Genomic DNA, 278,255 nt, shown 5'->3' on the forward strand with positions numbered 1-278,255 from the left:
TTAAAGTTCAAGTCACATGAATACGAAGTTTCCCAATACTAATTCCTTTAGAGAATAATTTTTAACGGGATTTCTGTTTTATCCAGTTCCTCTGGTCCCATTTACTAGAGAAACAAAACAGCAATTCTAAAAATGTATGTACTCGTATACATACCAGTGCATTTGAACCTGTAAGGTTCTCAAACTTGAGTGTGTATCAGAAATACATGGGGAGCTATTGAAATGGGGTTCCAGGCCCCAACCCCAGAGATTTTGAACAATATCATGTTAAGCCCAGAAAATTGGCATTTTTAAAGAAACACGTCTGTGATTCTGAGGTCGTTCATTTTGAGACGTATTCTTTGTTACCATAGCTCATAAACTAAGGTATGCCTTGGAGTTATTGGAAGAGTCTTCTAAAGAACCAATAGTAATGCGTAATCCCAGAGCTCAGCCTAGTCATGTTTATTTTCATTCAGCAGTAAAACATGACTTTTAGGATGAATGTGGCTAGAATTCCTTAAGTTCTATCCATCTATGGTCTGAACCAGTCACATTCTGGATTAGAGAGGGGGTAACTCCATCCACAGGTTAATTTAAGTGGCCCAGTTTAGGGAAAAGGGGGGGCTGCAGAGAAGCAGAGTTAATTAAAATACGATGTGAAGGCAGATGGAGACTTCCTTCTAAAGGAGCACTCTGAGCGCCTATAAGGGGTAAAGAGGTTTGTAGAGAGGTTGCTGTCACTTTTGATTTATTTTAGCTCATTTTATTTGAAAACACGAGGTTTTACTTGGACTTCATAAAATGTTTTATTCGCATCACTCTTATGTTCAAAAGTCATCAAGACATTTAATGAAATGAAATGAAAGGAGGAGGGCATGAAGAATAAAAAAGAATGGAGGGAATTTTTCCTCCAGTAACCAGGCAAGGGCTGAGAGAAAGGAAGGTGAAACATGAGCAAAGAAAGTCCCCTAGGATGTGACAGCAGGAGCCCCAATTATCCTGTTGTGTTCCCTAACCCATGCGGTGCTAGGTGAGACACCAGCCCAAGCTCCATCACGAGCTGATCTGCCAGACTCCTAAGAGACCTGGATCCTTCCACTTCACAAGGTTCCCCAAGATAGGAAGCCAGAGCCAGGGACCACTTCCTAACCTGCAGTTCATTACTTATGCTTGCACTGCACACTCCTCACCTGTATAAACTCCAAAGAGCAGGGATTCTGTTCTGCTCCCCGCTGTCTCCTCAGTGTTTTTTAATTGCCCAAGGATGTAGTTCTTGATGATTTGAAAAGAAGAATACACAAACAAACGCAAATCCAGTGTCTCAGGATCTCACAGGCAGGAAGAAAAATGTTGTCCAAAGCAACAGGCAGTGAATTCTCAGAGGACAGCTGGAAAAATATTAAAAAGACCAGTCTTCTGATAAGCTTTGTTTTTCATATTTCTGGGACAGGCACACTTAATTTGACGAAAACTGAATAGTGGTAATTATAGGTAAATAATATGAATGCGTGTGTAACTTTAAAGGGACAAAAGTTGTGATGCACGCCAAGGGCAAAGGAAGACAGTAAATTGCTTTATTAGAACATCTTCATGTCTTTGAATTTCAACAAGGTGAACATCAAACTAATATTACCTGAAAAGTGAACTTGATAAAACACAAGACAAACGTGATGATTCATCCATACACTTCATCTCTGCACCAAAAAAAAGGAGGGGGGGGATAAATAAGTGAGGTGATGGGTGTGTTAATTAGCTCATGGGAAATCCTTTCACAATACAGATGTGTATCAAATTATCATGTTGCACATTTTACATCGCTTATAATTTATCTGTCAGTTATACTTCAATAAAGCTCGAAAACAAACAAACAAACAAAAAAACAAATATTTCAGTTTCAGAATAGTACTTCAGATTATTACCTGTCCTAGAATGGGTTTTCAAGACTTTCTTTGAGAAGGTGTGTAGGAAACCTTTTCAAATGAAATGAGAATTTATATGGTCAAAAGTATTTTTAAGGGCTGAAGGACACCATTTGTGTAACCCCCTTTCTTCAGCACTAACAATTAATTAATCAAAATTTTTTTCATGCATTTCTGTATTCCCTGGTTCTGGCTAGCACCCAGAGAAAGATGGAGAAAAAAGTATGGCCCCATCCCAAGAAGAGGACAGTGTGCATTTCAAGCTGTGTAGAATTCCAGCTCTATCTTACAGTCTTTTGTAGTTTATTACTTGGAACCCAATTCGTTGCATTTTGCTGTTAACTCTACAACAGCAACACTGGCATATTACGTGTATACAGGCTGGCAAATTCAGGCACAGGTAAAACTTGTGCTTATTTTTCCAGGAAACGAAAATACCTGGAGAAGGTATACTTAATGATATTAAAGATGTCATGAAAAACATTAAATAAAACCGTTTGGTTATCTAAATTTAGCAGGTAACATTAATGTGTGAACACAACATTTGATTTTTTGTAAAAGAGCAGAAAGGACTTAATATATTAAAACATATTCTTTCTAGCAGAATTGACAATGTAGATTTCTTGAATTTATTTAATAGCTATAGAGCTATTCAAATTATCTATTCAAGTAAGCTTAGGTAGTTTGTGTAGTTCAAGGAATTTGTCAATACCTGTAAGGTGAATTTTTTGGCATAAAGTTGTTCATAATATTTTCTTACTATTCTTTTAATATGTATGTAATCTGTAGTGATATCACCTCTCTAATTACGGATATTGATAATTTTATTTATTTTCTTTTTTTCCAGATCAGTCTGCCTAAAGGCTTATAAATATTATTGATCTCAAACAGCACGCTGTTGGTTTCATTGATTTTTCTCTTTTGTTTTATTTTGTTTTCTATTTTATTGATTTCTGTTCTGATTTTTATTATTTTTTCTCTCTATTTACTTAGGGTTTAATTTTCTCTTTTTAAATAATATCTTCAGGTGGAACTATTTATTTTGCCTTCATGTTTGAAAGATATTTTTGCTTGCAGTAGAATTTTATCTCTCACCCAGAGACCATAGTCACTGGTTTTGAGCAATTTGATTGTGATGTGCCTTGGCATAGCTTTCTTTATCTTTCGTGTGCTTGAATTTGTGGATTTATAATTTTCATCAAACTTGGAAAATTTTGGCTAGTTTTCAAATATTTTTTTCTGCCTTCCCCTGACTCTCATCTCTTTTGGTGACTCAAATTACACATATATTGGTATACTTGAAATTGTCCAATAGTTCGCTGATGCTCTGTTCATGTTTTTTTAATCTCATTTTTCTCTGTATTACATGTTAGATAGTATCTATCATTCTGTTTGAAAGTTCACTTTTTTTTAAATCTCAAATGTTCAATCTACTGCTAATCCCGTCCAGTGTATTTTTTATCTCATTGTGTTTATCATCTCTTAAAGTTCTATTTGGCTCTATTTTTTTATATTTTTCATATCTCTAACTTTTTTAATACAATTATAATCACTGTTTCAATATTCTTGTCTGCTAATTCTAACATCTGTTTAGTTCTCAGTTTGTTTGTTGTTGTTTTTTATTGATTGATTGATTATTTTCCTTATAATGGGTTGTATTTTTCCTTGTTCCTAGTAATAATTTGCCTGCCTGATAATTTTTTTTATTGGATGCCAGTCCCTATGAATTTTGTTATGTGCTTTATATTTCTATAAATATTCTTGCACTTTGTTCTGGGACAGAGTTTGAGCCTTTCAGATCTTGCTTTTATGGTTTATTGGGTGGGATCATAACTGTCCTCAATGTAGCGCTAGTAAATTCCCCACTACTGAGGTAGCACCTTTCAGAGTACTCTCCCCACGCCCCATGAATCATAAAGTTCTCCAGTATGATTTCCGGGTACAAGGACTATTCTGATTCTGTATAAGAGCTTCCTCTCCCCCTTCCAAGTGATTCTGTCCCTGGCCTCAGGCAGTTTTCTCACCTGTATGTATGTGCTAGTCAGTACTCAGCTGAAAATTCAAGGGAAACTGCAGGTCTTCAGGTATCTCTGTCTGTAAAGCTCTTTCTTTCCCAGTACTCTTTCCTGTGAACTATACACACCTTGTTCACCCCAGACTTTCAGCTCCATCTCAAATCAGGCTCCAACTGGCTTCCCCCTTCCCTGCATTACAGACTAGAATCTCTCTTAGGACAGCAAGCTGGGGTAATCGCAAGGCTCTCCTCATTGGTTTCCTTTCTTTCAGGAATCACTGTTCTTCATTGCATGATACCAGTGTCTTGAAAACCATTGTTTCATTTATTTTCTTCACTTATCGATTTTTTAAGGTAGGAGGGTAAATCTGGTTTTGTTACCCCATGTTGGCTGGAAATGTAATTCAGTTCCTGGCTTGTTTGTTTGTAGAAGGAAAATGGATACTATTCATTGTCAGGAAAGAAAGGAAGAAAGAAGGGGAAGGGAAGGGAAAGGAAAGGAAGGAACGGAAGGGAAGAGAAGAGAAAGAAAGGGAAGGGAAAATATTTGGTTTTAAACAAATCTTGTAGAAAGATGTTAAGAGGCAGCAAATTTTTTTTTCTGAGAAAACAAGAATAGTGTGGAGTGTTTCATAAAGCTAAATTAATTTCATTTAAATGGTATTTCCTTAGGCTGAGATGATATACTTGCTGCTTTATGTTTGTTAAAAATACTTTCATTTGATTTTCTTTTTCTTTTTTTTGCCTTGCAAAATTAAAGATTGGTAACTATTCGAACTTAAAAAAATACTGGCCTATCAGATTCTAAAGTCTGGAAGAGAATGACAAATATTAGGGCTAAAAACAGGTGAACCCCAGTTGGCTGAGAAATAATTGCTTTCTGAGGTGACAGATAAAAAACTGTGAGTTCTTTATTAGTCATTTTATTTCAGTGTCCAGCACATAGCTGGTGCTCAATATATGCTATTGAATGAATAAATTTGGTGCTGTAAACCAAGGACTGCTGGCCTGGCAGGTCCAGGAATTTTCCAGTGCAGCTTTCTTATTTGACCTGCTTCATTAAAGTAGAAATAGTGATACTAATTGGCTTTGTCACAGGCTAATTTTCCCAGGTTACTGATGTGGTTGTCACACAGCCACCAGTAAAGGACCCGAGGCAAGGACCTAATCGGTTGGCAGGATCTTGGGCCATGACAACACAGATAGAGAAGAAAGAGTGCAGCTTTAAGTGGTGAATCAGCCAGGATTTGGGAACATAGTCACAAAATTGGCACAGAATTGACCAGGAAGACACCTGTTCTGGGTGTTATACTCCTGGTTACTCATTAGAATTGCTTAAATTGCTCTATTTGCAATTCCAGAATTTAAGTCCATTGCCAGTGTGAAGGATAGGAACCATGCTTTGTGCACGTTACACCTAAACATACATGTGTTCACATTCAAGGGTATCGTGAACGATATTGCAATTCTTCCTCAGCTACCCACTGTTACCAACAGGTAACCCATTCCTGTCCTTTACACTGGCAATGTCATGGACCCTAAATTCTGGGATTGCAAACAGCTTTATTTTTATAAAAATATTTAATAAGATTCAATTTAAAAATTAGTATGAACTAAAACATGAGAAAGAAAATGAAACATTGGCACTATAAGGGAACCATTATTTTGTTATAAAAGAATCTTCTGCGTTCACACTATTTGAGAGGAAGGATTTACAAAGTTAATAACTTTGATTTGTTTCTCCCGGAAGTGCTTTCACTGAATGTACTGCTAAAATCCTCCCCCTGCTCCCAAACAGCCTCAGCAGAAGCACAGCCCACAAACCTTCAGGGCTTTGGATAAAATGCCTTTGTTTAGAGGATCTAAGAGAATGGAGAAGCTTTCCCTGGGGCCTGAAAATCATCCATGAGAGAGCAAAAGTTCAGGGCTGCAGGTTGGTCTGTGCCAGCACTGATCTCAGATCCCGAGTGGCCGCCCTATGTGTTGTTCAGCAAATGCATTTACTGGTCATACGCAGAGCCCTCTAAAGTGGGGGTCCAGGGCAAGGGCCTTATTGCCTGGGACAAAGGCTGGTACTGGGTCCCTTTGCTTCTCCTGTATCTGGGGAATGGGGGTTTGCTTAGCAAGCTGACCTATGCTTCCAGCCATCTTATGGGACCTCTGGGGCTTAGACTGCCTATTACAGCCACCTTGGCTCAGAGGATAACTCGGGAGGTGATTCGTGGCCTCTCGTGACTTGTTCTGCCCCCTTTCTGAGGTCCTCTGACCATGCCCTGGCAGGGTTTTCCTATTCCTTCCGTCCCTGTGGCCTATGGCTACTTTCTTCAGTTTGTCTGAATCAAAGTTTCCAGCTAGTTTTAAGGAGGCTTCCATGTTTATGCCCATAGTTCACGAACTTTCAAGGTAATGCATGCCTTTGACAACTTTTAGTGCTGTCCAGAAAAAATATAATGTGAACCACAAATGCAAACTACACATGTAACTTTATATTTTCTAATAGCCATATCAAAAAGTAAAATGAAGCAGGTGAAATCAATTTTAATAATGTATTTATATATTATATTTTATATATAATATGTTTCCAATACATGGTAATATAATATATTTATAATATATTTAATATAATAATGTATTTAATGCAAATATCCAAAACATTTCAACATTTGATCAATATTACAAAATCAATGAGGATAAACTGCCCTTGAAAGATTATATAGCTGCCTTCCATCCTCCCTGCCTTAGAAAAGCATTTCAAAAAAAGGTATCAGGTTCTTAAAAGTTGAAAATAATTTTGCATTGAGACAGAGAAAAAGAATGGGTAAGGCCTCCTTCAGTCCTCACCACTTTTCTAAACACTTGGAAATTTTCTCACAATGTTTGTGAAAATTCAGGCAGAAATGTTTAAATAAAGCAATTCCTCTAGAAAATTTGGTCAGTTGTTTTTAACTGATTTAACCCCATAAATCCTTTCAGATATCCCCCTCCGCTCCCGCCCCACAAAGTACGGTTTATAATGTAATCAGCAGTGTAGGAAAGCATACAATTCCATTTCTAAGAAACTTAAGAATCAATATTCTAAAGGCACAGCCACCCCAAGCCCCAAATATAGTTTTTGCATGGACCCTGTCCATCTAAATAATTTGAGTCACCCAAAATTGGCATGTCAGCACCATTCTGGCAGCCCGATCTCATATGTTCTCCTTTGAAAATATGTATTAAACAGTGGAAGCAGTCCACTTGCTGGGCCCCCCTTCTGGAACCAGAGCCCCGCAGGCCTGTATCTAGAAGTTCCTGGAGGAATGTAGTGGAGCCCACATACAAGGTGGAAAGCACAGACCCAAAGATTCTGCTCTGGGTGCAGGATGCCACGCCTACAGTACATTTTGCCATCCCCAGTCCATCACAGGTATGGGAAGAGACTTAGAAAATTTGAGGAAGGAACTCCAAAGCACGGCCCCCACCTGGCCAGGTTTGAGTGAGGTAGTGATGACTATCGTGGACCTAGTTACGTAAGTGCCGTTGGTGTTTATCCATCAAGGTGGATGGATAAACAGAAAGGAGGACTGGCGGCAGCATGGCTGATCTTGGTTTAGAAGATAACCCTTTGTTTTTATGATCCTTCCTTCCTTCATCCCAACGATATTTGTCGTGTGCCAGGGACCAGGCATTACAGTAGACGTTGAAATGAGCCGTGGTAAGTTGCTCGCAAGGAGTTTACAGTCTAGAGAGTGCTTCTCAATCCTAGCTGTGAATTAGAATCATTTGGGGGAGCTTTTTAGAAATACTTGTTCCCAAGCTCCACCTTAAACCTACATATTTAAATTTCCTGGAGGTGAGGCCCAAGCATCAGAATGTTTTAAAATTCTCAGGTTATTCTAATATGCAGCCAGGGGTGAGAACTACCGGCAAGAAATGACACAATGAACGACTGTCTTCCGCTACTGTTTTCCGTGGCTTCTGATACCCCAGCAGCTCCTGAATCCCTTTAAGAACTTGGACAGGCTCTGTTACAGGACTGTAAGCTTGCTGAGTTCCTTCTGCCACTGGAGGTGCACAAGGGCTCTTATATGCCCTATGAAACCGTCCGAGGACCTTTCACCAGCTGGTAGTGGTGGGCCAGGCTTTACGTCAGATTGGGGATTGGAGGACATCACTTCTTTCATGACTTTCCAGGACATTTTTTGGCCTAGAGCATAACACCAGGTTGACTTCAAAGCCAGTAAGTCTGCTTCCCAAACCACACAGACTTTTTAAGAACATAATCCCTCACTTGAAACTATTATGAAACCAAATTTCTGCCATGTTCTGCTGGGCAATTCAGGTATCTTGATTTAATATTAGCTTTTTGGAATTTAAATGATTAAATCTCTTGAAACTACAAAATGCTTGCCTACTTCCAAACTCAAAATGAAACTTATCAAGTTTGCGTCAAATGAGCTTCAAAGGGGGAAAACCATATATTTTTACTTAATAGTTTTTAGACAGTTCCCACTTACATACTTAAGTCTATTTCATAATCCTAATTCCCTTAAATACAAATGTTATTTCTTATACCACTGCTGGCTCTCTGAAATGTACTGTAGATAATTCTGCTTGGTATCTGCCATGTTTGTAATTTATTGAGGTTGCCAAATGCTGATTAAACAGATCGTGTTAGTCAGCTCCCAGTGGGGTTCTCCCCTCGAGTTCAGGCTGGACAGCTATCTTTCAATCTTATTTAGTTAACATCTGTGGTGCTTTGTGCAGTTGTAAATAGTATTTTATTTAGAACTTTATAAATCATAAAAATGACATAATTTTAAACATGCAATTAATAAGCCATAACATACAATCAGGAAAAGAGAAAACAAAAATATCTGTTTGGGGAGTCACCATCATTTCAAATAGTTTTCTTTTTCTTTTCTTTTTTTTGAGGGTGAGAGTGGAGATCATTTGTAATGAAGCTCTCTCATGCAACTGGAAAATTCCCACAGCTGAAAGGCTGGCTCTCTCAGCCATAGGGCTGACAAAGATTTCCTTGCATTGAGAAAAAATGGGAATGTGAAGAAAGTCAAGGAAAAATGAAGCCCTACTTCTTTCCTGCTTGATATTATGCAGGTTTTTTAAAAGATGTCATCAAAGAAAAATTCTGCAAGGAGTTCTGGGTTCTACTGTTGATGTAAATGTCAGAAGGTTGCCTCAGATAGGCAGTCATGCAACAATGTCTGCTACAGAGTGAATAAGAATATGAAGGGAATATTTGATAGACATTTGCAGTTAGTACAAATGAGGCAGCTGTGTCCTAATGAAAGAACACTGCATATTTTCTCTCTTCTTTAGCAACATACATGTTACTATAGGTCACATATAACGCTTTGCAGAGAACTTTCTATCAGTTTTTGTTTTGTCTTACCACCTTTACCTATAACCTTCACAACAGTGCTCTATAAATATTAGTGCTATTAAATATCTATTCATCATCTGTAAGATGCAGTTTTAAATTTGCGTTAACTCATTAAATATCTGGATAGCTGCAGAAGGCCAAGAATCGGTTTTCTGGTGAAGGCAGTCTTTTTTAAAATAAAAAATGGTAAATAAAAATGTTTCCTTTGGAACAACAAAATAGAAACCACCAAGGTTCTTAGATGATCTCAGAGAGAGCCACCTACCCAGTCTGGACCACTTCCTCATCTCTGGACTATTATGTGAGAAAGAGAGAAAGTTCTATCTTCTTTGAGGCACTGTGTTTTAGAGTCTATTGGTTATAATAGGCTATTCTACCTAGCAGAGTTGTTGCTTTTTTTTTTTTTTTTAAGATTTTTATTATTGGGGAAGGGGAATAGGACATTATTGGGGAACAGTGTGTAGTTCCAGGACTGTTTTTTTCCAAGTCAAGTTGTTGTCCTTTCAGTCTTAGTTGTGGAGGGTGCGGCTCAGCTCCAGGTCCAGTTGCTGTTGCTAGTTGCAGGGGCGCAGCCCACCATCCCTTGCGGGAGTCTAACCGGCAACCTTGTGGTTGAGAGGATGCGCTCCAACCAACTGAGCCATCTGGGAGCTCAGCGGCAGCTCAGCTCAAGGTGCCGAGTTCAATCTTAGTTGCAGGGGGCAGAGCCCACCATCCCTTGCGGGAGTCAAGGAGTTGAACTGGCAACCTTGTGGTTGAGAGCCCACTGGCCCATGTGGGAATCGAACCGGCAGCCTTCGGAGTTAGGAGCACAGAGCTCCAACTGCCTGAGCCACCGGGCCAGCCCTGCTTTTTTAAAGGGGGGTGGTGCAAATCTTCCAATTTTGTCACGAGAACCTGAAATTTAGAATTTTATATAAAATATACAAATCTTTTTTTTTTTAATTAAAAAGGTTGACTATTAATTCAATGTTATTTGAAGCTCTGTTTAGGCCCAAATCCCATGTCGGTGTACTGCCCCTTTGGCATTGCTTCTCATCCCTGACACTGCTTGGCTATATGACTGGATGCTTCTATGTCTGTGCTACATGTTTTCACTCCCCAAACAGGCAAAGCAATATTTGCAGGGAGGCAGTGAGAGGATTTGGAAGCATGGGCTCAGTCAAGTTTTCTGATTAGTCTTTCCTATAAGTAATTTAAAATCATATTTTTCTCTATTGTCTTCTTCAAGTTTCTATTTAGGATTATCTATCTACACAGGCTTACTTTGAAAAGCCAACAATGAAGAAATATATGTTTGCTGATATGTGTAATATACAGAAGAAGGGAGCAGGAAAACATAGCAGTAGTTTTATCTAATTGTGCCAGTAACATTTAAATCTGGATGTTAGAGTTCCTGGGAGAGCTTCAAGCTCTCACTAAGTGAGAAACAATTTAAAGGATAGAGTAAAAGGTTGATTCTCTCTTGACTTACCCTGCACCACTCTCATATGATTATGCCACTGGATCTCTGAGACAATGAGAAGGATCCTATATTCTGACCCTTTTGTCTTCTCTGAGTCCTCATGGAGCGACGAGGGCGTGGCTTCAATGGCCCTGGTATTGATACAACTGTTCAGGGAGCTCCCAACCTAGGATTCTAGGATTTCCCGCTGCAGCTCACTCACTAGGCACTCTTGTTATTTGAAGCTGAAGAGCAATGTCTGAGCTCCAACACCTGATCCTCGAATGCCATTTGTGAATGCCAGAGAGATAAGGGTTATGTGTGTGCATGTGTGGTGTATGCGTGCATTCACAGGCCTCTGGGTTGGGAAGTGAGAAGTGGCTGTAGTTCTACGATAAAAAGTTATTTGGTATTTATTGAATATTGTAAGCAAGCCTCTGAACTCATATATGTGGGAATACAGAGCTCATAGATATTTTTTTCTTCAATGCCCCAACAAGGAGCTGAATTTGGATCGCAAACTCTCTTCCATTCTTGAAAATACAACTTGTTATGGACTGAACATTTGTGTTTCCCCCAAAATTCATACGTTGAAACCCGACCCCCATGTGGTGGGGTTAGGAGGTGGGACCTTTGGGAGGTGATTGAGTCGTGAGGAGGGAGCCCTCATGTGTGGGATTAGTGATCTTATAAAAGGGATCTCAGAGAGCTCTCTCACCTGTCCCCACTCTGTGAGGATCCAAAGAGCAGTCAGCAGCCCGCAACCCGGGGGGGCTTGCACCTGGACCCCACCACGCTGGCACCCTGATCTCAGGCTTCCAGCCTCTGGAACAGCGAGACATGCATTTCTATTGTGTATAAGCTGTCCGTCTGTGGTAGTTTGCTATAGAAGCCCAAACTAAGGCACACCTCACTACATTTTTAAAAACAGAAATAATACAATAGTAATAAAATTAGGAATATGGTATGGAAGGGAACATCTCCACAGTTCAGAAGTTTGGTTCTCTCTAACCATGAGCATGTCAGCTTCACGTCAGGCCCAGCTTGCCTCCTGTGCCGCAGTCTCTGAACGATGAGCATGCCCCTGCCACCAGCAGGTAACTCAGAATATACTTTGGTGTGGGTTGCTTCGCTTGTTTATAAAGTGTATTTATGTACTTCCCTACAAACACATTATGAAGGCTCGCATTCCCTACCATTCTATATATTAGATAATATATGAAGTAAAAACATAAATAGGAAAAAGAAATTTGGAGTTTCTCTCCTCATCCTAATAAATCTAGCACATTGGCTATTCATTATAGCCTTTCAATTAGATTCATTAAAAGTAACTATATTTTAAAACTTTTCATTGTGGAAATTTAAATATATATGTGGAAATTTAAATATATATATAAAGGTAGATGTGAACACGTAATAAATCTATGTATTCATTGCTCAGGTTTAATAGTTAACAATGTATGGTGAATTTTTTTTAATTAAAATTTATTGGGTGACAATGGTTAGTAAAATTGCATAGGTTTCAAGTGTACATTTCTATAATACATCATCTATACATCACATTGTGTGTTCACCACCCAGAGTAGTTCTCCTTCTATCACCAAGTATTTGACCCCGTTTATGTATGGTGAATCTTATTTCATCTATATTCCCCATATTCTCCTCACCCAAATTATTTTGAAGCAAGTTCCAGATACAGAATAATTTCATGTTTAATATAACAAAGTTATACTCCACCAAATTAACATAAAATACAATGAATGAAAGGAAAAAAAGACAAAGAGAGAGACAGAGAAGGAAGAAAAGAAGGAGGAACAGAGTTTGGTTATAATTTTATTCCTGTAAATGTAAATTAAACTCAAATAGCAGAAGTTTGATCTGGTGCAAGTTAATTTGCTTTATTTTGGAAATGATCCCAGTTAATAAGTATTCACCTTCAAAGAGTTCAGTTCTACTGCAAGCCCATTGACCCCAATGCCTGTGTACTTCAAACACTTTGAGATGGAATTCAGACTCTGGGATCATTTGAAGCTACCCAGATGGTGGATATTATGGAACCAGAACCACTATACTCTGGGTTTCATTGCCACTTAAAATAGAACTCCACATTTTTCTGACCTTTGGTTTTATTTTGTCTTGTTTTCATTTTGGCTAAAAAGCTTCAATAAAGACAGAAAAATGTACAGCTACAGAGATTAAATACCAGCACACAGCAATGATCCAATTTTATCCACAGGAGAATAATCAGTGACTTTCCTGCAACCTCAGATACAGGTAACCATTTCCTGAGATCACAAATACAAGACCCCATTCTCGTGGGTGGTGGATGAAAAGGCAGGGATTTATCATGTGTTGAGACCTAGGCTATTTTAGTAACTGACCTTGGACTCTGCTGACCTCCAGAGGGAGCCCTGCAGCAGCCAAATCTGAGGGTCATCTGTGAAAGGGCCAAAATTATTTTTAACTGCCAAAGCAATGTTTGTGGAGTGAGGCAATATTTCTGATAACCAAGACTGAAATGTTGGTGTTCAATGGATTAAAGATCGATGGGAGCAATTTCAAATAGTGAGGCCCTTTGATAAGTAAGCATTTGTTGCTATGCCAGGGTAGCGTCCTGAATCCATGGACAGGAGCAAGTTCAAGCAAAACAATCCCTTAATACAACCATTGGCATCTCCTATGTTTTACAAATAGCGATTATGGGAATCCAACCAACTGCTACCTGGGAAACTCTTTGAGCTAAAACATACAGAAACTTAGGGTAATGCAACTCTAGGCAGCCACAAAAGCCCACCTTGATGCTGCTGTGTGATATACATGTTCCATAAGCCACTGTGAGATCCTGAAACTCAACATTCTCATCCATAATGTCTTTGGTGCAAGAAAGAGTACTTAGAAAAAAATCTCCCCCTGGATGATATAATTGACTTCTTTAAAGTCAATAGAAAATCTAAAGCCTTAACACTCGTTCATCAGTCTTGAGCTACAATGACCATTGAATAATTCCTGAGCGCTTTGGGGATCAGGAGATGCAGGCCAGGTCCTCATAGTTTTCATTTCTGCATTCTGTTGGGGTCTTTTATCCTATTCATTGAAGGTGAGAGTGATGAATGCAATACCACTGCTTTTTATTTATGTAATCCTTGTCATTCAAAGCAGTCCGAAGACCTTCAAAGAGCAGACATACTTGTAGACTAGATATCTTAATACTTTTGAAATAAGGCAAGTTATCATTTAAACAAGTAACTCACTTGTGGACTAATATTATGTACATGTGTTCCTGCTTTTTAAACATGGTTCAACTGAAAAAGAAAATGCTCCTATAAACTTAGTGCCATTTATATTATTCAACCAAGCACTATACTTTTTGAGCAATGCATTCTTATCATAAAATACCAATTTTTCCAGTATCCACCCCCACACACCAGCTGATAAGATCGATTGTTTATCTGTGACATCCCATTCCACCCTACCCTTCTGGTAGCACAAAGATGCAGATTGAGCAGAGAGACTACGGGAGAGAAGGAAGAACTCAGACCAAGGAAACCAGTGGCATCTCTTTGGCATCACAGAGGTTTGATAAGGGAAGAAACTTGACTTTCAAGAATGCTAATTAATTTTTAATCAAATTTAAAATAAAAATGCCAAATATTATTCACCTGTTTCTTGACCCAACCAGACTTCACCTTCTGCATTCTGACGTCTTGTTTTTATTTATGAGTAAAAATAAGTACAATATGCCCATTGTGAGCTACTAACTTGGTGGTGTCTCTGAAAAGTAAAGGCTATGGCTGATATTTACTATGGGTGATACATCTAATGTTATTTTATATGCTCTGGTAGCATACTGCTTTCAGCTACACTGGCTTATTTCCAGTGGAAACTGGTGAGTCAAAACAGAGACTCCTTCCAGAGCAGAAGTGTAACTCAACATGCAATATAAGACCCCAGGAGTCCCCTTGACTCAAGCAATTAATCAGGGCCTCTGTCTCGGAATGACTCAATGATGCACAACCATGGGACATAGAGGAACTAGGCAGCAACACTTCCCTGGGATCGTCCCTATACCCTTAGTTGTACCACTGGAGTAGCACTGCTAATATTCAGAGAGTGCTTGCTTGATTTCACCAGCCCTTGAGAAAGATATAATGAATGAAATAGTGGAACAAACCAGATCTGCTTAAGCAGGTTATGCTTCTTTACCTTGACAAGTGGTCTTTAAAAATATATAGATTCCATCTAGAAAGTCAAAATCAGAGAAACACAGAGTAGAGTGGTAGTTACCAGGGATTGAGGTTGGGAGGAATGGGTTGTATGGGGAGTTATTGGTCAAAGAGTACAAACTTCCAGTTATAAGATTAACAAGTTTGGGGAGCTAACGTATAAGCTGGTGATTCTAGCTAATAATACTATGCTATATATGTGAATGTTGCATAGAGAGTAGATCTTAAACGTTCCCACCACAAAAAAAGAAATGGTAACTATGTGGCAGGATGGAGGTCGTAGGTAATGCTATGGTAGTAATCATCTATCAAATCAACACATTGTACACCTTAAACTTACACAGTGTTATGTGTCAATTATATATCAATAAAGCTGGGGAGGGGTTAAATATATATATATATATATATATATATATATATATATATATATATATATATATCCCAGACCTCAGACCCTGCAGCTGGGATTCAGGGATCTCTATCTTTAAAATGTTCCCAGGGTAATTATGGTACTCAACCAGCTTTGAGAATCGAGGGCCTAGATTTTCAAATACACTCCCAAATCCTACTTAGATTTTTAGTTTTAAATCTATTTCTTTTTCCTCAGGCTCTAGACAAAGACAAAGCAGAATAATCCTTCCTTTCCCAGGTCTTCATATTCATAGACTGAGTGTTGAATAATTTCTCTCATTGCTTACCAAACATTTGTTTCATTTGACAAGTGAAGGCACAAACCCAAGAGATGTTAAATACCTGTTTCAAGGTTATGCAGTGCACGAGAGCTGGAAAGCTAGATGTTTAGGCCTCTGTAGTCTATACTATTCACTTTCCTCTCTCCTTTTTTTTTTTACCCAGCTTTACATCCATGCATGGGTAAGAAAAATAGAGGTATCTAGGGGTGTTCTTTGAAAAATCAGACACAGATTAGGGTAAATGTAGATATTAATCTCCAAGTAAAATATTCTTTTAGAGAGAAACCTACAGAAAAAAGATTTAAGAGACTTACCAGCCACATACAATGCATGGATCTTTGGATCCCAATTTGACCAAAATGTAAAAAAAAAAAAAAAAAAAAAAATTGAGACATCAGGAAAGTAAGAATACCACCTGGATATTTAATTACATCAAGGAATCATATTTAATTATCAAAAAGATGACAGTTTTATTATGATCCTATTTTTAAAGTCCTTGCATTTTAGAAATACATATTGAAATATTTATGAATACAATGATATCTGGAATGCTTCAAATCCCATGGTGAAGTGAGGGGGGAAGTGGCCGTGATAAAACACAGCTTTGAAACAAGATTGTCCATGAGTTGATAATGATTGAATCCCAATTATGGGTGCATAAGGCTTATTATGCTATTTTTTTCTACTTATTCATATATATATGAAAAAAATATGTATATATGAGTATATATATGAATATATATGTATATATATATATATATACACATATGCATATATATGGTAAAACATTTTTTAATCCATTTCTCTTAAGGGCTGGCTTGCAGTTTTGTGGGTTTTTTTTATTTACCTATATAATATGTTCATTAGTGAGGTCCACCACTTGGTAGAATATTGATAGCTTTATGTCATTCATGAAGAAAATGCCTCAGCCTTCCACCGTGACCATTGTGAAGCAGGAGGTAAACGCCGGCCATTTGTAGCAGAAACAACGGGTCTCTAATAACAGGAATCTCTTTCAAATAGCTAACCACTTCCATAAGCTGCTATACTGTGAGGGACCTGAAACCGATATAGACTATTACAATAATAACAGTGTAATAAATCGTAAGGATTCTGAAAGAGCAGTTACACATTTCACGAGTTCTCATAGCTCAGAGAATGTTTAGGGAATCGTTCATTGTCTACGAGTAAAATGAGCGTGCCCACCCAGTTCTGGCTAGGAGGTAACATTCTAGTTATGGTGTCAAGTTGAGCACCAATTTCCAAAAATGCGCAGGAAGCTGCAGGGTCCAGACGCTCTGGCTAAACAGCACCCCCTTTCTCCTTTCTCTTTGCCCACCACCTCCTTTCTGAATCTAATAGGGCAGGGTCCATCAGCATTCATTATGACTTCAGAGGTATCAAGCTTCCAAGTTAAGTGAAAGGTGTCCGGGCTTATTTTTAAACATTAATAAGTATGCTGTTATTTCAGTGAAATAGAAAGTGTCTTCAATATTTCAATGAAATATGCTTTTTCAGTACATACACACAAAAAGCCACCACTGGAAATAGCTTTGTCTTATGACCTAGAAGTAGCAGTAGAGAATTTGAGAGGAAACAGAGAGATAGCTGGAAGGATAACATTTTGTGTGTTTATTTTTCTTGCAGAATACCAAATAGTTACCTTGGCAGGCAGGCTGCTTTATAACTAACTGCCCGTCTCTGAAGACTTGAAGGTGTTTACAGAAATTGAAAGTTCCAGCAGTACATTTCCATGGACTCATTAGCAGTTCCTGTTAGACCTTTAGATTTCCCATGAATATCCATGCAGCATAAACCCCTGCTTTGAGCTTTTAATGACAAAGTAGCAGAAGTCAGATATATAATTACTGTAACATCAGGACTCCTTTTTAGAATCCCTGCGTTGGTCACTCTTATTCAAAGCGACTCTGTTGCCATTTCTTGCCGCCTCTTTATGCTAATCAGCCCGGCCCACTCGGCTCCTCCTCCTTCCAGCTTCCCTTAAGAACTGTTCTCTTTCCGCTGTCACAGAGGGTAACTCGGACCAGGCTTAGAAATTATAATACTTGATTTAACTCAACAGCACTTTTTCTCCCCTTGTGTTTGTATTACTCTAGCAGTCCTCTCTAAATACTCAGAGCATTCGATTTCATGTCAGAAGAAGGAGTCAAAAAATGCCCGAACTGTAATCTGTTAGACATAGTTACTTTGTAGGATTTTACACTATAAGGGGGAAAGCTTCAATGTGCTTTGAAATGAAAGAAGAATTAAGTTGTGTTTTTATCTAAATGAATTGGCATCTTTATATGTAGGGGAAGTTCTACTGGTAAATGTTTATTTCAAGAATCATGACTGGGAAACATTTGGCAGTTTATTAGAGAAGTAAATGTTTTACACAGAAGGACAGGATCTGCATGTACGCCTGTGGTTCTGGGTGTCTAGTGAAGACCGTTTTAGGTGACTGGTGGAGGGAGGGAAATGCCCTAGTGATACTGGAGCCACAGCCATGTCTGCCTTACACAGAGAAGGCTGCAGCCACCTGTTCAACCGTTTGCACACCTGTAGACTGAAGCTTCTGGAGGACGAGCGACAGCCAGGTGAGTCAGTCAGGCTAATGAGTGATGTATTCTGTGACCTCCTGGCCATTTGCATTTCTGGAAGAATGGTGGGCTGGGGAAATACCTGGGGAATCTCTGGTAGTGAAATGCTTTGCAGTCTTCCATTTAAACTCTGAGTTTAGACGTAAGGGAGATGCCTAAGGGTAAGTTAACTTGGACTCACTACTGGTCCCCAGAGGACTGTGGAAGACTATCAAGAACGCATATTCCTTGGAGTTGTCATACGGAAACATATGTGCTTAAACTTCTAGCCACTGCCATTTTTCTACAGTATGCTAGGTTTTGTGTAATTCAAAATGCCTGTCTGGGCAGGGTTGGATCAGCTACGGGGCGAATTTGCTGAGAGTAGCTTTAAATTAGGCTGGAACTCTCTCCCCTGTCCTGCCACTAATGGTGCACTTTTAGATTTCAAGTGTAAGCTTAAGTTTGTCTGGATCTCTGGCTCATTCATTTGTGGGCAACGTAAATATATTCTTGTCTCTTTCCCTTTTATGGTCCAGGAACAGCTGGAGACAGACAGGGAAAAGTGCCACATTTCACAGGATGGGTACTCATGTGCACTAAGCTCTCTACCTTGTAGCCATTTTCACCATCAGTCTTTTTTTTAAAATTTCGAGTCCACTACCCAGCCAGCTGCATCAGTTGCTGGCAGTTGGATGATGTGACTAGATAAGATGATGTCTCCAATCCATTCTGTCAGGGAAAGGACACTTGTAGAAAAGGTTGGGTGCTGTCACAGATGGTATCATCACCTACCAGAGGTTAAGGATTTACTCCACACATTTCTAACTTCTCCTGAATAATCTGTGATGGATCTGTCTATGTATGGATCTGGGCTACGAGCTCTTCATTTATTTTTCCGTAGCCTCACTGTTAGATGTCAATGGCATGGAGAGTGTTAGCTAGAGAGCTGAAACCTGTCATTTCCGAGGTGGCATCTGTGTGACTATGTCAGGCCGCATATTAAATTAAAACAGAGAAAACTTTTAAGACCATTCTGTGCCATGAGGGCTCGTGTAAATTATTTTGAACTAACTGCCTTTGAACGTCAAGTCCTGGAATGTGCCAGGGTTTAATCAAATACTGTAAAACATTCTTGCTCCTTTATTAGTAAATAATCCTAATTCATCATAGGTTTGTTTGTTTGTTTGTTTGCTGCTCATTTTCTTTGAAATGTTTAAAGCTACCCCCCCCCCCAAATTGCTGCTATAATATTTGTTATATAAGATTTGCTAGAGGGAGCATAAAAGAAATGGTAAAAACCTCCTGTAAAGATCAGAACCCCAGAATAGTTGCTATTAGCATTTGAATGTGTAGTCTTCTAGCCTTTTCTTCTATGCACATGGGCAGATTATTCTTTTGCATGATTTTTAAACAAAAATAGACTTGCCGTGTACATAGTGTTTTGTAAGCGGCTTTTAACTTAGCGATAGACTATGAACAATTTTCCATGTCATTATATATTCTTCTACAACCTTATTTTTAACAGTTGAATACTATTCCTTCATATGGATATAGCAAAATTTCTTCAGGCAATTCCCTACTGTTAAGACATTTTGTGGATTTCCAATTTTTCACTATTAAGAACAACACTGTGTTTAACATAAACTAATGGATAAATAGTTACAGAGATAAGATTATTTTCTTAGGACTCATGCTTAGAGGTGAAACTGTGGCATCAAAGAGTATGCATGTTTTTAAGTTACTTGTTTTGCCAAATGGCCCTCTTATCAGTAGTGTAGAGATATAGTCTCAGTATACTGGATATTATTTTTAAAATTCTTTTCCAATTGTATAAGTAGAAAATGGTATCCCCCCTTTTGTTAATTTAAGGAGGCTGTGTCAATGGTCTCTCTCTTACGGCTATTGCCAGAGCAGCCTGGAAATATCATTATGATGACATACTTCCCAAAATACTAACAAGGCTAAAAGTCTAGTCTGCTTTCTCAGAGTGGAGCTTTTGCCTAGAATGTTAAAAGCAGCCATATTCTTCCACAGCTGAGTCTCAAAATATCTGCCCACATAAACCACAATACATAAAGTTGTGAAGCATACTAATGCAATGCAGACTGACCATTGACTGCTACAAGAAATGTCTTCTGGAAATCTGAGCTGACAAGTGACACTGGGCAGGATTTACTATGCTGCTAAATAGCATTCCAGTAACTGTCCCAGAGTTTCAAAGTATTCATTCAGTGCAGTGGCCCCAATTTTTCCCCCAAGCTATATTTGTACCTGCTCTTATGCAAAGTTCAGCAAAAGTCCAAAGAAGCAAAGCCATTAGTTTGAGAGAGTAAGATCTGGCTGTGGATTTATTCACTGAAGCATTCTGGGTTTGTGGCTTTGGCCTACCCCCAACCAGACCAAGGTTCCAGCTCTTTTATTTAGTATACAGACCATGATTAACTGACATTTAACTCTTCAGAGGGCATGACCAGATTCAACACATGTATACTTTCTATCCATGAGATATGCTGAAGTGCTTTATGTTAACTCTGAGATATTTAACTCTCTCCACCGACTCACTCACAAAATGTACTTTTTGGGTGATCACATAGATAAAAGTCATTTATTCTCCAGCAATTATTGGGACAATGACTATGCAAACCACTGTGCCAGACGCTGGGCACGTAATTTAACCTAAGCCAATTGAGTCAAGGTTTCCAGCCCACATGGGAATTATAATCTCTGGCAACAAATGCTATGCCAGTGCAGAGCAGAATCCAGTAGGCTCCTCTCCTACCTGTTGCTGTTTTGTAGTTTCTTCTATGACATTCTGACACCAATTCTCTGACACTGATGGGGCGTCCTACAATTCAATTTGGTTCTGACTACTCAGAGTTAGCAAAGACTCCGGAACCTAAGGGCTCAGTCTCAGAAGATTGCCCCACTTCAAATGCCAACTACAAATTGCACGTGTCTCCAAGCCACCCACACTTTTGCCTGGACAACCACAAATTTTAGGTTTCCCATGATCCTCTCAGGTCTGATAATTTTCTGGAATGGCTCATAGAACTCAAGAAAGTTCTGTACTTACAATCACCGTTTTATTATAAAGGATACAAATGAACAGTCAAATGAAGAGATTCCTAGGGAAAGGTCTAAGAGACTCTTGAGTATAGGAGCTCTGGTTCCCAAGGAGTTAGGGCATACCACACTCCCAGTGCATCAGAAAGTTCATGAACCAGGAAGCTCCACTAGCCTCCATATCCAGAGTTTTTATATGGGATTTCATTATGTAGGCATGACTGATTAAATCATTGGCTATAACTGAACTCAATCTCAGACCCTTTGGCCTCCTTGGAGGGTCAAAGCTGGAAGTTCCTACCCTCTCCAAATGTGCATAGTCTTTCAGGTGTGGCCAGCTCCTGCTGAAACTATCTAAGGACCCACCCTGAGTTGTCTCATTAGCATAACAAAGACACACAACTATCAGTCAGGAAGTTCAAAGGGTTTTTGAAGTTCTGTGTAAGAAATGAGGGGCAAAGACCAGAAGTACGTTTTATTATATCACACTTTGGCCATGAGTTTCTGAATGTGTTCTGTTTTTAGTATTAAGACAGTTTTCTGGACATCAAGGAATGTACACACAGAAGTCAAAAAACACAGACTAATACCCTCAACCATTTATTTATTCAATGCATTTTTACTGAATACCTACCAAGTACTGGATGCTCTATGAGACCCTGGAAATGCAAAGATGATTTTCTCCCAAGGTTGTTTTCTATCATGTCTTTTCTGAGGGGTTCAGTAATAAGAACTAAGTTAATGATACTTTTTCAACTTTTTCAGGTGAGAGAAAAAAATGATTCGATTTCCTAGTTTTCTGGCTTTGCTGCATTTATCTGATGATGTTTGTATTTTAGCCATACTCCTTTAGAGGGTTTTAGAAGGCACTGAATCTAGCTGAGAACTTAGTAACAATAAATATAAAAGCTAAGCTGTGCCTGGTTACCGTGCCATCAAATTTGATCTGAATCTAAGCCAGATAAATTAAATTACATTTAGATTGTTGTGAATGCACTGTTTCCCTTAAGTATATTCTGTGAACATTTGTGGATGTACTTAATTTAGAACTCTTAAAGAATTTGTGTTGGGGATGAAGATACAGCCGTGAGAAAGGGAACCTAGCAGTATTGTACAACTACATAATGCCTTTTTTATGAAAAGATAACATGAGAAAAATATACATGTTATGCTTCTTAAAATTACATTTGTTTTCGCTTTCCTTTTTTCTGATTCTAAAGTAATGATACTGCATAGACAACATGAAATCTTTTGGGTGATACGTAGTTAAATGAACTAAGATTAGAGGAAGAAGACCACATATTTCTGTTTTTCTTCCGCTAAAAAGGAGCCTTAGAGACGCTCAAATGACTTTTGTTCTATCTGCAAAGCCATTATTGGCAGTTAAAGGCACAGATTGGTAGAAACAAATATAGACCATTTAAAAATAATTAGGAATGAGGAGAATTCATGTTCTATTAGACTTTATCATGTTCAAGCTTGCCCCCAGGACAGGAATCTTTTCCATAACAATCCTCCCTAATAATTGGCACATATGTGAGGATTTGGAAAATATGTATAATGACTTAAACTTCATTTTCCCACATCATACTCATTAGAATGGCTGCTATAAAAAAAATAGAAAACAACAAGTGTTGGCAAGAATGTGTAGAAATTAGAACTCTTATGCACCATTGATGGGAATGTAAAATGGTGCATCTGCTGTAAGGCAATTCCTTAAAATTACCGTATGATCCAGCAATTCTACTTTTGAGTATATACCCAAAAGAACTGAAAGCAGGGACTGAAACAGACACTTATACACCAGTGTTCATACCAGCACTATTCACAACAGTCAAAAAGTGTCTATTGACAAATGACTGGATAAACAAAACGTGGTATGTACATACAATGGAATTTCTTCAGCCTTAAAAAGAAAGGAAATTCTGACACACGCTACAACATGGATGAACCATGAGGACATTACACTAAGTGAAATGAGCCAGCCACAAAAAGATAAACACTGTGTGACTTTACTAATACAAGATATCTAGTCATGCATAGAGACAGAAAGCACAATGGTGAGTTATTGTTTAATGATACAGAGTTTTCGTTTTGCAAGATGAAAAGAGTTCTGAAGATTAACTACACAACATTGTGAATGCAGTTAACATTACTGAAATGTACATTTAAAAATAATTCAGGTGGTAAATTTTATGGTACATGTATTTTACCACAATTTTTTTTAAAGCCATAGCTGCTCAAAGCTACCCCTAGTTACATTTCTGAAATTGGACTTAAAAAAAAAAAAAAAAAGCCTTCATTTTCATTTTTCTTACATCACTTATGTAAAAACTCCAAAAAAATCTGGAATAGAAGAGAACTTCTTCAACCTGATAAAGAACTTTTTTTAAAAAACTGACAGCTAGTATAGTATTTTCACTATTGGTCAAAGACTTAACACTTTCCTATGAAGATCAGGAAGAAAACTATAATCATTTCTATTCAACATTATGGAATAGGACTGGAGGTCCTAGCCAGTATACTAAGTTAAGAAAAAGAAATAAAAGGCTTATGTGTTGGAAAGGAAGTGGTAAAACTATCTTTATTCACAGACGATTGATTGTGTAGAAAAATCCTTAAGTGTCTCCTAAAAAAATATAAGACCTAATAAATTAGTTTACCAAGGCCACAGGATAACAGCATACAAAGTAGTCAATACACACACACACACACACACACACACACACACACACAAAGTATTTCAATATATTAGCAAATAATAATTGGAAATTAAAAGTTTAAAGTATTCTTCTAATAGAAAAAAAGGAAATACTTATGGACTAATTGAACAAAATATGTGCAAGACTTGTACACTTAAAACAAATAAACATTGCAGAGAGAAGCTAAAGAAGATTGACCTAAATACACGAATTGGAAGGCTCAATATTAGTAAGATGTCAATCCTCTCAAAATTGAGAGTCAAAGCCATCCCAGTCAGAATTCCAACAGACTTTTTTTTAATTGACAAGCCAACTTAAAATTTAAAAGGAAATGTAAATGACCTAGAATAGCTAAATCAATCTTGAAAACGAAGAACAAAGTTGACAACTTACACATTTGGATTTCAAGGTATAATAATCAAGATGGTATAATATTGGTATAAGGAAAACTGCTCATTGGAACAGAAGAGGGAGCCCGGAAATTGACCCATTCATATATATATATATATATATATATATGATCAGATAATTTCTGACAAAGATACCAAGATAATTCAAAGGGGGGAAAATAGTCTTTCCTGTAATGGTCCTGGAACAAATGGATAAACACATTACTAAATATGAAGCTCATTACCTACCACGCACAAAAATTAATTTGAGATGGAATATGACTAAAATACAAAAGCTCAATCTATGAAGCTTCTAGGAGAAAACATAGGAAAATGTTTTCACAAAATTAGATTAGGCAGTTTTAGGACAGAACAAAAAGTTCTAATCCTAAAAAATAGGTAAGCTATCAACATTAAAAAATATCAATTCTTTAAAGAAACATTAATAAAAGAGAAGACTGTAGGAAAATATTTATGACACATTGATCTGATAAAGGATTTGTAATCAGAATATGTAAAGAACTCAGCATAAACAATTTGATTAAAAATGGGCAAATGATCTGGCAGACACTTCAAAGAGGATGTAAAAAGGGCCAATAAGCACATCAAAAAATGCTCAATATAATTAGTCATTAAGGAAATGCATATTAAAACCACGGAGATACCCCATCACATCATCAGCATAGCTAAAATTTAAAATACTGATGACACTATGTGTTGGGGAGAATGTGAAGCAACCAGAACTCCCCTTCACTGCTGTGAAATGGTGTGACCACTTTGGAAAGTAGTCTGGAAGTTTCTTATATAGTCAAATCTACACCTACCGTCAGCTAGCAATTCCATTGTTAGACATTTTCCCAACAGAAATAAAGATGATATAGCCATAAAAAGCTTGCACAATAATGTTCACAGCAGATTGTATTCCTATGAGCTCCAACATGTGAACAACCCAAGTGTTTTTAAGCAGGTAAATGGATAAGAAAATGGTGATATAGTCATACACCGGAATGCTACTCAGTAGTAGAAAGAAATGAATTTCTGATGCATGTAATCACGTGGATGAATCTTAAATGTGTACAGCACTTTGGGGGTGAAGACAAGAGGCTGACCTTGTGGGATGAAGGAGCAAGATCATGGCCAACGTGTAACACACACTCCAGTGTGCCACCACACATGGCTAGTGTGCTCCAGCAATAGCGTGCATTTTAATCCTTGTTGATATGCTGTGTATGGAAGGCCATGTACTAGGATGCTGTGCACAGCTTAGATGGTAAGTTCCCCTAGGAGACCTATAAGATCCCTTTCAAAACTAAGATTCTATGATTTGCCCATAATTATTTCATTCACATTGAACATGTACAAGTTTTTTGAGTAAGCTGGGTTTATGTCTGGACCACACCACAGCACTAATATATCACTTTTAAACAAAGCATGTTTGTAACGTGCCTGTCCTATGTCAGACACTGTTTTAAGCACTTTTCTTATGTTAGCTCATTTCTTTACAAAAGCCTCATGAGGTAGATAACGTCAAGATCTCATGGCTGGAGGCTTCAGCCAAGATGCTAACCCAAGAAATCCGACTCCAGAGCCTGTGCTTTAACCCATGTTCACTTCCTCTTAAGGGGCACAAAATATATGCTCAGCTAAGTAAAGGGCCTGACTAGATGGCTGGCCTCTGAACTCAGTTTGTGGTTCAGTTGTTTAAAATGTGTTGTTATTGATGTCACCAACTAATTTCTATGTAAACTACTAACCACATTTAACTGTCTCCCAAAAGGGTGTATTTGATGCCAAGTAGATGAGAATACACAGCTGTATCAGTGTAAACACATCAGCCTAGAGCAAGTGGCCTGCTTCTAGCCTAAACAGAATCATTTAAATGTAAATAACTGCACAGTCTACCTCCTGTACACTGCTTGCAGTGTGAAAGTTAGTGGTGTGTCACTTTTGGAACTGGACCGGTGTGGCCTTGGAGAGATGGTTTGAGTTTTGACAAAAGAAGCAAGCAGTATCCAAAACTCCAAATTTAAAAGGGGCTGAATAATAGTTATTATTATATTTGACTTTTTCATTTAAAGACTACTCAAAGTACTGGCTCAATCATTGTATTAAATCATTAACTTGACTTGAAATCTTAACATTAGGCAAGATAAATTTCACACCTGTGTTTATTTTTCATGAACTCTGTTGGTAAATCTGGCATAATATCCAAAAGCCAAGATTAAAAGTGCAGTAGATACTTGTGTTTAGTAAGAAACTACATTTCTTCTGCCCAGTGGCCAGATATCTCACCCTCTGTGGATGACAGTAAACAAGTAAGAGGTCATAGGAGTAAGATCCATACTTTTAACAAGGGAGGAGAGTCCGAAGATATCTTTTGATACTAACTAAAGAAACATCAAAAGAACATATAAATCATGCATCTGTGAGTTGAGCCAGGAGGACAGGTGTTAAATTGGAACTGAGGAGGCAGGACTTGACCTATACATTCAAACAGGAGAGAGAGGGAAGCGCTTTTGTAAAGCTGTATCACTGTAGGATGGGCTTCAGGTCCTGAAAGGACCCCAGGCTGACAGGACACAAATTCTTTTCCCTCAGCAGATTCCAAGAAACTACCAGGCCTCCGAAAACTACAGCTCAGTAACTTGATCATTCCTCTGTAGTAGGGATCCAGCTAGATGGAGAAACCATGCTTCAGACCTCTGTAATGACTGGTTTAAGTAATTGGCACCAAATCTTTTCTTGTGGTGATAAAAGGAGGTAATTCATAACAAGGAGGGTTGTTGCCATCTACAGAGAAAAAAAGTAAGGAGAAAGTCTTTGAATGTTGGAAATGGACCATTTTGGTCTGCAAAGAAATTAAGTTGCAGATAAAGATTTGTGTGTATGTTTTTATAAGCTGAGAATGGGTAAGGCACATAAGCAGCCCTACAGATTATGAGGTTCTGTTTGTTTAACAAGATCGAACTTTGTTGTAAGGAGCTTCATTCTCAGGTATGGATTCAAGTTTTGGTGTTATTTGCCACATTTTCTTTTTGAAAACTCAATAAGCTAGAATTAATTAGTAGTAGGATGTTTTGATAGTGGGATGAAGCAACTGAGTAGCTTTAGAGGGACTTGTAGAAAACAACTAGCTACAAATTTAATGGAAAAAATATAGAAAACAAATCTGCAAAAAACACCCTAATTGATGTGCCAAACTTCTTTCTATCTTTGTGAACATTGTTCACATTTTAAGGCTTAAACTCACAATGCTGTTATTGTCCATTACCAAGTTCATTGCAGGGAATTAATGCTTCCTAAATAAATCAATATTTTCTTGCCAAGAAGTTCATTCACGTGATTGATCTTCATAAGTCCCTGAATATTAGGGCTCCAAAGACCACATAGTACAATTGATTTTACGTATTAGAAAACGGAAACCAGAGGACAGAAGTAACCTATTCAAAGGTAGTAGTTAATGCAGAAATCTGCGACTACACCTCCAACTACATCTATCTAAGAATCTTATGACATAAGGGCCATCATTGTTAAAAGTTTCTAAAATGGTTTAAAAAAATTAAAACTAGATAAATGAGTTTTATCTCATTTTTTAAAATATTCATAAAAGAGTATTTTGTAAAAAGATTATTACATACCTGGTATATAATAATCCTAATATTAACCATGTAGTGAAAATGTTGAGTATATAAGGGAGGAGAGAAAGGAGAAATGGGAAGAGTGGAGGAAGGGAAATATGTGTAGGGAGGCAAGGAAGGTGGGTGTTAGTGAGAAATATGGAGCCAAATGGAAGCAAAGAAAGGAGGAAGAGACAAATGAGGAAAAGATGACTTTTACAAAAAGGTCCAAAATGTGGCACATACATACCGTAGAATATTATTCAGCCTTAACAAGGAATGAAATTCTGATATGTGCTACAGCATGGATGAACCTTGAACACGTTATGCTAAGTGAAATGAGTCAGACACAAAAAGATAAATATTGTATGATTCCACTTATATGAGGTAACTAGAATAGTCCAATCATAGAATCAGATAGTTGAATAGTGGTCACCGAGGGCTGGGGAGGAGAGTAGAATGGGGAGTTAGAGTTTAATGGGTACAGAATTTGGGACGATGAAAAGGTTCTCTAGATGGATGGTGGTAATAGTTAACACATCAATGTGAATATACCTAATTCACTGGACTATACATTTAAAACATTTAAAATGGTAAATTTCATGTTAGGTATATCTTTCCACAATAAAAAAAAAAGACATCACATAATTACAGTATCTCCTCTAATCCTTTTGTCTTGTCTTGTCATAATACTTCAATGATCATGATAGCCTGAAGGAAAGAAAATAAATAAATACAAAGCAGCGTTCTCAGTTTTCCTGAGAATTTTTCAAGTCATATAAATTTATAAAAACGGAAAGTTTTTCTCTTGTAATTTTCTTTAGTATGATGAACAAAATGTTTCTGGTAAGGTTTACAAATTGCTACCTGGCCTTTACTCCTCCTGAACTGGTTCTAAGTCAGTGCAATAACCGTCTGTGCAGAACCACCACCAGCAGGCAGCTGGTTATTCCTGCTCTGTCTCTGTGCCCCAAGGGCCAGCAGGCCATTTCAGTGAAGGTGAACGGCAGCCTTCCAGGCTCTGCGAGTGCCCGAGAGGAGAATGAGGTCCAGGCCTTCTGGCCTGTGAGCGCCTTGGGTGGCAGCTCTGCTCCTTTCTTCCTGCCTACACCTCCGAGGTCTTGTTCTGAGTGGGAAAACATTCACTTATTCCTGTGGAAATGGGAAAACAAGGGGCGTCTTCTCCTGCTTGCTCAAAGGCTCAGGACAAAGGGGAATAAGTTTAAGGAAAAGTGATTTGGAATTGGGAGAAGTAGCAACCAAGTTTCTTCATGTGTCCTGTGTCCTTGGACTCAATGAAGAAGTTTAAAAATAATGTGCTTCTTTACTGAAGAGGAAGAGCTTAAATGTATCTGAATTGGGTGTATGAAGCTACATATCAGCTATACCGACTTATGAATAGTCTTTGTGAAGAGTGATTTAATTCTTACTAATAGGATTATGTTGTGTCAAAATCACCACTAAGGTAGCAGTACAGAAAACACTAGAGAATTGCTTAACATGAACTCTAAGGACACCATTTTAAACCTGTACATGTGCCTGCTCAATATTATCTTCAACATGCTGTGAAACCTAGACTCTGTTTCCTCCTTCCTCAGCAGAATGGAGAGACCCATTTCTAACATAGGGAAGCATTTTCACACTGCAAGTTAGTCTGAGGGGAAAATATGTGATTTATGAATGCTGTCAAATAAAATATGTATTTCCAAATGGTATTGAGTTGACCAAGCACATCTCAGGACATAGTTTGCATCTTGATTACCTCATGGGCATCAATGAAGGAACAGAGTAGAGCAAGCACGAGCAGCTCTTGCTGGCGTTATCCAGCCACAAATCCCATATTTGCATTTGCTGCTTCTAAACATATTCAAGAAAGCAAAGATTGCAAGTAACTGTCACAAAAGCACACAGTAGTTTCATTTATAGATAAATCTAATAACACCTTCAAATTATGGAGAAATGGGTATGCTCTGTCAAAGGTAATACTTTCTTCTGAGTTATTTTTGCCAGTGGCTGAAAAAAATTTTGACATGGAGATTTTGAATTGCTAGATTCCTCTTTAGAGTCACATACAAACAGAAAATGGTAAAAATAAGTGAAGCGTCTTGCAGTGTTTACAGATGGCAAAAATACAGGAAGACTCACACAGCCTGGGATCACACCTCAATCAGGCTTGCACAGACCTTGGAAGCAGGAGAGCTTTCATAGCCAGAGCAGACCACAACTTCAGAAGAGAAGAAGCTGTAAAATAGTCATTTAACCAACAATAGAAACCAGGAGGGTGTCTTTCTTACGGGAAAAAAAGCATGAAATTGGAGTCTGCTCTCTTGCGTTTTAGTCCCAGATCTCGAAGTCCTAACTGTGTGACCTTGGGCACATCTTGTAATTTCAGAGCCTTAGTTCTCTCGTGGTACAAGGGTTTAATAACTTACCTCTTGAGGATCATGTCATGTAGGAAGAGCTGCTGTTCACTGAGCATTTTGTATGTGCATTTTACCTAATTACCTTGTTTACTCCTTACAACGATTCTATGAAGACATCCTAATATCCCCATTTTACAGAGCAGGAAACCTGGGTTCAGTGGGATCAAATGACCTGCTGTAGCTCACAATTACTACATTGAGGAGTTGGAATTTGAATCCAGGTCTGTTTTTCACCAAAGCTTAGATTTTTAAAATTATGTATTCTGGCTCCTACTTGCCATTCATTTAGTCACCAAAGACTAATATATTTAAATATGTTTTATAATAGGTAAAATATGATGTAAGCATAAGATTTTATATTAAGCCCATATATAAAAGAAGCATCATGGGATATCAAAAGGGTCTAACTTTTCATACTACTTCTTCAGGTCATATTAAGTTAAATATTTCAAAAGGCAAAAGGGTCAAGACTAGTCATGACATGTATAAGCATGTCATATGGTAGCTATTGTTTTTATGAGGAAAGAACAAAGAAATAATTTAAAGAGTAATGTTTTGACATTGGAACAATAGTAAAATTTAATGGGCTATGCTATGTCTTTTTAAAAAGTCACTGATCACTTCCAAATATAGCGCAGACTGCACATGATGACCGTATCATTTGGGATCAAGTACAGAACACTCTCCAAACGATAAAGCCACTTTCTTCCAGCATCACTGCATTTTGATGGACAGTGATTTTGCCAGATGTTCTATACCAAATGATTTAATTAAAGTTCTCTGTTTTTTGAATCTGTGAACTTCTGTATTTATAAAGACATTAGTGAAGTAAAGGACTTTAAGAAATGAGAATTTTTCTTCAATTATAGCTGCTGCAAATCTCCAGATTCTAAAATGCAAATGAAATGAAGTCACCGGCGATAACCCATTACCACATGTGTATGACTGGATTATAAATTCAGCAGCATAGTTTGGATCTGAGGTTGGAGGGAGAGGGCATCCAACACAGAATTTTTCAGGGGCTTCGTCCTACCTCCAGGAGTGTAGCAAGGCCTATGCTTGATACGACCTCTGAATCTCCTTGCTTCTTGCTCACATCGGAATCTTTTATTATCTCTATGCCTTGGGCCTTCGTTTTTCAAAATTGATCTGTGCCTAAATCTAGACTCATGTACAAACAAGTGGAGAAAAGAGTCTAGAGTCTTTGGAGCTTAAAATGAATAGATCCCTTGATAATTATGGATTAGACAAAGTTCTGAGTGATGATGATTGTATTCAGTGAACTCAGAGAGAGTTTTGTCATCGTCTCTGATTTCCTATTCTGAAATGATTCCCATGCTGAAAATGAGTGATTTCTTTATCAGCATGGTATTGACGAGAAGAGGAATAACTTTCCTTGTTTTATTCTAATGTTACTCTTTTTTGTCTCTGTGTGTGCCTCTCATGATGAATTAAAACTAGAAATGCTAGATTTCTTAGAGTTGGCAATTTATAACTTAATTTCCAACAAAAACTTAGAGCAGTTCGAAAAATTCAGAATTGCATTGAAAAGGGCGAGTGTTTCCCCCTTTTATTTCATATACTATATTTATAGGACACAAAATCATTTGTAACTTCAGCAGGGATGACCAGGGCTGGACTCATTCCAGCAGGTTCCATTCATCTTGTGTCTCAAGCTGAGCTAGTGCTTTGTGAGGCAGCCTGGAAACTTCTTGTGTAAACCGCCTCATGTCCTGGTTATTTTACCTTCAAGTCAGTACAAAATACCGCGCACACTAGGAACAAGATTGTTCACAGTTTAATGTCACTCTGTGGTCCTACCATCCCTTTCTTTAAAGACATACTTTTAAAATATTTTTATGCGTAATTTGTGGTTTATTTCATTCCTTTTGAATTTTTTACAGAGTTCCTCCGTATATGGCTAGAAATAAGTACAGAATGTCCCATGCTTGTGGTTCTCTTGTGAATTGGTCCAGATTCCTTTTTCTTCTGGGCTACAATTTGCCCTTTCTTAAACTATCTTAGAATATTTTCACATAGTTTTGAGTTTTTGTTTGTTCTTTTTTTAAAAAAACAAAAAATTAAAATTGTGATTCAGACACTCTGTGTCTCCTCTTCCTGGGGCTCCATACAGAAATTAAGGTCACCAACTATGATTTGTCTATATTTTCTACAGAATATACCATTTTTTACATTGAGACTTCAGATGTTTCCAAATTCTTGTTGAAGAATCTTAGTACTATGACAAATGTTTTTGATGTAGTTTGTGGTTCCAGGATAAATTTTTGCTTTGCAGAAATGAATGTCTTAATTAACAGTAAATAATCTCAAGCAGAGACATTTTCTTACTTTTTTTTTTCTTCAGGAAGAACAGTCAGATTTCAGGTACATTGAATCATTAACAGTCCTGGTGTGTGGTTTGCATCATAATTCTTTTCTTGTTAATTGTCAGGTTACTCAGAATACCTAGAGATTTAGTCACTGATTCCAGGAGTTTCCACTGCCATCTTCCTAAATTTGGTTTCAGTCGAGAGAAACCTGGAGGTGCTGAGAGGAGTGCTTCTCAAATACATATACAAATCACCTGGAGTTCATGTAAAATGCAGGTCCTGATTCAGTAGGTCTGAGGTGGGGTTGGCGAGTCTGCATTTCTGGCAAGTTCTCAGTCAATGCTGCTGCTCTGTCTGGATCACATTTTGAGGAGCAAGGATCTCTAAGGCTATTTATGGGCCAAGGCCTGAATTCAGAAATTTCTTGATGTTAAAAGAAAAAAAGAATATGAAAGAAACGTGCTCAACAAGGGGAAGTGAGAAGAAAACTAGGGGGCAAGAATAAGGTAATGAGTGAAGGGAAGAAGAAAGGCTTTGAGAAACAAGGCATTTCTTCCAGAACGAACAAGAGTATCAGGGTGACCACACAGGACTAGAGAGGAGGAGGGACGAGAATCTCACTTATATTGAGTGTCTTCTGTGCAACCTGTATTTTGACATATCTCTGTATGTTTATGTATGTATGATGGATGGATGTGTATGTCTGGATACAGATAGAGGTATGTATGTATACGGAGGATGGGTGGTTAGACAGGTAGATAGATGATTGATAGATAGATAGACAATAGATAGGCAGATAGTCTGCTTTATTCCAAAAAGGTTTGAGGAGGAAGTTGTACTAGTAGCTCTCACATGCACACATTGTTTCAATCCTAACAACCCTTTAAAAATATATACAGAAAGAGGAAAAATCTGAGGCGTGGAGTAATTTTTCTTTTTAGCACAGCTCTAGGACTGTGACGTCAGAGCTCCAAAACCCATACTTTGACCCGTCAGAGAGCTGGACACAAGTGAAGGAGGGTGAAGAGGTCAAGGGTATAGAGGACAGTGGTGGAGACGGGGGTGAGACAGTGCACCAGGAGAAGAAATTAGAGAAGAGGATGTGGCGGAGACACATGGATAAGTCCAGGAAGAAGGAGAGAGAAAAATGCAGGGCCTGCCAAGGCTGCAGTCCAAGTGGATAATTCCAGCCCTGCTTGCAGTTAGACGTGACCCATTTGGCAGCACCTGCCTCTCTGCAGCAGGGCTATTGTCATTCTCTTTTGTGCCAAGACTGTTTTCACAACTGTTTTGTCCCTGGCTAGAGTCACCTGGTTCTAGCCAGTGTAGAGAACTCGCTTTTCACCTTCCCTAAACGACCAAAGCAGCAAGAAGGAGTCTGCAGGACTCTATGTGGGAGAAGTTGCGTAGCAGAAACTTGGGGCCCCTGGAAGCTGGCTCCCATTCCCACTCGGACTCTGAGCTGAAGGTACTCCATCCTCAATCTCTTCCTTCTCTTATGGATATGCTTTTGGCTCAGTAGATACTTTCAAATGTCCTCCTCTGAGATGATTCATCCAGAAAAGCCTCTAGTTAGTTTCCAGGTTGAAATAGGTTTATTTGTTAGAGATTGAGTACCAATTGAACATGTGGAAATAAAGGCTAAGGATGAGACCTGACAACCCACCCGAAGTTTGGGGGAGTAATTAGGGCATATATTAGAATAGGGAAAAAAAAGAAGTTTATATTTACTGTTATCACTGACCATTAGAGCACTTTAGAATCCTGAAGAACAAAGCTCTTACATATATGCATAATTTTCTACCTGAATTCTTGTCTGGAGACTTGGAGGAGTATTTTGAGTAAAAGTGAAGGACAAGAACATGGAATGCCTCTCAGAAGTTTAAAAGGAATTGTAAAGAGCAGATCTTCAGTTATTCTGGGGGAGTTTCCATTGCATTCTCAACTCATCTTGCTTACACCTTTATTTCCATATATTTTTATGCAAAGAAGAGTTAAGCCCAATAAATAAGATATTGTATGCCAATAGACAGTATAACTTAACAAAAAGTCTATTTTTGGCAAGGACCATGAGATTTCTCCTTTAATTATGACCCTATTTTTAAATTTAATTTTTATTTTTTAAAATGTATATATTTTCATGTGGCTTAAGGGATCAAATGGTTCTACAAGATTTTTGGAAAAAACAACAGTCTCCTTCTTGCCCATTTCTTTGCACCCTTTTTTCTTGGTCCCCAGAGGCAACAGCATCCAACTCTCATAGCTTTCTTTAGGTCAGGCTCAGTGATATTTCTTTCTTTTTTTTTTTTCCTTTTTCATTTAGGCACTATTGATTTACCACTATGGAGAATTTATATCCCCTCCACAGATTTCTCTGGACCCTACAATCACTACCACCAAACACCTGTATACTTTCTTTCTTTATTTTTTTAAGGAGGGTGCAGCTCAAAGTTGCCCATGGAGGGATCGAACCGGCAACCTTGGTGTTAGTAGCAACATGCTCTGAGCAGCTGAGCTAACCGGCCACCCATATGCATACTTTCTATTGCCCCATCTTTCCAAAATCGATGTATCTTACAATTGATTAGCTCAATATCCAGTATTGACATCACTGTGACTGTGAAACTACTGCAATTATTTCACAACAGTTCCACTTAAGATTTATGATTCCTTTCTTGCCCAACTTTTTGTTTTCCCTGGATTTAATAATTGTGTCATATTTTTGTTTTGTTTTCTTAGTTCTCCATCTATTTATTATCAGTCAAACCCCAAACTCTCCTCCAGTCACCTAAATATCCTTTCAAAATATTTGATGACTTGACATACTCAACTAGTTTTCATCCCATCTTTTTGGAGACTTCTTTCCCGGAGTCTTTTCAGGGACAACACCGATCTGTGATTGGAGTGCCGCTGTCATTCTGGGATATGCCCTCACAGTCATCCCGGAGACTGCCCTCATCCCTCTTGTTTCCTGGATCCTGTTTCTTGATCCTTAGTTTACTGGCTCTTTTGGTAGAGCATCTCTTCCGGAAGCATTCTGAGAATGGGTATGTGTGTGATACGTATTTTGAGATCTTGCAGTCTCGATAGTTTATATTAGTGTATAATTCTAGACTGGAAATCATTCCCCTCAGAGTGTTAAAAGCATTGCTCCTTTGATTTCTAATTTCCAGTGTTGTTGAGAAACAGCGCATTCTGATTCCTGACCCTTGGTGTCCTAAGATTTCATGATGTGCACTGGTAGGGGTCTATTTTTATGTATTGTCCTGAACAGTGGATGGGCTCTTTCAATCTGGAAATTTATGTCTTTCAATTTGGGGAAATTTCAAAGTCTAATTTCTAAAAGCTTATTCTTGTGCTGTTGTTCTTTTTTTTAAAAAAAACACAGCATTCTGTTTTTGCTTCATGGATGTTTCATTTTTATGAGGAATATATATATGTGTGTGTGTATGTATATGTATATACAGAGGGTACCAAAAACATGCATACACATTTTAAGGAAAAAACTATTAAAATTGTAATACTCAGTATATACTGATAACAAAAGATGGATACAAGTCACGTTTGAGTTCTGCAATTACGAGAGGTGCTCAAAGTGGTTACTATCAGCGTCCAGACACTTCTGATTACGGGGAACTACTGCTTGAGCAACATTGACCAAAGTGTCCACTTGTATACATCTTTTTGGCACCCGCAGTGTGTGTGTGTGTGTGTACATATGTATGTATGTGTATATTTAAGAAAAGGGCACTCCTTAAAAGCTGATTGGTGTTATGTGTACCTGAGTTGGCAAGTCATCATCTGGGTGACCATTCATTGGGGAATTCCTTTGTCAATATCTTTAAATCTTTTCTTTTGTGTTGGTTAGACTCTCCAGGGAAAAAGCTTCTAATTTCCTGCCTGGAGGTGATAAACCTTCCTGGCAGCATTCTGTGAAGAGTGTAGAAAGAGAGCTAAGGGCCCCAACACTTTGTATGCATGGTAGGGAGAATACTGGCTCTCTAACATGTCTGTGTCCTAATGGCCAGAACCTGTGAATGTGTACCTTCGAAGGTAAAAGAAACCTTGCAGGTGTGATTAAGAGACGGATCTTGAAATGGGGAGATTACCCTGGGTTATTCAGGTGGGCCTGATGCAATCACAAAAATAAGCAAAGAAGGAGGGGCACGTGTCAGAGGCAGAGAAGGAGATAGGACAGCTGCAGAGACTGGAGGATGTGGGGCCACAGACCACGGAGTGAGACGGCCTGTAGAAGCTGGAAAAGGCGAGGTAGTGGGTTCTCTCCTGAGTTCCAGCCCGTTTTAGACTCTGAGCTCCAGACTGTAAAGTAACAAATCTGTACTGTTTTAAACCACTAAGCTTGTGGTAATATGTTATAGCAACAATGGGAAATTAATATAGTATGTAAGCTTTCACCTAATCCCCTTTTTTTCATTATAGAACTTCCACTTGAAATGGCGCCTGATATTTTATCTTTTCTATGGAATAACTGTCCAGTCTTCTGCTGGGGTAGATGGGGACAGACAGTTGCTTTGTTGCTGCATAGATAAAACTTCTTCTTTTCAGCCAGACATCACCTCTGACTCCAGAAGTACTTAGCAATACCAATTCCTGGACTTTTGGTGGTTCTCTGGTGGGATAAACTATGTTACTTTTGGGTGTCCCCACTGATAACTTAAGGTTCAGTTTTCCTGGTCTAAGTCAGTTACTACTCATCCTTTCCCTTTGCAGCTTTCCAAATTTTCTTGCTATTATTTGTCTTCGGTTTTCCTTGTCTTTGTGGTGTCTTCCCTAACCACCCCTCCCCATCAAAACAAATAAACCCAACCCTTTATTGTTATTTCATTGTGATTTGCAGGAGGGAGTAGAAGTGTATGTCAATCAACTTTGACACAGTTTCAAAAATATAAGTGCCATTATTTTTATACTGCTTTCTCCTTGGCATGGTGCTGAATTATATATGGTATACATTTAGAACATGATAGTTTATAGGTAAAGTTGTATATGATATATGTCACAATGACAGGTGGGAGTTAAGATCAATAATTTTGTAGGAGGGAGCCTGGGTTTAATTAAAAGCTTTGCCACTTACTAGAGGCATGACTTTGAGAATGTCACTCAGAGCTTTAGTTTCCTCATCTGTAAATAAGTATCTGTAAATATGGTAGAAACCATCTTTAACCTATAAAGTGACTGAAATTAAACTAGACGAGATGATGGATAAAAGCCTCTGGCCCACAGTGCACCTCCATTGTGGAGCAGAACGACAGGTGAACTGATACTGAATTATATTGACAGTACTTTGTGCTCTTTCTTGTATATAACAAGTATTTAATAACAGCTGTGGGATGAATAAATGTCTCCTCTTAATGAACTATTTCAGAAAACAACACTGAATATCGACATTCATTAAGTGCTATATGAACCTTAAAACAAGCAAAGCATCAAAATTAATCTTTAGTTCTTAAGTTTCTCCTCCCTCATCTCCATTCCTTTTAACAGAAGACTGTATTTTAAATTTTTAATTACTTCATTTGCCTCAAAAGAATTCATAGATGTAAGATTAACAAAGAAATAAAGAGCCATCTAGTCAGTTCTTCTAGAATTTAGACTCTCAGTTATTTCCTGTCTCTCAACCCCTTCCCCCTCTAATCTGTTTTCCACATAGCAGGCAGCGTGATCTTAAAAAACAAAATACATATCAGAGTGAATCACTTCATTGCTTTAAATCTCTTATTGGCTTCCTATTTTTCTTGGAATAAAAGCAAAACTTGGCACAAGCTCCAAGGCTTTGCGAAGCTCCAGCCTCGTCTTCAGCTTCAGCTTGTGCCACTTGTCTTTTGTCTCTTACCTTTCAAAGCGCCTCATACACAGTCACCCCTCAGTACATACTTGTTGAATAAATGGGTTGATTAATCAATAGATTAGAAAGAATAAAGGATAAATTTAAGACTATATAAGTTCAAGGACTTTGCTTTTGTTTTCAAATTTTCCTACTGGGTCAGGGAAGAAAACTGATATGGACCCAATGGCTTGATAAATGCTTACTTTGGCTTTGGCTTTGGAGCCAAGAGAATTGCTTGGGAGAGAGGGAGAGAATCCAGATGGAAGCAGAGGTAGGAGATCTGCTTTCTGACTAGTGTGCTGGGCAGTGTCAGGAAGAGGAGTGGCTGCACTGACCCTTCAATCCGACAATACCTAGACCACACCACAGTGGCTGGCACAACAGAAAATCTTCAGTCAACATATACTGAAATAATGAATAAAAATGGCCTTCCTACATTACCATATGTCTTCCAAGCTGCAAGTAATCCTTTGTAATTTCCTCCTTAATGCTGCCATTGATGATTGCTTTTGCCTATGTTTAGCTGAATGTTTTGATAGAGGGAAAGTCTTGTTAGGCCAAGGTTAGGTCGAATCATGATATTTTAAGAATGACTATCCTAAGTCCAGTTCGGAAGAGGCTTATTATTAGTCTAATTCATAAATGTTCCCCTGCGTATTCACAAAGACTATTTCCTTTCAAAGGAAAGAGATCCCTTTTCTTAAATCTAATGTAATTTCTGGAAAAGGAGCTTATTCAAGAAAGAACAAAGAATTGAGCCATAGTTTAATAATGATGGGATTACCAATATGTTATTGAGCATATTCTACTGGGGCTCACTTGGCTCCAAGGGCAGACAGTGCAGTAAGTACTTGCAGGAAAAGTGAACATTTTACCTCATTGGACTGAAAAATGTTTACATGGCCCCAGGAGCTTAGCAAAGGGTGGTCTGACGGAGTTGATGACACAGACTTACAGGATAAGATTTTGGGGAACTGGAGAATGCCTTTCTGGCATATTAAAGATATAATTGTCTGATAATTCCTTGAAATTCCTCAGCTAGAAGTTTATTTATTCAGCCTAGGGATGGCAAATTACCTCAGCTTGTATGTCAAGATGAAAAATATTGGTGATGGCTGCTAGGAACCTTGTAATGAGAAAAGTTCTGAGGTCATATTTGGGCTCATCAAGAAAGTATTATCATAATTTAGCAAAGTCAGGTAGGAGTTTTGCAATGAGATTGGTGGCATGTCACATATTTAATACCCCCTTTTAATGCCCTTTTTTGTTTATTTTGTTAAAATCTAACTAATTAGATCTAAAAACCCCCTTGATCTTCACATAAACTCTATGAGGTAAGTACTGTTATATTTTTTTTCAGATGAGGAAACTAATGTACAGACATATGAAGCTTCCTAAAGTATAAAGCCAATTACTGGTGAAACTTATGTTTGAACACATGCCTGCCTACCTCTTAAGAGCCATATAATTTTCCCTAAGAATTCTGGAGTGCTGATATTTAAAGCTGTTATCACTCATTTATACCCTAGAGTGAATGAGTTTCTCTCTATTGTCCTACGTCACATAGGAAAATATAAAAGATTAATAAAGTTGGCAGGGCTGAAGACAAACTTTAGCTACTTTATAACACTAAGACTGATTTTCAGTCTAAATATTGAAAACTTAGTATATGGCTAAGCTAGTCAAGGAAATATAAATTATTTCTAGACTATTTATAAGGACGGAATACAGTACATCTATACATTTATACCTTGAGATCAGATCCAAATAGAAGTTCTATTCCCAGATGTGATGTTCTACCCCTCGGACTTTTTATTCTAAAAATAGAGATATCCTGATGAAATTCTAAAGGCAATTAATTGCAAGTCTGTTTTCCTTAAACACTTAAAGTGTGTTCTTTTAATGGGATGATCTACTTATGGAAATATATTAGTATCACTTTCCCCAAGTAGTTATTTCTGTAATTAACTGTTAAAGTTATTTGTAAATATGTAATTTATAGTATCCACATAAAACAATTTGGACTTTACCCAAAGTCAGAGGGGAAAAAAAAAAAAAACCTTCAAATATTTTCACTTGGTGTTAGAAATGTCAGAATATGATTTTACTCCTTGCCTGTTTTTTTCTTTTACAGAAAAACCTGTTATTGCTCAACCAATATTTGTTTTTGAAAAGAGAGAACAAACTTTTAAGGTAAGTTCAAGTAACTTTTCTTTGTTTGAGTTTTACTTTGACAAAGAAAATTGTATTTCAAAAAGCTAGCTATACTAAACGATATCACTGTTGAATAAGTTTATTTTCTTGTTCTTCACTTAACAGAGAATATTTATATGTGAATTTACTGACAGCAATTTGGCTGAAATGGGAAGCCAGTAGCCTTGTCTTGAAGCCATGTCATTTTTACTAAATTATGAGCTTTTTTTTTTTTGGAGTGATTTGGAAAGGGGAGGAAGTGAAAACATTAGGAGGGCTAAGTCTCTTCATGGGTCTCCATCACTGACTCAGCCTAAAACTGGGTAAAAGTAAGTTGTAAATTGCGATATTTGATTTAAAAATGGATCTTAAGGACGCTATCTGATTTTTCGGCATCATGCTAAAATCACCTGCTTTGAAAGACAAACGATAAGATTAGTAGCACTTTCACTTTAGCTTAATTAGTATTTTCTTGTTATCCATTCTTGTTTGTGCAGGAAATTTACCCTACTACCCACAAAACGAACTAAAGGAAAACTTAATTCTAAAGCCCTTGTTTAAAATCAAGTTCCTGGGCCTCACCCCAGGCCAACTGCTTCAGCGTCCTTGCTGTTTGAAAATCCTCATTTTAAACAAGCTCCCACAAGGGACTCTGCAGTCAGCAAATATAAAACTGCTCTATTGACTTTGGTTTTTATTGAATACGTGCCTAGTGAGCAACAGTGAGTGGCTTTGTCCGGGCCTAGCGAAATAGACCTGGCTTTTGAGAATCCTCTTATAAAGTGACTAGGGTGGAAATCTGATGTAAAAACAGCCCTCAGCTCTCATTGGAAGTTTTGTTTCCTTCCAGAGACCTGCAGAAGAAACCCTGTGTGAAGCAGCAGAACATGGTATGATTTACATCCTGTATTTCAAAATCAATCTTTATACAAAGAAAATAAGCAGACAACAGCATTTTGGCATGGGGCACAGACTATGTAAGACTTAATGGTCCTTTTTGTGTTTAAACATGAAAGTACTATGTGCTCACACATAATAGAATATACAGATGTTGTATAATGAAGTTGTACACTTGAAATTTATATAATGTTATTAATCAGTGTTATCCCAATAAATTTAATTAATAAAGATTTCAATGGGAAAGTGTAGATTAAACTACATTAAAACTGAAAATGAGGACATTTTGTTAAAACATGAGGACCATATTCTTCAAAACAAAGAAAGCCTGAGCAACTAATCCAGATTAAAGGAGACTAAAGACTTGTGATATTCAAATGCTATATATGATCCTGGACTGAATCTTGGACTGAGGAGAAAAATGCTAAAAGGACATTTTCAGTCAATGGACAAAATTAGGGTTGGTGGGTTAGATAAGAGTTTATTGTATGTTATGTTAATTTTCCTGAAGTTGATCATCTTACTGATATAAGGGATGTTCTTATTCTTAGAAAATAGTCATTGAACTATTTAGATGGAAGGTGGCGTAATACACACAACTTAATCTGAAGTGATTCATAAAAATACGTACAGAAATAGAGAATGATAAATCAAGTGAGGCAAAATGTTAACAATTGGTGAATCTGGCTAAGGGGCATGTGAGAATTCTTTGTAATATTTTTCCAACTTTTTTGTAAATTTGAAAATATTTCCAAATTAAAATAAAATTCAAAAAAACAAAACATGAAAGTAGATTTGCTTTTGTTTTGAAAGATGACGTGATAGTCCCTGAGAACAGTAATGTTAGCAACTCTAAAATCCCATGATTCTCTACTGCCTGTGTCTTAACCTACCCAAAACATTCTCTGTATAATCTCAGAATTTGTACTCAATTTTCTCCTGAAGCCACTCGTTTCTGATGTTTTCATACTAGGATGATAAGCCTATTGGTTTAAAATCACCAAGCTTTTAACCCTAACATTTCAAATTGTGTTTCAGAAGTTAAAACGTTATCAGGTGATAATTTATGTAGACAAAATGAAATTCTATTTATCTGCCCATATCATTGGTTGAGGATAATTTGTCATTGCAATCATTTCACCTTTCACATTGAATTTCTTGCAGAGTGTAATGGTTTTTCAAGAAAGCGTATACGGTCTTCATCTTTTACTTTGCATTCTACAGATTCTCAGTCCCGAGGAGGTAGGCATATCCTTAACTGCTGAGTGTTTACTGTTATGTTTACTGAGTGTGAAATTTTAAAGAAACTTTTCAAATGGATAATGTTTAAAAGTCTACCCATTGGATAGTGTTTACAATATATTGTTAATGAGAACAGCAGGCTATAAAATGGATTGTACAGTGAATCACTATTTAAACAATAAATTTATCAACATTGGAAAAAGTCTGAAAGGACATAGCCACAATGTTAGCAATGGTTATTTTAGGTAAAATTACAAGTGATTAGGGTTTTTCCCTCTCTTTGTATTTTGCTGTATTTCCAAAGTTTCTGCATTAAGTATGTATTAGCTTTGTAATTAGGGAAAATTGCCATTTTCCCCTAAGTAACCATCCACTTAAATAAATAGATGTCCGCCTTTTAAAAAGACACTTTATTCTAAGCACTTGATCATGTACTACTGTATTCTGAGTAAATCGGTCATTTAGTTTGCTACACTCAAAGCATTCCAGTAATTCATTTTATTATCGATTGCATCATGCTCTTCCTTGTAATACAGCAATTTATGTCATGTCTGTCTCCTCCACTGTAAATTCCTTGAGGTCATTTTCATGCCCAATAGTGGTGAGCACTCAAATATTTACTGAATTGAATGGAAATTAATTTATTATCTTCAGCAGAGGTACAGTTTATTTTTATTGATAAAAAGACAAATATTTTTTTCTAAGTTAGTGATATAGAAAATTTTCTGAAACAGCAAAAAATCCAAGTCCAAAGAAACACAAAACCCACTTCCGTATTCACTTCAGTTTGCAATCTGCTTTTAGTGTGAACCTTGTCCCAGAAGCAGATGAGATCATCATCCTTCACTGAACTCCCAACCTTCCCCCCTTCTGGGCCAGGTAATAAAGAGTTTCTAGAACCTTAAGCCTGACACGCTTTTTAAAATCCATTCTCATAAATGATGATCTTCTTTTCTCAGGTGCCATAAAATGCTGACATTTTAGTGGCAAATAAAACAGAAGTCTTAGCAAAGTATGTGTACAGACAGCATATCTATTTATTTTGGTAGAAAGTTTGAATCTGATGATTTTTTCTTTAGGATTTCATGTTTATGATAGCAATATGTTGTATAAGGCAACCCTATAAAATAACTTGCTTTATTTTCTTATCCTCCATTTATGCAGTTTATAATATATACATGGTATTCACAATATGCAGTTATGCTTTAGATTTTTACTCTAAAGTTTATGATTTAGAATTATATTTTAAAGTTTAGACTATGATTCCTTTTGAACTTTTCACTAATTAAAACATTACTTCTTTTTATTTGAAATTTGTAATGCTTTGCTCAGTAAAACTATTTTATGTAATAAAATATTTGTAATGGTTGGAACATTTTCTACATTAAAATTTTTTTAAAAAAGATTTTATTGGGGAAGGGGAACAGGACTTTATTGGGGAACAGTGTGTACTTCCAGGACTTTTTCCAAGTCAAGTTGTTGTCCTTTCAATCTTAGTTGTGGAGGGCACAGCTCAGCTCCAGTTCCAGTTGCCGTTGTTAGTTGCAGGGGGCACAGACCACCATCCCTTGCGGGAGTTGAGGAGTCTAACCGGCAACCTTGTGGTTGAGAGCCCACTCTCCCATGTGTGGGAATCAAACCGGCAGACTTCGGTGTTAGGAGCATGGAGCTCCAACCACCTGAGACACCGGCCCGGCCCTCTATATTAAAATGATGATTTATATTCTTGTGTGTTTTTGTTTCTACTGAACAACCAACTGACTTTTCCAAGTTAAGTTTACCACTAAGAAATAAAAAATACAAACTATTCACTTTCTTTTAACTGATCCCCATCTACCTGGAACCAGTGAATATTCAAATTAATTAGTTATTCCAAGCATGACTGAGCAACAAGATGTCAGACACTTTTCAGATACACAGGAGATACATTCTAACTCAATAGGCCCCCTCTAATCCCTACTGACAAATTCCATTAAGAGGAATAGGGGTCCTAATCCTAGAGGATTTGTTTTATTATGTTTGTGCAAAAAGCAAAGGGATAGCTTTAACTTATCTAAGAATGTAACTCCTTCAATTCTTTTTTTGTTAAATCAGACACACAAAAAGAAAGAATGAATAAAGGAACATTCATATCAGTAAGCACCATTTCATTTTCTGTTGTGCAGAATATTGGTAGTGTTGGAATGGAGAAAAATAGTAGTTTTATATGGTCCATTGATTGTTGGCTTTCAATACTACAGATCGTAAAAACTTAGAATTAGAGAAGCAATCCTACCCCAACATTTATAATGTGTTATAATACTTTGAAGAAGCGGTTCTTATTCTTTTCCTCACCTCCATTAATCAAATGCTCAAAGGTTGCTGTCTGCAATTTGCAACGAAGAGGTGATTTCTTTGGAATATATACTAATCCCATACATAGAAAAATAACCTAGCATAATCATCATCTTTACTTCTCTCTTCAGGTATCATTAGAGTGGGGAGATGGGCAGAATTTGCTGACAGTTTTATAACATTCCATAAGAAATACATATTCATGCTCACATAGGGTTCATTCCCAATTTAGATTTTATAATCTGTAGAATTTGTCTCATTACTCTACTTCATGATTCTAAAGACTGCCTGGCCTGTTAGTGACCTAATGTTCACTTGCACGTGTGAGAGTAAGCAGAACTAGGTAGCAAAACTGTCTTGCCGTCACGCAGTTTCCGCAGAACCAGCGCTGTCATGCGCCGTTGCCTACTCCTCCGTTAGTGCCAACACTGACATCTACTGGTGAGTTCCGCACAAAACTGTTAAAATCCAAATGTGGAAACGGACCACTCTCACAGATGGAAAATTTTCTAAATATTTTTTCTTACAGTGAAGAAAAACAATGTTTTCATGACACCAACTCTTGAACAAAGGAATGTTGACATAAACAGTGCCAAACGAGGTATGTAGTTTATTACAAAAACCTCAGAAATTACATTTTGCCATCTATATTGTAATCTGCATATGTGTGTGATGGGGGTATGGAGGCAGGGCTGAGTGACAAAACATGAAGAAATGTATTTGGTAAGCTATGTCCCATGGTCAGAATAAATAGTTATTGGGTAAAAGCTAGGCCGGGAATAAGGAGTAGGTGATTCACTGGCTATTTTGACTTTGATTAGTTAACATTAACCCCTCATGTAATGATGACTTGAGAAAATAAGCATTCGTCAAAAATATGGAGGAAGAAGTCTTTCACTAGTGATATATTGACCCATTAATTCTGTTCTCTTAAGGTCCTGTCAGACATTCTGAACATGTTCTAAGACCTGCTATTTTGCAGCCACCTCCAGCTCAAAGGTGTGAAAAAGTAAGAAAAAAATTTGCACACAATGCATTGGAACACTGCAAGACTCAAGAAAAAGCAAAAAATAACGTAAGAAAACCTCCTATGGTAGGACTGACCTCAATCCCCCGTCCTTTCTTTTAGTAGACTGTTGTGGGCCCCACATCCAGAATTAGGGGTTGTGTGAGGTTTGTGCTGGTGCAGAATCAGCTGCTAAGCTGGAGGAACACCCAGAGTAGGCAGCAAAAAACCCTCAGTAACCTCATTAAATGTATTGTCTTAAATTGGAGAGTTGCTCCAAGAAACGATTGTTGTGGTCTCTCCGAAACTGTAAAGCTGAGTCCTGTGTAGTGGGAACCTTTGTGGTCTTGTCCCAGTGCACTGATGCTTGAGAATATGAGGGGGCGGGGGCTGGGAGTCACAAGTCAAAAAGTGACAGGGACTTTCTGCATCCCCAGCTGGTCAAAATCCTAGTGCTTTTTTGCTGCTCTAGGTCACACCAGGGATCCATTCCAGACCCATTTCATGCATAACAGACAGGAGAAGGCAACTACCTACACAGTATAAATGGGAGGGCTTGGGGAGCCTCTGGATACAGATAAGACTTCTTTCCTCCAACTGTGTGGGGGGGCTGAATCACTTGCCGTGGCCTTTCTAAGGAGATACTCATTTTGCTCAGGCCAGGCAGATACGGGTTTGCTATAGTTCTAGCTGTGTCTTCCAGAAGCAGACACTTGAGAGGATTGGGACACAGGATTGTTCGTTTGGAATCTGAGAGTTAATTTCATCAGTCATTTTGTTTCCAGCTAAACTATTGAGGGTTGATCACCAAGTTTTGTTTCGCTTTTCCATACTGAATACAAGGACAATGACACATGGCGGGTTAAAAATACCAGTGATTTCATCAATTCAATGAAAATAATCAGAATGGTACTAATCCTACCTCTGCCACTATGTATGTTTGCTTTCTTGGAAAGAAGTGCCCAACCTTCTCTTTTTATTACTGAAGTGAAGAAGTATTTCTAAATCGTTTTCTTTGTAAGATATGATTTCATGAGACCCATTGTGAATTTTCAAAATCGCTTTATCATTTATTCATGGTTTAAGATGGGATTTTTTTTAAGTAAAACATGTTTTAAATTTTAAATCAGTATATTATTAAAAGTGTTTATTTAAAAATAACTTAATAATCATCACCATATTACTTACATTCTTTTATCTAAAAAGTGATGTATGTTGGTTTTTTTAAGTTTATAAGGAAAAGTATGATGTGTTGACTAATCTATAAAATGTTATTATATTGTATTTGATTTTGGAATAGCATGTACCATATATTATATATAAAAATTTTTATTGCATGTTATGATATCAAAAGTAGATCAATATTTCTTCTTTGGCACAATTTTTTAAAATCTTCATTGTATATTTTAAAAATAAAATTTAACATATTTCTTGCATTTTCTTCCTAAATGATTAAGCATAAGAGAAATTTTTAGGCTATTGTTTGTAAGCATTATTTCTTGCATAACTTATTAAGGCTATGAATAGAGAACTTATTCCTAATTAGTGAAAAGCCTAATGGGATATGCCCATCATTGAACTTTCTATTTAATGATGACCTTTGAAGAGCTAAAGGAAAACTAAATGCAGTGTAAGAATTCTGGCAAAATAAGTGTAATTTATAGATCTAGTGAAAATTATCTCTAGGTGAATTTTATAGAAACATTATTTTTATGTTCCCTATTAATTTGTACGAGGTGTGATCAAACAATATGGTGAATGTTTAAATGAAAAAACATTTATTACAGTGAAAGACATTGCCATTAATCCTTCTCAAAATACTCCCCTTCTCTTGAACCCACTTATCTCATCATTCTTGCCATTTTGTGAAGCAGTTCTGGAAGTCCTGTTTTGTGAGTGTCTTTAGTTGCACTATTGTGGCTGCCTCAATGTCCTGAATCATTTTGACTTTGGGGAAGAGCCAGAAGTCAGCTGGTGCCAGATCCAGTGAATAAGGTAGATGAGGACGCACCGTAATATTTTTACTTGATAGAAATTGCCATACCAGAAGCGATGTGTGATGTGGACTATTGTCATGATGGAGGATGATTTACGGCACACTTTAAAACACACCTCTCAACCATAGCTCACACCTGACTGACTGCACTGAACAAGTTGAAACTTGTTACCCACTGTTACTAAGGTTTGATGTGCTACTTTCTGTATTGAAGATCCCTGCCTTTCCATTGGATGGCACTCAGCAACAGCATTCATAGTATTTTGTGATCACAACGGAAAGGCTCCATGTCACACATCGCTTCTGGTACAGCAACTTCTGTCAAATAAAAACATTACAGTGTGTCCTCATCCACCTATTTCAGCGGATCTGGCACCATGTGTCTTCTGGTTCTTCCCCAAAGTCAAAATGACCGTGAAGGTAACGTTTTCAATCGATTCAGCACATCTAGGCAGCCAAAACAGTGCAACTAGAGACACTCATGAAAGAGGACTTCCAGAACTGCTTCAGAAAGTGGCAAGAACGATGGGATAAATGTGTTTGAAGGAGTATTTTGAGGGGGACTAATGGCATTGTGTCTTTTACTGTAATAAATTTTTTAAATTTAAACATTCACTGTATGTTTTGATCACACCTCGTATATCAAAATCAGAGCAATTTTTATTCATCCTGTCATTAATCAATGGTCACTTAGTTTGTATAATTTAAACAGTTTATGCCTAATAAAACTATTTTAAGCTATATAAGAGTAAGAACTACTGTTTGGGCTGAGAGATAAATCCTCTGAGTGACAAGTCATGAGCATGTGTTTTGATCTTTGCTAACCAATGGCACATACTCTCTTTATATGTATTTTTCAGCTCTCAAATTGTGTTATAAAGGGAAAACTATTTCTCTTGATTGATCTCAAATTAAAGTGGAAACAGATTTTATTACCTTTAAAGACATGAATTCCCTATAACATCTTTGCAAGTCTTTGGTGGGGGGAAGGAGGTGTCCACAAAACACTGGACACACTAAATCATTTACAGAGTTCTTTCCAGTTCTAAAATTGCTCACTCTTTCATGTATACATTAATGCCGGTGATGTGTATAGACAGAGTAACTAATTGATTAAGTTACTAGTTGAAAGTTTCTAGATGAAGATATGGAGTTTCCTTTACATTGGGTGGCGGTGTTGGTGACGCTCTTAGGGTGTTTCCAGGTATTAAATAGTCCTGAAAGATAGATTTACTAATCTAGAAATGAGAATGAACTCCATCTGGCTGAAAAAGTAAAAGTAACAAAAGGAATGGGATTTCTGAATATTATGATTAAATTGCGGTCTCTGGTGTCAGACCCAGACTCAAATGTCAGCCCCATTCCTGGCCGGGCCAAGTTTTTAAAATTTGTTAGGTCAGTTTATTCATCTGTAAAATATAGATAATAGATGGACAAAGTATAGAGATTTGTTGTGAGGAGTACATGTTTGTTGTGAGATAATGTACCTATAATGCTTACAGCAGTACTTGAACATATTAAATTTTCAATACATTTAACTATATTTTCTTGTCTGATGTTTCAATCGTAAGCAATTTAAATGAATGGATTTCTTTCCATTTAGATTTCTGAGAGGAACTCCTGTTTGCTAAATAAAAATTTACCAAGTGCCAGAATTTCAGTCCAGCTGTCTACCAACCAGAATGTTTTGGGTGCTACATCAGTAGGGTAAGTTAATGATAAGGAAACAAGTGCTGTCCTTTCATTCTTGCTTTCTTTCATCATTATGACCATTTATGGAAAATAATTTTCTGACATTGTACAGATAAATTGCCAAGATTTCTGTTTGAAAGCAGATTTTCTTAGAATAAAAGTTAAACAAAAAGAAAGGAGATTTTATAAAGAACACAAGTTTAAAATGCTCTTCAAAATGTCTAATATTAAATATCATGTTAATATTGGATTGTCTCCATTGTCTCACTGACTTGGGTGAGAACATTTCAAATAAGTATAGCTAAATTTTTGTTTAGTTAGGCATTAGTTATCTGGCTACTAGATAAGCCTTTCCTCCCATTTCTTTGGCATTCTTTATTTCCTCCTTTTAATTCTTTTTTGGCATTATTTATTATTTATTGACATAGATTGAATAGACAACAAAGAAAGCAGCATAAATATGCAAAGCGAAAATTAATATTTACTAGTATCACCAGTGATGAAGGCATGTTTGATCTGAGAGAAGATTAAAACTAGCTGTGGACATGACTGGACTCCTGATTAGGGCCTGTGCAGGTACCGAAGCAAGCACCTACTATGCATACTAGGGATACAGTGCGGACCCCAGAGCATATCTGCCTACAGATAGGGGGCTGCATGTCTTTGAGTTTCTCATTATGCAAAACACTTTTAATAATTAAAAAAAAAAAGGTTTCTGGGAGGAAAAAAAAAATTAAACCAATTCACACTCAAGTATAACTGTTAGATTGATTTAGCTTTTGCCCTGGGAGCCTCTGATCAATAAAAGCATTGACTACTTGGGGAAGAGGAGAGTGGAGATTAGAGCTTGGAGAATCTGTGCTGGAAGAGCAAAAAGATAAGGATTGGAAACCCCACCCCCCGCCCCCATTGATCACATGGCCGGTTCAGAGATGGGTACAGGGCCTGTTTGGACTGGCCTCAGCCTATGGTGTATCACTGTAACAGCTGTCAAATTCTTTGAATAGATCCCTGAAATTACCTATCTCAACTTTTACTTATTTCTCATAAAGTACAGATAAACAAAAGTTAGGGGTAGATGTTTTTATATCAATATGTTTACTTTACATAAATCTATTAAACTATCTCATAATTTCATGTGGTAAGATTTAAAATGGTTTTATTCATAAATTTAAATAGCAAATGCTTATTTCTTTTCCTTAGATGTCAACAAAATGAAGATCAGTATTCTTTTAAAAGCTGCAGTTCTGGTTTTGTTTTTGGAGAAAACATGGTAGAAAGAGTTTTGGTAAGATTTTCACAAATGTTTCTATTATTACATAGAGAGCTGTCATTTCATATTTCTGAGGACAAATTAATTAAGACAGTGGTAAATTGGAGCATATTCTTTAACTCCTGGCTTCAAAAGCACGTTTTCTTTCTTTAACTGGAAAGATTCTCCTGGGAAGCTAATTCTAGTTGTTAGAATAATAGACAAGAACCCACAGAGGAAGAGAATTGTATAATTATAACATTATTACTGATGAGAAATATTAAATAGTTCTTGACTTGTGTTAAACCAAAGGTACCCAAAGAAATCCCAGAATTATCTGCATAGTTAGATAAGCTTAACTAATAATGATATTTTAATACAGTTTTTCAATAGTATGTTTCATAACAAGATGCATTTGAAATTGCAATCTTTTCTCATTAACCACAACCCTCCCCTTCAAGCTCTTAGGTTGAGAAGCATTAGTATAACTGGCGGTGGGCAGGGGGGAGACAGCGATTTAAGAGAAAACTTTACTTGCCTAGGGGAATATACTTCCCAAGTGGAAACCCCCAACTATTATTACTATCCTCCTTATTCGATATCAAGCATCCTCCTGCATTAGGCAGTTGCTGCTCTGCCCTTCTGGAGGCATGTTTCTAAAACAACATCATCTACAGCGGGGAATTACTCGTATACAGCAAAGTGAAAACTGTGGAGCAAATGAGCCTGTGATTTCATCTGATCCATCACCTCTTCATACCCTTTCCAGTATTTACCCAGGCCAGAATCTTGGCTGAGATAGGCCAAGGTGGCTGGCTAGCTTGCCTTATGGCTGTTAGTTACATGCAGGACCCCAAGGGGGCTGCAGAGATTTTAAAACCAGTGAAAGGACTCAGATTAACAAAAGGACCAACTCATGAGGTCAGTTTATTCCAAGATTTTTAGGACTTCCACATATCAGTCACTTTTAAGACCTAGTTTATTCCACACCAACTTAAGGCTAACCTCCAATTCCAAGGAGTATCACCATAGTTTTTCAGTTTAGGCACCGTCACTCCTAAAATGAAGATTAACTCCTGCAATCCTAGAGCTGTTGACCCACACCTTTGCGTCGGAATGGACCAACTTCCAGAGTGAAGTTCCAAGCAGTATATTTAGGCACATTTACTCTGTAACATTTATTGCTAAATCTGGCACTAGATTAGTCACAGCTTCTGTAAGATGTCACAGACAAAAATAAAATAGTTTCCAAACTTCATAGGATCAACCTTAACACTCAACTCAATTTAACAAACGTATTGTGTTCTTGTGATATATAAAGCATTGGCGTTAGTGTCAAGTTTGGCTGCCTATTAGAATCACCTGGTGAGTCTTGACAGTATTTCTTATGCCTGGGCATCCCCCTAAACCAATTAGATTAGAATCTCCGTGGGTGAAGCCAGGTATCAGGTGATTCAAACATACAGCCAGGCTTGGACATAGATAAGCGGTTATGCAAGGCCAAAGGAGACTGTGCTCTAGAGGTGCTTCTAATCTAGTAAAGGAAGACAGAGAGATATGTATACAAAGGAACCACAGTCAGGGTTATGGATTTAATTGGAGGAGGCACTGGTGCACATTTCCTGTGGGCACTGTCAATTTGGTTTCCAAAAGAACCTGAGCTTCCTAGCTCTTTAAGTTGATACCATCATAAAGATAGCAGGAGCTATGGAGATAACTGGTATTTGTCCTCTAGTTAATACAATAATCCTCTGGCCTTGTGATTTGGGGGCCAGATATCCTCCTGACTTGTTAGCTGACCATGTGCTTTAAGACATTAAGCTTTCTGTACCTTAGTTTCTGTTTTCTTAAAATGGAAATAATTATACCCATCCCTACCAATTTTAACAGAGTATCTTGATGCCCAGTTAAATAATGTGAAAAGAATCTTAGGTTTAGAAGGGAAAAGGTAAACCTAAATTCTGAAGTATCATTCCACTTCTCTCTATTCTGCAGGGGGCCATCCAGTATCATAAATGGCATGACAATTACTCCATCTTTTTTCACACAGACCTTGATTATAACACATGTGCAGAGCCCCACGTATGCAGCCTTAAAAGCGATTATTGGCAAAAACTGTCTTGGAGGAAAAGTTAAGATTCTTTCTATAAAGATGATCTCTGAGACAGCTTAGAGGCTTCTCTGGATAACTTATTATTTTTTAACCAAGTGGCTAGAATGAGTGAATTGCTGGGAATACTGAAATACCTTGAAACAGAGGTGGTAGTTACAGTTCCTTCGACACCAGGTTAGTCTGGTGGTAGCATGGAACAGCTGCACCCTCCTTTGGGGCCTCTGAAACTTCTCACATTGTCCCTGGAACTAGATCCCACCTGAAGCAGGCTGGTGCTAACTGGATAATGCTTCTGGAGGACCAGAATTGAGGTCCTCTAATGATAGGAATTCCCTGTTCAGTACTCAGGGACCCCAAACAAAGACGTAACAGTTGGGTTTGTTTTCTGCCATGTTGAAACAGAAGACCAAAGTATCTTTTGGCTTACTATGAATCGATGAGGATAAAAATAAGTAATACATCTTTTTCTCCCACTTAGGGTACTCAAAAACTCACCCAGTCTCAACTTGAAAATGATTCCTATGTCAAGGAAAAACCATTCAAATCCACTTTAAAATTTCCTATCAACTCTCCAAACTCAAGTAAGGATCATTTCATTTGTAAAACATTTGATTCAACTAGTTTATTTCCTGTTTACCCATGTCATTTGTTTAATATCTATAAAATATAAAAACAATAGTGCAGTATTTTTAATTTGTTGGTAAATATTAAAACATATAAATATGGTTACATGATATAGAAGGTTTTTAAAATCTTTGCGTTAATGATATGGAGAATCGTTGAAGAGATTTACGTAAACTCAAACACTTTGGGTTTTTGGAAACATTCATTGTTATAAAGTGATAAGGAGATATGTGTGTTAATAGGGGCAACAAAGAACTTTCACAGTAGAGAAAATGGGGTCTTTTATGTGTTTTCCCCCTATTTTCTCTTAGGAACAGACTCTATTAAAAATATATCCCTAATTGAATCAGCTGCTGCTTTCTCTTCTAAATCATCACCAAAGTGCTTGCTGGAGAAAATTGATGTAATAACAGGGGAGGAAGCAGAATATAATGTGTTAAAGGTTTGTATATCATATATTGCTCTTTCTGGTAGCACTTACATACACAGAATAAAATTACTATCACCAGGGAGATTTTAAAAAATAAAGGCAGAAGGATAGTTTTCAAGAAGACTAAGCTGCTTAAATAAAAATGTTAGACGTTTCCTAAGATTAAACCAATATTTTGTTGTATTCTTACATTTGTACATGTAATTTGCAGGAAAATGGGTTGTTGGGTTTACAGCCATTCACATTAGTTCGTTTGGAAGAAGACAGCTCAGGAACCTTTCTTAATATAACTTTGACCTATGTTTTATACTTTCCAATCTGCTTTTATAATCAGCATGATTATCATATAATTTTAAAATTCTACTTACACTGAATATTTTTAAATGCTGCTAAGATGAATTGAATTATAGTTCAAGATAGTAAAAGAATTTTGTTTTCTTTTTGAAAGTTTTTAAGTAACTTCTGATTTTCATTTAAATCAAGAATTTCACATATGTAGTATAGTTTCATATATAAGATTTGAATGTTGAATGGTCTGGATATCAGCCTAGGCATATGAAATGTAATTACTACAATTTAATCATTTTCAACAAGGCACGGATTTCTCTTTGCCTTTCTATCTACATCTGTTCTTCTCTCAAACTCTCGCCTTTCCTCTTCTCTTCCCCCATGATCTACTGATACATTTACTATACAAGTTTGTCTCAAAGCATAACTGTGAGATTAGATTAACACCAGACTTGCTAGGGGTGAGGCCTGGGCATGCTGTATTTTTAACAAGTCGTCTAAGAGATTCGTGTACACAGCAATATTTGAGAACCATTGGTAAGCATTAAATTATAGTCTGGGATCATCCTAGTTCTCATGCTGTATTCTTGGAAATTTTTAAGCATACAAATAGTTCCATGATTTCTTTACTTTCAAACAAATTACATAGTTCAAATAACATTAAGTTTAATGAAAAAGTTGGTGTGTATATAGATATATCGTTAAGTGAAAAAGAAAGTATGTATGATATTCTACCATTTATAGAAAAAAATGGGAACATATATATGTATTGGCATGTATATACATACAAACATCTCTGGAAGGATAAACAAAATATTAGCAACAGTGGTTACTCATTGCAGAGGGTAGGAATTGGCAGATGGGGAATTAGGGTTGGGGAAGGACTTCTCATTTTGTACAACGTTTTGCTTTTTAGTGTTTGAACTATTTAAAATTTATATGGTTTTAAAAGTCAAGTAAAATTTAAAGGCTGATGTAGAAATCATTAACAAAGGTTATACTAGTAAAAGATCAAACAAAAGTGTTATAGCATAGGAAAGAATTTACTTTGAAAAAATGTTCTATATATTTTACATTTTAAAATATTATTCTTCAGATCAACTGTAAGCTTTTCATATTCAACAAAACAACACAGTCCTGGATTGAAAGGGGCAGAGGAGCTTTGAGACTGAATGACACAGCAAGCAGTGACTGTGGAACATTCCAGTCAAGACTAAGTAAGGAATGATTTTGTAAAGCAAGACACTATTTCTCAGGGTAATATTTGTAATGTAGTTGCATATCATTTTCTGGAGATGTGTTATAAAATATGTCAATAAATCAGACTGTTGAAAACAATATTGTTTCTAATGTGCTATAACAGCTTCCTGTTTAGAGGAGGCTCTGATGTCAGACTGCATGGGTTCCAGTTCTGGCTCCCCGAGTGACTAACTGGTGACCTTGAACAAGTTACCTGCCCTAGTTGTGTCAATTTAAAATGGGGATGATACCAGTCTATGACATATTAAGTGACAATGAGAATTCAGTGAGATAATGCATGTAAAGCATTATAACAGAGCCCAGCACACATATAAAGAGTAATCAGATTATTATTTAAAGGACTATGATGCAAATTATTTTATAAGTGAAAATAATTTTTCTAAAAGAGAATATTTACCCTATAATTTACCCTTGCCATTCTAAACACGGTGTGTGGATTGGGATGAAGAGTCAGTTTTCAAGGAAATACAGGTGTGTGGTTATTGAATCCTGCAGACAGAGTGATGGTTAGAATCTGGAATCAATTAAAGTGAAAGATTCAGGAGGTTATTTGCACCCCAAAAGACACACTGGCCATTGTTCAGAGACCCAAACTGAAAGTGAGCCCAGGCAGAGATCTGGGTAGGGTGGATAGGTTTGGTTTACTAGTCAATATTGGGAAGTCAAAGGTGTGGAGGAGACCACAGATAAACGTTGGATCTAGGTATGTGGATATTTGTTGAGTTTCGGCTGTCAAGCTCAAGAAGTGGGTAAGGAGTAGAATTCAGACTCAGAAAATAGAAGCAGTACCTTCAGTTCTGTAACTGGCAAACTGGTTTCTTAATAACCCAAGTATTATTCCAAAGGCAGGTAGGAGCTGGTTGTTTTCTACTCTGATTTAATTCCACTCTTCCCACTGCCTGCCAAAAAAAACACAAAACAACTTTTCTTTTTATTATACAGGTAATACACATTCATTATAGAAGACAGAAAATATAGATCAACAAAAAAATTTTTAAATCACTCATAGGCCTATCTTCCTGTGATAGCCTCTGTTAACAGATTATATTTTTCTGGACTTTGTTCTCTATATACATATATGTATACATATATTGAAAAATTAGTGATCCATGGTGTTTATATTCGTTTATAACCTGATTTTTTCTTTTATATAGTATACCATGATCACCTTTATACATCAATAATTAACTTCATTATTCTTAATGGGTTTATAATATCTTGAATAGATATGCCATCATTTAACTAATTCCATTTTCTGAATGCTTCAAGTTTTCGTTTCAGTTTTCTCTATTTTAAACAGTTCTTGGATAAATTCTTCAGGCCACTAGGTCCTCAAAGGAGTTCTAAAATTTTAATCATTTTTAGTATTATAGTAAAACATATATAATTTCAGCATTTTAGGCTAAAAAAAAGTCCTCTAACATAAGCCCACTTTGAAAACCAAGTTGTAATCTAGTCCAATTACAACTTAATAGTGAAAATGCAGTCTGAAAAAACAACTACAGGGTGTACTTTGCTTTCAAAAATGGCAAATTCCCCTGGAAGGCTAAGAATCAACTGTTGTGTAGTTTGATATATTTATTTTCCTATTTTAGTTATGCGCAATCAAGGCAGCCTGAGGCTGATTCTCAATAGCAAACTCTGGGCTCAAATGGAGATTCAAAGAGCGAACCACAAAAATATACGAATAACAGCGACTGATTTAGAAGACTATAGCATCAAAGTGTTTTTAATTCAGGTAAGTAACAAATTTCAGTGATCGAGGATTACCCTCCCCCCTACTATATTTATAGATCTCTGCAACTACTATTTTTTTTTTCATTTTATTATAATAACCTGTACCATTGGCAAAAAATCAGCCATTCATTTTGGTTGTTTACAGTCTAATACAAGACCTGAATTTTATATGAAATTTAGAGATCAACACCAAAATCTATAGTAATCAATTTGTACCTGTCCCAAACATTTGTATTGATATACACCATCAAACCTCTATCTATATCTTTCTTTACTATTGAAATTATGTCAACAATATTACTAAGTTACCAAAGGGCCTATTATCAAGATTGGCTCCTAGGAAGCCAGTAGAATCCACATCCTGATGCTTATACTGAATGCTGAAATTGAGAAGGCTTTGAGATGACTAGAAAGGAATCAGTGAGAAATGGAAAAACACAGGGCAAGCAAGTTAAAACAACCAGTCCAATAGCACATTCCAATTCTGGACATGAGTCAATCTCCAAGGAAACAGGATGGGAGCAGAGCTTTAGTTGTTCCCTGCAGAAGAAACGCTTGACCTCAAATACAAGATATCCAGGCACAAGAGAGAGAGCTGGCAGGAATCAGGTCAGAGAAAAGGCTTGGTTTCCCCTGTGGGCTGAGACCCAGAAGACTGGAGAAGACTGAGCACCCAAGTGATTTCAGGCAGAGGGTCATGATACAAGTAAATTGGCATCCATATAGTAATGAAAAAGAAGTTGGCAAGTGACCACTGGTGAAAAATGAAAGGTTTTATTAACTACCAGTAAGTGCACTGTTAGGTGTAAATGGTGTTGAGAATTAAGATATTAAAAGTAAGATGATGCCCAAACCCTGTTTGCCATTTAGGGAGGTAATATTTGACACTCTTCCAGGCCAGATCCTCTTGGCTTTGAGTGGTCCATAACCTGCCTGAGACTGAGACTGAGATTGACAATGTTTCTTATGATTAGATTCTGCTGCTCAGTATCTGACTCTTGATGACTTTTTAAATTGTAGAATATTTTTTTTAGAGACAATCAAATAAAATGCAAATAAAAATCACCTAAAGTTCCACTCCCAGAGATGGTCAACTTTTAACATTTTGGTCTTATACTATATATTTTTTGTGTGTGTGTGTACATATTTACATATGTACCATACTGTACATACTGTATAACTTTCAGGCAAGTTATTTAGCCTTCTTTAATCCGATTTTACTCATCTGCCAAATAAAGATAATAATAATATACTTTATAAAGTGGTTGAAGAAAAACTAAGAAAATAAAAAAACAAAAAATAGAAAAAAACATAGATAAAAAGAAAAAGTGGTTGAGAAGATTAGACAGCTAACATTGATTGTGAAATATACATATGTAATCTTTTCACTTATCAATGAAAATGAGTATTTAAGGCAACTTAAGAACATGCAAATGAAAAAATGTAATTTAAGACTCTTCTCCTGAAAGTTGGCATATAGTTGGTTCAACCTTCAGTTCTTGGTTGAATGTTGACTAGCTCTCTGGAGGGTTTGCAAAGAGAAAATTTTTCAGGTTTTCTTTGAAATTGTGAAAAGATACAAAAATGTAAACTACTGCCATGTTACCTCAAAGATGACAAAAACCTGGGATTCAAGTCCCAGCCAATTTGCCAACTAGCTGTGTAAATTCAGACAAATCAGGGCACCTTTTGGGGCCCTAATCTCATCTGTAGAAGGAAGAGGGAAACAAGTGTATGTTGAATACCTGTGCTACGTGCTTTTGTTAATAAAAATGGTATACATAACCATAGTTTTATTATAAGGATTGGATAAAAAATAACATAACCGTAAATGTTATACCAATGGCATTGTTACTATGATTTTTTATATTGATAGCAATCATAAAAATAGCCTAGAAAAGTATTGAAAACAAGGACTTCTGATGTGTTTATGGTACCATCTCAGAGACTGCTCTAATGAGCTCTGCTTTTCCACAGAGCTGTGTGGCTTGCAGGGGATGTCTAAGCCAAGTGATGCAAAGGAAATAGACGTCTCCTCCCACAGTCCTACAATTTTCTACAGTGTAAAATAGTGGAGGAAGGATGGTCTTTTACAAACTTAAACTCAAACAGAAATTTTAAATCACAAAATTTCATTTTCTCAGTTTAAAAGGCACACATTGGGACCTCATAAAATTACCCACTTTAGGATTCAGTTTGGTTCAAGGTAAATCGACTTTTTACCCTTTAATTTTTAGGGTTATTTACATTCTAGATTTATGCCATATAATCCCTTCCTTATTAATAGTGAAAGATTAAAACGCCATAAAATGTGGCTATTTATTAAGTCATTTATAGTCCTAGCAAATTAATTTTCCTCATGCAGGCCAGTGCCAAAGATACTGGGTATCTGTATGCAGCAATACATCATCGTCTTGTTGCTCTTAGAAGCTTCAATAAGCAGAAAGACATAAATCAAGCTGAAAGCCAGTCAGAAACGGTCGTCCAGCAATTAAACTGTGATAGCTGTGATGAGGATGAGGATGATTTCATCGGAGTAACTAAAAATAGATCCGGTAAGTAACTTTCCTTTTGTTAGGTGGGAGGTTTCAGAAAGAAATTTTATGCACAATCCTAATATATGAAATAGATTTTTAAAAAGTGGAGAGTATCTGTTTCAAGTAGTGGGGGTTAGAGACTTGCTGTTTGGATCCGAGCAATAGGTTTGAAAATCTGTCTTCTATATGTGGCCTTGATTAGGATTTTACCAAAAATCAGCCTCATCATGATGCCTGCATATGATTCACATTTAAATTGCATAAAAGACCACATTTACAATTTAAAGTAATTACAGTGCTACCCAGAAACTAACCATTTATTCATATTTCTTTTCAGTTCTCATTCTCCTAATATTGGCTATAATAAGAAAATTAGAAATACTTATAATGGAGCCACCAAGCAAATCTGGCTTGAAACACTGAAAACCCTGTTTAGGGTTTTGGAATCTGTCTAGTACTTAATTTTCAGAGACTTTCTTTGCCTGAGGCAAAAAGTATTATTTCTTTTATTGTGCCAGGATTCATGAATTGAGCAAGGTTGAAGTAGAACCAGTAGTAAACAGACTTTTAGGTTTCACTGCTTGTCCTGATGAGTGGATTTAAAATTAAAGTTCATCATTATTTTTGGAGAAAAACATTGTCAATAAGCCCAGCTTTCTTATATAGATGTAGCTATTCTAATAAAGTCACCCAAATATTTTCAGTAATAGTTCCATTAAGCCCTAAATTCTGCTCTACAGAGGAATGAGTAATATGCTTACAAAGATAGTATGTTAGTAAGCAGTTTTCCAACTTTTAATCATTTAAAATCTCAAAGGTACTTTAATCATACAAATTTAAGAATCCATCAAAGAACAGAGCAGCACTTAATGAAATATCTTCCTTTGCCTAATACTAAAAATGTAATCAAGAGGAAAAATGCACAAAACATGAAAATCAGGATCATAAACTGCTTAACTCAGTGAATTAGAGAACTAAGTGAATATGACTTTTATTGTTATTATTAAATGACTTATTCTTTGAAAGCTATGAAATTATTTTTATATTATTATAATGTTTATATTGTCAACAATAAAATAGGGTCTTATTAGAAAATGAGTTGGTATCCATTAAAAATGTTAACTTGAAAGAAGGATTAAATGGCATAGTTCTCATCAACAAATGACCTGTGTATGGAATCTATATTTTACTATATTCCATTTTAGGAAAGGGTAATACGCAACTATCTCCATAGATGAGAAACGATGAAAGTTAATGTCAATCATATGACCCCACCTTCCCCTGCCATTTTTTTCCCCTTTCATTTAGCACCTTCTCCAGGAGATGCTGCATACAAATGGTAAAACGTTGTGAAAGCAATAAAAAATCTAATTTTTTAAATATTGTTGTCCATAAATTAAGGAAAGATTTAATGATCTGAAAATGTCATGTTTGCAAATGTTATTATAAAAATATAAATTCTATAGATTTCATTTCTTCACCAGTAAGCATATCCATGAGTATTCATGTTCACTTGTATTTGATAGTAAATCTAATCTGAATATAACACTGCATAATAAAATATTTTACATTTATATCACAGATCCTTCTAGGTGGACCCACAGACAGTCGGTTGCCTGTTCATGAGTGCTACCTACTATAAAACATGATAACATCTGCAAAAAGCTTGGCCACCTTACTGAAAATGCTAAACCATCCTAACTAAATGAGAAGATTCTATTCATTCCTTGAAGAATTTTTATAGAAAAGTTCATGAAATATAATTTGTTGCAATCAAAATTTTTCTTTCATGTAGTCTAATAATTCTGAGGTTTTACATTTTGAATACTGTAGAGAAAATGACAGAATTTAAGAAATACATGGATTTCAGAAGTTCAAAATTATGATTTTTGAAGTTAATTTAGAATAGGATTTGATAACTAATTTGGACTATTCATCACATTGATGGATATAATAGTTAAAATTATAAATTGCTGAATTTGATAAATATCTAACTAAAATATTTATTTTTTCAGTCATACATTGTCTGGCCATAAAACAAATATTTTAAAAAATTTCTAGCCCCTTTTTTTTAAACCACTATAACTGCATAACAACATATCATTAAAGCATGTTTTTCTTCTGGGAAATGCGTATTTTCATTTAGCCTTTGGATTTCCTAATACTATAAAATTATATATTCATGGTATGAATTCCTTTAAAGAGAATATGTTCTTGGACGTGTATCCATTGCACCTTGTGTATGCTTGACTTTTGGTCAGTATCCAATAGTTGTCGAAGGAATGAACAAAATACATTACCTGTGTATCAAAACACTAAGTATACAAAAAGTAAAATATGTTAACTTGTCCTTTGCTTTATTTATGTAATTAAATTATCATTAATATTCTAGTAGGTGTGACCAGAGACCTTTCTTAAAACAAATATATAGAGCCAAATGAATTTTTTCTTAAATGCCATTATTATGGTAGACTAAGGTAATTTCAACAATCATGCAACAAAGTTTTAATGCTCCTCTTTTGATTTTTGTTTCAGAAACACTTAATGAGTTACATAAGAAAATTAGTCTCAGTGCTTCCAACTATGTTTCATTTTTCAATCTACTGTGATCACCTCATCTTTTCAAAATGACTTTTGATTCTGATCCTTAAACGATTCTCCTGTTAGAGGCATCTTAGTCTGTTCAGGCTGCCATAACAAAATATCATAGACTGGGTGGCTTAAACAATAGAAATTTATTTCTTACAGTTTCGGAGGCTGGGAAGTCAAAAATCAAGGTGCTGGCAAGGTAGGTTTCATTCTGAGGCCTCTTCTCTTGATTTGTAGGAGGACACTGTGGACTCACATGACCTCTTCTTTGTGGGAGCATGGTTAGAGAGAGAGCAAGCTCTCTGGTGTCTCTTCTTATAATCTCATCAGACCAGGACTCCCACCCTCAGACCCTCATCTAGCCCTAATTACCTCCCAAAGCCCCATCTCCAAATACCATCACTTTGGGGGTTAGGGCTTCAACCTGTGAATTTTGCAAGAACATAAACATTCTTGTCCCCATAACAAGGTGAAAAAATTCACAATTCCAAAATGATTTCTAAAAATATTTTGATATTTCAGAACTGTGGCATTGGAGGAGTTATTGAAATAACTGGTAAATGTTTAGCCTAATAAATACTTGATGTATAATGGTTCTCAAAAGTTAGAGGATTACCAAAATTTCTTAATTTCTGCCAATCTAGTAGACATAAAAGGCGATTTCACTATTACCTTAATTTGTATTTTTTTGATTTCTAATAAGGTAGAGTATCTTTCATTCCTTATGTTTCTTCCAAGAAATTCCTGTTCATAATCTTTGCAAAGCTAATCATGTCACTTTCTCCTTTTAAAGGCTTCCTAGTATCTATGGGATAAAAGCCAAGTCCTAAGCATAGATATAATACTTTCCATATCTTTTTCCCTGTCTACTTTCTAGCCTCACCTCCTATGGTTGCCTGCCTCCCTCTAAATTCTCTAGGATTTCAGAAGTGCTATTTCATGGCTCTATACCATTATGGAATTCCTTTCTCATTCTTGCTGATTCTGGCTAATACCTACTCATTCTTTAAGACTTGGTTCATGACATTTCCAGAAAGCTTTCCCTAACTCCTCTTAGGCTGAGTGAAGACCCGTTCCTCCAGATGTCTATAGCATTCTGTGTATAACTCTACCATTGCATAAACTTTATGCTCCATGGAAGGCAGACTACCTTTTATTTATGATTTTATCTCCTGCATCTAGCAGGATGCCTGGACCATAGCAGGCAATCAAATAATTTGATCTCCATTGACTTGTGTTGTGTGTACAAGGCTCAACGGGAAGATAAAAATAAGCATCTAAAGCTCAGGAGACAGTCTGGGCTACAGATACTGGTAGTAGCTAAAGTCATGCAAGGGGAAAGGGACTAATGTTTGCCAAGAGTATACTTTGTAATGGGCACCTGGCTAGGCATTTGTACATATATTTACAACTTTATAAGGTAGCTATTATATTTTATAAATGAAGAAGTAGGATCAGAAAGGTTAAGGAACTAGTCCAAGGTTGACAAAGGTAATAAATGGTAAAGCTGGAGTTTGAACTGAGGTCTTTTAAAATCCAAAGTCCAAGCTCTTTAGACAATACTGAATGAACTCATGCAAAAGAGCAGAGAGAGAAGGAAAGGGGAGGGGAGAGGAAGGGAAAGGAGGGGAGAGAAGGGAAGTGAGGGGAGGGGAGGTCCTGAAGATGAGCCTAGGAAGAACCTCAAAACGGGAATAGATGGGAGGAACACCATTAGGGACTGGTGTGTTAGAAGCCAGAGTAAAAAATTTCAAGAGGAAATGATAACCATTTCAAATACCACATAAAGATCAAGTCATTTAAGGGCTGAAAATGTCTTCTGAGTTTACAATCAGATCTTTGGTCACCTTGGAAATAGCAGTAATGAGTGAAGTGTTGGGGAGAAATGATTACAACTGGTTTAGGAATGAATAGGAGGCAGGGATGTGGCAATATGAACAGATTACTCTTTCAAAAATCTTAGCTGTAAAGAGAAGATAGACAATATGTAAAAAGCTAAGGCTTAGAAAGTTGATTTTAAATAAATTTTTAAGCTGTCATTGATATGAGCATGTTTAAATAATGAAGCAGAAAATTCAGTAGAGAGGGAGAATTAAAGATATATTAAAGGGGGTAACCTGATGGAGTAATAGTTTTGAGGCAGTAGAAGGCGATGGGATTAAAAAATAACAGTGGACAAAGGGATATCCCAACTGAGAGGATGTCAATGTGTTTAAATTTGTAGCTGGAAATGGGGGAGATCCAAAAATTTGAGTTCCTATCTGTGAAATGAGAATAAAAGAGGTCTGAAATTTTAGATACAAGACCAAACTCGTAGACTGTGATCCCAAACTGGTTTCCTAGGTTCATTTTTTTTTTTTTTTCTGTCAAATGGATCAATCGACATTCTCCTATACATCCAAGTTTCAAACATGTGTCATCTGTGATTTCTCCTTTTATTCCCTCCCTATATCTAATGAATTACAAAGTAAGAATAGAGTAAGAAAGAACAGAGTAAGAAAGAATAGAGTAAGAAAGAACAGTAAGAATAGAAAGGATCTTGAGGATGTTCAAGTTATAAATGAGTAATTCACATGCCACAGAAATTTAGAAGTGTGCTTAAGTTTCCACTATAAGTCACTATCAGCAGATGCTGTAAGGCAAATTTCCTGGCCAGAAGGGGTCAGTGACCTACTAAAAAGTAGACATCAGATTCCATGGTGTATTTGACTCCATGTTGTATATCCCAGTTTAATATACTACGTGGCACATAGTAGGGACTCAGTAAATATTCAGTAAACCGATGAATGAATATCAGAGGTAGTGGCCAGCCAAAAAGTAAGAGTCACATATTTAATCAATTTGGGCTTGATAGAGCCTTGGTATCAGTCTAGTACTGCTCACTCATTTTATAGATAAGAAAACTGAGGCCCCAAAAGATGCAGTAACCTGCCCAAAGTCCAAAAGCTACTTACTGATAGTGCTAGAACTACAGAGAAGCAAAGAGGGTGCCATAACAGGCGGATCTAAGGAGCAGGAGGGATAAATACTAGGATGTGCAACTTCCATTTGTGTCTGCTCTTATAATAGCATTTTCTTTTATTTCTATTACTATTCCAACAGCACCCAAGTCTCCCTTCCTCTTCTTGCCTCCAACGTGGTCAATATTCCAAACAAAGATCAACAGTCATCAAACACTGCTTTTAGGACTCACTCAGCAGTTAAAAAGCCCTCAAAAGGCTAACTACCTATATTATGAACTTCAAATTACAAACATTCTTAACCCTTCACTTTAGTCCTACTTTTCAACCTTATCTCCCCATCTAGGAATGCTCCCCTTGGCCAGACTTCTCTAGGCATTAACCTCTAACTTCCTCAAAGGCTACCTACTGTGTTTCCCTGAAAATAAGACGTAGCTGGACAATCAGCTCTAATGTGTCTTTTGGAGCAAAAATTAATATAAGATCCAGTATTGTATGTATTAATATTATTATTATATGACACCTGGTCGTATAATATGATCAGGCCTTAATTTTTTCTCCAAAAGACTCATTAGAGGTGATTGTCCGGCTACTTCTTATTTTCATGGAAATATGGTACCAGCTTCTTTCTCCCTCTGGGCTGTTTTTTTGGTGGTCAGCAAGGGGCTTCAATCTGTGCAGTCCCACAGGGCCCCATGCTTAGATGGGCCAGGTGCTCAGCTTACTGCCCTCTGTTGTTTTGCAACTCTTAATTTCTCAACAGGGACTTCCCATTTTCTTTTTATACAAGGCTCTGCAAATTATGCAGTTGGTCCTGGGTCAGTCTCTCAGCCCCTAGACCAGCGTTGTATCAGCCATCCAACATGCGTTGGTTAAATGAATGAACAAAGGGTCTAGACTTCTGTGGTCTAGTCTTATGTGCAGTAATGGAAAAAGGAAAGTACTCCAACAAGGAGTTGCACGCACATGCCCCCCCGCAAGGCGCTTAAAACCCCACCCACAGCCCACGCGCCTTCTCAGACCGGTTCCAGCTGGATTCCTCACAGAAGCGCAAACGCCAGAACGAATCCCAGCCCTGGCCCTGGCCTCAGCCAATCCCCGCAGCTCCTTGAGTTCCGAAACCGGAGCGTACTCTGATTAGCTGACAGAGTTGGTCGGAGAGGCTGATTGGTTGGCAGAATTAGCTGGGCGGGGTTGCACCCCCTGGAAAGTGGGTGGAGCGGGAGGTCTGTCCCCGGGCGGCGGAGCAGCCACTGCGCAGGCGTGGATGGAAACGGATCCACAAACAAACAAAACCCACCACCCTGAAGCCTCCACCTCTTCCCCGCCCACCTTTACCTTGTGTGGGGTCTCCCCACTCCCTGTCGCCCGGCTTTCCCCGCCCCCGTCAACGTCTGGGCACGTCCCCCTCGTGGTGCGGGCCACGCAGGGCCCTGCACTTAACCTCTGGCCGCCTGGCTTGAAGTTAGAGGCTAGGACAGCGCGGGCGGCGGGAACACCCGGCGGCGGGCAGCAGAGGAGGGAGCCCGGGCCTGCGACCTCGGCCGGGCCGACGATGACTTGCTACCGAGGCTTCCTTCTAGGCAGCTGTCGTCGCGTGGCGGGCGGCCGGGCGGCGGCTCTGAGGGCCCCGGGCGCGGAAGGCCCCGCCGCGCGGCCGCGTCTCGGCAGTGACTGCGGCGGCCGGCGGCACCTGGGGCACGGTCAGCCGCGCGAGCTGGCGGGCTGTGGCAGCCGCCCCGACGGCGGCTTCCTCCCGTCCCGGGTGGTGGTGGTGGCGAAAACCACCCGGTACGAGTTCGAGCAGCAGCGGTACCGTTATGCGGAGCTCTCGGAGGAGGACCTGAAGCAGCTGGTGGGTCCCGGCTGCCCTCGTTGTGTCTGGGCTCGGTCCGGCCCCCCGGGATGACCCTCCTTCCCGAGGCACCCTAGATGCATTGCCTGCCACGCTCGCTGTCCCCCACTCCCTCTGGCTTCGCTCGTAGCCCCCTCGCCCCGCGTGTGTGTGTGTGTGTGTGTGTGTGTCAGAGAAATTGAGACGCAGAGGTCCCCCGCCTCCCCACGGTGGGGTCGTCTCGAGGAGGCCTGGGGGGAAGAGGGGCTCCCACAGTCAGAGGGGTTTTGGATTCATTTGTCCTCGCCACCCCCACCACCTTGGGGATAGCAACAATAGGTCCAAAGACTGGTGGGCCGGTGACTGACGTCTGGACGCTCTGGGAACAGCTCCCCAGGCCCGGAGAAATGGGGGCGCCGCTGCGGGAAGTGGAAAAGAGGGCGAAGGTGCCACGGACACACCCCCTTTTACTCTGTAGGACTGCGAGTCCTGGGACTCTCCGGAAAGCGGCATGGGCGAGCCGTTTCCGTGCTGGAACGTGGTGGTCAGCCCAAGTTCTGGCAGTTTATTTTAAAAGCACTGGGGTCTCTGGTACTGGGAAGAGCCAGGAGAAAATTTGACTTTGAATATCTGTTAAGTAGAAAGGTCTAGACAAAGGGCAGGCAAACCTGGTGATTATGAAATAAAGAGTCTATGTCTATAATGTAGCAATATCTCCACAATAGACTATATTTGATGCAGGTGTTATAAATCCACCCAAGGAAGAAACCCTGATTACCCCCTTCCCTCTCCTTTTGAAGCTTCTGATCCCATGTCCTCATTCACCAACTTGAGCAAAAGGAGAGTCACGAGGCTACTACAAACAATATGTCCAGAAAAATCTCCATTGGAAATCTCTTGTTGATGTTGGGCAACAAAAGGCTTTGGAATTAATTGCCTATTACCATAATCTTGTAGAATTCTGCACAAGGGTAGACAGCTTGTTCTAAACGATGGTTTGTAATCTTCAGCAATTTTTTTTGTAATATTTTGTAGCGGTATCCAAATAAAATTGTAAATTACGTTTGCTTAAGCACTGAATCTATTCAGCATTAAACTTCTTGATTCTTCAATGAGTTCATTGAAGAGGGGCCCTGCATTCATCTGATGAAATGCTAGGTGCAGATTTTTCTCTCCTTTCCCTAAGTGTTTGAAGGTGACAATTTATAGAAAACAATCCTCCCATTTAAAGACTAAAGCAACAACAGTTTGAGCAAAAAGTTGGAGTAGTTAAGTTTGTGTTAGGGTGTGAAATTGGTGGTGAGGCAGGAAGTTCAGAAGGCAGGTGTTTTCTGATTTGGAAAAGAGGTATGTCCTTTGGGTTGTACTCCTAATTTTGTAAGATCTACTTTTTAGAAATTGTCAAATGCTATATACCCATAAATATGTTCTTCATACAACTTCCACAACAATGAAAACAAACAGTACACTCAAGATGTTCACAGAGTGTAGGATTGGGGGGTCAGGAGCTTGGAGTTCTAGGCCCAGGTGCTGTGTAGTTAACTTCTTAGGAGTCCATTTAACTTCTCTGGGCCTTACAGATGAAAACAATACTTTTTGTGAGTACTGTCAGTTTTCAAAGTGCTTTCACCTATTTCAGTATGTGGAATATTAGGGTTGGACTAGATAGCCTCCAGGCCCTAGAAAAGCTGGCATTTTGAAACTCTGAATAACTTTATCAAGGACTCAGAAAAATGGGTGGCATCTAGATAGATTAATTCTTGGACCTCCGAACTAGGTTGCCACTAATCAAAACTTTTTAAATGTAAGCAAATAAGTCTTTAAAAATCGAACTGCCTAGTGTACCCACTCAACATCTGAAGAGAAATCTAACGTAAATATTTGTCTATCACTAGGTAATGCTTTTCAGGATAAGAAAACTTTGAAGTAAAACTTCTGGACTATAGAACACAGTTTTGAAATAGTTGTCATTTCAATTAAATTTTTTTGTGTTCCTTACTGATTTTGAATTTTATCATTTATGTCAAGGTCAGTATTTAAAATAAAATAGCAATAGGTGGAGCCCAGACAGGTCAAAGAATACAAGGCTGTGTGAAGTTGTTCTAAAATGGGATTCTGTATTACAAATGAAAAGGTGATGAGTATTTTTTGCCATTTTGTTGGGGGTAAAATATACTAAGGTATATGAATTGTGTGAATTGGGTATAAAAGAAAGTGGCTAAGTGCTTGCTTGAGTCTTCTGGCACCATGGCTGCTTTGTCTATAGTGTCATGGTAACACGAAGTTTTATTATCAGAGGGTGCTCTTGGTGGCCGTGGTGGTTGCGGTTGTTTTGTTGCAAATTTATCTCTACTAGGTTACTGGTTAAAATGGAAAATGAGGGGTGGAAGGCAATATTTTATATCCTGAAGGCTCATGGTTTTCTAACTTTGTAGAAACATAAACAATCAGAGGAAATACTTCTTAGTTGATAGAGCATGTGCAAAATAGGTTTACATCCTTCAAACTGTGTCAAAGTTTGATTTTCAGTTACTCTTTCTTATTGGTTACATTGCCTAATTTTTAAAACTTGGTTTTCTTTTCCCCTAACTGACGAATAACTTTTCTTGTGAATAGAGGATTTCTGGAAAGGATTTTACCTCTACTGACTCATGACCATGCAAGGACTAATTCAACTATTATTACAATTTACTCACATAAGAGAGATAGATAGCTATTGGCAAATGTAGAACTTTTATTAATAGGGTCCAAGAGACTCACAGATTATATACCTTTAGAATCAAAGCTAATTGGAAAGGGTTTTGACATCGTACCTTATTGGCCAAAAAGCTTTTATTTAAAAACGTTTTTATTTATACCAAATAAGAAATGAGCAGTTTCCATTTTCCTCTTCCCAAACCCCAAATCTTACAACCTCAGGTGCAACTCCCTATAGTAGTTTCCATTATAGGTTATTTTTAAAAAATTATTTTCAAAATGGGATAGAATAATTTTCATTTAGCATTCCTTCTATTATAGGGTTAAACTATTCCTAGTTGTTGCCTTCTTAGCAGATTTGGGAGTTGTAATGCCTTGGATTTGGTTTCCCTTTCTCTTCTTCCTGAAAACAATGGTGTAGCTTGGGTTGTAGTTCTTGGGCAGATACTACTTTTGCCATGTGGTGTGCAATGAGTGTAGTGTATGCAATGTGAGTATTTATCAAATTAAAGAACATGATCTGGAGTACTGCCAGAGCCTTCTAACAGAAACCTCACTCCTCTCAAATCTTCCAGAGACAGGCACCAGAGTGGTGTATCTAAAGTAAACATCTTGTCCACTCTTCTGTTTAGAACGCCTCTAAAGCTCCCCATAACCTGTAGGGTCACCTAGAGAATTTGTTAAAATGCAAATGCCTTAGCTCCCTGTAAGAGTCTGATTCACTTTGTGAAGAATTCCCTTTCTGAACCACACCCTTAAGGTTGCTGACTAAGAATTTTTTTACCTGGTTCCCAGGCCTGCAGGTGGTCCCTGGGTCACACTTTGAGAAACACTGCTATTGGTGAACCTTTGTGATCCTTAATGTGCCAAACAAGGCCCTTCATGAATTGACTCCTGTCTACCTGTTGAACTTCATTTCTGATTAATTCTTGTCTTCTGTTTCATTCCAGAAATTATATATTCAACATAGTGACATATTCTTTTTCTTTGTCCCATCTCTTTTTTACTCAACAGCATATTTATTTAAGCTATTCTGCACCTTGTTCTTTTTTTCAGTAGTATGTATAGTACTTCATTGTGTGCAGATGCCTTAAATTTATTAAAATACTTTCTGTAATTAATAATATTTGTGTTAATTCTTACATGTGTGAATCAAGCTCTAAGGTAAATACCTAAAACTGGAATTGCTGAGCCAAAAGGCATGTGCATTTGAAATTTTAATAGGTAATTGCCAGATTGCTTCCCTTAGAGGCTGTACCAATGTATACCTTCTCCGGGAATGAAGGTACTTGGTTTTCCATCAACAGTTTATATTTGGGGGTCTTTGCCAACCCGGTAGTTGAAAATGGTATTTTAGTGTGGTTTCATTTGCATCCCTCAGTGTCTTTACCTTTGTAGCTCCCTTTGCTTTCAGTGCCCCTCCATCCTCTAGCCAATTCCTCTTCTTCCTTTGAGGTCAAGCTCAAACATTACTCTCACAGGAAGTCATCTTTGGTGACCTTGCTGTGCTTCTCTCTGGCCACCAAGGTTGTGTTTGGTATTCTTCACTATCTTCTTCATGATACTTGGGTTTTTTATCTTTCCACTTTAGAGCATAATCTGTGATGATTTTCTTCTCTAGACTTGAGGTCAAAGACTGCATCTTATTAAATCATGTTGTAACTATAAGGGGTCTACGGGAATACAGAGACGGGAGAGAATAATACAGCGAAGGGCAGAAATGAAGGGGAAAAGAAGACCTTTGAATTTTTTTTTAACTTTTAAGGAGACTTTTTAGTGATCTTATTAAAGTTTAGATTTTCAGTTATGAAACATTTCTACCATATAAAACAGTTTCATAAAGTAACTAGACTCGTGTTGAACTATCTAGATTTAACAGATACTCATTTTGCTATATTTACTTCAGGTATTTTTAAAGGAAATGTAGTTATGACTAAAACCCCATCCTTTCAATTTTCCCCTTCCCTGTCTCCCTAAAGGTAACCACTAGCCTGAAGTTGTTACATATACCTTTCTATTTATTAATATGATTGTGTCCATAAAAAGTATAACATTTTGTATGTCTTTAAAAAGTTAAATCAATAATGTATTCTTTAGAATATGTGCCTATTTAGAAATTTGCTTTTCTTCACTATTGGTTTAGAAACTTATCTGTGTTGATACATGTTGATTCATTTTAACTGTTGTATAGTATTCCATTGTTTATATAGTTAGGTTTCCAGTTTTTTTCAGTTTTTAAAAAATGCTGCAATTAGAAGTACAAATAACTTTTCCATAGGCATTGACCCACCTCCTGATTCCCCACATTCTCATCAGCACTTGGTAGACTTTAATATTTTTGGCAACGCGATGAAAGTGAAATGGTATCTTTCAATTTTAGGGTATTTTAATTAAATATTGAAGAATAGGGAAGAATTTATATGTGAAGGGGGAGAGAACAGTACTAGCAAGATAGTGGTGAAATTCATCTTTTTGCCAATAAAAACTCTAACGTTTTTGACTATAATCCTCAGTCAAAAATTTTACCACGACTTAGTACATACACTCATATTTGAAATAAAAGATAACATGAAACAATTTAGTCTTTTTACATGTAGTATGGTTTATTTTCTCTTTAATAATAATGCTGGTGTGATTGATATAGCAACCATTGTAAGAGTAGTTTTAAAACTGCTTAAGAGCATGTACGAAGTTTGGACAATTAAGTTTGCAAACTCATCCTAGAAAAAGTGCTACATACCTCATTACTGAGTATCACTACGGTCACCTTCCAAGTACTCCCCTTGGGAAGCTATGCACCGACGCCAGTACCTAGTCCTCCCTTCAAAGCAGTTTTGGAACTCTTTTTCTGGAATGGCCATCAGAGCTGTCATCATATTACCCTTGATGTCCTGAATGTCATCAAAGTGTCTTCCTTTCAATATTTCCTTTATCTTCGGGTAAAGAAAGAAGTCATTGGGGGCCAGATCAGGTGAGTAGGGAGGGTGTTCCAATACAGTTACTTGTTTACTGGCTAAAAACTCCCTCGCAGATAGTGCCGTGTGAGCTGGTTCATTGTCGTGATGCAAAAGCCATGAATTATTGGCAGAAAGTTCAGGTCGTCTAACTTTTTCATGCAGCCTTTTCAGCACTTCCAAATAGTAAACTTGGTTAACTGTTTGTCCAGTTGGTACAAATTCATAATGAACAATCCCTCTGATATCAAAAAATGTTAGCAACATCCTTGGAACAAGTTCGAAAACTTAACTGTCAGACCTTGTATATTGAGGCTAAACATGTAGGTTGGACATTAAAAGGTGTTGGGTGTCATGTGAAGGAGTTGGTTTTATCTTGTAGTGGTTTTCAGTTTTAGCAGCAGCATACAATCATTGATCAGCCCTACTCTCTTTTCACACAGGAATGTAGTGATGAGGGTCAATTTTTTTGAGACTTTCGCATTCTGGGAATAGTATGAAAGCAGGCTTCTGGTAGTGTGGTTAGGTTGGGGAAATGGGAAATAAAAACTTAAAGAAAAAACTGGTTTAGAATTCTGGAAGCAAGCTGTTGCCTGGAACCAGATAAGAGTTGATATTGTCCAGAACTGAAGCAGTGGCATCATGAATGTAAAGGACAGATTGGGGATACAGTTTACACGTTATAATTATTGGACGTCACCACTGATTGGCTGTGGAGATTGAGTGTGAGGGGAGAATTCAAGGTGACATCTGGGTTTATTCTGTTGACTAGGTAAATGGAAGTATTGTTAACTTGATACATGGGACTCGAGCAAATTTGAAGGAGGAGTATATAATCAGATTTGGATGGTTTTGGGGAGAGTTACTTGATCTATCTGTGGGTAGATATAAAGGTAAGGACTTGAAAATTTGAGCCTATAGCTCAAGAAAAAGCCTTGAGCTAACAGTATAGATTTCATAATTACTTTTGTATACTTGGTAGATCAAGTCCCTGGAGTGAGGAGGTAACTCAAAATGAAGTGGGAGCAGATAAGAAGCCAAAGATGGAATACCAACATATCAACAACAATACCAACATATCAGGGAGTAGGTAAACAGAATTCAAAAGATGAATGCAGAAGTGGGAAGAGAACAACAGGGAAAGTAAAAGAGAGCCTGGGAGAAAGGATAAGTGGAATAGAAATGATCCAAAATAAACACCAAATATTATATATTTGAAGAAATACTTAGGATTCACTGCACTAGGCCTGATCATGCTACGTGAATGTAGTTTGCTTTCTAGCTGTTAATTAGATGTCACTAATCCTTTTAAGGCAATTTTGAGAAACACTCAGTGCCATTTAGTTAAGTGTGGAAACGTTTAAGAGTGCTTAAATTATGCCTAGTGAGTTTACATATCAAATTGTCATTGTCTCAAAAGTTTGTGCATTTCTTGTGTTACATTTAAAAAGACCTATTGACTTCCCTTACTGAGCTTTCATGTAAATTACATTGAGTACAAAGTAGTAACATTCAACTGATAAGTAAAACAAGTTTTTAAAAGTGATATTTGTAAGAAACTCAGTTTTGGTCAAGTAAAAATGTCTGTGATACTTAAAAATGTTTGGGCCACTTGGAAAATAGCATGCCTATCACATCTGACCTGAAGGTATGGTAAATTTCTGTTCATTGAGAATCCTCCTGTTTTCTTTTCATGCTGTATTGTGTTTTAACATCAGATTTTCCTTGGATGTGGTGATGTTGGTTTTGGGAGATTTTGTAGGAGAAACTATTGCTTACACTGAAATGTGTCTGTTGATTTTTTAGATTCACACTGCTTTTTCCATGTATCCTGGTGAATGATCTTTTAAAAGAATTTTTTTTTTTTTTAATGCAGATAAGAACTAAAAGAAGGTTTTGGGAAAAAATAAATAAAGACTTTGTCTCAAATATCTAAGATGTAGCATTGCAAAATTGAGACTGTTCTAAATTTCGATAATTTCTCTAACCTAAAATTGTAAAACATTTTACAAAGAAGTCGTGTTTTTGTGTCTGATTAAAGTGTTTTTAAATCCTTGAAGTCTTATTTTCAGAGGGATAGCTTGAAATACTTAACAGCCTTTGAAAACTTTTTTAAGTTTCAAAAAACTTAAAAATGTAAGGGACACCTGAATAGTGATTTAAGACTAGTTGATGCTTTTTACGTGATTTTTAAAAATGCCTTATCTTTTGTCGGCCTAGTTTAGCCAGTTCATATTAATGAAGCTTCCTGGCCCAACCAGCTAGATCTTTAAAGAAAACAACTGATATAAGAACCTGTATTCTCTAAATTTATTGAACCATGAGTTATTAGAGAAATAGTTCACAAGAAGAAATTTGGGAGCAAGAGTGTATAAAATGACATTTTTACTCCAATATTAGATGTTCTGATGCTAAATGAACTTTGTATTTATATTTGGAATTTTTGAGGTATAGGAAAACTTACTAAAATCATGGGAAACTTCAAGATTTTTTATAGTTTTCCAAAATTATTTTCCCCATAAATTCAACCCCCTTCGCTATCTCAAACCAAAATTTCCTAACACTCAACTGCTGAGTAATCTTAATTTTCTGAGAGTTAGGAAGTAAGAACCAAAGCTTCTGAACCAACGGACTAGAATTTACAGTACCCACACACAGTAGGATTTACATCTTGTTCATGGGTACATGTTCTATATTGTCCAAACCAAAAATTGGAACATAAGATAAAACTCTGGGCTGGGAATTGAAGTCTTAGGGCCATTTACCCTTAAGTTTGATTTATAGCAGGTTGGAAGCAGTAAATTTGATAAAAGTTATTCCAATAGACTTATTGTACATTTGAATTAGTTCTCATTAAGCTTAGCAGTTTTCAGTGCCCCATTTAATACATTTGAGCTCAACTAATGTTTAAATGAACATAGTAGGTGCTCAAATATTTTTATGAATAAATTTAATTTTGTAGAGCTTAATTTCTGGCTGTGTAAAGTGTTCACTCTTGAAATGGTCTCATGAGATATAATTATTGTGACAATATAATATAGCATGATCACTAATCTAGAAAATCAGGGCTTGATATTGAGCATATTAATTTGAAATCCCTGTTAGATAGCCAAGGAAAGATGTCAGATACACAGCTGGCTGCATTCATTTGGAGCCCTAAAGATAGGCCGGGGTAAGAGAGAGCAGTTGGGAGCCATCAGCATCCAGCATAAAGATCTATTTTAATGAAAGTCTTAAACTAGAGAGTCCCGGGGAGAGAGGAGAGATGAAAAGCTTTGTGATCCATATTTTTTGAGATACTGTTACTGCAGTTTTTTTAGTTGATCTGTAGTTGGGTAATGATAGTAGTAATCTGAAGGTTAATGCTGTGTTCATCCATATTCAGAAATTCTACTCTTAGAACAGTTTTTCAAACTTCGTATATGTTGATTTGTGGATTAAATGAAAGCAATTATTACCTTGGTCCCTGCTTTCCTTAAAAAAATATTCTTGTCATTGGTTTGCTCTGTCTAAATATAATGAGACATATCTAGGCTTTAAACTGCTATACAAGCTGTCTGATCTAGTATATCTTTGTGAATTGTCATCTACTAATTTTCAAATAGCCAAATGGGTTGGTCCTCAGCTCTTTTGAGGAGCATACATTTCCTTTTAGGTTATAGGATGAGGGCAAAAGTATTTTAAAACTCTTAACCCAGTACTCATAAGATTGGAAAGGTGGGCATTAAAATATTAGCACAAATTATCCTGGGGTAATAAGATTATATGTAATTAAAATTTTCTTTATATATGCATCTTTCATGCTGTTATAACCTTCTTTAAAAAGTAAGATACATATTAAAAATGCTATCTAAAAATTGGTTTTACTTTATAATTCAGTAAGTAATAATTTAAAACAAAAGAATATATTTAAGATTTTATTTTGGACAGGTACTTGAAAAACTGATTTTGTATCATAAACAGACAAGGGCTGGGAATTTGGAGAAAAAAACAACAACATGCTTTTCAATTCTAGCATTTACTCTGGTGGACAAATTTCCTACTTGGTTAAATGGATGTTCGTTGAGGATATTTCTAAACTTCTCTCCCAACATTTCACTTTATGGATTATTTAGAAGACATACTTTAAAAGGAGAATATTAATGGTAAAATAGTGACATAAAATATCACTGTAATAGACTAAGAAAGACAATTCTTGAAGGGTATGTTTTTCAATCTAAAAGTTATTCGTTCTGAGGGAGCTAACCAGGACGGATTGCATAGAGTAAATGCCAAATAGAGTTCATAAATCTAAATGCAAGTGAGCTGCAAATCCAAGTGGAACAAAGGTCAACTAACTGCCTTCTAAAATATTAGTTTATCTTTGTTTGGTCTTCAGGTAGCCATATGCAATATGTTAAAAATCCATTTAAATAAGGAAAACACTCAAGCTGTAAAACATGCAAATTTTGAGATACTGTTGACTACAGGATTCAGGAAACTTAAAGCTGTATTAAAACCAAATTATGATTTTCTGAAATCAACTTTCCAGTTCACTTTAAACAACTTTCACAGCTCATCATTAAAATGTGCCTTCTCCCCCCCGCAAAAAAAAAATCCCGTTCTATTTTACAGAGGACTTTTTAAAGAAATATAACATAATATGTAATATACATCATGTAATAAGATAACATTTGTTTTATTTTGATGTAGCTTGCATTGAAAGGCTCTAGCTACAGTGGACTGCTTGAACGACATCATATTCACACCAAAAATGTAGAGCATATTGTAGATAGTTTACGGTAAGTCTGTGGGATTGGACTTCGGGTGGGCTTTTGTATTCAGGAATTCCTGGTTTTCTTTTTACTAGCAGCTAATCATTACATTTTTAATCAATATTGCCATTAAAAATCATTTTAAGAAAATTATATTGTTAATGGACTTGATTATTATAGTTTTTCTAAGGGAATTTTTATCATATTCTTGAAAACTGCACAGATTTTGAGTTATTTGGTCTGCTCAAGAAGTGTCTTTTCTACAAAGAATTCTGTATGCAGTAGCCTTCAACTGTATGTGTAATGTTTTATTTCTTAAACAGAATACTGGATTATATGGATGTTCATTATAATCTTTGAATGTCTAAAAATTATCATTATAGAAATTGAGTTACTTTGGGACTAAATGTAGTCAGTGAATAAGTTTATATGTGTACAAGAGACTCAGTGTGAGAACATGCAAATTAGAAAGTTTTTAGTCACTGTTCCGGTGTCTGGCATTTAGCGACTGTTTGCTGAATTTAAAATAATGGCTGTTCAGTTTTATAATAAAAAATTGCCTCTCAAGGTGTTAGTCTTCTGGGCTATTTTTGTATTAATGAATTTTAGTATTCGAAGGAGTAGAGAAAATGAAATGAAATTCTAGTCAATATTGCCATTTGTCAGGAGCTATAAAGGATGTTTTTAAAGCACATAGAGATTTAGGGTGGTCCTTAACTTTCAGTTTATTCACATGCTTCCTGACTTAACGTAGTTAATTGGCTGTTGTAATTAGGAGAAAATGAAGCTAATCTTACAAAGCTAAACATTAATTTGTTTATAACACAATTGTTTATTTTACATATCCATTGTAATAATCTACCTCTCAAAAAACATACTCCTTTATGTTATTACTAGAAATTTGATATATATATATATATATAACCTTTACTTTTTTGTCTTAGGAATGAGGGAATTGAGGTTCGTCTAGTAAAGAGGAGAGAATATAATGAAGAAACTGTTCAATGGGCTGATGCTGTCATAGCTGCTGGAGGTAATAGCTTTACAGAAGTAAAGATGTGGGAACACAGAAACGCTCTTTAATGCTCATATTTCCAAACACCCTGTGGTCAAGCTGTAATGAAGCCTTCAGTGTCTCTTCTACGAAGAGGTAATTCTGTACGCAGCAGGCTTCAACTGTATGTGTAATGTTTTATCTCTTAAACAGAATATTGGATTATATGGGTGTTCATTATAATATTCTTTGAATGTCTAAAAATTGTCATTATAGAAACTTCAGTGAATTTGGATCTTTAGGATCAGGTTTAAAAAGATCTGCTTATATAACATTTCACTCTTAGTGAATGATGTTATTGTGAGGTTCCATGCATATATATTTGTATGTGTCTATTTAAGGTATGCATGTAGCTTCAAATATGATTCAGAGGATTCATTATAACTGTATTTTGGTTTATTATGCCAGTCTTTAAAAAAAGGTTGAAATTGTTGAAGAGTTTACTGAGATTAGATAAATTCCATCCCTTTCTGGCCCCAGTATGCTCATACTTATTTTTTCCTGAGCTTTATTATTAAGTTAGTGAACATTTTTTATTAAGTTAGTGAACATTTTTTCTAAAGCTTTAAATTGGCAACATTTGTTGGAGAGAAAAATCCGAAGTGGGACGCCTTGTTGGATATATTCTCATTAAAATAAGTTATGAATTTGGAGTGATGTTATGAGAGAAGGAAAGAGACTTGGTTAATAGAAGGGATAGGATTAGAGCAGTGATTCCCAACTGAGGTATACTACTGGCATCTAGTGAATAGAGACCAGCGATACTGCTAAACTTCCTGCAGTGCGCAGGGCAGCTCCCCACAACAAAGAATTATCTGGACTGAAATGTCAGTCTTGCCACTGCTGAGAAATCCTAGATGAGAGTGGGAGCAGTAATGCGAAGGGATAGTGGGTAGAAAGGAAGTGGAGCAGATGAGGCAGTTAGGATGCGGTGGGGTGTGATTGTTAAACGTACTAATGTTCCAGTGATGTTACAAATTAGATTTATAACAAGCCTGGTTATGTCTTCTGTCCTTCAGGTGATGGCACAATGCTTCTGGCAGCAAGTAAAGTCTTGGACAGACTTAAACCAGTTATTGGAGTAAACACGGATCCAGAGCGGTAAGGAAAAACGTTCTTTTTTGTTTGTTTGGCTTTTTTTTTTTTTTTTTTGGCATGTTATGCAGACAAACATTTATGCTTTGCTTTGCTGAGTATCTGTTTATGATAAATCTTAAAATTTGGAAGCTCTTCTTTATTTTCTGTCCCATAATTACATTGCAGAGCTCTGTTGCTGCAGGGAGTTGACTACGGTACATAATGTTTAAGTGGAGGCATCATTGTTCCTGGCTATCATGAGCGTTAGAACTACGTTCCAGATACATTTTAGTGATGAAATTTAGGCTTGTTAAAGTGATCTCTACCTCTAGTCGAGTTATCTTCTATGTAGTTGTTTCTAAGGAAAGAGCTAGTGTTTTTAGCATACATATGCACTTAGCTGGCATTGGTGGTTTTGATATAGGATGGACACGTCCTCACATCTGACTTTCCAGGTAGTTTGGGAGTAGTGTCTGGCAGAATAGACCTCCCCCTTGACCTAGGTGAGTATTGGTGACCTGTGGTATTGTCGAAAAGGGTTGAGTTAATATTGTTCAATCTTCTGTCCTTCCTCATGGCTCTCATCTACATTCCTGGTTATGCCGCCACTGATTTTCTGGTGACTTCATTGGCTTAATGAATAGACCAAACTGTATTGTCATTTATTTTTCTTTTCTTTCCTCAGCTTCACTGACACTTACCCTCATTCTGTTCCAGCCACACACAGCTGTGACCATACCTGGGCTTTATGATCATCTGGAATCTCCCATCTCTCAAATCTTAATTCCACACTGACCCCAGCCTCCTGCCTTAACAGCAGTCTTATTCCCTCAATCTTACTAAATCTGCCCTTTGACTTTTAGTGCATCGATCCCTGCTATTTTCTTAATTCTCCCCTACTTTATCACTTTTTTTTTTTTACAAATATCTTAAATATTTTGTATCATTATCTTTCTTCTTACTCCTAGATCACTCTATCATCCTTTCTATTCCTGCATCAGCACTGCTGAGGCCATCTGGGGAAAAAAAATCCCAGAAACTCTGGCTTCGTGGCTCCAAATTTACTTTCAATTGGTAGTTTCTAGCACTTACAGCTGTGCTCTCAGAGTGTCTCAAAAAAACTTGCCTATGGTCCAAGTCGTGTCTCTTCCCCATTCTCTGTGGTAGCTACTTCAAGAGTGGGTCTTCCACTTTCGTAATCTCCTTCCTTCAACATACCCTTCTCTTATCTCGTCAAGGAAATGAAAGTCACTAGATGAGCTTAGGTCATGCTTAAAAAAAAAATCTTGACCCATCATTTGTTGCCTTTTTTCCTCTTTCCCTTCGCACATGATTCCTTTCAGTCTAAAAATTTAAGACTCCCACCTTTCAAGAAGATTTAATAAATCCTTTACCCTGTGTCGTTCTCCGGATGATTGTCCCTTTGCCTTTCCTTTACCCCTACGCTTGGTGTCTCCACTTCTTTCCTTCACAGTTATTCTCTATCCCGTTGCAGTCTGTCCTGGACTTGCCCATCCACTTCATTGACATTGCCTGTGACTTACAAACTGGTGGTATCCTGGTTTCTGCATCTCCTGGACCTTTTAGCCCGCGTCTCACTTGATTTCTGGGAAATTTTTGGTGCTACCTGCTGCCTTGTTGCATCTGTACTTCTTTGACAGTTATGACGCCCCTTTCTTCCTATCTTTAATGCTACTTCTTTGTCTCTATCTCTTTTGAAAGATCTTATTTTTTGGTCACTGCTTAAGTACTATTGTTTTCATATGTCTATTTTCTTCTTCACTCTCTATACTTTCTCTAGAATAACTGATTCATATCTATGGTTTTAATTTAGATCCTGGTGACTCCAAAATCTTATATCTATCATCAGTCCTGCTTCCACTCTTATTTATAGTCTCTTCCCCACTGCAGCCAGAGCGATCATTTTATGAAAGTTTGATATTATGTGACTTCGCTGCTGTAAATCTTATGGTTGCTCTCCATTTAACTCAGGATAAAATCTAATTCTTTACTATGACTAGGGTGAACGACTCATCTTGTGCGAGGGACTTTCCCAGTTTTAGCACTGTAAGTCCCAGGTCCCAAGAAAATTGTCAGTCACAGGCAAACTGGGATGGTTGATCGCCTTAACTGTGACATATATCTGGCCCCTGACTATTGTTTTGTGTCCTTATTTCTTGTTATTTTTCCCTTTCCGCATGCTATTTTAGCCGTACTGTCCTCTACTTGAGTGTATCCAGTGGCATTAAAAAGGTAACATTTCTGCAGGTGAACCCATCACTTTTCCTCTCCCGCACCACACTTGAATGGAGTCATAACCAGCTCTGAAACTGTGTTTTCCCATCCCCCATCTTTCTTATCAGATTGGTCTAGGGATCTAGTTCTACGTTCTAGGGATCCTACCTTTGAATCCACTTCTTGCCGTCCTCACTGCTACTAAACATAGCTCAGGCCTTTATATTAGGTTGGTGCAAAAGTAATTGTGGTTTAAAAGGTTAATAATTGCAAAAACCACAATTACTTTTGCACCAACCTAATAATTTGTTTTTACTGTAATAGCTTCCAGTCTCGCCATCTCCAACCCATCCTTTATACTTTGCATTCATGTTCTTTCCAAAGTGCAAATCTGATTGTATCCCCTCTTTAATGAAAATAATTTAATTAAAATCCATGACCTTCAGGATGCATTGCAAAATTCTTAGCATAATACATATGATCTTTCACTGTCTGTTGCCTAACTGCTTTTCTAGTTTCATCTATCCTCATTTACCCACAGGCACTATGCATTCTTCAGCTAAAAAAATATTACTGAAGTCCTTCTAGGAATAGCCTAGGATCTTTCTTTCGTTCCTTTTTTTTTTTTTAATTGTATTTTTCCCCGTTTTATTGAGACATAATTGATATATACTACTGTTTGCATTTAAGGTATACAGCATATTGATTTGATTTACATATATTGTGAAATGATTACCACAATAAGTTTAATTAACATCCATCATCTCATATAGATACAAAAAAAGGAAAAAAGTTTCTCTTCCTTGTAATAAGAACTCTTGGGATTTACTCTCTTAATAACTTTCAAATACACCATAGAATGTTACCTACAGTCATCATGTTGTACATTACATCCCCAGCACTTACCTCGTAACTGGAAGTTGGTACCTTTGACCACTTTCTTCTATTTCCTCCACCCTCCACCCCAAAGGCTGTTTTTAAGTGCAAATGTAACATATGAGCATCTGATAACATCATGGTTGGAGGCTCACACGTGGAGGCTTTTGCTCTGCTGAGGAGCTTTGTTGAAGAGCTTATTTGAAAGAGTAACTCAGGAGTTCTTCACAAGGCCCCTGTTATTTCATACTTTCATATGTGCTTTTGCCCACAGTAGCCTCGTACCACTTTCTCAGCTGTGTTCTTGTCCAGGCCGGTGCGTCTCCCGGACTCTGACTTTAAGTCCCTGTACAGAGTACTTATCCCTTCCTTGTATTTTCTGCTTGATTCTCCTTCCATTCGATTAATTCCTTGAGTACAGGGCTTTGTGTTTTCTCTGTCACTATTACACATATTAGTAGGCAACAAACATTTGAAATGAATGATTAATTAAATGATCTTGGGGACCCAGGCCTAGCTGAGCAAATGTTCCCTGAGCATAAGTAATTGAGATCATTGGTTCAATTATTAGTATTTGATTGCCTTCAGTGTCAATGTGTGTGTATTTTAGAACTTCTTAATGGCATTTCATTAAAGTAAGGATTCTTAACTTTAGTGATCACATTTTATACTGTTTATTAAAATGTATTTCCCTTTAAAAAGATGACTTAGCACTCATAAGCTTGTGGGGATTTCGAAACTGATAAATAGACGGTGTCATTCTCTAATTTCTATCGAGAATAGTAGGTTTTAGAAGTCCTTCGGTTTCTCTTCTTGACTTCAGGCAGAAATGTGTTAAGTCTCCTAGCTTCTTCAGTAATTCAGGTTGCCTGACTTCTTTTTCTTAAGCACAATGGTGCCTCACAATACTGAAATAATCCCAGAAGTTAACATTCAACTTAATTTTCTTCTCCTCTGTATTAGGTATCAAATGCTGTGGAACAAATCACCCCAAAACCTAGAGGATGAAACAGCAATAATCACTGATTATCTGTCATGGTGTCTGTGTCAGGAACTCGGGAGCAGCCTGGCTGGGTAGATCTGGCCTGGGTTCTCTCAGGAGGTTAGAGTCAGATGTCAGCTCGAGCTGCAGGCATCAGAAGGCTGGGCTTGGGCTGGAGGATCCACTTCTAAGATGGCTCATTCACATGGACTCATCTAAATTAAATGCATAATTTATGTTGGTCTCTTCTGTATTCAGCACTCACTCTACTGAGCCTGGTAACTATGACATTTGAATGCTTACTAGTCAGAATGGGATAGAGGGCATGTGGTAGCATGTGGTCATGGCGTCCTGGTATCTATACACCTTTGGGGTTCCCTACCCCTTTCTATATTCCATCAGAGCTCGCCTGTGTGACCAATAGAATATGGAATGACAGTGTAGATTCCAAGGCTAGGTCACAAATGGTATTGCAGCTTCTGGTCTCTTGGATTGCTCATTCTGGAATAAGTTAGCCACCATGGTGAGATACCTAAACAGCCCTATGGAGAGGCTCCCATGGCGAGGAATGGAGGCCTCTTGCCAACAGCTGGCACCAGTTTTCCAGCCTCGTGAGTAATCCCCTTGAAAGTGAATCCTCCAGGCCAAGGCGAGCTTTCAGATGCTTACAGTCCTAGCTGATATCTGACTGACTTCACGAGAGACTCTTCCCTCTAGAGTCTTTTAGATCTGCAGTTGACCTCAGCAGGTATTGTTCTACAAAGTGACTGTTGATACCTTTTGTATACTTAGCACCATGTAAAGTATTGCAGTGAATATAACATTTTTTATATTCGCGAGTGTTGGCCGTCGCAGATAAAGAAACTGAGTAGTCACAATCTGTAAAAACCTTTTTTTCTGCTCTTCACACTTATAAGTTAACTTGCAGTTACTATCAAGAGTTTGTTTTATCAAGCCTACTCTCAACCTTTTCTTCAAGATCAAAACATTCTACAAATGATAATGATTGAGCTTCCTGGATACCTTTCTCATGTTAGGTGCCACATTCTCTCATCTTCCTATGGCAGTATATAGGCAATCTTAACACTTCATAATTTGCAATTAAAAAAAAATTTCTGTCTTTGACATAAAGCTGTTAACTCCTTGAAGGAGTTCATCCTGATATGCTTTTTGAATAAATGAAAGAGTACATTGGATTAGCTTTCTGAGTTCTCTTTTAGTGACTTGGAATATTTTAAATACTTAAAAGAGATTTATGGTTCAAAGCACTTTCATATAAATAGTTTGATTCCTCCGAATGACCTTTAGAGATTGATGTTTTTATCACCCGTTAGAGATGAGGAAGTTAATGCTAAAGTGACTTGCCCAAAGTTAATAGTTAAATAATTTACAGGTAAGATGCAAACACCACTGTACCAGTAGATAATTTTGCAGGGTAGTCAATCAGCAGCAAATTCTCTGTTATTTTTTAATTTCACTATAATGTGGAAACTAAGTAGTAGTATGTATCACGGCAATAAAGCTGGATTTAAACTATTATTTCTATTTGGTCTATTTTTTTGTTGTTGTTCTTGTTGAAAGTACAGCCAATTTTGTGGGGAAAAAATGAAGTGTAGAGTAGAAATTTTAAAAATTTCATTTGTGATTTTTGTAGTTTAGTGATACCTTTTGAATTAAGTATGTTTTCTTCTTCTTTTTCCACCATCCCAAATCCCTTTTAAAATAAAGGTCTGAGGGTCATTTATGTCTTCCTGTTCGATATACACATTCCTTCCCAGAAGCCTTACAGAAGTTCTATCGTGGTGAGTTCAGGTAGGAACTTCTTACTATTATATAAATGTCTTAAATGTGTGCCATTAAAAATGCTGTTAAACAGAACAAATTAGATGATAATTGGATTAGTCCATAGTTATAAGAGTAGCCAAAATAGTAATACATTAGCTGAGTCACAACCACATCTAACTTGCTTTCCTTCTCGTCCAATTGGAACTATGTGGAGAAACCCTGATAAATGCCACTTGGCCTATAATATAATTGCAGGTAGAGGTTTTTCTCCTTTGATGAGATAGAGGTCATGTCTCTACTTAACCTTGTTACATGTTCTTAGCAGTTTGGTAGAAAGGTAGTTAAAACAGTTGGCTAAAATTGTTCAAACTGTCTGAGATTTTATATTTTTCATCCTCGTCTTCTCCTATCCAGAAGGTCTGAGGGTTAGATTTACTCCAACCTTGCTCAGATTCTTGGTTTCTCGAAGTTATGTATTAGGTGTTTCTTAAGTGCTGGGGATTTTTTTTTCATATTTCTTTCACTTAATTTGTTCAGTGATGGTAATGCCCTGAGAAGAGAAGAGTGGAGGGGAGGGGCTGAGGTAGAGTTGCCTGATTATATTAGAGAGAGCTGGGTTGGACTACTTTTTATTTCCTGATTTGGACTAGATTTTATAGTTTGAGAAAATTTTTTCTCTGGGTATCTGGGAAATTGTATTAAATATTCTTGACTTCTGGAATCATTTTATTAATAATGATTCTAGTTTCTGGTCATTTCAGGAGTTTGACACCTCTACAAATGAATAAATTTATAGCTAGCAAGTCAGAGTATATTTCTGTATACTTATCTAGCAGGATCTGTCCCATTGGTTTTTTGATACATCAGTTTTTGGTTTTGAAATCAGTTAAACCTCTTTTTTTCTTTACTTTTACCAAAAATGTTATTTAAGTTTTAAGTGTAATCTTACATGTTTGTTATTGATCTCTTTTTGCTTTTATTGTGAAAATAAAATCATCATTACAGAATTTTAGGGGACAGATTTTCATCTAATCCAATCACCTTAACACAGTGCTATTTTAATTTCAGAATGCTTTCTTTTTTGTATATGTTATACTTTTTGATGAGCAAAACAGTATCTTGGATTTAATGGATACTTGATAAAGAATTTGACTTTACTTCAAATTATTTGGGAGATTTTGTACACATACATTAGGTATTTTCATTATAGTTGAAAAGAGAAATAAACATCTAAGTCTGTCTTGGAGCAGGAATCTGTGGGTTTTAGGTTTTTCTGGTATGATTTATTCATGGAATAACTAGTTTTTTAACATTAACTTTTTAATTTGATAAATTATAATGTCTAATCTTTAATTTATTCTATCTTGACATAACTTGCTTTTCCTTTACTCTTCCAAGGTGGTTATGGAGGCAGCGAATCAGGTTATACCTTGAAGGGACCGGCATAAATCCTGTTCCTGTGGACCTTCACGAACAGCAACTAAGTTTGAATCAACATAGTAGAGCCTTCAACATTGAAAGAGTTCATGATGAAAGTAAGTAGATTGGGAATTAGATGCATTTGGGGCAATATTTAACGTATAGTTCCTTTAATCTCTAATTTCTAGAAATAATACTTTATAATTAACTTACTTGGGGATTTTAGTGCCACTGATAACACTTAAGACTTAGTACAACGAACTACTTCAGGTATAAAACTTATTATAATTAGATACTGAAGTAACAAATACAGCATATTTCTAGAAAAAAATGTTTTCTAGGATGGGTTTGAAATCTAGTAGATTAGGGAAGGATTATAAAATGTCCAAGGGGATCGATGATATTTTAGGAAAGATTCTTGGCCTTCATCTTTGAAATGTCAAAAAGGAGAAAGAAAGCAGTAGAAATAAAATAAGCCAATCTGTGGAAGATTTCATAATAATTATACATTTTATATAGTTATATTGAAACATATTTACCATAGTTATAGTTATGGATTAAAACATTTTTTGTTTGGAAATTCTGCATCCCAGCTTTAAGATTTATGTTTCAAATATTTGTATAAGCTGCAAAGAGAAATTACCCTAAGGTGATATGCAGCTTTTTTGTCGTAAGTTGTTAAAGTGAATTCTCATTTTTGAGCTTATTTGTGGACTATAATTTATACATACTTTTCTACTTTTCCCAGTAACTATAAGACTTTAAAGATGCAAGAAGATCTTAAGAGATATCCTAAATACCTAGATTTTGTGTTTTTCTCCTGTGTTTTATTTCTTGGCTAAACTTATCAGGAAAAGCTACCTTCACATATCTGCTTTCTGTGTATGTCTTGTCATGGTTCCTGATGTTTATTTTTCAGTTTTTCATGGTGATTTATAGCTTTATACGTTAGCATGTTCCTATGTTCTTGTCATGTTTTAAAGATGTTCCTTTTCTCCCTGAATAAAAATCATTTGATTGTAGAACTCTTTCAAGTAATTACATGCACTTGATTTCCTATTACTGTTTTTGAAAGACTGCAGTAACTACTAAGTAAGATTTAAAAATCTTAGCTAGAAATTTTACTTCATTCTTCACTAAAAGAAGTTATTGCCACCACCAAAAGACTTTGAGTTTGGCTCTTTACATCAACAGTCTAACAGGAAAGCAACAGATTGGCATTCAAAGATTCATTGCTCAGTTTCACTGTTTTTAGTTTATAAACTAATATATATAGAAACAAAATTAGATATAAATTTATTAACATCAGGGTGTTCACATCTGATTTATGGTAGTTTTAGAAAAAGAACAAAAATGTTCAAAATTTAAAAAATAATAAAAGAACATTTCTCAAAACTTAAGTGCTAGTCTTTGAATTGAAAGGACTCACAAACTATTTAGCATAATTAATGGTAAAAGGTCCCACATCAAGTATGTCAGAATACTAGGGATAAAAACCTCCTACAAGCTTCCAGAGAGAAACTGGAAGAGGTAGTGGTGATGGGGATTGTAGTTGGAGTAAGTTATTTTACATACAAAGAATCTGGAATCAGAATAGTGTAAGATTTTTTATAGTAATACTAGAAATTGCTTATACTTAAAATCATTAATATTATTACTAACGAGTATATAATATGTACCATGTCTAGACACTATTTTAGAGGTGTTTTGTTTTTTTTGGTAGAGGTTGGTTTTTTTGTTTGTTTGTTTGTTTTAGAGCTTTATTTTCTGAGACAAAAATTGAGTAAGTTTTCAAGGTATGTCTCATATTTCCTATTTAAATTCTCTTTAAGTTGGCAGGTAACAACATTTCCTAGTAAACTGCCATTTGGTATTTTTGAATATAGGAGGAGGTTTGAGATTATAAATATGCCACCATGTTTGATCCCTTATTTACCTTTCTAATTCAGAACAAAAGATAACAGAGAAAAAAAAAAACCTAGTTTTTTTAACTTTTCAGCTTAAAAAAGGAATGATGTAACTTTAAACAAAACTTTCCATTTTGTATAATCTATCCTTAGCTAGATTGTATTTGTATACAAGTTAATGAAGAAGAATACATTTTTATTACCTGTATACTTTCAAGGAAAGGTAGGGTTAATTAATTATTTTTTAAATTTTATCACATAAACTAGTAACTTTCTTATTTCAAGGCTGGTCATATTCATTTGGATAAGTGAATGGATTTGATAGACAACCCCAGAATTTCAGTGGCTTAATGTAATGAAGGTTTATTTCCAACTCATCTCACTGTGCAGCGGGTGTTCAGGCAACTTCCAAATAATGGCTCTTAACATGTTGCATACCGCGGGGTTTAAATCCCTCGTGAAGATTCTTGTGATCCGTAAGCAACGTGTTAACATCATTTAAGGCCTCTGAGTCTTCCATTGGATGCTCTGTACCTTGTGGGTAGAAGAAGACAATGTAGAGAATCCCAAGGGAACTTTCAGGAACCAGGCTTTTTCACTACTCTTGCTCATATTCCAATGGCTATTCCTAGTCCCCTGGGTATACCCCAATGAGAATGGACCTAGAAACATAGTCTAGCAGCATGACAGTGTGAGGACCACGCAGCGGAGCAGTCCCTGCCACTAGTACAGTATAACAACTCTGTATTTAAAAATAGAAATTATAATTAATTTTATAGTCTATTCTTTTGGATAGTAAATTGTTAATTGGTATTGAATCAATTTTTTCACGTCCTATGGAAGCAAGTTTAAAATGAACAGTTTCGTGATTAAGTAATGTTTGGTAGTCAATTAGCATGAAAACATATAAGCAGAATTAAGATGATTAATGAGACTTGAAGTGATTTTACATATTTTATTCCTTTGACAAAGGATTTCAGGTGAAATTCAGCAAGCACAGACAATAAAAGCGCAATATGGAAAGGAAAATTAGGATGAAGAAAAATGGTTCTAGGTAGTCAAGACCATATAAAAGAAAAACATATGGTTACAGGTTGATGGTGAGAATTCAGATTTACTAGTTAGTAATATTTCATGAGTATCTACTGTTAGTTAAGCATTCGTAAAAAATCTGTGGAGAGAGGTAAAATAAATTCTATTCGTAATTATCTTAGGTAGAGAAAAATAATTTAAACAATACCTTTTAGCTTTTTATATTTATAAAACTATTAGGTATGAGAATATATATATCTAGTACCAAACTATGTTTCAAAAGTTAGCAGGTTTTGTAGTGATAAGTGAAATTAAATTTGATTAAACACATCAAATTTTTTATATACCTTTTTGTGTCAAGTTTTTTCTACTGTATTAGATTGAGCTGATAATGTTAACCCATTTTGTAATTTAGTCAAATAACAAGTTTTCAGAGGGTACTTAGAATTGTAATGACAACTTGTTATACTATTTGCAAGATTAGTTGGGTCCCCTTTAGGCAGTAATAATCCATAAGAAATTAGATACTTGTAATTAATGTTCAATAAACATATAAACAGAAGAATATAATAGTCAGGCTAGCAAGTCAGAGGAGAATATTAGATCAGTGGTTGTGTTGGTGCAATGGTGAAAAGTTTTATTAGTGTATTAATGTCTAATGTATGTTAGGGATCTATTGTTGCATAACAAATTATCCCAATATTTAGCCTCTTAAAACAAAACTATTTATGGTTTCATAGAGATTGTGAAAGTCAAGAATCCAGGATCAGCTTAGCTTATCAGTAATGGTTTAGGATCTCTTAGGAGGTGACAGTCAAGCTGTGAGCTAAGTCAGCAGCATCTGAAGACATGACTGGGACTGTAAGATCTCATTCCCAACTCATCCCATAGCTGTTAGCAGGGAGCTTCAGCTCCTCACCATTGAACTGCTCCACTGAACTGCTCAGGAAATAGCTTTCCCCAGAGCAAGTGCTCTGAGAGAGCAACTAAGGTGGAAGCCAGGGTGTTTTCTTTAACCAGATTTCAGAAGTGACAGATGACTTCTGCCATACATTGATTGCATAGATCAATCCTGCTATGATGTGAGAGGAAGAGTTTCACAAGAATGTGAATACCAGGAGGCAGGAATCATTGGGACCATCTTGGAGGCTAGCTACCACAATTGGGGTGGACTTTTAAGCTATGACTTAGGAGAAAGTGTGGAGGAGACAGAAAAGAGAAATTGTCCCATGGTGATTCTTGAGTGGAACGAATCTACTATTGGTGACATTGAGAAGATGGGGTTGGCATTTCCAGTTGGAGACTGATAAAAGACAAAAAGTTAATAATCACAATTTTGATCCAGAAAGCAGTGGAAATCCTTTGAAGGATTTTGTGTGATGGAGTGATGTTTAAGTAATCGTCAAGGAAGATTGCTTAAGCTGGGCATACAGCCTTATAGAGTGAAAAAAGATGACATTTTTTTAGGAGTCACAAAAGGAGATGTGGCAGCGTTCCTCCAATGCTGCTGTTGTTAAAACCACTCCTGAGGTTTTCTTAAAACAAAACAAAAACAAACAAACAAACAAAAAATCTGTCTCTAACATAATTGATTTGGTTTCCAACATGAGCCATGCATATAACTTGCTGCTTAAATCCGAAATGGCTCTTCTGTGGAAGTACTTGATCATTTCCACCTCTGCAGCTTCTAGAGTAAAACCAAGTTAAATGTGACAAGAATTTTATGAGATGGATAAATAACATTTTATCACTCTTGAAAAATTGTTTCAAGGAGAATTAAGGTTTATTTTGGAGAGACAGAGGCTTCATTGCAGTTATAATATTAGGTGACTTTGAGGTTATTATGAATACTTTAAATAAGAGATATTTGATTTATATGTTAATGTTGAACTATAGATTCAACATTATTAAAACAAAAATATGGATATTTTAATGTTTTATAAAATTTATATCATAACTTTCCTAAAATTTAAAGAGCTCTCTGGGATTTTCTTTCTTCGTTACTTGCAGGGCCCGAGGCTTCAGCACCCCAGCTTTTGCCAGTAAGAGCACTAAATGAAGTCTTCATTGGGGAAAGTCTATCATCCAGGTACATTTAAACCTATGACCTTGAGTTTGGAATTTAATGTTTTAGTATATTTTAAATATTTATTCAACTTCTACAACCTAGGATTTGTGAATAATTAGTACTGTATAAGTAATAGAAATGAAATGTTTGATGACATATTTTCGAGACCTCCATACATGTTAGTACATATTAAGAGAAAAGAAGGTTCTATGACCAAAAGTTTGTGAAACCCTAGGTTAAACAAAATACAGCAGTATTTCCCAGAGCCTTTAATCTATCATGTAGGTGCTTTATAAATGTTTTAAGAGAATGATGTAAGGAAAACATTTGCAATTGATACAAAACTTTCATAGACAGCCCATATTAAAACTTCCCTACTAATTATCTTAATAATGTCCTTTAAAGCTGATTTGTTTGTTTGCTTGTTTTTATTCAGGGTCCAATTAAGGATCATACATTGCATTTGGCCATCATGGCCCTTTTGAATTAATTAAGAACAGGTTCTTAGTCCTATCCTGTTTTGTCATTCATGATACTAATATTTTTTAATGGTCTTAAGCCAGTTGGTTTGCAGAATATGCCTTATTTTAGATTTTTTTTTCCTTCTCTGCATGATAAGATTTGGACTAAACATTTTTGGCAAGAATACTACATAAGTGATAATTGCATCCTTCTTAGTGCAACATCTTAAGGCAAGTGTATTCACAGTTTGAGATTTATAACCATTATTAGCAAAAAGTTAATAAAGTTCTCCATTAGGAGAATAAAAATATAGTATGTGTTTTATTACTGATAAAATTGTGAGTGTTGAATATAATTTAGACTTAAATTGTCAGCAGAATTGTTTTTTGCAAAACTTTTTTTGTGTAACATTAGTTACCAGTTAGAGAATGACGGCCATAATATACAGTTAATTTAACTCTTGGTGGTACTTTAGAACTTGCCTTCTCATTTTCATATACGTAAGTAAGTTTGGGTTGAAGATTAGAGATGAGTCAATGTCCCACTTTCCTGCTACCAGAACCATGGGACCTTTTGAAGGCCATGCAGTTGATGCTCTAGTTTACTGAGAATTCCATGTATTCTAAAAATCTGTTTTTTATAAGTCATAATATTCCTTTCATATTAAGTTCCATATGATATTCCTTTCATAAGAAGTTTAATTATGGTGAGAAAAGTTTGTCTTCGTTAGAAAAAATATCTACATCTTAACCAATGACTTACATAGGTAGTACTGAAAAGAACAAAGCCTGCCTGATTCAACAGAATGCTTTGAACAATCTTTTTGAGTAGTTGTAATTATTTTGATGAATGTAATTTAGAATTTATTCAGTGAAAATATATGGTGCTGTGTGTAATATGCGAGTCCCTAGGGATGTAAAGATGAGTAAGATAAAGGTAGTGCTATCTTAATTTTTTGGAAGGTGATAAAATACATAATTTAAAAAATTATTAAAAGTAAAATATATTCTTCAAAGAAATAAAAATATTCTTTCAAGAACTTAATAAAGTGTAAAACATGTATTCTGTCATAGTGAGACATGCTATATATAGTTTTTTCTTTTGCTATATATCAAGTTTGAAGCAATATGGAAACAAAATAGTGGATACTATTATGTGACTGAAGAGAGCAGGAAGAAATTGTAACTCGAATCAGTGATATAATCTAGTCATTATTGCTAAAGACATAAGATAGATGAGAGCAACAAATTTAAATGAGATTGCAGAAAGTCTACATTAAAATAAATAGATGACAAAGGTAAAATGTTTTGTGAGTTTATGCTTACTCTAGGGAAGCCATTGGGGGCTTAAATTATTCCGTTTGTATATTTTAGAGGTTGTAACTTCTGAGAGCTTTAAATCACTTATAACAGGAGGGAAACTGAGATAAATTGATAAGATTTTGGGAATTCAGTGAAATCTCAGTAAATTTTAGATTGAATGCTTTTATTTTCTGTGGCAGTAGTGATTTGGTTGGTCTATCTCTGATGCTGCTTCTTTTTGTGTTCTTTGATGCCTCACTTTATATCTTTACTAAGATAAGGACAGCAAGGGGTTGGCTTCTAATGCTATTGAAAAAGGTTTCACTATTGAAGGTATCAGAACTTATTTTTAAAGATGCTGTGACATAGACAATTGGCAGAAAGGAAATGAACATTTACTGGATCCTGCTATGTCAGCCACTGTATATATTGTGTATGTTATCACATTTAATGTTCATAGCAGCTCTATGACAAAGGTAGTGGTATTTATCGGTGAAAACACTGAAATTGAGATTTGGAGAGTTCAAATAACTTGTCCAAGGTCATATAATTAGCCTCAGAACGGTCATATAAACCCAGTATTTCCGATTGCAGCTCCTGTGTTGAGGCTTACTATGCCCCGAAAACTTAGGTGCCGTCCTTGGAAAATATAAAGTGCAGCAATATTATTCCTGCCTCATTTATAATGTTCTTAGATTTAAGAACATTTTAAAAGCCCAATTTCTTTTCTTTTCTCCTATTTGTTCTAACCTAGAATGTCTTATTCTTGGGCTGTATCAGTGGACAATTTAAGAAGAAGTATACCCACTCTAAAGGGACTGTGAGTTTTATTGCTGCCTTAAAAATATAATTTCCCTGAAACAAAAATTCTCTGAGTTGACTAATCGTGGTAAACTTGCATGTGAGAATCACACTAAATTTGCTCATTCTTTTGGGCTCAACATCTCTCACCTAACTACTCTTCCTCCCCACCTCTGCTTCTCTTCTAGCCACACTTACCTCTAATCTCGTTTCTGTGTGATTCTGGCAATGGATTTAGCTGGCTTGTCTGTATATAATAGGCTCCTAATGTGACTAAAATTCCTAATTTTCTAAGAGGACATAACAAAGCTATGAAATAGATTAAATGTGATTATTAACCTGCTATCTTTTATTTTTATGAAGAATGCTGACTTCAGAGAAAAAAATGAAAAGGAGTTGTATCATGTAAAACCTTCAGATTCAGAGCTTGGCAGGAGAAATGGAAAGGGTTAGAGTAAGAGAGAAATTATCCACTGAGTGTTAGTGTTTGCAAGTATGTCTAATAATTGTCATTATTTTGAAAGCTACATTTTACTAAGGGTTTATTGTACTTTTTTATTTGCTGGAGGAAAATAACCCAGGGTTGATCAATGACACCATTAATTTAAGATATAGTTTACAAAATAGGCTTTTGCATGTTTCAAAAGTTCTTTGAATAGTTGCAAATCATTTATACATTCATACAGTTAAAGAATAGTGTCATTTTTGCTGGTGTCAGAAAACCCACTTGATTTCATTTTATGAAATACTCTAAGAAATATAAATCTTTAAAGAAATTACAGTTTTAGTTTTATCTCCAGTTTTGTCCACTAGTTAAGTACTAGTTGAGAATACTCTTTAGAACTTTATTATCTCTGTTAGCTTACTGTTAATTCAAAAAGCATATTAGTATGTAACTTAAGAAACAGAAATTTAAGAGAAACTATCGGTAACTTGCAGGATTAGATGCAGACTGAGACATATCAAGCAATAGCTACCAGGAATGAAACTTGCCTAAGAATGGTCTTTTCTTTTGGAATTCTGAAATAAGGCCCTGTGTATGTTAGATTCCATAAAAGCAGCAGCAGCAATGCTAGGTAAAAATTTACAAGAAGCCCCTCTTTAAAATGTTAAAAATGTGGATAGAAAGGAGCATATAGATCAGAGGGATGCAGACATGCAGATTTATTATTTTTTAACTTTGTCACATAGAATTCACTTTCAGTATTAGAATTAGCATCATGATACGTGTGTCCACTAAGATATGTCTAAGTCAGGCTGGTCTACTTAGATTTCATCAGTTCTGAAAAAGATGTTTGTCTTATTTACCATGAGCCGTAAGTTCAGCAAATCCAGTTTTCTGTTCTCAATTCATAGGGCTTCCTACTATGAGATTTCAGTTGATGATGGTCCATGGGAAAAACAGAAGAGTTCAGGGCTCAATTTGTGTACTGGAACAGGATCAAAGGCCTGGTGAGTAACTTGGGATGTTGCTTATCAACTTTTGTGAAGTATTTTAAGTAATGTAATTTGCTTGTTACCTCATAACGGCATATCTAAGGTCTCTGATACATAAGAGGTAGCCTGGTGGGGTCATGTTGGTTGGCTCAATTTCTGCTTCACTCATGGATTGGGTCTTGCCTTGACTTCTTAGATTACAGGTGCAGCCTAAATTTGGTCATTACTTGGTCATTATTTAGCCTACTGCACGAGGTTTGTAAAGAGAAAAAAGAAAATGAGAAATCTTTGTGGTACTATGTATTTTTTAAAATGAAAAGTGTTTTAAATAATAGTAAAGAAAGCAAAGTACAATACTGAAAACATGCTGGAGGTTTGTGCATTAAAAGCCCAACCTGAGATAACCTAGGGTCTCTTGTATCTTGTTTACCCTATAACCTCTTTCTGGGTAGTCTCTTCTGCTTCTTAGACTTCTGCCTCCCAGACTTTTATCTGTGGCAGCCTTCTCTCCTGAGTACAAAGTCATATTCTAAAATTGACTGGTAGGTAGAATGTTAATAGCATTTTCAAATTTAGTGCATTTAAAATTGAGTTTATTGTCTTCAGTTTTTCTGCCTGTGTTCCTTGTACTGCTTAATACACGTAGTATCACTGTTTACCCTGAGTTCATACTCTAGAGACAATACATTACTCCTCTAAACCTTGCTCTTACCTTCGGGTCTCCCTATTCTCCCCTCTACACATACCAGTCTCTGAATCCAGTTAATTGTACTTCGGAAGTCTTTGACCCCCTTTTTCAGTTTCTACTGCTATTTGGTCCAAGCCTCCATCTTTTTGGTGAATATTCTTTATTCTTCAGGCTGTCATCCATACTACCAGCAGAGTAATGTTTCAAAAATGTAGATAAAATATGACTATACCACTTTTGTGCTTTAAAACTTTCACTGACTCCTGACTGTGTTCAGATTACTCAGTCTGTCAAATAATGACCTGAGGCCCTTGCCCTAACCCGTCAGCACCCTGGAGACACTGCAAGCTACTTGCAATTCACAGCACAAGCTGTGTTCTCTCTGGGCTTTTTGTTTTTCCTCAGTGCAACTTCTTTCTGCAATGAATGTTTGAACACTCTCCACTTTCCATCCACTGGCTGAAAAATAGCCTTCAAATATCATTCTCTGTAGGAAACCTTAGTTCCTTTCATAATCATAATTAATCCCATTTTTGTCCTTCCCCAGCACTTTTTTCTCATTACACTATTATAGCACTTACCACATTATTATTTATCTAGTAAGCTAATACCCAGCTAGTTTGAGCAACTTGAGGCATTTAGGATGGTGATTAGTGTTTTTTCCCCCAGCTTAATTTTTTTGTATGCATAGCACAGTACCTAGTAGATATTTGTGCAAATACTTTCTGAATAAATGAATACACATTCACTAATACAGCTAAAACAGTGCTTATCAAAATGTGCTCTTAAGTTTGGATAGTATAAAATGGAGTTTTATTTCCTATTTTTCAGCACAACTTTTTAAAAGTTTTTATTGTGGAAAATTTTAAATATATACAAGAGTAGGCAAAATAGTATAATGAATCCCCATCTACCCATTAGCCAGATTCAGTTCTTATCCACTCATGCCCAATCTTGTTTCCTCTGTTCCCCTATCTCCTCTCATCCCATATTATTTTGACATAATTTTCAGACATCATATCAGTTCATTCATAAGTACTCATTAACTTAAAAATCTTAAAAAAAATCCTAGTCTTAGTCAAGTAAATGAACCTTTGGGAAAAAATGAAAAGTATTATTTAAAAAGATTGGTTAAGACCTTATTTTCCTGAGGGCCAGTGAGAAGAACTGTATTTCTAAAGTGACTTTTCTATTAATTATTTGAAACAATAAAATTAATCATATAATATGCTATAAAATTATTTTGTAACCATCTCATAAATTGAAAACATTAACAGCTATAATTTCGTAACATCTTTTCTGCTCAACATGGTGTGTTACTTGTTGAAAACTAGATTGAGAATTAGAAAGTTTCCCATATCCTTTCCCTTTTCTTCTCTCAGTATCCTCATCCTTTAAAAATGAGCAAAATGATTATTATTGAAAAGAGTACTGGCCTGGAAGTTAAGAAACCTGGCTAAACCACTGACTATCTTTGTCACTGTGTACAAGTTTCTTTTTCTGCAAAACGAGGGAAATGGAACAAATAAAATAGTAAGATTACTTTATCTTCTAAACTTCTGTGATTCTGTAAGTTACATTTTATGCATTATAATACAAACTCTCAGTTATTTAGCCCCTGTTCCTTTGAATATACTGTGCCAGGTACTTTTTATACCTTGACTATAATCCTTAGAAAAATCCTGCAAGAAAGTAGTATCTCTTATTTTGTAAAGGAAGAAAATGAGGCTTAGCAAAGACAGATAATTAGGCTGAGGTCACACCACTAGTAAGTGTCAGAACCTGGATACAGGCACAGGTGTGCTTGACTACAAAACCAATGCCTTTTTCATTGGAGAGGGGGAGCTCTCTAGACATCACACAGTTGAAAGATGAGTCCCTAGGCTGTATTGAAGAATTATCAAGGTAAATTTGCTAATCTCACTGAAATAGTGCTTATGCTAAAGGCAGTGGGCTTTGACTTCTGCCTTGTGTGTGTGTGTGTGTGTGTGTGTGTACGTGTAATTTTGATAGTTTTAGTTTTCAACCTTTCCATAGTGAGAAGAGCATAAAGAATAGCCCGTAAGTTGCCATGCATTCCCCCTTCCTCTGCCATACATCTTATAGTTGAGTCCTCTGTTGATGTTGCTTTGGCGTAAGTACGGCTTAGATTAGAATTTTCATCTTTTCTGTGTTGCTTATTGTATCCCCGGTTGTCTCCTGTGCTCTGGTATAGAACTCTCTCGCACTAACCATATCCTGTCTCTGCCATCTTGGTTATTCAGTCCCTGCGCAGCCTATGCAGCTTACTTCTAACATGTTCTGCCCTCCCACTCCCATTACTGATACTTCTTTTGCTACGATTGCATTTCCCATTCATCTTCTGTCCTTTTTCTCTTCAGAAAATGGGGGGAGAGAAGAGAATCCTACAGGCTGAGAGAAAGCTATACATTTCTATACGTTAATAATTTTTATCTTACCACACTACCAATTCTGTGCATTTTCTTTGTCCCAAACTAAGTATATTATTTAAATTCTCAAAACTACTCTGGAAGTAGGTGATTTTATTGTTCATTGATAGAGTATAAAGAATCTGAGATGTTAACTGACTTGCTGAAAGCTATGGGGCTAATTAATGGTGAAAGCAGGATTTAAATTAATGGTGGAAAGCAGGATTTAAATTCTGGATGTAATTATAGATGCCTGACAGATCACTGGAAAGAAAAGAATAGGCTAGCCTGTTTCTTTTCATTCTTATACAGGAGATAAGTTTGTATTCCCATGTGACTTTCTCAGCCCTTGCTTTGAATATAACATGTGGAAATATATAACTTAAGGATACGCTAGTTGTTGTGACAGATAAACCCCCAGTATCAGTGGCTTAACACAATAGAAGTTTATTTCTTGTTCTTGTAAAGAGTAGGTGTTCTAATTGGCAGGTGGCTTCTCCTCCAAGTGGTGATTCAGGGAGCCAGGCTCCTTCCATCATGCAGCTCTACCATATTTTAAACAGCTCCTAAAGTCGCTGTGCTCATTTACATCAAGTCACAGGAGGACAAGTGTGGAGGCATGGTGGGTCAAGTGTAGGAGGTTTGCAAGACAGGGTTAGAAGTGCTTTCCATGACGTCCACTCTCGTTCCTTTAGCTAGAACTCAATCACATGGCTAGATGGCAAGAGGGGTTGGACAGTATAGCCTAGCCATGTGCCTAGGGGAGAAAAGGGGGGTTTAGGAATTAACTATCCCATCTTTGCATTTCCAAAAGTTCTTCTATGGGACATAGGACACAGCAGGTGTCTCTGAATTATTGCATTATCACCTCAGTCCTCTTCCTAGTTGGAACATGATTTGCTGCGGACACTGGGAGAAGTACTACAAAGTGGGATCATACATTTTTCCATTTGTTCTTAAGACTGCTCCCAGTCCTCTTTCTCCATACATTCTGTCGTAGCACACTTAAGTAAGGGTGAGGAGATGTTCTTAAGTGAAGAGAGAAAGTTTTACTAGATGATGAAGCTATGAGACTCAATTTGTCTATTTCATTGTCTTTACTAGAAGTTATGTCTGATTTAAAATGGGAACTCTTAGAATGGTGAGGGTGTGGACCCAAGAAAAAAGTTGTCATGTGCTAGCTAACGCCTGCTTAGTCATATAGTTTGTCTTTGATGTAGAATGCAGACCACTTCTAAAGGTAGAATGAATTGGCTGAGCTCCAGGAAATTAATCCCAATTTAGAAGGCTTAGTTTGGGTTGAATTGTGGTATCCCTAATAATAGGAATCTAGGAATATTAAAACAGACTTCTGTTGTTAAGTCTTAACTACAATGAGGAGATATTAGTTACCAAAATAATTTGCTCTTTATGTAATTCAGTGCAACCCTAATAAACACAGTTCATTTTTATGTGACTCTTAGATGTACAATAGAGGGAATGCTAAAACAGTATCTTCTTCCAATAAAGTGGATATCCCGAGAAATTAGAGTATGACTTATACATACCCTTGCATTTGACATTTTCATTCAATGTTGAGTTCTTGCCATGAACCAGGTAGGGCCCCAGGTGCTTTACGTCTCGTAGTGTGTGATAGTAATAATAGTGAAATAGGTATTGTGGACCTCATACTAAACAGTAAGAAAGTCAGGACACTTAAAGTACTTTCTTACCACATAGTAAGAATGAACAAAGGTACAAAGGCAAGAATGAGCTTGGTGTGGTAGGAATGTGAAATTGGAGGGCAGACAATGGTGGAAAACAGAATAGACAAGGGCCAGATTCTAGATTTTTTTAGCATAGGGATTTGGTCTGTGAATGACCCCAAATTTTTAATGTAAAAATTTGTGTATCTGCATTTTTTTAAAGAGGATGTTTAAAATGTTTTCATATTTCTCAAAATGTGAAGAATGTAGGGTTAGAATGGTATATGGAGTATTTCTTACTCCTCCCCTCCTCAAAAAAATTAAGATCCACTGAATTAGGTTAGAGCTGTGTGACTCATTAGGTTATTCCTTTTCATTAGGATGATCTGATGCCATATGAGAAGAGTTGTGAGGCAGTGGAATAATTCTGAATTTCCGAGAATTTTATTTTTTTAAACCTTTCCTTAACCATCTTTATAGACCCCAGGACAGCTACTTTTAAAAGTTATTCATGTTTGTGTTAACATCTGTTTTTAAGTTGTTAAGTAAGGCATCATACTGGGAAAAGATTTCTAACCTTTCTTATGATTTAAAGAAATACTTATACATGTTGAAGAATGTTAAATAGTATAAAAGGGTATACAATGAAAAGCTAGTCTTCCTTTAATTTCATCTCTCTAATACTAATTTCTAGACACAATCACTATATATATTTTTAATATAAGTAAAACAGATAAGTAATATATATACTATATAATGCCTTTGGTTTTTTTTTTAACATATGAGTTATCTCTCCATATCAGCACATGCAGTTCTATTTTATTCTTTTTAATATCTAGGTAGTACTCTGCTGTGTAGCTATAATTTATTTAATCAGTTTCATATGATATATATATATTTTATATTTGAGTTGCTTTGCTATTAGAAACAATGCTTCAGTAAATATCTTTGTACGCATCTTTGTGTATTGTGTGTGAGTTATCTTGTAGGATAAAATACTAGATTGAAGAATATGTTCATTTTAAATTTTAATAGTGCAGAATTACTCTCCGACTACAACTTCTACAATCCCATCAGTGCATGAGAATACTTCTTTTCCCATACCACGCCAATACATTGTTTGTTAGTTTTTAATTCTTGCAAATCTGAGAAAAAGCTTGTTTTAATTTGTATTTCCTTAAATATGAGTAAGATTGAGCATTTTTTTCATATATGTCCATGAACTGTTTGTCCATGTACTTTTATACACTTTTTAAAACTGGGTGAGGTGGCTATTGTCTTTTTGTTGTTTTTTATCCCTGATAATTTCTCAGAGTTCTTTGTATACTAAGTAGATTATTCCTTTTTCATTTTTAGTATGTTTTTAGAATGAAACAAGAAAGAATTTATGTGGTATTTGTTTCTAGGTCATTCAATATTAACAGGGTTGCAACTCAGGCTGTGGAAGATGTTTTAAATATTGGTGAGTAGCAAAATTGCTATTAATACATTATATTTATAATATGCTATACATAATGTATATGTTTTATTATGTGTTTGCTATTATATGATACAAAACATTTTATTTAATCAAGATATTGTCCCCCTTTCCTTTTTCAATAGCTAAACGCCAAGGAAATTTAAGTCTTCCGTTGAACAGAGAATTGATAGAGAAAGGTCAGTGACAAATGATCATAATTGCTAACAGTTTCATTTAAGTTCTATATCAATTTTAAGGATGTTATTGTAAACTGTGCTTGTCTAATTAGCAAAGCACTACTTTTTGACTCAAACATGCTCTTAATATCCCTTTAAATATTTTTAAATAAAGGTTTTAAAACTGGCCTTTATATTATGATTTTTGTCAGCTGTGAAATATAACCTCTATTGCAAAAACAGTGCAACTACAACCATGTCCTGGGGAATAGGGAGCACAGAAAAATACATTCCTGGCAAATGGGAAATGCACACCTAAACTCAGGGTGCCATTAATATCCTCTGAACAAAAAGGAATTCACTGAGCTGTGAATGCTTATCTTCATATTCACTAAGATGTCCTCTTTAACTATCTCCTACCAACTGCCCAGTTACTTCAGGGTCCTTTAAGAGAACTAGCACTGTTGGGAGACAGGATACTGACCAGGGAATGTGAAGATCTGGGTTCCAGTCCCAGACCAACCAGGCGCTCACTGTGGAACTATGGGCAAGACTCATTCTCCACTCCTCTGCTTCCGCAACCGTAAAATGGGGGAGGACAAGTAGATCACTGGTGCATAGGGATTCTTCAAATTTATTCTTTAAATTTTATTTTAAAAAATACTTAAAGCTTAAACTGAAAAACACATTCATTTGATTTGCATATGAAATTTTAACACTCCAAAGTTCACTCATCTACCAGGATCATTTTTGTACAGACATCAAACTAAAGCTTTTCTTACTGTCTCTGTTTAATTGAAGAGTATCCTAAGATTTTAAGGTAAATTTATTTTAAAAAACAAAAAAACCCAAACTCTTACTGTTGCATATGCTTACCTTTGTAAGGATTTTAAAAAATATATTCAGCTAAAATAAAATATAGACACAAATGGATATCAACATGTCAGATTGTAACTGTCATCCATCCATAAGCACAGATACTTGAATTTGAGTTATCAGAATAATTTCATTCCTGTTGGTTGCCTTTAAAACGATTTAGCAATACATGATAAAGTATTTTAGCAGTGTCAGTTCATTTATCTGTGTATTTTGGATTTCTACATAAGAATTCCTTGGTTGGGGAGATGGTTTGCCTCTAAAGTAGTTTAAAAACAGGGCTAAATCTCTGAAGTCCTTTTCATTTCTCTAAAATGGACTCTGTTTGCCCTCTCTCAATTTGAGACCTAAAAGATTATTTTAATCATGGCTTATGAGGTAACATTAGCATTAAATCTGTATCAAAAAAAGGAAAATTAGGCATTTATAGTAATTGATTCTTCATTATGTAATTTATCTTAAAACATGTATATAGACCAACTGATATTTATGTCAGGTATGTAAATTAATTTAAGGGTATAAGTGATTGTTTTTCCCTTAATAAACTGAACGAATGTTATTACACTGTGGATTTGAAGCTCTTCAGAAGCAATAGTGAATGCCAGTGCTGCAGTCACCATTACTTCTGGAACTACTTTCTTCAGAGCTAACACATATTTTGTGTGTGTTCCCAGAGGCAACTTTTTATTTTTGATAGTGAATTAGATTTTTTAATAGAAACCAAATAATTCAAATGAAATTTTGGTAAAGAAGTTAGATTATCTGACAGTCTTGTAATGTCTTTTAATGTGCTATTCAATTAAACGTTCTTTCAAGCCTCATTTCTTTGTCCAGTTGACTAACCAGTTTGTGCTTTGCATGCTAACTCTCACATGCCTCTTTGTTAGAGAGAAAGCAGGTCCCAGAGATTTCTGAAACTATCTTGAGTAAAGGCATTTTCAGTAGAGAAAGCATATGACTTGTCATTGTTTGAGACTGCATTTTGTAGCAAGGTTATTAACTTATAATTATGCTCATAAACTCTTTGACATGGTATTTTGGTAAGAATTTGGCAGGGGGAATATGGCAACTCAAGTTTCATTTTTGAGTGCCATAAACTAGTTCCTCTTATTTTTGTTTAATAATTAACTTTGTATTTTTTTTCCTTTTTCCTAAATGTATTTATTTCTTCTATATTGTCAGTGATGTAGGCTTCTGTGGGCTAATCTTGGAACCTACTCCTCATTTATAAGGTGTTTTGTTTTTTTTAATGGACTATTTTGTGAGTTCCAAGAAACTTGCTAGCAAACAGATCTTTGGAACAGAACTGCTTTTAAGTTGGGGATAGTTCATTTTGCACTTCTCAAGTTTTTTGAAAGTGCTAATATTTGGTTTTTCTTTCTTCATAGTAACAAATGAATATAATGAATCACTGCTCTACAGTCCAGAAGAACCCAAAATACTTTTCAGTATTCGAGAACCAATAGCAAACAGAGTTTTCTCAAGCAGTCGTCAGCGCTGTTTCACCTCAAAGTAAGCTTCTAAACTGTGACTGACTGTTTTTCATCTCTTGTATTATAAAGCACACTTGGTTTTATAAGTATTCATTTCATTCAAACTAAATTTGGTGGGAGTAGAACCTTCGGTATCATGCTAACCAGGCTAAAATGGTATTTTCTTTCAAAACTTAATGTATCATTTTAGAGAAACTGAATAGAAGGAGCATAATTACTTAATTGGGTGATGTAGATTTGTCTTTTTTTTTTTTTTACTGCATTAAGACCACAATAAAATCGAATTATCATTTTAAAAGAAACTAACTGGAAAGCAACTTTTTTTCATATGCTGTGGAATAAAAGCAGGATAAAATTTATGTAAAATCTATATTGTATAGCAGTAAACCTTCAGAGAAGAATTCTTTTCCCTCCCACATCTGTTAAATTTGCGTGTTTTTTATTTTTAAGGGGGAGGATATACATAAATGAAAATGATTTCTTATTTTGTAAAGGTTTTCCAATTTTCCAAACTAACAAGAAAACTTACTATAATTATGGAAAAATGTAATCTGTTTCACGGCAAGCAGAGAACAGTTTAATTTGAAATTGCTGCTTATAGTGTGCATATTTTCTTTTTTGAAAATATATCATTGCTTTTTTTTCCAAGAAAGACACTTAAAAAACAAACTCATCTTACTTAAAAATCACTTAACTCATTTGAGAATCGATTTTAATTAATCAAGAAATCTGTACTCAAGACTCATTTAAATTCTTGCTTATATAAATAGGAGACTAGCTGCATGACTTTGGTGGTTGGAAAGTATTTCTTAAGCACATCATAGAAAGCATTTTAACAACCAAAGATTTACAAATTGAGTACATTAGGATTAAGAACTTGTACTAATGAAGACACCAATAAAAAATGAAAAGGCAAGCCACAGAGTGAGATATTTACAGTACCTATATCCAGCAATGGACTCATATCCAGGATATACAGAGGGTGCCAAAAAAATGTACACACAGTTTAAGAAAGGAAAAGAACTGTATTAAAATTGTAATATTCAATATTATACCGATAACAAAAGATGAATACAAGTCATGTGTATACATTTTTTTGGTAACCCCGCTATAATATATTAGAATTCCAGCAGAACAGTAAGAAAAAGACAGGTAACCCAATAGTAAAATGGCCAAAGGTCTTAGACAGGCACTTCACAAAAGAGGATAGCCAAATGGCTGATAAACATATGAAAAATGTCCTTTACCTTATTATTCACCTGGGAAATGCAAATTAAAACTACGTAATACGATACCATACACACCCACCAGACTGGCTAAAATACCAGTTGTTGGTATGGTGGAGCAACTGAAACTTTATACACTACTGTTAGGAAAATTATTTGGTAATTACCTACTAAAGCTGAATAATAGCATAGGTATATATCCACTTGTAATAACAAGGATGAATTTCACCAACGTACTATTGAGCAAAAGAAGCCAGACTCAAGCATACATACTATATTCTCCCATTTATATAAAGTTCAAGAACAGATGAAGCTATTACTTCCCTAGTGACTGAAATTAGGACAGTGGATGTGCTTGGAAGGAGGGGCTGGGCAGTGATTGGGAGAGGGCAGTGAGGGAGCTTCCTGGGAACTGGGTCACACTTGATTCCTGATTTGGGGAATGATTACACAAGTGTGTTGAGCTGTACCCTAATAATTTGTGCTTCTTCTTTTACTTAAGTAAAAGAACTTTTACTTCAGTTTAAAAGTTTTACATGAAAATAGTTACATTCATGCTCAATACTTAAAATACTTATAATGGCAATAACTCAACATTCAAACATGAAGAAAGCCTGTCAGTTCCATCAAGTCTGAACTTGTTCACTCAGATGTTTGGGTGAATGGAGGTATCCTAAACATTTAAATTTGAGATTTTGATAATGTACCCATATATTTACATAGTTACTAATTCTCTCATACCAAATAGCAACTTGATTTTTAAAATCCAGGCCCAACGATCTACCAGTTCAGATAAAAATTAAACATTTTAAAGAAAACATTATTTAGGGTTAAGAAAACTTTTAATATTTAATGAAATGTTGCTTTTTGCTTAGGGTTTGTGTTCGTTCTCGTTGTTGGGATGCCTGTATGGTTGTGGATGGAGGAACTTCTTTTGAGTTTAATGACGGAGCAATTGCTTCAATGATGATCAATAAAGAAGATGAACTTCGAACTGTGCTTCTCGAACAGTGAAAGATTTCCTCAGATGACAAATTTTGATTACTGAGAAAATACTCTACTGCAGAAACAGACTACCAGTTATAAAGCTACATTTGTTGGTTACTGTTGAGACTAGCTGGCCTTGGGCTCAAAGGTGACTAAGAAGGTGAGATTTGCATTATTCTTCTGTTGGATTCTGATGGAAAAGATGTTCCCTATATAAGAAAATGGATGAACTAAACAGTTTAGAATTGATACCAGGGAAATTTCTATATTACTTAATGATTGGTATCCAAGAGTGCTGATATCTTTTTAAACTTAGAGAGGTAGGTCCAAATAAGGGATTAAATGTTTAGGATTTGAAATTTAACTTTTTTCCTTCCCTTTCCTCCAAACTTTGTAGAATTGGTCAGAACAAACACGTATCATTTGGTTAGTGTATATTTTTTATAGCACCTAAAAATCAAGATTTTAAAAAAATTTTAATGCAGAATTTTGATAAATCCTGACATTGACCTAACTGAAGTAGGTAAATATGTTTTTATATGTGCTAAGAATTTTCTAATTTCAAAACACAGTGATCTTGTTATGACTCTTTATTGATTTAAAAAGTTCACAATCATTTTTGAAATTATAGTTTTCATTTAATTGACTTTCAGGTTAGTTTTGACAGTGCTGGGTGAAATACTTATAACTGGAGAAAATCATGATGCTGTTACAAATGTACTAATTATCCAATAGCTATTTGAGGTCCTGGACAATTTTTAAAAAATTGATTTGAGTCTAATAGATTTCTTCCATATTTAAAACTCTCTAACATGGATTCAAAGACTAAAAGGATGAACTTATTAGACATATTCTGTTAGGAGTTTGGTCAAACCCTTAAAAAATATTTTCATCTAGTATTTGGAGTATTGTCAGAAAGAAAATGGGTTCTTTAATAAATATGCAAAATATTTAATAAATATTCCACAACATTAGTTGTGGAATTGCCCTACTTTTAATATCATGGTAGTTTTCACCTAGCTCATATGCCAAGTCTCACACATTAGCTTTGGAGGATAAAATGTTATGGCTTGCCTCGGCTGCCCCCTCCCCGCCCATGAGAGTTCCTTTATTTGGGGAGGAAATTATTTTCATCTAATTCTTGATCTACTTACACGTACTCTTAGAATTTTTACAAAAAGCATCTGTTGCTGCATCATGAGACCATTGATATTCTCATGCCATTTATTCAAATTTGTATGTGTTTTCACTTGCTGTTAAAAATTTTTGTTTAATCGTTGAAATATTTATTGAAAGCCCATTCTGTGCAATGCTGTATCAAGTGCTGGATATACTCATACACTGATGAATGAAACAGACTATATCTTGATAAAACTTGAGTCTAGTGAACTCAGAAGTACAATCTGTAAAAGCTAGGATGTATAATTACATTGAGTGCTCTTAGTTTTCCCAACATTTAACAGGTTCTTGTCAGATTTTTTTGTATAAATATTATTATACAAAAGTAACCTGAGTTGTGATGTATATCCAGAACAAGAATCTGCTTTTCTTTTCTTAGTTAATGGTATCTGCAATAGATACTCACTAGCAAAGAGTTCACATGATGCATACAAAAAAAAACAGTTGTGTCTAGTTTCCAGTTTGATTTAAAAATGATATACTTTATAAAGAAGTATAGAAACTCCCCTAGATTTAAAATGCCTTTTTGACAAAAATGCCAACTCTGTCTTTAAGATCAAGGAAATTTGTCCATAATGGTATCATAGATGTTAATATGTAACATATTAATAGGTAACCTGTGTAAAATTGTTCATAAGCCATATTTTAAAGGGTTAAAAAACACTTAATGTGCTCCATTTGCAGTATAACTTCTAATATTTCTGCTGTGTGGTGAGTATTATTTGTAAGAGTTGATGAGAGGCAAAGGATGTTAGAATAGCCAAAATGTTTTTATGAATTAACCTTTAATGGCAACTGTATGTGAATAAAATTAAACTATTGTTATTTCTTCTTTTTTGTTTCACTTCCTTAACTCTTATGGGGTCATTATTTGAAAACCAGATTTTCCCAAAATATTTCAAGTCTTTTCTCCATTGCTATGTATTACTCTGTGCCCTGTTCACTTCATTCACTGCTAATCTTTGACACAGAACCAGGATTTGTTAATATTAGAGGATGAAGTGCTTACCTTGTAAGTTTAGACCCTCAGGTAACTTCGACTTTGGCGAGAGCCATGGTAACAAGAGGAGTTGCCTTTTTGCCTGTCCCAGGGTTTGGGAATCCAATGGAAAGAGATTTCTTTCTAGTTTTCCCGGTCCCTGGACTTATTAGTGCCTCTCCCCGTCAGTAAAGTTTCAGGATACGAAATCAATAATATAGAAATCTGTTGCATTTCTACAAACTAATAATGAACTATCAGGTAAATTAAGAAAACAATTCCATTTATAGGTGTATCAAAAATAATAAAATACTTAGAAATAAATTTAATGAGTGAAGTCAAAGACTTGTACACTGAAAACTATAAGAAACTGATGAAACTGAAGACAAATAAATGGAAAGATATTTTGTGCTCATGGATTGGAAGAGTTTACATATTGTTAAAATCTCTATACTACCCAAAGCAATCTACAGACTCAATGCAATTCCTATCAAAACTTCATGGCATTTTTCACAGAAATAGAATGACCAATCCTACAATTTGTATGGAACCACAAAAGTCCCCAAATAGCCAAAGCAATTTTGATAAAGAACAAAGCTGGAGGCATCACACTCCCTAATTTTAAACTATATTACAGGCTATAGTTATCAAAACAACATGGTACTGCCATAAAAACAGACACATAGATCAATGGAACAAAACAGAGAACCCAGAAATAAACTCATGCATATACGTTCAATTAATTTACGACAAAGGAGCCAAAAATATACAATAGGGAAAGAACAGTCTCTTCAATAAATGGTGTTGGGGAAACTGGACCACAATTTTACACCATACACAAAAATTAACTCAAAATGGATTATAGACTTGAATGTAAGACCTGAAACCATAAAACTCCTAGAAGAAAACATAGGCAGTAAGTTTTTTGACATTGGTCTTGGTGATGTTTTTGTTTGTTTTGTTTTGTTTTTTGCCAAAAGCAAAGGCAACTAAAGCAAAAATAAACAAAGGAGGACTATATCAAACTAAAAAGTTTCTGCACAGCAAGGGAGCCATCAACAAAACGAAAAGGCGAACTACCGAACGGGAGAAAATATTTACAAGTCATATATCTGATAAGGGGTTAATATTCAAAAATATATAAAGAACTCATACAACTCAATAGCAAAAAACTAAACGAAAAACCAATCCGATTGAAAAATGGGTAGAAGATATTAATACATACCACCTTTTCTTTATCCATTCATCCATCAATGGACATTTAGGTTGTTTCCATATCTTGGTGATTGTAAATGATGCTACAATGAACATAGAGGTTAATATACTTTTCGAGTTAGTATTTTCATCACACACACACACACACACACACACACACACACACAGGAATATTATTCAGCCATAAAAAAATAAAATCTTACCATTTGCGACAACATGGATGGATCTTGACAGGATTATGCTAAGTGAAATAAGTCATAATTTTAACTACAGTACTTAAGGAAAAGAGAAAGAAAAAAATACAACTTAGATGAAGTACTCATTTTTATAAAAATGTTCTTTATTTTAAAACAAGTCTATAAAAGTAGAAATCACATACAAAAATACAGATTACTCTGACATGTTAGCAAAATAGCTTATGGCTGGACTTGAGTTTGGAAGTACTGCATGTTTGAGGGCATCCGGAAGTCAGTGCAACCGGATCCTATCACCGGCCCTCGTCACTAATCTGTAAACAAGAATTTCAAGTAGTATTTAGCACTTTTTAACTACTACAAAATTGAAACATAATCATTTCCAGTATAACTACTTTAAAATGTTCTTCCTTAGATACAGGCCGATAAGGGCACTTCATACCATTATTTGTAACATTTGAAAAATCTGATTAAAAAAAACAATGTTAATAGAAATGGTAGGTTTTGGCTTTTCTATTCCATTTTGCACATATGGGGAGGTCATCAATTTACACAAGAAATTAGTGTTTTGTGTGTGTGTGTGTATGTGTGTGTGTGTGTTTTAAGTAGAATTTAACTCTCTTGCTTCTACTGTGTGCCATTTTAAAAAATCACTGATGCTACAAAAGGTTCAACACCTGAGTTAACTTGTGTGCAGGTGCACGCTGTGCTTTCTGCTCTGAAACTAGGGAACATACAGCTGCTTCTATTGTATTTGTGATTGAGAGGAACATGCAGTTCTTCTGAGGGAACTTTAGGTCCAGTAACCTTGTAAAATGGGTAGTTTCAAGCAACCATTGTGGGAGACACTTTAAAAAAACAAAGGACGATTAAAAGTACTTGATTCCAGAGTAATACAAAAATAACTTCAAGGACCTCAGCAAGGAAAGAAAATGGCAGGCAACTTCAGTTCAGCCTTCCATCAGCATTTCCAGAACAGAGACTGATTGGTTATTACCACGTTTCTAAAACAAAGCAAGGCATTTAAAAAGCTAAAGAACCCACGTTAACATCATTCGATCATAAAGTCACAAGACCACAATTATATCTCTTCAGCTCATTTAGAATTCTGGGAAATGAGTCAAGTTTACTTCATCCATGTGATTTACAGGGGACTGCAGATTAACCTGTCATAGGAAGCTGCCTCCTGAACCTTCAAATTCTACGTCAACTCTGTACCTCTGGCTGGTTGGTTGGTTGTTTTTTACTTAGGTTTTAAGGTGGATTTCTCAGGGCTAGTCACTTCCAAGCACCTAACAAATGAAAAGGCAAAGTTGAAATGTGCATATTTCTTTTTCTATCCCCAGAAAAGATTGCCACAAATCTCCCATCCTATGATTCTTACTGTTCAGCCCACACAATACAAACAGCAATCTATGTCTTACAAAGCAATACTAGAGAATTAAATAGGAAAGTTAAGTTACCATACAGAATCATGAAAATGATTTGCTGGTGATTTTTAAGCTTGAGTCTAAACAGATTTAATAAGGGCACTGAAAGAGACGGCTCAAATTTTGCTCTTTAAGATATCGTGAACTTACAGGCTCACTTTCCTAAAATTTCGTTAAGTCCTACACTTAGGCTCGTAAGGGCATAGCAGTGACAGAAGCTTTTATAGTCATTTATAAAAAGCAACACTTCATAGTTTTCTCTCTCAAATGCTTCTTGGATATACTTGCAGGATGAAGGCAACGGGAAAACCAAGAATAAAAATAGCTGAGTACTCCGGCAGTTGGGCTTCCTACTATTTTCCCTGTTCCAAAAAAAAGGAGACACCATCCTGCAATAAATACTTCATAGACAGGTGGGCTTTTGCAATGTCAGTCGACATTTGATGCCCCATATCTCCGGGTTGCTTTTGTTGCCAACAGTGGGCCTGGCAATGGTGGTAAAATGGGAGCAATTGATCTGTAGATGAGGAAGGGCTTCCTTTAACAGCTGAAGGGTACTGTCTGGCACGATTCCAAAAACTTGTAGTGTTTTTAGTGTGGGAATTTCTCCAAGTTCACTGGAAAGGAAGAGAGAGACTTTCAGAGTCACAGTATCTATGGAAACTGTTCCACTAGAGTTACATGACCCGGTTTTGACACTTTGTATCATATTCAATAAAATGCACCCTGAAAGCATGAGTTGCAATCAATGATTTAAGAAAATAGCAAAGGTGACTCCAACCATGGCCTTAGGAGACGTGCCAGTGCATTTTGTAGAATTTCTAGCAACTGAAAAACTCCAAGGTTTGTTTAAAATCCAATCATATTTGCTGCCTTTCTACATTCTTGATTTATACTGAAAGGTGTTACTGTGTTATTAGGAGAAGCTAGCAAGCTAGTGATGGTAAGAGTAACTGTTTTACTGTGGCATCAGCTGGAAGTCACCAAAGGTTATGTGCAACGTAAGGGCTCAACTTTAGGCTCCCCCTCTTAAAAGATGTCAGCAAGGGTGACAACTTCATAGTGAACAGTCAAAAAGTCCATTATATGTGATGGAACCTAACAGACTTCACGAAGATATTTTAGACGGGGTTATGGAGTTGGGTGCCAAGGGAGAAGAGGGGCGATCAGTCACACCTTTAGAGGAGGCAACAGCCATCATACCTCTCTACACATTACCATTTTTGTGTCACATAAAAGCTAATCTTCTTAGGTGTTCCACATGAGGTGAAGTATAATTGTCAACAGGGAAATACTGGTTCACACACACACACACAAGGGAGCTCATTTACCCAAAGTAAATACTTTTTTGTAATGATTCTTTCTTCCTACCCCAGATCTATGTGCTTAGATATTCATCTCTCTGATCTGTATTTGCTCCAGATTGGGACACACAGTACAAAGTCTCAGGAAAGGGAATATTTAGTTTGGAATGTCAACAAAATCCCACTGCAGCTCAATGAACATACCAATAACCTAGAGTTAGAAGCATTCTTTATATTTTCATATTGCCAGTAATTAACAAACTTTCCTTATGATAATGGTCCTTCAGTCTTTCCTGCCTCCAATCTTTCTTTCTTCCTTCCAGCCGGTCCTATATACCAGTGTCCAAGCATCTCCCTAAAGCCTAGCTTACATGACGTCACTCTCCTGCTTCAAAACCTGTGTTGCTTCCCTCGTGTTTAAGGAACTGAAACTGCTCATCTTGCCTTAAGACCTTCCATGCCTAACCTGTTCCCCCCATCTTTCCACTACTCCTCTAAGTGTATTTATTCTAAGCGTATTGTTCAATAGTAGAGAGATTTAAAACACCAGACAGATTTAATGTTAGCTGTCTAGAGCATGAAGAGTAATTTAGAAAACAACAGTACTATCCAAATAAAATCAATATGCTCGGTGTTCATAAGGGGCCAATAAAATCTGAAGGTCACAATAGACCTAAAAGAAAATCAGAACACATTGTTGTTCTTAGAGTAACTGAATCTCTGGAATATAGAAACGAGTACAAAGAAAGGTCCCAGTACACAGATGGCTACACTTACCACTTCAGAGGACAGCAATCCTGCCCAACCTTAAATCTCTCTTCTGCAAGCTGTGAGTATCTGAGAACTTGGTAATACCCACGAGAATTCTGGCTCTGACATATCCACATTAGCCAAATCCTACATCCTGCAGTGGACTGTGTGTAAAGAAGCAACTGTAGGTGGGGGTAAGAAAAGGAGCTGCAGTGGATGGCAGAAGAGGAAGTGTTCTTGCAACAACACTGAGAATGAGCCCTGATGAGGAAGAAAATTGTACCGACTCTTAGCAGATATGCAGGTGTCGTATGTGAGGAGGGAATGAGCTGTATGAGGATGAAGGATGAAGGACGCTTCCCAAGCTGAAAAACCAGGAAGTCTTTAAAATGTTCAGGATACCAAAAAAACCCCCAAAAAAACAGACAAATGAAAAAACCCTCAGCAAAGTAAGGGACAGTAAATAGAAATGAACAGGTTAAGAGCCATTATTTCTAATTTAGGTATAAAATGACATTAATAATGTCTTAAGTATCTTTGTTTAGTTTTAATAAACAAAAGATACTTATAACCCCTTCCTTCCACAGGTTCACTCTTTACCTCATCTACATAGTCCTCTTTTCCTTATAAAATCTTAAATCCCTCAACTATAAATTCTCCTACCACAAGAGTTTCTATTTAGTTTCTTCTAGTCTCAGATCAGTTTACTACCTCCAGCTTGAGTTTCGTCCTTGCATGAGAAATATGGAATGATTACAAGAAAGTTTAGACCTAGGGAATCAAACCAATCAAGGAGTAAGGGAATAAATACAATGAGAATATGTCTTGAAGAAAAAAAAAATTGTGTACAGTTTCCCAAGTATTTTAAAACATTCCCAATATAGAAGAAAGACACTCAAATTTTATTTTCCCATTTCTGAGATAAGAAATAAATATTCTTCGGCATAAAATGGCTTTCTGGAAATTATTGCTGAGGATCCCAGAATTCTTACTATGCATCCAAATACAACAGCTGCCAGAATGGCTGAAATTAGAAGGAAAGATATTTTATTCTGAGAAAGTTTTAAGGCTCGAGCACTAGCGAACTCATCTTAATGGAGTCACAAGGTAAACCAGTGTACTATTTATAGTGCCTACAGAAACATATTCTTTTACCTTCAAGTTCAATCAAGAACAGCATCTTTCTTCTTTTTGTTCTCACTCTTTTCTGGTGGTCTGATTTGTAATTAAACTTCTGATGCCCATTTCTCTTATTTCAACACAGGATATAGACAAGTAAGTCGTAATAAGCAGGGAGGGTTCACACCTACGTTGGGACTGCAGGCTCCTGCCCTTGGCCATCAATTCACACTGCTGGTAGGTATCACTAAGCAAGTGTTACTATCCCACCTGGATAAAAATGTTACAATGTGAGGGCTCCCAGCCTCTGAGCTTCTGCTCAAGAAAAAGCATTTGGAGATTACCTGCTTAGCTTCTTTCTCTCCACAGAGAAAGAACAAAGGTAAGACACATGGATAGATTCTCTTGAAAAAAAGAACGATCACTGCACTCCCCAGAGGGGAGCACAGGCAAAAAATCTGAAACCCAGGTGGCAAGGACAGGAAAGGAGGGAGGACAGAGAAATCTTTTTGGGTAGATGCTACATTCTCCTAGGAGTTCTGGATGCTACAAGGGGCAGGAGATTTTAAGAAGAGTGCCATGTGTATGAATTTGGACCCTAACCACCTAAGAGTCATGCAAAGAAATACTGGCATCCCTTTTAGACAGTGCTTTTCCAAATGAGATGCCAGTTCATGCCCCGAGTCCCAAGATTAATTAAAGTAATTAGTTAAACGTATAATTACTACATTCCCTAATTCTACTAGTTAACCCTGTATTGCTGAAGTATCTGATTTATTCATTAATTCTTGAAACTACCTTATAAAATCCAACAAGTAATTTGAAGGCTACATAAACTCTTTGTTCAAATTCACCACCATTCTTTGGTAGGAACCAGAAGCTCAATTATCTTCTTTTGGATAGTGAGCTACTGAGGTCAGCAGCCTCATTGGGGGCATAATGCCTGGAATAAGAGGGAAGGAGGCCTGACCAAGTCGAAGATACTGATTTCTTGTGGTTTAGAAAAAACTTGCTATACATTTACATTTGACATAAGGAAGAATTTTCCAGCCCTTCGGGATGAAAGAAAGGAAACCTTCTTATAAAGAAGTGATGATATTAATTCTGACAACTGGAGTATAACACTTCCAAAACAAAAAAAAAAGATAGACAGGATTCCTTTTTTCTTTGCACACCCTTGATTTTGTGGAAATTGCTGAACATGTACAAAATCAACCCTTGTAAAAACTACCAGATTAAACAGACTATTCTGCATCTGAACAGAGACCTAGGAGGTAGACCCAGCTCAACCATGAATTCACTGTGCAGCTTAAGGTAAGTAGCTTCACTCTCTCGGACCTCCATCTCAACCCCTTTCAAAGAGAGCAGCAGATTCTCACAATATTTACCACTTAAATATGTCTATTCTTCCCATTCCTTGACTCTCCAGGACAGATTATAGAACTTTTCCTCTAAGACCAGATGAAGCCTTTTGGAATCAGGCAGTTGATTTGAAAAAACTGGAAAAAAACAAGACCCCACATTGGGTCTAGCTCCCCCAATTCTAAAGGCCACCTTCCTTTGTAAGTCCCCAGACACTAGTACAGTATTCTAATATTTAAACCTGCTCACAGCGAAAATAATATTTGGTGAATTCTTTCAGTCAACTCAACTGTACCAGCCATTTTAAGCAAAACATTTTGCCTTGGTTTTTCTATTTTGCTGGTCTTTCCTAACCAGTTTGTGGCACACTAATATTGAGGTGGAAGTTTTAAACAACTGCTATCAATAATAACAGATTTGAACACACAGGGACATCTCCTTGGGTCCCTGCTTTCTACTAGCTTTAAAAAACAAAAATACTTACAGTAAAGTTTCAGGTATTATATCATAGCACCGACTGAGTGAAAGGTGTTGGAGGTAGTTGAGCTGGAAAAATTCCGGAAAGCAGTCCTGCTTCAGCATGATACTATCACTGTAACAGAGCAGAAGGAAAGATTCAAAACCTACCCATCAATTCCAGATGGAGAAGAAAAAAATAGTCTTAGTTCCTTGAATTCAACACACTTAGTTCCTTTAATTCAACATAATTACAACCTTTTGTCATTCAATGAGCAATCATGACTTTTCACTTTTTTTTCTAAGTGAAAAAATACCTTAAGTCTAGATGGACAAGGTTGGGGCATCTTCCGATTAAGGTAGAGACATCTAGAAAAAAACAAAAAAAAACCAAGTCACTATGAAATAAGGATTAAGACAGGGGTATCTGCTCTCAGTACCATCATTTACCATTGTGCTGTCAGTTCAGAACACTAGTCACACACTATTAGAAAGAAAAACAAAATTATCATCTCGGCAGATTTTCTACCCTGAAGATCCGAGAGGATCACCTGAAAACTACTAGAAACACTAGGAGAACTGTGTAAAATGACTGGTTGACAACAATCCACAGCTTACGAATGTATCAGCAATAACTGAATGGAAAAATTTTTTTTTTTAAATCCCATTCACAACAGCAAAAAGCAAACCCAAAAACCATTCTAGTCATACCCACATAACAACGTCAATGACAGACGATATATGCAACGGTGGTCCCACAAGATTATAATGGGTCTGGAAAATTCCTCTCGCCTAGTGAAGCCGTAGCTGTCAGAGTCGTAGCACAAGGCATGGCTCTCATGTTTGTGGTGATGCTGGTGAAAACAGGCCTACTGTGCTGCCAGTTGTACAAAAGTATAGCGCACACAGTTACGTCAGGTGGGTAGTACTTTAGATAATGATTAATACACAGCTATGTTCCTGGTTTATGGATTTACTAGAGTTGTTGTCATTATTTTACTGTACTCTTCCCATTTATGAAAAAAAAAAGTTTGCTGTAAAACAGTATGCCGTGTTAGGCCAGGAGCTGCCGCATATCCCTTTGTGTACTGCAGCTCTTGATAGCACCATTTTTCTCTTGCACTTGATTTAATCTCATGTTGTTTTGTACACTGACAGGCTGTACAAGCTTGTGGCCTAGGAGCAGGAGGCTACACCATCTAGCCCAGGTGTGCAATGGGCTGTACCATCCAGGGTTGTGTAAGTGCAACCTGAGATGTTTGCACAATGACAAAACCGCCTAACATTTCTCAGACATATTCCAGTCATTAAGTGGTGCATGACTGTATAAACAAACAACATATCATAAAGGTAGGACTTAAACTCAATGGGGGAAGTCACGGATTATTAAAAAACAATATGGCTACCACAACCGGGAGCAATGTATTTCTGCACTTTCAATAACATATCCAAATAATTTCCACACATATTAAAAAGTTCTAAATGCAAAAATACAGATTGAGTTAGGCGTTTCTAAACATAGAAGAAAACATAAAGGGAACCGATAATTTATTACATAAAAATTTTAAAACTCTTACCATGTTAAAGCAAAACAAATCACTAACAATTCGAAAACCCTCAGAAAACTGGGCATATTTGCAACATACATTAAATAGTTAGTAGTCTTATTATACAAAGAGCAAAAAACGATAAATAGAAAATGGGCAAGAACATGAATAGATATTTTGCAAAATACAGAGATAATAAAAATGCAGCAAGAAATGCAAACTAAAATGAAAATAATTGCTTTTCAGCCATCAAATTAAAAAATTCTATTATAATACCCAGAATTGATGAAATGTAATAAAGCAGGTCTCCCCATATACTACAAGTGGATATTTAATTTTATGCAGACTTTCAGGAGAGAAAGTGATTTTAAAAAAAATAAAAGTGTTCAGAGCATTTCACACTTTGCTTTTTGGCTCAGTGATTTTACTTTTAGAAAAAGAGAGTTGGGCATAAAGATATTCTTTGTAGCAACTGTTATAATAGCACTTCCCCCAATTAGTTTAATACGTTAAACTTCACCCATTTTTCGTTAGCCTCCATCCATTCTTTGGAACACAATGCTAATAGTAGTTATTAAAAAACTTTTAAATAATATCTCATGACCTTAAAAATACTCAGGGTATACTGTAGAGTGAAAACACAATACATACAATGCATTATAGTCTCAATTAGTTAAAACACACTCACAAACTCATATTTACACATAAACTTACACACAAAGAAGGGGTGCAGGTAAAGCAGGAAGAAATACACCCAAACATTAACTGCAATTACCAAGGGTGGTGGGATTATAGATAAATTTTTAGATTTTTGAAGAAAGACACATGTGCTACTTGGTAATCAGAAAATGAATCAGTAAGTGTTACTTATTTTTAAAAACAGACAAACTTCATGAACGTTTGAGGGTTGTTTTTTTCTTCTTACAGCTTATCTTCAGCCCATTCCCCCTGCCCCTGAATCCTAGACTTGCATTTTCAATGGCCTCAACATACCCACTGGAATATGGGAAAGGCACCTCAAATTTATGCCTAAAATCAAATAGTTGATTTCTCCTCTAAATCTCCTTCCCTAAAGTCTTTCCATCCCATAAGTGGTAACTTCACGGATCCCGTTGCGTAGGCCAAAACTCTGGGAATCATACTTGACTGTTTTTCTCACATCCCACATACAATCTGTTACTACTCCTGTTTTGTCGGCTTTCAGTTGTGCCCCAGATCCTATCATTTCTTACCAACTCGAATGTTAACAGCCTAGTCTCCTGCAGCCTTTTCTCATCACAGCACCAGAATGAGACTTCTACAACGTGAGTCAGATCATAGCATTCCCTGCTCAGGATACTCTAATGGTTTCCCATCTCACTCGGAAAAAAATCTGAACAAAGCTTTTGCCTTGGTTTAGAGCCCTTGGCTGTCTCATCCCGTCACTGTCCTGCTCCCTGCTACACACTGGCTCCCGTATTAAGGCCTTTGCACTTTGCTGGTCCTTCGTTCCAGAATGTTCTTCCCTCACATATGTACAGGGCTCACTCCTTCACTTCTCTGCTCCAGGGTCACTTCCTCAGAGAGGCTCTCTCTTTGATCATTTCCTCTGAAAATGGCCCCCTTCCTGCTACACTCTACCTGATTACTCTGCTTTATTTTCCCTCCTTGCATGTTCACCTTCTTTCATAACATTTAGTTATTTGTTGATTATCTGGCTCCCCCACTAAAAGGTAAGCTCACAAGAGTGACGTCATTTGTTTAGCTGAAGGCCACATCTCCCAAGTCTGGAACAGGGCTTTGTGCATTGTAGGTACTCAATCAACATTTATTTAATGAATGACTAAAGAAAGTGCACAATACAGTTTTGAGTGACGCATCATCTAACCAACTAACCAGCCATCTATAAAATCCCAAATCAGATGCAATTTTGTCTTGGTACCACCTGGGAAAGAATGAACCCTGGGGGATAAAAGTGGTTAGTCTCCACCTCCACCCCCATTTCAGTCCTCCCTTGGTGGGAAGGGTTAATAAACAGTAGTCACTGCCAGGATTCCCTCTTCACTGTCCACTTCATTTCACCACAAACTGGACGCCCATTTGAGCTAGAAGGGACCTTAGAAAACACCTAATCCAACCTGTCATTTTAAAGGCGAGCCAATTTCAGCTAGAGAAGCCAAGGTCAGATCCAAGACCAAAAGCTAGGTTTTCCAGGGCCTCCTTCAGTGCTTATCTACCGTCCCCCAGGGAGGTTGTAATGGTTGGCTGGGAGTGGCAATAATAGCCAACAATTACTGAATTCTCAAGAACCGTTTAGCATGCTGCATGTCTATTAACTCATTTATTCCTTACTATAACTCTAAGAAGGGGCGTTCTATTATCTCCATTTTATTGATGAGTAAACTGAGGAACCAAGAAGTTAATCAAGTTGCTTAAGAACACCCAGTAAATGGCAGAGTGGGCCAGTCTAGGAGCTAAAATGAAATCCACATTACCTATAACGAGGTAGTGTGCCACTGTTAACACATTAAGTAAAAGAAAACTAACACTTCAACTTACACTCTGCATCTTTGTCCTCGCCCTGAATGTGTCCAGCAATCAGGGTTTCAGTATCTATTACTCCTGCCAAAACTCAGTGAACAGGCTACCTATTCTTTTTCAAAAAGACAAAGAGTTTTAAGCCAAACTTGTGCAAAATTAACGGCTCTTTGCCTACAGCACAGTTTTTTGACCTTGCACCCAGAAGCTCGTTTCGTTTCAGAAAAATTCACAATAAAGAAATGGGAAATTCAGATATGACAAGGAAACGCAAATAGAGACCTGCCTTCTATTCTCTTGGGGATGAAGAGGAACGAATGGCAGATTCAATGTGAAGAACACACTCACTGGTGGAAGTTTAAAATCCTCAGAAGGCAATTTGGCAACAAGCACCTTCCCAAGTTTGAGAATGAAGACTAACCCTTAAGTCAGCAATTCCACTTTTAAGAATTCATCCTTAAAAATGCGCTCAAAGGTCTTTCTCTGTCCATGACAAAGCTGTCCATAAAAGGAAAAAAACTGGAGAGATTCTAAAGGTCCATTACAAGATCAACTGAATAAATTATTATTGAATCAATACAAATGACTCCACATTAGGGGTGTCACTAATGAAATGGGGATATCTGGGGGGGGAAACGCATATTACAAAATATTCTACAAACTGTGTCCCATTAAAAAAACACTTTTGGATAGGAAAGACTGGCAAGATGATGGTGAGATTATGGATGATTTGTTTTTGTATTTACCCATATGTCACACTTTTTTGAGACTAACTATAAAATACTGTAATCAGTTTTAAAACTGTGTTTAAAGGGAAAATGTGTAGAACAGAAATATTGTTTGTGGAGGGGAGGAGTAAGAAAGACACAGCTGCTGCTTCTGCAAATCTCTGAAGACAGCGTCTCCTTGTCTGAAAACACAGGCACGGGCAAAGGTCCCAAGCCCCCGCCACTCAGCGTCTCACTCTGACCTTCTATATCTTGATATACGTGTATCTTACCAGAGGACACACCATGTCCTAGAGAAGTAGTTTTCAAATACTACTGGATGTCTAAGAAAGCACAATCTGCAAATGTGTGATTCGTATCTTTTAAAATATAACAAAAGCTATAGTAAACAAAACACACTCAGATGAGCTAACACCCACATCAAGACACCAAGATGGGCTTGAGGTATGTTGTTAGCCTAACTTTTTGTGCAGCCCACAGTCTGAGATTGCAAGGTGAAGCTGTTAAAAAAGAAACCTGCCATTTGCAAATACTTATCTTTGCAAATCAAAGTATTCTCCCCATTAGACAAAGTGTAGCTGAAAGCTGAGGCTCCTGAAGACTGTAACCATCACGCATGACTCCTGACTTCAAACGCCTGTGTCCATCTAAACACCCTCGCTGTCCTTAGGCTCAATTCAAAAGTTAAAGTTTTAAGTGTGAACTTACAAACAGTGTTTCTAACAGGGCTTTTCAACCTTGGCACTACTGGCATTTCAGACCAGATGACACTTTGTGTGTTATTCTGCTGTTCTGTGCATTCTTGACTTCTGCCCACTAGATGCCAGGGGCACCCCCGCAACCGTGACAATCAAAAAGGTCTCCAGACCTCGCCAAGTGTTCCCTTGCAGGCAAAACTGCCCCTGGTTGAGAACCGTTGCTTAATACTAATCAAACATTGTACTTATCTCCTTTTAGGTTGGAGTTTTACCTAAAAATGTAATTGATTAAAAGAAGTTCTTCTGTTTAAAAAATAAATTGTTTGAAAGCATGAAGATTTCCACTTCTAGATCCCGGATTCGAATCTTGACGCTACCCGACTAGCTGTTTGCTGTTACCTAACCCTTCCGATCAGCTGCCTCATCTGAAAAATGGAAATAAGAACACAGGCACTGCATTAAACGAGACAACATGGGTAGGATAGCACTTAGGAGACTCTCAGTAAACCAAACCTTCTATATTGCCAAGGCCCCAGGGTCCCGGGGCTCTTACCTGATCTCTGCAGATTCTTCCGGTAGCCGCTGAGATTCAGCTGGGTGATAGTCTCTGACACATGCGCGACAGCCACTTGCACGTGTTTTTCAGTGAAGTCAAAGCACCAGGAGAGGTTTAGCTCATCCAATCTGCACACCAGAGGGGCAATAAGAAAGCATGAAAACCATCACGCAGGCATGAGTTCTCTAGGCAGCACTGCTTCAGGCTGCAAAGCGAATACAAAGCCATAGATTCCTTACCATTTTATGCACAGAACCTCTGCCTCTCTAAGCAGCTACCTTTGCTCACCTAAAACAGTCTTCTCCCGTTTGACACTTCCCTGGCACTTTGCCCTAGGAAGTCCCGGGCGGATCTGAGCCAAGGCTTGAGTGATTGCTGCCCCCTTGTGGAAATGGAGGGGAGCACTATCCTCCCCGAGGGCTCAAACCTCATTCCAGAACTGGAAGTACAAATTCCAGCCCCTGCTTTCTTAACCACCCAGGTTGTTAGCAAACAACTACACAGACTAAACCACCATCTGAGATGCTTTAAAAAACTGACTCCTGATAAAGAGACGCTGACATTGCAAAAAGCTATTTCATCTTATTTGGCCTCTAACTGAGCAAAGGACGGATTCAAAGAAAATGTCCAACCTTTAAACCACACACCCCATTCCTGGCATTCCTGAGGAAATGCAGGATTTTGATAATGTTCTTCTCCAAAGGCAATCTACTTTTATCTGATCATTAAGGAGACACAGGTATACTGCTATGAGATATATGCACAGAGACCAGGGACACTAAAAAGCAAACATGCACACACTACTGTGTATTCACTTAGTAATATCTGCACATCTGTAGCCTTTATTTATACACTGATGTTAATATTCAATATAAATGATGTTTTTACTGGAATCGGCCAAATTCATGGTGTGTATTTGCAATGTACCAAATTTAATCAAAACAAGTTAGGTCTACAGATATTATAGGAGAATAAAACCTGGTGGTATAGTCAGGTATAAACAGATTTCTTTTAACCATACTGTTGATGAACATATTACTACATTTTCCTTATTTTAATAACAATGGAAAAAGGGATCACTACACACGTATCCTTTGCAAACTTCATCGCTTTGGCTCTTGAGTTTGGACAAAGTTTAGAGGGCAAAGGTTATTACTGCATTATCCAAATCAAGAGCTCGGAGTTAGGAATAGCTCAAGATATTTCCCAGTTCTATTCAGATGTGAGGGATAATTGTATATTTGAAACAATAGCTCTACAGTCACGTCTCAAATCTTTCCTACCTGGAACAGCTGCTCAGCAAAGTCTTCAGGGCCGATTCGGAGAATCCAGAACACCCAGACAGGTTCAGCCGCACTAAATTTGAGTTCTGCGCAAGGTTGCTGGAAAAAGAGAAACATGTCTGAAGAATACCAAGAAGACACTCTTATTTGATCAACAAGCATGCCGAGGAAAGCAGGCTAGCGAAGTAGTCGAGCAGACAGGCCTTCAGGTCAGACGTAAGTTTAAATTCACACCTCACTATCTCTGATCCCGAGCAGGATGCTTTGCCTTAGTTTACTCATCTGTGAAATTTACTCACCTGTATCAGTACCTTCTTGGTAGAGGTGTTAAAATGAAATAATGTAAAAAAGGGCTTAGCACAGTGCCTGACACAAAGTAGAGAAGAAACATTCATCAATGTACTCTTAAAACTTTTTTAGAAAGCAATGGAACACACATATTTCCATTTCACCTATAATTGGAATTAACTTGTAAGCAAATTTCTACTTATAAAGTTACCAGGTTCTTTCCATTAGATGTCTCTCAAATTTGCCCTCTCCTCCACATTCCCAAATGTCTCAGGAAGTGAAACTCAGTGATTAAATGAGAGTTCCAGAATCATGGTATATTGCCAGGTTCAAATCTCAGTTCCGCCACCTACTACCTGTGACCTTGGACATGTTATCCAGCTTGTGCCTCAGTTTCCACATAGATAAAAAGGCACCAATAAGAATATATTTTATGGCGTTGTTGTGAGGGGTAAACGAGAATACTTTCAAGGAACTTAGTATCTGGCACATTGTAAGTGTTCAATAATATTAGCTGCTATTATTATTATTACATTAGGTTTCATCCTTTCTCACCTGAATGAGCACAATGTCCTAAGTAATCTAGTTTCTTCCATGTCTGACTAACACTCCAAGGTGCCCGGAGAGTAAATTTTCTAAATTACAACTCTGCCCATGTTCCTTCCATTATCAGAACTGCTGTCTTCACCACACTTCCCTCTTTATAGTCTATAATGGAGTCCAGGCATCTTACCACATGGCAGGAGCCCATTGAGACGTGGTTCTTATCTATCCTCACCTCTTGTCACTCCCTCACTGAACCCTATGCTCCAGCAATTCCCAGTTACTCACGAGTTTAGAACCACGCAGGCAGCTTTACCTAGACTGCTTCCTTTCTCCTATCATGGGGAGATCTCCTCCCTGAATATCTTCAACACTCAGCTTAAGAGTCACTTCCTCTGAGAAGGTGGCCCTCCCTAAATTTAATTACATTTCTCTGCGTGTTGCCACATATTCACCACCAACACATTTAACAAGCAGCCGCACTGTAGTTATCTATGTCTCCCAGGAATGAGGCACAGACCATGCCTTTACTCATCCTTGTATCTCTAGAACCTCGCAGAAGGCCTGGCATAAACTTAGCATGCACACTTTGGTTGCCTAGATGAGTCCTGAAAAGTTTTGCAGAAGCTGAAATGCTGCACTGGATATTTTTTGAGTCCCTCTGGATACAGACAGAAGGGCACCATAGTTATACTCAGGAAACAAAATTAATACACGGAACAACAGATGCCTTTGGGACATGCCCCTCGCTGCCACTCACTTGACAATGGGATCCGAAAGCTGTAGGCCTTCCAGGCTTAGATTCTGCAACTTGGAGCACAGAGACAGAATGCCATGGAGCGTGGACACATCGATGACCGAGTTAGACAGGTCCATGTGCTGGACACGAAAAGGGCTGAACACAGAAGAGAAAGAGAGGCTCTGTGTGGTACAGGTCAAATACATCCAGGTCAAATACAACCCGTCGTCCTCCCCCAATAAGCAGCCAATCACAAACAAGACACTAAATTCACATTTCAAGTATTAGCTATAGCTTTGGTCATAAAACAAATTGCTCCTAGCTAATTCTCATTCTCATTCATTTGAAAATTCAAGGGGGATTTTGTCAAGTCAAGATGCTGCTGCCAATATAGTCCCACTTGGAAATTACTCAGTGGGCATCATGAGAATGAGCTGGATGTGACCAGGAGATGACGACTTCCGGTGAAGATGAGGGGTGGCAAGTAGTGGCATTGACCAAAACAGGGACGATAGGGACGAGCAAGTTGTAAAGGGGGGCTAAGCTGAATGTTAGATATGCTAATACTAAGGTACTTGGAGAAAATTCAAGCGAGGAAGCTTGAGGTCATTACAAACGAGTTTGTTTGAAAGATGGGGCTGAAGTATGGACGAGTTTGAGAGTCCCGGCATGTATGTGGGTGTACAGGACACAGCTTGTCCAAGGAGAGTGTGTGACGAAGAAAGAAGGCAGCTAGGGACAGGCTTAGGGCATAAACAAAGGACAACATGAAGGAACAGCCACAGGAGGATGAAAACCCGTGGGAGCTGCCATCTGATCATGGAGAGAAGGGAAAAAGCGCCCTAGTCAGGGTGCATGTTTTCTCCTTAGCTCTGCTGTCGTTAGCTTATTTTTCTGTTCAGTATCCAGTCATTCTACTCAAGTGTGAGATAGCACTCAGCCATACTGCAAAACTATCAGTAACGAGGAAATAGTTTTTCAAAGTATTCTGCAAAACAAAAAGAGGGCATTTCTTCAGGTTGCAAATTTGTCCACGACAGGATGAGAAATCCAGAGCTCCAAAATCTGAAAAGACTCCTCATCGTTTTCTCCAGGCTGCCCTGGGTGTGCTGCTCAGCGCCCTGCTGGCTCCTGCCTCGTGGGGTTCACCAGGTCCAGAGGCCGAGCTCCCCACTTCAGAAGCTACTGTGCATCTTTGACGCTGGGAAGAGCCCATTAGTAACCCTGAGTTAAAATGGGACCAGTGTCACGGAAACCTGTGCCATGTTTCAACCCCACGGCCACTCAGCAAAACATGCAATGAACTTTCCACACTGCACAGATGACCTGTCAAAGGCTACGTAAGGCTGACCATAGAAGTAAAGAAGTTTTCATCGGTTTTCTACCTCAAGATTTAGAATTAGTCTTTTCAGGGGATTTTTCTTTTTTTACCTGAAATGTTCAACTAATGATGAGTCCACAAATGACCGTGGGCAGCAGAAGGCAACCACCCCTCGAGACAGCAAGCGCCCTATCACATCTGGGTGCAGGTTTTTGCCTGTGAGGTCTAAGGTCTGCCACAGAGACTCGTCAAACCTGGAAAAGAGGAGATGCTCGATTTGGTTAAGCTCTCAACACGTTACTAACAAGGCGGACATGGCCAATAGATGGACTTGAAGCAAATTCTGGAGAGACCTTTTGTGGGGACAGAGCCCCAGAGAGCAGTTTCCAGGCTCTCGGCCTCACGTGGAAAAGGTGATGGCTCGGGTCATAGATGGCTGTCAGCTGTAACTAGTTGACCGTCAGCTGTAACCAGTTAGCCATTGGTCAGTGATATAACTGCCATGGCTGAACTAGCAAGCGCGGATTGCAGTTAGCAAGTTGTTGGTCGGTTGGCAGAAAAGCAGGCTGCAGATTGCGACTAGCAAGCGCGGTTGGCAGAGAAGTGGACGGCGGATTGCGGATTGTGCGGCTCCTGCTTCCTGTGTCTCCAATCCAGCTGCCAGCGAGAATATAGTGGTATGATCCCCCTATCCATGGCTCTGTTGGTGTTCCTTTTTGGCCTCACCATGTCCTGTGTTCTGGTGCGGGGAGCGGGACCAGAGACCCTGCATGACACCTTTGTTTCTAAGTTGGCTATAAATTAGCTACGACATTTTAAAGGCGCTACTCAATGTTTCTTGGTCACATCATGCAGAAGCTACCATCCTCCTCTTGATACATGTTTCTAACTTAGATGGCTCAGGGCTGTTACTAGTGATGCAATGATCTGGGCTCAGGGAAAAAAATTCCAGCATTCAATTCTATTTGATGACTTTAGAAATGACTGTTGAAATTGCTTAATTGAGTACTGATGAGGTGATAGGTTCAGAATGGCCTAAATGACTCCATTTGCCATTTTTGTTAAGAACAGGTTACCACGATTACCCTAAATAACATGGAAATATAAGCTAAAGAAGGCAAGTTAGCATTACTTTGTCATGAGGTATGGCTATTGGACATCTACTAGGAAAAAGTCATAGTTCAGTTATGTTTTACACAGTATCTTTTACATTTTATATATCTATGAACAGAAATGTACATGTATACATGAACTAATGTGAAAGGAAAAGGGAAAAATACTACTAACATTTTGGATAGTGTTTCTAAAGCAAAAAGGAGGTCCCAAAATGTACTGAACACACAATAAAGGAGCTGTAACATCCACAGGGTAATTCAATTTACCAAAAAAAACACACACAAGATTGAGCACATGAGGGAACACTTTAAATGCCTACTAGAATTTTAGTTTTTAATACTGCTTGAAATAAGCAGAAAGCCAGCGAGGGCTTTGAAATAATTCTACATAAAGAAACTGTGTTATTTGATCTCTGTTATTAAGAAGGCAGGACTGCAGTGCCTGGCACATAACAAGTGCTTAATAAATATCAGTTATTACTTTTATGACAACTGAGATAAAGAGTAATAGACGCTGCGTGAAAGAGACAGCTGGCGGAAAAAGACCATCAGACCAGGGTCACTTGGGTGGGGATGGGTGAAACAGCCACCACCTGCTCCCTCATTGCAGGTATGCAAACCTCTCTGTGGCTCTTCTAAGCAAAGAGCCCACTCCTGTAAATATAAATACCTAGGGTGTCTTATGTCCAGGACACTCCTGAGTGGAAGGAAAGGGGCTCCTGCTAGCTCACAGAGTCCTAGAAACGTGGAAGGAGAAGAGAGATAGATGGCCAGAGGTTGGAAGGGGATGACAAGGGGTGAAAATGGAAAAATGTTCAAACTGAAACACAAAGCCTCCTTCCCCACATCTGGCCTATTACCGCCTTCCCAGCTCCCCAAGACTTCCCATGTGCAGCTCACTCTCCACACCTGAAAGGTGTTGCCCAAAAACCAACAAAACTGTGGCTGCCATGTGCTGAACACATGCATGAGCTGGGCACTGCGCCAGCAGCATCTTTGTATTTCATCCTCGGAACCGTCCTGTCCTGAAGGTACCATTAGCCCCCTTTTATCTGTGGGGGAATGAGGCTCGGGAGTGTCAAGTACCTTACTCTGGTCACACAGAGCCTCAGTGGCAGGGGCTGGGTTCCCACTCACTCTTAAGCCACAGCCCTGTGTCCTCTCCCACTGGACTCACCACCCAGCCCACCCAGTGTGAGGAACCACTGGGCCTCACGCACCCCGAACCTCTTCACTCCCAGTACAGAGTCGGTGCCCAGTAAACATGCGCTACGCCAAAGGCAGGGAAAAGAGGTTTTCAGAAAAGGGTAAATTTTCACCTCCAGGAGATTCCTCCCTTCCACTCAGAAATAAGACACTAATTATTAATAAAAATTGGAAGACACTTACTTTGTTTTGTGCTACTATATTTTTCTTGGTTTATAGTTTCACCACACCCAAATGAATGAACAGATAACTGTCCTCTCCTCTGCACCCCCCCCCCCCAAATATACCAAAAGGGGTGAGAAATACTTACGCCAGGTGATACCACCTCTTACAGATGCTGGAAACTTTGAGCAGTTCAGGGAGGCACAGGCAGGAAAAGATGCCTAAGAGCAGCTCATCTGGAAGGGAGTCCCAGGAAACACCTTGGACAGAAAAAACACAAGTTTTCCCACCACCATGCTTTCACTCTGTCAAGTCTGTTAACTCTTTTTACGCACCTCAAGAATGCACAACATTTGGCTTGGAATGGGAATTTCACGCTAATCGAATTACTCATCCTCACAATTGTTTTTATATTCACTCACTGTCTAGGTACCTTGAAGTAAGCACCACACTTTCTCAGCAAAGGAGAAAAGGGAACCCCAAGAATACTTTTCCTAACATTCTTCCATCAGTGCCTGCTGGGCAATCTTCAGCGAGGACTGTATTAAGGATTGTTCAGAGCAAGTCCCCACCCATTCTCAGATGCCTGACAACAATGTCTAAGACAAAATATATGGTGATGGAAGGAGAACTGACTCTGGGTGGTGAACACACAATGGGATTTATAGATGATGGAATACAGAATTGTACACCTGAAATCTATGTAACTTTACTAACAATTGTCACCCCAACAAACTTTAAATACAAACAAAAACAAAAAAAACCCACAATGTCTAAGACAGCGTGATGCTTTTTTGTCCCCAAGGAATGCCTCCTTGCTCTCTGGAGTGGATTCAGTGGAGCATTTATAAAGCAGTGCCCTTATTTAAAAGTCAAATGAACCTTCCTCCCTTTTCTTTCAGGTTTACAGAAAGCACTCAGAAGTCAGTTTACCTGCAAGTGTAATGTCAGACAGGTGCTCTCATCTTTTAATCAACAAAGATGTACTGAACACTTATTATGTTGCCCGGGGTTGTTTTAGGTGTTGGGGAGACAAAGTACTCATGGAGCTTACATTACAGTTGGAAGAACTAGACAATCACACATAAACAAAAAAAATTAGTAAATTACATGGTAGATTAAAATTGATTAGTGCCATGCCGAACAATTAAGCACGGTACAGGAGGGGACAGGGAGAATGAGGTGGGTGTTCAAAGTCTGAACAAGAGGTCAGGGAAGGCCTTACGTAAGAGATGGCAATCACTGAGCAGAGACCAGCACACAGTGAGGGAACCAGCCCTGTAAGTATCTGGGGTGTGTTCCAGGTACAGAACAGTATGTTTGTTTTGAGGACCAGCAAGGAGTCCAGTGCAGAAAAACAGAGTTGGGGGTTAAAATATGAGGTCATGCAGGGCTTTGTTCCTCGTGATGAGATCTTCGGCTTTGACTCTGAATGTGCTGAGGAACCACTAGAGGGGGGTCTGTGCAAGGGATGACAGGATCGATCTCAAGTAAATTTGAGAAGGATTAGTCTAGACACTGTATTCAGAATAAACTAGAGAGAGAAAAAAGTAAATACCGGAAGGCTAGTTTCCTTAGTCTTATAAAAGCAATCTCTAAACAGCTATCCACCAAGTAAGTACGTTTACCTATGAATGTATAGATTAATGCACAAGATCAGAATAATATGACGATGGCCAAGGAAACAAGTATGCCGCAAAGAAACACTGAGTGTTCAGATGAGTTCAATACCTTGCTGTCCCTGTGTCTCTCTACGTTCTTTCACTCGATCTACACCACTTCTAGCGCTCGCCTCTCCGCTCTGTGATGGTTAATTTTATATGTCAACTAGACTAGGTCAAGGGACACCCAGATAGCTGGTTAAACACTATGTGGGTGTGTCTGCGAGGGTGTTTCGGGATGAGATTAACATCTGAATCAGCAAACCAGAGAAAAGCAGACTGCCTTCCCTAACGTGGGTGGGTCTCATCCAGTCCCGGGTCTGATGAGAAAAGGCTGGTTAAGGGAAAACTGGCTCTCTTCCTTCTTTGAGTGAGGATGTGGGTCTCCTGCCTGCAACCTGGGACTGAAACTTACACCATGGGCTCTCGTGGGTCTCAGGCCTTTGGGTCTTTCCAGCCTCCATAACTCATAATGGCATGAGCCAATTCCTTGTAATAAATCTCCGTGTGTCTCCTACTTGTTCTGGAGAACCCTCATATACCCGCCCTAACCCCCATTTAAAAGGTGTCAGTATTGACTGAACACGTACACTGTACCAGGCTCTGGGATAACACGATGAAGAGTATCAGGGAGGGTGATACACATGGCAGCTGCTGCCTCCGGCTGGTATTCCTGGGCAATCTGTCTCAATCAATCATGCCTGCCCTCAATTAGAAGCCTTCAATAGTGCCCCCTCCCCCAAATATTTAGCCTAAAGTCTATACTGCTTAGCACAAAGTTCAAATCTTTCATGTCAGGGCCCAACTCATTTTTCTAGGTTCATCATCTAGAAATATGTTCCAGCTATTTGAGAGCTACTTGTGATTCTTGGAACGAGTCATTCTGTGTTATATCTCAGTGCCTCTGTATGGGCTGTGGCCGCCCCTGACTGCCATTCATTTAAAATCAAGTTGCTATGAAAGCCCCAATTCCTATGGAAGGCCTTCCATGATATCACCAAAAACAGGTCACTTTTTTCACAACTTATTATTTACTTACTTATCTGTCTAGGTGCCCACTACACCACAAGTTCTTGAGCACAAGAATTCTTTTTTATTTTTATTTTTGTTTTACAATCTTTGTATTTCCAGGAACTAATACAACGCCTGAAACATTCATCCATTCATACATTTATTGAACATGTAATGTATGTTCGGGTCTGTTCCAGGGATACAAAGATGAACAAGGCATGGCCTGCTCAGAGTTTGAACATAGACAAACAGGAAATCTCCATGAAGTATCATAATGGGATGCAGTGGGTTTCAGAGTGCTGTGCTGTGCAGCGTATGGGGATGGAGAGGTGGTCAGCGAAGCCTTCCTGGAAGAAGTGGCTGCTATCAAAGAATGAGTAAGAGATGTGCAGTTCCTCAACTACTGCCTGACCCTCTCTCTTTAGAGGACAAAATTAAAGGACTGACGGAGGCTCTGAAACCTAGGGGTAGAGGGAGGAAGGCAGATCATCTATGTTGACCTTGGACCGTGACCCGAGGAGGCAGCTGGAGATGACCCTGAAGCTGTTCAGTGTGGCAACAACCCTCCGTCACCACCACAAAGCTCCTCCAAGGTCAGTGTGGACAGAGGACGGAGGTTCTCAGACCAGACTCCTGCTCTGCTCTCCAAATTGGAAAAAAGTTGATGGACAGGCTTTTCTCAAGTTTTTCTTCCATTAAGTCTTAACTTCCTGACCTCTATTGCCTCTTGCATCTGTAGGTCAGGTTCTAGCATTTGATTTAGCAAAAACTTACACACTTAGTTATTTTGAATCTTATGTCAAAATTTACTATGATCTGCAAAGATCATCCTGGCAGCAGGAGCTCAGCCTCCCAAGTGTGAGGACTCTGGATTGAGGAAGAAGCTTTGCCTAGAATTCGGCTACGCTACCCCCAAATCTGTGAGCCTCAGGCAGGTTACTTAATCCCTCTGGGCTCCGTTTCTTCATCTGTAGGAATGAGGAGAGAAAGATTACCTTGCAGAGTTGTTCACTGTGGAGATTAATGTATGAGAAAAGATTACGCAGCACGTTCACACTTTCTTGCCTCTATTCCTTTCCTTTCCCCATGAAATGTGCGCATTTTTTTCTTGTGACCTCTTCTTTTCAATGCTGCTTGGAATTTTCACCTATGTGAAAACACCCACAGTCTCAGTGGGGTTTGGACAAGGGGGCCGTGCTGTGATTTACCAAGACCCCCAAATCGCCCTCTCTCTAAGCCTAGGAACCCCAGAAGCAGATCCTGAGATCTGAATTCAAGTAGTTTATTTGGGAAGGGATCTCAGTAAGCCCTGGAAAGAATGGAGAGAGATGTGGAAGGGAAGGGAACCGATTCCCTTGTTAATAAGCATGTTATCACTATGGGCAACTGGGGTTCAAATCTGCGAGGACCGCAAGAGACCAGCCCAGAGCCATCCCAGCTGAGGGAATGGGTGCTGGGGTATTAATCCAGCAACTGTTGTCGGTCACTGGTTATGGGCTTCTGGGAGGGAGGCAGGAATGTTAACTCCCCAGCATGCCTGCCCAGAGAAAGCCCTGAAGCAGTGTCACATCGGCATGTAGGAGAAAGCCTTCAGCATCTAAGGGAAGGTGAGTTCCAAGGAGCTATGGAGAAGGCACTGAAGAGCCCACTAACGATGGGGTGGGAGTGGGAAATTAGGGAGGCTTGCTGTGAAGTGCAGGGCAGGAGAAATAGAATTAATGAACTTGGTGCTTCCTATTTTATTGTGAAGACATAAGAAATCAGGAACAATCAGAAGAACAATAAGAGGTAATTAAAATGCTAGGAGGAAAATTCGGCATAGCAATGTATGCAGAGGTTGGCAGAAGACAGCAAAGCCAGGGAATGAAGCCACGCAAGAAACATAAGCATAGAATTAGGAGGGCTTTGCACTGCAACTTCCATCTTTACCTGCCCAACCCCTCCTCGTTCTTCAAATCTCAGCTTCCCTGTCACTTCCTCAAAGGTGCATTCCCAGGTCACCGCCATAGGCCCCGTGCCCAGATTTGCACACCCAGCACCTAGCACAATGCTGGCATGTAACAGGCATTTGAAAAATCTTTGCTAAGTCCATTGTATCTTTTACTCTCCCCTCATACAAACTGTGAATGTGCTCAATCTGTATTTATGTGACTGATTAACTTCTGTTAACCAGTTAACTACTACATAACCAGTGCCTAGGATAGAGCCTGGCAATGAATATTAGAGAGTGTTCAACTGATATTTCACAAAGGAATAACTGACAGCTGAGAGAAGAATGCTGGCTTGATTTTATATAAAGGCAATACTCTTGGCCTTCTAGGATCAGTTTCCCTATTTCCCTGCCTATGGCTCCACTTCAACAAACATTCCTGGGTGCCTAATTAATGCACTAGTGCTGGGAGCTGGGTGCTAGCCATAGTCTCCACTCAATGGCCTCACTGGGAGATGAACTAATAAACAAATACATAACCCAACATTTAAAACTGCCATTCACTGAAAGCCCCAAAAGTCTCAGGCATTTATTAAAGCACGCTGACGCTCATCTTTGCAGCAACACTACTAAGACATATTGTCCCATTTTATAAATGAGGAAACTTGTCTCAGCAGGGCTGAAGAATCTCACTGAGGTCATATTATCTACTAAGTGGCAGTCATGAGGAGGCAAACGTGGGTCTGCTCTGTCTGTTCCAAACCCCACGCCCCAAAGTAAAGGCAGAAAGCCTTAAGAGGTGGGTGGTTGAAGACTGGCCCGGTGGCAGAGGGCACGGCAGGTGGGGATACGGTACTTACATAGGAATGGCACGGCACTGTTGGCATTTGGGGGCTGAGGGGCTAAGGCTGAAGACAAAAACCCAGGGCACAAAGGGAACGTCCGCTGTCAGAATATGAGTAATCTGTGAGGTGGGGGAAGGGGCTTCAGAAGATGCAACTATGAGAAAAGGGACAAAGTCACAACCAGCTGGTGGCAGAGAGGGAACTGAGACCCAGGGTCTGACTCTTTCTATTCTGGGATGTGTCCTCTTTCTACCCTTGGTGCTCTAAAATTCTGTGCTCGCCCTGTTCTGGGTACTTGATATTCTATAAGTTTAGGAAAGGAGAGAATTAAACCTGACTTTTGCTATGGAAAAAAAAAAAAAAATCAATCAGAGCTGGGAGGGAGGGGTGAAGGGGAGAGGGTGCAAAACAAGATGCTGAGAGCTATCAGTGTGTCGGCTACCAGATGGAAGGAGCGATGGCCAAGCAAATGCACAGCCTCAGGAAGCAGCCAAGTACCCAGGGCTCCACTCAGTTAACCACAGGGCGGCAGTGCTTCTAGGGCCTCTGGGTCGGGGTGCCACAGCCTGAAACTGGCTGCTGTCCGAGCAGATGGGGTGGAAGTCTGTCTTTCTATAGCTGCTCTGGCGGATGGTATCCAGGCTTGTGATATGCTTAATCTAATTTTACTTGCCACATTGAATTCTCAAAACATCAACCATCTGTTTCCTGGATTCTTGACTACACGGCCGCCTGGTCTGTTTGCCCAGAGCGGAAGAGAAAGTCCAGAACAGGTCTTTCCACTGCTCGCCTCTTCTAAACCCTCCAAGGCTGCACACCACCAGCCCCACACAGTAAGGGAAATAATTATCCAGCCCAAGGCCTCTAGTCTTCAACTACATGGAAGCAGTGAAACACACTTCTGAGCCATGAACGGGAGAAAGCTGGCTGGATTCACAAACCTGCTATCAGGACCCTCAGCCGTCACCATTTCCACGTATCCCTCAGGTACAAACCCAGCTGTCCACTCTGGTCACCTCCTCACTGCCCACACCTCTTACACTCCTCTGGAAAGAGCCTCTTATTGAAGTTTTCTGTGCATTTCATCTTTGCACGATCGGTAACTCCTCTCATTGGACATATTTACTCCTCGGAACATCACCCACACTCCAATTCAACTTAAAACTCCAAAGTAATCTTACTTATAAACAAAACTTTGATTCTTGAAATTGCTCCTCTCTTTCTATAAGCATAGATAAATTACATTTGAAGGATAAAGCAGGCACTGCTGCTCACACCTACTTTTTTGTGTGTATTTTGAAGGGTGGGGGCTTAAAGATAAGCCTCAGGTTTGCTTTTGCTAGCTTGTTTTTGAGTAGTAGCAATTCACACTTCCATTCTGGGAAGCTACTACTACCTAACAGATTCTGCCATCTGAGATGCGTTTTCCTCCCTCTTCCCACAAATCATACAGAGAAAGCACTAGACTGTGCTAGCTCTTGGTGTATGGGTTTTTTTTTCGTTTGTTTGTTGTTTGTTTATTTTTTGGGTAGATGGGCAAAACTGAAAAAAGAAAAATATAGCAAAACAAAAAACAGAGGTCCTCAATGACCCCCCACCCCTCAGCCTCAGAACCCTAGATTTCTGTGAGTCTGGCTTATGCACGGGTGTGGGAAGAGTAATGGAGAAACCACGAAAATTGGGATTTGGAGAAGGTACAGTATATAGGCTCTATGACAGCAGGGTCTTTTGCCTGTTATGTTCCCTGCTGTATTCCTAAACTCTAGAATGATGCTCAATAAATCTTTGCTGAACGAATAAATGAATCTACAGAGCAAACAATGATGCCTGGGAGGGTCCCATAAAGGTTCTAACAGAGCTGAGTTTTGGGAACTGCAGGCTGGGATTCATGGGTGAGTCACGACATGAATTTAGTTTGATCAGCAATGTTTTTGAAAGAATGGAATGGAACAGAATAGGAAATATCTTACTAAGGAGAAACATAGTTTTGTGAAATTTCTGTTTCAGATACACACCAGGATTGCAATGTAAAATACATTACTTACTGGTTAAAAAAAAAAAAAGTGGAGGAAATGTTTGCCTGCGGGTGTTAAAGCTGATTCCCAGGCTCAAGGCAGGAACTTCTTGATCAGAATCTCAGGAATTTTGCACTTTGAACAAGTTCCCTTGGGGATATCAGCATATTCTAAACTTTGGAGTCTCCAGTCTGAGAACCAGTGTAGGGTCTGGAATTTGAAGCAGTTTAATAGCCATGGAAGAGCTGATCCACAAATTAGTTCAACAGTGTTTTCATGGCCATCCTCTGTTTGGAGGGGGACGTGGGGAAGACAGGGGACCAGGACAGGCATTTCATGACCATGAATAAATGTAGGTCCTCTTACTGCTCATTAATGACCTTGCTACTGGCCATTTCTTCCCAACTCCACTCACCCCAGGGGCTAATCAGACCTGTCCTGGTACAGTTGGCCACATAGTTTTTATCTTCCAAAATAAACAGATAAAAAGGATTTACTGGCCAGATGTGAACCTGGCTTGGAGCCTGCAGGGAGAGACTGCTGAGAGAAGAACCAAGAAAAACTCACAGCCCAGGGCCACTGTCATCAGATCTCTATGTATAGCAGGTGTGGCCTGTTCTACCCTAATCCTGGCAGAGCTGTTAGCCACCTGTCCTGACAACTGCACACAAAACTCCCTGGAATGACGATCCAGTACACTGGAGTGGGCTCCTAAAGGCCCACTGGGAATCCTCTGTACCAGCTGTCCTCCTCCTGCATCACGGAATCCATCTCTGTGGCCTCCACCCACACCAACTCAGCAGTCTCCATTGCGTGTAATTCCACACACGTACAATGTATACTACCCTGTTTCCCCGAAAATAAGACCTAGCCGGACCATCAGCTCTAATGCGTCTTTTGGAGGAAACATTAATATAAGACCCGGTCTTATACTATATTATATTATATAAGACCCGGTCTTACAGTAAAATAAGATCGGGTCTTATATTAATGTTTGCTCCAAAAGATGCATTAGAGCTGGTGGTCCGGCTAGGTCTTATTTTCAGGGAAACACTGTAGTTTCCCTCCCTGCCTCTCTCTCTCTTAGGTAATAATGATTATAAAAATAAAATTCACTATGTTTTTCTCTTCTCACTTTACATATATACCACCGGTGACAAAAAAAGGTATACATATGACTTGTATTCATATTTTGTTATTGGTATGTATTGAGTATTACAATTTTAATACAGTTGTTTCCTTTCTTAAAATGTGTATACATTTTTTGGCACCCTCTGTATATTTGAAGTCAATTCTAATAATCTAGTCTCTGATTGGACCACTTCCAGATCCTTCTCCATTTTCTCAGAGCCTGTGCTTTTGTTGAGTGGAAGGAGGAAGACCGTCCACATCCGGTGGGGATTCCCCTAGGAAACCCTCTGCAGCTGGGAAACTTAGGGTCACTTTGGCACAGGCAGTTCTCTCCCTCTGGCCTCCTATGGCACTTGCTGCCTGAACTACACATTGGCTGCTAACTGCCATCTTTTGCTGTGAGTTTCTCTTTCCTCCTCGACTTGACTTGTAATTGCCTAGAAGACAGCAACCATCCATTAATCTTGTCTTGTTTCCACAGTGCCTTACTTAAAAAAAATGTCTTTTTTTTATTTACAACTGTGTATGTGAAGGTGGAAGCCCATACAGCAATCATACTCCTCGTTAAAAGCTATCGGCACTGGACAAATTAACATCTGCTCGTTTAGCAGGAAGTGACTTTTTATTACATTTGGTTGGTTAAACATCAAATTGCTAGTGCTGCATTCCAGACACTAAAGAAAGCAGTGACATTAAATTTTGAAGGAAAAAAACAAAAACAAAAAACTACACTAATAGGGTCAGGTTAACAATATTAATGACAAAAGAAAAAGTGAAGTAATCTCCGATATGGATGTCATACATTTTGTTGACCAAATTAAATGGATTTACTTACTGACTGTTATGTACAGGCAGCGCATGTTAAGAGCTTTACATGCATTCTTTCATTTAATCTTCACAGCAACCTATGACGTGGGTATTATTTGTCCATTTCTCAAAGAAACTAAGGCACAGGGAGCTCAAATAACTTCCCAAGGCTGATAAACAGAATAAGGATTCAAACCCAGATTTGTGTGACTTCACCACAAGTTTTTACTGCCTTTCTAATTAATCCAACTCCTGATATAGATTCTAAGATCATAGCTTGAAGATTCTCTTTCCTAAAGAAAGGACTGAAAACTGAAAAAAAAAAAAAAAAAAAAGATTTTTTTTGTTTTTTTAAAAGCAAAGCAAGCAACCCTTCTGCAAAGAAAGCCAGATGAGAGAATTTAGGAATATACTTATTTACCTTGGTTCTGCAAGACTTCCTTTTTATTTCTCTAATCTGTTTCTTCTTCTCTACCATCACCCACCCAAATCCAGTTTACACTCTGATTGCTCTTCAACAATTTCAACAGTCATCCTACTCTATCAGCTCCAATTTCAGAATCTATCCCAGTCATTTCCTGTCATTCCAGAACTCTATTAATGTAAGAATCTATCCAGAATCTGGCCACCCCCCTCTTGACAAGTCTCTATGCTTTTACCCTTGACCTCATACAGTTTAGTCTCCACACATCAGTGCATCATTTTAAAAGGTCACATCACAACTTTGCCCAGTATCACCTCTAGCCTGATCTCCCACTACTCTCCCCCTTGCTCACTTTTGAAAAATGGCTTCCTTGTTGTTCCTGAAGAAACAGGACATGCTTCTGCCCCAGGGGCTTTGCACTGGCTGCTCCTTCGGCTTAGGGCTCTGTTCTCCAAGATACTTGCATGGCACATTCCCTCGCCTTCCTTATGCCTTTGCTTAAAGCTCACTGTTCAAGTGAGGCTTTCCGTCAATACCCTGTTTAAAATTGCAATCCATCTTCCCACCGCAGGATTTCCAATCCCTCTTGGCTTGTTCAATTTTTGTTTTTCACCATAGCTAGCACTCATCACGTTCTAACATACCACATACCATGTTTAGCAAGTTTATTGTGTCCTCTCTAGAACAGAAGCTCCATAAGGGTAGGAATCTTTATGCTTTGCTCATTGCTATTTCCTTAGCACCTTGAACAATGCCAAGCACACAGTATGTACTCAGCAAATACTTGCTGAATGAATGTCTTAAATGGCTTACTGGCAAGAAAAACTGATAACCCGAGGTCAATGTAATACACTGTTTACCCTACGGCTTTGATGCTAATTAAGCGGGGAATGATATGGTGAGTCCTGCATTTCAGTCAGTCCATTCTAGCTCTGGGGGATGGATCTAGGAAGGACAAGGCTGGAATAATGAGTTGATGCAAATATTCAGGGTAGTGATGATGAGAGCTTGGGAAATATTTAGGAGACAAGAGGGAAAAAATTCAATCATTGGCTGGATGTTGGGGGATGGTGGGAATATGACTGACCCTCAGGTTTTTGGGTTGGGTGACTGAACAAATAATGCTCTGTCTCCATTACATAATGGAGACAGAGCATACCAGAAGAATCCCATTTGGGAGTGGACCTGGGCAGGTTAAGTCTTAAAATTCCATTTAGTTTAACATTCACTTTAGCAGTCTTTTGACAAATCATGATGGCAAAAAGCTCAACCAGGGCTATAGAACAGCAGAATAAAAACAAAAAGAGTCTTAGAAGAAGATCATTGCTTATGTTCCCATTTATCAGTGGCACCGAGCTAGCTTTTGAGCCGGCAGATTCCTTTCTAAGGAAAAAGGCAGGAATGTCTTCTCAAGGGTTAAAATTTCACATAGGTTAAAAATCAATTGTGCAGTAGAAGATAGTATATACCTAAGATTCCTACATACTTCAGCGACAATGAATTGTTCCATTTCTTTCAGAATTAGGCATTTTTTTAAGGGCCCCATCCTAAAGACCCCTGAACAAAGGTTTACCAGCAAAATAGTTCAACTAACCCCTTGTGTGACTGACAGTTTTACCCTTGCATCTTACCTGAAAAGTTCTCTCGATTTAGCTTGGGTCTGCGGACAATCACAAAGTCCTTGTCATTCCCTTTGCTCTTCAGCCGTTTACGTGGGGGGCTCTGCGGGTGACTCAGGTTTGAAAGAAGTTCCTGGGGGATGTTCTCACTGTCCACCTCCTCCTTCTCCAGGGTGGAGACCCCCATGCCTGACAGCAGTTCAGAAGTCTTGCTAGAATCCCATCCCCACGTGAAGCTGGTGGTAACGTTGCTACTCTGGTCAGGAATCTCCTGGAGGTGTTTCCTGTAGAAATGCACAATAGCCCCTGCTCCTTTCAGAAACACACCCATAATAACTGGTAGGCCTAAAGGAAACTGCAAGTTATGCAATGTAGAAAACTTTCACAGCAACTAACTGAATTGCATTCTTTACGTGCCGCAGGCAAGTTCCCAAGAATGAAAGATAAAATAACCGAACAAATCGAAAAGGCTTTTTGATTTACGATCATGCAGAAGGCCTCAGGAATTTCTTAAAGTGGAGGGAACAGACAAGCGAAGGAGGGAAATCATACAGCAATTCAAAACGGTAGCAGGAAAGCCCAATACAGTATCCATGGCCTAAATGAATTAAGACAGTCCATTCATGTCCTGCTGCTTTTTGTAATCGAGTTACCTGTGCATGGCGTCCACAGGTTCGGGAGTTTTAAATGCATGCATTAATTGCAGTTGCCAGCCTCCGGGATTCCCGCTTTGGCGCGCGGCGGTGCAAGGCTTGTGGCTCCGGCCCCCAGCAGCGAGACCCGCCAACTCTACCAACGTTCTATCCCCGCCGCGCGCGCAGGGCTTGTCTACTTGATCTCCGCGGTTGCCGTCTGCGGCCCCGCTGCCTGCTGGGAATTGTAGTCTCTGCCGTGCCGCGTAGTCGGGATGGCTCGACACTACTTCCTTCCCTTGCAGCTCTGCCAGCCTTCGAGATACCCACAACCCTCCTCGGTTGCGGGGTTGAACAGCTCACGGCATAGGCGGGGAAGCGGAAGAGGGCGGCGCTTCGGCTGACTGGGACTTGTCATCCGTGTGACCGGGACCGGGTATTCCTTTCCCGGGAACCCGCAGGCCTTCTGGTGACCGCCACTACCATCGCCTCGGGGCGCGGGTCCCAGATCCTGGAGGCTGTGGCGGACGCGGAGATTCCCGGTCATTCCAGACGCTGTCTGGGGAGATCGGACGGTGAGCCTCAAGGGGAGAGCGTGAAGCACTTTGGGGTCTGGGATGTGGGGCCGGGCGTAGGCGGAGACGGGACTCCGAAAACCCCGAGGGGCCGCGGCCGCGGCGGCGGGGCCCAAGTCCTCAGCAGCGGAGTGGAGGCGGTGGCCCATCCCGCCGGCCAGGTGAGAGGCTGCGAGCCGCGGGCGTCACACCTGCTCACCTCTGCCCGGAAGCTGCGGCCCTTAATAGGACTGGGTCTGTGGACTGGATCCTTTCCTCATCTGTAAAATAGGCACGGCGACCACCACGCTCGTTTCACAGGCTTGGAGTGAGGGTCAGATTAGATAACGCGTGTGAAAGCGTTTTGTAAATGAAAGCGCAGTTCGAACGAGAGGCGGTTGTTTAATTTTAGGGGAGCAGGAAACCACAGTGATGCCTGTGTACCCTGGGAAAGCCGCACATCGCCTTGCAGTGTTGACAAGTCTCCTAAATGCTAGCACCGGCACAGATAAGGTAACTGTGTGTTTGCAAAGGGCTGTACAGTGCGATGCTAGGGCCACCAGCAAAGCCATTCTGTTGCTTTCGCTCCACCGCCTGCGTCCGGTTGCGTCGCCGTCTGAAAGGGAGCTGCCTTTAGTCTATCTCCCGGGAGAAGAGTTTGGAAGGGAGGCGGTTAGAGTAGAGAGTGTGCCATATTCCAGGTAGGATGACCATGCGAAATCCATTGTGCGAGCTATACTATGACCGTGAGCCCGGCTAAACAGTGGAAGAGAGAAGGGGAATAAATTCCAACCCTAATAAAAATGGAGAAGATTTATGAAGTTCACCAGTAAGCAGGCCAGCGTCACCACAAACATTACATCAGTATGCTGTATGACATACCTTCTTATTTCTTTAACTGATATGCTTTGTACTAGAATTAAACCTCCTTTGCCCGAGTATGTGCTTGTTTGGGGCTCGGTTCTTAGCTTGAAAAGTAAATACCGACTTTTGACAGAAAGGTATTCATGACTTTTAGTTTGTTCTTGAAAGGAGGTGGAATTGTTGTGAAAAGGGATCTGTTCACAAATTCATTTGGATAGAAACTAGGTTAAAAATAACTAGGCTGAATGTTCAGAATTCATTAAACTAGTGTTACATGGAAAATATTTTTAAATGTAATATTCCGATTTTTTTCCATAAACTTGTCTTTGTTACTTTGGCTAAGGAACAAGCAGTTGAGTTAGTTTGAAATCTACATCCTTTCACTTAAAATTGCAAGTCATTAGAGAAATTATTTTTAACAAAAATGTTATAGTCTCCTTCAGGAAATTGAACAAGATGGAGCTTAAAAACTAATGGAGGAGAAAGCATAAGTAAGAAAAAAAACTATTTAAAAAGCCATAATAAGAATAAACAAAAATTTGACATGTAAAGACCACTTTAAATAGAGCTTATAAGTAGGAAAGTCTAATAGACGAGGTGATTCTAAATTTAAAGATGAGAAATATTCTTTTGCTGTGATTTAACTATTAGTTGCCTGAGAGCTAGGGAACATTTCTAATTCTCAGAATACTAGAAATATCTGAATTGGTGGACATGAGGTCCTGTCTAGGACTTCAGAGAGAGAGCCTGTCAACTTTGAAATTCAAAGCCTTCAAATTCTAAAATAGCCATTTGCCTAATAGTTTGCCCTGGTCACGGAAAAACTTTAGCTTGCCAAAATGGGAATACTTTTTTTCTGCATTCCTTCTAATCATGGCTGTTCTCATAATATAGTAAATAAAAGTTTAAATTGGTACATGTAATTCTGTTTAAGGAATTGTATCCATTGAAGACATGAAATTAGTAGCTATGTAGAGATTGATGTCTGGTGTTTTCAAAAACTACATTGTGATTGCAACTGATATGGATTATTTTCCTGATTAATTTTATTCATTGAGTCTTACTCAGCACACCCATGTCCCATTTTAGTAAAAGAGGTATACCAAATTTCTAGAAGTAGAATTACTAGATCAATATCTAGGACAGATGAACTAATTTTTTAATGCCTGCAAATAACATTAAAGTGAGTAATTTCTGGTACTCTTTTTAAGATTAGGATAGAATACGAAGTGACTTTGCAAATTGGGAAAGTGTTTATCATCCAAAGTGCATAGTTACAAGGTGGTCAATATTATTGGCACAGGAGAGGCCAAAAAGGAGTGGAAATTACATTTGACTATAAGCTCTATCTATATTCAGTAATATATTAGTATTTTTGAAAATCAAATATGACAAAAGAGATTCTATTTAAATAGAAGGGTGGTGTGCTTTTTTCTTAGCTCCATAATAGCATGAGGTAAATCTTAAGATTCCTTTAGTTATTTTTTTTTAATGTTATTTAGCTTAGGGGAACAAAAGACCAAGAAGGGTTCTTTCCCAATTCTTATTTTATCTATGTTTTCTTTCCTACTTTTCCCGCATAGATTAGAGGCATACATTATCCTTAAGTAATGGCAGCCTACCTGCAAAATAAAAAGGCTTAGTGAAATTCTGTATTAAATATCACTTTCTTAGCTTTCTACCTTGATATATCTAAGGGAATAGTTCATAGGAGAATGTTTGTAATTGTTCACTATGAAACCTGAACAAAATAAATGATTTAAACAGTTGAAATTGTATTAAGAAAGTTTGTCTGCACTGTAGAAGAGACTGTGTAGTATCCTAATTGTGAGCTAGGCTCTGCAGGCAGGATGCCTGGGTTTGAATCCCAGCTCTGACCCTTTTTGTGCTGTTTCTCCTTTGTTAAACAGGATACTAACAGTCCTTTTTTACTGGGTTATGAGGTTTGATTCAGTAAAGTATGCAGCACATCCTTGGAATCTAGTAAACTCACACCAAACGTTAGCTATTCCTTTTTTAAAAAAAATATTGTCTTGCTAGGACGGATTCTAAGGATTATTCTCTAACTACCAAAATAAGTCTTACAATATCTTTACCTGAAATCTTCCATTACAATTCCAGTTGTTTTCTTCTTTCCTGCTTACGTGGTTGCTACCTCTCCCTCTCATGCCTTGCCAAAGGTGAAAGTTTTTTTGTGTCCATCTTTCGTCGGAAGGGCAGTCATGCTGTACAGTTCAGTTCATCTGGTTGGTTTGCCGAATCAGCTTATTTTTTGAAGATGGATTCAAGAAATGTTAACGACTTTTTCCACATTTTTAATGACATTTCTTGTGGTATTCTATCTGTATCCTAAGCTGAATTCTACCTGTACCTGAAATCTTGAATCATGAGAATAATGATAATCTTCAGAATGTAAATTTTGATTGGAGGGTAAATAATTGTTGACTTTCATCACTCACATGTAGTCCTGATTCTTTTTTATTATTAGGATATTGAGTTGTCTCCTACTTTTTATTATTTCACATAGCTGAGTAAAGGTGCACATTTTAAATTAACAGTCTGATTCTGATGAATCATTAACTTCTAGTTGGAAATTTTTCACTCAACTTCAGAATCTTAGATAAAATTTTTGTCTGTTCAATTGCTACCAATCTTCCCTCCATTCCTCCCTCCCTCCCTCCCTTCCTCCTTTCCTTCCTTCTTCCTGTCTTTTCCTTATCTCTCTCTGTTTAGAAAATATTTGGAATGCTTCAATGCTTCAAAATTGTTTTAATTTCTAAATTTTCCTCTTAAAGTATGGTTAGCTTGAGAAACCATTATCAGCCATAAAATGCTTAGGAAACGACTCCAAGTCAGTAACATAACATGCTAATTATGAGAGGCGTTTGAAAGTGATGTTCTGTGTTATCTTGATGATTGATAAAAGACTGAATTGGGTTTTAAATGTTTAAGACTTTCGGAACTGGTGTTTTGAAAAGAAGACTATGCCTACATGTCAGGTGCTTAAATTTGAATGAACTAGTGTTTTGATTTTGAGTGAAATCTACTTTTGCTGCTGTGGTGTTACTATAATAACTTTAAATCCCTTTTTCATTTGTAATCATATGGGACTGAATTTTTATTTGTCTCCAAATTTTAGCATTTTCTTCTTTTATTCTTGTCATTTAACCTATACATATTAATATTTGAAGAATATTTATAGGACCGTTGTGTGGTCAGAGGTATATTTTGCCTTTGAGTATATTTTTGCACAGCTGCACATATTTACAGTTCAGCAAATGATCCGTTTTGATCCACCTCTATTTGATCATGTGCCAAGAAGAATGGCATTGTCTTTTCTGTATGACATTGATGTGTCAAATGCACTTTCTTGTGATGGCTCTAAGAGGTATTCTGTCTCTTCACCATGGTCAGATGAAGCAGTGGTGTTTGGCTGCCTTGCAGACCTAGGCAGGTAATCCCAATTTGTCATCGGAGGCAAATGGAGCAGTTTCTGTGAGCAAAGATCACTTTTTTTTTTTATAGGAATGAGGGTGGGCCAGGCTGTGGTAATCACAGAGAATGAGAAGAGAAAGCATTGGGTACCCCATAGTTTTTCTGGGGGTGGGGAAGACCAAAGGGTAAAGCTATGTTTTGAGACCACTGAGGCAACTAATTATCTTCTAGAAGCACATGATAGGAAAGAGGTGGAGATTAGCAGCAAGCATTTATTGAAGACCTACTCGGTGCCTGCAACTCTGATTTGGTGTTTTATCTCTCATTCTTAGCGACCTGTGTGAGGTGATTATCCTCATTTAACAGCTTACACTGCATAAGGTTACACAATTAGTAAACAGAGTTGGGATTTGGAACCCAGGTTTACCATGGTATAATAAAACATTTGTATTTTAAAATGCTTGTAATGTTTAGGCACTTAATAACGCCACAGCAAAATTTTTCATTTTTCAGTTTTGCTATGTGTTCTATTTCATATTATTATATTGATTTTTAAATAATTTTAAAATTACAAAATAATACATGTTCATTATTTAAAATTAAAAACACGCACAAGGAAGCACAAGGAAAGTTACAGGTCATCTCTTTACTACTTTGTGACAGCCACTGTTAGCATTTTGGTTTATATTGGTCCATGCGTGTGTGTGTGTGTGTGTGTGTGTGTGTGTGTGTGTGTGTTTCTTTCTTGTGTGTGCTCGCTCAGGTCCCACCTGTGTCCCTTTTGACATCTCTAAGGTGTCTCTCTGGATCTCCCCTTTCTTCTAGGCTGGTGGGATCTGGTGGACTCCTTTAGTCACTGTCTGCAATGGAGCGTTTCTATTAGGTAGGCCGTGCTTGACACAGGCGCAGCTCTTTGCTCCCGTCAGTCCTTGCCAGGTTAGCAGGATTAGTCATTTAGGACACCCTTCACTGCTTTTCTCAAAAGGCAATGAATAACTATGTGACTAGTGGATATTTTTAAGACTTCCTGGACTATTTAGTACAAACATTTAAGTTGCCTCTATGTTTTCACGTTTAAATAATGCTGCTGTGAAAAATAACATTGTAGATAATTTTTTGCTCCCATTTTGGTTTTCCTTTTTTTGAAGAGGAATTGCTAGGATAAAGAGTATGATACCTTTTTTAAGGTCTTTGGTACATATTGCCAAATTGCTGTCCTCCCTGGCAATGAGTTTTTTTAATAAACCAAACTGGAGTTGTCCAATCTTTGTTTGTTTTTATTAGATTTCAGTTGACAGTTATTTTATGAATTTAACATACAAATAACTGAATCAGATGGAGAATAAGGCATCCCTTGCTTTGAGCAGAAAATTATTCAGCTGAAATAACCAAAACAGGCTATAGGAATTCATAAGGAACCTTGGAAAGTGCTATCATTCTGGACTGTTAAAAAAAGAAAAAAAATTTCTACCTTGAATTTAGGTACAAAGTTAAAGATACAGACTTTAAAATTATTATTTTCTCATGTCAGGTTAGGGAAACCCCAGTTTTCCTCTTCAATTTCATGTGCAATAACAAGGCATCAGGAGTTCAACTTGAACAGAAATAGATGGTGTAGTAAACAGAATAATAGACCCCTAAGAATATCGAAGCCTTAATCCCTGGAACCAGTAAATATGACTAGATTTTTCTGGTGGGCCCAGTGAGATCAAACGAGCCCTTAAAAGCAGAGCTTTTTTCCAGCTGAAGGTGGAAGAGAAAGGCAGATTCCAAGAATGAGAAGGATTTGACAAGCCACTCATTGCTGGCCACATGCAAAGCCTAGAGAGAGTCCTCTAGAGCTGAGGGCAAATGCCAGCTGACAGCCAGCAAGGAAATGGGGATCTCATTCCTATAACCATAACAAACTGAATTTTGCCAGCAGCCTGAATGATCCTAGAAATGTATTCTTCCCCAGAGTCTCCAGAGAGGAACACAAACCTGCTGACACCTTGATTTCAATTTTGAGAACTCATTTGAGCCACACTGTGCCTGAACATGTGACCCACAGAAACTATGAGGTATTTGACCCACATAAACATAAACATATGGGTGTTGTTTTAAACCACTAAGTTTATAGTAATTGTTTACAGCAGCAATGGGAGACTAATACAATAAGTATGGGGAAGTGATGTAGCAAATCATTTCTTAGAGGATCTATAATTCTGTTTACTTATCTATGACATTTTAAAGTATGGGCTATGAATCAGGCTGAAAAATTGACAGCCATTGTAAAAAAATATTATTAGCTAGTGGCAAGTTTATAAATTGTGGTTTGCTTATGCCCATAATCTTACCATAACCTAGCTATTATTGATATCTGTATATATTTCATTGTTGTCTTATTCTTTTTTTATGCATATTATAAAAATGTGTGAATCTAGTTTTTCAATAAATGGTATGGTAATTGTCTATGTTATTAAATGATCTTAACAAACTTCATTCCTTATGCTTCAGTAATATTCCATCAGTAATATTCCATCATTTGGTTCTGCCATACTTGAATTAGCATTTCCTTGGTAGTCTCTGATAGTCTTTTTTTCTCTGATTGTCATATCCCTTCCACTGGACAATTTCAGGCAAATAAATATCTAACTCAAACCATAAAGGAATTTTCAGATAATAATTATGTTAAATTCACATTGAATAATATTTTTTTAAAGCTGGATCTTGAGGCTGGTCACGTTTTTCACCAGCACATCTTACGTCAAGCTATAGCCTAACCACTTAATCTATTCTTGGCTTAAAAATAATCTGTCTCTCCCTCCCTCTCTTTTAGAGAATTTTAAGTAATGGGTTATGGATGACTTAGAAAACTTTATTTTATAAAGTATCTAATTTCCTAGGATCTAGTCAATAGTGTATTTGTATAAAATATTCTATTAGGGCTTATAACATTAAGGAACAAGCTCCAAATGACACTATATTTAAACTGTTCACATCTGGTATTCTTATTTTGTAATATTTTTAGAACTAGTGTAATTTTTGTTAAAATAACTTTTTTCCTAAAGATACAATTTATGTGAAATTTTAAGATATGCTTTAAAAAAATATAAGAACTCGAGAGTAGGAATTATCCTTTTCATCTTAGTCATAGTCCATTGTAAAGCCTGACAGTTTTCCAAAGAATTTATTAATACCTTAATAAACAAATATTTATAGAATTCCCAAGTGGTCATTTCCTATGTTAATAATGCTTTTTTTTTTTTTCAATTTACAGATATGATCCAGTCCTGTACGTGAATTACTTTGGTTAGTCAGAGTGAACATTCAATAATGAGCGGTGCAGCTTTGGGACTCGAGATTGTTTTTGTCTTTTTTCTGGCATTATTCCTACTTCATCGATATGGAGACTTTAAGAAACAGCATAGACTTGTAATTATTGGAACACTGCTAGCTTGGTATCTCTGCTTTCTTATTGTCTTCATACTGCCTCTGGATGTTAGTACGGTAAGACGTGAAACTGACTTGGACTATTTGAAAGGCATTTGTAATCATATAGCATGTTTGAGATATGTTAGTTCTTCAGACAGCTGAATTATGTAAAGTTATACTTATAGTTTGATTTTAAATATCACTGTATGAATTTGATCATTAAAAAGCATAGCCAGGAAGATAATTTGGGGTGGATAGGTTGATACTCTCCAATATCCCTTAAGTACTTGGTAACCTTTTGGTTTTCATTTTTTAACCATGCATTCATTGCTTCAGACAATATACAACCGGTGCAAGCATGCTGCTGCAAACTCAAGCCCTCCTGAGAATAACAACATTACAGGATTGTACACACCTGCTACCCCAGTTCCAAGGTATTTTCTTTCTTTTCTTCTCTTTTCTTTCTCCCTCCCTCCTTCCCTCCTTTGTTTGTTTCGTTTTTTCTTTCTTGATATTGTAGAAGGCAAATTGTTTAAAAATTGTCAGTTTTTGCCATCTGGATTTTATATTTATTAAAGTTTATCCCTATCCTCTTCCCTCCTTCCCCCCAACTCCATCCTTTACTAGTAGATTTTGTTACTTTGTATTCTGTTTAAATTTAAATCTTAAGTAAATTTAAATATTTGTTGGTGTACAAGGCCTTCCAGTAGATGCTAATAAGAAACTTGGAGAAGCCTCGCTCCGATATAAAAAACACGTCATGCGTTTTCTCTTTTGTCTACTAATATACAAGGTAATAATAAAGGACAAGGGAGTTATTCTGCATGTAGGATATTCCTTTCATATTGCACATCCCTTGAAATCATTTCTAGACTGAGAATGAATAAAATTCAAATTATCAAAAGGTTATATTGAATTGTCAAATTTCCAAATAAAAAACTAAGAAATATTAACTGTAGCTTTTGTTAAGTCTTTAAGTAGTATTTGCATACATCTTTATACAGATTTTATTTTAGTTTTTAAAAATCTAACCTGGACAAGGGCTAATTTAAAATGTGGATGTTACTCCCCACTGAACCACCATTAAAAATTGGATATAGGTCAGCAGGACTTGTGGATTATTGGAAGCCCTTGGACTGAAGGATATCCTTACAGTCTAGGAAGACTGACTATTAATGGAAGAATCTATGGTCAGATACACATATTTTCAGAAAGTTCTAACAGATTATGTATAGATATTGGCATCTATCTCCATAGGCTCTATGCTGTGACTGATTAATTAGCATTCTAATTTCCAGGGATTAATCACCCAGTGTCTTTCTCCTCCCTGTTCTCCTTCCCCAAAATAACCAACGCCACAAATAGGATGAGTGTATATTTTAAAAGTAATCATCAGTTTTAAAGGTAATCATATCAGAGATTTAATTTTATGATGCATCTGCTTGTAAAAACTATTGCATTATTAGTCTATTATGTGAAAATTGTGTCCTCAAGCTGTTTTGTTCCCTTCGTGTGTTTTTTTAGTTTGACAATCAGCTTTGAATTTGTTTTCTATGAAATTTTACAAGTTAGAGTCAATAATTTAAAATTTGAATGTAAATAAACTTTGCCGTGTACAAATTAATTATATAACTCATTTAAGTAGTCCTCATTTATGATTAATCTGCTTTAAATTGTTATTCAACAGCCAACATCCGTGTTTCAAGCCATGGAGTTACATTCCTGATGGAATCATGCCAATTTTCTGGAGGGTAGTATATTGGACGTCACAATTCTTAACGTGGTAAGTGGTAGTAAAAGACAACATTTTTTAAATTTTGGCTAATGTTAAAAAAGGTCATTATTTTTTTCAGTGAACTTTCATATTTTAGAATTTATTCAAGTGTTATTTATTTATTTCCCTTAAATTTGTATCCTCTGCCTTTCTGCTTGTTCAAGTCCCTCCCATTGTAAAAGAAAAGAACTGAAAAGAAAAAAACAAACAAGAAATAGAAAATAGAAAAAAATTTTCCTTGTCACCATTTCCCATATATTGCTTCCTTTCTTGACCTTCAGTTCAGTCTTCCAGAGCCATTATTATGTGAAATTGCTCTTGCTAATGTCATCATTATTCCCTGGTTTTCTTTCTATCTGTTCAGTCCATCCTTAGCCCATCCTTCATGGGCTCCATTTCTGGTCCATTTCCTAAATGTTGGTGTTCTCTGTGGTCCCATGTTTGGTCATCATATTATTTGACTCTCCCTGCATAGTTTTAATTGTAGCCATGGTTTCATTGACCTGTGATGCATTCCAAATCTTGTTTTCTATCTACTATTGCTTTGTATTTCTGCTGTGCTCCAGACTTACACTTTACTACTTACTGAGCATTTCAGATTGTTCTTCAGGCAACTAAGCTCTGAACGTTGCAAGAGAAAAGTCACACAGCAGCGTAATGCCCCTGTAAATTCATGTTCATATGTTCATTGAACTCAGCTGGGTCCTCAACATTGCCTGATTTTCCTTATTTGTTTCTCTAGTCTGCTTGCTCTCCATTCTCCACAACAAGTCTTTCTAATCACTTCAAACCTCTGCTGTTCGCTTTGTAGTTCTCTGTCTCTCTCTGTCTCTCTGTCTCTCTCTGTCTCTCTCTCTCTCTCTCTCTCTCTCTCTGGCATCCTAGAAACAGTACCTTCTTTCCTTGAACATCTTTACTTTCTACCTCACATGAAAATAGAAGTCATCAGATGGCAGCTCTTGCAGCTTCTCACTAACAAACTTACCTACCTATGTACTCATCCTTTCTTCCTTCCCCACCGAGAAAGAGTCACTCTTAAAATTAGTCCCTCTTCCTGAAATATGGACTCATCCCCTTCAGTTTTTGTTACCTATATACTTACCTATACTTGTGCAAAGCATGCACAATTCTCTCCTCCTTAAACAAAGTCTCTCAAGTCACAACCCTTTCCAGCTTTCTATCTTCCACCTCAGTGATCTACTCATCACAACTAAGTTTTTTTTTTGGAGACCTTGAAATATAAGTTAGCACAGAAAAGTGTGTTTAGTTTTACTTTTTTCAAAGTGAATACACCCATGTAACCGGCACTCAGATGATAATAAAGAACATTAACAATGTCCCCAGAAGTTTCCCTCATACCTCTCTCCCAGTCATTACTCTCCCCAAAGGGACCCAGGATTCTGACTTCCATCACCATTAGTTTAGCCTGTTTTTGAACTTTATAAACATGGAATTATACAGTATGTACCTTTTTGCCTCTCTTTTTTTTAACTTATATATTTGGAAGATTCTTCTATGTTGTGTTATATGTAGAAGCATTATTTTCTTTTTCATTTCTGTGAAATATTACATTTTATGAACATATTATAGTTTATCCTACCCCACCTTCTTAAATGAATAGTCTATATTTAGTGTCTCCATTTGCTCACTGCTTACTCTTTCCTCAACCCACTGAACCCTTTTCTACCCCCACTCCTTCACGCATACATGCACATTCTTAATTAACTGACCTCCTGGCAGGATTTGATTCTATTGTTCTCTCTCTCCAGTTTCAAACACTTTCTTCTGGTTTCTACTCTATACATACTCTTTAGTTTTCCTCCATGCCTTTCTACTGTTCTATCTCAGTCTCCTTTACTGACCTCTCCTCCTCTCCTGTTTCACTTCCTCTCCCTTATAAGTAGATATTTCTCAGGGGTCAGTCTCATTTCTTTTCTTTCCATTCTATGTATGATCCTTCTAGATCTCATCTGCCAATGTTATTTCATCACCATTGATATGGTGATGACTCTGAATCTATCTTTATTTCTAATCCTCTCTCCAGAACTCTGAAGCTAGTTAGCCAACGACTTCCTGTGCAGCTCCTTTGGGATGTGTCTTAGGTTCTTCAAAATCGGTATACCGAGAGCCAGTCTTCTCCCCTCCTTTTTACCACATCACTGCTCCTTACCCTCTCCCACATCGTTCCAGTTTTATTCCCTTTAAGTCCATTCTCCATACTGAAGTCTTACCAGTCTTTAGAAAACTAAAATTTGATCATGTCTCGTTTCTGTTAAATAATGATTCCTCATTATTTTTCGGATACAGTCCAAACTCTTCATAAAAGTTTTAAACTCCTTTTTTTAACCTCATCGTAATTCATGCACTCTGTTGAAGTCTCTGCTGGTCTTTGTGGCCTCCTTTGCTCCCAGGAATGTGCTTTTTTCCCCCCCGAATTTAATATTACAAAAGTTTTCAATCATCTCTTACAGTTTGTTTGGTATTAATAATTACTCAAAATTGTATTTGTTTGTGAAAAGAACTATTTTAAAATTGAGATTCACGCATTCCAGTATTTTGAGATTATACAGACGTACCAACTGTTTTTTAATCATATTCTTTCCAACTGTCTAGGATTCTGTTACCTTTTATGCAGTCCTATGCAAGATCAGGAGGGTTTTCCATCACTGGAAAGATCAAAACTGCACTGATTGAGAATGCAATCTATTATGGCACCTATTTGCTGATTTTTGGAGCATTTTTAATTTATGTTGCTGTAAACCCACATTTGCACTTAGAATGGTAAGAAAAATCGTGTTCTTAGCATTGTTTCTGTATATGTTTCCATTTTTAAATTAATTTTTAGAGCGTACATGTAGGTAAACAGACATTTCATTGAGAAACATACCAAATTATATGCTTTATAGATTCCTCAAAAAGAATATCTGAATAATCCTTACTACTAAGAAGGAAAATATGGAATAGTATCTTTAAATACAGCTATTACACTAATGATTAATGTTTTGTCTAATAGCCATATGTTAAAAGTATTAATCCTCATGATTTTTTATAGGCTTTCAAATTTTGTATGTGACAAAATTTCTAGTTTTCTTTTTCATTGGAAATTGTTAATATTTTTTCTTTTGTTCTGACTATAGTTTGAGAGCATATTTCTCTTTAATGTTATATTCAGACATTGCAATAAATTGAAGTCAGTATCATACTTGTGATCTGTAATGTATGTGAAGTGCTAGATCTGAAAAATTTAGGAATAGATCAGTAGTGATATTCCTCACTGTTTCATTCCTGAGATTTGTGTAGGTCTGCCTCAGCACAAGTTAATTTTTCAAGCTTTAAAATTTTTTCAGGCTTCTCTTGGTTAATATTGAGTAAGAAAGCACCTAATGAAAAATATCTTTTCTTCGGGATAATTTTTCTCATGAATGATCCTAGATTTTCATTTTAACTATAATAGTAGCAATGTTTCCTATGTTAAAGCCTATTTCTGCAGTCACATTCTAATTTTTCATTAAAACACACAGATTATATGCTGTTATTAAAAGGGTAGCTGAGGCTATGAGGGTCTAATTTTTTTCATATAAGATTTTAGCCATCCTTTAGGGTGGTTGTTTTCTGCAAACCATTTAACATTGAGTAGTTTCATTTTACATTTTTGTCAGAAAAATTAATCTATCACAGCTATGTTTTCTCTCTCTTAGGAATCAGCTTCAGACCATTGGGATAGCTGCTGCAAATACATGGGGTCTCTTTCTTCTTGTGTTATTGTTGGGGTATGGCTTGGTGGAAATTCCTCGGTCATATTGGAATGGAGCAAAAAGAGGTTATCTACTTATGAAAACTTATTTTAAGGCAGCCAAATTGATGACAGAGAAAGCAGATGCAGAAGAGACTTTAGAAGATGTCATGGAGGTAAGCAAGTTTTAGATCTTAACCGTCAACAGCAAGTTGTGTGTATCTCCTTTGGGATACACTGTTTGAATTATTGTTGTTAGCACATTGATGGGCTTTAGACTGAAAACTTGGCAATATGCAATCCTTAAGAATGTTTCAGCCATTTGGATGACTTCTTATTGGCAGCTCAGCTTCGTGACCTGTCATCTCTATAGTCTAACTGAGCAGTGCAGGTTTATGCTTGTGGTCCTTGGGTAACTTCTGATAGTGCTTTCTTTTACTTTTTGAAGTCTCTCAGAATAGATGATAAGTTATATGGTTACTTACCCTGACATAGTGGAAGTGAAAATTAGCAATCAGAGGACACTTCTTCCTGAAACTTTAACCCAAAGTAGTCCCACCAAATCTGGAAACCTCTGTAGAGAACAATTTGCATAGCAATTTGTATCAGTAACTTTAGTTTCTATTAGTAATCTTAATAAGTCACTGCAGTTTACCTGTAAAATGCAGATGATTTCAACTAACTTCACAAAGTTGTTAAAAGTATAAATTTCAATAATACACACAAAAATATGTAACAAATTATAAAATTTTATTATTAAATAATAATTTGGTTATTGATTTGAAGTGAGATTATTGTAGTCACCTAACATTTTGCTCTTCTGGGAAAACATACTATTCTAATGATGTTACTCTCCAACTTAAAACCTCATGTTGAAGGCTTTTCATTCATGTTAGAGTAAACTCCAAAATGTTTTAATGTGGCCTACCAAAAAATGATTTGGCCCACGTTTAGCTCTCCACCCTTATCTTCCTCTATCTTCCTCACATGGTCAACTTTGGTTCCTCAAACTTGTTAATGATAATGAAATAGTAAACAATTCTATAGAGTTAAATTTGCCCAAGTCTCAACTTTGGTTCCTCAAACTTAATAATGGTGATGATAATAACAAACAAGTATATAGACTTATTTATTAATACTAATGGCTTTCTAAGAACTTCATATATATTAATACATTTAAGTCTCACAACAGCCTTATGAGGGAGATTTTATTAATCCCCATTTTATAAATGAAGAAAATGAGGCACACAGAGGTTAAGTAAGTTTCCCATATTCACACAGCTTGTGAGTGGTAGAGCCAGGCTGTCTGATTTTAATTCGTGCCTTAATGGGGATTAGCAAACTTTCTGTAAAGGGCCACATAGTAAGTATTTTAGTCTTTGTAGGCCATATGGTCTCTGTTGCAACTGCTCTATCCCTGTAGCATGGAAGCAGCTACGTATGTAAATAAATGAATGACTGGATGTGTTCCAAACCAGAACAGGTGGTTGGGCCGGATTCGATCTGGTTTGCTGACCCCTGCTCTTAACCATTACATCCACTGCCTCTCTTCTCTGCCTTTGAGCACGATGTTCCCAAACTCTGGGAATGCCCTTTCTCCACTCTCTTCAGCTAATTCCTACTTCATTTTCAGGTCTCAACATAAGTGGAGAATTCTTCAGGGAAGCAAGCCTTCTGTCTCAGTTTCCTAGGGCTGCCATAGCAAAGTACCACAACTGGGTGGTTTAAACAACAGAAATGTATTGTCACACAGTTCTGAAGGCTAAAAGTCCAAGCTCAAGATGTCAGCACGGTTGGTTCCTTCAGAGAACTGTAGGGAGAATCTCTACCATACCCTCAACTTCTGGTGGTTTGCGGCCGTCTTTGCTGCTGTTTGGCTTGTAGATCCCTGCCTTCATATTCACGTGGTGTCCTCCCTGTGTTCCTATCTGTGTCCAAATTTCCCCATGTTATAAGGACACAATCTTATTAGATTAGGGGTCCTCCCTACTCCAGTATGACCTTATCTTAATTTAACTAATTATATCTGCAACAATCCTACTTTCAAATAAAATCACATTTTTCTGTGGTACTGGAGGTTGGCACTTGAACGTACGAAGTTTGGAGGAGACAAAATTCAAACCATAACATCTTCCCTGGTCCTCCAGACTCAGACATTTGTACACCCATTTTTAAGTGAATGAATAAATAAACAAACAAGTGTATACTTGAAAATTTTTATGTTGACTTTTCAGCTTTCATTCCCTATGAAATGTAAGAACTGTAGCAGAAAACATTGATTCAAAATGTAGGAGTAAATCTCCTATAAATAGTAATCTATTATAGTTCCTCGGGCATATGATAGATATTACATTTTTTAAAAGAAGATCATTTATATTTGATAGTTTTTATATCTGAAAATTTGAATTTTTTTGAAAAATGTTTGAAAATTTCTATTTGATAATAAAGTAATTAAAACAAGATAATGTAAGGTGATAGTGTTCCCCTCAAAAATTGGTATCAAATTCAGTTCTTTCCGATTTGAGGAATATGGATTCCACCAGCTCATTCAGTATTCAGCAAATGTTAATCCTGTTTGTTACTTGAGATCTGGATTTTGTTAGGAGGAATCTTCAGTGTCTGAACAATGATCAGTTTTGTTTTTGTTGTTGTGAAGCAGGAGCCATTTACTTAGGAATAGGATGTGGAAAATTAAGGATAGGTATTGGTGCCTTTGCTGTTTTACTATACGTTTAAGGTGTGAGGGATTTAAAAAGTTTTAGATAGGAGAAAATTTTCCAGGTAAATTAGAAACCACTCTTTGTTATTGCATATATTTAACATGTATCATCATGTAAATTTAAGGTGTACAAAATGATAATTTGATACATTTATATATTGTAAGAAACCATTCTTCTTGATAGATGTTTCGAAAATAGCAGCAGGTCCACATAGACAGCAGGAGAATTTTGGCCCCTTTTTTCTTCCCTCAAAAAATGCATGCCAAGTATGAATTTTTTTGTCTATATATTTCACGGGAATTTGGGATCTTTTATGTTTTTCTGAATGTGTGAATATTGATAAACTTGAGAAGAAATTTTTTTTCATTATTTAATATTTATTGTCTTCTTCCTGTGTTAAGTGCTCTACAGAAGTGGCCATTAGGATACTATCTAGGGTGGAGAATTGTACAGTCCTTTATAGTTTATGATAAATGTGATATGAATTATACAAAGGAAATGCTCTAATATAGAGAGGTTTCACTTCTGAATAATGATCAGGGGAGAGGGTGAAATATGACCAGGGCCTTGCAGGATGGGTAGAATTTTTTATAGCTGGCAGCATCCTGGTCAGATATCAGGAGGTTTTAAAACCAGATTATTTGAGTATGAGGTTTATGTTGGAAAGATAAAGCTTGTAAACTTTGAAAGATAGTTTTTAGTCTGATAGGGCCTTGGACGTCAGACTGAAAAGTTCAGGCTATATTTTGAAAGCAGTGAGAAATCACTGGCACCTTGCAAGCGGGGAAGAGACATGATCCTGTCGTGTAGGATGACCAAGTTGATGGAGGTGTGCAGAATAAAGCATGGAACAAGATTATGAATAATTTACTTAGAGAGAAAACTTAAAATACATTGGTTTTGAATACATCTTTTAACAGAACACAAAGTTCAGTCACCCTTTTTTTTTTTGTAATTGTTTTTTTCCCTCTCCCCAGTCTTTTTTTAAAAATTAGTTTAAGGTGTACAAAACAGTGTACTAGTTAAACATTTACACCCCTCACAAAGTGATAACCCTCTAATTATTAATCATACTTTTCAGCTATCCATAAAATCTTCCAAATGCAGTTTTATAAAAACCAGTTTAGTGTTTTGATGTTTCTCTTTGAAGTGACTGTATAGATTGTGTGTCTCTTACTTTTCTTTGAAGCATTAATAAAACTTATAAGCCATGTCAAACCATTCAAAAGGCATTTGCTAAATCGCCTAAGGAGTCACCTCTACCTTTTGTCATCTTTCGAGGTAGAGGATTTTGGAGAGGGAGAAATAACTATTTATTTCTTACTGAAAATTGTCTATTATCCTGACTTAATGGATATTATCTGGCCTGCCTAGTAAAGAATTGATTAGGCACAGTATTGACAGAGCTCAGAGTTATGTTATTTTATATGAAGAAAATAAGCTAATATTTCAAATACTTTCCACACTTTATAAAAATTGCAAGCTTTTGAAGGAAACTTAATTTTATAACAGATATAGCAAATATCAATAGTTAACTGTTTCATTACTTATTTTGGTTTAATATAGCTAAAGAATGTAAAGGAAAAATATATTTCATATATAATATATAACCAGACTGTATAGTTTATATTCAAAGTTGTAATAACAAGTCAATAAAACGTTAAGGCAGCTTAGTAATGGAAAATTGTAATGTAATGATGCTTCAAGCACCTTTTAAAATCGCAATTCTTGTCACTCCATGTTTAGGTCTCACACGTTGCCTTCAAAATAAACTTACTAAGGACTTCTGGAGTGCTTTGCTCTTACTCAGCCTAATCAAATGCTTCTCAGGCCCTCACTCTTCTTTTCCCTGTAGTCACACTGGAGTTTTTCCTTGAAATTCCTTGTTCATTTCTGCTTGAAGGCCTTCTTACATGCTGTCCCTCTGCCTAGAATATTCTTGCTCCTTTCTTTGATGGACTGACTTCCTACTCATGCTTTTTATCTCAGTTTTAATAATCAGTTCATCGTAAAGTCTCCCATGCTAAATTATACAGCAGTTTTCTCACCATTTCTGTTTGAATATTGTGTTTTCCTCATTAAACTAAGCTTTGGTACAGATTATTCATAGGGTCAGCAATTTAAAATTTTGATGGCTATTTGCTAAATTACTTTCCACATTTGACTGTATAGGGGAATATAGTCTTACTTCATTACATGATACCAATTTTTATAATTTTGTAAGAAATTGTTCTCAGTTTAAAATTTGTAATTGTTTTTAGTGAGCTTGAATATCTTTTCAGATATTTATTGACCAATTGTATTCCTTCTGTATTTTTCCATTTCTGTGGCTGTGCAAGCGCTCTCCATATACTAATGATAGTGATGTTTTTTGTCATATAAGTTACAAGTATTTTTTCCTAACTTTTTCTATATGCCAGATGGTTTCCCTGCCACCAGTGTTGTATACCTTAAGGCCATTCTCTACCCTACAATCAGAATGTTCTTTTTAATAGTCTGGTCAGTTCTCTCTTGCTTCCTAGCCTTTGAACATACCGTTTATCTAGAACAGTGGTTCCATCTTTTTAAAAATTTCATTAATATTATAGAATGTTACGATTCTTTTATAAGTACTGGTTCTCCCTAACCCCTGTATGCCTTTCATACTCATTAAGTTGCTTTTTTAATGATTGTATCACTAGACTCTAATCTTAGTCAAAGACTTACAACACCATGTCTTCCCACCCTACCCTCCGGTGTGGATTGTGGAGACCTTACAGCACTGTGCTGGCCTATAATGTGCTTTTATTAAACCAACATGGAATGAATCATTAGTTGTGACTGCTGTGGAGTATTCTCCCACTGGAAAGGAGCAGGTGCTTTGTGACATTGCTAACCTGTTCTGCTTCCTCTGTTTTCTTCACTGGATTTGAGATAATGGGATAATTTAATGACCAAGGTGAAGTAAAACAGTCCTGTTCTTTTAGGATCACAAAGTTGGTCTGATCCTTCATGAATTTTTTATAATGCTTATAATCTTTGTGTACCAAGTGAGCAAATGATAAGGTAGTAAATCTAGAAAGTAATTAAAAGTGTGAGGGTACAGATATAGCTATTATATAACTGTACGTATTTTTACTTGTGTTCTTTTTTATTCATTGAATGGAACTTCAGGTATATACGCTAAGTAATTTGGATTGAAATTAAACTTGTGAACATATGTGTATTTATATAATACCTAGAGAGCATTCACATTTCAAATATCTGATCTATAGAAATGGAAATATTTTTATTTCTCTTACTGTTTTTATAGGAGGTTCGTAAAGTGAATGAAAGCATCAAGTATAACCACCCATTGAGAAAATGTGTTGACACAATACTTAAAAAGGTAATTAAATCATATTCTCAGCTATTTTGAAATTTAAATTTCTATAATATTATAATAAAAGCATTGGGAAAGTATGAGAACAGCCTATCACAGAAGTCTCCCCAACTCCTTTCCATTTTCATGGAAATATTGACCGTAAACCAGTAGTAATGTGTACATAAAATTTATTCCTTTGTTGTTACAAGTTTAACATTACTTATTGGCAATATTTTCCATTGAAATGTGAGGACAGAGGTTATGTTAAGTAATGTATAATTATTGCCACAACATAATGATGGAGATGGGCCTTTACAGTTTGTAAACGTGTCATAGAATGTGGTCACTAAAGGCATATCTTCTGTAAGAAAGTAAACAAGAGCTGTAATAATCTGTTTCAGTCAGCTTCCTGCATGTCATTGTGCAATATATTCCATACATTGTAAAATGAATGACATGAGATGTTCAATACATATTTAGTAAGAAGCTGTACAATTATGGTTTTGATGTATTGTTATTGAATTAAGAGTATTCATATACTTTCAAAAATAATTATTCCAAAAATAAGTTCCCCAGTTATCTTTTCTGCAACTACAGAACCACTGAACTATCTCTTCTCCTATATTTTAAATTTATTATATTGATTATTAGTTAGTATTTCTTTTGGCTAAGATAATAGTCATGAGAATCAATTGTCTAATCATTTCTCTCATATTTGCTACCTTTTGAGACCTATTCAGAAAAGTTAACTAACTTGCCTGAGTTCATGTAGATAATAAATGACTAACAGTAGGGCAATTGACTCTAAATCATGTATTCCTTTGTACTATCCTTTTCAAAAATTCAGCACCTTGGATTTATTGTGATTCTTTTTCATTATTTAGCTAGGCAAATAATTGATAATTTCATCAAGCACTTACCTAGAATAATCCTCTCACATACTAGTTACTTCATGTAGGTCAGCTCCCCTGCACTGGCCATCCCCAGCCAGTATATCTGAGCACAAAGATTAATATTAATAGAGGTAAGAAGAAACTCAGTGCATCTTTTAAAACTTTTTAAAAAATGTCAGCAACTAAAATTCCAACCATTTAGACGTGACAGTAAAGGGTGATATTTGTAAGAAAATTAGAAATGCCCAAGAATGAAGATTTTTTAATAAAAATAAAATTTTTATCTTTTTGCAAATAAGATTTTTAAAAATCTACTTGTTCCTTTTAGTGCCCTACAGAATACCAGGAGAAAATGGGCAGGAACATGGATGATTATGAAGATTTTGATGAAAAGCATAATACCTACCCAAGTGAAAAGAGTCTGGTGAAACTACATAAACAGGTAACTTTATTAAAAATAGCTATTTTATGTACTGATGTTTTAGTTAGATTTATAAATACGTCCCACAAAAAAAGGAATTTTGAGTGAAATGTTTTCATGTTTCTTGACAGGGGTACTATTGGCGTTTGGGGAAGGAGAATTATTCACTAAACATAACTGTTAAATGTGTTCCAGAATGTTAACGTTTTTGGCCCCATCCAGTAAATGCCACTAGCAGTTCCCCATTGTTGTGACAACCAAAACAACTCCTTAGTGGGGAGTTGAATCACTGTTGGATTAGAACACTAACAGACATACCCTCTGCTCTCTTTTTTAGGTTATTTATTCAGTTCAGAGGCACCGTCGAACTCAAGTACAGTGGCAGATTCTTTTGGAACAAGCGTTTTATCTAGAAGATGTTGCAAAAAATGAAACTAGTGCTACTCATCAGTTTGTTCATACCTTTCAGTCGCCAGAGCCAGAAAATAGATTTATCCAATATTTTTATAATCCTACAGTTGGTATGTAATTTGATATAAATTTCAAAGTTTAATGATCATAATTTTTCTCAAGGAAAATATATATATTTTTACCAATGGAGAGTTGAATTGTATTTGACTTATATCATGTGGTAAATTATGAATCTGACAAACTATCTTACTTGTCATATATTATAACATGTTATTTATCAGTGTCCACTGTTACTTCACAGATAACCAAAACTCTATGCAAAAATATATGCAATAAATCAAGCATATTTTGTGTACAGAATATATACTTAAAATAATTAGCATTTTAAACAATTTTATAACACAAGCTTGGGTCTCTCCTTCGGTCTTGACATACTACTAAAATATTCCCCCAACAAGTCCTATTTATTTACATTTATTAGTCTATTTACAAAACCTACACTCAATGGTCATAATTATTCCATTCTCCTTTATGATTATTTATGACACTTTATTCAGTGTTACCAAATTTAGTATGAAGAACTTAATGAAAATACCAGTGTCACAACATTGAAACTTCTGCTTACCTTTTGTATTCAAATAAATGGTAATGTTCACTTGATTCTTTTTTGCATGTTTGGTCTTGAGTATAAACACATAATGGCCATAACAAATATCTCAGAAAACTTCTTCAATGAAGATCTTTTCTAATTAAATGAGTGAATGATGTAACACTTGTTTTCATTCATTCAACAAATATTTGAGCGCCTATATGCTATGTATTGTTAGGTGCTTGGTATATATATCAATGAATGAAAAAGACAAAAATTTCTACCTTGGTGGAGTGAGAAAAACAGGCAATATACACATAAAGGTATAAATAAGATGTTGAGTTGGTAGTTGGCTATAGAAACTGGAGTTCTAGGGAGAAGTCTGGTCTGCAACTATACTTAGGGGGTCATCAATGGATAGGTGGGCCATGGGTCAGGATAAGATCAGTGAAGAAGTGACTGAGATAGAGAAGAGATTATCTGAGGACAGAGCCTGAGGTACTCCAGAGTTTAGACACCAGGTTGAGGAGGGACCAGCAGGACAGACTAGAAAAGGAGCGGCCAGTAAGACAGGAAAACAAAGCCGGTAAGTGTTTTGAGGAAAAGGGTGTACAAAGTACCTTTGCAAATATTGCAGGTGGGTCCATTATCATGAATATTAAGACTTGGCTGGATTTCAGAGAGGTGAGGTGGGGTGAGGGTAAAAAACCTGATTAGAATTTAAAAGAAATGAGAGCAGGTATAGAAACATTAAATATAGAAAACTCTCAAAATGTTTTTCTTATAACAAGGAATAGAGACAAGAAGTACTAGCTGACAGAGGATGGTAGAGTGAAGGGAAATTATAGCTTGTCACATGCGAATGATATCTTAGAGGAAATTTGATGAGATAGAAGAAAATGACTGTGTATAGGAGAGATGAAATGGGAAATAGTGAGCAATAAAGAGAGAGAGGCTTTAGATTAGGAGGTAAGACCCAAATGTACCTGAGCAGGTAAGAAGATGTAGTGGTGGAAATTTGGGGAGGTTTTCTTCTGCCAGCTTTTTATTTTCTTTATTTATTTTCTCGGTGAAGTGCTGAGAGTAAGTATAGGGGAAGAGATTTTAGAGATTTGAAGAAAGAGAGAAGTTGCCAAATAGTTGCTTAGGAGATGGTGCATGTGAGAAAGTTGGTGAGTTACAGTGGGCTAGCCAGGCAGCGCTCGGGGGCCACTTGAAGCTAGTGATTAAGAATTTAAAGTGAGACGCGTCAGTCAAGTGATGTGTCTTACTCCTGCCACGTGCAGCTCCGTGGGTGCAGGCTCACGGTAGCCAAGGAGTTGGTAGCCAGGGTGTGGTTCAGTCTCGCAAGTACAGGGAAGCAAGAGGAAGCAAAAGACTTGATATATTGGAGAGTGAGTATCCTCAAAGATGATGGAATCTGAGCTTTATTTATGGGGTAAAGAAAGCAATAAAGGACGTGAGAGTGTTAAGTGGCAATAGAAAGGTAGTAGAATACATGGATTGTTGGTCCAGGTAGAGGTAGTCAGTAGTTGGAATACTAGGTGAAGGCATTGTTTGGCTACAAGGATGTTGTAATGAGATTATAATGAAGGGTTGTCGTTCTGGGCAATAGAGGGTTTACGGAACGAGTAGTTGTAGAGTGGAAGACAGAATCATTGGAGGGGTGGGGGTCAAGGAAATGAAAGACCAAAGTTTTGAAAGGGGTATCACCTATGTTGATATTGAAATCAGCAGGAATTAATTATGCTGAGAGTAGGGTTGAAAAGATTTAGGGTGAGCTAGGAGCTCAACTCTTCAGTGAATGAAGTGAAATACAGCTTTTCAATTTTGTGAGCTTTCTTCTTTTTTTTTTAACTTTTGTTTTCACCTAAATTCAGACTTAACAAAAAGTTGCCATATATCCTTCACCCAAGATTCTCCAAATGTTAGCATTTTACCATATTCATTTCTTTATCTTTCTCTCTGCCTATGTATTTTTCCTTAATCTTTTCAAAGTTGAATCTGGACATGATGCCTCTTTACCCCTAAATATTCCAGTGTGTATTTTCTAAAAATAAAGACATTTTCTTATATAACCAAGTATAGTGATCGAAATCAGGAAATTAGCATCAATATAGTGCTGTTATCTACAGACCTTATTCAAATTTTGCTAAATGTTTCAATAATATTCCTTGTAAAAAATTCCAGGTCGTGCATTGCCTTCAGTTGTCATGTCTCCTTAGTCTCCTTTAATCTGCAACAATTTATAAGTCTCTGTGTTTTATGACATTGATGTTTTTGGAGGGTACAGGCCAGTTTTTTTTGTTGTTGTTGGGTTTTTATTTTTTATTTTTTTGAGTGCTCCTGAATTTGCATTTAATGTTTTCTCATAATTAGATGCAGGTTCTGTATTTTTGGCTGGAATACCACAGCAGTGATGTTGTGTTCTCATCGCATTGTAGCAGGAGGCACATGACGTGTGTTCCTTTACTGGGGGTCGTTCAGTTAGGATGGTGTCTGCCTGGTTCCTCGACTGTAAAATTTTCTCTTTACAATTAGATATCTGGTATGGAGATATTTTGAAACAGTATAAATACCCTGTTACTCCTTTGTGGTTTTTCTAATCATTTTTTTTTTTTCTTTTATCTTCCAGAATGGTACTGGGAATGTCTTTTGCGACCATGGTTTTATAGAATACTTGCTGTGGTTTTGTCTATCTTCTCTGTGATTGTTGTGTGGTCAGAGTGCACGTTCTTTAGCACTACACCTGTCTTATCCCTCTTTGCAGTCTTCATACAGCTGGCTGAGAAAACATACAATTATATTTATATCGAGGTCAGTTTATTTTAGATCTGTCATAAATAAATGTCAGTTCATAAGGTAATCCTTAACTGTTGTATCTTTTCTCCATGTATTTCTTCTAGTAATAATGAAAGCGTTGAAGTTTCCCACAGTTATTATTCAAACTTCCAAATATGAGCTTCATCAATTTACTCAGACTATAAAAACTAAGAACAATATTTGAGAAGAGATGAAAAGATGCAAAATAGTGCCAAATACTTTTATGAGAATACTTTGATCCTCTTACATACTTTGATCCATAACTTACAGTCTTCATGTGAAGAGTTGCCAAGGCGTGGGAGAGTGCAGGCTCACTTCAGGCAGTAGATTTGAAACTGAGGGATAGGATGTGGAACTGGTTGAGATGTAAATTTTTTCATAACTTTTTTCTTAAGTGGTTAAAACAACAGTTAGTGTATTTAAGTATTAAAATGTCAATAAATGTTAGCAGGCAATAATGGATAATGCTTGTGATAGTGTATAAAGTGCTGCAGTCCATTAGTCTTAATTGTTTGTTTTTGTTTTTTTCAGATCGCTTGCTTTCTTTCCATCTTCTTCCTAAGTATCTGTGTTTATTCTACCGTGTTCAGGATTCGGGTCTTTAACTATTATTACTTGGCTTCACACCATCAGACTGATGCTTACAGTCTTCTTTTCAGTGGCATGTAAGTAGATTGTGTTTAGAAATAAGGGAAATGTCTCCAATGCTTGTATTCTTATGGATCTCTCTTTTATTTCATGTTGTTTATAGGTCTTCCACTAACACCTGCATTTCTCTGAACTAATCGATTAGGTTTAAATATTAGATGTTTGTTGATTGCTACTAAACATCTTGCTTGAAGTTTAAGGTTAAAATAGGTATTAGGAAGGAAATAGATTAGGAAGGAAAAGAAAGACTTAATGAGCCTGAATTTACCAATGTGAGGTTCAATAAATAAGTTAGTAAAAAATAGGAACATTTGAGAGTTTAGAGACTAAGTCAGACCTAGAGAGTATCCTAAGATTCAGTGGCCTCAGCTGAATTGTAGAGAACTGAGGAAACCAACAGGAATAATTTTTGCTAAGAGATTTAGCAAGAGTTTTGAGAAATGGCTCCAGCTTGGACTAGGTTGCACCATCTGTTATTTGCCCACATTGTTAGATAAATCATATTGGGTAATTTATAAAGGCTGGACTTTGGGAGGTTCACATAGGAATCAATACATGAAGCATCTCTAAGACTTTTTTTTTTTTTTAAATTAAGTATAGACTCACAGGAACTTGCAAATACAATACAAAGAGTCCTATTAACCTTTACCCAGCTTCCCTGAATGGAGATATTTTTATATAGCTGTTGGATAATATCAAAACCAGGAAATTTGCATTGATACATTACTGTTAACTAGACTACAGACATTTAATTCTCATCATTTTTTTATCCTTCCTTTATTTGTGTGTGTGTGTGTGTGTGTGTGTGTGTGTATGTGTGTGTGTGTGTTTACATTCCTATAATCACCACCACAATCAAGATATACAACCAAGATATAACCACCACCACAAACAAGATATACAAGCACTTCTCAGATTACCTCTTTGTATTCATATACTCCCTCTCGCCCTACTCTTTTTATCTTGGACAAAACTGAGCTCTAACAGTTCTTTATACCTGTAGTTGTCAGGGTGATATATTTTAATACAACTTCAGATCTTTTATGTAGTGTGTACAATTCACGGTGAGGATGTTACCATCCCTGTCATGCTGCTGGGACACATTGCACAGAGGGTAGACTTGAAGAGGCCTGTACAAAGACACTTCACAAATGCCTGGGATAAAGCAATGGTGAATACCACCAAAGCAGGCAGCCTGACACTGCAGTCTCACCTTGTAGGTTGTGTTTTTTAAGGAAGACGTGATTAATAGGATTTTCAGAATGTTTCTCAAGTAAGGAAGGTTACATTAATAATTCAAAATATGTATAATACACGGAAATGAAAATAGTTCCAATGATGTGAAATGTTTTTAATGCATTTCAATATAATAGAAAATGTATTTTGCTGCTTTATTTTTTTTATATATTCTGTTTATAAATGCTTATTGCAGGTTATTTTGCCGTTTGACTCCTCCTTTATGTCTTAATTTCTTGGGTTTGACCCATATGGATTCATCCATCTCTCACAAGAATACGCAGCCAACTGCTTACACATCTGTAAGTATGGTCAGAAAACTACGGTTCTTTGGATTCATTATCTGTATGGGATTTTATTGTTATAAATTTATTTTAATGCAGAAAAGTTCTATAGCATTATTTGGATCTTTTTAATAGCTAAAACTTTCTTTTAAAGATTGTAATTTGTAATTACTAATGACTGGATAAAAGTGATTTTGCTTTCTTTTATTATAAAAAAATGTTTTTTGGTTCACATAGGTCATCCAACTGAGTAGAATCAATAGACTTGACCAATAATAATATTAACTTTTACAATTATAGTCTTATGTATATAATTTTCAGTAATATTTATAAAATATTAATTTTGTTTAGGATAAAACCTTAATAAATAAGCAAATTAAGATATAATCAACATATAACATGGTATTAGTTTAAGGTGTATGACATGATGATTTGATATATGCCCTGTGAAATGATGCCACAATAAGTTTAGTTAACATTCATCACCTCACAGTTACAGTATTTTTTCTTGTGATGAGAACTTAAAAATCAGCCCACTTTGTGCTTTCTACTTTTTGAAAAGTCCAAATTTATTGGTATAGCTGGTTATGCCTGAATTTTCTAATAATGGAAAAGAATGAAAAATATAGAACTGTACTGATTTAACTTACTTTTTTCTTGCTCCTCAGATTATGGGTTCCATGAAAGTTTTATCCTTTATTGCAGATGGATTCTATATATATTATCCTATGCTGGTCGTAATTCTCTGCATTGCTACTTATTTTAGGTAAGAAACTTAACATTACTTATTTTTTCACATACTCTTAGCCCAATCTGGCTGTCCTTTCTTCTCAAAGCTTTTTAAAATATTCGCTGGTCGGGTTCTGGCTTTGTTTGTTTTGTTGTGGCTTTGGGGATTCTGGGGATAGTGTAAAGGATTACTTGAGTGATCAGGTAAGGCTCGTTCTCTGAAAATATTTTCAAGAAAAGAGAAGTAGAATTATTCTGTTGCAAGTTTTAGGTTACAAAGCGATAGGATTAATTTACAGAATATTGAGTCCTGGCATTGGACACTGACAGCCAATGTAGCTTATAAAATACCCCATGCCCAGCTTCTATCCAGTAACATAAGTTAGTCTTAGGGCTTTCCCCATAATTATTGCTGGGTTTCTTGGTTTTTCAGACCATAGCCATCACAGAAGATCGGGTGAGGAGCAATTGTAATCAGGCTGTACATGTAAGGCTGGAAAGTACACAGGCTGCTCTTTTTATAAGATGAGGAAAAGTGGTAGAATCTAGGCAGAGGTAAGATTCAAAAGGAGTTAAAGGACAGGTATGCTTGGCTTCTAGCGCCCTGGCTTCCCTGTTTCCACATGTCAGGTGCCCCCATCCTGTACTTGGCCCTTTTCACTGCTTGAATGCTCCGTGACATACCAAAAATGCCACTTAAAAAATATATTTTATTGATGTTAATCAGTTTACTTTTCTAACGAAAATGAGTTTCATCCAACCACTTTTTAATTTAAATTTTCCAGTACCAGTACCTATTATAAATAATATGTATATACTCACATTAGAATATTGAATAAACAGGTAAGTATGCTTTGAAATAAATTATCTATTGAATTTTTAAAAACATCTATATTTTACCTACTCATAAGTAAAGGAGCTAAAGGATTCTAATTTAAAATAAAACTTAATATGAAATGATAGTAAATCTATTATTTTGGGTTTTTTTGTATAAGGTAGAAAAGACAGGTTTATATACTGTGAAAATGATGTATTAAAGGAAGAGAACAATCATCCTTTGAATGTCTGAAACTAAGTTTTGATTATATGCTTATTCATTTTAAAAGTTTATAAACTATTAATGGAACATTAAGATCATGTGATGTATAAATTATGTCTTCTCGTGTTAGTGATGATGTTAGTAAGATTAGCGTCTCTTTTTACCTGCCTTCTTAGATTGTTATATGGATCATGTAACAGATGGGTGGGATACTGCCTTGTCATCTATAAAGTCTGAAACAAATACGACGAATTATGTGTAAAGGAAAATTGTTAAACTTAAAAATAATTTCTTAATAGTGTTGTTTTAGAGTTCACTAGGATAAATTTTGGATGTCAATTTGTCTTTAAGGGAGAAAAAGATTGTATTCCTCCATTTTCAAATTAATTCTCAAAGTAGATATTCTATTATTGAAGTATGTGAAGCAATGCCTTGCTGACATTTCAATGGTAACTTGACTTTATAGATGCATTTTCTTTTTAAATGCTGCCATAATTAGTCTAAATAATTACCATGTTGTTAGCAACACAGCCACACCTAGAGCTAATCTTCAGACTTAACTGTCTAGAGAGTGTAATGCATTTCCTGATGCTTTACACAAAGCCAAGACCTTTCCAGAGATAGTTACCAAGTTTGGGGTTTCTTATCCTGGGGTATAGTATTTCCACAAGAATAATTGGATGGCAAGGCAATATGTAAAGTCACAGAATTAGCAGTATTAAAATTTATGTTTGAATATAAGAAAAGAAACAAATTCCTTTTGTATTCTCGCTATTATTTAGCATCCTATAATAATAATAATATAATAATTTATATATTAATTTTCTGAAGGTTGCTAATGACCCAACTTAATTTGTTTCTACAAGAAATCTAGGCGTGATGCATACGCTAGTCAGTGTAGTACTAGGCATGTAATCTTAGAAAGGGAAATAATACTTCTTAAAGACAAATATAACTCGAGGTAGCTTGTTGAGATAACTAATAATATAACATAGGTTTCTTTGGGGGTGACGACAATAAAGAACAGTTTACATAAATATTTACAATGTGAAGTAATGCTTATCTTTTTGAAAATCTACTTTTATTAGTTTGGGAACTCGTTGTTTGAATCTACTTGGCTTCCAGCAGTTTATGGGAGATAATGATATGACATCAGACTTAGTTGATGAAGGAAAAGAATTAATCAGACGAGGTAAGATTTGTCTTTTAAAATGAAGGGAAAGTGCTAAGACTCAAGGTATAAAATTAATGTTTGTATAATTCGTAATCTATCTTTAGAAATTACAAATTAATGTTTTTCAACTAAAAACCTACATAAATCCTTCATAGCAAAAATAATTTGAAAATATAAATGATTGTCTCATTTGTCTTTAAGAAATTCTGCAGCAGAAATTATTTAGTATGTTTGCAGCTAAATAATGCCCTTGTGTGGTGGTGGAGTCATTTCATGTTTGCTGTGAAACGGATATGCCAAATTCAATACAACTATAAAACTCATTAATTTAAAGAATCATCAGTTTAATACTACGTACAAAATAATTCAAGCCAAAGCTGGTTTTTAGAATGTAATAGATAATCATTAACAACCTGTTAGAATACATGGCGTTCTCCTAGACTCTAACCTCAAAACTGAACAGATCAAATTTCCTGAAGTTCAAGTGATGATTGGATAATGGAAAAAGAAAAACAAAACTTGGCTTTTTGGACATTGATTCTTAGACATTCTCCCTACTTGAGTCTGGGGCTTTGTGTGATTATTAGTTAAATGTAAGCCCAAATGTGTTGCAGCTCAAAATAAGCTGGTGTAGCCTTCACAAGCTCTCATAGGAAGGTGGTGTGTAGTCAGTGTAATAGTTCCAGTGCTTTTTGCATTAATTAGACCTCATAAGGAGTATCATATCCAGTCCTGGGTAAGATTTTTAAGATTAAGACTGATAAGTCAGAAAGGATTTAGAGGATAGCCAGAGTTATGAGTCTGGAGACCATATCTTATGGGGTCGGGGGCGGGGGCGGACACTGAGTATATAGCCAGAAGAGAATAAGGGCAAGACTCTTATGTAGAAAGAAGTATGAACTTAATTTAGAAGATAGGACATCAAGAAAAGAGAAGTTACAGAGGACCACATTGCAAGTCACCATGAGGAAGAACTTTTTCCTCATTGAAACCTATTTAGACGAAGCCTAAAGGGCCATCTCCAGCCAAAGTAAAGAGGGTATTCTCTGTGGAGGTAGGTGATCTCTGAGTTCTTTCCAACAATAACCTATTACCTTTGACTTTGTAGTAATTTAAAGGAAATTGGTCATAGCCTGATACCTTTACTTCAGTTACTCTCCATCTAATTAAACCATGTTATACCAAATTTGAGACCACTTTTCTGTCTCTAGAGAAGAGAAAAAGGCAAAGGCAAGAAGAAGGTGAACACCGAAGAAGAGTAAGTACAGCACTTATTAAACTGCTGTAGCCTCAGGGTTAATGGCAAATGTCATAGAGTCTTACTGATTTAGAATAATTGGCTGAAGACCGAAGAATAGCGGGAAGAGACACAGGATATATTTTTAAAGAAAGGTAATTTTAGTAGTTTTAGATGTACATGCTAGGTGTCTTGTCAGATGTGATTTAAAAAGTCATTAGTGATAAATTACTTCGTGTCCAGCAGTGTCTTGCCTAAGGCTCAGTAAGTGCTGTTTGTTGAATGAAGGAATAAATTCGTGCAGTCTTACTATGAAAGTGATTTTGATTGCTTTACAATTACACTTTTTTATAGTATAACATTAATTGTATTCCTCTTTAATTTGTCTTCAATCTTCCTTTTGCTGAGGCAAACTAACCTCCTCCTAGAGAGTGACAAGGCAGAAAATGAGTTATCACACATTTTCAAAACCTGAGTGTATCTACCCTAGCGAAGGGAGGGCTCAGGAGACATGATAGTGGTCTTCATGTATTTTAGTGTGTGTCATGCAAAGGGAGACTTCTTATTTATTTCAGACGCATAAATAGAACCAGAGTGAAAGTTATGGGAGATAGAGTTCACCTACCTATGAAAACTTCCACAGTTTACCAATATTGCAATGGGGTGATCACACATGGAAATTTGCATGTCATCTAGTAAGAGAGCCAAAAAGCACCTGCCGTGGCTATTTTACAATGAAGCCCTGTGCTGCATGGGAGATTGAATTAGGTGACCTTTAATATGCCTTTCGAATGTAAGATTTAATGAACAGAATCCTAGTTAATATGATTTTAGTGAAGTTAAGACTATACACAATGCTATGTGAGTAATTATCTAATTATCTTTGTGTAAAACTTTAATTTCGCTATCAAAACTGGGGTTAGAGGTCTCTAATATTTTTAGTTAATTTGGGTAGAAGACAATTTTAACATCTCATTAATTATTATCAGTTCTCATAAATTATACATTGCCAAAGAAGTTTATTGTAGTTGTAATATTCTTTTGACATTTTAGATCGAAGAAGTGAATAACTTAAAATAATCATAGCTAGCAAAAATATATATAAATGTCTTCATTTGTAAAAGTTAAGTTTGGATACTATTAAAATCATGTAGAGATAAGAAAAATTATTGATCTTTTGATCTTTGCTTTTTAAGGCACTGTGCTAGTTTTACTGATTATCTGATGAATTTCTGATGAAAAGATTAAATTACATTACTTTACAAAGATAATCTTTTGACACTGATGAATTATTTTCTGCCTGTGAGTTTTTTTGTTATATATTCATCTGTGTTTCTTTCCTAGGAATGGAAAGAACGTTACGGACACAGTAGGGAAGATTCCACTAGAAACAGAAATGTTCATATTGACCCAAAAGAGTCAAACTTCTCAGATATAAATACCAACCGAAGTAAGTAGTTTATTGTCTTAGAAATTTTTTTATTATGTTTGCGTAGAGACTGAGGATTAGGATACTCATTCAGAAATGCCTTTAGAGAACTGTAAATGTGATTCTGCAGTGACTTTCCTTTTTCATCCCTTAATGCATCAGAGGTAGGAAAATTGAAATATGCATTCTGGTAGGGGAAGGAGATACCTGGGCTAGCAAATGAGTAGTTGTAATTGTACTACGCTAAATAATAGTACTACTTATCCCAGGCATATTTATGCAGGTACTTATTTCTGTTACTTACATAGATGTTTTTCTTTTCTATTAGTAGATTTAGGCTACTCAGTCATTTTTGTGGCTACTCATCAATTTACTGACTGACCCATATACATTGAATACTGTCCAGGTATACAGGGAACATAAATTTCCATCCTTGGGGTGCTCATAATTTAGTGAGGGACTCATACCAGGCAGGAGACGTCTGTCAGTGTGTTGGGTTAGGAAACCTCCCCACGTCCTTCATCCTGCCATCTGCCCCTGGAAAGGTGACAAGAAAGCTTTTTGTGCAGGACCCAGCACGGAGTAAAAAGTGGAGGTTGTCTCTCTTAAGGGGAGAAGCAGGAATGCTGAGAAAGTAGAAGGGTGCATACCTGATGCTCAGGGAACTCACCTCAGGGGATGGAAAGAGCAGTTCTTTATTGGGAAAGGATTTCCGTGATAAAGAAATACTTAACTGAGTATTTAGAAATGAATAGTACTTATCCAGGTGAAGAGGTTTTAGGCAGAAGGAAGAATGAGTGACATGAGAGATCCTTTGGGGAAATGCAGTTCTTCTCTGTGATTAGAGCTTCAGTAAGAGGAGCCTGATAAGAGGGGAGGCTGCAGATACAGTTGGGAAACATGTATTATTGTGCTCAGAAGTTTGGAATTTATCCCAAAGATAAGATTTCAATCTGGAAAGAAGCATGCTCAGATTTTTGATTTAGAAAGATTTTGACAGCATGATTTTCAGGGAAGTGAGACAGAAACCAGTTCTATTTTGGAAATGCAGTCAAGACATGATGACGGCCTAAAATGAGCAGTGTCCTGGAGATAAAGAGGAAACGATGGATTTGAATGACATTTCAAGAATCGGGTGGAAGAAATAGGAGAGAGCTGAAATTTAATTAAAGCTAGGACATAGAGGGAGGATTTTACAGAAAGATTTTGAAGTTTGATAACCATGGAATAGGAGTTAACACAGAGAGAGAATCTGAGAATGTGGGAGAATGATTCAGAGAAGAGGAAACAAAGTCTTAGGATGATGAGTTAGAGAGAACGTAACATGTGGGTAGGCAACCAATATTTGCTGAATGAATGAGAGAAAAGATGAAGGGCAGAGTCCAAGATGACGAAAATGTAAGATAGGTTTGCCTTAAGTTTTCAGAAAGAACTATATTATACAGTTATTTTGAAGCTATTGAACTGCTCAAAACCACACTGCAAACATTGAGATTGTGTATGAAGAAACCCTATCCATGTAGGGCAGGGAGAGTTAGTGCTTTAGATGTGGCTGACCAGGATGGTAACCATTAACCACAGGTGGCTGTTGAGCATTTGCAATGTGGCTGGTGCAATGTGATGAAATGATAATATTTTGGCTATATTGGGTTAAATTAAATATATTAAAATTAATTTCACCTATTTGTTTTTAATTTTTTAATGCAGGTACTAGAAAATTTAAAGGTAAACATGGGGCTTACATTTTATTTCTGTTGGACATTGCTGCCCTAAATTCCTGCCTGATGGGAAAAAGATTTAGGCCTTTCTTAAAGCGCTGGAGTTGAGTACACTGTAAAGAAAATCCTATCCAAGAAATTAGGTGGGACAGTCCCTGGATTCACTATGAAACCAACTGAAACTTGATTTGATTATGAACAGTTTCACTGTTATGATGCCATAGTGAAATATTAATGCTAATTCATATTAATTAAGTCTTTGCACTGTAGCTGTGTCTGAGCTTAGACTAGCTACGAGGGAGAACTTTTCCTTGTTATTTTCTATCATACTATTTATCATTTTATTCTGATTTTAAGGAACCACATGGTTATCTTTTCTTAATATTGTCTTCACAATCAAAATTCAGATCCTTTATAATCTCGACTTTCCTGTCTGTGAGTCCAAAGACTTGAGCCCATAAAGACAATAGAAAAGTAAATACTTTTTTTCTTCCTTTGCAGCGGCATCCAAATATACCAGAGCTAATAATAGGACTGAAAGGGACAGAATAGAACTCCTACAAGATGCAGAACCTTTGGATTTTAATGCAGAAGCGTTTACTGATGATCCTCTAGAATCTGAATCAGGAAGGTAAGTTCCAGCTGTGTCATCTTGGCTCCAGCACTCCTCTAAAATTTTAATAACATACTGACTTGACAAGATAAATAAACATAAGGCAAATGTTTATCTTTACTACTAATGAAAAGCATATTAAGCAACCTTTGATACCTTTTTATACATTCTAATGCTTTTCTATTTTTAAAATTATACCATCCAGTGGTGGTAATTGAAATTGGTATCTTAATAAACTAATAGTGGTATTATAAATAAGCAAGAAAAATTGAAATTGATAGTAAGAATCTTAATAATGTCCTGACAATCTTAATAAGTTCTGACAATCTCACTTATGAAATTTAGTCGTATTTAGCAGTAGCCACATAGCTATGACTGTGTGTCAGACACCATTCTAAGCACTTTAACGATTATTGTATTTTATGGTTGTAATTCCAATTGGATTTGAAATCAGAGAGTCTCAGTAACTTACCCAGGGTCACACAGCTTGTAAATGGCAAAGTCAGGTGTTTAAACCTTAGGACTCTGGCTATAAAGTCTGTGTTTTTAGCCACTATGCTATGTGGACATAATTAAACAAAAACAAAAAATCATATGCATGAAGATATTTGCTATAGTATTACCTTTAAATAGCAAAAAACGAAACAAAACAAAACTCAAATAGTCTTATTTATATTCAACAATCAAGAGTGGTCATTAAATCTTTTAAGTTCCATGATGTGTTTTATATCTCTTCACCCCTTTCTTTTTACATCTCTCACTCTGTTATACATGTATTCCAGGCACTAAACAGTTGTTGGTTGATTTATAATTAAGTAAATCCCTTTGAGATAATGTCCTTGGAGAAGAAATTTCTGCTTTCAGCTTCTGAATAGATTTTACAGTGCTTACAAATTAGGTAGCCACTTTCTTTTAACATGTCCTCGTTTTTCTCTCCTCCTTTATTATTTTTGATGCCTTAGATCATTTCTTTATCCACCTTTCAGGTATCAGCCTGGTGGACGATACCTCTCAATGTCTCGCAGCAGAATATTCGATGATGTTTAAAGTCTGAAAGGATTTATGGAATAACCACAGTCAGCACATCAGTTCAGTCTTATGAACATCTACATACCCTAGAGCTTACACTGTATTCTCAGTGAAAAGTGTCAGGATAAAAAAGATACTGAAAATTACATCTTAGTAATAATGGTTTATTATTCATTGACTAGGATATCATCTTTTCGAATAGGATTTATTACATACCATTCCTGAAGTTTCTGCCTTAGAAGCACAGTAACAGTGGAAGGATTTAATTCATGATAAAGATCAGTATATGTTGAGAACATGTAGTTCAGTTTGTTTCGGATTTTTTCCCCCAGGAAAATTGTTTTAAAGGTCCAAGGAAGCCATAAGTCAAACTAAATAATATTATACTGTTTTATTATTGTGATTTACATTTTTGCTGTTTCTAAAGAATACGTTAATCCTGTATTTCACAAAGAATTGGAGACCTCAAAAAATAACTATATTTACAAAACCCATGTTTAAAACAAGGCTTCCTTGCCAGTCATACCTGAATGTAGAAAGCTCTTTTTCAACTCTATGCATGTTAGTGAGGTTTTTGCATGTACAATTAAGATTATACTTCAACTGATAGTGTTAGTATCTTTAACATGTGTTCCATAATCGGGTGACGTATTCTTTCAGTCTTTGGTAGTAACGGGAAATGGTTTTATGCCTTTGGTCTTATTTTGTAAAACATTTTCATTTCCGAGAGAAGTGTTCACCTTTATGATTTAGCATGTTGATTTAAGTGTTGATCATTCCATTTAAAGAGAATCCTAAGCATTAATGGTAAATAGTGGGGTTTTTGTTTGTTTGTTTGTTTAATTACCAGTGAGTCCCACAAAATTTTCTAATTTTTGAAGGTGCCTGTTTATACTTTTTGAAAAAGAACATCTGGTTACTCAAAGATAAATAGTGAATCCATTTACTGTTATTACCAACATTTAAATTGTGTTTTATAGAAAACAGAAAATTACAGGCATATCTTGGAGATATTGCTGATTTGGTTCAAGACCACCGCAATAAAGTATCAAGATAAAGTGAGTCATAATCTCTTTGCTGGTGAAGGATCTTGCTTTCAGTTTGTAAAAAATGTTAACGTCTGGGGCACAATAAAGTGAAGCGCAATAAAATGAGGTATGCCTGTATGTTAGAATGGAAATATGTAATAACTTGATTAACATGCTAATTGTTTTGAATTGATTATTTTTTTTAACCTTTGTGTTTAAGCCAGAGTTAGGTATTACATTTTAAATCATCAGTGCTTTATTTACACAGTGACTATAGTTGAGCAGAACATGCTTGCAGAGACATTTTTATGCCCTTGAAATGTTTGCAAGCCTTCGAGGATCCATGGTATGGATTCACCCAGTGGTGACTGTACTTGAGCTTGCTCACGACAGTCTCAGTAACACCTATTATCCTGTGTAATTTTTTTAAATTTTATTTTATTTTTAATTTATTGGGGTGACAATTGTTAGTGAAATTACATAGGTATTCAGGTGTACAATTCTGTAATACATCATCTATAAATCCCATTGTGTGTTCACCACCCAGAGTCAGTTCTCCTTCCATCACCATATATTTGATCCCCTTTACCCTTATCTATCCTGTGTAATTTTTAATACTGCTCACTTTCACTCTGAAGCATTGCAGTTTGAAGATGAATTATATAGTTACTCTAACAATAAGATTATATGTTTCTTGAAGGTGAGCTTTCCCTGAATCGTAATTTAAATTTTTTATTTTCCTCTTTACTTAGTAAATTTTTTAAGATGCAGATACCGAAAAGAATAATGTATCATCCTAATTACCTGATTTTCTTCAATTTTTATGATTTTTGAGATTAGGTCCTCTTTAAAATAATTATCAGTGAATAGATTTTTACTCTGAATTGAAGGTCATATAGAGTGTCCATTTAGAAAACACACACACACCCACACACACACTCTCTTATCTTTTATTGTGAAGTGTAGTTAAAGAGCAATAGGCCAGAAGCAGAGAGAATGTAATATTGTTTGTAACTTCATGATTGACCAGTGAATACTGTGGGCAAATCAAGTAACCTGTCAGTGCCTCTATTTCTTCATTTGTGAAATGAAGATGATACTTGGTATTTACCTTCTGATCTACCTCACAAAGCTATTGTGAGGGTTTTGAGTTGATGTTTGTATACGGGGGTTTAAAAAGAAAACAAAATTGATTGTTAGCTATGCTGTTTTTCCTGGTGGTACTTGAAGGTGTTGGATGGGGAAATGATCACCCCGCAAAGGTGTCTAGTTTCTCATTATTACAGAGAAGCTTACAAATCCCCAAAGCAAAAATTCTCTTGGGAATAATTCATCAAAAGTCCTGTGAAAATGGTATTGTTTTATTATGTAGTCTTTGGGTTTACTTTGGAATAGTTTCCTTAAGTGTAATGTTTCTCATCAGGTTTTGTCATAAAATTCAGATGCTGTTGTAGAAAGAGAAGTAGGAAAAGAGAATAAATTATCCAATTACTTTTATAACTTACAATGCCGTAAGATAAATTGATAGGAATGTGTAAGGGAATCTACCACTTTCCTTTATTAAATTTTTTATGATTATAATAATGGAAGCATACTTCACAAACAGTAGATTCCCTTTATGACTTTAGAGTTATTCCCAAAATAATTTTTGGTTATTTAAGTGATCCAGAGTATTCAAATTTTTAAGCAGCATTTGTCTTATAGGATTTTATATACAATCATATAGGAATGTTATCTGGCTGGGTAAATTTGAGTTCAGAATGTAATGATTTAACCCCTGAAGACTAAGAGTTTATTGCTGGGGAACTAAGTTAATATTTATTAACCCACCTTGGGTAAAAACCTGTAGTAAAAACAAAAGTGTTGTTTTTTTTTGAGAAGCTTATTAAAATGTAATGACATCTACTGCAAAACATTACTACTAAATTAATACACTTTACATGCAAAGTACATTTCTTGAAGAGTTATTTCTGTCAATTACCTTTTAATGTTTTTCTTACATAATAAATACCTGATCAAATTTTCTAAATTATTTTTCTAAATAATTGTTAGGTAAGGATATTTAGTAAGCCAGTAATTCAAAATAACCATTGCAGAAAGTAATAATAATCTATTAATTTCATGAATCACCTGTAAATTGCTAATTAATTTTTGTTACTACATCAATAATCAGTTATCAATAGAGTGTTTTCGTGAAAATCATTAATAAGAAATAAGCCTAATTATTAGAATTTGTTCTCTTACCAAATGAATAAGGGGTTTTGGAATAATTTAATCATACAAGAAGACCTCATTTCACAAGAGCGGTAAGAGCTAAATCAAAACATTCAAGGGTTTTCGATTTACAAAGGACAGATCAGAGATTTTGACAATTCTTCAAAAAGAAATGCTGCCAATTGATTTGTTTTTGGACTCTATTATTTGATCAGATTATCAGTTCTTAAATTTATGCCTTTTGTGTATCCAAATAAAATTAAATGTGGATGGGAAAGGTAGTGTGTATTTTCATAAGTATATTTTAGCATATTAATGAAGGAATTTCATTTATGTACAATAACAACCTTCACTTTCTTATGCCTTTAATAGATTTAGAGAATGGTCTAGGTAGTGTGTTGATTACCATTTTAAAGGAAAAATAAGCTCTCCATACTTACAATTCACACTGTTCAGTAATGTGAGTTTTACTTGTGATTTGAGTGGCCCATGCCTGAAAATCACAAGGATAAATATATTTACACTGAGACAAACATGTGCCTGAAAAATCTTAACATTCTTGAATCTCCAAAGTGTAATGATACGTATTAAATTCTAAATACTGAGAAGTAAATGGATTTAGAGGTTTATCTTATCCTTTTCTTTTCCGTTTCCTCATTCCTTTACACCTTCCTTCCTTTCTGAGGCCTTTCTATATAGTGGGACTTTTAACGTGTTGACAGATTTTTCTTCTGTTTGTTTTGTGTACACACACAGTTGTTTTTGATGATCAGTAGTCTTAAATGGAACTAGTTCTGACGACAAATCCCACTACTTGAATTAGCGGTATTGCACCTAAAGTAGTGAAACAGATTTTACTATTCAACTAAGCAACATCTGAATGTAAATGTGATGTATACTGGCTCAGTGTGTTGTCTTTTACATCTCCTAGGATAGCACACCAGTAAAATGAATTATTCTCAATGTAATGTTTTGGCATAGAAATGGATTTCCAAAAGCAGTGATTGTTAAAAAATGAAAACAAAATACATTAAGAACCTTGAAACCTGTTTTTCTGAAAAGGAATTTGTAAGTACCATACGCCATTGTTAAAATTTTAATTAGGAGAGGTTGGAACAATAAGAGGGTTACAGGAATCCTTCTGAAATACGAATTCCCTGTGTGTAAGATACTTCTTTCTAACTCAATGACTTTTTCCTGCTCAGAGACCTGGAAGACCAGGCAGTGTTATTCCCTTCCTAGTTCCTGGGGACCAGGCCCTGTGAACCACCTCTCCTAGCAGAGCAGGCGCTAGCCTTGCTCATCCCCAGTGCCATTGCAATGGTAACATGACCTCACCTCTAATTCCTTTCGTGTTCAGCCTGGTTTTTCTAAAACTTTCTTCTCATTTTCAAAAGTTGTGTCTATTGAAGTTGATGGAAGCCTTGTTGTAATTTAAGTTTGTTAATGCAAGAATATTGGCATGTTCCTCTACTCATCGATATCCTGAAAGTATTTGTTTTTAACACACTCCCTGGGGAGAATTAACTTTTTCCCCTGAAAATATTTTCTTTTGTTGTTATCTTGATCTCAAATTATTTTTACAAAAAGTGATTTTTTTTACTGTACTTAGTGCAGAAAAAATAGAGAGTGGCTTACTATGGCAGACATGTAGGGTAAAGTCATAATTTATTAATCTGACTATACAACACCATTTTGAGTTGATATTATTGCCATAAATCTTATCAACCTAGTCATTTAGATCTGTATTTCTCAAAAGAATGCTGGCTAGCATCTTCCCTACTTAGTACCGAAGTTGTAGGGGAGAGACTATTTATTTATTTTTTGAAAGCAATCCAATGGATTTGTTTTTGTCCATATTTTGAAAACAGCTTAAAGGATTTTTTTCTCATTTTAGAAGGTAGAAAACCTGTGGACCTGTCTTTTAAATTACTGTAATCTAATATATATTTATAAATTATAGCATTGAAAAAGAGCTCTAATGTTGTTGTTAATTTCTGGTATTTAATTTTTATAAAATGTTTTTGTAAGTAACTAATTGTAGTAGTTTAAAAATCTTTCTCAAATAAGTTCTGCCCAGAACCTAGTTCCTTAGGGCAATATTCTAAAGTTCAGTAGTCCAGTGTGAATTTGAAATATTCCTACTTTTCTTCAGTATGTTTTGATATATACCAGTACCTAAGCAAAGTATACCAAAAGACTAATTTCTGTGTTGCATTAGTAAAGTATGTGATATTTATCTAATTCAGTGGATTAGGTGAAATAAAAGATAAGTCTTTTCGAATGTGTACCAGATTACAATTTTTCAAAATGTTCATTATGTTCATTTTTTGTGCATGAGGGCAAATTTATCTTTAATCAGCCATTGCTACCTGATATGTAATGACAAATGTTTTTCTATCTGATCAGTGGACTGTAGATTTAACTATTTTTCTCTGCAGATTCTCACTACATTTTCAAATATGTATTTGGAAAAAGCCACAAACTGTTACCTATAAGTAAATTAGCATCTTTGGCCTTATCTATGCATAATGTTCTCTCATTTTGGTTTTGACAAACTCATGGACTTGCAATTACTCTGTAGTATTTTAATTTATTGATGTAATGAATTTTTTGAAATGTTAATTTGATTGGCTGTTAAAATACAGAAAATGATATAGCTTTGCATGAAATAAAGTACATTTCTACAAGTTACTAAGAAATTTTGCTCATTATTTATGCATTTTACATCATTGACATTAAACTTTTTAAAGTAGACTGAAGCATTCTTTGTCCCTTATAAATTTATTAACTGATATTATAAAAGAAATGTTTTAAGATAAATACATGTGCTTTAGGTTCTATATTACATTATCCTGAGTTTATAATTAAAATAAGTAATTGTTATAAAAATTAGAGCAGAAATCACTGAAATTGAAAACAGGAAAACAATAATGAAAATCAACAAAACCAAAAGCTGGGTGTTTCAAAAGATAAATAAAATTGATGAAACCCTAGCCAGGATGACCAAGAAAACAGAGACTTGCTTTTCTGTATACCAAAAAGAACAATTAAAATTTGAAACAGAAAACAACACCATTTACATTAGTCCTAACTAATACAATAAGATAAGAAAGGACGTAAAAGATACACATTTTGGAAAGAAAAAATAAAACTGTCTTTTGTTTGTAGATGACATGATCATCTATGTAAAAATCGAAAGAAAACTTCTGTAACTAATAAGTGATTATAACAAGTTTGTAAGATTCAAGGTTATTATGCAAAAGTCAGTCACTCCTATGTACCAGCAATGGACCAACGGAATTTGAAATTAAAACACAATACCATATTCATTATCACCCCCCAAAATGAAAGATTTAGGTATAGATTTAACAAAACTATATAAGATCTGTATGAGGAAAACCACAAAACCCTGATGAAAGAAATCAAAGAATAAATAAATAGAGATTTCATGTTCGTGGATAGGAAGACTCAATATTGTCAAGATGTCAGTTCTTAGATGCTGAGTGTGTTTTCTCAACCACTTCAATGTTTTAAGCAATTTCTGCTTTGGTTGACATGAAATTGCTTCTCCAAGCAGCTCCCATTTTCATCTCCTGCTCACCCAGCCCCGAACTCTACCAGGTGGTTCTGACAATAGCTGGAGGCCCACACAATGGGTGTCACCACCAGTGAGCCACACCCAGACCACATTCAGGACCAGGCCCCCCGCCCCCAGGGAAGGACATGAACGTGTTTCGTGTTTCATAAGCCCAGGCCACAATGGGAATGGACCCAAGAGTTCCAGGGAATTTCCATGTATTCCTGAGTCAGATCTAAGCTCCACACACACCTGAAGATATGTTGCTACTCTGACATCCCAAATTCCTGTCCACACATTGCCATGCATGGTGCCCCACACATTGGTTACTGTTGTTCACAGTCATTTCTCCAGTTTCCAAGAGCATTTAGCATAACTTGAGTGCTTAAGATAGCATTATTTTTTTAGTAACACATAACCATTTGAGCATTGTATTTCTCACATCCCTTCTGGTGACTTTTTTTGTATTATAGTCTGATTTTATTTTGACACTTTGCTTTCGTGTGAACACTCAGCAGGAAAGTACTTCTTGCCAGTTATCTATTAACAGAAATAACCTTTGATATTTGATTTTAAAGATTAACCCTCAAAGTTCTCTTCATAACTGCCTTGACATTTTGGGTTCTGTTCATTTTTCTTTTGCTTTTTTTGTGTTTTTAGTTTGTTTTTACTTTCACATTTAAGACTGTTAAATTTGATTTTGTTTTGCTCAAAAGAAAATGAAAAAAAGATGTCTGTTCTTCCCAACTTGTTCTATAGATTCAATGTAACTCCATTAAGTTATTTTGTGGATGTTAACACAATGATTATAAAGTTTACTTGGAGAGGCAAAAGACTCAGAAGAGCCAACACAATATTGAAGAAGAACAAAGTGAGAGGAGTGACACTACCCAACTTCAAGATTTACTCTAATGCAACAGTAATCAAGACATTGGGGGATTGGTGAAAGAAGAGACAAATAGATTAATGGAACAGAATAGAGAGCCCAGAAATAGACCCACATAAATATAGTCAATTGGTCTTTGACAAAGGAATAAAGGCAATTCAATGGAGAAAGGAGTCTTTTAAACAAATAATGCTGGAACAACTGGACAACCACATACAAAAAGAAGGAGTCTATACATTGACTTTATTCCTTTCACAAAAATTAACTCAAAATGGATCATAAAGCCAAAATTACACAAAATTGAAATTTTGAGAAGATAACGTAGGAGAAAACAAGGTGACTTTGGGCTTGGCAATGGGTATATATCATGTAAACATGTGTATGTACATCGAGACAGGCACAAGAATGTGCATAGCGTTATTCATAATAGCCTCAATCATAAACAGTTCAATCAACAGAATGGATTTATTTATCCAACATGATAAATACATGAATAACAATGAAAGTGAACTAATCGCTGCTGTGCAACAATATGGATGAAACATATATGTAATGCAAATAATATAGTGTGATTCCACTTACATAAAATTAAAAAACAAAACTAAGTGGTAGAGTTAAAAAAAATGAATGCACTGTAGTAAAACTATTTTAGAAAAACAAGGAAGAGATTCCAATGCATGTCAAGCTATTGTTTACCTTTTAGGAGAAGGAAGGAATAGAGATTGGGATGGAGCACAAGAGAAGCTTCTGGATTGCTGCCTGTGTTCTCTTTCTTGGGTGGTGATTTATAGGTGTTCACTTTGTAATGCCTTGCTGAGTAGTACATGCTTTTGTGTGTGCTTTATTATATGTATATTTTATTTCACAATGAAGTTTAAATACATAGAAAATTAAATTACGTAACTTACCGTTTAAGGTGGGAATGGAGGAGACCATGTTGTAGTCTTCTAAGGTCATGGTGAGATACTGGTTAAGCAGGTTAAGGATGCATGCGATACTTTGGTCATCATTAGAACAGTAGAAATGGGATGTAGCTTCAAATAGAGGAAAGATGGAAAGATTTTTTAATCCAATTAATTTGAAACAGCAAAAGGACAATAACAGCCCCAAACTAAACTTTATTGTTTAAAAATGCATACCTGGCTGGGCAAACTAGAAACAAAGCCATGAGATGTGATTTACAATATTGTTTAAGTCCAGGTACTGCACTGGTGGGGATGGACACTCTAGAATCCCTCATAGGCCTTGGGTCAGGGCGCAACATCTTGTTTCTTCACCTGGGTGTTTTTTATAAGCATTTTTTTAAACTACCTATTAACTATACCATACATTTATATTTTATGTATTTCAAAATGTAAAAGGTTTCTAAAAAATCAATTTCTGTCAATGTAATAGTTGAAAAGAGTAAAATCATAGGATCATCTCAAATAGATGCAGAAAACATTTTGATAAAATTCAACACTGATTTATATTTTTTTAAAGTCCTATTTTTTAAAACAAGCATTCTTTTTTTAAAAAGGATGTGTATCTTTAAAGGATGTGTCTACATATGTATATGCAGACATGTGTATGTATAAACAAGAACACCAAACTACTGCAAATATCCTTAATGCTACAAGCTTTCCCTTTGAGGTCCAGAACAAGGCAAGATGCCCACCATCACCAGTTCTAGTCAACATTGCATGTTCCATAACCATAAGACAGAGAAAAGGCGTAAGGATGAAAAAAGAAACAGGCTTTTATTTATTATGCTATAATATGTATGTGGGAGAGCCAAAAATACACGCATGATTAGACTTGATAAGAAAATGGCATCTCTTAATATGGTGTTTGGGAACCCTGAAACCCGGTTAAGTCAGTGACCCCCAAGTAAACCTGAACCTCATGTATGTTAAAAGGAAAGGGGTTGGGGGACAGTGGGATGGCTTATAATACAATACTCCTCAGGGTGGCTGTGAGATTGGAATCAAGTAGTGATTTTGTAAACGCCAAGAATAATGCTGCCCCACAGCAGATACTCAATTATTAAGAAACATTGGGCACCCACTTGGTTAAGCTCGCCCCCTTCCTTCAGGTCCTTATCTGGAAGTCATTTCTCAGAGGTGCCGTCCCTACTTAATTTTTAATCCTTAAAATTTAGCACTACCTAACATACTAACATGTTAATATCACCTCTCACTCAAAGATAAGCTCCATGAGCAATGATTTTTGTTTGTTTTGTTTGCAGAACCACCCGTGCCTGACCCCATAATAGGCGCTCAATAAATTTGTGTTGAGTCAGGTAATTGGATGAATTTATTGTCACCATCCCGCAGTGATCTATGCTACTGGATTATACGTAATAGGTATGGGGAGTGTTCACTAGGCTACTGGTTGGGGGGAGGGGGGAACCCTGGTGATGCCTTCTAAACCTCATCAACTCTAGATCCCTTCCTCGGGAGGAGATGGTGGCGCTGGGGGGGCGGGGGTTGGAGAGTAGGTATGTGTGACTTAGAATTAGTGAGAAGGGCGCTGGGGCACCCAAAAGTTGGGAGAAAGATCCAGAAAAGGGGACATGGGATTACCGAAGGCAGACTTGATAGCCAAAATTTACCGGTATCCGGGCCAGCGCTGCTCACAGTGTCACATACCTACTTTGAAGAGGGGCATGTGATTTTCGTAGCGACTCCAGCCCGAGGTTTCTAAGCAGGACCAAAGTGACAAGTCAGCAGGGCCGGAATCAATATGGCCGAGAAGAGGCGGGGGTGAAAAAAAAAGCACCGATGAGACACCTGGCTCTGATCCGGTAGGAGCAGACCCCACGGTCTCTGGTCGGCTAGCTAGGAGTTTGCAGCGATCGCTGTGTGGAGCCGAGGCAGGAGGAACCAACCATTGCACGGTGCAGGCCGCACCACCCCCGGCTCCGCTCCGCAGGACACAGCGCGACTGAGCACGGCTGGGCAGCCGGCGCGGCTTGTGGTCTTCCTGCAGTCCTGGCTTCTGCCCCGGGAAGGCGCCCAAATCCTGGTCTTGTCCTTGGGTGCTTGTTCATACCCGTGGGGAACCCATGCACCGGAGCCGCTGCTGGATAGAGAGGACCCCTCCTTCTTTTGGAGCTGTCAAGTGGCTGCAGAAAGCTATCCCTAGGGAAAGCACGAGGGCTTCTCTGAAGCCGAGAGCAAGCTAGAAAGAACGCCCAGCTTGCCTGAGCCATAGTCCTAGGATCTACTCTCTGTAGATCTTTTCTTACTGCTTAATGCAAATCAGGTCCCACAGGGTCTTGACAGCAGGCTGCAGGTATCCGTTATGAGATGTCTGATTTCAAAATGGAGCCAAGCTCAGGTCCAAAATAAGTACCTCCTGCCAAAAGGATTTACACTTAAAGGACCTTCCTAGTGTTTAGGGGGTAGTTCCACCTCCTTCTTCCCAAGACTGCCTCCTGGAGTCACTTTCTAGCCACTTTCTGGTTTTCACTGTAGCAAAAATTTCCAAACAGGAGGATCCCATCAATAACCCTGACTGGCTGTCTACCACGGGGGGCCATATGCATAGGACCACCTACAGTTGGTGTTTTTAGAGCACAATTAAGGAGCATGACCCTTATTATAATGTAGTCTATTTCCTAGGGAGAGGAATGCCTTAAGCTGTAAGCCCCCAAAAGCTTATCCCTTTGACATGGAGCCCCTGAGTCACAGGACAGGGAAACTGTAGAGGAAGGTTGTTAGGGGTGAGGGCTCAGAGCCAGGAATCAATCTGCATGAGGACTCCGGTCCAGAGCAGACTTGCCCAAATAGGAACAGACAGGAATGAAGCTCTCTTTCTGCTCACCATCTAGTCAGAGTTCATTCTGAAGTTTCCCTGTTTCCCCTTTGCACTCTGGCTTTTCTCTCCATGGACCTCACAAAACTGAAGCCTTGTTTCTAGGGGGAAGCGATTATCTCCTGATGAACCAGGTATCGCAGATTCTTCAAGATTACGGGCATGATGTGATCTCACTTCAATAGAATGAACTTCAGGTATCTTATCTTCTTATTCTGTGTACTAGTGCGGTCTAATAGAAATATAACATGAGCTACAAATGCAAACCCCATAATGTAATTGTTAATATTCCAGAAGCCACATTGAAAGATAAAAAGAAAACAGGTTATACTAATTTTAATAATATATTTTATTTAACCCAATATAGCCAAAATATCATTTCAACATATAAACTATAAAAAATAGTTAATGAGAGATTTCACATTTGTTTATATGAAGTCTTTGAAATCTGGTGTGTATTTTACAACTCACACTAGCCACATTTCAAATGTTGAATAGCCACATGTGACTAATGGCTTCCATACTGGGCAGTAGTGTTTGGACCCTCCCTCCATAGGTGATAGCTTTGAGTGCCTTGGACATGTTAAATTTTCTCAAAACTTAATTTTAGTCTTCTGAGTTATTATAATGAAAAAATATATGTGTGTTGGTATGTGTTTATTTAAAGGTCCATCTTAAACCATGACTTTAGCAAAAGTAAGTTTGAAATGCTATTTGGATCTTCTTCTGCATTCCTCTATCTCTCACCCCCTCACCTGTATCTTTAGCCCATCCAAGCAAACTCTTCAAACTGATTTCCAGATCAGTTTGATAAAGTGCTGCTTTGTTTATATTGCTTGAAATCTTGTTTGCAGTTTGTGAACTTTAAATCAAGGTGTTTTTCTGATCGATAAGAATTCCAGAAAAAGAAAGCAATAAAATTGTAGGAGAAACTTGTTAAAGAACTAATACAAGAAAAATTTTCAGAATTGAAATACATGAGTTTCCATATTGAAAGGTCCCACCTAGCACCCCACACAAAGAATAAAAAAAATGACCTACACCAAGGCAAATCATAATGAAATTTCAGAATACCAGTGATTCATAAAAAGCAACCTAAAGTTTTCATATATGTCAATGATGAATAGGACTTAGAATGACATCAAACTGTTTAGCATTGACATTGCAGCAATGTACACAGAAAAGCAACAAGATTTTGCTGTAAAATAGTCTCAAAGGCTTTCCTTTTCATACAAATTTAAATTTCTCAAAGAGAATAGAATTGGCAAACCAGAAAAGTAATGAAAAGTTGTTGTAAGATGTCAGCTGTGCAGTTGGCAAGGCCAGCAGTCACCCCAGACTAGATCAATGGAAGGATCCACAAAGAATATCTCCTGGAGGAAAAAAAAAAAAATTCAGTAAGTTGAGCTTACTGAAAATTGTATTGAGAGAATATTGAAGGAAGTTGGGAGACTGACAAATAGGCACAGGAAAAAAACAAAACAAACAAACCTAAACAAATGAAAAATAAGGCAATTGTTAATTCTGGGGGGTAGGGGAGTACACAAATGGAAACCAAATGATGATATTCTATTTGCCTCAAAAATGAATAATTTTTACATAGTCAAAATAATGTAAATACAGAACGTTTAACCCAGTATTATAACATTAATTGAGAAGATGCCTCTTGCCTTTGAAAATCTCTGACATATTCCTGGGAATATAGAAAGTCATGTGCATATGGAAGGCTGTGCACAGGCTCAAGAAAGACCCAAGAAAGCCGTGATTGCTCCCTTTGGGCCGTCCATGAGCCTCTGAACGAGCAGGAAGTGAAGGCTAAGGCAGTGCTATAAACTAGATGCCAGCGCATTGCAAGTGTGCCTAACCCACACACATAGGACCCCTCGGCAAAGGCTAGGACACTCAGAGTTGCAAGGCATTGAAGGAAACCTCTGCCTAACCATGAGATGCCCACTAACTAACGGATCAGAGACTCTCATGGCCAAACATGACAAGAAAAATAGATTTTACAGAATTAGTTCAGGAAAGTCACTAAACAGCAACAGCAGCAATAACAATGATCAGCAACAATAATAAATTGAGGGTGGAGGAAATCTGGTTTCCAGACTTGCCACAACATACCGTGTTTCCCCGAAAATAAGACCTAGCCGGACAATCAGCTCTAATGCGTCTTTTGGAGCAAAAATGAATATAAGACCCAGTCTTATGTTAGACAAGACCCGTTCTTATAGTAAAAGAAGACTGGGTTTTATATTATGTTAGATAAGACCTGGTCTTATTTTGCTATATAAATTTTTGCTCCAAAAGACGTATTAGAGCTGATTGTCGGGCTAGGTAATATTTTTGGGGAAACACGGTACTACTCAGAATGTCCAGTTTTCAATAACAACAAAGTGTGAGACATGCAAAGAAATGGGAAAATATGTCAACTGAAAGCTGTAGACAGAAACTGTCCATGAAGAAGCCCAGACAGTGGATTTACACAAAGAATTTAAATCAGTGATTATATATTCAAGGAACTGCAGAAAGTGGTATCTAAGGTTCTAAAGGAAAGTATGAGAACAATGAGACTGACAGCTAATAAATTTGAGATTTCTTTTGAAGATGAGAAATGTTCTAAAATTGGTTGTGATGGTGGTTGTACAACTCTGCAGATTTACTAAAAACCACTAAATTCTACACTTTTAAAGGGTGAATTTATGATATGTGAGTTATATCTCAATAAAGATGTTTTTAGAGAAAAAAATTTTCTGAGAAATAGGGAAAGGGCTAAAATTGGGTATCAGCATTCCTTTTAATGTCTAGCAGTGTGCCATTCAATTTTCTCTTCTGTCTTTTTTTAGATTTTAAAAAGAAGGAGAAAATAATCCCAGATTGTCCATTGGTTTCCTCCTGAAAACTATAAACAAGAATTCAAGAAAAATTTTGATTTCTTTTTTGAAGGAAGCTCTGTTTGGAAGGTAATAATTTTTTTCTTTTAAACAAAAATAAAGCAATTATTATTTGAGAAATATGAATGAATGAATGAATGAATGAGCAATATCTCAATCTTCCCTGAACCAATCAGTTCAGATAGTCTCGGGGATGTGGCACTCTGGTTATCATTCCCAGCCTGTTCAGCTTTCAAGCCTGAATGAGGAGATATTATCCTTAGAAACTGGGGGGAATCTCACCCTAAATGTAAATTTTAAAAGACTCCCCACCTTCTCTCTTTGCTTTTAATCTCTCCAACTCAGAGACAGTGATGGGCAACTCATGATTTCATTGTTGGATAAAGTCACAGTAACTCAATTTTACTTCCTTCTGTTCCTTTCTCATACATTTTTTTGATGGTGGGGTCACTTGCAAAGATTGATTTTTTTACAGAACTGGAACCTGGCCATTTAAGATTCATTCATTGCAGAACTTTAAGATTCAACGCTCAGCATTGCCGAGAGTAAGTCATGAGGTTCACTCCTGGAAATGCCACTCATCTGAAACTCAAAATAACAAGAAACTACTCATCTTAAGCATGAAATCAGAGAAAGGAAAATCACGCTTGTCTGTGTTGATGAGAAGGCCCTTCCTCCTCCCTCATTTCTGGTAAAAGATGTTACTCATCACTCACGGCATTTCTTAAATACTGCCTCCTGCATAATACCTGTTTTATTTACCTCACTTCTTCCACTCTAATCCACTGACTTAGCACTTGATTCTGTGCTTTGTCTTTTTCATTAAAAAGATTTGATGGGGACTAAAGGTGTGCCACACAATGTAGGTGTTAGAGACAGTGGAGAGTGAAAAAGACTGAAAAAACGAACAACCCCTGCCTCCCAGCTCTTCCCTCTGCTCTCCACTCCTCCAACTAGACTGAGCCGGAAAGATACACTTTTAGAGCATGTCCTACAGGCCCTAGCACTGTGTCTGCAAGTCTTTCCCCTATGTTAGGTTAATGTTTCTATTTTCATGGGCTAATTCCCCAAAATTGATACTGCATGCCTTGAATTTCTCAAAACTGTCCCATGTGTTACTTTAAGTGTTTTTTAAAGCTTCATTTGAAAAATCCCCACTGGTTTATATGAAATTGGTATAGCACACAGACATCACTAGACTGACTGCTAGAGTAATTCAATTGTTTCTACACTTTCACGATGCCTAGTTCTTTCTTTTGAAGTCCTTAGAAAACTTGTTCATGTTTAATTTACGAATTGTAATGATTTGTTCAACAGCTGCTTTCCCTGTCAAACTGGAAGCTTCATAAGGGTAAAGGTCCTATAATACTTTCCTTGCTCACTGCACGGAACCTATCACAGCATGGAGCACATAGTAGCCACACAGTAAACATTTATTGTACTATCTAAAGATCAAGATTTATTAAAATACTAGACCAAAGTATAAGTCACATGTTTCTTGACTAGCTTGTTACCATTATTGGAACCTTTGATATTGTCCCAGATATAATTAGGACAATTATCCTTATTTGAGCATTGTATTCAAGAAGCCTCCTTACACTATTTCTTTCTGGCCATCAGCAAGCTGTCTGGTGTGTTTGTTTGTTTGTTTTTATGATCCAGTGAGAACATCTGCTCAAACTGCACATTTGATCACATTTATCTATCTTCCTTTCATGATCTCACGTCCTTTTGGAAGAAGCCTGACCTGCTAGCACACTACTGAGATGAGAAAACACCTTCTTTCTGTTCTTCAATAATTATCCGTAATTATCCTCACAGTAAAGATTTTCTTTATTGAAACAGTTTTAACAACTTTCGTCCCAACATTCATTCATTCTATTTATCTTCTTCTTTCTCGTGAACCAATTTTAAATACAGTTTTACCATTTCAAAATTTGTGAATAGTGGTATATACCCTGTGCTCCTATGTTAGGGTAAATGCATATTTACCTTCTCGCTCCCTCTAGAACAGTAATTCTCAACCCTGCCTGTGTAGTAGACTATAATCACCGGAGGAGCTTTGAAAGAATACGTATGTCTGCATCCCACCTTCCAATGTCTTATGTAAATTATTTATGCTGAAATCCAGGCATAGATATATTTGTAAAGCTCCCCAGAAATTATACAGTCAGGGTAGAGACCCCCCCAGCCCTCCCCCCCTCCCATCTCCTCCAGAGGGCGCAGGGCAGCCTCTCTCCTCCGGTTCTAAGTGTTGGGCCTTCACTTTAGCTAAAGGAGGTCGCACAGCTGATTGCGACCAGCGAGCTCAGGACCTGCTGCCAGACTCCAGGCCTGAGAAACGGAAATGTCACTTTGCAGCCAACGCTCTGGGTCCTAAAAGCATTCGTGTAGAATTCCTTAGCTGGCGCATTTGTCAAGTGCTGTATAAACTGTAGGAAATGTTTAAACATTATGAAAAGGGAAGTGAATAAATTCCCAATAAAATGAAGTAAAACCTCAAGTAAAAGGTGACACAGGACATTCATCCTCACCAGGGTTTTAAGAATCTGCCCCACAGGAGAGGCCCTGAGAGGTGGAGAAAAGTACAAAGTCCTCATTCGCTGGCCCTTAAAAAGGAACCCAGGCCACAACCACCGTTTTGAAGGATTTCCTGCCAATGGAGTGTGAAGACGTTTGTTGGCCCAATAGTTGAAAGCAAGAGACTGGCAGATGACACGAGAACACAGCTTTTAGAATAGTTTGTCTAGTAGAAAATGCTGTTCCTCCACTTCTGTTGTTGGGACCCTGTCATCAAGATGCTTACATCCCCAGGAAAACAGGTCCTACATGGGCACTTGTGAGAGCAAAGTTAACTTATAATTGAAGGTCGTACAGAGCATCAATAAATGAGCTTCAGCATATGGCCAGTAGAGAGAGATGCGGCCATAGCTGCTAGCATCTCCCAGAGCAGGACAAGAATCTAAAGACGGGTAGGATTGAGGGGAAGAAATAGGAACGTTGTAAGCATCAGAAAGACTCATGGTAAAGACAAACACAAGGAAAGGGCGTGCTGGATTTGGAGGTCATAACAATGCTGGTACATGGAGCAGAAAGTGCCCAGGTGGGAGCCGTACAACAGGTGGCTTGCGGCCGGAAGGGCTTTACCTTGTGGTGCTGAGATTCTTTTGTTGTTTTCAGATGAACACTTTCTGTGAATATAGAATATCTCTCACTTTTTTTCTTCTTGCAGAAAGTCATTTACAAACCTTTTGAAGATGAAAGAGCTCCATGCAACTCAGTGTAGCCAGTTGTTGAGAAGGACAGATATCACAGGCCCCTTAAAGAGTGAGAGTTCCAGCCTGGTGGTGGTTGATGGTGTAGAATGCTGTGCTCTCCTGATTGCTGAGAAACTTGGATGGCCATCTGTGACTATCCTTACGAGCACATTTGGAGTTATGAATTTGGGGGCTGCCTGTGTCTGTGCTTTAGGCACCAGCATTCCTCTCCTCCCTTACAGATCACATGGATTTCGGGGCCGAGTGAAGAAGTCTCTGATGTGCCTAATTTCTGCCTTGAGGGGATGGTATATCAATGCTCAGTTTGATAGCACTATCAGAGAACATTTCCCAGAAGGCTCCAGGCCAGTGTCATTTCATCTTTCACTGAAAACAGAGCTGTGGTTTGTTAATTCTGACTTTGCCTTTGATTTTTCCTGCACCCCCCACCTCCCTTCCTAACACTGGTTATAATGGAGGTTTAATGGCCAAACCTGTTGAACCAACACCTCCAGTAAATAAAACCTTTATACTCCATTTGGATGTGAGGAATCACCCTTGTCATGGTGCTGGTAGTGCAGAGATGGCAATTGCTCAGACACAGGGTAAAGGCAAGTTTATCTTTCAAAGAAATTGCTAAGCGGTTCTCCAAGGTGATGATACAATCTTATATTGCAACCAGCAGCACCCCAGAGTTTCAGGAACTCCACATCCTTGTCAACATTGGGTGTTGTCAGTCTTTTTAATTTTAGATATTCTGGTGAGTGTGCGATGGTACCTCCAGCTTCAATTTTTCATTTCCTTGATGACCATTGATGTTAAACATTTTTTTCATGTGTTAACAATCATTTTTATATTCTCTTTTATGAAGTGTCTGTTGATCTTTAGCCCATTGTTAGTTAGGTTGTTGGCTTTTAATTGTAGATTTGTAGAAGTTCTTTATCTGTTCTGGATAAAGATCTTTTATCAGATATATGCATTCTGAATATGGTTCTCAGTGTGCAGGTTGCCTATTCGTTTTCTTACTATTGTCTTTTGATGAACAGAAACATTTATGTCTGATGAAGCCTGGTTCATCAACTTTTTTTCTTTTATGATCTAAAAAAAATCTTTGCCTATCTCCAGGTGATAAGGATAGTCTCCTACGCTTTCTTTTTCTATAGGCTTTTTAGTTTTAGATTTTACATTTAAGCCTATGATCCATCTTGAATTCATGTTTGTATGTGGAGGAATTTAGGGGTCTCGAATTTTTTTTACTACTCCAAGTAATCTTGGGGGTTGTCAGAAAGAAAATAAATAGACAGTGGGTAAGGGGTGGAAATTAGAGCCTTGGTCACATGTGGAAGGCAGGCAGGGGGGCACTGGATTAAATGATTTATTTTATCTGTGACTCAGTGACCTCACGGACAATCTGAAACCCACTGTAACCAGAAAGTTCCAGTGTAGTGAACACACACGTTAGGAACAGCATTCCTTGACAATTATGAAATGTTATGCTTTGAAGCTCTTCATCTCCTTCCTTCCATTCAATGGGATGGATATGTCTATTCTGCCTAATCAGAAAGAAACATACACCCATCGGAGACAACCACAGAAGGTGAGGAGAGCCATTGTGCAAATTAAGACAAGAGCAACGAAACCTATGCCTTCTCTTAGAGGATGTATCCTCCAGCCAGGGCACAGGCCTTGGTGAGTGAAGATGGGCTGGTTTTAGCCCCCCACTGGCCTTCTTGGGGGCACCTCTTTGCAGTGAATAAACTACCAGTCCTGGCTGGTGTACCCCTCCCACCCAGCGTGATTCCATGCACACACACGCAGAGGGCAGTTTGATCGGCCAATGTAGATTTCCCTTAGGGATTTGCTCCCAGAGAGTGGAAACAAACTACTCTCAGGGAATGGACGCTGCTTCCAGAGACTAGTGTCCCTTAAGCTTGCAACATTGCCAGATATTTTAAGCAGGTACCTGGGGCATTTTGGGGCTGGAGAGGGCCCCCAGTATGAGGTAACTGGAGCAGTTAGACTGTAAGTGGAATGCCATAAGTTCAGGGAAGTATCCTGAAAATGGAGATGGGTCCCAGTCACTTGAAAGTGGAGATGTCATTGACATGATTTCCTAAGTGCCAAGCATTCTTGGTTCAGAATATTTCCTATGGGAGAGTGTGGCGATGACCGAAACAGGGGGGGTTAAGGGTAGAGTCACTAACCCCTCCCTCCCGCTCTCCTTGGTTAGGGAGGGTGAGGACAGAATACCCAATGAGGCATGCACCAAGGGAGGAGGGGCAGAAGGGACAGGGGACAGGCAGGGGAGAAAACAGGCAGGATCTGTCTGTAACCTCTTCCCCAGCTCCCACCAGCATCTTTGCCTCACCGTCTGCAGGCCTGTCTGTCCGGAGAGCGCACAGGTCCCTGTGTGTGGCACAGGGCGCAGGACGCAGGTTGCAGGGGCCCAATGCTGTATGGTCAGCTGCTTCTACAGGAGCGAGCATGGCCACGCAGCGGGCGCTGCTCCTAGTCAGCCTCCTTCTGCCTGGGCTCCTGTTCTCAGAAGCCGCCAAAATCCTCACGGGGACCTTGATGGGTGAGTGTTTGGCCAAACAATTCAGTGACAGGTGTGTTGTGGGAACCTGTGCCAGGGCTCAGGCAAACAGGACTTAGTCAGAGTGTCATCCTATGTGGTTTTCCAGACTGGGCAGATTTGTGTCTCAGGCTAGAGGATGAAGAGGTAGGCACTTTTGTGGGGCCAGAGATGGGCCTCTACTGCCCCTGAGATGGAGAAGATAGTTCTGGAGAAAACAGAAATACCCTTTGCTCTCTCTGTTCAGAAGGCACTCCCCGCTGATGCAGGGATGGGGCCAGAAGGTTAGATCCAGCCGCAGTGCAGGAGAACCTGGGCCTCCTCCTCCAGAGAGCAGCCTGGACATTCAGAGGCTCACCCTAAGCTTCTGGGGGGTGAGCAGCAGTTATCAGTAGAGACTGGCCAGCATTTGCAGGCTCTTGGAGGTCTGGGAAAGGTGGTCCTGAAAGCAGCAGCACTAATTTTCTGAGCTTTCACAGGAGCCAAGGTGGAGCAGGGAAGATATTTAAATGACAGTTAGGAGGGTGGAGTGTTTTCCTCCAAGGAAACATAGAGATCTCACCAGGGCTGAGGAGAGGAGGGCCCCTGCATATTTGAATCTCTCCCAGTCCCCCCCACCCCACGCCCTTCAGCCCTGCTGCTGAACTGTTTGAAGGACACCTGCGGCTGTTAATTCTGCGTTTTGTGGCCTCAGGATTTTATTTCCTTTACTTTTGCACCAAAGTGAATAGAAGATGAAAGGGAGAAATGTATCAGGTTAAAGAGGTCATCATAGAAGGGGGCTTTCCCAATGGATGGTGGGTGGGATCTCTTAGATCAGTTTTATATCTCCATGAATCTGGGAATCTTTATGCTGGAAGGATCATAAATCACCTAATTCAGGCCCCACTATGTTTTCCTGAGCAGGAAACTAAGAATCAGGAAAGAGCTGTGCCTTTTACAAGAGCACACCAAACCTCCCTGATGGCACACACCTGAAATTTACTCAGGCTTTCCTACCCCAGGACCATCCTCTCCACAGCTTCCACTCACACCTTTTTTTAGTGGGGAATTTCCCCCCCCTTTCCCTCCTCCCCCCCTCACTCCGGTTCAAGCCATTGTTTGTCAGTCTAGTTGTGTAGGACACAGCTCCCTGACCCACACTGGTATTAGGAGCTTTGCACTTCCCCCCCCCCCCCGCCCCCCGCAGTCGGTCACCGGTGGTCGGCCACTCATAGCAGTTCACTGGCAGCCCACGGCAGCACACAGCAGCTCACGCTGGCTTCCAGCCACTCACGCTGCAGTGGGGAGTTTTTAAAATCACTCTTTAAGAAACCCTGTAACTCCATTCCATTTGAAATATGTATATATATATTTTTTAAATCTTTCTGATTGTTAGTTGCAATGAAGCAAAACAGCTTCCTCACTTCTTGACAGTACACGTTGTCCTGCCTCAGACTCCAAAGGGAGCTGGTGGGGTTTGTGGGGGGCTGGAAGCCCTGGCTCTGCCCCAGAATGCACTTGGGCTCAGCAAGACCCTCTATGATTGGATGGATGTGTGGTCAGCCCCTTCTTCCCAGTTCTGAGGTTTTACATGGATTAAAATGTGAGCAAAGGGTGTAGGAGATTTGTACTTCATATATCCCCTGTGACTTCAGTCTATACAAGTTTGGGTATAAAAAACCCTCAGAAATAGCTACAGTATTTCCCTAGCACTGCACTCCTCTAACCCTCATCTCCAAACTTCTGGCATTTGGTGTTAATTTCTCTCCTGATCTTTCTCTGCTGCTGGGACCCTTAGCTTCAAGCAAAGGCCTCATGTTGGACCTGGTTCTAGGAGAAAGCATTGATGTGAGGGAACTTGCATCTCCTCAGAGGCCCAAGTTCTCTTTCTTTAGGATCCCAGGATTGCCCTAGGATGGGTGGTGTCTCAGTGTCTCATACATCTAGGATCCTGCAGGCCCACCCTATGAATGCAGTTATCCTGAATGTGGTATTTTGATATTCTGCAAAATTCAGGTCCCACCTGAGAAATGGCCTGCCAAATGCATGAAACAGCCTGCCACTCCTTGAATCTCAAGAACGTCAACTTTAAGTGGTAGCTTCATTTCATGTCCTTTCGCTCCAATGACTGTTTCTTGGACTCATTTTTAAGTTTCCATGTTTCTGGCTCCTACTAACATAAATTTCCAAAGAGGATTCCAGAAATAGCTCTCACTGATTGCCAGTTATGAAGCATTCACACTAACATGCATAGCCAAAATTTCCACCAGTGCAGTTATTTCTTTAGGACGTGGTGTTTCTATAAGGCCCTGGCTAAAATGCAACATGTACCTTAGGGCGAGGAGACCACAAGTCACAAGAGGGAAGTTTGATGGAAGTTTGCCACAAGTAAAGGACTTGGGCCAGCAGGCTCTGGGTGCATGGGCTAGGGGCTTACTCAGATGGCAAGAGATCGACTGATTAAGCTCAGCTCTTTTACTCACCATCAACTCTCTGTTTCCCTACCCCTCGTCTTCTGGATTTATCATCCCGTCAACCTCAGAACCTCTATTCTCATCATTACAAAAATGATGTTGTTTATTGTTCCTAGGTGGAAGCCATTATCTACTGATGGACCGGGTGTCTCAGATTCTTCAGGATCATGGTCATAATGTCACCATGTTTTACCAGACAGCAAATTTAGTGATGCCAGGTATCTTTTCCCACTAATTCTTAGTATCTTCTACTATGGACAAAGAACAACAATGCCTTCTGCATAGAAGGGCTTTTTGAATGGTTTTTAAAATCTAACTGGATTGTATGAATGAATAAAGGTGTGCGTGCGTGTGTGTGTGTGTGTGTGTGTGTGTGTGTGTGTGTTTATGTAAGGTGTTGGAGAACTCATTGGCTCTGTCGACCAGGACACCACACACTGTAGCCTCGTGTTTTTCTCCCTTACCTAGACATCTACTCCATTCCAAGCAAACTTCCACACATTATTACAGACTATTTTGGAAACTGCTACTTTATAGTGTGGCTTGAAAATATGTTGAACAGAAATTTTCAGCCATATGTAAGATGTCTAATAGGTAAGCATCACTTTTCTTTTCCTACAAAACAGATTACTTTCTCCTTTCACGAATTTAAGACAGCTTTCTCTGGGAGTCTCTTAGTTACGCAACTATGATGAAAATCTCTCATTGAGATGATCTTGTTTTGAAAATTCAGTGAATGCCTATGAGTTTGTGAGTACTGATGTTGGAAATTCTTAATTGACTCATTAAAGCCAAAGAATTTTTAGCTGAAATAAGCTCATAAATCGTATCAACTCTTGTCTGTTGACAGAGAAGGAAACAGCAGCCCAGAGAACTTAAATGGTTTCCTCAAGGTCACATGGCAAGTTAATAAGCGTGTTGCGTGGATTTAGGACTGGAAAGCCTAGCTTGCTCAATCTGAAGCATTGTTCAGGCTTTGATTTTTAAAAAATCCAATATTAAACAGCATCTTTGAGGAGCAAAATTCTGATTCATTATAAAACTTTGAAGGTGACTTCAGGCTTTGTTATCGTTCATATTATTTTAAAGCAATATTTTTCTTTCTGTGAACATTTCTTTTAAATGTTTTATTTCGTAAAATATACATAATATAAAATTGACCATTTTAACCATTTTTGCGTACAATTTATTGACTTTAAGTCCATTCATATTGTTGTGCAACCATCACCACCATCCATCTCCAGAACTTTTTTATTATCACAAACTGGAACTCCGTATACATTAAACAATAACTACCCAATTACCCATTGTCCTCAGCCCCGGGTAACCACTACTCTACTTTATTTCTCTTATAATTTGACTAATCTAGATAGCTCATATAAGTGGAATCATACAATATTTCTCCTTTTCTGTCTGGATTATTTAACTCAACAAATGAGGTCTGACAATTAAGTTCACAAACTTATTGCAATGATGTTGCTAAACTTTTTTGATATCAGACGGATTATTCATTATGAATTTGTACCAACTGGACAAACAGTTCACCAAGTTTACTATTTAGAAGTGCTGAAAAGGCTCCATGAAAAAGTTAGACGACCTGAACTTTTTGCCAACAATTCATGGCTCTTGCATTGTGACAATGCACCAGCTCACATGGCACTGTCTGTGAGGGAGTTTTTAGCCATTAAACAAATAACTGTATTGGAACACCTTCACTATTCACCTAATCTGGCCCCCAATGACTTCTTTCTTTACCTAAAGATAAAGGAAATATTGAAAGGAAGAAATTTTGATGACATTCAGGACTTCAATGGTAATACCACAAAAGTTCTGATGGCCATTCCAGAAAGAGTTCCAAAATTGCTTTAAGGGTGGACTAGTCACTGACATCAGTGCACAGCTTCCCAAGGGGAGTACTTGGAAGGTGACCGTAGTGATATTCAGCAATGAGGTATGTAGCATTTTTTCTAGGATGAGTTTCTCGAACTTAATTGTCTGGCCTCGTATGTCTGCAAGGCTCATCCAAATTGTAGCATGTATCAGAATTTTCTTCCTTTTTAAGACTGAATAACATTCCATTGTATGTATATACCACATTTTGTTTATCCATTCATCTGTTTATGGACATTAGGGTTTTTTCCATCTTTTGGATATTGTGAATGATGCTACTATGAACACTTTAGAGTACAAATGCCTGTTTGAATTCCTACTTAAAACCATTTTAATCACCTTCTAAACTAGGTTCTGTATTCTTCACTCAACATCATATATATATATATATATATATATATATATATATATATATATACTTTATATATATGTATATATATATACATATATATATATACACACATATATATTTATAAACTTTTGCAATTGCCTTGACTGCAGAGCTGATTAAATAGCTGTATTGTATTAATAATTTCTAAGTTTAAAAATTGTAATTCAATTTAATTAAAATGTTAAATTAAGTTAGATTAAAAAATAATTTGGCAACTCGCATGAACTTTGAGAAGCTACTAAAAGCTATAGACCTTTTACCCCTTAAACAAGTGTATGTACACTAAAATCTACATAAAATTCAGGGAGTTCATGAGTCCCTTCATTTTTATCCTTAGGTTTCAGGTTTAAGAGTCTAGAGTTTCTCTCAATATTCCCCAATAATGGGCATTTAAGGCTTTGAGAAAGCATATTCATTCATCACTTTAGGAGTAGAGCGTGGCTAGATGTCTGCAAATAAGGAAAACATATAATATTATTTCTGACCTGATGCCTATTTCAATGTATTGAAATATTTGACCATTTATTAATTCCTGGTTTGAACACATTTCCCACCTTGTTTCTTTATTTATAACTTTAGGAAACCAATGATATTAGTCACTGAAGATATAAAGATTTCTAATACAAGTACTACTGTCCAACCAATCTGGAAGCACAATTGGTTTATAGGTAGAGGCCAAAACGATATTGAGGACATGATAGGAAAAGCCTAGATTGCCACACACAGACTGTTAGAAGAAACACAGATATTATGAACTCAGAAGGAAGTGAAGAGCACAGTAGAGAAAATCTACATTATCTGTTAAAATTAATAAACAGAAACGTCATTTAAAATGGAGGCTAGAAGAGAGAATTCCACTTACATGTCACTGAATGCACACCACTGACCCCAACAGGAAGAGACAGTAGCTTGGGTTTCAACAGAAAGTGATACTACATTACTTCCTCAGTAGGAGAAAGAAAAGATTCCTCCTCGGCCAGCAACAACTCAGCCAATGAGAGACTTCCTAACTCAGCTAATGAAAAGTCACTCATGTCAAACTTTCAGTTTCCTCCAATGGCTCTTCCTTTATAACAGCCTTTCCCAAACCAGAAAGGAGTGTTCCTCTCTTTTGTTTCTCTGGACTTGCATGTGGTTCGCCATTAAACTGCATGTCCCAAATTGCAATTCTTGGTGTTCCTGAATAAACCCATTTTGCTGGACATATTTCTGGCTGTCTATTTGTTTAAGGTCAACATGTCTTATACAACATGTAAATCATCCTAAATGGAATTTTGATAGAAATGTAGATATTAAAGGAGTCTTGCTGTTTATAATAAAATGTGAGAAGAAAGAGAGAAATTGTAAGAAGAACTATTAAACAGAAGGAAATTAGAACTTCATGATTTTGGAAATTTTCAGCCTATTCAGATTGCAAAAGATTCTAAAATTAGGGGATTCACTGTCAGTAAAGCAGTTAATCCTTTACCTTTGTAGAGAAAACTAGAGGTGTGGCTAGACAACTTTTTGCTATTGCCCCTGGAGGATTAAAAGGTCAGAATATTCAGTCTCACAGAGAGCTCTTTGAAGATTACGTGTGTGGCTCACGGATCCCCTCAGATATGTTGGCAGAAGTCAAAAATTAGAGATGAAATTATTTTTAAATATCTGTGGAGCAGCCTCTTGTCTAGTGGAATGAATTCCCATGACACACCCAGGAGATCCACAAGGTACTTGAGAATTTTATACTAGAAGAAACACTGCCAGTTTGGACTAAAATGGACTGAGAGAGGAACATGAAAGAAGGCCATCAGACTCCACAAAATTAAGGAACAGGCTGACAAACTATTCAACTTCAAACTCATGATTTCTTTCATGAAGAACAAAGAACACTAAGGGCAAAGCTGTGAGTTCAGAGGTAGAGATTTAAGCTCACAAAGCTGAGAGACAAATCACAGAGGATTGTTTCTTGTCCTTACAATCTAATATTTGCCCAGTTGGATGTCAAAATTTCTTAGGACTCACTTTTTCCCTCCATTTTGTCCTATTTATAATGATAATGTCAGTAACTGTCCCACTATTGTTTCTTGGGAACAGATAACTTGTTTCCTAGTTAATAGGTCCTCAGATGGAGAAATTTCCCCCCTGAATGGATTATGTCCAGACTCTCATTGATACTTGATTAAATTATTTGGGTAATATAATCCGGGACTTTTGAGCTGATAATATTTAAATGAGATTTTGAACTATGAGTTGATAATGTGATGGTTTGAGACTTTGGGGGATGGGGTGCATGTGACATATAGATGAGTGTTTGAGGTACAGAGATCAGAACGCCTTCTAAAGATATGTCATGTCCTAATCCCTGGAACCAGTGAATATGCTACCTTATATGGCAAAAAGACTTTGCAGATGTGATTAATAAAAAGACTTTGAGATGGGGAGATTATACTGGATTGTCCAGGTCGGCCCAATGTAATTACAAAAAGTCCTAAAAAAAAAAAAAAAAAAAAAAAAAACACGTGGCAGAAGAGTAAAGAAGTAAATGTGATGATGGAAGGAAAAGTCAGAGTGATGTGATTGCTAGTTGAAGAGAGGCCATGAGCCAAGGAATGAAGGAAGTTACTAAAAGCTGGAAAAGACAAGAAAACAATTTGTCCCCTATAGCCGCTAGGAAGTCCCCTATAGAAGGAATGCAGGTCTGCCCACACCTTGCTTTCATCCCAGGGAGACCTGTTTTGGACTTTTCCTTGCCAGAGCCAGAAGATAGTAAATGGGTGTTGTTTTAAGCCACTAACTTTATAGGAATTTGTTAAAGCAACAATAGGAAACTAATAGAGCCATCAAGGTGGACAAGAGAACTCTGGAGCCACGAGAAGAGGTTGTACTGAATGGGATTTGACCTTTATTCAATAATGTACACAGAAAGACATTGCCTGTTAGTTCACACCATGCACAAAAATTAACTCAAAGTGTATCGTAGACCTAAATATAAATGATGACACTATAGAAGTTCTAAAAGAAAGTCCTTTTAATCTATGGTAGTCACAGATTTATTATTCAAAACACGAAAGCTCAAATCATAAACACATTTGAAAAACTGGACTTTACCAAAATGTAAAACTTTCACTCTTTTAAAGAGACCAGTAAGAAAACAAAAGGTAAGCCACAAACTGGGAGAAAGTATTTCAGACAAACAACTTATATCTAGAATATCTGAATACATCTTATAACCCAGGATAAAAATGGACAAAAGGTTTGAACAGACACTTCGCAAAAGAAGATACACAAATGGCCAATAATCACATGAAAAGTTACTCAACACATTAGTTATCAGAGAAATGCGAAGTAAAACCACAGTTAGTTATCACAACACATCTACTAGAGTTAAAAAGACTGACCATACCAGTAGTTGGCAAGGAGACAGAGCTACTGGAATTCATACATTCCATGCCGATGAGAGAGTAAAATAGTACAGCCACTTAAGGCAATTGCTCTGTGGTTGCCAGAACAGTTAAGTGTACACCTGCCATATGACCCAGCCATTGCATTTGTAGGTATTTCCTCAAGTTAAATGAAAACGTGTATTCACCTGAAAAGGTGTACACAGATGTTCATAGTGGCTTTATTTGTAATAGCCCCCAGACTAAAAACAAACTAAATGCCCATCAGGAGGTGAATGGACAAACAAGCTGTGATATATCCATAAAATGGACTATTGCTCAGCCATATAAAGGGACACACTACGATACACACCACAGTATCAAAGAATCTCAAAATGATCATGCTGAGAAAAAGAAGCCAGACTCAAAGAAGTGATTCCACTTACATAAAACTCGAGAAAATATAAACTAATCTGTAGTGACAAAAAGCAGATTAGTGGTTGCATGAGGCTGTGGGCTGAGGTAGGGTGAACTGCAAATGGGGTCTTGGAAATGTTTTGTATCTTGCTGTCAGTGGTGGTTTTGTAGGTGTATATACATCGATCAAAACAAAGAAGATGCAGTTTGTTGTTCACAAATTGGTCCTAAAAATTGAATTGAAAGTCCCTGTGGGTAAGACACGTTTTTAACTGTCTTTCCATTTGGGCACCTTAAAGTTTAGTATTCATGAATTAGTGTTGCATTTGAACAGAATTGAAAATGTGAATACATTATAATAATTTCCAAAATAACAGAGAAGGTACAATTTTGAAGAGGGAGGGTATACAAGTGAGTGTGTACAAGAAGTAGAGCCATTTCCTGGGGAATCAGAGGACTAATGGTGAACAGCCTAAGATCAGATTCAAGTTCCCGGACTCAGACCTCATCCACGTTTATTTTGTGAGGGAGACCTGAGGTCCTTCCATAATTACAACATAGAATCATACACGTGAGAAATCATAAGCACAGGCAAAATATTTAATTTGTTAAGCTTTGTGGTGCTTGAAACGTGACATACACTAAGGATTTACATATAAAATACACATATTTGGAGGTGCACTTTAAGATTCTGAGATGAAGTTCAACATGTCATTTATGTTTCCCTTTGTTATGTAGTTGTTCTTCTGCTTGTCTGTTTCTACATTACCATCAGACGTGATCACATATTGATTCTTTGTGTGCCTATCTACACTAAATGCTCAGTGGATGTGATTCTTTTTCCCATGTCAATCTTCTATTGTTACATTTATCACATCCTAACCGCAGGTTATTGCAAGATGGTTAAGTTATTTATTTACTGTCATCCATGTAAAAGGAAATAAATGAAATGCTTGTGGTCTAATACAAATCTATTTAGTACAAGGAACTACCTATTTTTGAAAAGCACATTTTGTAGTCTTAAGTGTCCTTAATATGAATACAGTTTACCCAGCTCACTAATTTGCTTCAACCAACATTGGCTGATTTCGTGTTTGTACCAAGTACCGTGCTGGGCACATTGGAAGATGCAAAAATGAACCAGACCCTCTCTTAGTCCTCTAAGAGCTCTCAGTGGGTTCCCATTGGCTTCCTGATTGATTCAAAGGCAGGTTTACCTGTCATTGGTGATGCATCTTGTCTAAGTGGTTGCTCCTTAATAGCTTACTAATTTAACTTAGTAATTTCACTCAGTGAGAGTGAAATGAGCCGTTTAATACCACGAGGTTGGCTGCAGAAGGAGGGGTGTTTTTGGTCAGTACCTATTACTGCTTGGTAGGTGTCACACACCATAGGGTGGGGCTTTCTGGGAATAGCATCTAACCCCAAAAGGGAGACAAAGGACAGATTTTTGAACACATAGACTTTTTTGGCCCCTCAAATCGCACCTTGCTGGAAATCTCCTCAATCAAGGCAAATTGTCATTAAAATCCACAGACAATACCACCTCCTTGACCTCCAGGGCAAGTCTGAGAAGTTAACAAGGCAGATACAATGTGCACTCTAGAGATTATAGAAACCAATGACCACACTTGCCTGACTACATATAATGTAAAATGCAGAACAGAAAGCGGAACTTAGGTCTTCGTAGTTCTAATCCTTGGTTCATTGCCCCGTTTCATGACGGAAGTGCACGAAGGGGCGGCAGTGAAGGAGGTAAGGGGGCTGTTGTAGGTACAACAGTGAAAGAGAACATGGTTTAGGTATGTTGTTCGAAACAGGGCCTCTTATCTGGCAAACTTATTGTTAAGGGACAAGGGTAGAAAGAGTTGAGGAGTGAAACGAGGAGAAGAGAAAAGAAACTAATGATGGAAATGGTGGGAAATGGCCTCCTATCAGTGTGTAGATACAGAGGCCTTTGAATCACCTTTCATTATGCCTGCCCGCTCCCAGGTGTTGTGCTTTTAAGTGTCACCTGATAATAGCACCCTAGCAGTAAGCTGCCTGGTGTAGGCAGAAGGGCAGGAAGATTGCTAAAGAAGTAAGAGAATTTGCTGAACATAATCTTACACAACGTGAGAGGCAAGTTTTGATGCCTTTCTAGAAACCAAACTGTTGCCAGCAAAACTTCCTGCTGGCTTCTTCCTTAAGGCAAACAGCTTGGGCTTTCACTGGCACTGGATTTCCTAGGCAACAGAACTGTAAACTTGAGAAAAGGCAGGGCCAGGATATGGACTGACAATGAACTGAGCCAATCAGGCTGTGAGTATGCCACAGTGATTCCAAGCCATCCAATTGGCACCAGAGGGCAGACTAAGAGGTGTGAGGAGGAAAGGGAAGAGGGAGGAGGCAAAGGGGCAGGGGAGGGGAACAGTCTCCCCAGTGCAGGAGAAAGCGTCCATAGTTTCAGTTCCAAGCAACTGGTGGCAACAGGTTAGAATTTAAGGTAAATCAATTTCTTTATGTATTAAGTTGAGATAATTACTTTTGTTTCATTTTAGGAGAGATGGAGATGGAGAGAGAGAGAGAGAGAGAGAGAGAGAGAGAGAGAGAGAGAGAGAGAGAGAGAGAGAGAGAGAGAATGATTACTTTCAAAAAGAAGCCCTAAATGTTGGTGTGAGTTCTTGGCTGTCAGTCTAGGCAGGAAAGCTTAGTGTTGGGAGAGGCTTTTGTCACCTTTGTGAAGAGGTGCTCAGATACAAATGTATAACAATTTCATTCAGTAAAGGGGAAGGAAATAAACATCATTGAGCAGTTAGTTGCTAGGTACTGGGTACCTGAGTGTGAAGTGTTTGGGTAAACTGCTGTAACTAGACTGTATGACCATTGATAAAACTGAGCTTCAGGAGGGTTCAGTATCTGCAAGTCACACTTCTTAAATTATATGAATGTCTAACCACTATGCTGTATATCTGGAATTAATATAAAATAATATCGATTGTCAACTGTAACTGAAAAGTTTAAAAATGGGGGGAAGGTGAAGAGGAATAAAAGTTTCAAATGTCCAGGTATAAAACAAGTAAGTAATGTACAGTGTAGGGAATATAATGAATAATATTGTGATTGCGTGGTGCAGTGTCAGCTGGTTGCTGGACTTATCACAGTATCACTTCTTTAGGTCTAATTGTTGAATAACTGTGATGTACACCTGAAATTAATGCAATATTGTATGTTAGCTATATTTTAATAAAATTCTTAAAAGAATAGACAAGGTCCCTGCCCTCTTGGGACTTAACTGTTTAGATTTGCGCTGGTCAATAAATGCTGTAGTTACTAGGACGTGTGTCTACTGATCACTTAAAATGTGGCTTGTCCAAATTGAAATGTGCTGTAAGTGGAAAATGCATACTGGATTTCAAATACTTAGTATGAAAAAAGTTAAATATCTCAATTTTTCAAATGTTGATTGCATGTTAAAATGAGAATAGTTTGGATATATTTGGGGAAATAAAATATACTAAAATTTAAAAATAAAGACATACAAATTTAAAAAATTATATGCGAGTCATAAAACAAAAGATTGAGCTTTGATTCAGATCTTGGTTTGTCTGACATTCAAAGTTGTGCTATTTCTGCCATACCCTGCTGAATTGACCACTTAGAACCAGAATTCTTATTAAAGTGGACTGATACAGCTTACTAAAATTTATATCAGAGAGTTGATTTGCTTGATCATGAAGTGAAGAAGGACTGCAGTAAATGGCAATACCGTGTATCCACGTGTCTGCCCGCCTTGCCTTCAGTCTGGGATGTAGTTAAATCCTACTCAGTCGATGAAATTCTTCCCAATTTTTAGAGCTCTCATTTTCCCCTCAAAATCTTACAGCTATAGTAATCTCTTTATTTTGTAATTGTGTATTTTAAATACTGAGATTTAAATTGTGGGCATTCATTTGTATTTATATTCAAATAAAAATTACTCAATAACAATAGCTATTATCAATTCCAATAGCATCTTGTAGCAGCACGGTAAGTGCTGATGATATATATGATGACAGGGGACACCAAGGATACAGCCCTTTTCTTTAAGGACCTTATTATAGTCTAGTAGGACCGAGCAAAGAGGTATGTCACAGTGCATTGTGGGTGCTATGTGGTCTTGGCACAGATGCTACAAAGGAACACGTAAGCGCTTTCACTCTGCTGAGAGTGGTTCCGTGAGGCTTTATCATAGTGATTCTACCAGGAAGAGAAGGATGTCTCTAGACCAATAAGGGAGGGAGGGTGTCCCTGGAAATGAGGCAGTGTGTACAAAGGCACAGAGATAGAGGACATCATGGTGTCTTTGGGGTTTGTGACTAGGCGTAGATGCAAAATAGATATTGAAGGGTGGAGGAATCCTAGAAACAAGGCTAGAGAGACAGGCAGGGCCAATGTATGCATCAAATGCTAAGATGTTTGCTCTTTACCTGTACACAGTGAGGAGCCATCAAAGGGTTTTAGACGAGAGTAGGACGTTCAGATTTCCATTTTATAAAGATTGCTCTGACAGTCATCTGGAGGACAGATTGGAGGAGGCAAGACCGGAGGCAGGGAACCAGATAAGAGGCAGTTCCAATAGCGGAAATGGAAGATGACCAGGTCCTGCACTTAGATGGCTTCCATGGCAGTGGAGGTGAGAGAAGGAGCAGAGATGCAGGAGGTATCCATACGGTGAAATTCCACAGGACTCGGCCGCTGATTCGATGCAGAGGGTGAGAAGGCGTCTAGGATAATGTTCAGTTAATGGCCTGGGAAAACGGTGTTGCCATATCCTGAGGCAAGGAATAAAGAGAAAAAGATAATACATTTAGTTGTGCAACATTAAACTTGAAGTGTCTATAGGTTATTGAAGTGCACACATTTTGTGGGACATCTGAAATCTGGCTCCAAAGCTCGAGAAAGTGCATGAGTTGGAATAAAGATTTGAGAATCTTCATTGCGTCAGTGGATATGGCTGAGATTGCTATGGGATGGGATGAGAGTGAGCAGAAGATAAATAACTGAAGCCTGGGGGACAGTAGCTTTAAAAAAAGCAGACAGAAAACATGGGAGAGACCAAATAGACCAGACCTCAGAGGAAGGGAGACAGAGGAAATTTGATTCATAGACATTGAGAGAAAAGAATTTCAAGAAGGAAGAATGATCAATAGAGCAACTGTTGGGTGAAGTGAAATAGGGACTAAGAGTGCCTGTTGAATTTGGCAATCAGGTTGGCAATGACTCCTTGATAGTGTGTTCATTGGAGCATCAGAGTGCAGACCAAATTGCGGTGGATTGAAGTATGAATGGGGCATGAGCGAGTGGAGAAACTGGAGACTCTTTCAAGTAGTTTGGCTTTGAAGGTTCATAGCTAGAAGCAGTTGACGACTAAGGGACCATTGCAGATTCATGAACTAAAGGGGGATGCTGGTGGAGAGGAGGAAAAAAGCGTCACAGAAGACTGAGGGTCTGGGACAAATAGGAACATATGTTGTAGGTGGAGAGATTATTCTTAAATGGGAGGAAATTCAGCACTCCCTCTCGGGGAGGGAAGACAAAGTCAGGATGGTCTCGAGATAAATACCTCTGTAGTCTTGGAGGAAGGTGGTGTGCGTGAGTTCCTACCGGTAGCTCTGTTTTTACTGTGAGTTTCAAGACAAGCTGTACAGGAGAGCAGCAAAGGTGTGAATTGGCCTCAGAAAAGATTGAAAGAAGAACTTAACCAATGTCATATAGAAGCATCGTTGCATGTTTCTGAAGGCTCAGCTGTGGTTAAAGAATAAATGTCAGTAGCACCTGTCTACCCGGCTTGTGGGCTTGTTCTGTTGCTCTGGATAACCTGCCTTTAAGGAGAGGACTCACAAACAAATTGAGCCAAGTTAGGCATAAGGGAGTGTGGAAGATTGACGAATGAGGGCTGAGAAAGAAGGTGCTGGTAAAGAGTGGTCAGAATGATGCACTAAAGTGTCTAGAGTGGAGGGGGAAGGCAGTGGATCCATAAAGGAGAATGGGACAAATGACGGCTGTGGAGAAAATGCAGGACCATGAGTCTAGAGGTTTTGTAAGGTCACAAGCATCTGTGGTTGCAAGACTGAAACTGAAAGGTGGGAAGAAAATGGATGCTGAATTTTGAACTTTTAGAGACCAGCTTTGGCTGGTGACAAAATGTAAGAGATGGTCTAGAAAAGGCATGTGAATAGAGTGAGCAGGTGAAGTTGGTAGAAGTCAAGGTGCTTTAGAACCTTCATGGCTACATGTTGGACGGATTGTCTAGATGAGCCCTGAGGGTGCCCGGATTGATGAGGACACTTGGGATGCAGAGGAGGTCTCTGAGGCAGGACCCAGAGTCTTAGCAATTTAGGACAGGACAGAGCCAAAGAGGGACACAGGGAGGATGCCCAGCTGGGCTGTGCTTCAAAGAAGGATGTGAGGATGGGGCATGATGTGGAGGTGGCAGGTGTATTGCAGAGACTGTGAACTACCTTAGTACTTAGAATTTGGGGTAAGAGTCACCTTTATCGGAGAAGACTGCAGAAGGAGAGTTCCTCATGCAACTTCGGGTACCAGGTAGGATAAAGACATTGTACCAGTCAGCCTCTTGGCAGGAAATGGATGGCACATTCAAAAGTAGTGACAGAAAAGGATGAAATGAAGGACAGCTTGCAAAGCTATGGCTAGGGCTGAGGAATATAGATAAGGGATGAGGAAACACCCCCAGGCTGCCACAGTGAGGAGGGAAAATCATCCTTAGACCTGAAGGGTCAAGAAGAGGAGCCCTTACCGATCTCAGCCTGAGTGTTGCTCCAGAGAGCGCTGCGTTTGGTGTAAGACTGCAGTCACTGACAACTGTGGCTGGCGGAGGAAGCCCGGGATCTAAATACTCCAACTTCTCTCTCCTCCTGCCCTCAGATCTCCTGCTGGTGCCTCCCGGGGAATCAATCCAGCTGGAAGCCAGGGAACAGAGAAACCTGGTTAAGGCAGTTCACAGAGGTGGACTTCTTGTAGCACAGATATGGTTGGGGAATGGATCAGGATAGGGGTCTGGGCAGACAGAATACTGAGCTCAACAGTGAAGATTGTCAATGGTTCAGAGGCCAATGAGAATTAGCAGATTTATAATGGACAAAAGGATTGAAGAAAGGCTGGGTGTCTCTGCATGGAAGGGGCTGTGCTCTTGGCCTCAAGGGGGCCATGTCTCTCTCAGTAACTTGCGGTGGTGATGGGGTGCCTAGGAGCAAAGGCTGGGGAAGCTTACTTTGTGGAACACCCTTTGGGTTCCAACTGCTGCTTTAGTCTCCTTTTCACCCCCTGCATCAAATCAGCAGCCAAGTCCTGTGGAATTTCACCGTATGGATACCTCCTGCATCTCTGCTCCTTCTCTCACCTCCACTGCCATGGAAGCCTCCTAAGTGCAGGACCTGGTCATCTTCCATTTCCGCTATTGGAATTGCACTTCCAAGTAGTAAACTTGATTAATTGTTTGTCCAGTTGGTACAAATTCATAATGAATAATCCCTCTGATACCAAAAAAAGGTTAGCAACATCGCTGCAACAAGTTCATGAACTTAATTATCCAACCTTGTTGGTGATTTTGGTGACTAATGTTGCAAAAGGGCAAATGGTGGTCAGAGCTGTGGCTTTACTCAGTGGAGGAAAATGTACAGTTGGGGTTTGTCCTTATAGTGGGTTTGAAATCAGAGGCCAAGGCCTCATGTCACCTGAAAAAATGGGATATTTGAAAAGTACTTTGTTGGTTGGTTCTAAGAGCATAGTCACCGCAATCCAAGAGTTTGGAAGACAAGTTTTGTTTTCCTTTTTTTTTTTAAAAAAAATTCACCCAAAGCTTTGCTTACCTTTGTGTAGTTTAGATATTTTCTTACTCTGCTTCTTTAAGGCCTTCCATCTGGCAGGCTGCCTGACTCAGAAGGGATTGCAAGTAACTGTCTGGTTAAAAACCCCAGAGACTCAGGGCAGAGCAGAGGGGAAGAGCAAGATGGAGAAGGAGACGGCAAGGAGAATGCTGTTGATACAGCTCCTGCGCCCCAAGAGTCCCAGGGGAGGCTCACTCTGCCAAGGATCCCGTAACCCTGCGGCCTCTGTGTTTTAGTAACCTGGGGCTTGTAGTACATTGTGTTAGGTACATGGGTCCTTGAATATCATGGTAAGCAGTTCTTCTCACTCTCTTTTGCCAAAAATGCTGCAGAGGCTCCTAAATGCTGGTAAAATTCTACCAAGAAAAGAGGTTATAATGGAGTTATTTTACCTCTCCTCCCAGTTCTCAGGGGGAGCTGCACCTCTCCTCACAGTGGATTGCTAGTTATTTCACCCGAGGAAAAGTCATTACCTATGGGCAAGTTAAACACGGCAGGAATAAGCTTTTGCCAATGGTGTCAGTTAGGAATACTTTTGGTTGCAAGTAACAGAGGCCCTGATCAACAATGAATTAAGCAATCAGGGGCTTATGTTTCTCATATGACAGGAGTGTGGAGTAAGGCAGTTGGTTACATAGACTCGGTAGCTCAGTGATATTAGGGCTGTAAGTAGGTGTCTCTGTGATTTCCTTTTGCCCTTCCCTCATGATTGCAGACAGCCTGCCACAGCTCCAGACATTGCATTTTTGTGCAAGGCAGGAGGAGGCAAAGAGATGGGAGAGCTCTCCCAGAGCCCTCAGAACTTTCAGTTGAGTCTCTTTGGCTAGTACTCATCTAATGTGGCCACCCAACTGAAAGTGGAATGTAGCAGAGAAAGGAGTGACCTTTGAGTCAGCCTGTTGGCAATGTTTGGAAAATCAGCTGTAATTCAAACTTCACAAAGTTAAAACTACCCTGATGAATATAAACTTCTGAAAGGGACCTTGGCTCTCTCATTCATTGCTATTGTGTGGCATATAATAAGTATTCAATAAACCTATGTTGAATTCAGTACCAGGACTAGGGTGAGGCAAGGTAGGGACCTGGGACAAATTATTTCAGGTAGACTCACTCTCAGGTTTGGGCCAGTGCAAGGTTGACATTTGCACAATGCTGAGACTGAGGGCCTTAAACATTATGCCTTGGGCCCCTACCTACCTAGCTCTAATCCCAACCCTGGGTGAATGACTAACATGAAATTTCAGGAAGCTGTATGAAGTGAACACCTAAAAGCAATGATATTTATGAAACATTCTTAAATTGGGCCATATCATAAACATTAAAATATGGATTGCAAATATCGGTAGAAAGAATAAAAGATGATAACTTAGCAGAGATGGGCTCTGGGGAGACCTGCGTGCTGGCAATGGCTGAAACACGAATTTTAAATATCTTGAGAAAATGTATTTTGGTGCAGAGAAAATTTGGTAAGCCACACTTTGATGGAATATACTGTTCCACAGTATATTTATGTGGAAAGTATAGATTAAATACTGTCATACTTTACATTTAGTGTGGAAGTTGGCCATCCAAACAAAAACCAGACATTTCATATATTTACCCATTCAAGAAATAATTTTAAAAATAATTTTTGGGAAAAGAATAAATGTTATGGAAGATAACACAGTAACTTTGAGTTTAGGTTTCAAACAAACAGACAAACAAACAAACAAAACCCCCAAACACCTGGCACGTTACTTTATTAAAACAAACAGAAAACTGCTGCTCCAAGAGGAAGAGACTAAGTGAAAGTGTTCATCTCAACCAGAAGGAGTTTACACTGAGCCTTAAAGTTTTGGAAACTTGAGCAAGGACCCCGAGGTGAGAGAAGGGTCATATCGAGGATCTGTGGTGTCCTGGCTTCCTCTGCAGGGAAATCCTTCTGGCACTCCAGGGCAACCTCTTCCTTGAAGCTTTTCCTTTCCTTCATCTCATTTCGTGGACCTGTTAGGAATTCCCAAAGTAGCTTATCAGCACGTGATATAGCTGTTGACTGCAGTGACTTAGACAAAACTAGATGCCAGTCACTGCCTCATGGGACATTCTCAGGTAAGTGACCCAAGTTTTCGGAGTCCCTGCTGACTTTCTGTAATAGGGCGGCAATATTCGATAGACTCCACTGCATGAGGTGATGTGGTGATGCGTGGAAAGCACTGAGCCGCGGGCTTGGCCCCTGATGTGCTCATAATGGTTATTACTATCACTTCTCTTCATGCCTCTGTCTTACCCTATGTTGTGTTGCAGCCTTTCCTCTAGCCTTTCCCCACAAGATCTTACTCCTGCTACACGAAGGTGGCTTGGTGTCTCTTCTAGCTTAGATTCGTAAACTTAGGCGTATGTTAAAACCATCTGGCAATGTTAGAATGCCCATCCTCAGCATTCACACCGAGATGCTAATTGGCTGTGTTTTGGGTGGAGTAACCATGGGCTTCTTTATTTTTCAGCAGCACCTCTGATGGTCTCAGCATCCCTGGGTGTCCCAGGTCTTTCTCTGCAACTGGGCTTCTCCATCTCAGTACTCCTGCCATTTTGGACTGGGGAATTTTTTTTTTTTTTTTCTCAAGGGTTCTGCTAACATGTTTAGCAGTATCTCTGGCCTCTACTCACTAGATGCCAGTAGCACCCCTCACCCCTGTTGTGACAACCAACAATGTCTCCAAACGTCAAATGTCCCCTGGAGGCAAAATCATACCCATTTGGAGCCACCTGAAAAATGAGCCCAGTCCCTCGTGTAGCTAGAGGTGCTAAGGGTCTGTTTAGTTGAATTGAGCTCAGATGGGTTTGATGAAGGAACGCTCACAGATGTCAACAACACTGAGACACACTTGTCATGACACCTTTTCCCCAGCATTCTGTGGCAGAAACCACGTTTCTCTTCAAATGGTCTGAGTCTTTCATTTCAGACTCAAAGGAGGGACGTCCTAGCCACCTGCTAAGCTACTCTGAGCACTAGAATCTAATATTTACTCTAGAGGGGCACTTTCTGAGGGGAAACTTCTTAAGAGACTCCAGGTTTTTGCTATGTACCACATAGTAATAGCTAGTTAATTGAATGGACTGAAGTCAGTAGAGATGGCAACTGTCGCCTTCAAACACCGTCTGTTGTATGTCTCTCCCCATCCCTGGATTACATTTAAAGTATTAAAAGATCCACTGAATAGAAATCAAAATGTCAGCCTTACATCCAGTTCCCAAGTACAGAGAGAAAAATGCCTCATGTCTGCCATCCCTGTGGGAACTTGTCTCTATGCTCACAGTCAAGTCTAAGGTAGCAGAGATAAGAATAGTTTTGACTTGGATGTGAACTCAATATAAGGCAAATACATTTCCCACATCCCAGGAATGAGTATGAAGCCCTATGAGTTTAATCATTCGCTATGTGCTCTTTATATTGCCTTACTTTTCTCTTCTCTCCAAAAAGCAGAATGTTTTTAAAAACCACATGGAGCTATTATAGCAACTCCAGGTCCCTTGCTATTGAAACAGCTAATGTAATGGCACAGGTTTTTAAATTCCAGAAATACCTAAAAAACATTCCTAAGGTGAAAATCATTACATGGCCCAGAATGGGCTTGATGGCTTCAAGAGGTGGTAGAGGCCTTTGGAAAGCTTGGAATGCTCTGCAGGTAGCTGCTGTTCGCACTGGCTGGGCTTATGTCATCTCATAGGACAGTTTCTTCACAGTCACGCTGTGCCTTGTCTAGCCCCAACACCCCCAGCAGTGGGATGCAAAGGACTGTTCAGGCACATCCCTGCCCTGCCATGTGAGAGCCTGCTCTCCCTGCTCAGCATGGAGCGGAGGTCAGGGGTGGGCAGTACTCGCCCATCTACCTTTGTCCCCATGTTTGCAGTGCCTTCCTGTCACCTAATTGTGTCCTTCCCCCTGTGCTTTTACACAGGCTAACTCTCCTCTAAATTTCATCCGAGTTCACTACACCTGCCTCAGCTTCCTCATGCAACTGTCCTTTTCCTGAAAGAGGGAAATGGGGAGTGTAGTGTCAGAGAAACCAAAATGGGGAGGGTTCTTTAGAGGGTGGAGAGGGCAGTTTCTTTGAATTTTGCATCGGAGGATGTAGAAGCCCTTGGTGCTTTCTCTTTATGGATGTCTGTGGGGTGCCCTCTTTGGCTTTGAGATCCACCTCTGTGTTGCAGCTTGTTGGCTGTAGAATCAACCCAGCATTGGGGGGGGGGGGGGGGGGGGGGAGATTGAGATTTTGAGAAATGGCAATATGTATCTCAGCGTATCGCCACTAGGAGGCACCAAAGACAATCCAATAAAGTGTAGCCTGAGGCTTCCCCAAAGATTCAGCTTAATGTGTCCCTGAACTCAGTAAGAGAACTCCCATGAAGCCCATTGAGAATCATGAAGAGACAAACTTCCAAGAATTGTCAGCTTTCCATATCCCGTCCCACAATGATTCTTGAAATCCAGGCTTTGGCAGTGGCAGGCACCTGAGCACCGGGATGATGGGATGAAGGAGCCAGAACTGTGTCCAGTGTGAGACCTGCTGACCTTGGCCACAAAGTCTCCTTTGGCTCGGCAGGATGCTGGCACCTCCACTCAGCCTATGACCCCAAATTTCCAGATCTCTTTATTTCTTTGCTTTGTGAATATCCCTTCCCACCAGGCACTGGGGGTCGGGGACGCGAGCAGCACGAGTTCAGGGTGTCAGCCCCGAGTCCTCCCTGTCCCTCAGGCGCCACTCAGTTCTCTCCATGTCCGGTCGCTTTATCTTCTGTGTCCACACTGCCAGGCCTCCTTCCAGGCAACAAGACCTCTCACCTGACTGTCACCATCATGGCCTCTCATCTCTGACGAGTCAGACTGTCCCACTTTCCTGCCCATTCTCCACACTGCACCCAGAGTGCTCTTTTTACAATGCAGACGGTCGCTCCCTCATTTGAACCCTTTGGGGTCTCCTGTTGTTTTCAGTACAGAATCCAAACTCCCGATCACCGTGTCCCAGGCTGTTTGTGCTTTGGTGCCCGCGTACCTGCCTAGTTTCACCGTTCTCCAAAGTTCCCCTTTCCACATTCCCTCCCCATCTCCACAACTCTTTATCTCACTGGCACACTCATCCCTAATTCTCCAATCATCCTAAATACTTGCATTTCTCTCATTGTACTGTCTTCTCATTCATTTTGACCTTACAAGGCACTTGGGAAGTACGTGTGCATTGTCCTTCCTTCTTCCATCCCCACGACCTTAGCCTGAATAACTACCGCCTTCCTTTAGGATTAAAGCTTAGACATTACCTCTGACACGTCTTCAGAAAGTCCCACTCTGAGGCTGGGGTAGCCTCCCTTTTCCGATTTTTTTGCAGCTCAGTAGTTGGGTTGCTCCCCCAACTCCCTAGGCTCCTTGCACTGGATGTCTCTTTGCCTCTTTCCACACCTCCTACCACAATGCCCGGTACTTTCTTGTTGCCCCTTGTAGACATTTGTAGAAGGAATGGACTCAACGAACGCCAGGCCGGAGAAATGCGCAGACGCTGTGTTAACACCAGGTGACGCTGCGGCCAAGTGCATCTGGAGGGCAGCCCATTCCCGGCCTGGCTGGTTGGGCTGTTGTCACCGCGCAGACTGCTTGGTACTCAGAGAGGGTTTTCTGGAGTCAGGGACGCTTTGTGCAGTCCTGTGATCTCTGTGACACATGTTTGGCGGCAGACTGTTGCCCCGGTGCCTGGTGCCTGCAGGGAAACTTCAGATGGTCTGAGTGTCGCCCTTCTTCACCAACACCCCTACCTGATCATGCCTTCTTTAAAAGCCCCCAGTTTTTAGTAAACTTTATGTTTCCTATAATGCTTAACTATGGGACTTAAGTACTCACATTTAAGATTCCTAATCAAAGGCTTGCTTCTCAGACCAATCTCTCCATTCCAGCACTGGCGCCTTGAAAGTAGCATGCAATAAATATTAGCTCTTTGTTGATGAACTGGGTCACTAAACATACACAGGACAAAAATCTTATGATTTCACTCATATGTGGAATATAAAACAAAAAGATAACAAACTACCAAAACAAAAAAAACCTTATGGATACAGACAACAGAATGGTGGTTACAGAGGGGAAAGAGGGTGATGGATGGAGAAGTGGGTAAAGGGGGCCAAGTATATGGTGATGGAAGGAGACTAGATTTCAGGTGGGGAGCATGCAGTAAAGTATATAGATATTGAAGTATCATGTGGTACACCTGAAAATTACATAATGTTATTGACCAATGTTACCCCAATAAGTTTAATTTTTCAAAAAGGTAGTTAATGTGGGCATTTCAAGTAGTCATAGTAGGTTGGCAGGAGAGAATGTAAAATTGTTTCTGAATATAGCACATTAGACTGCAGAGGTAACTGCTTGCATTGTCACTGGGTAGTGTCAGCCACAGAATGTAGAACTGATGGGATGTTCTCCCTGACTCTATCCTGCTCTCCTAGGAGAGGGTGCCATCAGATTGTGCTTTGAAATCCTTCTGTATTGCCGTGTCTCCGAAAATAAGACCTAATCGGACAATCAGTTCTAATGTGTCTTTTGGAGCAAAAATTAATATAAGACCCAGTCTTATTTTACGATAAGACCAGGTATATAGTATAATATAATATAATGTAATGTAATATAATATTAATATTTTATTAATATTATATTAATGTTTGCTCCAAAAGATGCATTAAGCTGATTGTCTGCCTAGGTCTTATTTTTGGGGAAACACGGTACTTCACAAAGGTGGTGGAGTTGAAAGAGCCGTACTTGGGAGTCAGAAGCCCTGTGTTGGGTGTTGGCCAGGACTTTGGGGCAAGTTGTGTTACCAACCCAAGCCTTAGTTCCCAAGTTGGCCAAAGGAGGAGGTGGCAGTGCGTGATGAGTCAGGGTCCTGTTGTCCTAACTGTGTGAATTATACCAACTGGGGGACTGGGGCCACCTGCCTGATTTCTCTGAGCCCTGATTTTTTAATCTGTGAAATAAGAATCATAGTTATAACTAGCTCATAGGTTTTTCTTTTCTAATTGAGATGAAATTCACATAACATAAAATGAGCCATTTAAAAATATATAGGACATTCATGACATTGTGCAACCAGCACCTTTATTAAGTTCCAAACATTTTCATCGCCCCAAAAGGAAACCCCACACCCATTAAGCAGTCTCTCTCCATTGCCCCATTGTAGGCCTTGACAACAACTAATCTGTGTTCTGTCTCTATGAATTTGCCTATTCTGGACATTTCATATAAATGGAATTACACAATATGTGATATTTTGTGTCTGGAGTCTGTCACTTAGCGTAATGTTTCTGAGATTCATCTATGTTGTAGCATGTATCATTCTTTTCGTGGGTGAATAATATTCCTCTGTATGTATACAGAGGGTGCCAAAAATGTACACACATTTTAAGAAAGGAAAAAACTATTAAAATTGTAATAATATATACCGATAAGAAAAGATGAATACACGTCACGTTTGACTTCTGCAATCACAAGAGGTGCTCAAAGTGGTTACCATCAGTATCCAGACGCTTCTGATTACGGGGAACTACTGCTTGAGCAATGTTGACAAAGTGTCCACTTGTATACATGTTTTTGGCACCCCCAGTATATAACACGCTCTGTTCATCCACTCGTCCATGGATGGACATTTGGATTGTTTCTGCCTTTTGACTATTATGAATACTGCTGCTGTGAACATGAGTGTACGTGTATTTGTTTGAGGCCCTGTTTTCAATTCAGCTCCTAGGTTTATGACTGGATACATGCTTACCACATAGTGGGAACACAATAAATGTTAGCAATTGCGGCTTAAATATTATACTGAAGGTGTGAAAAGAGGCCCGCACAAGGGTTCCTTTTCTTGCCTTCTCTCTCAGATCTGGGCGCTAGATCTCACCTTCCTCACTGTGGGGTTTTAGTTTATGTCTCTGTCCATTCCCCACCTGCTGCCATGGATCATGTGGAAAACCAGAGTAGGTAGAATAGCATGAAAAAGGTAAGGAATAAGTAGTGGAAATGAAGACAGGGAGGTGAGTGGCCGGGGACCACCATTGGGCCAGTAGCACTGAGCAAGAGAGAGGATCTAAAAACAACAACAAAAAAACAGGGTCTGGGAAGGAGCAGGCTGTGAGGTAGACATAGAGCATGAGGAGGGCATGGTGGGAAGAGAGGGAAGGGTGGGGCCAAGGACGTGCCATCAGCAGAATATGGTGAGGGTCAGGAAGTGCCTCAGGCAAAGACAAGTAAGGGAGCAGGAGATGGCTAGGTTAGTGAGTCGGTGTCGGTGAACACAGGATTCTCCTTGCGGCTGAGGGATTCTGTGGGGGTGGTGTGAGAGCTAGAAGCTGGGGACAAGGTCTGGGAATTGTCAGCTTGAGATTATGGGACAAAATAGTAGCAGGCAAACAGAGGCTTTAGAAAAGTTAATGCTGCCAGGAAGGCAACCGACCTAGGCCACAGGTGTCCTTGTAGGATGAGAATTTAGATCACACTCTCTGTACATGCCTGACAGTGGGAGAGAGGCAGGTCTCTAAAAGTGCTGTGTGCAGCCATCTGGATCCCAGGGAACCTCTGCTTCTCGTGTTGGAGGGAGTATGGAAGGCTCCATATTAGCTTTAGGCAGAGCAGTTTCTTCCTAATGTGGAGTAATACGGCTGGGATCTAATAGGCAAGGTCTGCTCTGTGGCCTTGTGTCCAAGAGAACTGAGAATGATTACTGTCGTCTTCACCCGTCTGATGGGAATCAGAAAAAAAGGAGCCACAGGGAGGAAACCCATCACTTGGCTCTTGGGAGGTGCTGTAGGAAAGGAGTCAGTTAAGCATCTGCATCCCTGAATTATCTATTCTGGTCTGTTTTATTTTTGAGATTCCCTCTCTAAGGTTAAATGAGAATTTGGTAGGGAGACCTAATCGGTTGTATTGCAGAGGAACAGTCTTAGAGAGCCCAAATCAGAATCCCATCCCAATGTAGCCCTCAGAAGATGTGCTGGCTTTTGGCCGGCAGGGGGAGCCCGTGAGTCAAAGGCAGATCCATTCTAACATTTCTCAGCGCCGCGTATGCTGTTCTTTGTGCATCTATCAAGCTCTCCTGCTCCTTTCAGTCACAATTCACAGTGAAGAGTAATATCTAGAATACCCCACCTGCTAGGTCGGGGGCTTATATGAGGGTCAGTGGTTTATGGAGCAGGGATGGAACTTAAAGATCGTCTAATCCTTTCCCTCCATTTAACAGAGGAGGAAAAATTGAAGAAACCACCAGGAGCGGGGTTGATGAGTCAGGACTAGAACCGGGGTCACCAGGCCCAGTCCAGCAGGTTCCCACTGCTGTGCGGCTTCTCAGAGCTCAGGCCCCGCTGCAGGGGGTTGTAAGTTGCTCACGGACCTCCCAGGAGGTGGTGCTTCATCACACCCACCCTCTCTCCTATTTCTGAAAATTTAAAACACACACAAGCCAAACTGTATGGAAAAAAAGATAAATCTGTTTGTCAAGAGAGATAGTGTCTATTTGCCTTTTTTTTTCTGTCCTGAGAACCTAGTTTGGTGTTAAGTGGACACTTACCTGCCAACCAAGGAAAACGTACTGGTTTCTGGTAGGAATCAAAAGGCCCAAGGGCTGAGCATCTCAGTGAAGACAGAAGCAACAAAAAATACTGGTTGCACCAAAGAGGAGAGTATACAGTGTGGAGTCAAAGGAAGTGTGGAGAATTCTAAATAAAAGAATAAAGCATATAAGGGTTGGCTCAAAAAGAGTTTAGAGAAATGGGGTTTCTTTTTTTATGGTGGTAGGAGTTTCAGAAAGATGAAAGCATATTGGGGAATGGCTCTATAATTAAAACTATTGTCCAGGCTGGAGATATTAGATGTCCTCAGGGCTAGATAAGTAAGTAATAAATATGCCAGGCACACAGTAGAGCTGAAAATTGGAAATTCTGGGAAGTTTGAGACTGTTCTTAGCAAGTAAATGAGAAAGTGTGCTGTAAATTTCCTTCCCGGCGAGGCTGCTGTCACCCTGCTCAGGCAGAGGACTGAGATCTGCTAATGTGTTGTGGATTCCCTCTCAGATGGCAGGGACAGCACGCCATGACAGAGAGATGGCGATCCAAGCCAACAAAAAGCTCACCACGACCACCGACCCCATTGAAAGGCTTCGACTGCAGTGCCTGGCCAGGGGCTCCGCAGGCATCAAAGGACTTGGCAGGTAGGACCCGGGCCGTGGGTGGCAGGGAGATGGAGGAGAAAGGCAGGACACAGCTAGAGAGGCATACGGATGTGACCTTGAGCAAGTCACTTGCTCCTGGGGTCTCTCCTTAATTGTAAATGCAGCATTTGGAAGGATTACTCTCTGAGGTACCTTGTGACAACATTTGGTTCTTAGTCCAAGATTCAGCAAGGTCCATGTCTGCTACAAGAAAATGCAGCTACTGGGAGAATTTGAGGTGAAGGGAGAAGCTTGCCCCAGTGCTGGAGACACCTAGCATGACAAAGAGAGAAACATTTTCGGAAGTTGTGACAATAGGGGCTTGGAAGAAGGAGGAAGGAATAGCGATTTAGACACGATTGCAGAACTTGGAGTTTTTCTCCTAGGTGTCATGTCTTGTTCATTTTCAGAGGCACTGAAATTGCCTGTTGGGTAATATGCAGCTCACTGCCAAGGGGGTTCCCCAGCTCTGCAGATCCTGGTCTCTGGCTCTCTGATAGTGTGAGTAGCCCTCAGGACTGAGAAACCCAAGGGGAAGGAGATTGTACGCCTCCCTGATCGAATGCCTGCCCTGGCCAGGCACTGTACACATCTCAGGGTATTCATAGGTGACGAAGTCTTCTGTAGCACTCATGGAGGATTTAGAGCAGGAGACTGAGAGTCGCAAAAACGGGAATCTCCGTGAAAGGAGAAGTTGCCCATTAGAGAAGTAGAGAGTATCATGGCAGGGAAATCCAACCTCCCATCTGAAGTCGGTGGAAGGTTTCGTTTCCAGCAAGGTACTGAGCATTGGGAATTGTCACTTTCGACGGTGCCAAATTCTCAGATTAAGCCCAGCTCTGTCAGAAGCCCAGGCTGTGGGCGTGTGAACCCTGATGGCCAGGCTGTCACAGTCCAATGGGAAGACAAGCCCACTTCCCTACAATGTTGTACCACTCCAGCCTCCACCTCTTTCATCCTGAATCCACATCATTATCCTTGGTGCAGACCCTCAGAATCACCACCCTCCCTTCCGCTCATGGACCATTTCGTTGAATCCTTCCTGCTGCCTATGCCACACCCCCTGCCAGTCCCTTCACTGGGAACCAGGGTATTGTGAACAGACACTGTCCCATCCTTGGCCATTTGCTGGAAGGTGCCCGTTGCCTTCTCCCCTTTACTGGTCTTGCCCTTCCCCAAATCTCTCTTCAACTCAAGTGGTGGTCCCTTCCCTTTTCTTCTAGTGATTATACTGGGGTGATGGTTTTTTTTGGACCACAAAAGTAAAAAGAGTCATTTTCTCTACATCATCTCAAGGATGCCTACTGTCAACATGATTTATCGTTATTGATGTTGATCTTGCTCACTGGTAGAGAGTGTTTGTCTGGGTTCTCCAATGTAAATTTACGCTTCCCCCCACCCTTTCCATATTGTATTCTTTGAAAGGAAGTCTCTATGCAGAGCCACTAAAACTTAGGAAGTAGGGAGTATCCTTTCCCAACTTGAGGGCAGAGTATGACGTAATTTATTTGGAATTGTTCTGCAAGAAAAATTTGTCTCCTCCTACACTGACTTATTCAATCATTTACTTAAACCAATATGGACTCATGGGTATCTATTTTATACTTTAGGTTATAATCTAACACTACTTTATTTTATTGTTCAAATTGTTCCCGTTTTGGCTTTGGGAGCTCTTGGCTCCTATGTCCCATTGATGTACCCCCATTACTGCAGGGTTTTGTTTGTTTCTTTCTTTCAGAGCACGTTCTTACTTTCTGGTATAAGATACTTCAAGCTCATCTTACGTATTTTCTGCCCTAATCCCAGAATCAGTCATTTTTCCAAGAAGTCCACTTATTGGAGAATTGTGTTAGAGACCAAGATCCAAGCTCTAGATGTGCCTGTTGTTACTGGGGTGTCAATTGGAATCATACAGTACTTCCCCCCCACCCTGCCAAAGGTTTCTTTTCTTTTATGAGATGCTGGGAAGAGGTTCTCCAGTTTGGGGAAGAGGGTTCAGAGAAGAATCTAAAACTTCTGTATTTTTCTTTGAAAAACTTTGAGAATGGTTTTCTTTTTTAAAATCTTTATGCTTAACTTTGTTTTTGTGGGGATTTTTTTTTCTTTTTTTCTTTTTTTTGTGTGTATTTTCTTCAGAGTATTTAGAATCATGGATGACAATAATAACCGAACTCTTGATTTCAAAGAATTTGTGAAAGGGTTAAATGATTATGCTGTGGTCATGGAAAAAGAAGAGGCAGAAGAGCTTTTCCGGAGATTTGATAAGGATGGAAATGGAACAATAGACTTCAATGAATTTCTTCTCACATTAAGAGTAAGTTGCCCCATGAATCAGTGTGTCTGCCGAGTTTGGCTTTCACGTGGTTTGGGTTGGCTATCTTGAGGTTTTGTTATCAGAAGTTGTTAGTACACTATGGAGATGATGGGCAGGAGATGGAAAACAGTTTTAGGGACTTTTGGGAGCAATCATTTAATGACACAAAAACAACTGAACATCATTGAGAGGAATAAGATATTTCATCATGTATGACACAAAATATCTCATTTGCTTGCATGCTCCTGTGTTTTCTATTTATCCAGCCTCCAATGTCCAGAGCCAGAAAAGAGGTCATTATGCAAGCTTTCAGGAAGTTAGACAAGACTGGAGATGGCGTTATAACAATTGAAGACCTTCGTGGGGTGTACAATGTAAAACACCATCCAAAGTACCAAAATGGAGAATGGACTGAGGAACAAGTATTCAGGAAATTTCTGGATAATTTTGATTCACCCTATGACAAAGATGGATTAGTAAGTAAAAGAGCTTAATCTAAGTCGAGTTTCTTCTATCCAATGTGTAATTGTAAATGGGAAATAAGTCCAAAGCCTTAACAATTACTTATACCGTAGTTGTTATAAATAGAACAGAAATAAAATATTTCCTTAGTGACTACCTAGAGAGTTAAGAACTAAAGTAATAAGATAGGTGTGTGTGTGTGTGTGTGTGTGTGTGTGTGTGTGCACGTGTGCGCTTGCCCACATATCGGTAGCGGATCCACAAACAGCTAAATACCGATCGTCTGGAGAATGTGGCAGTTTGATTAATCATTCCATTTCATAGTGACCATATTTACCAAACACAGCTAGCCACTTTCCAAGGAACAACGTTATAATAAAACGTATTTAACTTCTAAATGAAGCCATAATTCAATATTTGGGAACATAATTCACAAAGCATTTCAAGAGGTTGCAGTGCCTTTTACATACATCCTTATGAGCATCATTTGTCCTCAGACTTTGCTCCAAGGAAATGCCATTTAAGGGAAGCTTTCGGTGAAAGGGATGCCAGATAACAGAATTTACTCTGATTGAATCTTTAATAGGCTTTGAAATTAACTTGCATTTCTAAACTGCAGTGAATTAAAAACAAAGGTGACCATCCATCTCCGTTAACTGTTACCCTCAAGTTACAAATGCATAGTTTGGTAAGTAAGGTTGGGAATTATATCTCCATAACTGTGTCAAGGCTGAGGCCAAAGTGTCACCTGTCTCTTATCAACAGCCATAAATGGACTTTTGAATCCAGAACCAGTTCTGCTCTTAGGTGCCCAGAAGGCTATGGTGATTGGGAAAGGGAGTTCTCTTCTTTGTTGATAGTCAGCAAGAACAGAACCCTGGGGAGGTTACCCCGAATCCCTGTGCCACACAGGAAGGATTAGTGGGACAGTGGGTGGGGAAAAAGAGATGGTGGTGATAGGAAGAGGAAACGAGCCTTCCCCTTCTGAAGGGAATTTCCCCCAACTTTTTCCACGAAACTTCATGGTGAGTCCTATTGGCAAGGGGTGAGCAGGATAGGAAGAAAAATGTCTTTTCTTTCTGCCAACATTTTCCTGCCAGGAACAGAGAAATGCCCTCCATTTTAGACAGAAGAGATGGCAGAGGTAGATTTTAAAAATGGGGCGTGGAGTGGGGGAAAGAGGGCAGATTGCTTAGAGCAGTCAAGTGCTTAGGGATAGAAATAGCAGAACTCTTGTCTGCCAATATCACCGGCCTTTAATCTGTGAGGTGGCAGTGGAAAAATAGTCAACTGCCATTTCCCCAAATTAGCCCAGCTCTGCATGGGATCTCAGGGTGTGTTTGCTTCCTTTCTGCAGGTGGTTCCTCCTTGTTGCCAGGGGTAACCTCAGCTGCTCTTTTCTTTAACCCAAGTCAGTGTAGCCAGTTGTTGTGATTCAGCTGATTTAAAGTTCCCACCCCTGTCCTTTTTGACATTTGTCTTAACATGCCATGTGAAGCTCTCAAATACTCATAAAGGTCATAGGTTTTTTTTTAGCAGTTGCAGTATTTAATGTCACCCAAATGTCACAGACCCAAGTCTGACTCTGCATGATCATCGATTGGAGTTTGTATTAATAATGTATATCTCCGGCTGTCGCACAGAACTACAGAATCAGTGTGTGTGTGTGTGTGTGTGTGTGTGTGTGTGTGTGTAGCTCAAGGATTTAGTTTTAATACGTGCCCAAGAGGACTCTTATTTACATTCGTATTTGAGATCCTTGCCTCTAGAAGATTCAAAATTGTCTGTTTAAATGACTAAATATAATATGCACATTAACCTCATTGAGCATAATTATGGATCTGGGCAGTGTTTATTGAGCAGTTATTATCTACTGGGCATCATGCTAAGGGATTTATAGAGATACCTCATTTAATAGACGTAATGAAAATGTTTCTGACAAACGATGTATGAATTCAGACTTTTGTATATTGACTAATAGTTTAAATGCCCAGGAACTTTATAAAGAGAATGATTATCCCCTAACTGATCTTTTTTCAAATTGAGTTGTTTCATGTATTAAGACTTCTTATGGAGAAATATAACTACGTTTGAAGCTAATGCACTCACTGATGTTTAAAAAAATACAGTTAATATCCAAATAAGCCTGAATTTAGAATAAGACAAGAAAATTAGCATACACCCTACCCAAGGATTATGTTCAAATTTGTGAAGTTTTAATAATTTTAGCTAAGCTCTCAGGTAGTCACCAAGGTTACTGGGGTTTGCAGCAGTCATGGAATTTGATGTCGCAGAGCCTGTGCTGACATTCCACACTCTGCTCTCAGAGCAGCGGGGGCACCAGTTATTTGGACGGAGGCATTCTATCCCTAAGCCCCACCCTAATGGGTGATACTTACACCTCTTATTTTTTTAATTTCTAGGTTTTGAAGTTTTCATGTGTAACTATTATTTTATAATTACAAATATTTTTAAAAATCTCTTAAAACCAAATTAGACTTTGAGTTAATGTGAGTCTTACTGACTCACCTATCTCATACAAAATTTTTTTAGTAATTAAAAATACTTTATGCAGTATTTTTAATAATTAAAAGTACTTTATGGGTGTATGCAGATGACCCAAACTTATTTTATAATTTTCTAATTAGGCTGGAGCTGAGAAAAAGGGATGGTCTTCTGTATCATGACTCAGATATCACTATTGCCCCATCTGGGACATTCTCCTCTGTATAAAATACTCTGTCAATTAAGGGTAGCATAGTTAAGAGGCCACCCAAAAGAAATGGTGTCCATTCTCTCATTTTCCCTAATGTCAAACAAAATAATAATAGCTATTATTACTGAAAAGTTATTTACTATAATGAAGGCAAACTTATGGGGGAAATCATAGAATTTGTGATTCTGGCCATTCCCTAATATAAGTTGAGTCTTAGGAAACAAGCAGACACTTCTCCAAGAATAACTGAGGGCCTTTTCTGAAATGGGCAAACATAGTAGCTCCGACTTCCAGCTTTATGTCATCTGATTTCCAGATGGGGTTTAACATTCTGTAAGTGGGGAATGCAAAGGAGAGAAATTCAAGAAAGGAAGGCATTAATGGTATTCTAATTTTAATAAAAGCTATGCACGTATATTATTTATTTCTACTTCCAGACCACTGATAAGCATATCTCACCTATTAATTCAGTCCAATGCTTTTCTTCCTACTGCTTCTTACTGTTTGGTGGTGGTGTTGGGGGACAGGGGTAGATACAGGGAGAGAACTGTGGAGTCAGTAATTCTTTTACGAATTCTGAGCTTTGAATGAATAATTTGCATCTTAAAAGAGCATGAATCCACAGAGTGCCTAACTAAACATCTGTTTCTTTACCCACAGGACAGCACTCCCGAAAGGTAAAACATGACTCGCCCTGAAACAAGGACAGGAGATGTTGTTTCTGAGGTGGCCCAGACAGTATTAACAATCATTAAAGAACTCTTGTTTCTTATTCTCAGCTTTAGACTCACTTATCTGAGGAGATGGGCTTCTGCTCTTACAGAAGGAAAGAACCTGTATCTCACTTTCCGTGTAGGTTGGTGGGAAATGTTCAAGACTTTCTGTCTCTCTTCCCCTGTGCCATCTGTCACCACCATCCTCAACTTCACTTTTTTTATTTTAGATCTATTCCTCAGCTTTGGTCACTAGAAAGCCCCCTTGATTGAGATTTTTGTTCCCTTTATAGGTACTGGAGATGGGCCCCCACTGAAATGGTGAGAAACAAAGTTTCGTTTCTGTTTCTAACTTTTCCACTGCAGGTGACCCCCGAGGAGTTTATGAACTACTATGCAGGGGTGAGCGCGTCCATTGACACCGATGTATATTTCATCGTCATGATGAGAACGGCCTGGAAGCTCTAAATGTATGACCGAGGGACCAGGGCCTTGGGTACAACCACGTGGCTCCAAGTGATTAAACATCAGCTCAAAACCAGGCTCATAGATGAGTTCATGTTCATCCCAGCGTTTCTTCTATGGCAATACACACAGTATTTTCTAGGGCAGAAATAAGGACCCTAAGTAGTTAACTGTGACCTATCTTCTCTGAGGCTGTTTCCTTAGCTCTAAAATAGAAATTCATTAAAATAAGATCTGTAAAACGACTAGAGTCGGGCTGATATATACAGGTGTAAGATAAACATTAGGTGTCTTCCTTGGCCATTAATAAAAATTTGAATATTTTTATTATAACCCCCTACCGATGCACCCACAGTCTTTCTCTACCTCCTTTTAGATGGTCCATTTCTAGGTGGAAGATCTCATCTGTTTTTATACTGACTGTACATCAGTAAGGGCTTCAGTCACAATTTGGGGACCAGAAGGAAACCACACATTGGTCTCAGTTTCTTTTCTTTTTCTTTTTTTTAAAGGTTTTTATTAAAAATATAGCTAACATACAACATTATGTTAGTTTCAGGGGTACAGGATAGTTATTCAACATTTATATACCTAAAGAAGTGATCACCATGCTAAGTCCAGCAACCATCTGACACCGTACCATGCTATCACAGTATTATTGACTATACTCCCTATGCTGTATATTATATCCCCATGACTTTTTTGTTTTGTACCTGGAAATTTGAACTTCTTATTCCCCTTCCCTCTTTCCCCCACTTTTCAATTTCAACTGACATTCAGTATTATTTTAAATTAATTTCAGCTGTACAGCATAGTGGTTAGACATTTATATAATTTAAGAAGTGATCGCCCTGACTAGTCTAATACCCATCTGGCTCTATACATAGTTATTACCATATTGACTATATTCCCTATACTTTCCTTTATATCCCCATGACTACTTTGTAACTACCAATTTGTACTTCTTAATCCTATCACCTTTTTCACCCTACCCCCAACCCCCTCCCATCTATCACCCCAACAAATCTAGTACCCCTTTGACACCATACATAGTTATTACAATATTATTTTCTGTACCCTACATCACCATAACTACTTTTTAACAACCAATTGTACTTCTTAATCCCTTCCCCCTTTTCACCAACCCCCTCAACTCCCTTCCCACCTGGTAACCATCAAAATGTTTTCTGTATCTATGAGTTTGTTTCTGGGTGTTTTTTTTAGTTTGTTTATTTTGTTCTTTAGATTCCATATATAAACGAAATCACATTCCATCTGTCTTTCTCTGTCTGACATCTTCCACTCAACACAATACCCTCCAGGTCCATCCATGCCACTGCAGATGGCCAGAACCCATTCCCTTCCATGGCCGAGCAATATTCTATTGTGTATATGCACACCTCCTCTTTACCCAGTCTTTCATTGACAGACACCCAGGCTGCCTCCACATCTTGGCCACTGTAAACAATGCTGCAACGAACATATGGTTGCACAGATTCTCTTGAAATAGCATTTTGGATTTCCTCAGATAAATACCCAGAAGTGGGATTACTTGGTCCTTCTTTGTCTCTTGTTATAGCCTTTGTTTTAAAGTCTATTTTGTTTGGTATAAATATTGCTATCCAAGTTTTTTTGTTGTTGTTTTGTTTCTATTTTCATGAAATAACTTTTTCCATCTCTACTTTCTGTCTGTGTGTGTATTGCAATCTGAAGTGAGGCAGCATATGTAGGAGTTTTGTTTGCTTAACCATTCAGCTCTCCTGTGTCTTTTGATTGGAACATTTAATCCATTTATATTGAAAGTAATTGTTGATAGATATGTAGCTGTTGCCATTTTATTATTCATACATTTGATCTTTTTTCTTTTCATCTTAAAGAAGTCACTCTAACATTCCTTGTAATATTGGTTTGGTGGTGATGAACTCCTTTAGCTTTTTCTTGTCTGGGAAGCTCTTTATCTGTCCTTTGATTTTAAATGATAGCTTTGCTGGGCAGAGTAATTTTGGTTATAGGTCCTTGCTTTACATTATGTTGAATATTTTGTGCCAATCCCTTCTGGCCTGCAAAGCTTCTGTTGAGAAATCAGCTGACAATCTTATGGAGACTCCTTTATAAGTTACGAGTTGCCTTTCCCTTGCTGCTTTTAGGATTCTCAATTTGTCTTTAACCTTTGCCATTTTAATTATAATGTGTCTTGGTGTGGGCCTGTTTAGGTTCATCTTGCTTTGGACTCTCTGCACTTCCTGGGCTTGTATGTCTATTTCTTTCTCCAGGTTAGAAAAAGTTTTCAGGTCATTATTTCTTCAAATAGGTTCTCAATTCCTTGCTTTCTCTGTTCTCCTGCTCGTACCCCTATGATGCGAATGTTGTTATGCTTGATGTTGTTCCAGAGGTCTCTTAAACTATCCTCATTTTTTTTCCTTTTTGCTATTCCAATTGGGTATTTTCTGCTACGTTTCCTTCCAAATCGCTGATTCAACCCTCTGCTTCATCTAGTCTGCTGTGATTCCTTCTAGTGCATTCTTCATTTGTTTTTGTATTCTTCATTTTTGACTGGTTCTTTTTATGGTTTCTATGTCCTTTTTTTATGCCTGCTATCTCTCTGTTGAATTCTCATGAAGTTCCATGAGCATCCTTATAACTGTTGTTTTGAACTCTGTCTCTGATAGTTTGCTTGCCTCCATTTCATTTAGTTCTTTTCCTAGAGTTTTCTCCTGTTCTTTCATTTGGGACGTATTCTTTTGTTTCCTCATTTTGACTGCCTCTCTGTTTGTTTTTATGTATCAGGTAGATCTTCTATGTCTCCCAGTCTCGGGCAGGTGACCTTATGTAGTAGGTGTCCTGTGGGGTCCAGTGGCACAGTCTCCCTGGTCACCTTGTCCAGGTGCTCCAGGAGTGTCCCTTGCGTGGGTTGTGTGTGCTGTCCTGTTATAGTTGAACCTTGATTGCTATTGGCATGTCAGTAGGTGGGATTGGCCCTCAAGCTGATTGGTTGTGGGATTTGGCCATGTCCACAGCTTATGGGGGGCTGTGGTGGGGCTTACCCCAGTGAGTGGGATTTGCCCTAGCAGGCTCTGATGCCTGTTGAGATTGCCCTTTGTGTGTGCCACTTGTAGGGCTAATTGGGCAGTGCTCTGCTGTGGTCTGATGCCCACCTCCAAGTATGTTGGTTCTGGGGCCTCTTGGGAGGGGCTCTGGTGCAGACCCAGGTCACTCATTGCCTGTGACCAGCCAGGGACTCCTTGGTAGAAGCTATATAGCTATCCATGGTTATTTGCTGCTTTTGCTAAAGTTGGAGGCATGTAGGAGAGACACACTGCAAACTGAGGACTGCTACCACCAGTACCAGGCCTGGGATAGCTTCGCAAAAAGCCAAGACAAATCAGGACTGCTGTCATCCCTTAAAGTTCAGCCATTGATAAAACCTTGAGCTGTACGTGAGTTGGGTGAGGCAGGGTCTTAAGGAGTCACTAGAGTGGGAAGAGTTGTGTTCATGAGGTTAATACTGTAGACTCTGATTTGGTGCCAGTGCTGAGCCTGGAGTTACTCAGCAAAAGTCTCAGAGCACACTCAGGCCAGTTGCCACCTGCCTGAGGCCTGGAGACTCTGATAGTTTTCCCAGAAAGGGTACAATGTTGGTGGGGCTGGCTGCTCTCAAGAAAGTGCCTCCAGCATTGGGGGAATTGGGTAGTTTGGGTTCCCAGTGAGTCAGCAAGTTGGAGCAATGGAGCTCACGAGACCAATCAGATTCAGATTTGGCCGTGTGGGGGAGGGCTCAACACAGGAAAGATGGCGTCCCTCTGCTGGCTGCAGGAGGAGGACTTCCTTACAGGGAAATGGCGACTGTCCTCCAGCCCTCAACCCAAAGTAATACAACTGTCCCCCATATGTCTCTGACACCACCTGAGTTACTGTCCCTCCGCTGGAGCCCAAGGTGAGTAACGGAGTGAAAGAGTCTGTGTGCGGGCCCTTTAAGAGGACGCCTGGGTTTCCTGCCGCCTTCTGTCCCCACAGGGTGGTCGAAATCCCCACTGTTTTTCATAGCCAGATATTGTGGGGGTGCCTCTTCCCTGCACCAGTACTCTGGGCTAGGAGGTCAGTGTGGGGCAAGGGTCCTTTGCTCTTCTGGGGGGAAACTCCGCAGCTAAGATATCCCTCCCAGTTCTCAACTGCCACACAGCGGTTTGGGGTTGGGCAGTTCTGCATCTTTGCTCCTCCTAAGGGTTTCGACGTGGCTTCTTTTTTTCTATCCTTAGTTATGAAACTTCAGCCAGACTTCAGGTTGATTGTCCCATAGTTTAATTGTAATTTTAATGTGTTCATGGAAGGAAGCAGGCACAGTGTTTAGCTACTCTGCCATTTTGGATCTCTCTCAATTGCTATAACTGAATCTTGAGTTTCTTTGCCCATGGTTTAGGGAAGTCTTGGTTTGGCAAATAGAATTCAAATAACATTTTTGGGTCATGTTAAAGGCTGGTGTGAGACTGAAGGCCATTTTCTTGAGCTGCAGAGCCAGTTCAAGGTGTTTCTGTGGTTGAAGTTTGAGGCTGGGCTGTGTTCTCTGATTTTATGTGGGAGATCTTGCCCTGTGAGCGGGCAGACCATGTCAAGAAGCCTTTGCCTGGTAGAATGTTCATCTTTTTCCTCCCTGCCATTAGCCAACAATGTTGACATTCCCACCAGCACAAGAAGGTTAGTGTGAAAGACTAGCATCACAGGCGCAATCCAAAGCAGACGTGACACTTGGTGGCTCAAAGTGTTCTCCTCCCAACTCTACTAAACCGTGGCTTCATATTGTTAGTGTGTAAGAGTCTCCCCAATAAAGTCTTCTAAGCAAAGGCAGCCCCACCTGCTGGAAAATAGATGTTGAAACAGGTCTTGCTCTGTGTGTTCTGTGTCTGGGCCAGAGATAAACACCCAGTGACTAGCAAGTCCTCTGGCTGTGCTGCTGGAGGTAACACTGCTCTGCCTTGTTCCTCAGGGACATCCCTCCTTCTTGTCACCTCTGTCACTGGCTGCACTCATCCACTGGTTTGGGGACATGTATTGGGGTAGTGGTCTACTTTAAAATCTCATATATTTAAGTGACTCTGAACACACTCGCCATGTTTTGTATCAGTTCGCTTGTTTACTTTTTACTTTGCAGACTTAGAAGTTGAGATCAGGATATACACTGACATATAAATTGTGAAAACAAGTGTTTCCAGATGAGGATTATAGCAGTCATTAAGGAGGACACCTTGCTTTGTTCCTTGTTGAGAAGCTAAACTTTCACCCTAGTGACAGGCTGGAAAAGGTATTTTTTTCTTGAAAATAGACGCCTCTTCGAAGAAGCTCTAACCTTTCTGGAAATTAATTACACAAGTCTGGCTTTCCATTGGATTTATTACCTAGGCTTCTATAGAGATTGGCGGGCCGTAAGATGCCAAGTATTATGAAGAAATACATAGAAATGATGTAGAAAGCCAGAAGAAATGTATAGAAGAAATATCCATATTTTCTGCAGCCTGCACCTTGCAGATCGTGGCTAAGGAGATGTCTCCAGTTTCCTGGGCATGGTGGGTTCGAGCCTATTGCTCTAGACAGATTTGTGTCTTTGATTCTGGGTATGACTCATGCCTCTGCTTAACTGGGGCCATATAGTTAGCATGTGATTCTGAATAAGGACAAGGTTGCAGCTATCAGCTTCGTCTTCCCCAGTTTTATTTTGCTTCCTGTCTAATTGGGGCACGGGCACAGCTATCAGATTTCAGATAACCACGTCTCACAGTGTGTTTGGTCACATTCAATCACCTCCCTTCTAGCAGGTTGGGTTCTGGACCCCCAAGTGAGGGTTCCATCAAGGCCCTCTCGCCCTCCATAAACAAGATCTAACAACCTAGTGGTCAAGGGTCACTCCACTGCTATTCTGGCCTCATCAGGATTCACTCATTATTTAACTCTAATCCTAGGAGTAGTGGGAGGAACAGAGAAGGATCATTGAAAAAAAAAAGTCATTTGCCAATACTTTTCGGAATCTATTTTCTGTTTATTTTACTTACACAATTTAAACATTACGCCATTTGCAATTTGAAAAGTAAACACTTGGGTCAGAAGATACAACATAATAAAAAGTCTCTAGAATAGCTGTTAGGAGCATCTCACCTATTGGGCCTGGACTCCAGATAGCAAGCAAACAAACGAATGTAGAAAAGAGAATGAAATTAGCAGCTTTTTATGAAATAGAAGCAATGTATGTAAAAATTTTGAGACTCAATCAGGTTTGGTCAGAACAAAGCCGCCAGTATCAGTACTGAATTCCCCCCAAAGGCTGACTGAGGCAAGAATGGAGAGAACCCTGACTCAACCTCTGGTTCACATCCTGCCTGAATTCCATTCATAAAGCAAATGAGAAACGCAAGAACTGCTGAGTTGAATTGTAAACTGAGGCAGAATTCTTCCAGCCAGTTGATGGGCCTGATTTTCACAGCCATTCAAAGCTTGATAGGATTTCTCCCCAGACCCAGATGGTACTGTGGAGGCACTGTGGTTTGGTAGCAGGTATGGAGTCACATTTCATACCCTAGTAGCAGCTTGAATGGCAGAGCTGGGCCCCCCTCAAATAAGCTGCATCATGGTTTTAGGATGAAAATACATCCCATCAATAATTATTGACAGCTACTGCTTGTGCCAGGTTCTATTCTAGGCTATGGGGGTAGAGCAATGAGCTGGAATAAATACAAACAGAGCCACTGGCTTTCAAACCAAACTACCAGCCCACAGTTGTGAAGTGATGAGAGAGGAAGGGAAGCATGGATACTGAGAGTCCTGTCTCTGAGTCCCATCCAGCTTCTGGAGCCGGGACAGTGGGGCCCTTCACATGACAGTGTGTTATGCAACTATGTAGTAAATGTATTGAATGTAGGCAATCTATCAGGGCAGCGCAAGGAAAGTCCCTGTCTATTCTTGGAGGTAGACGATTGGCCCTTCAATGCAGATGCTTCACTGAGCCTCAAGAGTATATAAGTGACTATTCAACCCTCATCAGGCTTCCTGGGGTTGCAGTCTGTTCTGCTGATGTTTAATCAATTGGAGAAATTAAATTAACCAAAAGCATTCTTGGATGGTGTGTGGGTGCCCTCTACTTCTCCGTCCTGAAATTCTACTAACACCCTCTGAGTAGTATACCTTTTTGGAATTATGCATCTCTCTTTTGGGCATAGAATGAAAAACGTCACAACTTCCAATTTTTGAGATTAGTCAACAAACTTGCTTTCCTGGAAATTGTAGGCTCTTCTTTTAAATTAAAACCTTGTTGAAAGGAGCAGCAACATTTTACATTTTAGAAATGCTTATGATTCAAGGAAAAACAAAGGTGCCAAAAGTCTGATAGATTGTCGTATACTGTTATCGATGTGTAATTGATTCTTTGGAAAGCCAGTGTTTCTAAGCACGGTTTTACTTCTTCAAATTGCTTATATGAATATTGCATAATCTTGATGGAGATAGCTAGATTTTCATTGTAACAAAAAGTACACCACTAAGTGAATCCCCTAAAATTTTGTGCTGTAAAACACAGGACAGGTGAAGTCTGTTGAAAGGAGCCTAAACTAATGATTGATGGGGGTTCTGAGAACACTGCTGTGTGAGAAGCATCTTTCTGCCGTCTCAGTTGGTGCGGTGAGAGGTTGTGGTAAAACAGCTCTTCCTCTCTGAGAATAGTGTGGCGTTCTTGTTTCATTCTCACACTTGCTTTGCCAAAGCCAGTATTATCCCTCAGCAAAACAGAGTGGAAGGTGCTCTTCAGGAGTGCAACCCCCTGAAAATATAAGCAAGCAACCAGCACCTGAGGTTTTGATCAGGGACCTTGCAATGACCAGAAAGGTATATTGCATCAGGGAAAGAAAATCTCAAAATGTTATGGCCTGTTTTCTTTTGTTCTAGATTCTTCTCCCTAGTCTTCGTAAATGGAATTTACTTGTTTATTCTTTCTTGTCCATGTTAAACAAATCCTAACAGCCATTGAACATTGTTGATGCAATTGCTGTTTCACCAAAGTTGTCATGAGCACCTATGGGTTTCTAGCTGCCACTCTTGCTCCCAGCACTGAAACTGTACCACGCAGCTCAAATGTGCAAAAGGGCACACCCAGCTTTATATTATGCTGCCCAAATAACTGTCATTCATCTCCAGTTTCCTTCTGCTGTAGGCCCTGTAGTAAATTTATGAGGGACTCAGAGCCTAAGCACCAGGAATTTGAAGCAAGATCTGGGTATGTAGCTTGTAATCCTGTCATCAAAGACTTGAGAAACTTTTTCCTCCCTCACCTTAACACTTGGCACTCGAGAGACTGGTATTGATTCTGGGAACATCTTGTTCTCTACCTTGAAAGGCTTGAGCTGCTGGTTGCTCAGGCCACCTGCGGAACTAATGGTAATCAGTGCTCCCGGAGAGAGCCTTAGAACAGAATGGGGACCAGAAATTGACAGAAAATGACAGACGGCAGAGTGGCTTGCTTCTTCCAGGGTTGTCGTGAGCCTCAGAGTGTTTCCACCTTGATGGGATAAAGTGCTACACCAATGCTGGCTATTATTAAATATCAGACATTACCTCAGGAAACCCAGACCATTCATTTAGTTGCCAAGGAAACGGGGAAACAAGATACCATTCCACAAGTTTCATACTTAGTCATTCCTAAAATCGTATTTAGCATCATCATTCAATATCCATTTCCTATCTTTGAAGCTGGAAATTGAATATGGTAAATTACCATTAATTCAGGTTCCACTAAGTGAGCTCATTTAGATAGAATTTGAATGAAAATTTACTTTTGTTTTATCTATACTAAAAAAAGTGGATTGTTAAGCAATTCAGTAATTTAAGGAGGATTATAAGGGCTGTGCCTAACTATATTCATGTGTTTTACAGATACATGGAGATACCTATCTGCATATAAATGTAATTAGTATGATAGTCATTAAAAGTTCCCACATATCTTTTAAAACAGTCCCAGGCCAACTTGTTAGTTGACAGTGCTTTATTTGAGTAAGTATAACCCAAGCTATTTTCTAGATAGTGAGTTGTTCCTATATGTAAATGTTATCTTGATAGTATTTTAAAATAGAGACTGCTTTTGAGCATGATTTCTGTTATGCTCAAACCTATGGTAAAACGGAGTTTCCAAAGTATTTATCATATAAATTTAAAAATATTTTGTTTCAAAAGCTATATATGCTTCTAGTAGTAAACTATGTATGCATTGAAAGCAAGAACTTGTTTCTAGTGACAGTATTTAGGATATCATTTCTAGGAACCAGAGATTGAGGCATTTTTAAGCTACAAAGTTAGGTATAATTTAATTTATAATAGCAACCTTGTCATTTTGTCACATTATCAAACTGTTCCTTGCCATTAACTTGGTTCTGATTTAATAGCATTTCCTCAGTTTAAGGCTTAAAACATTAGCTACTCTTGTAATAAAAAAGTTCATCTAGGTTTATATTTCCATTAAAGTGTTTCCAAAATATGTGTTTTTTCTTAATAGCTAACATGTCACATATCATGCTTCTTTGAAAGTTCAGTTCCCTGATGGTGCTTTTGGATCATTTAAAAATATTACTTGTGTGATATTTCAGTTACAGGTGATGAAAGTTCTTTGAGAAAAATAAGGCCTTGTTCAAATTGTACTCTCTTGTGCTCTTAAAAAATGCAATTACCCATACAACCATTATTTCAGCAGCCAAGAATGAGGGTTTGAAAATGTGACATTAATACTCTTTTTCCTGCAGGGTCGGACTACTCCCAACTAGCCGGCTATGTTCCCAGAATGCCCAGCCTCCAAGCAGTGCTTCTACTAGGACTATGGGGAATAGTGTTACTCGATGGGCTGGTGCTATGGACCAGGGGAAGGAGCTTAGAGGGAGGAGAGAGAGATGATACCTAGTGGTTGAATCCTGCTTTTTGTGTCTTTACTTTGAAGTTCATTTCTCATTATAGGAAGCATAGGGCCAACCATGAAACACTAAGACACATCCTGGTCACACTGAGAAGAAGTGGGGAGTGTGCCCTCTAGCACCTCCTCTGTGGCTAGTCCGTATACCCTGCCCTTGAAGACCGGGCATCCTTGGTGCCCAAGGGTCCTGAGAAGTGCCCCATTCTTTAGTTCTATCCCTACCTGTGTTTGGTCTCGACTCCCTTTCCTTAAAGACTTTTTATCTGTTCATTTAGCTATTAACTTCTCTACCCTAACATATTAATTAATAGCAAACACAAGTACGATCATACAAAAGGTGCTCTCAAGTAGCGCTGTCTCACAGAACTTTCTGGGATGGTGGAAATGCTCTCTACCTGCACTCTCCAAGGTGTCAGCTACCAGCTACATAGGGCTACTGAGTAGCCTCAAGTGTGACTGAGGCTTTCGTTATACTTAATTTTAATTAAATTTAAAAAGCCATATGTGACTAGTGGTTATTGTATTGGATAGCATAGCCCTAGAGATTTTTTTTTTTAAAGATTTTATTGGGGAAGGTGAACAGGACATTATTGGGGGAACAGTGTGTTTTTCCCAGGACCCATCAGTTCCACGTCAAGTTGCTGAAGGGTGCAGCTCAGCACCAAGTCCAGTTGCTGTTGTTCAATCTTAGTTGCAGGGGGCACAGCCCACCATCCCTTGTGGGAGTCGAACCGGCAACCTTGTGGTTGAGAGCACACGCTCCAACCAACTGAGCCATCTGGCCTCCCGGGAGCTCAGTGGCAGCTCAGTGGCAGCTCGTTGTCTTCAATCTAGTTGTGGAAGGCACAGCTGGCTGGCTTATGTGGGAATCGAACTGGCAACCCTGTTGCCCAGAGCTCATGCTCTAACCAACTGAGCAACCTGTCTGCCCATAGAGATTTTTTATCTTAATGTAAAAAGTGATGACTATGGGGGAGGTGTAGCTGGCCAGGGGACAGATGGGTCTGTGATGACTCTTGCAAATATCCCACCTCTGGCGGCCACCTCAGACAGCAAAGGCAAGCCCGATTCCTAGGCTCACCTGACTCAGCTTGACTGCCAGTGGCAAGTTAAACTCAATAGAAAATATTCCAGGGAGAACGTAAAATACTCCATTATGAATCACGTATTTTGACACCATTTCATTCTTTTTCTCTTGCCTTTTATCCCCCTCAGGTTTCAAAAGAAGATTTTTTGAACTATTATGCTGGTGTTAGTGCTTCTATTGACACTGATGCGTATTTTATTTTGATGATGATGAAATCCTGGAGATTATAACTTTTATCTGCTAGTTCCTTTGGAAATGAGGGATTCTCAAAGAGTGGGATGAGTTTGAAAGAAGTCCAATGCTATAGATTTTGATAAGGTATAAACTGAAGTTTCTGAAAGATCTGGAATTGTAAAATCAACAGATCTTCAGTCATTTTACTTAATTACCTGGAACATGTTCATTTCCTTAAATGCCTAAGGATACGTTTTAAAGTCATAAATAAAAGAAGAGAAGGAAAGAAGGAAGGAAGGAAGAAAACCATGAAGTGAGACTGGGAAGTAGTTCTTACTTGAAATAATATAGTTCTTGATATAATTGTTCTTCTTATAGATGTAAATGTAGCTGTTTCTCTACATCTTTACTGACTGTCTTTGGAGTCTGTAGTAGAAGCTGATAATGAAAGGATTAGAGGAACATCTGTGTAAATTTTCCTGCACTTACTTAATTTCATGTTTCTCTTGGTGAATAATTTACAAATAAAATTTATTTTATTCTCAAATTTAGTGACTTTTGGGAGGCTATTTTAATATTTTAATTCAGGGATTCAAACTCAGTAGATTCCCATACTTGCATGAACAGGGGACATAAGTGCCTCTGGTGAGAAAAGCAAGGTGAGCCCAGCTGGCCCACTAGGTTGAAAGCTGGGCTTTCATGGCGTGAACTCTGTTACTGATCAGCCTGTGAGGATGACAGAGAAAGTACAGCGTAAAGGAAGTGCCTGTGTGAACCCTTGGAGGCTTCCTGGAGCTTTAGGGTAAACAGGGAGGAGGACTTTGAAACTGCTTTTAGGAATTCATCATTTGAACTCACTTCTATGTTCCTCTGCAAGGCAGGTGATGTCAGGTTTCCTGACCCATTTCTCTTCCTCTAATAACTGCTTTCAGGTAACAAAAATGGCTGTAAGTTGATTAACACATGCCCACAGGCCCTTCATCTTGGAAAAGGGATAGAAGTGAGAGTGGGATAGGAGATGGAAGTCAAAAGCTGTGCTTCTCAACCTTTGATGAGCACATAAATCACGTGGGGAAATGCTAATTCTGATTCAGAAGTCTGGGGTGGGGACAGAACCCGAGCCTTTCTCACAAGCTGCCCTATGACGTTGATGCCTCTGGTCTACAGATAACACTTTGCATAGTGAGAGGTAGACAGATACCAGCTTGTACATTTCTAGTGCATTTGGCTTATTATCTGCCTACCTTTGGTTGGCCATCATAATTTATGAGTTTTGACTGCTGGGTCATCTTCTCCGTGTCATTAAAGTCATGAAAGTATAAGGGGAGTATCAAAGGGAATGTATGTGCCCCCCAGGTACATTTAGGAGAGTGATAGCACTTTCAAGAGGCCTTGGGTGCTGGCATTTCAATTGGAGAATTTTTCATAATCCAGGACCGGATCCTGCAGCCTTCAGGACTCAAAGATCCAAATTTGTCAGCCCACTGAAAGTAAGTCCCTATCTTAATGGCGACCTACATTGAGCAAGCTCACAGCAACTGATGCTAAAACTGAAATGCCAACCCGTTAATTTACCATGGAGAATATAATTCTCATGGTTGCTGAGACCAGATGAGAGAATCTCACCTGGGTTTGAGGAAGTGAGACAATCACAATGTAGCTCTCAGAACAGGGTGGCTTTAAGCCATATATTCCCAGATACTGCCAAGCAGGGCCAGAGGATATACATGTGGTATGTTAGAGTAATGCTAGCTGCTGTAATAAATAAACGCTCACACTTATAAAAGCTCAAACACAATACAGTAACTCCTCACAATGTCATCGATAGGTTCTGTGACGTTAAGTAATATGATATATAATGAAACAAATTTACTGTAGACTGATTGATATAAGCAAGACTTAAGTGCCTACAGCATCTCACCAATGTTATAATGAAATTATATTAAACAAAATGACGTTATTCGAGGACCTGCTATATGTATTTATTTTTCACTAATGAGGCAATATTATGTATCTGCTGTTTGTGGTCAGTGAGCAGCTTTCCTCCATGTAGTGATTCTGGTTTGCAGGACTCCTCCATTTTTGTGGTCCTGCTCTTCTCTAGGGCTTTGTAATCAATGATATTCATGTGACTGAAGGAGACAATTATAGAGAAGACTGAAGAACTTTCTGAAAAGCTTTGGTCTGGAGATGGCACACATCACTTCTATTTGCATTCCATTTTACAATAACTAGTCATATGATTACATCTAAATTCAAAGGACGCTGGAAGTGTAATCCCGGGCAGGAAATCTTACTGCCAGTGAAAATCTATCTAATGGTAGGAGACTACAAATTTTGGTTGACAGCTAGCTGGCTGCCACCTGAAATAGAGGTCCCCATTGCCTTTCTTTTTTTGACAGAGGGGTGCTTAGTGGTCTTGGTAGCCAACATGGAGTGAGATATTTGCCAGGTTGGAGGAGTGTAGAACTGAGGTCTCTCTAGCCTTAGCCATGTAAACAACTGAGAAAATGACTTCTACAGCTATGTAAGGTAATAATTCTCTAATCAGTATGTCCTGCCACTTGGAGCTCATGGCCCTATGCCAAGCCTTGAAATTTGGACTGCCACAATACTGAGGCAATTCATCCTTTATCTGCTTCTGTGGTACAGGGCCTAGGAATTTTCCATGTATGTCTACATAGGGGCTTTCTGTGGGCAGTTATAGCTATATCCTATCACACATACTGGAACAAGTTATTCATATTGGTAAATGAGAAATTTTTTTGCCCTAGAGTCAGGTCTCTTCTTGGAAACATAATTATAATGATGAGTTTATTTGATTATTGGAATCAGAACAAAAAACATGAAGATTAGAATATTTAATGAAATTAGGTTGACACTTTATTGCATTCATCTTGCCAGTGAGACCGTAATAATCTTTTCCCAACAGTCCTTGGAGGGGACTAACAAAGATGCCCTCACTGACCTCTCACTTTTTCAATGCTTCATAGCGGACTAACAGGCCATAGGAGGGACTGATAATTAACAGGATCTAGACATGTCAATTAACAGGGTCAGGCCTGCTTTTCCTGCTTGTGGGTGATGTTTGTCTCTTTAGGGCACCTTTACATATTTCTGTTCTAATTCATTGTGTGTAAAATATAGCAATTTTAATTTTACTCTGAGAGTTATCTCATATCTGTGATTTGGAGTGTACCTTACTGTAGCTCCAGTGAAATGACCACAGAAATCAGGTACTTTCTTGTTTCCTATTACAGGGAAAAATTAAATCAGAAGAGAATATAACTAATTAACATGTTTAATAAATCACGGGAAGGAGGTGACTCAGGGTAAGCACCTAGATAGTTTCAGGTTGGGGACTGGTCACCAGCAAGATAAACCACACAATTAGAGAGTTGGAACTTTGGGCCGGACCAACCTCTGCGGAGGTGAGGGTTGCTGGAGATTGAGTTCAGTCACATGGACAATGACTTAATCAAGCATGCCTACATAATGAACGTCAATAAAAACTCTAAACACTGAGGCTCAAGTGGCACTTCTTGGTTGGTGAACACATTGATGTGCTGGGCGGGTGACACACCTTGATTCCAGGATAAGAGAAGAGAGCGCGCCTCATTTCCTCTCAATCTTATCCTATATGTCTCTTCATCTGGCTGGTCCTTCTGATTTGTATTCTTTACAATAAAACTGTAATTTGTAAATATAGAGCTTTCCTGAGTTCTGTGAGTCATTCTAATAAATTACTGAAACTGAGGGTATTGTAAAGACATGTGTTTTTAACCAACTGGCTATAAATTCGAGACTTCAATATAGAAATCCTGCCCGAGTTTCCAGCCTGCCTGTCCTGTCCTGTAGAATTCAGACCCAAGACCACAACATCAGTGCTTACCTGATGCTAGTCTGCCATATTGCCCTACAAATTTCAGACTCGTCAGCCCTCATAATCATGAACAAATTTCTTAATATACAAGGTCTGACAATTAAGTTTGAGAACTCATTCTGGAAAAAGTGCTACATACCTCATTGCTGAATATCACTACAGTCACCTTCCAAGTACTCCCTTTGGGAAGCTATGCACTGATGCCAGTGCGTAGTCCACCCTTCAAAGCAGTTTTGGAACTCTTTTTCTGGAATGGCCATTAGAGCTCTCACTGTATTACACTTGATGTCCTGAATGTCATCAAAATGTCTTCTTTTCAATATTTTCTTTATCTTTGGGTAAAGAAAGAAGTCATTGGGGGCCAGATCAGGTGAGTAGGGAGGGTGTTCCAATACAGTTATTTGTTTACTGGTCAAAAACTCCCTCACAGACAGTGCCGTGTGAGCTGGTGCTATTGTCGTGATGCAAAAGCCATGAATTGTTGGTGAAAAGTTCAGGTCATCTAACTTTTTCATGCAGCGGTTTCAGCACTTCCAAATAGTAAACTTGGTTAACTGTTTGTCCAGTTGGTACAAATTCATAATGAATAATCCCTCTGATATTAAAAAAGGTTAGCAATATTGTTGCAACAAGTTTGTGAACTTAATTGGCAGACCTTGTATATTCTTTACGCTATACCCTGCATCGCCATGACTACTTTCTAACAACAAATTTGTACTTCTTAATCCCTCCCCTTTTTCCTCTACCTCCCAACCCACTTCCCATGTGGTAACCATCAAAATGGTCTCTGTATCTGTGAGTTTGTTTCTGTTTTGTTTGTTAGTTTTGTTCCTTAGATTACATATATAAGTGAAATCACACTGCATCTGTCTTTCTCTGTCTGACGTACTCCACTCAGCACAGTACCCTCCAGGTCCTTCTATACTGCCTCAGATAGCAAGAACCCATTCCCTTCCACCGCCAAGCAATATTCCATTGTGTATATGTACCACCTCCTCTTTATTCATTCTTCCATCGACAAACACCTAGCTGCTTCCATGTCTTGGCTATTGTAAACAGTGCTTCAATGAACATATGGATGCACACATCTCGAAGTAGTGTTTTGGGTTTCTTCAGATAAATATGCAGAAGTGGGATTATTGGCTCTTTCTTTGTCTCTTGTTATAGTCTTTGCTTTAACGTCTATTTTGTCTGGTGTAAGTTTTGTTATCCCAGCTTTATTGTTTGTTTGTTTCCATTTTCATGAAAGAATTTTATCCATCCCCTTACTTTCTATCTGTGTGTGTCTTTCCAACTAAAGTGAGTCTCTTGTAGGCAGCATATGTAAGGGTCTTCTTTTCTTATTCATTCAGCCCTCCTATATCTTTTTATTGGAGCATTTAATCTATTACGTTGAAAGTAATTGTTGATATATAGTTATTGCCATTTTGTTATTCATATTTGTTATCTTTTTTTTTTTTTTTGTCTTAAAGAAGTCCCTCTAGGATTCTTTGTAATACTGGTTTGATGGTATGTGTTCCTTTAGCTTTGTCTTGTCTGGGAAGCTCTTTACCTGTCTTTCAATTCTAAATGATAGTTTTGCTGTGTAATCTTGGTTGTATGTCCTGCATTTCATCATTCTGAATATTTCATGCCAATCCCCTGGCCTGCAAGGTTTCTTTTGAGAAATCAGCTGACATTCTTATGGGAGCTCCCTTGTAGGTAACTAACTGCTTTTCTCTTGCTACTTTTAAGGTTCTTTCTTTGTCTGTAATCTTCGTCATTTTAATTATGATGTGTCTTGATGTGGACCTCCTTGGATTCATCTTGTTTGGGACTCTCTGTGCTTTCTGAGCTCGTATATCTATTTTCTTTACCAGGTTAGGGAAGTTTTCCATCATTATCTCTTCAAATAGGTTTTCATTTCCTTGCTCTTTCTCTTCTCCTTCTGGTACCGCTATGATGTGAATGTTGGTACACTCAATGTTGTCCCAAGGTCCCTTAAACTATCTTCATTAAAAAAAATTTGTTTTCCCTTTTGCTGTTTTGATTGGGTGTTTTCTGCTACATTATTTTCTAAATTGCTGATTCGATCCTCTGCTTCATCTACTATGCTGTTGATTCCTTCTAATGTATTCTTCATTTTAGTTATTGTATTCTTTATTTTTGACTGGTTCTTTTTCATGTTTTCTATCTCCATTTTTATGTTTCCTATCTCTTTGTTGAAGTTCTCAGCAAGGTCACTGAGCATCCCTATAACCATTATTTTAAACTCTGCATCTGGTAGATTGCTTATCTCCATTTTGTTTAGTTCTTTTTCTGGAGATTTGTTCTGTTCTTTTATTTGGGACATGTTTTTTTGTCACCTCATTTTTGCTGCTTCCCTGGTTGTTTCCATGTATTAGATAGGACAGCTATGCCTCCTGGTCTTAGTAGAGTGGCCTTATATAGTAGGTGGCCTGTAGGGCTTGGTGGTACAGTCTCCTTGGTCACCAGAGTCAGATGCTCTAGGTGTGTGGGTGTATGTGGCCTCCTTTTGTAGATGAGACTTGGTTGCTGTTTGCAGGTCAATGGGAGAGATTGACCCTTAGGCTGATGGTTGTGAGGACTGGCCATGACTACAATGGAGGAGCTGTGGTGCAGGAGCTGATCCTGTGGAGCAGGATTCACTTTAGCAGGGCTCTGGTTTCTGCCTAGTTGCCCTTTGAAGACATCCTTGGATGTGGCGGGTGATGTTCTGGCTCTCTCTGAAGCCGGCCTCTGGACATGCCATCCTTGGTGCCACCTGGCATGAGTCACAAAGATATCCGCAGGTGGCCACCACCTATGCTGAGCTTGGAGGTGCCTCGAGAGTCCAGGCCACAAACCGAGGCTGGCTGTCAGTAGTGTGGGATAAGGGCTGCTCATCCAGAGGTCTGGGACATGCTGAAGTCACATGCTACTTGTTTGGGTTTTGGGAATCTGTGAGAGATTTTTAGGAAAGCCCACAGCAGGAGCCAAGACAAGCTATTGGTATGGAAAAGCCACTGGAAGGGGCTTGGGTATGCCTGAAAATTGGGTGGAGCAGGGTCTCAGGGAATCATCAGGGAGGTACAGACAAATGGTATAGCCAGGTTGATGGAGACAGATGTGGTGGCTGCCTGCATCTGCATGCTGGGAGGTGGGAGGACTCAACAAAGAAGAAATGACTCCTTCCAGCTCCTCTGTCCAGGAGAAAGCTGCCCCTCTAGCCTTTGCCTTGAAGCCAGACAATTCAGTTCCTCCCTGTATGTCCCTGGTGTCTTTTGAGCTGCTGCCCTAGCACTGGAGCTCAGAGCAGGTGAGTCCATCAGTGAGTAAGTCTTTGCGTGGGCCCTCTAAGAGGAATGACTAGAACTCCAGCAGCCCTCCATCTTACTCAGCCACAATCTCCACTGGTTTTCACAACCAGAAGTTAAGGGGACTTCTCTCCCCAGCACTGGAACACTGGGCTGGGGAGACTGGTGTGGGACTGGGACTCCTCACTCCTCCAGAGGGACCTCCACAGCGGAGATACCACTCCTGATTTTTAATGGTCACACGCAGATGTGGGACCAGCCCATTCTACATCTCTGCCCTTCCTACCAGTCTCAAGTTGGCTTCTTCTATATGTCCTTAGTTGTAGTGCTTTGATTCAGCTAGACTTCAGGCATTTTTCAATGATGGTTGTTCTGTAGTTTGCTTGCAATTTTGATGTGATTGTGAAAGGAGGTAAGCACAGCATTAACCTACTGCTCCATCTTGACTACAAATCTCAATTTCACTCCTTTTGTGAACCAGTTGTTAATGTGCTTTGTCCATTTCCTTCTTGGATTGTTCCTCTTACTTATTAACTTATATGACTCTTTGAATATTAAGGATTTATGAGTTTGCCTGTCATATTGTTATTATACTTTTGTAGTTTAGTTTTATCTTTTCTTTTTAGTTGTGGATTTTTTTTAATGCAATAAAGAATTTATCAATATTTTAAATTTTATGTTGTCAAATATATCAATACTTCTTTTATGTTTTCTGGGTTTATGTCTTATTTATTATTTATATTTTTATTTTATTATTTTATATCTTATTAGAAATAATTTCCACACCCCCAAAATATAAAATGATTCACCAGTGTCTTCTAGCATATTTATTTTCATTTAAAAAATTATTTATATTTTTGACCTATGTGGGATTTATTTTGGAATAGGAAGTCAGTACTTTACTCTTTATCTACAAATGGCTAGTGTATTGTTCCAATGTCATTTATTAAATAACTCACCTTTTCTCTACTAATTAGAAATGAATGCAATTTTTGTAATTACGTGGATCTAGATACATAGGTTCTCTATTCTATTCCATTGATTGCTCTGTGAAAAAGAAATAAAGAAAATATAACCAGTGATATCTATAAATTCTAGGCAAATGATTTTGCATTTTTTGACTGATAATTATTATTTTGTCTAAACATATAACGAAATTAATTTATACTGCTTTTAAAATGAGTAAAATGTTAAAATCGCTCATGTAGTTAGTCTTTTCTCTGTTCTTTTCTTCTTCAGAATTGTGAAGATTTTTCTTGAGCATATGTTTTTCTACATGGTATTTAGACAAATATATATGTATACATATATGTATATGACGTATACGTATATGATGTGGATGGCTACACATCAATAATTAAATGTGATTATTTCTGAAGAGTGGGAATAGAGTGAGGTCTTTCCTTGTTACATTATACATACCTGTGTTTCTTGAATTTTGGGGAAAGAGCAAGTATTAGTTTAGTGATACAGATTCAATGAAGATTTAAAGAAGTAACTCAACATATGAAAATATAATGAAAGACTTTATGAAGTCTATGTCATTTAGTACATTTTATTTTACTTGATCCCCTTGTGTTTTCCAGATATGCAATCATTTCATTTGGCAATAAGGATCATTTGGTTTCCTCCTGTTTAATATTTATGCTTCTTACTTTGTTTTCTTGTCTAATTGCATTTCCTAACATTTCTAGAACAATGTCAAATATGGTGACAGTGGAATTTCTTTTGTCTCTAAATTTAATGGAGTACTTTTACTATTTTATCACTAAGCATGACCCTGGTGTATGTTCTATACTTATTTACTAAAGTTTTATATTAAATAAAATAAATTCTAAGCATCACTCAAATCTACACTGGCAACTTCACACTTAAATTCACGAAAGTTTATTAATATATAGAAAGGGTTTTATAGCCTATTCATTAGTCTCAGGCTACAAGCATTTATTGAACTTCTATCTAATTAAACTAATTATTCCTTAGGCTACAAAAGTAATATTTCACTGTTATCAGTGGATAACGTCATCTTAGCTTAATATTAAAATGTTTTCTGATTATTTTCTCTAATGACTAGTGCAGTTTACACTTTGCAGCAAACAATTTATCATTAAAAAAAGTCCTTCTCAGCCTTTGCAAGTTCTCTTTTCCTTGATCAGAAATCTTTACCCAGAGTAGAAAAGAATTGGTTCTCATAATTTACAGTTAAGAGGCCCACGAGGTTTACTGAAGTGTTTCTGCAGAATTCAGCACTGAAACGTTATTTTTGAAACCTCAGGGGCTTTGTGTATTGTTTGCATTTAGTTTTTATCATTGTCTTGAGGAGTGTTAATGTATTCCTTGGACCCACAGGTTTTATGCATCACATTTTTCTTCGAACAGCTGCCTCATTGCAAGCTATACACAAATCCTACGTAAATGCCACAAACCATTAAAATTCAGAAGTTAGATTAGACTTAAAAGTTGAACTAAAGTAAACTATATAAGTGAACAAACAAAATTAAACACAGATATTCATCAGAGAAATGAAACTTTGGAAAGTTCTCTCCCCACCTCACCCCACCCCACCCCACCCAATTGTTTCCCCGCTTCTGTGGTTACAGTGGTTAAGAGTGCAGCTGGGGAAGTAACTGTGGATGAGGAAGACAACTGACTTCTTACGTGTGGCCACCCAGGTGCCCTGTTCTCTCTCAGGAATGCAGCACCTACCTCTGTCTAAGCATCCTAGCCTGGCATTCTTCTATCTTGAAAGGCAATGAGAAAGAACATTGATGAACATCATTCATTAATAAGTTGATTCATTCCACATTTATGATTGAGTGCCTTGTAGGCTTCAGGTACTGTGTTTAGCAACAGGCGTAAACGTCAATAATTCATAGTCCTCTCTGCCAGAGTGTTTAGAAGCCTATAGGGGAGTCAGACAGATTACGTAATGACAAATCAGGGTGGGGCCAATAGGGCGAAGTAGAAGGTGCTATAGGATTCCTCCTTAAACCCTGATACATGCATGAAATTTATTATGTCGCACCCTTGATTAAAACTCTCTTAAGTATCTCATTCCTTGCAGACTAAATTAAAACTTCTTAGACTGGCATGTCAAATGTTAACCATTGACCCCACCAATTCTGCCAAGTGCCATCTCATCCACTGCTCGGCAGACTGTCTGGACTAGGACTGCTAAACTAAGTAGATGCCTGTAGATGGCTTCCAATGAACCACCTGCCAAATAAAGCAGCGCTGTCCATTCTCTCTGTGAGATGCACTGACATACATTAAGACTTGGCTGCTAGCAGGCTGACCTCTAGTGAACCCTGCACCCAACAAGTGAGACAAAAACTCATCCAAGTCAGTCATGTGTGTTCCCAAATTTGGTTAGACCAGTTGCACTTGTTGTTGTAATTGTATTACGCAAGCTGCGGAAATATGACTAGCCAAAGTAAGACTTATGTTGATCTGCAAGTAGTACCTTGAATGGTTTGAAAAGACCTGATAAAGGCACTTTGAAAGAATATTGCTAGCATCGGATTGGAAAAGTGATGGCAAAAGTTTGGCACGGAGAATATCTTTAAAAAGGTAGGCATCTACACTTAGATTTCTTTGAAAGTGTTTGAAAGTCTTATTCCACTTTAAAGAAAAAAAATTAGAAAGAGTAGATGTGTTATGGTGTGTGTTACCTAAGAAAGACAACATGAAACTACAATTGACCCCTCGTCCAAAGGAACAGCCTTGGCCTTGTAGCAAGAATGGTGAATGGACATACAGACATGTTTCTAATTAAAATAAAATTTTACAGCCAGATACATATTTTTTTTTTATGAAAGTGCCCCATGTCTTACTTTTCAGAGTAACCACTAACACCCTACTGTTTCCAATTGAGGCAGATAAGGAGATCTTACCCAACGTATTTGTAACTCCCCAAATGGTCCATACTCTGTCCAGTTTCATGACTCTGAACATGCTGTTTCCTCTTCTAGAAAATATACTTTTTGTACTCTAGGCTTATCTGGCATACACCTGCTCACTCTGTACTAGCACATTAAGTGTGACTTCCTTCATTTTACCCTTCTTGGCACTTCTTCCATAAGGCATCGTGTGTGTGTGTGTGTGTGTGTGTGTGGTGTGTGTGTTTTCTCACCAAGCTACAGAACCACCTGCTGTTATTTATTTGGGGAACACCCCATGCTATGAGGCAGAGTCGGCCACTTACTCTAAAAGATAAAAATGGCAGCTCTTCTCTGCTCCCCATTGCTAGGGCTCAGGCACAAGGGCTAGGCATAGTTGCAATCAACCATAAGCTTCAGACTTGCCATTAAACCAGCAACCAGAGATGTGATGTCATAGATGCTGCTGTGAGTCTGCTCTGGAGCTGGTGGTGGCAGTGAAGGTGGCTGTTCTCAGTTTCTGGAGGTGCCAGTGGTAGAAATATGGGGTGGCTCTGTGGCTTCCATGTGTGGTTCTTTGGCCCTCCCAGATATTCTGTGAGCCTTCTCGTAACCTTTAATCAATTCCTTTCCTGTTCAAATTAGCCCAAATTGATTTGTATTGCTTAAAGCTAAGGTTCCTGATGATACTTTGCCTAAAGTAATGATATAACCTTGTAAGTGTTCCTATGTGTCTTTGTCTCCATATGATTGCGAGCTGGGAACATCCCATCTCATCCCTGCAAGTCCAGTGCTCAGCATTGGACAAAGTAACGCAAAGCAGAAATTAGCAAATCTGTGAATTTGTGAATTAATCACTTAATTGATGAAAAAGTTTCCTCTGAAAATCCAAATCCATATAATGACAGCAAATGACACCAGAATGTTTCCATTGGCTGAGGAGAGCTATGGCCCGTTATGGGTATCCTTCTCTCTATATTTCTCACAGAAGACAAGTACAGTCATGGAGAGTCCCACAGCATTTAATTAAATATGAGATAGTAACATATATTGGATACTCATATTCTTAGCAGCTCTGCAAAATGTTTGTAATACACATGGAAAATACATGGTCAAATCAGAGACCTTCACTGTAGTGAACAATGGATATTTTAAAGAATAACCCCAAAGAAAAACCACTGAGCTGGCAGAAATGCCATCTGATCTGCATCATCCAATTGTCCATCCATGTATTGTCACCACCTCCCTGGCCAGTTCCATCTTGCAGCCCCTCTAGAAATGCTATGAAAACAGAAGTAGGCACATCCGAAACAGCCCATCCTTGGCTTTTTGAGGCAAATTCTCATGGAAACCGGAATGACAAGAGATGCAAAGCTGGTAGAAAATCAATCAAATAAGCCAGGGCTCCCTAGATCCAGACATAGTTGTTTAACCAAATTAGCTGCCCATTTACCAGTTTTCTTTTTCATTTCATGCTATACAGAACCAGCAGTTTTCATCTCTGATTTATACATTGTCTCTGACCAGTTTTTCTTGTTTAATAAAATCCAAAAGGGGGTTGTTCATCAGAGCAAATTTGAAACCTGACCTTATACATGGTCTCTGAGTATATAATCAAGCATCAGCAGCAGTTCTAAAAGTATAATACATGGATATAAAATGCCTCCAGTAACAGACAGACATTCACACACTACATAAATTCAAATTATAACCTATGCCTAACAGCACTGAAATGAGGGATTCTGAAGTGGAGGGACCTTGACTTTTCTCCTCATTTCTTCAAGAGATTGTTCATTTTTTCAGGGATACAAATTTATGGCTTCCAGTCCTTACGTAACATGTAAGGCTGAGTGATTTACCTGTCTTCTCCACTTACCAATTTTCCAATAAGTCAGAAATCATAACAACAAATACTTCATAGGGCCTCTCCGAATAAGGTACAAGAGAGTTGGCTGGGCATGAAGTTTCATGGGATGACCTTGAGGTCATTTTGGCTCCCACTGCTACAAAAGGTAAAGAACACATGCCTACCTGGTAGAAGATGTCTCCTGCTACTTCCACACCAGGCAAAGGCTGCTTTTTCTCCTTGCTGCATTTTACGGCATTTTCCCCGCTCTCCATCCGAACACTTAGAACATGCCTCCATTGCAGCATTTCATATGATTATAATCGTTTGTTTACAAAGCTGCCACTTTTTGTTAAATTTTTCACTTCATGAGGGCAGGTTCCTAACCTTATTGGGCTTCAAGTCTCAGTGCCTAACACGAGATGGTTGGCACATAGCAGGCTTTCCACAAATCCTTGTCAAGGAAATGGAAAAGATAATGCTTAGGGGAGTGCTTTGAAAACCGCAAAGCACAGAGCAAACCTACGGGATGATGAGATTACATTCAGTACCAGTAATGCAGGCAAAGGGGCTTGGGAAGTACAACACCCAACTGAAGGATAAGTTGATATGATTACCATTAGGTTTCCAAACCAACAGATAACTTCTCTTGGCTCACTATTTAAGCTCCCTTCACAGATATCCCAACACAAACAAACACAAAGAATATTAAAAAGTTTAAAAAACAGTCTCTTCCCCAAACAAACTAAAAACAGAAAAAAAAGCCAAATATAAACAACAACGACAACAAAGCCCAAACAAACCCCAGGCCCTATGTGCTTCTTTACTTCCCGGACTGCCTCTGTCCTGTCTGGCTCTGCACATACCTGGGGTCTGGGCACCGGTGGGAGAGGGGCCAGCTGTACTCCCCCAAGCGGAGGCCGTTCACCTGCCTTGACTTGGTCTCATCTAGACCAAGAAAGGCAAGAGGACACATGTGGAATGTTCATATTATGTCTCTCTATATCTTCAAGAATGTGGCCACAGTCAGTCGGTTCACTCACTCACTATAACTTCATCCCCCTGATGTTTGTGGCAACGTCTGTAGAACTTGCGATGGTTTGTGATGCGTTTGGGTTGGAGCAGTCTCTACACACATAGCAGGGTTATCGTCCGGCTCATTGCTCGCATGCACCACTATCCAGTGGGTTCTTCTTCTATCCATGGATGCAGCTGGGTGGCGGTAGCAGGGGCTTGTGCTCGGACAACCAACAGGAGACATTCTGGGTTTCTGCTTTATCCTCCCCTCGAGCACTGTTTCAGAAAAATGAAATGAAATGGGCTTTGTGGCATTTTGTTGTCTTCATTTTTCATGGACATGGCTGGCCATGGTACCACACAGCGTGAGACCATTTCTCCCCCACAGCTTTTTTAGTTCAGGTGACCGTACTAACTGGTGTCCCATTTGTCTGGGACACTCCCAGTTTATGCGTCTTGTCCTGGGGTGATTATTTATACCTTCTCCTTTCACTTTCAAAAGTGACCCAGTGTGGACATGAATTATACAGTCAGCCTGTTAACAGTGAGGCTTGGTACTCGAGAACAGGGCAGTCCCTCGTTAAGAGGAAGGCACATAGCTTCGGGGAGACTGCAGTTAGACGCTCGGGCATCAGATCTTGGTTCCAGCCTTTGCTGAGTGGGAAACATGGACAAGTTACTTCAAGCCTCAGTTTCATCATCTAAGCCAAAGAGAATAATAATAATAATTATATTATTATTACTACTACTAATAATTGTATTATTAATAATAATAACAATCATCCCCCACCTCCTGGGATGATTGTGCGGACACTGTGAGACAACATGTGCACTAGCAAGCATTGGAGATATATTAACAGTTTGTCCTAATATTAGGCATGCTCGCTCCTGTCCCCCTTTCCTTCTTTCATTCCTTTCTCCCTTCCTGCCTTCCTGGCCCCTCCATCTCCTTCCTTTCCTCCATCCTTTCTTTCACTCTTTCCTGCCTTTTGTACTTTCTGAAATAATTGAATCATTTGGGTTGCCTGAGCAGAATGCTCTTGCCTTATCTGAATGCTACTGAAGTGGGAGTGGGGTGGCGTGGGGTGGGCAAAGCGATGTTTTAGAATCCTGAGGTTGCGCAGAGGGTTGCGTGAATTTGGTCTTCTTGGTGAAGTGAGGGAGGGTAGGAGCTCAGTCATCTCTGCCGACCACAGTGATTCCAGTCCTGGGGTTCTTACAATTCACTGGTTTTGGTAGAAGCTGGACATGGTGACATATGCTTCTTCTTGACTTGGTCCCAAGGAAGTGAGGAGGGGCTGTCCCTGGGTAGCTGGGTTCAACGTCAGGATTTCTGATTGGAAAGGAAATGGAGGGGACAGGGTGCCATTTGTAGTTCCAGGGCCAACCAGCAGGCCCTGGTCCTCATGAGGCTCATTCTTACCACCTGCCCTGCAGTCTGGGGACCTGGAGAAGGAGAGCTCAGGGGCATCACATGCGCTGACATTCCTAGCCAGGCATCCGAGGGGTGCATCTCCTCTGAAAGGTTTTGGGGTGATGACTGCATGCTTGGGTGGCCAGGTGGGACCCTGCACACTCCCTCCAGGCCTCTGCTTCTCAGATTCTTCTAGTTGTGGAGAAAATGTGTCTTGCAGGAAACCTTCCACTTCATCTCTAGCTTGAATGCCATCCACCTTATGAATCTGGCAGTCAAGGAAACTTTCAGGATTGAAACTCGCATACAAATTCTGCACCAAAAAAGAGAACAGGCATTAAGAGCACACTGGAGAGACACAGCACCAAATGTTCTGTTCAGGAAAATTTCTAAAGAACTGGGTTTACTTGGGAATGTTGGAGATTAACCCACATGTTCTGGCTGACTGCTTTTGGACCTTCTGTGACACCTCAGTGTCGGAAGCAACCACTGGCTGTGCCCTCCACCCTGGAGAGGCCTGGGACGTGTATCTCATATTAGTTTCTTACCTCCAGAAGTTGCAGCTAGGATCTTACAAGGGATTCTGGTTTGGGGATGAACAAAAGACCACAACTTGAGGTGCAGCTATTCCTTATCCTTCTGTATCATTCTTGGTGCCTCCGACATAGTGATAGAAAAGCATCAGAAGCACTCACCTTTTTTGGTTTCTTGCACAGTTGCTCCAGAGTCTTCTTATGATCAGGGAGACTGGGCCATATGATAGGCTTAATTCTGAAATAAGAAGACATTGATAGATCAGATGCATGGCAGAGAGAGCAGGCACAATTGATCTTTCCATTTATTCTGATCCAGTAATCAGAAGAGTGCATTTCTAGTCTGGGCTCTGCCACAGCTAGGTGGGTCACCTTGGGTAAGTGCCTTCTTTTCTCTGATCCTCAGTGTCCTACCAATGGAGCAGCTGGACCAGAGATTGTTTTCAGTGATCTACTCTGTGAACAAGACATAACAATGATATACCTCTGAGACAGAGCCCTGGAGAGAGGGAACCATGAGACTCAGCAATGAAGTGGTTTGGTGTAATTATGAAACTAAAATTTGCCCTGCTCCTTTACTATATAGCTGCTGTCATCTTATTCCTTGTCTTTACTGGCAGCAAACCCTTATCTCTTATTTTGGTAGAAGTGAGGAACATTTTCTAAGTTACCCAGAGACATTGCTTTAAGGGGGTGCTTTTCAAACTGGAATCCTTGCAATTCTTGGGATACGTGGCCCCATGCTGAGGGCATCTTTCCAGCACATTAATAACTTGACTGATATGTATCTAAAACATCATTTTTTTATGATGAAATAATCATGGCCCTATCATGAGGTAAAATGCAAAAATGCCAAGAATGCATGTACTAAAAGTCAAGACTTCAAACATATTCTGCATTTTTTCATGGGTGCCTCTAGTTGCGCATGCATTCTGGAGGCACGGCTCCTAATCCTTTAGGAGGAAAAGTTTGGGAGGAGAGTTTGCCCTATATCCAGTTTATATATTTTCAGCTCTTAGGAAATTAATTATGGAAAGTCGCCAATGCCTGAGGATGAAAAGAGATGTTGGGTACATAATTCCTGAAATGCCTTTGTAGTTTTCTCATCAATAAATAGGGTTAGAGTTCTGACTGTCTGGGTTCCTGCATAACCACCCTCTGATTAAAGAAATTCACCTTTTTTTCCATAACACACAGGCCAAAATGAACATCAGAGCCACACAGAAGAAACTCAGCATGCTGACAATTAGTAAAACAGGATCCGTCTCCCCTGAAATACAAGGACAATTCTAGGTTAACAATCATTAAGCATGAAGCAGGGGAGACTTCAAGATGCTTTGAGTTTATTTAGTACCTCGAGTCCATTTATTAATATTATTTCTTGAAAGTTGCTCTTCAGTGAACAGTATGATGTAATAGCTTTATGGGGGAATTTTGGCTTTAGTAAATTGCACTGACTTAGGTGACTGGATCTAGAATGTTTGTCACTTGAAATGTAAAATTGACCTACCATTAAAGATACAGCACTCTCTCACTGACTCCCATTACCAGGAGAAAGAAGTCGAGCAAGGAATAATGAGATAGATACTCTACCCTGCAGTTTCAGCCATTTCTAGGATATGGGAGAACAGTTCCCCTCATCCCTCAGAGGGAATGTATATGCACAGTGTGTTGAGTCCCCAGAGGCCTGCTTGAGCCGCGTCCTTTGACTTTTCTGGCCATTATCACTTCCTAGGCCCCCGGATATCTTCATTATTCTGGAAAAGGAGGCCTGAGAGAGCCACAGCAATCTGCCAGTCTGCCACCAATACAGGTATTCCCTAGAGGGCCCTTATAGACACCAGCCACTGGGATCCCAGTCTAAACTGGTAAACTGGACGTAGTGGGTGGGGATTTGGTTCAGAATTATTAGCAGCTCCCAGGAGCATCTAGGGCTGTGACGTCCAGGCAGCTACCAAAGATCAGAAATTAAAGTCCCTACTTCCACTACTTCCTTGTTCTTCACAGAAAGGGAAAAGATGACAGGTCTTCTCCAAAGAAAATGTAAGAATGCCCTCAAGGGAGATATCTCTTTCACTCTCACTCACACTCACACATTTTTTTTTTAAATTAGAGTTTATTGGGGTGACAATGGTTAGTAAAGTTACACAGGTTTCAGATGTACAATTCTGCACTACGTCATCTATACATCACATTGTGTGTCACTCACACATTTTGACCTGCAAAGTACGATGTGGGGAACAGAGACCCCAGTTATTTCTCACCTTTGTTCTCTGGAGTTTTGAAGTGGAAACTTGGACTCCATTCACTCCAGAAGCCTTGAAAATAGTCGGCCAGAGGGATGGATCGGACTTTAATCTCATACATTGCATCAGCTTGTAGCTTTTTCTGTAGGAGTGTCAGCTTTGTACTGGATAAATTCACTTGCTAAAGAACAAAAAGTGCCGCCATATTTGTAGGATGGAAAAGGTGCTACCCAAATCTCTCAATTCATTCAGGTCAAGTATCTTTAGTCTTGTGGATATTCTCTCAAATTTCTGTCATACATGTGGAGGAACCCTGACATGCGGAGGGGTCAGCGGCAGAATTTGGGGCAGAGACTTTGAGCTCATAAATGATGTTATTAGGTTGGTGCAAAAGTAATTGCAGTTTTTGCTTTTATTTTTAACCTTTTAAACCACAATTACTTTTGCACCCACCTAATATAAATGGTGTAGGAGGGCAGTGGTACAATGGCTCTCTTCAGGTGACTTGGGCCCTCCCATTTTGGGAGGATATATGTCACTCCCTGCCTCCCACCTTCCTTTCCACACTTCAGTCTCTTCCTTTCTCTGTCCTTTCACCTCCCAAGGGGAGATAAAAGGAAATGGTGAGACTAGTGAGCAAAAAAATAATTTCCCTCCAGAAAGATACCATTCTACATTGTGAATAGCAATATAGAGGCAGCGGTCTCACCAACACTGTGTATTATCCTTAAGAAAACAAGAGTTCTATAGATTTTTTGGGGGGGTCAAAAGTATGTCCCATTGTTATTTACATCTATATTCATTTGATTATTAGTTTTCATGTTTATTGAATTTATATATTTCTTATTTTGTGAAATATTTCCAAGTTTCTTGCTAATTTTTCTATTGTTATATTTGTCTTTTTCCTGATGACTTTAAGACTTCCTTATATATTAAAGAGATCAACTATCTGTCAGTTGTAAGTGTGGCAACATAATCCTAATATTTTATTTGCCTTACAACATTGATTATTGTGTGTACTAACATTATAAACCTTTATTTTTATGTAGTCGTCTCTATCAATCTTTTGCTTTCTTTTACTGATTTTATGTTTAGAATATTCTTCTTCATGTCAAGATTATATAAACATCCACCTATTTATTTTCTAGCTTAAAGTTTTACTTTTACATAATTCCCTTAAATTATCTTTTTTTGTGCTTTTGTTGTTAAATGGAGGGGTTTAGGCATTTAACTTAATTTTCCCCCAAACAGTTAACTGATTGTTTTGGCACCATTTTTTTAAAAAAAAATCCTTCCTTTTCCCTCTGTAGTTTATTTTCTATTGGTGCAATTTTCAGATAAAGACTAGAAGAGGGCAGGATCAAGGTGGTCCAGGTTGTGTGTGTGTGTGTGTGTGTGTGTGTAGGGGGTGATAGAAGGTGGCCTGGGGCAGGCATTACGCTTCTGTAAGTAGCATAAAGCAGCATACTGCAAACAAGATTGATCCTTATCTTAGAAAGGAGAACAGTGTGGGCAAGCAGGCACTCTGTTCGCCTTGAGAAAGAGAAATCTTCATCTGTTTTCTCTCCGTGTGGTGCAAAAAGGACAGAACGTAAGCCAGTGGTTTCAAAGGGACCTGAGAACCTTTGTAAGAATGTAAGAAATGTAGTATTCTACCTTTTCCCCACCTCCTCCGCCAAACAGATTGGAGGGGCAGCCAGACCATTCAAACTGCAGTGAATCCTGAAGTCTAAATAACCCTCCAAATTATGAAGTGTGAAAATTTAGTGGTTATTCAAGACCTAAGGACTCATACTTTTTTTTTTTTTAAAAAAAAAAGAAGCAAAATGCTCCTGCTCCTCTCCTCTTTTACTCCTTTATGCTACCTTCGCAACTTCCATAAACCAGTTGCGCCTCTGGCGTGGTGACATTTTTGCCTGAGCTGCCTGTGAGAGTTGTGTTACTTTTTAAGGCCCCCAAATAAAGAGGATGGATTTGGTCTTGACTTAGATTGTTAACCCATCAACCTAATTTAGAAACATTACAAGGACAAAAAATAGAACAAGAAAAAAAAAAATCAGAGCTAGAACAGGAAGGGCCAGAGAAGATCCAGGTTTTGTGGGATTTGAAGCTTATACCCTTAGAAGCTTCTTTCAGTTAAAGATACATTTTAAACATAAAATTGTTAGGGGACCTCCACAGGTAAATGTACCTCTGGGGCAATAAAATATGTAATATTAAGAAGTTTCTATTTTATAGTTTTACACATTTATATATTTTAATCTACATGTATAATTTATTAAGTACATTTATATATACATCTTTATAAATTTCATAATCCATAAATGTAGTTGATCTACATACCGTCCAATCATTTTCAATTTTTTCCTGGCGGTAGGCTACCTCATGTATTAATTTTTTTACATACTTCTTTTGTAAGTGTGATGTATTAAATGTCACCACAAAGTCATTTGCTTCCTTGCGATAGATGACTTTTAGGTCAAAAGGAGCCTCAGGTTTAACTGGAAAGGAAAAAGAAATGAGTTCAGTTTACAGGGCAGTCAAAGAAATAATTATAATTTTTAAATTTCGTCTATCCTGAAAATGACAGTTGTGTTCAGAAATCCATTTGTTCTTCCTTGTTCAAAGCCTGACTACATTTCCCAGCATCCCTTGCAGTTGGGTGTGGCCCAGTGAGCAATATGATGTGTACCACCTCCTATCCTGGCCCAGAAACCCCACATGTGTCCCGCTATGCCTGTTCCCCTTTCACCACTCCGAGTCAGATATTTAAGACAGTGGAGCCACAGGATGAAGAAGCCTTGAATATTGCTTGGAGGACTGCAATTCACAGGTTAGAAAGAAATGTGAACAAGAAATAAACTTAGGGTGTTTGAGATGTCATACTTTTTAGGGCTTATTTGTTACAGCAGCTAGTGTTAATTTTAGACTAAAACACATTCTCTTTGCCTTTTGAACACTTATTATTAACTAACCCCAAAGCATGAGTATTTAAACTTCGAGTCTTCATTATTCCAATAAGATCGGCTGTGATAAGCTGGGAGCCTTGCACCTCATTTCAGCTACATAGAAGTTGAGGGTATGCACCCTGGCTCTGGCTAGGAACTTCCGATGGGACCTCAGGCTGCCTCCCCTTCAATCTTGTTTGCATTAGTTCTAAACTTTTCTCTGGTCTCTTCCTTCTGCCTGCCTGCCTCACAGAGTTGCTGTTAGGATCACGTGAACTTAATATGAAATGCTGTTGGAGGAAGACAGGTATTATTTCAGGCAGAACAAACCTGAGAAGGGTATTGAATTCCTAGAAGAGCATGTGTGTCAGGTCTCCCCACCATTGATCGGGGGCTTCCCTGTCCTGACCCCTTAGCTGATCTTTCACCTAAGCCTGGGAGGTTAGTTATCTGGGGATGGGACAGCCACTTTTCTGCATGGCTGATCTCAAATAGAGATGAGGGAACACATAAGTTAAAATCTAACCTATACCTGTTGTTAATGAGAGAGTGTGTGTTCATCAAACTTTTACTCAGTAGACTGAGCTGGATTCTAGGCAATGTGAGCTTGGCTTTAAGACCAATTTGCTGACCCAGTAAAATGAACCCGCATGGTGGAGTTTGGCCCACTTATTGTCATCAGTTTCTCATAGTGGTGTCTGCCTGAGTTTCTCCTGCATTGCTTCAGAGGTACTGTAAAAAAGAGGAAGTGGCTCCTTCTTTACCCTTGGATGTCTTGTGAATGGGGAAGTTGATCCTGTTTTACCCTTATATACACTATGAAACGGGAAGATGCTTTAAAAGGAAACAGGGGGAAAGGGGGTAGGTGTACAGAAACAGACCAACAGAGAACACTGTCAACCTTTTTATACCTGCCAAGGCAGTTCCTACGCTTCATTCAAAGAAATAATTAAGAGTCACATTCTCAACAAAACCTCTGACGCTTGATTTCCTTTTCCCATCCTCATCCGCCAAGGACTCTCATTAAAGGAAGAATTAAGGGAAGAACAGCTAAGATTGATTATGTACCTACTACATGCCAAGTGCTGCTTATGCCATGTTCCATCAACAATAACTCATCTCCACTGTGCTGATGAGGAAACTGAGTCTCAGAGAGGTTGATTCCCTTTAGTTCAGGCCCCTGTAGGATGGTATGCGGATTTAAACTCAATTCTGTCTGATTCTGATGCCCATTCTTCTTCATTTTGCTTTTGTTTCTGGATTCCATTATTTCCCACTGGCTTGTCCAGGCCCTCTCCCCACATGTCTGCCTCTAACCCAAATGGTGTCTTTGAACACGTTCGAAAAAGGTGCTCATTCCTCGAGCAACATTTTAGAAAGTTAATTTATTCTTGCACAATCCAAACAATTATGTAAATTTAACCTGCCAAGAAAAGTGGGAAGGCAAGATGCTGCCCCTCTAACTTTGATAGGGGTCCACACCTAAAGAAGGGGAAGTAAATGAGGGAGCAGGTGATTTTAGGGGAGCTCTGGCTCCAAGGTTCAATCAGGAGCATCCAGTTTAAATTCAATTCAATAATAGTTCCATGAATGACATGTCACATTAAGAACAAGAAAATGCTACTCTGAGACACACCTCTAGCACCTTTTATCCTGCTTGCTCAGGGTTGCGTTCCAAAGCCCCAAGGTGCTGACACCACCCCTTTCCCAAGGGCCCATGTTGCCAGCAGTGTGTATACCCTGCCTTTCCCCATCGTCCCTCTGATGAGACATGTAAGGTTTGCAATATGCTGGGTGGTACTAAATGTGACTGCTAAAAGCCCTGAGCATGTGAGATTTGGGGGTCAGGGTGTCACCTGCAGCCTATGGGTATGCCATGAGGGTTCACAGTTTCACTCTCTGGAACGCATGCACACTGGTGTGGGTTCCTGTGCACTGGTGTGGGTTTCTATAGAAGGGGCTCTCTTCTGATGCTCCAGGACTCTGTCAGAGGACTGAAAATCTCTACCCTCTCTGCCTGTTCTCAGAGAACGAATATATATTTGCAGTGTAAATAGTGACCCTTTAGATATAGTGCTCTTGTGCAGTGCACGAACTGAACAACCATCCATAGCAGTCTAGTCTTCAAATGATCAAAACCTAGCTTGCTTGTGTTGTAAACTCAGAGATACCTTGTGGTTGTCATCCCCACCTAGACAACACTCACACTGGTGGTGTCTATGTCTCTTTCCCACTACCACTGCTTTTTTACAAGATAATTGTTCACGTATGGAAGTTTTGCTTTTACTCTTTATTTTACGATCTTAGTGAAACAAAGCTGAGACTAGATTCCAAGTTTCTCTTTGTTGTCTCTAATGAATATTGCTCTCTTATATTTAATTTTATTTTTGGAGGGTGAAGGGGGTTGTTGAGAATAGGGAGAGACAGAACAATAGCATTTAAAACCAGCAAAGGAATTCATCTTTTCAGTCACTTTAAATAGCTTTTCATACTTATATTATTTCACCTGTAAATCTCCATAGATAGAATGCATACAAGTAATTAGTATTCTATTGTAGTGGTATATCATAATTGCCTTAGACCTTCTCTTATGCTAGGGTATCTCTGAGATTTTGAAAAAGAACCTTATTCCCCTCAGGGTCATAAATCTGTAAGTAACAGAAGAAATATTTGTGTTTATATTCCCAACCTTTCTGATTGTTTTGATTTACTTGCCTGGTAACCAAATAGTATATTGGTAATTAATATTGACTTATAACCAGATAATTGAATGGATTTACTGATTCGTATTATTATGTATATGGATATTATGCACAGCCAAAGAAAACATGAAGATGAGCTCAACAATTCAAATTATATCTTATTTGATATATAATTATCATTTTTTGGGCAAAGTATAATGTGCTTATCCTAGGCCAAGTCAGATTTGGCATCAATCCTCAATAATAGGTCTTTTAGAAAGGTGTGATGGTCACTTCATGTGTTAACATGGTGCCCAGTTGTTTGATCAAACACTAGTCTAAAGGTTATGTTGTTTAAAGACACAGCTAAGGTTTAAAGCAGTAGACTTTGAGTAAGACAAGTTTACCCTTTATAACATGGTAGGCTTCATTCAATCACACAAAGGCCTTAAAAACAAAGACTGAGATTCCCTGAAGAAGAAGCAAGCCTGTCTCCACAATGCAACATAGAAACCCTGGCTGAGTTTCCAGACTGCTTAGCTCACCCTGTGGAATTTGGACGCAAGACTACAATATCTACTCTGACCTGAATTTTTAGCCTTCTGGCTTGCCTTACAAATTTCAGACTTGCCAGCTCCCACAATCATGTGAGCCAATGTCTTCAATCTCTTTCTGGAAAGGCATATTTACTTTTTAAAATAAGTTGATTATTTAGCTACACACACTCAGAATATGGTACGTGTAAGGGGAGAAGACTGCATGAAATTCAGTAGAAAGTAAGGAGGAAGGAAAGGAAAGGAAAGAAAGGTCATATATGCGTGGCTGACAGGAGGCCCAGCTCTAGTTAGACACTTCGTATATAGATGACCTCTCCTTGCAGTCTGTAGGTGCCAATCAGTGTCATTCATAGTTGAGTTTGAAGATCCTCAGAATTCCCTCACAGTAAGAGTTAATAGCATAAGCTTCAAAACTTTCTTTAAAAAATTATTTATATGAGAGAATTTCCTATTCTCTATTGCAAATAGCTTTCACCATTTGTCTACTTTTAAAATCCAGAAAATCCAGAGAACATCAATGTCTTTAGAGATCTGAAAAATGACAACCATACCCCCATATTGTTCTTACCTATTTTCATTATCTTGATTTTTCTGCAAGTTACGATCTTTCCTCTAAGTTTCACACATATTTTGCTTTCTCCAATCAGTAAGAATTTGTCTGTCTTGAGGAGATACCTCTCTTGCAGTTTATTAAAATTCAGGCAACTGTTGACTGTCAGGGACTCACTATAGAAACAAAAAGGGGATCTGCTTAATTCAAGTAGGAGTTTCTGTATAGAGTGGAATGGCATCACACGTCCATTTCAGTTGTTTGGCTTCAACTCTGTTCACAGGTGTGTGAGTGGTTAGATGCGTGTTCAAGAGAGAGAAAGAATGAAAATAATGTAGCTTTTTGCTGCCTTTATTATCTGATGATTTACTCAGGCATTAGATGCAACTGAACCTTATGTAGTCAAAGCATGTTCATGAAAATAATGGAAAATTCTTATTTTTTAATAATTGATCACTGAAAAACAAATGCTTTGTTTAAGTCGAAGGGAATTGTGTTTTTTGATGTCTTATAGGAATAAATTGAAGTAACAAAGCCTGTAAAAAAAATGGCCAAAAAAGGGTTAAAGGAAATGATAAAATAGTCTAAAAGATGATATACATAAAACCATATATATTTAATGGATAATTTAGGGCCACAGTAATTTTTACTGTGCTCCACTTTTAACTCATCAACAGATTTTAAAAAACAAATATTATAACATTATTGTGACATTTATAAGGTATGTAGATGTAAACATATGACAACAGTTGTGCAAAGGATAGGATATGATAATTGGAACTATATTGTTGCAAATTTCTTATACTTTACATCAAATAGTACCATATTAAATCTAAATAAACTGTGATAAGGTTGAATATTGTAGTCTTTACAGCAATTACTAAAAAGAGTGCCCAAAAGTGAAAATAAGGAAAGAATTGAATATTTCAATTGCTCCATTTATTTCAAAGAAATTAAATTTATTGTTAATAAACTCTCCTACAAAAAAACCCAAAAAACTCTACCAACAGATGGTTATATGCTGGTAAACTCTGTCAAATATATAAGAAATAGTGCCAATCCCACACAAGTTCTTCCAGAAAACAGAGGAGAAATGGACCCTTCTTAACTTATTTTATGAAGTTAGCTCAACCCTGGTACCAAAAGCTGGCAAAAAAAACCAACATTACAGAAAAGAAATTTACAGATAAATGTCCCTGAAGAACACATATGCAAAGTTCCTCAAGAAAATATTAACACATTGATGCTAATACATAGTGAAACGTAGGATGTACCCCAGAATATCAAGATAGGTTCAATAAAGGTCGATCAATATAATTCACATTAACAGAATAAAGTACATAATTTGATCATCTCAAGTGATGCAGATAAAGCATTTGATGAAATTCATCATCCATTTATGATAAAAACTCTCGGTAGACAATTAATAGGAGGACACTTCTTCAACCTGATAAAAGACATTTACAAAAAGTCTATAGTTAATATTCTTAATGGTGAAATTGTGAATATTTTCCCTAAGATAAGGATAAGACAGGGATACCCACTTTCACCATTAATTTTCAACAGTATGCCCAGCCAGTGCTAGACAACAGAACCAATAAAAGTCACCTAGATTGGAAAGGAAGAAAAAAAAAGACTCCTTTATTTGCAGACAATGTTTGTTCATATGAAAAATAATAAAGATTCTCCAATACAATTATAGGAACTCATCACTAAATTGATGAATTCACTAGGGTGAATTCAGGTCGTTGTACAAAAGTCAATTATATTTCTATAGGTTAGTGTCAAACAATTAGAAAACTGATTTTTAAATGAACAGCATCATTTCTGATAGCAATAAAAACACAAAATGCCTAGAAATAAAATTAATAAAAGATGTTTAAGCCCTTTGCAATGGAGATTTCAAAACATTCCTGAAAGCTATGAAAAGGGATCTAAATAAATGAAGAGCTACATTCATGGATGAGCAAATTTAGCAGTAAAAAGATGGAAAATTTCCCCAAACTGGTATATATAATATTAATCAAAATCTCTGCAGGATTTTTAAAAAGTTGACAAACTGATTCTAAAATTTATGTGGAAATACAAAGAATAGACAAAGCAACACTGAAAAAGCAGAACAAATATGAAAAATTCAGTACACTTGATTTCCAACGTACTACAAAGCTATAATAGCAGAAAAAAGAGCCTCTGTGTAATAGAAAAATCCTTTACTACCTACAACACAGAATGTGCATTGGTTTTCTTTGGTGAATTGGATGTGCATGCACTTTTCTCTGCATGTGCCCAAGTGAGCCCTTTGCATGATCATTCCTGGACTCTGAACAGAAAGAACACGTCTGTGTGGCTTGAGGTGAAATGGGCATGCAGTTAAAATATGAGAATACCTCAAGTGTAGATGTAGAATTTCACCTTTGGCTTGCTGTGGTCTTTGAGTGACTGATTAAATTCCGTTTAAGTTTACTAATTGGCTGAATATGTTTGTTATTTGTGTGACATTCCTTAAAAGTATCCTCCCCCCCAAAATACTGCTTTTTCGTAACATCTTTTAGGGCTATGTGGTTGTTCTGGCTGTGTGTGTGTGTGTGTGTGTGTGTGTGTGTGTGTGTGTAGTTTTTAGAGAATGTGTTCCTTTTTGGGCTAGATGGGTTTTCCCACTTCAAGTCAAGAAAAAGTTGAAAGCCAGTATTTAAGGTAAGCTAGATGGATAACGGGGAGCAAACTTGGGAGCAGTATCAGATGGAAAATTTTGAAGATGGCAACACAGTCATGATTTGATGAATAATGTAAAAAAGAGGGAGACTTGGAGTAGGATCCCATTTCTAAATTTCAGGTAAACGTGTGAGTGGCTAATGGCTTTTTAGTTCAATCACTGAGTTTAGAATATATTTATAAGTAAAGTATGTGTGGAATATTCAGCTATAGATCCTTAACATATAGTAAATTCCTGGTACGGCTGGAAGTTTAGGAAGACTCTAAAATGGTATTCTCAGTTCATTTCCAATTTGAGGGGAATGAGATTAATGAGCAACAAAAAATGATCACCATATGGCTAATCTATGAGCCTGGGCATCCTTTTAAGGACTCTGAACTCCAGGAGCTCCTGTAGATGTGTGTGCAGTAGGGAAGATGGGGGGAAGGTACGCCACGCAAGGAGACTAAGATAAAACTATGGCCTACAATCCATAACCTTGCATTGTACCACTAACTCTGGCTTCAGGTGATTGGGGGAAAATTAGGGTTCCCCCATGAGTAGTTCAAATCAATTCAATTCAATTCATTTCAATTCACTTAATTAAATTAAACCAATTTACTTGGTTGCTAACTATGTATTGCTAGAGTTAGGAATGTTGTAAGACTACATGGTCTAACACAGCCCCTATCCCATGTGGTTACTGAACACTGGAAATATGGCTAGTTCAAACTGAGATGTGCTCTTAATGTGAAATACACACCCAATTTTGAAGATTTAGTATGCAAGGAAGAAGGTAAAATATCTCATCAATACTTTTTGTTTATAGGGATTATGTGTTGAAATGATGCTATTTTGGATATATTAGGTTAAATAAAACATTAAATAAAATTTAGGTTAAATAAAATAGGTTTCAATAAAATTATTAAAATTAATTTTACCTATTTTGTTTCTTTTCTAACTGTGGCTACTAGAAAATTTAGAATTGCTATCTAGTTCACGCATTTGTGGATCACATTGTATTTCTGTTGGATAGAGTCATTCTAGGGCATTTGAGCGGAGGAATAGCTAACAAATCTGACACTGTGAGACCTTCCCTGGGGACATCAACCCTAAGCCACTCACACACACGCCCTCATTCTGAAAATAGGGAAAGATTGCCGGGAACCATAGCACTTGATTTCTTATCCCACCTTCACCTTCCTCAATGTCCTGCAATCTTGTATAATTTAGTGTGATGGTGAAACAGATACTTAAATGGAAATAATAAAAACCAAACCAAAATAAAAAAGAAAACCACTATAGCTTTTATTCCTCATTTGGCCCCGAAAGACAGAATCTATCCGAAAAACACGGAACAACTTTGAAAGTTAGCGTGGTTTACTGTAAAAGAACTACATTAACAACAACACTTGACAGCTACTGCTAGCAAAGTCTAGAGCATGAGTTAGATTTCGCAAGGTGCAGCCTGTGGTGTTGGTAGTAATTGGTGAAAACAAAAAAATGACATATTTGAAGTGGTGTCTGTAGGCGGTACATGGAAATAACTATGGTGCCCCCAAGAATGTGGAAATAAACTCAACCTGAATATTTTCATTGTGGAAAAGAAACCCAACCTAACCAGCAAATATAGCACTCTGTTTAAGTGGGTTTAATTTGAGATACGTTGTCTGCTCTGAACCTAGAAGTTCCTCCAAACAGCCCTCAAAGTTTAGGTACCTTTATGCAACGGCTACTCTCCAGAAGCATCACAACCTACTAAGGAGTTCCTATTTATTGTTTCACACTGAAAACATGTCTTAAGACAATTCCTTTCCAATGGAGATATCTGAATCCAATTGGAAAACCCAAATGAAGGCTATGGATAGATTAAAACATGGAAGGAAATATCAAGAGACTTGTTAAAGGAAGTGGGCAAGTTTGTACAAGTGGGCAAGGAAGTGGCAGGTAAGTGAAAGTAGACAGAAAGGTCAGCCTCGGCCTCCCCAAGAAAAACCACAGCGATGACTGCTGCCCACTAGCCAGCTGTTGAAGAACCCAAAGTCAAACCTCTGTGTTGGAAGGGGTTTTGCCTATAAAATGACCGCATTGTTTGAGTTGTTTGGCTGTTTTAGTGCAGTCTAATTGCAGCGTACAGTCTAGACATGGTAGGTTCCTGTTCTCTTGACATATTTGATTCCTAGAAAGTGTATTATAGATGTGAACTGACAGAGGCTGATGGAGAACACACTGTGGAATTCAAGTCCAAGACCATGTTTACCCAGTGACTGCAGCAGGAATCACTGCAGGAACAGATGTAGGAAGCTCTTGTAAATTAATGTACGCCATGGAATTCGGGGCTTATCTAGACTCTAGATCATGGTGGGTTGGCTGAGTGTCTACGGAATTTAAGAAGCCTCTTTTACTACTGGTGGGTCTTGACTCACTTTCCTTATGAGGAAACTAACTAAAATCAGGTCATCCGTTAGACATTTGGAAATAGTCACAAGTAAGAATTTCATGTTAGAGTATTTTTAAAAAAATCACCAGAGATAGTAACCCTCAGCAAAAAGAGATGATTTGTGGAGGAGGGAGAAGATAAAGCTCTCTGAGCCCTTTACCAAGCTTTCAAAACAGAGACTTTCTCTTTTTGTTTGCCTTTTCTCTGAAGCCTCATGAAACCAGGAGCCAATTTATTCCTGCGGGTTTTTGGAAAATTGAAGGTATCTAACGTCAAACTGTGCCAAGAAGGTGGAAGTTAGATCTATATTCATAGATTTTTGACTTAATGGCTCTTTTTCATTACTTGTTACGTATCGGATGTGTCTTTTAATTAAATTATTAAAGCATTAAATTATTTAGTCATCACAATCCCCCCTCTCAGGTAGTATATCTCATTAACAGGTGAAGAAACTGCAGCATAGATAAGTTACACAAGTAGCTCTAGGTTAAAAAGCTAGTGAGTGCTGGTATTGGGATTAAACACCAGGCAACTCTGTTCCAGAGTATAACTTGAAGACATGAGATCATGTCATGTTAGGCAAAGAGATTTTTTAGGAGGAGCGTCCTAGGAGAAGTAGGAGTTAAGTTCTGCTATGAAGTCAGGAGGGATGTGGCCTCTCCCAGATCCATGCCATCATTTGGCTGCAGCAGCAGGACCTGAAAGACGAACCCATAAGAGTTGCTTTGCAGGAGTCTTTCAGTGAAGCACAAGGAGTTCCAGAAAGTTTTTGGAATTCATTCGATTGTAATATTTGATAGTTAGCCCCCACACTCCTTCCTTTGCCACTGTGGCGACACAGCACACAGAAAGGGAGACAATGGATTTCTAAGCACCCACTGAAGCCATCTTTCCTCACCATATTTCAAATTCCAGATTGGTGCTCTTGACATCCGGGTCATCAAAAGCACAGTTTATCAAGTGCTGGGATCCATTCACTTCCAACTGACTGTAGCAGGAGAATGAGTAGTCGTCCGGTTCTGCATCTTCAAAGTCTCCTAGAGAGGAACAAACCTGCAGCTGTTAATGAAACACATAAGTGCATCCTTTTGAAATCTGCAGTGACTTTAATGAAATGGCAGCCTTTGGGGGAAGGCATAACGAAGTGATTATAGTTTCTCTAAAGAAGAAAAGGCCAAGGGCACAGACAAGAAACAGTTTTCCAAAAACAAAAACCAAAATCCAAAGAAAAAACAAAAGAAATCCAAACTGAAACAAAACCTAATGAGCGCAGATTTTTCTAATAGAAAAAATAGTCATCACAATTAATAAAAAATCTCCAAATATTTCTAAATATTTCTGTCATTGGGTTAGTGCTTTAGAGATCTAGAATGAAACATGAAACACAGTTTTTCTTTTATTCAAGTGACAATTTCTTCTGTTAGTTTGACATTTCAAGTGAGAAGTTTCTTATCACCATCATTCATAGGCTACCTAGTCAAGTCTTTGACTTTATGACTGAGCTTCATTTATTCTCTCCCAAGTGTTTTTTTTTTGAATGAAGAAAGATGATAGCGGTCTTATAGTCAGAAGTTCACTTCTTTTAGGGTAGTTTTCCCTTGCCTAAATAGTGTCCCAAATAAAAGCGCCATGAATTATCTCCATTGTGTGGATATTTATTTAAGGCACTTTGCCTTACGCTGCTGAGGGAAATGCGGTTAGAAAAAAATTAGATTTGAGGAGACTTAGATCTGGTGGACCTTCCCATAAATCTTATAGATACTGCTTCTGTGCTTGTTGATCTTCTATAGATACTGTATCTTATAGATGTTAGCAAATTCTGGAAGCATGTGGGGGACCAGGAATTTTTTGCTGTCACTTTTGGAAAGTATAATCTGTCACAGATAGTATTCTATTTCTTAAGCTGGGTTGAAGCCGCTAAGTTTAAATAGACATTTTGTATGTATGTTTCACAATATTTAATAGAGAAAAAGCTGTCAGCAAGTATACTCCGATTGGGACCTGAGAAAATCCAGAGTAATCAAAGTCATTCTCAGAGGGCTCCTGTGTGAGCCTATGACTGCTTTTAGGTCCACCAGTACTAGAAATTAGATATTTCTAGGGCTTTAAATTGGATACAAAACATACTAAAGTTAAATCCCACTGGAGTGTCCCAAAGGTCGTGGGGTATACAAACAGCACCATCTTTATTTAAATAACCCAGTAGGTTGTGGGAAAGTTAGTAAAGCTGATTGTGAGTGGACCAACAAATTGAGTGACAGCTCGGTTCAGTCAAAGCAACAAATCTCGAAAAGCCGCATCTAGACAAGAGCTGTGGGCACTGCTTTTTCATTCTTGTCTTCTAATTTAACTTGAAGACACATCCTGTGAACATTCCTAGAATCCATCCAGCTCTCAATTCTGCTCCCAGCAAAGGCTCCTTGTGTAATTTCAGTAGGGTATGGCGCTCCTCCTGATGACAGCTTTAAATAATGAGGATCAGCCCACCATTTAGAGTTCACATTTCAGCATGTTCATTTCTAATCTTACAGACTTACCTCTCGGTCCCTAAAAGCATTTCTCAATGGAATGGTTCTGGGCAGTTTTAGCTTGCCCTTACATGGCAGCCCTCACGCTGTCTTGACATATTCTCTTCTTTGGACCTCTACCCATCCTATACAACAGAACCTACATTCGGATCTAGACACCCATGGATAAGCTTTGTCTCCCAAATACTTCAACATACAAAGTTAGCCAAAGAGAGAACGGTATAGGAGATGCTGGCAACAGAAAAAGCACTCTAACCGCCCTCAGCCATCTAGTCTGACGAAATGAGTTTGATGCATAGTCTCATACAATGTGCAAACCACTGGTCGTGCAATGTAGCAGTTCATTGGTTTTTCAGCAGGTATTACTGGGAAAATCCCCTTCAACAAATTACAAAGAGAATGTTATACCTGATCTAAGCTGAAAAAGTTAAAATAGTATACACAGTGGTTAAGACCCCCAGCACCAGAATTGGACAAATGCAGGTTTAAATCCTGGTTATTCTGCTTTGCAGTTGTGGTCCTCTGTCAGGTACTCAACCTCTTTAAGCCCCAGTTGTTCTGATATGTAAATTCATGCTTTTATGAGGAACCACTGAACAATGACAAAGACTTAACTTAGAACACAGTAAACACTCAATAAAGGTTAGCTATGACTACTGTCATATTTTTCGAGAAACAAGTAATGAAAATCAGAATTCTAATTCTAAGAATATGAACATGAGACTTTGGGGCTCCTTTGAAAAAAAGTTCTATGTCAAAGGTTTTATTCGTACTATGGCTTCAACATTACACAGAGCTTTTGAACAGTTAACCTATTATTTTTCAAATGCTCACTATTGAAGCATATTGTCCCATAAAAATTTAATTTTTTGGAATGTGTATTGTAGACAAGGTCATGTGGTTCTGAAGGCTTCCTAGTGAAAGGCATTAGTTGATTAAGTGTAAGTGGTTTGGACTTTTCAAAAGTCACCCTTTCTCCTCTTGATTGTCCGTGTGGTTATCAGAGAGCTAACGTATCTTTCAACAAACAGCAACTGATTATTTTACACCCTAATGGGGTAGTATTTTGATGTGATCATGTAGATGGGTAGTTACAGATCTCATAAAAAAAAAATCTGAAATTTAGAAAGTTGAAGTGAAAACTCGGCTTTCCATTAGAATTTTTATTTCTTTTAAAAATAGTATAACCACCAGGGAGAAATAGAGGGAATATATCATACTCCAAAAAGTCAGGTGTATGTGTTTGCTGCCAAGCATCTCTTGCGCAAACACGAGGCAACATTTCCCATGGAGTCATGAGCATCCCCCATAAAGTGATTCATACGTGGTCACAGTGTGAAAAATGTCAAACTTATAGCAATTCCTGTAATGACAATATTCTAGGGATTTCCATCCTGGGTGGTTACATGATTTAAATGATCTAAGCCGAGTCATTTGGCTGATGTGTCTGATGTCTTTGATAGGAAAATACTTTTTAACTCTTAAAGTGAAAGAATTTAATTTTCGGAAAGAAATTGGTGGTCTGACTTCTCAGGTAGCTCCTGTTGCTGCCGCTTTACTACAATTTGGTTGTAATTACAAGGTATTTACTAAGCATCCGCTTCTAAGTACTAAGTTTTTTGAAGATCTCAGAATTATTATATGACAGTAAATTTATTGATATGGAGATGATTAAATATCTTCTAATGAGACAGCTCACTCAGGTCTTTATTCAATTATTCACTAAGAATCTCACCTGAATCTATCAAAACTAAAGTGTTTTGAAGAAATTTTCAAATATGTACTGAATGTCAACTGTGATCTACACACTCTTTTAGGTGCTGGGGATATAGCAATGGTAAATGCAGACAAAGATTTTGGTTCTGAATGTTATTTTATCATAAAAGTTATGCTTTTGGGACCTCCTGAAAAGCTAAACAAAACACATCTAGCTTCATTTCTTAACAAGGTATAAGCAGCAAGCACAACCATTGCATTTATGTTGTGCAATAGACAACGACCAATATTAATATTCACATTTGGAGAATCAAATGCATTTCTTCTTGACAATTTTAAGACTTTACAAACCACCCTCAGTACGGTCCCCCCAACCCCCTGCCCTGATGGTTAGAACATACAGAATGATCAAATATGTGGCAAGTTCTCAAACTCCATTCCAACCGAGTACTCGGCTCAAGTCAGTTAGGGATCTGAGCAACCTAACGCATATGCCAGAGATTATCTGAAATCCTAAAGAAAACTTAGAAATGACTCACCATTCTGTGCATAGCCACTTTCTCCAGAAACGACTTGAAGTAAATAGAAAACCATACCAAAAGCCGTACTTAGAATTGTCATTCTGAGAGCGAGAAAAAGAGGAGAACAGGCGTGTGAGCCCATGTGTAGGAATGAATGAGAGAGAGAGAGAGAGTGCGTGCAAGAGTGAGAGAGACAGACTTAAATCTATAGCGTATGGCTTTCTACTTGTTTAACCACAGACAGGGGGAAGTATAAACACAGCAAAAAAAGAAGGCATATGCCAGAAACAGGAAGTCAGAGTAAAAGTATTGCTGCTGTAAGCAGAGATAGAGGAAATGAAGGGATAGACATTTGAAATTATTATATCTCTTTGGTATTCCTGGAAGCTCCCAAACTTACTGTGCTTATTTCAGAGTAATGTGTTAGATTTAAATCTAGACTCAGACTATTTCAGACTAGAGTGTGAATAGGGCCCACTTTAAAAGAAT

At 38.2% G+C, this 278,255-nt stretch overlaps 7 protein-coding genes and 1 long non-coding RNA gene across 28 annotated transcripts; 6 read left to right on the forward strand and 2 right to left on the reverse strand.

Annotated features, from left to right (window-relative positions):
* Positions 1–17,684: 17,684 nt before the first annotated feature.
* Positions 17,685–62,600, forward strand: RANBP3L (RAN binding protein 3 like). 6 transcript variants are annotated; one of them, XM_074329001.1, is made up of 16 exons: positions 17,698–18,254; positions 40,743–40,801; positions 41,652–41,691; positions 42,863–42,940; positions 45,035–45,075; positions 45,646–45,715; positions 45,804–45,875; positions 46,210–46,349; positions 49,880–49,983; positions 51,172–51,256; positions 53,812–53,914; positions 54,269–54,399; positions 55,772–55,892; positions 57,531–57,673; positions 60,038–60,227; positions 61,792–62,600. In XM_074329001.1, exons 1-16 carry the CDS (start codon positions 18,164–18,166, stop codon positions 61,833–61,835), a joined length of 1,512 nt encoding a protein of 503 aa, XP_074185102.1. In that variant the 5' UTR covers positions 17,698–18,163; the 3' UTR covers positions 61,836–62,600. The 6 variants fall into 6 exon arrangements, with proteins under 6 accessions (XP_019592875.2, XP_074185102.1, XP_074185107.1 ...); XM_074329006.1 differs by lacking the exon at positions 45,035–45,075 and having other exon boundaries at positions 17,698–17,983; positions 18,181–18,254; XM_074329002.1 differs by lacking the exons at positions 17,698–18,254; positions 45,035–45,075 and adding an exon at positions 34,139–34,231.
* Positions 62,601–66,999: 4,399 nt separating this feature from the next.
* NADK2 (NAD kinase 2, mitochondrial) lies at positions 67,000–109,463 on the forward strand. Of its 3 annotated transcripts, XM_019737223.2 has the most exons (13): positions 67,011–67,613; positions 77,936–78,024; positions 78,942–79,030; positions 80,071–80,152; positions 85,950–86,033; positions 87,405–87,541; positions 92,375–92,453; positions 94,950–95,015; positions 96,353–96,448; positions 102,642–102,697; positions 102,838–102,891; positions 105,135–105,258; positions 107,341–109,463. In XM_019737223.2, exons 1-13 carry the CDS (start codon positions 67,026–67,028, stop codon positions 107,477–107,479), a joined length of 1,683 nt encoding a protein of 560 aa, XP_019592782.1. In that variant the 5' UTR covers positions 67,011–67,025; the 3' UTR covers positions 107,480–109,463. The 3 variants fall into 3 exon arrangements, with proteins under 3 accessions (XP_019592783.1, XP_019592782.1, XP_019592784.1); XM_019737224.2 differs by lacking the exon at positions 94,950–95,015 and having other exon boundaries at positions 67,000–67,613; XM_019737225.2 differs by lacking the exons at positions 67,011–67,613; positions 77,936–78,024 and having other exon boundaries at positions 79,012–79,147.
* Positions 109,464–111,144: 1,681 nt separating this feature from the next.
* On the reverse strand, positions 111,145–142,422 carry SKP2 (S-phase kinase associated protein 2). Its single transcript, XM_019737226.2, has 10 exons — positions 142,240–142,422; positions 141,599–141,870; positions 130,292–130,403; positions 127,771–127,914; positions 126,361–126,495; positions 124,770–124,868; positions 123,484–123,614; positions 117,758–117,809; positions 117,469–117,576; positions 111,145–113,066 (listed from the first exon to the last, which is right to left on the reverse strand). The coding sequence occupies exons 1-10, from the start codon at positions 142,281–142,283 to the stop codon at positions 112,853–112,855; spliced, it is 1,311 nt and encodes a 436-aa protein (XP_019592785.1). The 5' UTR covers positions 142,284–142,422; the 3' UTR covers positions 111,145–112,852.
* LOC141570723 (uncharacterized) lies at positions 124,862–131,169 on the forward strand. Its single transcript, XR_012495167.1, has 3 exons — positions 124,862–124,985; positions 126,696–128,337; positions 130,573–131,169. It is a non-coding gene; the product is annotated as an uncharacterized LOC141570723 (long non-coding RNA).
* Positions 142,423–142,571: 149 nt separating the features above from the next.
* Positions 142,572–184,272, forward strand: LMBRD2 (LMBR1 domain containing 2). Of its 7 annotated transcripts, none has more exons than XM_074328994.1 (19): positions 142,572–142,793; positions 149,029–149,131; positions 150,331–150,560; positions 150,822–150,919; positions 152,173–152,268; positions 154,873–155,040; positions 155,958–156,168; positions 162,005–162,079; positions 163,277–163,390; positions 163,707–163,890; positions 167,005–167,186; positions 167,724–167,857; positions 169,273–169,378; positions 170,029–170,126; positions 172,217–172,320; positions 173,514–173,560; positions 174,884–174,989; positions 177,188–177,317; positions 178,262–184,272. In XM_074328994.1, exons 3-19 carry the CDS (start codon positions 150,387–150,389, stop codon positions 178,344–178,346), a joined length of 2,112 nt encoding a protein of 703 aa, XP_074185095.1. In that variant the 5' UTR covers positions 142,572–142,793; positions 149,029–149,131; positions 150,331–150,386; the 3' UTR covers positions 178,347–184,272. The 7 variants fall into 7 exon arrangements, with proteins under 7 accessions (XP_074185095.1, XP_019592806.1, XP_074185101.1 ...); XM_019737247.2 differs by having other exon boundaries at positions 178,286–184,272; XM_074329000.1 differs by having other exon boundaries at positions 179,309–184,272.
* Positions 184,273–195,808: 11,536 nt separating this feature from the next.
* Positions 195,809–196,922, forward strand: LOC109450178 (UDP-glucuronosyltransferase 3A1). The gene is given in 5 exon segments (XM_074326737.1): positions 195,809–195,828; positions 195,958–196,168; positions 196,170–196,236; positions 196,239–196,417; positions 196,419–196,922. Coding segments are annotated over 5 exon segments (681 nt in total). The 3' UTR covers positions 196,623–196,922.
* Positions 196,923–198,426: 1,504 nt separating this feature from the next.
* CAPSL (calcyphosine like) lies at positions 198,427–250,916 on the forward strand. Of its 8 annotated transcripts, none has more exons than XM_074329012.1 (6): positions 198,427–198,560; positions 201,130–201,231; positions 225,022–225,158; positions 227,295–227,472; positions 227,739–227,948; positions 231,730–232,073. In XM_074329012.1, exons 3-6 carry the CDS (start codon positions 225,022–225,024, stop codon positions 231,829–231,831), a joined length of 627 nt encoding a protein of 208 aa, XP_074185113.1. In that variant the 5' UTR covers positions 198,427–198,560; positions 201,130–201,231; the 3' UTR covers positions 231,832–232,073. The 8 variants fall into 8 exon arrangements, with proteins under 8 accessions (XP_074185113.1, XP_074185114.1, XP_074185115.1 ...); XM_074329008.1 differs by lacking the exons at positions 198,427–198,560; positions 201,130–201,231 and adding exons at positions 208,495–208,828; positions 240,017–250,916 and having other exon boundaries at positions 231,730–231,833; XM_074329009.1 differs by lacking the exons at positions 198,427–198,560; positions 201,130–201,231 and adding exons at positions 208,495–208,828; positions 241,596–250,916 and having other exon boundaries at positions 231,730–231,833.
* A 4,167-nt stretch (positions 250,917–255,083) lies between these two features.
* IL7R (interleukin 7 receptor) lies at positions 255,084–277,999 on the reverse strand. The gene is made up of 8 exons (XM_019737279.2): positions 277,785–277,999; positions 273,900–274,038; positions 267,888–268,045; positions 263,477–263,634; positions 261,152–261,314; positions 260,064–260,157; positions 259,050–259,125; positions 255,084–258,667 (listed from the first exon to the last, which is right to left on the reverse strand). Exons 1-8 carry the CDS (start codon positions 277,906–277,908, stop codon positions 258,164–258,166), a joined length of 1,416 nt encoding a protein of 471 aa, XP_019592838.2. The 5' UTR covers positions 277,909–277,999; the 3' UTR covers positions 255,084–258,163.
* Between the last annotated feature and the right edge of the window lie 256 nt (positions 278,000–278,255).

The sequence above is a fragment of the Rhinolophus sinicus genome, linkage group LG03 (assembly GCF_036562045.2).
Source record: "Rhinolophus sinicus isolate RSC01 linkage group LG03, ASM3656204v1, whole genome shotgun sequence".
NCBI classification, from domain to species: Eukaryota; Metazoa; Chordata; class Mammalia; order Chiroptera; family Rhinolophidae; genus Rhinolophus; species Rhinolophus sinicus.

Coding starts and splice junctions, on each gene's coding strand:
- IL7R (XM_019737279.2), bottom strand. CDS start 277,908: ATGGGCTCACACGCCTGTTCTCCTCTTTTTCTCGCTCTCAGAATGACA. Junction 268,046..273,899: donor AATCTGGAATTTGAAATATG/GTGAGGAAAGAT, acceptor TTGTTTCTATAG/TGAGTCCCTGACAGTCAACA. Junction 260,158..261,151: donor CAAAACTCCAGAGAACAAAG/GTGAGAAATAAC, acceptor CTTGTATTTCAG/GGGAGACGGATCCTGTTTTA.
- NADK2 (XM_019737223.2), top strand. CDS start 67,026: ATGGAAACGGATCCACAAACAAACAAAACCCACCACCCTGAAGCCTCC. Junction 87,542..92,374: donor TGAAAGAGTTCATGATGAAA/GTAAGTAGATTG, acceptor CGTTACTTGCAG/GGCCCGAGGCTTCAGCACCC. Junction 96,449..102,641: donor GGAACAGGATCAAAGGCCTG/GTGAGTAACTTG, acceptor ATTTGTTTCTAG/GTCATTCAATATTAACAGGG.
- CAPSL (XM_074329008.1), top strand. CDS start 208,793: ATGACGGAAGTGCACGAAGGGGCGGCAGTGAAGGAG. Junction 208,829..225,021: donor AAGGGGCGGCAGTGAAGGAG/GTAAGGGGGCTG, acceptor ATTCCCTCTCAG/ATGGCAGGGACAGCACGCCA. Junction 225,159..227,294: donor GGCATCAAAGGACTTGGCAG/GTAGGACCCGGG, acceptor TATTTTCTTCAG/AGTATTTAGAATCATGGATG.
- SKP2 (XM_019737226.2), bottom strand. CDS start 142,283: ATGCATGCATTTAAAACTCCCGAACCTGTGGACGCCATGCACAG. Junction 126,496..127,770: donor TCATTAGTTGAACATTTCAG/GTAAAAAAAGAA, acceptor TTCTGTGTTCAG/CCCTTTTCGTGTCCAGCACA. Junction 123,615..124,769: donor TTGCTGAGCAGCTGTTCCAG/GTAGGAAAGATT, acceptor TCTGGTGTGCAG/ATTGGATGAGCTAAACCTCT.
- RANBP3L (XM_074329001.1), top strand. CDS start 18,164: ATGTCTGCCTTACACAGAGAAGGCTGCAGCCACCTGTTCAACCGTTTG. Junction 18,255..40,742: donor GGAGGACGAGCGACAGCCAG/GTGAGTCAGTCA, acceptor TTTCTTTTACAG/AAAAACCTGTTATTGCTCAA. Junction 55,893..57,530: donor AACATTCCAGTCAAGACTAA/GTAAGGAATGAT, acceptor TTCCTATTTTAG/TTATGCGCAATCAAGGCAGC.
- LMBRD2 (XM_074328994.1), top strand. CDS start 150,387: ATGAGCGGTGCAGCTTTGGGACTCGAGATTGTTTTTGTCTTTTTTCTG. Junction 167,187..167,723: donor ACAATTATATTTATATCGAG/GTCAGTTTATTT, acceptor TGTTTTTTTCAG/ATCGCTTGCTTTCTTTCCAT. Junction 172,321..173,513: donor AAAAGAATTAATCAGACGAG/GTAAGATTTGTC, acceptor TTCTGTCTCTAG/AGAAGAGAAAAAGGCAAAGG.